General features: G+C 35.1%; 2 protein-coding genes and 1 long non-coding RNA gene across 9 annotated transcripts; 2 read left to right on the forward strand and 1 right to left on the reverse strand.

Annotated features, from left to right (window-relative positions):
• Nucleotides 1-10834: 10834 nt before the first annotated feature.
• On the reverse strand, nucleotides 10835-98002 carry LOC149775730 (leucine-zipper-like transcriptional regulator 1). Of its 2 annotated transcripts, none has more exons than XM_089943732.1 (21): nucleotides 97872-98002; nucleotides 90728-90790; nucleotides 85596-85652; nucleotides 81770-81849; nucleotides 77614-77722; nucleotides 72576-72714; nucleotides 70564-70703; nucleotides 65398-65544; nucleotides 63416-63470; nucleotides 61356-61466; nucleotides 60579-60671; nucleotides 57194-57280; nucleotides 53778-53892; nucleotides 53158-53222; nucleotides 51925-52041; nucleotides 44573-44735; nucleotides 43599-43777; nucleotides 41907-42056; nucleotides 27639-27692; nucleotides 26294-26374; nucleotides 10835-15765 (listed from the first exon to the last, which is right to left on the reverse strand). In XM_089943732.1, the coding sequence occupies exons 3-21, from the start codon at nucleotides 85643-85645 to the stop codon at nucleotides 15625-15627; spliced, it is 2076 nt and encodes a 691-aa protein (XP_089799858.1). In that variant the 5' UTR covers nucleotides 85646-85652; nucleotides 90728-90790; nucleotides 97872-98002; the 3' UTR covers nucleotides 10835-15624. The 2 variants fall into 2 exon arrangements, with proteins under 2 accessions (XP_089799858.1, XP_089799857.1); XM_089943731.1 differs by lacking the exon at nucleotides 97872-98002 and adding an exon at nucleotides 97552-97750.
• LOC149775731 (uncharacterized) lies at nucleotides 33206-34837 on the forward strand. The gene is made up of 2 exons (XR_016416515.1): nucleotides 33206-33659; nucleotides 34453-34837. It is a non-coding gene; the product is annotated as an uncharacterized LOC149775731 (long non-coding RNA).
• LOC149775732 (cytochrome P450 4F2-like) lies at nucleotides 88074-176849 on the forward strand. 6 transcript variants are annotated; one of them, XM_089943737.1, is made up of 13 exons: nucleotides 88074-88109; nucleotides 100080-100265; nucleotides 101751-101898; nucleotides 108625-108797; nucleotides 114725-114855; nucleotides 118044-118106; nucleotides 123036-123159; nucleotides 124023-124164; nucleotides 126912-127041; nucleotides 133664-133859; nucleotides 139341-139423; nucleotides 172950-173015; nucleotides 175337-176849. In XM_089943737.1, exons 2-13 carry the CDS (start codon nucleotides 100095-100097, stop codon nucleotides 175449-175451), a joined length of 1542 nt encoding a protein of 513 aa, XP_089799863.1. In that variant the 5' UTR covers nucleotides 88074-88109; nucleotides 100080-100094; the 3' UTR covers nucleotides 175452-176849. The 6 variants fall into 6 exon arrangements, with proteins under 6 accessions (XP_089799863.1, XP_089799862.1, XP_089799859.1 ...); XM_089943736.1 differs by lacking the exon at nucleotides 88074-88109 and adding an exon at nucleotides 97364-97626; XM_089943733.1 differs by lacking the exon at nucleotides 88074-88109 and adding an exon at nucleotides 97769-97908.
• Nucleotides 176850-227950: the final 51101 nt, after the last annotated feature.

Below are 227950 nucleotides of genomic sequence, written 5' to 3' on the forward strand. Positions count from 1 at the left end.
GACTTTGTATATTCAGCTACCCTTTCATTTTATTATCTTGGAGCCTTTTTCATGTACACATGAAAATTACATGATAACTCTACCATACCAAAACTTGATGAGTGACCTAAATTCTCAAACATCATTTTCTTACATTTTCATGTCAGCTCATTGCACCATCAGTATCCTGAACCCTATTGTATCTATTCTTATGAAAACTCGACCATACTAAAACTAGGTAACTGCGACCTAAATTCATGCTTGAGTGGCTTTTTTATTTTTAGCCATTGGGTACATGCCCTATGATTAACCTCATTACATCTATACTAATTATACTTTTGAACATGCACTGACAAGACCTTGAAGATAGGACTCAATGTGGTACGACCAAGCTGTATAGTTTATTCTCAGACAGCTCTTAAATTACACAGTGGAAAAATAATATATGGTGGAACAAAATACTGAACTGTTTTCCTTGACCTTGAAGCTATGACTGAAATCATGTTTTTGACAACTTCAAATGATGTTCAAGTTTTATTCACCATTCTCAAAACAGCTTTAACATTAAAGAACAGAAGATGAAAAAAGTTTGATGGAAATAAACTAAGTTGATCATGGAAGACTATGATCGTCACTTATCCATAATAATGCCTAAGGTAAAATGATAAATATACTAAGAAAAATGTAGGCATCCTTAAAGAGAAGTGTTAGAACTACTACTGGTTTGACAACTGATTTTAACTGTACTCTTGGGACAAGACAGGGTTGAGTGCTAAGCCCAATTTTATTTAGTTTGCATATAAATGATCTGATTTTGGAGTTGAGAAGCAAATGTTGCAAAGGCATACTTATCACCCCAGACTTTTGAAGAACTAGGTACTTGAATGATTGCAGATGATACAGTAAACTGTTCAGATACAGTTATAGTAACAGTCACATAGTTCATGTAGGCATTCAGCATCGACTATTTCAGTAAAGAGTGTCATTTTTTAGCATTTTATTCTAGATACCTTTAAGTGGCAAGTATTCGCTTCATTTAGATTCTTCTACATCCACATTCCTTTGGAAGGTCATTATTTTGATACCCTTAGTAGTGCATACAGCAAAATCAATGTTAAAGTACATAGACATTTTTGGATGAAATGAACCTAAAGGTGTGATCCAGTACAATCCGGATTGAAGGTCATACACAGTGATGTCCCAATAAAAGTTGTGCATGTTGATAAACAAATTCATACTACTCTATATTGTGACAATTCCACTTGAAGTGCTCTTTTCTTGATCCATGTTTAGTACATAGCCACCATTGTAAAAGTCCATAGCAATAGATAATTTTCATCTGGAAGCTTTTGTGATAGAACTGGCATGAAGGTAAGACAAAAATAGTGGTTTTTATGAATGGTGGATTGTGGATATGTGAGGAGAAAGGAAACATGGTATTTTAATAAAGAACAAATAGAATAGTGCCTTATTATTTTTTACACAGAAGTTGAAATGGTCTATGGCTAAACAAATGTTAGGGGAATAAAACAAAAGTCTGTGAAACAAATATTTTATTTTCAAAAGCATTTCAGGCAGTTTCATCTCAGTTATATTTAAAATATTTGACTCAAAGAAGAAACTAATCTTAAACCAATATTATTATAAATTTGTGAATTTGAATACTTGAATGATACTGATGAAGTGAAATTTCAATTTTGTAAAAGATACTTTCAGTTTCAAATACTGCAAATAATAGGGGTGTCTGTACCTCATATATGGTATGATTTATAAATTATTGGATTAAAATTATGTGATCATTGGATGATAGATATCCACAACAATATTATAGTATGATGATAAAGTTAGACAAAGTATCAATAATGCTTTGGATATGTATGGATAAAAATTGATGGAAATGTATTTATTTGGGAGTTTACACAAAGGATTAGAGATACTGCATTTCAGAGCATATTACTGATTCCTCAAAATAAAATTACCTTTTGTATAAATCCCTTCAACAATGTGAGATAAATGAAATCACCATAGTATAAATCCCTTCCACAATGTGAGATAAATGAAATTACCATAGTCAGTATAAATGCCTACTACAATGTGAGATAAATGAAATCACAATAGTCAGTATAAATCCCTTCTACAATGTGAGATAAATGAAATTACCATAGTCTGTATAAATCCCTTCTATAATGTGAGATAAATGACATTACCATAGTATAAATCCCTTCTACAATGTGAGATAAATGAAGTTACCATAGTCAGTATAAATCGCTTCTACAATGTGAGATAAATGAAATTGCCAAAGTACATGTATAAATCCCTTCTACAATGTGAGATAAATGAAGTTAGTATAAATCCCTTCTACAGTGTGAGATAAATGAAGTTACCATAGTCAGTACAAATCCCTTCTACAATGTGAGATATACTTCTCGTGTGATATGCCTTTTAATTTGAAAAAAATAATTAGTTCAGCTAAGGTGTTCATACCATAAACTATTGACAGAAACAAGGAAGAGAAAAAAATTAGAGCATTGAGATTTTGTGAACTGTGCAGAAGAAATATTTATATATAAGAGAGGATGAATTTCATTTTGTTTGCATTTGCCCAGAATGTTATTATTAGAAGACAATCTCTAAAACATGTATATTATATACAAGCAAGTGTTGAGAAATTTGACTCGCTTATGGCCAGCAGTGATGTATCAATGATGTATAAGTGTCAAAGTAAATCAAGAATTTATACTTCCCCTGTATTAAAGACAATGTGGTGTTCCAATTGTGTATATCATTAAAAAAAAAAAAAAAAAATTTATGGGCTGGAGGCCTATATTATTGAAATAAAGTGATTTGCTTTGAATTACTGAGCTGCAATTTTGATCTTGAAGATGGATAGGATCCCCATTATACCTGAATAAACATGGAGATAGCCCAAATCACTAACAAAAGACACAGTGGGCAAGTTTATTATCTGAAAGTTCTATGACATTATTTTGTTAGCATTTCCAAGGCAATATCATCCAGGAAATGGAGAAGATTAGATGCAGTGTACATGTACTTCCATAGTGAGCATTTCTGTGTGCTTCCAAAAAAATAAAGAATAGAACTTAGAAAAGTATATGAAAAGTGTGAGCTTAGATGAGGAAGATGTGGTCAGTAAACAATTTTTTTTTGATGGTTTTAACAGCACTTTTAACACTATTGGCCATACCATGCTAAGAAATGGGAGCTAAGTGCTTTTCTCCAATGACAAACAATAGCAGCTTACCTTGGTGGGTATCAAACTCATGACCCTTGGATTACAAGTCTGATGCTCTACCAACTGAGCTATGGCAGCTCACTCGTGAAATACAACACTATCCAATCCTTCTTTAAATCCGAGTGGGCGAAAGAAAGGTGTTGTGTGATAAAGTAAAACCACACTGAAGAAACCAAGATAATTCATCTTTGTTGCTATCAAATATTGTTGTTTTTGAAATTTAATGAGGCAATGGCACTGGACAGAATTACTGATATCAGCATTCTTATTATTGGTCAAACTGTTGAGTCACTTTGATGAGGCTGTGTTACTGATATCAGCATTGGTCAAACTGTTGAGTCACTTTGATGAGGCTGTGATACTGATGTCAGCATTCTCATTATTGGTCAAACTGTTGAGTCACTTTGATGAGGCTGTGATACTGATGTCAGCATTCTCATTATTGGTCAAACTGTTGAGTCACTTTGATGAGACTGTGATACTGATGTCAGCATTCTCATTATGGGTCAAACTGTTGAGTCACTTTGATGAGGCTGTGTTACTGATATCAGCATTGGTCAAACTGTTGAGTCACTTTGATGAGGCTGTGATACTGATGTCAGCATTCTCATTATTGGTCAAACTGTTGAGTCACTTTGATGAGACTGTGATACTGATGTCAGCATTCTCATTATGGGTCAAACTGTTGAGTCACTTTGATGAGACTGTGATACTGATGTCAGCATTCTCATTATGGGTCAAACTGTTGAGTCACTTTGATGAGGCTGTGATACTGATGTCAGCATTCTCATTATTGGTCAAACTGTTGAGTCACTTTGATGAGGCTGTGATACTGATGTCAGCATTCTTATTATGGGTCAAACTGTTGAGTCACTTTGATGAGGCTGTGATACTGATGTCAGCATTCTCATTATGGGTCAAACTGTTGTACCTGGATTGGAGTTATTTCAAATTATTTGGATTCAAAAGGATTAGTTCTTTTTTCCTGGAAAATACATGTGCTCATGTGAGATTCTTAATCAAAGACAGTTCTTATAAGAAATTTATTTAGATTTCCAAAACCGGAGTGATAATTCTTGTTTCTACAAGGAACTATTGACATCAAAACTACAGGTTACAGCATACGTCATCGTCTTCCATCTTGGAATCTTCATCAGGATTCAAACTTGAAATCAGTAGAACATTTTGTTATTAGGAATACTAAAATTTTATTCTTGGATTATTCTTGGATTATTTTGGGTTTGATTCTACAAAACCGTAAGTTCATATGTTTTTAAAATTTGTACAGAATTTTTCCAGGAAAATAAATGTATTTTTTTCAAAGATTTTTGTTTTCACTCTTTCTTGTGTTACTGTTTATTCCAGCCTAAACACGTGACATAAGAAACTATTTAGAACCCCATCCTAAATGCATTTATACACCTGCTGGGCATGAAGATATAAATTTATACCAGATCCAACAATACCCTGAGGTACTTAGTTCCTGGGTCATAACTTGAAACTTTTGAGATCCCCATCCAATAACCCTATATACGCTTACTTGGTATAAAAATTATTAAAAGATGCAACTGAATTGGTCCAGTGATCCATCTGTACCCGATGAAACTTGGATACTGGATCACAGCTTGACAACTATTGAGATCCCACCCATTTACATACTGTCTGGACATGAAAAGACAAATGCATGAACCTAGCTGACATTTGCCCTTGGACAGTTTTAATAATGAGGGACCTGCCCGGGAGCATCAGTCATGATGTTTCAAGCCAAAATGGAAAAGCATGGTGATATATGTTCTACAAACACAGAATTCTAGTTTTTGTTTTTCACAATACAAAGTTTATTAAAAGCTTAATATAAATATAAAATATGGAAATAACCTTTCTAGTGAAGTCAGCTTTAATGAAACCAGCATATCTTTGTTGCACGTTTCAGTAACACTGAGTTTTATATGACTTTATTCTAGTACAATTGCTGCATATACTTGCTTGACCTTGAATGCAAGGCTTTGCTTGTGGTACACTTTTGACACAATATTGTACCAAAAGGAATCAGTATTTTATGGCACACTTTTGATGGATAATATTATACCAACCAGTATTTTCTGGCACACTGTTGGCACATAATATCGTGCCAAAAGTAATCAGGATTTTCCGGTACAATTTTGACACATAATATTTTACAAAAGGAATCAGTATTTTCTGGCACACTTTTGACACATAATATTTTACCAAAGGAATCTGTATTTTCTGGTACAATTTTGACACACAATATTGTACGAAAAGGTATCAGTATTTTCTGGCACAATTGTGCCCAACAGTTCTAATTTCTGGCATAATGAGATTACGGGCCAGAAGTGTACCGCTAGTGGTACACTCCTACACACATTTGGTGCATACTGATTTGTGTGCCATGATCTTGCTGTAACTTTCATCAAGTTTTAACAACATTACTTTTTTGTACAAGAATTGTTAGATTTTAATGCCATTTTTCATGAGTTCCAGTTTTCTTGTCACTATTTGAACATACCTACTAACTTTTGGCACACTTCCCACACTGTCATTTGTATGATGGAATCTTGTCACAATAAGTTTACAAGACTTTGTTTTGCTTCATTCTGACTTGATTTAAGCTCAACTTTATGATTACTTGTTGTCAAGGAAGTAATGGGAAATAACCTCATAGTGACATGAATGGCATAGAGACACATTTCTTCATCAAAGATTAATTTCATGTCTGAAATGCAATGCAATTTGTATTTATTTGTTCTAGCTCACATAATGCTTGTTTTTGCTGCTGCATGATGGGAAATCTGAACATGTGAAAATGTAAAGATATCTTTATCATATGGGAATGTATATTAAAGAAAAAATATTTAAATTATTTTGCCAGTAATTCTATGGCATCTTTGTGTACAGAGGCTGCTGCTATTATTCTTAACAGTCTCCAGGTTTAAAATGAACAAGGGATTTGATTGGATCAGTTTAAATAATAAACCCCTCCGGTGGCCTTGTAGTTAGTTTTATTATCAGATATATGCTTGTTACAAATAAATTGAAAATTGTACATTTTAAATGCAATTTTAGGTTCGGAAAGTAACGTGCAAATTCCAATTCTATTTTTCAAGACAGATTTTAGAGCTTTACCATAGACATGTCTTATTTCACTGTATTCATATTATTAATATTGTTATTCTTAACACGTTAAACCCTGGAGGTTTTTGTTGTTTTCGTCTCAAATTCAAATAGGAAACACATTTTGAAAGCTATTTCTAAATACATCCAAAAACACCAACATACAGGTGATCTTCCAATAACATACTGCCTAGTTGTGTTAGAAACATCGTCTTTTTGGCTATTTGGCTCACGCATGAGCAGAAGGGTAAAAGTTGGAGTTCTTTATTTTTGCTTAACGGACCCATTATTTCATATCGAGACCACTCTTTATTCCAAATGCCCATCTTATCCTACTTTTTGCAAAGCTTCATCCGTCATTTTGCAGTTCATACCGGTTTGCCTTAGATCTGAGACCAAAAAGTCTAAAATCTGGACACAAAATCTGATTCTGACCACGGGCAAATTTTGGGTAGAAAAAAAAATCAGGTCCAAAAAATGAGGTTTTTCCTCTGTATTTTGTAGTGCAACTAGAAATTCCAGATTATTTGGTATCATTGTAGAGCTACATCTGTCTACCTTTCTATAATACCACCCACTTTAGTGTATCATACATGACCATGACGCTACATAGCTCGGCAGTAGGCTACTACCTCCTGCCACTTAAACTTGTCACCAGGGTTTAATGGATTAATGAGAGAGAGAGAGAGAGAGCTGAAAAATAATTAAAAAAGCCTTCTTTTTTCTTCAGAATCAACACTTCAATAAATGCTTGTTTTGCAGTTTTAATGGATTATTATTCTTAATTTAAATATTTATATCCTTTGTAACATCTACATAATTGCAAGAGATAAAATGAATTTAAATCACAAAAACCCTGTTTTTTAAAAATAATTGACTTGTAAATGATGAAGTGTGAAGATTTAAGTAGTCCTTCCTCTTCTAAATGAGACACAATAAATGTACATACAATACAAGCATTTAGCAGTCAGCACACTGAGTGGTCTAAAGCGCTCACCATTATGGATCATTGCCATCTCATCTCTGTCTGTGTGGGTTTGAGTCTCGAATTCAGCCAATGTGGGTATGTGAGAAAGCTTGCCAGTAGCTTCTCATGGGTCGGTGGTTCTTTCTGGTGTTTTCCCGGGTTCTTCCTCCACCATTTATACTGGCCGCCATGTATAGCCTCTCTTGTGCTGAAAAATGGTGTTAAACACTACAACAACAACAACAACTTACTGGGTTGACAATGACGGTTAGAGAGATTTGGTTTCCTAGTGTTACATGCTGTTTTTGTCTTGTCACTGACGTAACTATGTTATGAAACTAAGGAATAACCATAATAATCACAAATCCACCATTGTGCATGAAGCAAGTCAGTACTTGGACTAGATGGAATTCATGTTAGGACATGGACTAGAGGAATCAAGTCAGTATATGGGCTAGAGTGAATTAAAGTCAATACATGGATTAATGGGAATTCAAGTCAGAACATGGACTAGAGAGAATTCAAGTCAATACATGGACTAAAGGAAATTCAAGTCAGTACAGGCACTAGAGGGAATTCATGTCAGTACATGGACTAGAGGGAATTAAAGTCAATACATAGACTAAATGGAATTAAAGTCAGTACATAGACTAGAGGCAATTCAGTTCAATACATGGACTAGTGGGAATTCAGATCAATTCATGGACTAGAGGGAATTCAAGTCAGTACATGGACTAGATGGAATTCAAGTCAGTGAATGGCAAGTTGAAACCAAGTCGATAATAGACTAGATGGAATTAAAGTCAATATATGGACTAGGGAGAATTCAAGTCAATACACGGACTAGATGGAATTCAAGTCAATACACAGACTATATGGAATTCAAGTCAATACCTGGACTAGAGGGAATTCAAAACTTACTGATGAAGAAAATGCACACAATATTGCCCATCCATTTCAATCTAATACATGTAATTTCACATTACTGAAATGAGTTGAAACAGCAATTCTCAAAGTCTGTGATACTTCTTTGTGAGAAAAAAAGAATAAAATTCAAGGATATTTACAATACTGTGTGCATTTTCTTCATCAACAAAGTCATAGATTTTCTCCAGTTTACTGACCATTCAGCTTAAAATTTGTGTCACTTTATTTGCTGATTTGTACTAACTTCCTCTAGCTAGTTTTCCTAACACATACATAAACATAGGATACATACATATTGCACTTAAGTCTGATGGCTCAGACCAAATTAATTGCATACAATATCATAGTGAGGCAGTGTAACTGTGACATCTCAGTTCTTCTGGTGAAAACAAATCTATGGAAATGACCTATCTGTTGCTGTTGTAGTTGTTTTGGGTTTAAGGTAATTTTTCAGCACATGATAGGCTATATATGGTGGCCAGTATATCTGGTGGAGGAAGAACCTGGAAACATCCTTGGAAGAATTACCAATGCACAGAAAGTTACTGGCCAACTTTCTCATACAACCATGCTGGCTAAGCCTGAGACTCAAACCACGCAGACAGAGGTGAGATGTCAGATACGTAAAGGTCAGTGCCTTTGACCAACTGGGTCAACTAATGAACTATTTGTAAGAATAACACAAAATGGGTAAAACAATACATCTGAAATTAACTGTACCAGAAAGATGCTGCAATAAGATGAGTGCTTTCAATGACAAAACTCTTTTCCATTGATAACAAAGGACAAAAACATTTCAGATATTAACTTTAAGAACTATAACCTGATAACACTGCCAAAAATAAGGGTGTAAGAATATGTCAACTTAAAGGCTTCAAGCCGATAAATATTCATTGGAGCATCGTTCAATGTGCTTCATAATTTTTAGTGAACAAGCAGACATGGTGTCCTGTTACATCTCCAACCAATTAATGAGTTTTCCTATACTGATGTTATTGTTGAATATAGTAATATTGGTTCTCAGGTGTCTCTATGATCAACCAAACACAATACCAGCTGGATATTTTGAAATTGCTAAAATTGTTGGACAAAGATTCCATTTAACTTCTGATGAACCAAAAGATAGTAAATTTTTACGGAACACTTACGAGTAACTATCTCCATTCATTTTAAAACAAACTATACAATCAGTGTTCAAATGTAATTAACACTGACATCTTATAATAACTATAAAATATTTGGAAAAATTTTGATATGTAACAAAAATTGTATGATACCATATCTTATATTTGGTGGATCAAGCGAGTTGGGGAGATGACAGTTGCATGCCCTATTTAAAAATGAGCATAAAACTGGAATATTTCTTAGAATAACTTTTAGATTGTTAAAATTATGCCCTGGAAATGATTAAATGTTTCCTCAATTTTCTTCATGTCAAATCATGCATTACATGTGATAACTCATCTAATCCTGTTCGTCATCAGTGATCTTTATATTTGTCGAAAGAAAATAATTACCAGAAAGTCTTTGAAATAACTCCACTGCATGGAAGAAATTATTATGTATAACAGCATGTTAAATTTAAACCTTATTTTACTAGCCTCTTCAACAACAGTAATTGATAAATTATAGCATTCGTATACTGCTCCCGGTAGTTTTTTTTACATCCATCTGATTCTGAGAAAAGCATCATAAAAAATGTACAAACTTAGCAATTGAATTCTTCAATTTATAATTTATAACCTGATCATCAACAGGGGTCTCTAACACTGCCATCTTGTACATGCTTCAAACTAAATAAAAGTTTCTTTACTAAGATGGTTATTATAGCTTTATGGGCCCACCAATAGAGTTATTTGAGCCCTAAGAGTGCCATACATTCAAGACATAAAAACATGACACTCTTCATTGTACTGCATAAAAGTTTGTGCTGTTAAGCACAAGTAAATATTTGAGTTATTTGAGTCAAACTACAAAGTTTATTTAGAACATAATATTAGCTCAGTTTCTGTGTCAATTTAGTGTCTAAATTTGAATTATGAGAGTGAGAACAAAAAGCATGGAACAGAGATGTAAAAAGCAGCTTGAAGATTAGGATCTTGCTTTGTGTTTTAATATCAAATTTTTTGAGTCAACATAGTTACTAACAGTGAAAAAACTGAAAGCACTGGAAATCATGTTTGTTAAATGTCATTACATTTTTTGTGATTCTTTGATTCTTGCATATTAGCAATATAAAATTTTGCACCTTATTTACTGATTAGCAAACAAATGGAAGTTCTATGCTTTCTATAAAAGTGCAATGTTATAAATGGAGATTAAATAGTCTTAATATAGATCGATGAATAATCACGCAGTAAATAAACTAATCAGTGCCAATTCTAAGACTGTGCGAGTGATTTGGATTTTTTAACATAGCTTTAACAATTTTTCAGTCAGTTTATAGTGATGTTTAGCTTACTGGAGCATCATGCTGCAGACGTGACATCATTTCCCACCCAGTTACATTATCCTGACACTAGTGCCACAGGATGAAGCCGGGTTGGGACTGGATTAGGGAAGACAACAAAAGCAACTGCGTTTACAAGATGTTTATTTATAAACGCAATTTAAGTATTAACAAATCTGACTCCATTATAAACAAAAAGATATGGAGAATTATAAAGTTCCTAACATGGAACTAACAACAATTAACTCAACGAGAAAAAAACTCAAACATGAATTTAACAAATGGAATTTCCAACAAACGTGAATTAAGTCCTATCACCGATCAAAAAAATAAAAGTATTTGATCTACACCTCAATATAAACAAACTTGAATGTATCGTTCATACAATGATATTGAAATGCAGGTAAATTTGAATGTATCGTTCATAAAACGATATTGAAAAGCATGTAAATTTGAATGTATCGTTCAAATAACGATTTTGAAATGCATGTAATTATGAACCTATCGATCATAAACCAATATTGAAAGAAGAATGAATGAAATTATGAACCTATCGATCGTTCACATAACGATATTGCTATAGGAATGAATGAAATTATGAACCTATCGATCATTCACATAACGATATAGCAATAGGAATGAATGAAATTATGAGATGCAATAGTGGAAATAACATGGAACTCTATATATAACTATTGTGGCGCCCATTTGATGTCCATGATAGAACTCCGGTTCCACGCGCTCTAGTCAATGGCCAGAGAAGCACCCATGCATGGTCCGCTCCTCTCAGTCTGTTGAAGGATCCCTCGTATCACAGACCCAATGGTCGCAAAGCCCTGGTCCCTTGCATCGAGAAAACCAGTCCACTCACCACGTCACCATAACACAGCGTATACTTCACACGAAACCCCACAGAGTTATGTGACTCCACATCAAACGATGTATAAGGCATGGCAGGCATGTATAAAGCAGCTCTACAGCTGGTGACTCCACATCAAACCATTATAAGGCACGGCAGCATGTATAAGGCATGGCAGCATGTATAAGGCAGGTATAAGGCAGCTAAAATTATAACAACTAAACCGTGTAGTACATATGACATGGTTAAGTACTTCTGCATTGATATATGTTGCGCATGCGCGAACATGAATTCGTTACCCATTATATTAATCGTTAGTGCATGCAGCGTATAATTAAATTCAATTTGTCTGTTCAGTTACAACAAATAGCTAACTTGAACCAGACTAAAGTATTTTTAATATGGCATTGTATAACCTAGGTATTGACTCTCTGTAGAATTTAGAATAAATTCTAAAACATCTAAAGTATGAAAACAATTCTGTCATATAAAACGTAATAGTAATAAAGAAAATTTCATTACCTCTACAGCTGGAGATTTGCTTCCGTAAAGGGGTAAGCTTTCTGACAAGACTCGGCATAATGTAATTTGGTTATAGAGAATTTGCTCTATATGTACCCTAGCTGTGACAGATATGCGCAGCTAGGTACTTAGGTTTTCCCGCTGCAGGCAATTTGCACGTGCAGGGGTCTGAGTTTCGCTCAGGATTTCGAAATAACTAGGGCCAAAAAAATATACCACACTCGGATGACGCTGTACACGGCAACAAAACCCAAGTACATTTTTGACGACATATACATATTTACATAACTCGTACACAATTCAGTGACAACCAGGCTGAACAGTCCGAACACTAACCTCTTAATGCTGAGCACCTAGTGAGGCAGCTGTAAGTATCATTTTTTTAAATAAGTCTTTGATATGACTCAGCTGGGGTTTGAACCCATGACCTCCCATATTTGAGGCAGATGCTCTAACCAGTAGGCCACCAGATTGGTCCCAATTGTAAGAGATTCCAAATAAAATTTATAGTTCAAACAATGATCACATGCCAATCTACTGACACTTTAATTAGACATCCACAGAAAAAATGGTGTTTACAAGATGTTAGTTACCGGTATTAATTTCTACTTAAGTCTTAGAAGTCATTGGCATTCGTATCATGTACTCTATGATCTTTTATTACATTGGCTTAGTAAAAGGGAGTGAAAATTAGTTTGCTAAATGTTATCCTCACAAATATTTTGACATTCATTTACAAAGCTAAACTAGAAATGTGTCTTAACAGTGTGCTGCTGTAAGATTGCAGCTGATAAACTACAAGTTTGTACCAACTGTATCAGAGACTTGATTTTTCCATAAGGATGTGCCAAGGTACAATCATTAAAAAAAAACCCACATTGTACAAGCCTACCAAGAGTACCACAGTTTGTATAAACTAATTTACAATGAGATGTGAATAGTCTGGTTATGTTTAAACTGAGACAATGTCTTATATGCCAACATGCATATATCTAGGTAAATAAGATATGAATAGTTTGGTTATGTCTGAACTGAGACAATGTATCATATCAATGTAAATGAGATGTAAATAGTTTGGTTATGTTTAAACTAGGACAATGTATCATATCAAGGTAAATGAGATGTGAATAGTTTGGTTATGTTTAAACAGAGACAATGCATCATATGCAAACATGCATGTATCTAGGTAAATGTATCCCAAAATGATAAACACAAAATCAGAATGTATTTCTGAGAGGATAATGAAAAATTATGTGATACCTTCAATACTAATGTAACTGTAATACAAATGAAGTACCAATGAAATGTTGATCTATTAAAATAACCAGTTTCACAGTCTGCATAAATGAATTATAATTATATATTAGTTGGTTATATTCCTTCATTTTCAAAAAATCTGGGCTTACATAAAAATGTTATCCCTAAATACCTGGATAAAAATTTAATGAACCCAAGCATAAAAAAGACACCTACACTTATCTGATTAATAAGAGATGAGTTTTCCTTGAGGTAATTTGACTATTTTGATGAGTAATTACGGTCGAATATCTATTTTTAGGACCTTACTGAAGCAAAAAACATGGAATCACTTTCACAAACTCATTCAAATTGACTCATTCAAAACAATCATTGTTTTCTTGTGTGTGCATGTTTTTTTAAGTTACTTAACTAAAATGAACCATTTCAGATCCAGTCACAGTGTTAAAGGAATATTTTTATTGTCATTAGATACAATTGCACTTTTATGACAATACTTTTATTGACATTAGATCCAGTCATAATGTCATGACAATAATTTTTATTGACATTAGATCCAGTCACAATGTGAAGACAATATTTTTATTGAAATCAGATACAGTCACAATGTTATGACAATATTTTTATTAACATCAGATAAAGTCACAATGTTATGACAATATTTTTACTGACTTTAGATCCAGTCTTAATGTTATGACAATTTTTTGACAATATCTGTATTGACATTAGATCCAGTCAAAATATCAACAATATTTTTATTGACATTAGATCCAGTCATAAAAATGTCATGACAATATTTATATTGACATTAGATACAGTCACAATGTTAAAACAATATTTATATTGACATCAGATCTAGCAATAATGTTATGACAATATTTTTATTGACATTAGATATAGCCACAATGTTATGGCAATATTTTTATTAACATTAGATTCAGTCACAATGTTATGACAATATTTTTATTGACTTTAGATCCAGTCTTAATGTTATGACAATTTTTTGACAATATCTGTATTGACATTAGATCCAGTCACAATGTCAAGACATTATTTGTATTGACATCAAATACAGTCATAATGTTATGACAATATTTGTAGTGACATCAGATCCAGTCATAATCTTTTGAAATATCTTTATTAATGTTAGATACAGTCACAATGTTATGACAATATTTTTATTGACATTAGATCCAGTCTTAATGTTATGACAATTTTTTGACAATATCTGTATTGACATTAGATCCAGTCACAATGTCAAGACAATATTTGTACTGACATCAGATCCAGTCACAATGTCAAGACAATATTTGTACTGACATCAGATCCAGTCACAATGTCAAGACAATATTTGTATTGACATCAGATCCAGTCATAATCTTTTGAAATATCTTTATGATATTAGATACAGCCATAATGTTATGACAATGTATTGACATGTCTAGTTACAATGCCATGACAATATTTTGATTGACATTAGATAGAGTCAAAATGTCATGACAATATTTTATTGACATCATAACCAGTGACAATGTTATGACAATGTTTTAGTTGACATTACATACAGTCACGATGTCATGATAATATTTTTGTTTCCATAGTTACGAGGTTTATTTGTAGTAACTAAAGCACATGTCTTGAAATACAAGGTTTGCTTTTAAATGCCCAATGTCGTGTCCAGTAATTTGAAATTTTGTATGGCTAGAATTCAGTAAAGTGATGACCCACTGTGAAGCATCTCTCCATGCATGTTGGGCATAACTTCTGAATAACTCTAGTATACAACAGCAAAAAAAATATTAAAGCACACAACATTTCAACATGAGTACACATTCATTATGCAGAAATTAATATGCATCTGTGTAAATTATTTTGTGTCATTGTGTGTTTCATTGCTAATTCAACTGATGCTGTTATTGCATGGGTGTCAGGAATTTTGACTTGTGTTCCTCTAGAATCCTTTCCCAGCCCCAACTGGCTGATCAGTGTCACATTTTCATGTATCTTGTATTGCAAGCTCATCAGACACGAGGGTTCAATCAGTGATAGGAGCTTTTACTAATCACATGCACTGTGGAGGAGATTATGTTCCTTCTCTTGAATTCTGGCTCTACTCTAACCAGCTGATCAGTGTCACATATTATTGTGTTTTACTGTCAACTCATCTGACACTAGTGTTGCATCAGTGTTGAGTTTTCACTACTAAAACACTGCATAGAGGAGATTATGTTCTTCATCTAGAATCATGGTTCTGTCCCCACTAACTGATCATAGTCATGTCAGGTGGCAGAGTTATCCACTATGCTGATGTTTGTGACATCTGGACAAAAACGAGATTCACTCATTTCATCAGCAACGGCATCTAAAATATCCAGCAAGAGTTCTCTGCTCAGGCGACGGATTTCTGGTAGTCTTGAAACCTGAAAAGTGAGCAAATTGGTAATTATTAGTAATCTATATTCATATTTTGTAAATCCTGCTATTTTAATAAATCTTTAATACTTGCATTTTGGCGACATAATACCTGAATGAACTACCAAAGGAACAAATTTTTTTTGGCATTTATTAATATAAAGTCAAATCTGCTCTTATGATAATCTACATCCAAATGTTTCATCTATAGATAAACTAATTCAACAATACCTGTATAAAAAAGTACTGTGAACTATACATCTTATATCTACCATGTGGTATTATTAAATTTATTTAATGAAAATATCTCTTTTACTTGTTGGACACTTGGGTACTAAAAGACAAAGTATCCACTTAACTCATATACTAAAAGACAAAGTATCCACTTTACTTGTACTAAAAGACAAAGTATCCACTTAACTCATATACTAAAAGACAAAGTATCCACTTAACTGATATACTAAGACAAAGTATCCACTTAACACATACACTAAAAGACAAAGTATCCACTTAACTCGTACACTAAAAGACAAAGTATCCAATTAAGTCATGTACTATGTCACTGTCACAAACACAGTGTTACCTGATGATTATGGATGGTTATTTCACTCAACGACATGTTGATGATTATGGATGGTTATTTCACTCAACTATATGGTGATGATTATGGATGGTTATTTCACTCAACTATATCATGATGATTATGGATGGTTATTACACTCAACTATATGTTGATGATTATGGATGGTTATTTCACTCAACTATATGATGATGATTATGGATGGTTATTTCACTCAACTATATGTTGATGATTATGGATGGTTATTTCACTCAACTATATGTTGATGATTATGGATGACTATGTTGATGATTATGGATGGTTATTTCACTCAACTACATGTTGATGATTATGGATGGTTATTTCACTCAACTATATGTTGATGATTATGGATGGTTATTTCACTCAACTATATGTTGATGATTATGGATGGTTATTTCACTCAACTATATGTTGATGATTATGGATGGTTATTTCACTCAACTATATGTTGATGATTATGGTTGGTTATTTCACTCAACTATATGTTGATGATTATAGATGACTGTATGTTGATGATTATGGATGGTTATTTCACTCAACTACATGTTGATGATTATGGATGGTTATTTCACTCAACTATATGCTGATGATTATGGATGACTATGTTGATGATTATGGATGGTTATTTCACTCAACTATATGTTGATGATTATGGATGACTGTATGTTGATGATTATGGATGGTTATTTCACTCAAATACATGTTGATGATTATGGATGGTTATTTCACTCAACTACATGTTGATGATTATGAATGGTTATTTCACTCAACTATATGTTGATGATTATGAATGGTTATTTCACTCAACTACATGCTGATGATTATGGATGGTTATTTCACTCAACTACATGCTGATGATTATGGATGGTTATTTCACTCAACTACATGCTGATGATTATGGATGGTTATTTCACTCAACTACATGTTGATGATTATGGATGGTTATTTCGCTCAACTATTATGGATGGTTCTTTCACTCAACTATATGCTGATGATTATGGATGGTTATTTCACTCAACTATATGTTGATGATCATGGATGACTGTATGTTGATGATTATGGATGGTTATTTCACTCAACTATATGTTGATGATTATGAATGGTTATTTCACTCAACTACATGCTGATGATTATGGATGGTTATTTCACTCAACTACATGCTGATGATTATGGATGGTTATTTCACTCAACTACATGTTGATGATTATGGATGGTTATTTCGCTCAACTATTATGGATGGTTCTTTCACTCAACTATATGCTGATGATTATGGATGGTTATTTCACTCAACTATATGTTGATGATCATGGATGACTGTATGTTGATGATTATGGATGGTTATTTCACTCAACTATATGATGATGATTATGGATGGTTATTTCACTCAACTACATGTTGATGATTATGGATGGTTATTTCACTCAACTACATGTTGATGATTATGGATGGTTATTTCGCTCAACTATTATGGATGGTTCTTTCACTCAACTATATGCTGATGATTATGGATGGTTATTTCACTCAACTATATGTTGATGATTATGGATGACTGTATGTTGATGATTATGGATGGTTATTTCACTCAACTACATGTTGATGATTATGGATGGTTATTTCACTCAACTACATGCTGATGATTATGGATGGTTATTTCACTCAACTACATGCTGATGATTATGGATGGTTATTTCACTCAACTACATGTTGATGATTATGGATGGTTATTTCACTCAACTATATGTTGATGATTATGGATGGTTATTTCACTCAACTATATGATGATGATTATGGATGGTTATTTCACTCAACTATATGATGATGATTATGGATGGTTATTTCACTCAACTACATGTTGATGATTATGGATGGTTATTTCACTCAACTATATGCTGATGACTATGGATGGTTCTTTCACTCAACTACATGTTGATGATTATGGATGGTTATTTCACTCAACTACATGTTGATGATTATGGATGGTTATTTCACTCAACTATATGTTGATGATCATGGATGACTGTATGTTGATGATTATGGATGGTTATTTCACTCAACTATATGTTGATGATTATGAATGGTTATTTCACTCAACTACATGCTGATGATTATGGATGGTTATTTCACTCAACTACATGCTGATGATTATGGATGGTTATTTCACTCAACTACATGTTGATGATTATGGATGGTTATTTCGCTCAACTATTATGGATGGTTCTTTCACTCAACTATATGCTGATGATTATGGATGGTTATTTCACTCAACTGTATGTTGATGATCATGGATGACTGTATGTTGATGATTATGGATGGTTATTTCACTCAACTATATGTTGATGATTATGGATGGTTATTTCACTCAACTATATGATGATGATTATGGATGGTTATTTCACTCAACTATATGATGATGATTATGGATGGTTATTTCACTCAACTACATGTTGATGATTATGGATGGTTATTTCACTCAACTATATGCTGATGACTATGGATGGTTCTTTCACTCAACTACATGTTGATGATTATGGATGGTTATTTCACTCAACTACATGTTGATGATTATGGATGGTTATTTCACTCAACTATATGTTGATGATCATGGATGACTGTATGTTGATGATTATGGATGGTTATTTCACTCAACTATATGTTGATGATTATGAATGGTTATTTCACTCAACTACATGCTGATGATTATGGATGGTTATTTCACTCAACTACATGCTGATGATTATGGATGGTTATTTCACTCAACTACATGTTGATGATTATGGATGGTTATTTCGCTCAACTATTATGGATGGTTCTTTCACTCAACTATATGCTGATGATTATGGATGGTTATTTCACTCAACTGTATGTTGATGATCATGGATGACTGTATGTTGATGATTATGGATGGTTATTTCACTCAACTATATGATGATGATTATGGATGGTTATTTCACTCAACTATATGTTGATGATTATGGATGACTGTATGTTGATGATTATGGATGGTTATTTCACTCAACTACATGTTGATGATTATGGATGGTTATTTCACTCAACTATATGTTGATGATTATGGATGGTTATTTCACTCAACTATATGATGATGATTATGGATGGTTATTTCACTCAACTATATGATGATGATTATGGATGGTTATTTCACTCAACTACATGTTGATGATTATGGATGGTTATTTCACTCAACTATATGCTGATGATTATGGATGGTTCTTTCACTCAACTACATGTTGATGATTATGGATGGTTATTTCACTCAACTACATGTTGATGATTATGGATGGTTATTTCACTCAACTACATGCTGATGATTATGGATGGTTATTTCACTCAACTATATGTTGATGATTATGGATGGTTATTTCACTCAACTATATGTTGATGATTATGGATGGTTATTTCACTCAACTACATGCTGATGATTATGGATGACTATGTTGATGATTATGGATGGTTATTTCACTCAACTACATGTTGATGATTATGGATGGTTATTTCACTCAACTATATGTTGATGATTATGGATGGTTATTTCACTCAACTATATGTTGATGATTATGGATGGTTATTTCACTCAACTATATGATGATGATTATGGATGGTTATTTCACTCAACTATATGCTGATGATTATGGATGACTGTATGTTGATGATTATGGATGGTTATTTCACTCAACTACATGTTGATGATTATGGATGGTTATTTCACTCAACTATATGTTGATGATTATGGATGGTTATTTCACTCAACTATATGATGATGATTATGGATGGTTATTTCACTCAACTATATGATGATGATTATGGATGGTTATTTCACTCAACTACATGTTGATGATTATGGATGGTTATTTCACTCAACTATATGCTGATGATTATGGATGGTTCTTTCACTCAACTACATGTTGATGATTATGGATGGTTATTTCACTCAACTACATGTTGATGATTATGGATGGTTATTTCACTCAACTACATGCTGATGATTATGGATGGTTATTTCACTCAACTATATGTTGATGATTATGGATGGTTATTTCACTCAACTATATGTTGATGATTATGGATGGTTATTTCACTCAACTACATGCTGATGATTATGGATGACTATGTTGATGATTATGGATGGTTATTTCACTCAACTACATGTTGATGATTATGGATGGTTATTTCACTCAACTATATGTTGATGATTATGGATGGTTATTTCACTCAACTATATGTTGATGATTATGGATGGTTATTTCACTCAACTATATGATGATGATTATGGATGGTTATTTCACTCAACTATATGTTGATGATTATAGATGACTGTATGTTGATGATTATGGATGGTTATTTCACTCAACTACATGTTGATGATTATGAATGGTTATTTCACTCAACTATATGTTGATGATTATAGATGACTGTATGTTGATGATTATGGATGGTTATTTCACTCAACTACATGTTGATGATTATGAATGGTTATTTCACTCAACTATATGTTGATGATTATAGATGACTGTATGTTGATGATTATGGATGGTTATTTCACTCAACTATATGTTGATGATTATGGATGACTATGTTGATGATTATGGATGGTTATTTCACTCAAATACATGTTGATGATTATGGATGGTTATTTCACTCAACTACATGTTGATGATTATGAATGGTTATTTCACTCAACTATATGTTGATGATTATGAATGGTTATTTCACTCAACTACATGCTGATGATTATGGATGGTTATTTCACTCAACTACATGCTGATGATTATGGATGGTTATTTCACTCAACTACATGCTGATGATTATGGATGGTTATTTCACTCAACTACATGTTGATGATTATGGATGGTTATTTCGCTCAACTATTATGGATGGTTCTTTCACTCAACTATATGCTGATGATTATGGATGGTGATTTCACTCAACTATATGTTGATGATCATGGATGACTGTATGATGATGATTATGGATGGTTATTTCACTCAACTATATGTTGATGATTATGAATGGTTATTTCACTCAACTACATGCTGATGATTATGGATGGTTATTTCACTCAACTACATGCTGATGATTATGGATGGTTATTTCACTCAACTACATGTTGATGATTATGGATGGTTATTTCGCTCAACTATTATGGATGGTTCTTTCACTCAACTATATGTTGATGATTATGGATGGTTATTTCACTCAACTATATGTTGATGATCATGGATGACTGTATGTTGATGATTATGGATGGTTATTTCACTCAACTATATGATGATGATTATGGATGGTTATTTCACTCAACTACATGTTGATGATTATGGATGGTTATTTCACTCAACTACATGTTGATGATTATGGATGGTTATTTCGCTCAACTATTATGGATGGTTCTTTCACTCAACTATATGCTGATGATTATGGATGGTTATTTCACTCAACTATATGTTGATGATTATGGATGACTGTATGTTGATGATTATGGATGGTTATTTCACTCAACTACATGTTGATGATTATGGATGGTTATTTCACTCAACTACATGCTGATGATTATGGATGGTTATTTCACTCAACTACATGCTGATGATTATGGATGGTTATTTCACTCAATTACATGTTGATGATTATGGATGGTTATTTCACTCAACTATATGTTGATGATTATGGATGGTTATTTCACTCAACTATATGATGATGATTATGGATGGTTATTTCACTCAACTATATGATGATGATTATGGATGGTTATTTCACTCAACTACATGTTGATGATTATGGATGGTTATTTCACTCAACTATATGCTGATGATTATGGATGGTTCTTTCACTCAACTACATGTTGATGATTATGGATGGTTATTTCACTCAACTACATGTTGATGATTATGGATGGTTATTTCACTCAACTACATGCTGATGATTATGGATGGTTATTTCACTCAACTACATGTTGATGATTATGGATGGTTATTTCACTCAACTATATGTTGATGATTATGGATGGTTATTTCACTCAACTACATGCTGATGATTATGGATGGTTATTTCACTCAAATACATGTTGATGATTATGGATGGTTATTTCACTCAACTACATGTTGATGATTATGAATGGTTATTTCACTCAACTACATGTTGATGATTATGGATGGTTATTTCACTCAACTACATGCTGATGATTATGGATGGTTATTTCACTCAACTACATGCTGATGATTATGGATGGTTATTTCACTCAACTACATGTTGATGATTATGGATGGTTATTTCACTCAACTATATGTTGATGATTATGGATGACTGTATGTTGATGATTATGGATGGTTATTTCACTCAACTACATGTTGATGATTATGGATGGTTATTTCACTCAACTACATGCTGATGATTATGGATGGTTATTTCACTCAACTATATGTTGATGATTATGGATGGTTATTTCACTCAACTACATGTTGATGATTATGAATGGTTATTTCACTCAACTACATGCTGATGATTATGGATGGTTATTTCACTCAACTACATGTTGATGATTATGGATGGTTATTTCACTCAACTACATGCTGATGATTATGGATGGTTATTTCACTCAACTACATGCTGATGATTATGGATGGTTATTTCACTCAACTACATGCTGATGATTATGGATGGTTATTTCACTCAACTACATGCTGATGATTATGGATGGTTATTTCACTCAAATACATGCTGATGATTATGGATGGTTATTTCACTCAAATACATGTTGATGATTATGGATGGTTATTTCACTCAAATACATGTTGATTATGGATGGTTATTTTGCTCAACTATTATGGATGGTTCTTTCACTCAACTATATGCTGATGATTATGGATGGTTATTTCACTCAACTATATGCTGATGATTATGGATGGTTATTTCACTCAACCATATGTTGATGATTGTGGATGGTTATTTCACTCCTGGTGATTTGTCAATTAATAAATCATAAGTCTTATCAGAATGAATAATATTGCATTATTCTATATATGTCTAGGCCACCAAATGCATGCTGACATACTTTCAAACCCTTAACTAAAGAGAGAAACAAACAGTCTACCTATATATTACATTATAATACTAATATTTACTCTCTGTATACAGTGAATGAACTTTGATATCTAGCAATATTACACAAGACACTGGCCTACTGTAATATATTAAAGTACAGCAGCCTATCTTAATACACCTCTCTTTCAATAACTCGAACCCCGATAGGTTGCACCTGCTTGTAATACAGGGTCAGGCATGGATCCCAATTTTTGTTTTCTAGAAGATACCAAAAAGAATTGATCCTTATTTGTTGAACATGACCAATATTGCAATAAAATAAAACTTAGATACAACACTTGTTTTATCATCGAAAACAATGGTAAGTGCCCAGAAATGTGAACCGACAATATGCAATTTGCTATGTTTAAGTCATATATTTAAAAACATTGTCCTAAAAAAATATTCTAATTTTGCTGTAAAAATAACTGATGATATTCTGACCTATGATAATAACAGTAATGCCCACAGGTTGAGGTACATTAAGAAATACATAATGCCCACTGGTTGTGGTACATTAAGAAACACAATTTGTTTTTTGTCATGTGAAATTTGTATTTTTGTTCTATGGCTTAATTCGGTTTCTGTGTAATCATCATAAATTCAAACATGAAAAGTGCCAATCTACTGTCACAGCTTTGCCCATGAGAATTTCTGAGAACCTAATTAAAATCTGACTGTATTCTCATTTCCAATTTGTGTTTGCTGTATTGTTATAATGAAATTGCTTTTTATTCTCAAATTAACTATGTCTTTGGCTTCAAATCAAATAAAGGTGGTGGAACTAAAACAAAAGAACTGAAAGGCATGCAAATCCTACCCACACAGCTCTTAGTCATCATGGTAGTGTGTACGGTCAATTCATACCAAATGACTAACTGAATACTATTATAAATATTATTATATAGGCATTGTAACATTAAACAAGTCATTTATTCTACTAATTTGTAAATGCAATCAAATACAGCAAAAGAAGCAAGTGAATGGAGTACTTGGATGTTTGAAATGCTCTGTTTCACAGAAATGGATCATTATGGAAAAGCAAGTTCCAAAGTTTATAGTAAACTTACAGTTCCTGAATTAGCTCTCAGAGATTTACTCAAGAATAAGCAGAAATTTCACGAATACTTGCAATGAAATCGTGACAACAATATTTTACTAACAGAACAATAATATAAAAAAAGAGTTAATCTTGAAAGTTTTGAATCAACAATAACACTTGAATACTGTGAAACACTTTATTTTCATGGGTTTCAAATTTGTGGTTTGTGTAAAAAGTACCTAATTTTGTAGATCTATCCTTTATCAAAACAAAATTAAAAAACGATGTATATATCTCTGTAAATGATTATATCGACAGTCATTTCCACATATTTGCAAGCAAACAGATGTAATCCATACCACAGTTTTTAATTTGATTAATTAAGTTATTCCTTGCTAACAAGTTAACCCATTTATACCACTATGGTAATATTAAGTAATTCGGTTTTCATGTGTTTTTGAAGACTACTATCAAAACATAAAGTACTAAAATATTATGGATCAGGTGCCTGAAAATGCTTAAAATTGTACACCTCTTTTGTTCACAGCAATTCTTCCAAAATTGCCCTGTGGGAACCCCATGTTGCTTGGTGACATTGACCTTGTGGTTCAATACCAGATTCATAAAGTTCTGATGGATGCCGGTGTAATTAATGCGCATATTGTGATGGCTGGTACTGAAGGAATTGTCACAAAATATGCAAAACATAAATTGCAAAGATACTGACAGTGGTGAAGTACACTGAGATCAAGTTTTGGTTGACCCAACAACATCTACACTAAGTTATTCATTCCAAGCAGCTTTTCTGAACACATGACAAAGTAACACCTTAGCGAGACCTGATTGAAATGAGCTTTACAAAAAAAGGACTAATCTGCTGATTGTTTATTTAGCAGCTGGTTGATATGTGCAAAAATGTATATATAAGTGTGCCTTGGTAAATAAAGAAAGACTGACAATTAGTAAATCATACATCATGTAGAATCATTCCTACCTTACGCAAGTTTACATGCTCATGAAATTTTGCATTTGAATAAAATTGTAATCAATTAGTTCATTTCTTGTCATTCCTGTACTTATCCTAAAGTATCTTTCACATTCTCAGCACTATAGATAGCCATGGTATTAAAACAAAGAAAGAAGCAGGTGATGCATTCCACTGTATATGAATCAGGCAGTGTTGGTTAGGCAGTAATTTCTTAGTGACTTTAAATTCACTAAAACAATGAAAATTGGAACTCAATGAATTTAAAGTGTTGCAGAGTATATCCACATTCACATGCAAAAAGCAGTGATATATTTAACAATATGTTCTCATTTGCATGCGATGTGTGTTGAAATTTCTTGGAGCAACATTTTTAATGATCTTCAAAAGGTTAGTTATCTTGAAAATAAAGGCAATTTATACAGAAAAGTGAACGACTTCATTAGAAAAAGCATTTTACTCACAATTATTCCCAACATGATTATAAAATGAATATATGACCATTAAACAGTTCCCCACTCCTTGTCTTCTCATTGTAAATGTTCTGCTGGGATGGCACCACTGTGCACAAGTTATTGAGGGAAAGGTGTATACTAAAGCACCATAGCCTGCTGTAATATACTAAAGCATAGAAGCCTATTCTAATATACTAAAGCACAGAAGTCTATTGTAATACACAAAAGCATAGAAGTCTATTGTAATACACTAAAATACAGAAGCCTATTGTATTACACTAAGGCACAGAAGTCTATTGTAATAAACTAAAGCACAATATTTCTGAATGAATCTGTCATTACTCAGATTAAATCTATGACAAACCTTTGGAAAATGATGGACGATGATATTTAGGGCATGTTTCTTCATATCTGTGGCTTGGATTTTGTCTGCCGCTTCCAAGATCTGATAGAAAATAAAAAGATAAAATAATTAAGAATTTCATAAAAATATGGTTTAAATTTTTTTAAAATTAACTGTAGATTTGGATATCCATGTTCTACCAGTCCTCGTCAAATACAAAGAAAGATAACAATTTTCACAATAGTATAACTGTAATTGTATTAGATTGTGGTTCATGTAACAGATCTCATCAAAATGCTGACACCCTTCTGCACATAGGGTATTTTGAAGTCACCTGAAAATGCAATGAATGATATCCTTTTAATTTTCATTAAAAATAACATTAATAACTGTACATATCATATCTAAAAATAATAAAACTTTTTAAAAAAATGGTTTCCCAGGTATCATTTATAATGAAATGTGCCAACCCCAAATGGAATGAGAAAAAAGTGGCACTTGTTTTGAATATACCACATAAAAAGGTCAGGCATTTTTTATAGCACAACAGTATGTCCTATCTTATATATGTTTTGATAACAAGTACAACTTCATACGTCCTATCTTGGGGCCCCGAGTGGCCGAGTGGTCTAAAGCGCTCTCCGTTACGGATCACTGTCATCTCACCGCTGTCTGCATGGGTTCGAGTCTCGGATTCGGCCAATGTGGATATGTGAGAAAGCTTGCCAGTAGCTTCTCGAGGGTCGGTGGTTCTTTCCGGGGATTTTCCGGTTTCTTCCTCCACCATTAATACTGGCCGCCATGTATAGCCTATCGCGTGCTGAAAAATTGCGTTAAACCCTACAACAACAACAACAACGTCCTATCTTCTATATACTGTTAATAATAGGTACAAATTAAAAGATGTAATGTTTCGGGGGAAAATACATGGTAAAACATTTACAGGAGATGAAGAATGATGACTGATGAAGTTCTTCAGTAATCTCCTTACAAAGGCAGCAGGACAGGCTAAAGCTACCATCAGAAGGTGAGTAGAGGATATCTTGATGGGGCAGGCAAGCGTGTCCCCATTACTCTTATCTGGCTGGAGGCAGGCTAAAGGCATTGGGTAAATTTACAGCAACTAAGCATTTTTTTAAAGCCACAGCCTTTGATAGTTTTATTCGAAAAGACCAGTTACTAACAGAATGAATCCTAACAATATGACACTATTTTGAAAATATGACTCATCCGTATAGTCTTGCATGATGCACGTTATTTGACTTTTAACAAGCTTTAACACTAAATCTCATTAGTACTGACAAGAACAATGATGGTGCTGGTGAACAAGGTGATAGATGCAATAGAAGAAAAGAGAATACACTACCTGTACAACATTCTGACAGGTGACATTCATCTCCAGGTTATGTTTACAAAATGCCTGCAACATTACAAAATAATATTATTAAAGTCAGTAACAAAATATAAAATAATCACAGTAGACATATCATGCATGCACGATTAAAATTTGATGACAATGCAGAAATCTCGTCATGCTTTGCTCACTTATTTCTCAGACCTCTTTCCCTTTTCCCAACACCCAAAGTAAAATCTCTCATACATATATATCAGTGGTTCCCAAACGTTTTCAACACACAGCCCCCTTGGTTATCCTCAGTACCACCCTACCTTTTCCCATAAAAACATTATGCAGTATTAGCACCCCCTTGTTAATCCCACTGTCCACAGGAGGTGGTACTACCCATTTTGGGAACCAGTAATATATATGATGATATTCCAGTCATGACCCAAAGTCTTATGCCATGTCTCTCATTGTGTGCAAGAACATTTATCACTACACAAAAATTTCTTTCCTGTACTGTGGTATCTCATGATGACAAATGTCTTGGTGTCCATTCTAATCATTTGTTTTTATAACTGCTAATTAAATCCATAATTATTGTGTGGAAGCAAAAGTTGGTGGGTTCGACATTATGACAGCACATGTCTGCTAAATGATGATGTAGATCAAATGTTGAAGAAGAACAACTAAGCCAAGGTGTCATCGATAAATATTTGCATACCAAGGGTGTTAATGAAAAATCAGAGCCACATTGTGTTGGGTGGGATAGGAATGCACCTCTCTTAACAGAAGCATAATGAAAAGTGAAGAAAATAAACTAGTGCTCATCTGCCCACTGAGTACACATGCAATGTACAAGACTGTCTCCCAAAGCATGTATGTCAGCAGGGGTCTAAATGACTATACTGAGCTAAAAAAATTCATGCTGCACCTAGTGCCAATGACATCAGGTCAAGCATGGAAAAAAGCTATGATGTTATTAACAAGCAGCTGCATATTCTATTTCCAGTTCATGTATACAGAGATTCATTTCTACAAACAGATGTCTCTTTTGACAGTTGCATATTCCATTTCCAGTTCATGCATACAGAGATTCATTTCTACAAACTGATGTCTCTTTTGACAGTTGCATATTCTATTTCCAGTTCATGTATACAGAGATTCATTTCTACAAACTAATCTCTCTTTTGACAGTTGCATATTCTATTTCCAGTTCATGTATACAAAGATTCATTTCTACAAACTGATGTCTCTTTTGACAGTTGCATATTCTATTTCCAGTTCATGTATACAGAGATTCATTTCTACAAACTGATCTCTCTTTTGACAGCTGCATATTCTATTTCCAGTTCATGTATACAGAGATTCATTTCTACAAACTGATGTCTCTTTTGACAATTGCATATTCTATTTCCAGTTCATGTATACAGATTCATTTCTACAAACTGATCTCTCTTTTGACAGCTGCATATTCTATTTCCAGTTCATGTATACAGAGATTCATTTCTACAAACTGATCTCTCTTTTGACAGTTGCATATTCTATTTCCAGTTCATGTATAGAGATTCATTTCTACAAACTGATCTCTCTTTTGACAGCTGCATATTCTATTTCCAGTTCATGTATACAGAGATTCATTTCTACAAACTGATGTCTCTTTTGACAGTTGCATATTCTAATTCCAGTTCATGTATACAGAGATTCATTTCTACAAACTGATGTCTCTTTTGACAGTTGCATATTCTATTTCCAGTTCATGTATACAGAGATTCATTTCTACAAACTGATGTCTCTTTTGACAGTTGCATATTCTATTTCCAGTTCATGTATACAGAGATTCATTTCTACAAACAGATGTCTCTTTTGACAGTTGCATATTCTATTTCCAGTTCATGTATACAGAGATTCATTTCTACAAACTGATGTCTCTTTTGACAGTTGCATATTCTAATTCCAGTTCATGCATACAGAGATTCATTTCTACAAACTGCTGTCTCTTTTGACAGCTAGGACTTTGAGGTGAAAAAGTAAATTTTATAGCAAATTATGTTCTCTGAGAATATTTACCTGATCACATTAACATTAGTGACACAAGTCTGCTACTTCCTGCTACCCTACAACAAGACAAAGGACAGTAACTCTTGCCCATAACCTCTTCTTGCTAGGTGTCACTAGTTTTTAAGTTGAGCAAACTACCAATGAGTTTGCGCTTGCTTAGCAAGGTGGTTGAGAGGGTCTTCAAATAATTTTGGTATTCTTGGAGAAACATAATTTATTATAAAATTTGCTTTCTCCATTTAATACATTCCCTGATCATATTAACATTAGAAGAATAGGTAATAGGTAGAGCTAATACATACCACCCTACATATCCCTTAGGTATCTTTCTAGGGAAGAAAGATTGGATTCCCTATCTGAATAATAAACATTCTGATGCTTAAGGCAACACAGTCTATGGTCACATGACCTGTGACAGCTCTATCAGATTAACAAGATTACTGAAATCTTCTTACCATCAAAATTCACTGGTGAATCCAGTAAAGCTAACAGTCTATGTTAGTTTAATTAGGTCTGGTGGTCATCTGGGCTGCAGCCACAAGACCTAACAGATTTTGATTCTGTCTCTGGGAAGCTGAATCTCCGAGATAAAAAGTATAGAAAGTTGACTCTGCATGCCAGCCAACAGCATCTATGATTTCTAGGATCAAAATATTGCACCTGAATGCGAAGCATGCAGGGATCACTTTAATTTCATGAGCTTCAATCTTCACAAAGTGACATTGATTTTCTGATATGTCAGAGTCGGCTGAGCAAGTAACGCACTGATGACATGAAGAGAGGGCTTGAGGTGATATCCTTCTCTCCAGCCTTCACAAAGAGAAAGAACTATCTGTGGTTGCCATGATTTGTCTCTGTGCATTTCAAGTAGTGTTTGAGGGCAGGGACAGGATACTACATGGACACTGCTCTCAACTTATCTATAGATGAGAGGGATCATATTACAAATCTTTGATTGCCCACTGACAGTTTCCAATTTTTGGCCATGAAGTCTGGTTGTGTAATGTGGATCAACAAACCATCCAATCTGAACTGAAGATAGCTCAGGTTGAATGAAAAGGTATGTTGAAGCAAAAGCTATTAGAAAACAGGTTAGGATGAGACTAGCTTCAGCAAGGTATTGGCTAATGGCTTGAATTTCTTTGAGTTCAGCCATGTTACGACCCAGGACAGATTCCAGGGTGAGAGAATTAGGTCTATTCAAGTCAAAAGTAATGACTGATGAGTATTGGGGTTTAGTACTAATAACTCTAAGGGGAGACCACTCCAAACTTCATCCTCAGCAAAATAACATTATAGCACTTTCACTGTGAAAACAAATTGGTATGATAATAAGTCACCGGTAGCTCTGGGGTGCTGGATTTGCAGTGTAGTTGAAGTTCTCCTAACATATTATGATCAGATAATGTACTTGAAGAAAAATAATGATGATTTTCTTTGAAGTCCAATCACTAATGCAAATTTAGTTGCGTGATACCTATAGAGGGGTCATCAGAGTTGCAGTTAAGTATTTTCTATCAATTTCATATAAACTGAGTAACTAAAGTCACATGGCATTAACTTTAAAAAAAAAGAAAACTGCCTTTTCTGGGTACCATGTTATGTTTAAATGGAAGAACCATAATCAGTTTTCTAATTTCACACTTCAATTAGGATTGGAATTTGGTAGTCTTTGGAAATGGCCTTTTAAAACATCCAATTTTGGACTAAACGTTTCAAAGCATAACTGGATTTTGGTTTTGATTGCTTATTCATAAGTTCCTTATTTTCACTGCTATACAGATCTGATTTCTCAAAACAGTGTACCAAGTTTGAACAGTTATCACAATTGTGATAGGCATATAATAAAACAGGAAAACTAAACATTTATATTTTCTTTACAAAAATGATTATAGTTCCATAGCATCTGTTGATACTTCCTAAGACATTAAATTAGGCTGCTCCTACATCACTCCTAATCATCATTGCTGATGTGAACACTGACAAGTGCCATTGGATACAGAAATCAGTATGTACACTGACAAGTGCCATTGGATACAGAAGTCAGTATGTATACTGACAAATGCCATTGGATACTGAAGTCAGTATGTATACTGACAAGTGTCATCGGATACAGAAGTCAATATGTACACTGACAAGTGCCAATGGATACAGAAGTCAGTATGTATACTGACAAGTGCCATTGGATACAGAAGTCAGTATGCATACTGACAAGTGTCATTGGATACAGAAGTCAATATGTATACTGACAAGTGCCATTGGATACAGAAGTCAGTATGTGCACTGACAAGTGCCATTGGATATGGAAGTCAGTATGTACACTATCAAGTGCCATTGGATATGGAAGTCAGTATGTACATTGACAAATGCCATTGGCTATGGAAGTCAGTATGTACACTGACAAGTGCCATTGGTTATGGAAGTCAGTATGTATACTGACAAGTGCAATTGATATGGACGTCATGCACATTGACAAGTGCCATTGGCTATGGAAGTCAGTATGTACATTGACAAGTGCCATTGGATACGGAAGTCAGTATGTATATATACAAGTGTCATTAGATATGGAAGTCAGTATGCACATTGACAAGTGCCATTGGCTATGGAAGTCAGTATGCACACTGATAAGTGCCATTGGCTATGGAAGTCAGTATGCACACTGATAAGTGCCATTGGCTATGGAAGTCAGTATGTATATAGACAAGTGCCATTGGATATGGAAGTCAGTATGTATATAGACAAGTGCCATTGGATATGGAAGTCAGTATGCATATAGACAAGTGCCACTGGATATGGAAGTCAGTATGAACATTGACAAGTGCCATTGGCTATGGAAGTCAGTATGTAGACTGACAAGTGCCATTGGATATGGAAGTCAGTATGTATATAGACAAGTGCCACTGGATATGGAAGTCAGTATGAACATTGACAAGTGCCATTGGCTATGGAAGTCAGTATGTATATGGACAAGTGCCATTGGATATGGAAGTCAGTATGCACACTGACAAGTGCCATAGGATATGGAAGTCAGTATGTATATGGACAAGTGCCATTAGATATGGAAGTCAGTATGCACATTGACAAATGCCATTGGATATGGAAGTCAGTATGTATATGGACAAGTGCCATTGGATATGGAAGTCAGAATGCACACTGACAAGTGCCATAGGATATGGAAGTCAGTATGTATATGGACAAGTGCCATTAGATATGGAAGTCAGTATGCACATTGACAAATGCCATTGGATATGGAAGTCAGTATGTACACTGATAAGTGCCATTGGATATGTAAGTCAGTATGCATATTGACAAGTGCCACTGGCTATGGAAGCCAGTATGCACATTGACAAGTGCCATTGGATATGAAGTCAGTATGTATATGGACAAGTGCCATTAGATATGGAAGTCAGTATGCACATTGACAAGTACCATTGGATATGGAAGTCAGTATGCACATTGACAAGTACCATTGGATATGGAAGTCAGTATGTACATTGACAAGTGCCATTATATATGGAAGTCAGTATGTGATGTTTTACCCCAACCCCTTGTATTATACATGTATTTATAAGTCTGTAAGTGGAGCCAGGTAAGCTTTGTTTTTCCAAGTACCTAAGTTGGCTGATCCTCTTACGTAACCCAGTCTTTGTTTGAGCTCTTGAGTGGAAATCTGGCGGGAATCTTTGTACATGGGAACACGTGACGTAGACAACTTCAAAGAGCCGGAAGCCGACAATGGTAGGCTGGACAGTACATGGGGTCACACAGACTGACATTTTATGATTGACAGTTCGATCAAATGACCAGAGTCCGTCGCCATCCAATCGGGATGCGTTGTAGGTGGGACTTGATTCGAGAAACTGGCATAAGACTTGAACAAGCCTGAAATTCGTCAGTTGGTGTTTAAGAGTCGCAGTGACACACACTCCATTAGCCATTCGTAAAAATTGGCGGAATTTAGGAAATTCATGAAATAGCTTCGATCAGGTAAGTTTGATGTTACGTTGATTCTGCTTGATACGACTGCTGTTAATTGAAGAGAATTTGTCGTATGTATACATTTTACTTGTATTGAAGTATGAATAGTTAATTATGACCTTAATATTTTGCATTTTTTTTTTTCATGACTTTAGCTAGTACTTTTGTTTACGATTGATTACGATGTTGATTCGTTGCATCATTATTCATAATGTTACTATGTACACCTTATTGGTGAGGCGAAAATGTTCTCTTCTTTCGCTAGTAATATGTGTGCATATTACTTCGTGGATTATTACGTTTACGCCCTTTTGAAAGGACGATTTGTATTTGTGAAGAATTGTATTGCTCGCTAGCCGCTATAAGAATTAATATTGTAACTCTTTGCGTAGTTATATTTTGGTAGACAAGAAATTTGTTTTTTTTGCCATTGAGTAACGGATTGCCGTTTATCACCCTTTGAATGTGAATATTGTGGATTTGGTACGCTTGTGTAGGAAATATATATAAATATATATAAATATACAGATAGTCATATTACTAATCGTAGTAATATTTTAGTACAATCATATTTGAAATATTTTGTACGTATATACTGATAGGGCTCAGTATGTAGATATTTGAATCCTTTGTGTGATTGTGTTATGGCGCCATTTTTGTAAGCGGCGGAAGTGTATGGGAATTTCGATGTGTGCGCATGCGCGACCCAAATGTCCCGCCTTAAACTGATGGTTCAGTTCAGTGACGTAGTGTGAGGGAAGATTTTTATAACCCTATGCTAATGCATTATACCTTTCAACAGGAAGCTTTCGGGGGACGAAAGAATTTCAGAGAATTTCGGGGGACGAGAGAAGTTCAGAGAATTTCGGGTGACGGTGAGAGATACCGAGTGAATTTCGGGTGACCTCAAGGGATACCGTCAAGGGTTCAGGATACTAGAAGAGGAACCGGAAGTCAAGATAACGGCAAGGAACAAGGATTATAGAAGAGGAAGCGGAAGTGGAGATCACGAAAGGAGAGAAAGACAAGGGAACGAAGAGATTTAGATGAGTAGCACTCAAGAAGGGAAAAATCTCCTCACACTGTGAACTTAAATGATGATCAAAGGGATCATTGGGTGAAAGAGAGACATTGATTACTTTAAATTCTTTTAAATTTCATTTATTAAATTGTTATTGTTTAAATTTCATCTTTGTATTTCTTTTAATTTAACTGTCGGCATTGCTGACTGGGGGCTCGTAGCCATAAATATATTTAGTCAATAAATAATATAGTGTCCAGAATTAACCTTCTGAATAAGGACCAGGGGAACTTCTCATAACTCGTTAAAGTCTATAAGAAGAACCCCACCCCTAGACAACCAGGACACCCCCACAGTGGGCGCTTCGTCCAGGATATGAATTAGACATATATATTATTTTGGGACTTAAAGTTATTGGTAGAAGTATTAGTGAACAGTGTGAGATATTTTCCATTCTTTGTATTTGAAATTTTGTGATTTTCTCATCTTGTATTTTATTGTCATATGTGCAGGCTTTGTAGATCTTCCATTCATAGCAGTACGTGTGAAGCAGATATCGAACAAATATCTTACCTGAACGAAACTAGTTGTTGTCGACAGGTAAGTATTTAAACTGGTATTACAAATATCTGTATATTGTTTGAATTTTGAGACAAGGTATCACTTTACATTAGTATAATGGCTACCAAACGACAAATGATAAAGGAATACCGCGCCATGGGGTCGGAAGATCTGGGATACGAGGGAGATCGCCTGGCAACCTTTATAGAAGAAAGGATCAAGGAATGGAAGGCCGAAAAAGCAGCGGAAAGAGAAGCCCAGAGAGAACTAGCCAAGATAGCAGCGGACCAAGAACTAGCCAAGATAGCAGCGGACCAAGAGTTAGCCAAGATAGCAGCGGACCGAGACGCCCAGAAAGAGCTGGAGCTAGCCAGACTCGCTCACACTCTGGAGATGGAAAGGGTCAGAGTTGAAGCTAGGACCAACGGACGGGACAACGCCAGTACAAGCTCTGGAACAACCGGCCAACCTTTCATCGACCACCGGATAGTCCAGATCAACATGTCACGCTTCAATGATAGGGAGGAGGCTATTGACGATTTTCTCGTCCAGTTTGAGAAACTCGCACGCGCTCATCAGGTCCCTGAACAGCACTGGGCCATTAATGTCTCAGCCTTTTGGCAAGGTGCAGCTCGGGAAGTCTACCACGGCTTAACTGCAGAAGAGGCTGATGACTACACTGCCCTCAAGAAGGCGCTTCTCTGCCATTACCGGCTGACCGCCGAGACTTACCGGAAACTTTTCCGGGACTCGGTGAAAAAGGTAACAGAGACCCACTCTCAATTCCACAACCGTGTTCGAGGTTTATTTGAGAAGTGGATGAAAATGGCCGAAGTCGAACGCACGTACGAAGGGCTACGCGAGGTAATACTCAAGGAACATGTCCTGGGTACTTACCATCGCGAGTTGACAGTTTTCTTAGCAGAAAGAGAACACCGGACGCTCGAAGAGATCGCTAACATGGCGGAGCGATACGAGCAGGCGCACTCGAAGAGTGGAGGTTCCGGGGTTGCTGACCGACCCCGACCCTCTGAGTCGCGTCGTATGGGGGAGGTTGAGCCGGCTGTCCGTAACCGTCAGGGCGACGGGAAGGTCGGAGGGGCACCTACAGGTAGGGCTGCCGCCTATCGACCTGGACAGGCCTCACCCACGAAACCAGGACTTGCAAGTCGGCGAGGGCCGCCGACATGTTTTAATTGCAAGCGCCTGGGGCATTTTGCCAGGGACTGTCCCAAGGGCAGGCAGACCCAGGTGAATGTCGTAGCTAAGAAGGAATGTGTGCCGGAAGCGAGTCGCAACCCAGCCAACCTTGCGGCCGCAACTGTCAATGGTGAAGGCGCCAATATCTTGTATGACACTGGGTGTAGCGTCCCCGCGCTTGTCGACAAGAAATGTCAAGCCGGAGGACTATACTGGGGAGGTGATAGAAGTTCAGTACGCGAACTGCGCGCGTGACTCATTACCAGTAGCTGTCATTGACCTCGATTCACCATACGTGAAGGGGAAAATTGAAGCTGCTTGCTTGGAGGGGCTATCACATGACGTCATATTGGGTTGCCGTTATGTGTTACCCCAGCCGAACCCCGAAACCTGCACACCTATGCCAGTGAGTGCTGTTGAAACCAGGGCCATGAGTCGACAGCCGAAACAAAAGCCAATCCAAGTTACATCGACACCGGTTAGTAATGTTATTCCAGCGGAGTTAAGGAAGCTGCAACAGGAGGACGCAACTCTGGCGCAGTTGCACAAACACGCAGAAGCGGGAACAGAAAGGGAAACTCCGAACGGCGCGGTGAAGTTTGTCTACAAGAAGGGAATCTTGTATCGCCACGCCAGGAAACACAACGAACACTTCAAGCAAGTCGTCGTGCCAAAGGAAAAGCGTTGCGAAGTACTGAAACTTGCACACGAGAGTCTCATGGGTGGACACATGGGAATTGCTAAGACGCGTGACCGTCTTGTAAAAGAGTTTTACTTGCCAGGGGTCCAGGGAGACGTAAAACGGTTCTGTCTCTCCTGTGACAAATGCCAGAGAATGGCACCGAAAACGGATCAGCGACCCATCCCTTTGGGGAGTACGCCCCTTATCGATGAACCATTTAGACGTGTTGCCATGGATTTAATCGGACCGATAAAACCCGCGTCTGCGCACAGAAATCGATATATTTTAACGGTTGTCGATTATGCTACACGCTATCCGGAGGCCGTTGCGTTGCGTAACATTGACACGGAAACCGTCGCAGAAGCTCTGTTTGCGATCTGGTCAAGAGTCGGAGTGCCGACGAGATCTTGACCGATAAGGAACACAATTTATGAGTCGTGTGATGGCGGAGGTGAATCGTCTCATGTCGATTAAACACCTCACGACTACACCGTATCACCCCCAATGTAACGGATTGGTCGAACGGTTTAATGGGACCTTGAAAAACACGCTCAAGAAATTGTGCGAAGGCCGCCCCAAGGATTGGGACCGGTATATTCCGGTCATGCTTTTTGCATACCGGGAAGTACCGCAAGCGAGTTTGGGGTTCTCTCCATTTGAACTCTTGTACGGGAGAACCGTACGCGGCCCAATCGCCGTACTGAGACAGCTGTGGACAGACGACCACGCTGTAGAGGAAGTACGCACTACCTACCAGTACGTCGCGGACTTGCGCAACAAACTGGAAGAGGTTTGTTCTCTCGCGCAAGAAAATCTCAAACGAGCTAAGGCGCAACAGGCGAAAAATTACAATAAGCGCGCAAAACCACGTCAATTTGAGGTAGGGGACAAAGTGTTGTTGTTGTTGCCCCAGGAACACAACAAGTTGCAAGTTTCCTGGAGGGGTCCATACGTCGTCACCAAGAAGGTCGGAGGTCAAACCTACCGGATACAGCTACTGACGAAAGAGAAATTGTACCATGCCAATTTGCTCAAGAGGTACCTGGAAAGGGAGACCGCCAGCGATTTTGTTGTCGCAGCGATAGTCACCGAGGATATCGAAGGCGATACGGAAGGTGCTAACACTGTCCCGAGCTGTCCATTAACGAGGGCCGAGACTCCGTCGGACGTGGAGTGTGACCCCATGTTAACTGAAGGGCAGCGGAATGAGATAGAGACCTTGCTGGCCGGATATTCCGACGTGCTAACAGAAAAACCCGGGAGGACGACGCTTGTCGAGTTCGGGTTAAAGATGGTGGACGACCGACCAGTTCAGTGTAAACCCTACCCCTTGCCCCACGCGAAACGACAAGTTGTAAGGGAAGAAATCGAGCAGATGATTGCTCTGGGAGTAATCGAACCTGCCGACTCTCCGTACAGCTCACCAGTAGTCTTAGTGCAGAAGAAGGACGGCACCCATCGGTTCTGCGTCGACTACCGGAAGCTGAATCAGGTGACAGAATTTCAAGTTGAAATGCTACCTGACCCCGAACATATCTTCGCTTCGGTCTCGAAAGCGAAATATTTTTCCAAACTGGATTTGTCCAAGGGGTATTGGCAAATTCCGGTAAGGAAAGAAGACCAACCGAAGCTTGCTTTTGCTACTTCCGACGGGACATACCAATGGTTGGTGATGCTGTTCGGGGTACAAAACGCGCCCAGCGTCTTTACCAGAATGATGCAGAAGTTGTTGGAGCCCTTGCGCGATAGGGGTGTCCACAACTTCATGGATGACCTCTTGTTAGCTACAGAGACATGGGGTGAACACCTCGCCCTGTTAGCTGACGTTTTGGAGCGGCTACGTCAGGAGGGCTTGACAGCCCGCCCTTCCAAATGTCACCTTGGTTTCAGGACATTAGACTATTTAGGACATACCCTGAGCCAAGGCACGCTGTCTCCAGAGAAGTCGAAGGTGGAGCAGTTGAGAAACGCCGCACGCCCCACCACGAAAACGGAAGTGAGGTCATTCCTGGGACTGGCCGGATATTACCGGAGGTATGTCGCTAATTTCAGCGCGATTGCGGGCCCGTTGTCTGACCTAACCAAGAAACGGACCCCGAGTAAGTTCGTTTGGACAGATGCGTGTGAGCACGCATTCCAAACGCTAAAGGATAGACTTACATCCGACACCGTTGTTCCTCTACCGGACTTGGATAAAGAATTCGTTCTGCGCACCGATGCATGCGACACGGGACTGGGAGCAGTACTGCTCCAGGAGCATGACAAGACGCTTTTTCCTGTCGCATACGGCAGCCGGAAGTTGTCTGCTGCCGAGAAGAATTACTCAGTATCGGAGAGGGAATGTCTCGGAATCGTGTTCGGCATATCACGGTTCGAGCGATACCTATATGGATGTAAGTTCATATTGGAGACCGACCACCAACCACTCGCCTATCTGGCGCAGGCAAAGTTGTCCAATGGTCGATTGATGCGATGGTCGCTGTTTTTACAGCAGTACCAGATGCAGATCAGATACGTGAAAGGATCTGAAAACGTAGGCGCAGATTTCATGAGTAGAAGCGCCGAAATGATATAGATCATTTGTTATATTTTCGTGTTCATACTCAGTTTAGCATTTAGTTCATTTTGCTGATTTTGTTCTTTATATCGTGTAACACTTTTGCTTTTTTAGTTTGAGTGAATAAAATCCTGATTTTATTCTCAAGCGTGGGGGGATGTGATGTTTTACCCCAACCCCTTGTATTATACATGTATTTGTAAGTCTGTAAGTGGAGCCAGGTAAGCTTTGTTTTTCCAAGTACCTAAGTTGGCTGATCCTCTTACGTAACCCAGTCTTTGTTTGAGCTCTTGAGTGGAAATCTGGCGGGAATCTTTGTACATGGGAACACGTGACGTAGACAACTTCAAAGAGCCGGAAGCCGACAATGGTAGGCTGGACAGTACATGGGGTCACACAGACTGACATTTTATGATTGACAGTTCGATCAAATGACCAGAGTCCGTCGCCATCCAATCGGGATGCGTTGTAGGTGGGACTTGATTCGAGAAACTGGCATAAGACTTGAACAAGCCTGAAATTCGTCAGTTGGTGTTTAAGAGTCGCAGTGACACACACTCCGTTAGCCATTCGTAAAAATTGGCGGAATTTAGGAAATTCATGAAATAGCTTCGATCAGGTAAGTTTGATGTTACGTTGATTCTGCTTGATACGACTGCTGTTAATTGAAGAGAATTTGTCGTATGTATACATTTTACTTGTATTGAAGTATGAATAGTTAATTATGACCTTAATATTTTGCATTTTTTTTTTTCATGACTTTAGCAAGTACTTTTGTTTACGATTGATTACGATGTTGATTCGTTGCATCATTATTCATAATGTTACTATGTACACCTTATTGGTGAGGCGAAAATGTTCTCTTCTTTCGCTAGTAATATGTGTGCATATTATTTCGTGGATTATTACGTTTACGCCCTTTTGAAAGGACGTTTTGTATTTGTGAAGAATTGTATTGCTTGCTAGCCGCTATAAGAATTAATATTGTAACTCTTTGCATAGTTATATTTTGGTAGACAAGAAATTTGTTTTTTTTGCCATTGAGTAACGGATTGCCGTTTATCACCCTTTGAATGTGAATATTGTGGATTTGGTACGCTTGTGTAGGAAATATATATAAATATATATAAATATACAGATAGTCATATTACTAATCGTAGTAATATTTTAGTACAATCATATTTGAAATATTTTGTACGTATATACTGATAGGGCTCAGTATGTAGATATTTGAATCCTTTGTGTGATTGTGTTATGGCGCCATTTTTGTAAGCGGCGGAAGTGTATGGGAATTTCGATGTGTGCGCATGCGCGACCCAAATGTCCCGCCTTAAACTGATGGTTCAGTTCAGTGACGTAGTGTGAGGGAAGATTTTTATAACCCTATGCTAATGCATTATACCTTTCAACAGGAAACTTTCGGGGGACGAAAGAATTTCAGAGAATTTCGGGGATGAAAGAATTTCAGAGAATTTCGGGGGACGAGAGAAGTTCAGAGAATTTCGGGTGACGGTGAGAGATACCGAGTGAATTTCGGGTGACCTCAAGGGATACCGTCAAGGGTTCCGGATACTAGAAGAGGAACCGGAAGTCAAGATAACGGCAAGGAACAAGGATTATAGAAGAGGAAGCGGAAGTGGAGATCACGAAAGGAGAGAAAGACAAGGGAACGAAGAGATTTAGATGAGTAGCACTCAAGAAGGGAAAAATCTCCTCACACTGTGAACTTAAATGATGATCAAAGGGATCATTGGGTGAAAGAGAGACATTGATTACTTTAAATTCTTTTAAATTTCATTTATTAAATTGTTATTGTTTAAATTTCATCTTTGTATTTCTTTTAATTTAACTGTCGGCATTGCTGACTGGGGGCTCGTAGCCATAAATATATTTAGTCAATAAATAATATAGTGTCCAGAATTAACCTTCTGAATAAGGACCAGGGGAACTTCTCATAACTCGTTAAAGTCTATAAGAAGAACCCCACCCCTAGACAACCAGGACACCCCCACACAGTATGTACATTGACAAGTACCATTGGATATGGAAGTCAGTATGTACAAGTGGCTTCATTAATCCACATACACTAAGGACTATAGTAAACGAAAAAGTATGCTTAAAGGGTGCACAGTGGTCAACTTGAGTAAGTTTTCTATTTGTGAATGTTTCTAAACAACAATTTACGCTAATAAAGTTTTGCAATTATGTTGGCTGTAGACCAGGTGTAAACTTTACCTGAAGCCTGTTATTGGTGAATCCATAGAAGTAAGGTGCAGGAAAGAGGTAAAGGGAATCCTCTGGGGGCATGGTCACATCACCATAGTAAATGTAACGGAGAAGACTATCAAATGCTTGCTGTGAGGGGACCATCTCACCAATAGCTATCTAGAATGAAAAAGAGCAATAAATGACATTGAAAATAATAATGATAAATGCATAAGATTCTAAGACAATGGTAATTTATCATGAAATATATAAGCAAATACTGACTAATGTGTAATGTATCCCTTATTGGTAAATATAACTACATTCTTCCATTTCACTCTAAATGTATAAAACTGCAGAAATAACAAGAAAACTACCAATAATGTATGACTAGATTTGCAAGTGATGAAATATAGATCACAGTGACCAAGTTTTCAATGATGGCTGGAATAGTATTTGTGACACAATTACATGCCAAGTAAGATGATTCCAAGGACATAGTATCCAAGCAAATGAGCTAAATTAACAGGTTAACACAAATCACTTGACCATGAAATATAGGTCACAATAACCTAATAATGAATGGCATAGTACTCCACATAAAACATCTAAATGCCGAATATGAATGGTCTAAATGTAAACTTCAACATACTGAAACTGAGCTGAATGCAAAGGTACGCACAATTCACTGAACCATGAAATGTAGGTTACATTGACGGTTTTTAGTGAAAGCTTTAATACTCCTTATGAAAACAACCCTACTATTTCATGTTTCTCCAAAGGCAATTATGTTTGAGAACTTAACAAGATTACCACAAATGACAGTATACACCTGTCTTATATTTAATGGTCCTTGAAAAAGATAACTAAGTTTTTGTTCAGAAATGACTTTTCTCCTTCAAATCAGTGACCCTGACCTCTACGCTATTAAACCCAAAATTGATAAATTTCTTTCTTACCTTGATTGTAAGCCATCCACAAAATTTGGTCCATGTCTGTTATGTAGAGTAAATGTTATTATGCATAAACTATAATTTTTCTTTCATCAAAAGTGACTTTAGCCCATGACCTTTTGACTAACAAATCTGTTGGCTTCTTCCATCCCTCTGCAAGTCATCCAGAACATGGTCTCTGCTTGTATGTAAAACTAATGTTATTGTGCATTAACAACTTTTATTCTTTCAGTCAAAATGGCCTTGACCTCTGATCTACTGATCCTGAAATCAATAGGCTTCTTCTGTACCAAAGTGCAAGCCATCAACAAAGTCTGGTAACTATAGATGGTGAAGAACTCAAGTTCATGTGCAGAAAGCATTTTACTTCTTTCATTCAGAGACCTTGATCTTTGACCTTCTGACCCCAAAACTGACAGGGTTTTTTCTTACATGGTACATGTCTTGAGTTACAATGTGAAGCAAAATTGTTATGACAGATAGATGGTTTACATAATGTGCTCTGCATTACTGGCATATAAAAAATGACCCAAACACCAACCCTAACTACATTGCTGACACCAGATGAACTGAATGAAAGATGGATGGAACTCATCAATCCACAAGCCAAGACCACTTTGCAATCTGTCCAAGTAAATGGTTCATGTTGATTAAACATATATTAGCACAATGATAATACATCTTTAGAGATAACATCTTTTGTTTCTTTCACCAGCTAAATACAAATGATTAACAAACCTAATGAAACTTTGCAAGAATTTTCAAGTACCTTGACAGATCCATTTTCTGGCATGAAGGATCGGAACATGGACTCGAAGTAGCTGCACCTGGCAGCCAGGATAGCCTTGTGGGCCGGGATTGGAACCCCATCCAGCAAGAGGGTGATGTCACAAAACTCCCCACCTGTTTGCTTCAGGAACCTCTCCAAATCCTTTTCTAGCGAGTTTGCTGAAAGGGTGATAAACCAGCTTCATGTCCACTGTGTAAATTTTTTTTTTAGGTCTACAGAAAATCCTGATTGAGCAACCTCTGCTATGAATGACCACCCATCATTTAGAACTAAAATCATAATGCATTGATCAATTTTATAATTGGAATGCACATCATAAGCAACCAAATGCTGGAAGCAACCAGCAGCCTTGATTTTTGGCAAAATATGCATTTCAATACTGCTTTGAATAAGTGAATCACAAAAAAACATTGACAAACACTTCTGACCCTTATATGATTTTTTTGTAATCATGATTACAGAGTTGAGCCTACATGCAGTGTGTAGATTGCTCCAAACACATATGCATAAAAATGAGCAAAACAGTTGAGTATGGTTACTGGTTTTGTTAGATTAATATGGTGCATTTGTGTGCTAAAAAAATAAACCAAACTTAAGTAGTTGTCACAAACTGTAGAGCTATAGTCATCAGAATCCATATAAAGATTAATCATGATTGCACTTTGTCAAAGGTTCATATCATTTATTTCTCTGTTGTGAAAACTTGCAAAATACCAATAATGTCATAATGAACAACCTTCTCACCCTGCTTTCAATATAGCACAATGGATATAGCCTTAAATTATTTGCCTGTGGAGTTACAATACATTTTACGGTTTTTTTCAAACATAAAACAACCTGTTTAATCCAGATTACCATTCATGGCACATTATAGGCCTGCCTCTTGTTTAATAGTTCCCTATGTAGATAACCAAAATGTTTTGCTGAAATAAAATGTACACATATATACATACATAGTGAGAGGTCTTGATGAGGCTCTGGCAGGGTGCGGGGCTGTGGCAAGGTTTTCCGGCGGATAACCTCCACCATCAGTGGCTGGTCCAATGTCTCAAAGTCCTTGCTCATAATAATTTGTTGGTAGTTACTCTCCTTCACAATGAACTTCAAGCAGTACTCCTTGTAAAGATAGACAATATGTGAATTACACATTGTACCACAACCAAAAACGTAATGTGCCAAATGATTATAATAAGTGACATAATAAAAAAGTTTGAATAATAAAATAGTTTGAAGAACTTTTCCATTGTGACATCAGCTAATGTTTTATGGCACAGACTATTATATTACAAAGTTGTTGACATGTTCTGGAAAGAAAGTTTTGAAAATGCATTAGGAAAGAAGTAATAGTATTTTATTTCATTATGAGACTAAAACTAGTGATTTATTGTTGAAAATATCCAATTTAATAAAACAACTAAGGCAAGGGTAAAATCACTATTTACATCTTTAAAAAGAGAAAGCTGTTATCCCATCATAAAAACTACGATGCACTGACAGCACACCATAAATGACATTAAAATGACTGGATGCCATCAATGATATAAAACTGACTGGACACCATCAATAATATTAAACTGACAGGACATCATGAATGACATTAAACTGACAGGACACCATTAATGATATTAAACTGACAGGACACTATGAATGACATTAAAAAGACAGGACACAATCAATGATATTAAACTGACTGCACACCATCAATGATATTAAACTGACTGGACACCATCAATAATATTAAACTGACAAGACACCATGAATGACATTAAACTGACAGGACACCACGAATGACATTAAACTGACAGGACACCATGAATGACATTAAACTGACAGGACACCATTAATGATATTAAACTGACAGGACACCATGAATGACATTAAACTGACTGGACACAATCAATGATATTAAACTGACTGGAGACTATGAATGACATTAAAATGACAGGACACAATCAATGATATTAAACTGACTGGACGCCATCAATGATATTAAACTGACTGGACACCATGAATGACATTAAACTGACAGGACACCATTAATGATATTAAACTGACAGGACACCATGAATGACATTAAACTGACAGGACACAATCAATGATATTAAACTGACTGGAGACTATGAATGACATTAAAATGACAGGACACAATCAATGATATTAAACTGACTGGACGCCATCAATGATATTAAAGTGACTGGACACCATGAATGACATTAAACTGACTGGACACCATGAATGACATTAAACTGACAGGACACCATGAATGACATTAAACTGACTGGACACCATGAATGACATTAAACTGACAGGACACCATGAATGACATTAAACTGACAGGACACCATTAATGATATTAAACTGACTGGACACCATCAATGATATTAAAACTGACTGGACAGCATCAATAATATTAAACTGACAGGACACCATGAATGACATTAAACTGACAGGACACCATGAATGACATTAAACTGACAGGACACCATTAATGACATTAAACTGACAGGACACCATGAATGACATTATACTGACAGGACACCATGAATGACATTAAACTGACAGGACACCATGAATGACATTAAACTGACAGGACACCATTAATGATATTAAACTGACAGGACACCATGAATGACATTAAACTGACAGGACACCATTAATGATATTAAACTGACAGGACACCATGAATGACATTAAACTGACAGGACACAATCAATGATATTAAACTGACTGGAGACTATGAATGACATTAAAATGACAGGACACAATCAATGATATTAAACTGACTGGACGCCATCAATGATATTAAAGTGACTGGACACCATGAATGACATTAAACTGACTGGACACCATGAATGACATTAAACTGACAGGACACCATGAATGACATTAAACTGACTGGACACCATGAATGACATTAAACTGACAGGACACCATGAATGACATTAAACTGACAGGACACCATTAATGATATTAAACTGACTGGACACCATCAATGATATTAAAACTGACTGGACAGCATCAATAATATTAAACTGACAGGACACCATGAATGACATTAAACTGACAGGACACCATGAATGACATTAAACTGACAGGACACCATTAATGACATTAAACTGACAGGACACCATGAATGACATTATACTGACAGGACACCATTAATGACATTAAACTGACAGGACACCATGAATGACATTAAACTGACAGGACACCATTAATGATATTAAACTGACAGGACACCATGAATGACATTAAACTGACAGGACACAATCAATGATATTAAACTGACAGGACACCAACAATAATGTTAAACTGACCAGACACAATGAATGACATTCAGGTGACTGGACACCATTAATGATATTAAACTGAGTGGACACCATGAATGACATTAAACTGACAGGACAGCATCAATGATATTAAACTGACAGGACACCATGAATGACATTAAACTGACAGGACACCATGAATGACATTAAACTGACAGGACACCATTAATGACATTAAACTGACAGGACACCATGAATGACATTAAACTGACAGGACACCATTAATGACATTAAACTGACAGGACACCATGAATGACATTAAACTGACAGGACACCATTAATGATATTAAACTGACAGGACACCATGAATGACATTAAACTGACAGGACACAATCAATGATATTAAACTGACAGGACACCAACAATAATGTTAAACTGACCAGACACAATGAATGACATTAAGGTGACTGGACACCATTAATGATATTAAACTGAGTGGACACCATGAATGACATTAAACTGACAGGACAGCATCAATGATATTAAACTGACAGGACATCAACAATAATGTTAAACTGACCAGACACAATGAATGACATTAAACTGACTGGACACCATTAATGATATTAAACTGACAGAATGCCATGACTTACATTAAACTGACAGGACGCCATGACTTATAAAACTGACAGCACACCATCAATGATATTGGACACCATAATAACATTAAATAATGATCAGGAAGTTCATTCCTATTTTTAAATTACAAAGCAGAACATAATCAGTGATTACACTGCACACCTCTATCAAGTTTTAAGTTATTTCCCCAATGCCATTTTAAACACTAATTTTCAGGCAGAAAATAAATTCAGACTAAAGTAACCTTGACCTAAAATAATGCTGCCCCCCTGTGAAAGACAAAAAACAATAAATATACCATTTTTATATTATTTCAAAGCAGAGATATCAAAATGAGCCACTAAGAACTGACAGTATCTGATGTGTACATCTTTCATCTTCTTTATTTGTTGTTTTCTACTCATGGTTATGCCATTCAATAGGTGAGTGGAATTTACAGCAAAGAAGGGATCACAATTTTGTACCAGTAGTGTTATGTTGTATTTTACACCTTTTCCAAACATAAAAACAACCTGTTTAATCAAGCGTACTATGCATGTCACGTCTTTTTCCTTTTGACTCTCACATCAAAAGACATATTCCTTAACCTAAATGCAAGCAACTACAAAGTCTGGGCCAGGTCAGTTATGCAATGTTATTGTGTGGAAACCATGTTTCTTCTTTCAATTAGTAACTTTGACTTGGACCTTTTTATCCCAAAATCAAACACCTTCTTCTTTACCCCAAATGCAAGCAATCTACAAAGTTCAGGTACATCATGCAGAACCCATGTTATTGTGTGGAAACCACTTTTTAAATATTGTTTACCATTAGACTTCAAAATCAACAGGGTTCCTCATTACATCAAGTGCAAGACATTCATAAAGTTTGGAAACCATGTTTCCATAAATAACAGAGTTCCAGTTATTGTGCACAAACCTATCTGCTGGATGAGGCTTAATTTTAGTTACTGTGCAGAAATCAATTTGCTTCTTTCAGGCACAGTGATTTTTGACCTTTTGACTCTGAAATCAACAGGTTCTTTCTTAGTCCAAGTGCAAGCTATCCACAAAGTTTGGTAACTGTGGATGGAAGAGAACGAGTTATTATGAAGAAACAGTTGGGTTTTTTTAAGACTGAAATTGATGGTGTCTATCTTTACCCCAAATGTAAGCCATCCTAAAGGTTTGGAAACTAGATGGTGGATAACTAAAGAAACTGTGTGGAAACCAGCTCAGTAACAGACAGATGGATAGACAGACATCATACCACAGTCATGCTTGCTTGATAAACCTTTCATCTGACTGAAAAAAATTATACTAATGTATATCTTGGCATATGAAATAATCAACTAAACAATTTTCAATGAAAAAAATCATAGTTGATCAAGTTATTATTTTTTCCATAGTTAGTTTCCCATCTCAGTGAACATCACCAAGTTAATGATTTTCACTTATGCTATTATCACTCTAATATGAGAGATTCAGACATTATCATTTTGAGTTGAGTCTTCAGCTGCCAACATAACATAAGTTTAAAAGCATTGAGAGTTGATTTAAAATTGGCATTTGCAATGTGCATCTCTTACTTCATCATGTAAAGTCATTTATCCTCTATAATGTTTCTGCTGAGCTCCATCTGAATAGTCCATTAAATATGGCAAGTTTCTGACGGGGACGGAAATCTGGATGTTGATCAGCAATTATAAACATGCATCTTACAAACATCATCGTGCCATTTATATTTCAATAACAAAATGTCCTGCTCATTAAACAGCAATGTTTTTTTGGACACTATTTAAGATCAACACATCTGAAGAGAGTGCAGTATTTTTTTTCATCAAGTAGAATTTTGCTAATTATGCTGATACCAGGTAAATAACTATCACACTCAATCTGCCCAATAATGTAAAGATCAGCCTTTAAAGAGATCCTATAACTCATGCCAAACTCATGATAAACTTGTCGAAATTCTGAACTTTAACTTCTTATCTTTTCATGAGGGCAAAATCATCAGTTTCATCCACTCACAAAGTTTTGTTTCAAGGTACAACAACAGTTTGTCTACAGGCTGCAAAAAAACATGTCGTCATGAACTGAATGCAAAGAATTTAGCCAACATTAATTTAATGCCCTTGGCACCCTTGATTAGTAGGTATAATTACACCCACTTCAAACTGTTGCACAGAACATAGGAAGAATGAATAGTTGTGATGCTGAGATGGTGTATATACTTTGATATGTGTGGATGTTGATGTTAATGACAACAACAGCACAACAGGTCCCCTCTAGGACCTCTCCTTCTCAACTACATAAGGTGGCACTATACAGTTTCGCATTTTGCATAGGGTTAGGATTTTAAAGAAAAAGAATGTCCCCGGCTTTCCTCACTGGTTATACTGGCTATTTAAAAAAGACCTTGTATATCTTAGGTATAGTGCAAAGAACCTTTAATTCCCTTTATTTTGGTGTATGATTGATGGGTGTACTATGGGTTATAGAGTATACAGCTTGGCCTTACTTCAAATGTGCACCTTTCAAAAAAGTGCTAGCTCTACTTGGTCATTTTCACTTCCTGAACTTCAGAGGTAAATTGTATAAAAAAGAGCTGATAACTTTTTTTTACGTTTTATATATTTGGTAATTCATTCATTGCACTTTCAGAAGCTGGTATTGTCTAGTCCGGCAAAATTCATTTTCCCTATTTTAATAGCTGCTATGTATAGTGTACTTTAGACTAATTCAGACTGATTTTTTAACACAAGGGAGCAGTCATTTTAGTTAGCAGTGTGCTTAAATCATGTAAAATTTCCAAAAGTACAATATCCAAAAGAAATATCATCCACATTACATTAATGTAGCATAGAGGTATGCAAACATTCTCTCCACTGTGCATGTTTTAAATGCGAACTACTTCACCTTACATACGTCACTCTCTCAAAAGTACATATTATCTGGTGAGCGTCACCATAAAGAAGATGTAGGTATTATTTTTGTATGATTTAATTATGTTTATATGGCTGAAACATTTAAGTCGCAAGCATCAAAACAATCCTTATGAATAATTCTCCTGCCTTTTTCCCCACAGAACAGTATTTATGAGTGTCAGAGTCTCTAACAAGTCCAGACTCCCCCCCCCATGATAAAAGTGAGCTATTTTAAGAATGCACATTACATTTTGTAAACATAGCAACCAATGTTATGCTGAATGACAGGAACATGAAACTAGCCAGAATTATTTCTGATATATCAACAATGAATTTTACAACTAGAAAAGGGAGGTAACTCATCAGCTTCATAAAGGTCAAAGGTCAAAGTGTAAAATATTTGCCTATTGTTTAATATGGAAGAAGCGAATTCACTTTCTCTTCATTTATTTTTTTATTTCATTGCAAATAAATGAAAAGAAACATTTTCACCATATATTTCTGTCACTTATTGCAACAGTTTTAAATTTAAGTTGACTCTATTCCTATATTCTAAGACTTCTAATTTCCCCATAATTAAGGTCACTACTCACACAAACATACCTCATGGCAAATTATGTAAGCAAGAGAAAAATGATCATAATTATTTTATTTTCATGCTTAACCTCAATATGAATGTACCATTTTATTCAGAACATCATACATAATTATATGAAAATTAAAAAAAATAATTGCAAACATTTTTTTTATTTTCTTTAAGGTGGCGCTATACAGTTTCGCATTTTGCATAGGGTTAGGATTTTAAAGAAAAAGAATGTCCCCGGCTTTCCTCACTGATTATGCTGGCTATTTAAAAAAGACCTTGTATATCTTAGGTATAGTGCAAAGAACCTTTAATTCCCTTTATTTTGGTGTATAATTGATGGGTGTACTATGGGTTATAGAGTATACAGCTTGGCCTTACTTCAAATGTGCACCTTTCAAAAAAGTGCTAGCTCTACTTGGTCATTTTCACTTCCTGAACTTCAGAGGTAAATTGTATAAAAAAGAGCTGATAACTTTTTTTTTACATTTTATATATTGGGTAATTCATTCATTGCACTTTCAGAAGCTGGTATTGTCTAGTCTGGCAAAATTCATTTTCCCTATTTTAATAGCTGCTATGTATAGTGTACTTTAGACTAATTCAGACTGATTTTTTAACACAAGGGAGCAGTCATTTTAGTTAGCAGTGTGCTTAAATCATGTAAAATTTCCAAAAGTACAATATCCAAAAGAAATATCATCCACATTACATTAATGTAGCATAGAGGTATGCAAACATTCTCTCCACTGTGCATGTTTTAAATGCGAACTACTTCACCTTACATACGTCACTCTCTCAAAAGTACATATTATCTGGTGAGCGCCACCTAAGAAAAATAACAAAATTGTGATTTCAGCACATATGTACATATACTGTCATTCATAACATCTGTATGGTGATAAATACCTTTAAGAAATCCAGCTTGAGACGTGCTGCATTCTGTAATGCCACCAAAACATTTCTGTGACCAATGCTGGCTTCCAAATACTGTACACATAGCTGTTCCAGTCTCTCCATGTGAAACTAAGGGCAATAATTGATAGGAAAAATTCATGACAATGACGTACATTGCTATCAAATCAATACCTAAAGGGGTCATCAATAAGCAAGCACAGGCTACTCAACATACAATACTTTGATTTGCCAATATCAATGTATGTAACAAGAAAATCAACGTTCTGTACCTTTATGATTTATCTAAAATCTGTTGAATAAAAGATGAATACTAAATTCTAGAAGACTTTTCTAGAAATTTGTGGCCGCATTTCTATGCTTTTTCTTGTGAACATCTTTTTGTTTCATTACAAATTTCTCACTAAATGGCAAATACTGCATCCATATCCAATTTATGTTAACTTGTCTGCACATCAGTTTTGGGGGACTGAACTGCCTGTATTCAACCTTTACTGCTGGGGGCTGAAAACTCTAAACTGAAAAAATATACTCAACCATGCAAATATGGATGCCATGTCAGAAAAGAAATTTGTGTTTGGTTTGAAATCCAACCAACATGGCACAGAGTTAGGGATCCATGGGTACCAATTGGGTTAGATATTATAAATTAATGAAACAAAATGACCAAGTTTTGTGCATTGTTTATACCACTGAGGCTAAATTTATGAGTGTCTGCTGTATTGGCCCAATAGTTTGTGCCTCGTACAATAAAAGTGCTTGCTTTTCTGTTTCACATAGTTTACACAGCATTTCTATCACTGACATTAATTTTGTAATGTTATTGTGGGTTTAAACCATTTTTCAGCAAATTATAGGCTATACATGGCAGCCAGTATAACTAGTGGAAAAAGAACCTGGGAATATCCTAGTAAGAACCAGCAACCCATGGGGAGCTAGTGGCATGTTTTTTTTACTTGAACACATTATATGAGCCTGAGACTTGAACCGATATGGACAGAGGTGAGAGGGCAGTTATCAGTAACGGCCAGTGCTTTTGACAACTTGGCCACCTGAGGCTCCATAAACAATACAGTATATAAGTTTAACACATTGTCATAAGATCTAATGAACTTGAAAATTTAATAAAACAATTGTAACATATAAAAATAAATATGCTAACGAAGGAGGAAATAAAGGTATTTTATGGTATGGCTAATTGGCAGAGATCACATAAAGATCACTTACTTGTAGAGATAATCTGTAGACATCCATCATAAGTATGGTCACCTCATTACTATTGGGATCCTGACCTGCATTATATAAGAAAAAAAATTTACTTGTAAACATGGATATCAATTAAAATTGAATACACAAGATGCAATTTTTATATTCTAAGCATTGATCTTCTGTGCTTAAGCATATGCCCATCTCCCACATTAAAAAACAAGTGTCCCATGGAAAGCAATATTCTGCATGTGAAGCCACTTCGATCTGCAAACAAAGAGAAGTCAGAAACTCTAACATACCAGGGAACAAAACTTGAGGTATATAGAAATACTCAACTAAGTTCCCAGTTGAATACAGTAGCTGATGTTGAAATCACATAACTTTAACAAATTATCTCAAAATACATAAGCCATCACCACTAAAAAGTGATGCATGTGTCCTTGTTACTGCCAAGGGTCATCTGAAACTAACTTTATCCCTACTCTAGCCAAACTTGCATATAAATTAAAATTAGTATAAATTATACAGCATTTGAGAAATATTAAGTTGTTCTTTTCTTCATTTTTCTTCTTCTTCAATGACACATTAATTGCACTTAATAAATTTCTAAGCTTCCAAACATTACACAAAATGCCTACCTTTCCTTGATGGGTAAATCCTGTCTGTATAAATGTAAGCCAGTACCATCTCAAAGGCCTTGGGATCTGCATCTGGTAACGTAACTTCCACCCTCTTCTCTTCATCCAACTGATCCTAAAATTTAACATCAGAAACTTATAATATATGTATAAAAAACTGGTAAGAAAGCCAGGGCTAGCAATATTTTTTAATGTTCATTTTCTAGGTAGGCTTACTTTACTTACTTTTATTTTCCAATTAAAATATCAGTAGATGTTTAATGGGAAAGTGACTGCTGGTATAATGCTAATAGGGATCAATACTCAATAAACAAATCTGAATGTGTTTAAGCATATACGTCATGACAAACCTAGATGAGCCCTAATTCAATATGTTCCTTTTGATCTTTATGAAAATCATTATGTTTCTTTGGTGTTTAGGACAGTAGCTATGTCCCGTTTTGCGTTTGGGAAAGTCGTTATGTCCCTTTTGTGCCTTGGAAAGATCATATGGTCAACTGCATCAAAGCAAACATACTAGTTTAAGTGATGTCTGCCAGTAACAGCAAACAGACAATGAATACCATAAGGCTTTTACAACAGCAAATAGTCACTAAATGGCATGGCATGGCAGATATATATGAGTAACATGATGTGAATGACATGGCTGATTGATATGGGTAACATGATGTGAATGACATGGCAGATTGATATGGGTAACATGATGTGAATGACATGGCCAATTGATATGGGTAACATGAGGTGAAGTGACATGGCCGATTGATATGGGTAACATGAGGTGAAGTGACATGGCCGACTGAGATCAGTAACATGATGCTAAGTGACATGGATGATAGATTAACATAAGGTAAGTGACATGGCCGATTGATATGAGAAACATAATGTGAAATGACGTGACCAATAGACATTGGTAACATAAGGTGAAGTGACATGGCCGATTGATATGAGAAACACGAGGTGAAATGACATGGCTGATTGATATATGGGTAGCATTTAATGCCATTTTTAGTGCACATAAGGCAATGTATGGCAGACAGACATGGGCAACATAAATTGATGTAACAAGCAAGACAGACATGGTTAACATGATGTGACACTGTTGCTTTGGTTTTAATGCTGTTTCTAGCACAAGCAAGGCTATATATAGCAGCCAGTGTAACAGGTGGAGGAAGAACCAGGGAAAATCCTGGAAAGAACCACCAACCATTGGGAAGCTACTGGAAAGCTTTTTCACATAACCACAATGGCTAAGCTGGAGACTTGAACCCAAGCGGACACATAACACGGGTAACATGATGTGATACAACATGGCATATAGACATGAGTAAAATAATGTGACATTACGTAACTGATAGACACAGTTAACATGATGTGACATGAATTGATGTAATAAAACAGATATCATTAATATGTAATGTAACATGACTGTCATGATTAACAAGATTGCTGTAACATGGCAAATTGACCTGAGTAACATGATACAATGTAGCATGACAGATAGACATGAGTAACACATATAATGTAACAGGGGCATACAAAAATACATATTAATTTTGAAAAATTTAACAGAAGAGTTCTGAAATCATTCATCAGGAAAAACTATTCAACTGATGGAATATGTCCAATTTTTTTCATAACTGAATGGTGTGTACTTTATGATTCAATTTGACTTTCAGAGTACAAATCATGCCTTTGAAACTATGATGATGTTTTTTTTTTAGTTTGCTAGACAACAACAAAATCTGTTGTTTTATGAAACATTAGGACACATGAAGTGTATAACATGAACTATGCATTGATAGATAATTAATTTCATCTAAACTAATACAAGATTTCATTAACTGATTTTCAAATAAAGAATATCCGTGTCACAAATCTCTCTCCACAAGTTAAAATACCAAAATCTATTGAGTTTCAGAGCTGGAGAAAATTTTAGCAATTCAGTAGTCTTAAAGTGAAATTACTGATATTAAACCTGTCCAAAATTTAGCACATCAAAGATTATAACCTATAAATTTCCATAACCAAAACATCACCTGTTTTGTAACCAAAATGCCAAATATTACAAAATTTATGACCACTCTGGTGGCCTAACAGGTTAGAGCATCCATCTTGGATGTGGAAGGTTGTGGATTCAAACCCCAGCTAAGTCATACCAAAGACTTTTTAAAAAGGTACTAACAGCTGCCTTGCTAGGCACTCAGCTTTAAGAGGCTAGTTTTAGGACTGGTCAGCCTGGTGTCAGGATAATGTGACTGGGTGGAACATCATGCTACATGTCTGCAGTATGATGCCCCAGTGCTAGACATCACTATAACCTGCCACACTGCAGACATCATAATGATCTGACTGAAAAATTCTTAAAGCTACATTAAAAATCCAAATCACACACACACACACATATGAAAATGCATGTTCTACGTTATATATGCATATATGATCTGAATTAATACAATAGGTGGCATAGTGATTTATGCTGACTTACTATGGACAGCAATCTGGTAATGAATGGATAAATTATTTCTAAAATATATTTAATAATGAAACCAGCTTTGTGTTAAATATATACATATACACAACATATTTAATCATTTAAAAGTCAAATCCAACAGCAAACTGCACAGACCCAGATCTGCTGTCACATACTGTGCTGCCAGGTCCAAGTTTATGCAACTTGTTAGGACTAATCTGTAGAACAAAAAACACTGACTCTGACCTGCTGACACATTATGTGACGGCAGATCTGGGTCTATGTTGACTACAGATGGACTCAATTTTATATGCAAGTATGTATGGTAGATATATTCTTAAAATTATGATTTTCTGTTTTATACAGATGAAGAATTTTTTTCCCTAATGCCTCTCAATTTCTGTTTATATTAATTGAAGCAGTACCATTTTCAAGCAGATTTACTTATTTTCCTATGTTGGCATTCAAATCAAAGAACAAGTACTGTCAGTACACTATACTATATGTGCTCACTTGTAAGTCCAGTCCAACTGCCCCCCCCCCCAACCACATCCAGATCTGCCTTAGCATTGTGCACCAAAAGTTCTGGGTGTATGCGGTTTGTTAGGAGTGATCAGCAGAACAAACAACATAAACCACGATCTGCTGGCACATGATCTGACAATAGATTTGTATCCTATATCAACTCGCTATTTTCCCCAACTAGAATCCTGATAGTTTCACTGAAGGGGGTTTTGTACACAATGAGCAGTTTCTGAATGGACAAAACTTATCTGCAGAAGAATGATAGATTGGAAAACTAAATTAAGACCAATGCTTAAAAAGTTGGTATGGCATATGTATAAATATTTCTTCATATTACATGTCCTTGCAGTCAAACTGAGGGAATACGTTTTGCACAAATTACAACTGTTGACGTGTATATCCTCTACATTCTATGTCTCACCTGTGATTTGGCCAATGTAATTCTCTCTCGTAACCATGGTGATCTGGCAGCAACAACGGCCATATGAGCTGGTACTCTCACGCCATTCTGTCCAAAATACATTCATGTACACTTCATTAAAGAACAACATAAAATAAGCCACTCCTCCTTCAGCCATAAGAAATATTTTACTATACATTATTCAACCCTCCCTCCAAATGAATATAGCAAGAATACATCCACTATACAAATATTTACTTATATACCATGTATCTTTAGTGCCTGGAAAAAAGTAAACAAAATGTGGAAAAATATGAAAGTATCAATAAAATCCTCACCTGAATGCATACAACTTAATTTTTTTCTGCAATTTTATGTATTTACTTAAGTATGTCTGGTGTGCCATGTAGTTTACTATTGTTATGTTATACCGACTAACCAATAATAAAAATATAGGAAACAAATTGTTAATGAAAATAAAAACCTTTATCAGCAAGAGGCCAAAGAGGGACTAAGGTCACTCACCTAGCTTACAAGTAACTCTAAAAGCCTAAAACCCTGGTGCAAACTTGAAAGGCTTTATGCCAGGATGATTGTGTGAAATTTTGTCAACTTCTATGGACCAATTTTCAATTTTGTTTCTAACTCTGACAGCACATTAGCATTAGCTGTATAAACTCTGGGTATATATACAAGCTGATGTAAGAATGCCTTCTGTCAAAAAAATTTCAAATTCTGTTTAGAGGTTGTTTGAGACAAAGTCATTTAAAGGTTTTTATATTTAATTCTTTTATGATGTCCATATCTGATGGAAAGGCTTCATTTATAAAATTTAAAAGGTTTTTATACCAGGATGCCTTTTATCAAAATCCTGTTCAGTGATTTTTGAGAAGTCATCATTTAAATGCAATGGTGCCAACATTTTATGGTAGGCTGACCATCATAACTTCAAAGGTCTTTAAACAATGTCCCCTCTAAATGTATAAGCAACAATGTGTTCATTGAGAATTGACAATATAAGCCCATATTCCAATTCTGATCAAAAACAGATCAAACATCTCTTCCAGAGTGATAATAAGTTCAGATGACATTACACAAGATCTCACTCATTACTGAGATAGCCTAAAATCTTAATGATCTACTCCAAATCTGAAAAAAACTGGATTACAAACTGGATATAAGATTACATTATTACAATATGGCTTCCAGAGTGGCAACAAGCTCAGCCAATCAGATACAAGATCAACTCTTTAATATGCATGCATCTTGCTCATCATCACATTTGACAAAATCTCGATGATAAACACACACACACACACATTCCAACTTTGAACAAAACTGGATAAAAATATTGCCTCGAGATTGGTAACATGTTCAGCCAATCAGATGCAAGATCACCTCACAAACTGTGTCGACCTTGCTTGCTACTGAAAAAGTGCAAGATTTTGATAACATAAGCATATACCTAGTATTTAAAGATGGATCAGAAATTTGGCCTCCAGAGTGGTAACAAGGTCAGCCAACATTGCCCCATTAATAGGCATGGATTTAATATCAACTCCATCCAAGACATTGATGACATAAGCCCATATTTTAAGTCTGATAAAAATAGAATCAGAAACATGGATTCAAAAGTGTTAAAAGATTGGTCAATCTGGTGCAAGATCACCTCATTAACCACTAGCGACGACTCAACAGGGCAGGAGGTAGTAGCCTACTGCCGAGCTCTGTAGCGTCATGGTCATGCATGATACACTAAAGTGGGTGGTATTATAGAAAGGTAGACAGATGTAGCTCTACAATGATACCAAATAATCTGGAATATCTAGTTGCACTACAAAATACAGATAAAAAACTCATTTTTTGGACCTGACTCTTTGTAACACAAAATTCGCCTGTGGTCGGAATCTGATTTTGTGTCCGGATTTGGGACTTTTTGGTCTCAGATCTAAGGCAAACTGGTATAAACTGCAAACGGACAGATGAGCCTTTGCAAAAAGTAGGATAAGATGGTCATTTGGAATAAAGAGTGGTCTCCATACAAAAATAATGGCTCCATTTAGCACCAAAAAAAACTATAACAAAAACTCCAACTTTTATCCTTCTGTTCATGTGCGAGTCAAATAGCCAATGAAAAACGATGTTTCTAACACAACTAGGCAGTATGTTATTGAAAGATGACCAGAGATTTGGTGTTTTTGAGTCTATTCAGAAATAGCTTTCAAAATGTGTTTCCTACTTGATTTTCAGGCAAAAATGACAAAAAGCTCCAGGGGTTAATGTGTTAATATGCATGGATCTCAACCATTATCAAACTCATCAGAGATGTTTTCTAATGGTATTAACCCAGATTCCATGTTTGGACAAAACAGAACCAGAAATAAAGACTCCAGAGTCATAACAAGCAATTGCTGATGAATGCAAGAAAGACAATATATAGTGCAAGGAGACTGTAGAGCCACACCATAAGTTCACCTGGTCTGATGTCCAGGCAAACTAAAAGATGAAAGGCCTATATGCCGGGATGCCCTCTACCAAATTTGGTCAAAATTGGTTTTACAGCTTTTGAGGAGTTGGTACCAGATACACAAGATATTTACAACATTACAATGACCATTAACATTCTTGAGATCCATCCTGACCTTAGACACTTAGATCCACTTGTCTTACATCATGTCCACTTACATTAATTTGGTGACACATCTGAGAAGCTGGTAATACAGATACTGTCACATTACAATGACCATTAACATTCTTGAGATCCGTTTTGACCTTAGACACTTAGATCCACTTAGCTTACACTGTGTCCACTTACATTAATTTGGTGACACATCTGAGAAGCTGGTAATACAGATATTGTCACATTAAAATGACCATTAACATTCTTGAGATCCATTTTGACCTTAGACACTTAGATCCACTTAGCTTACACCATGTCCACTTACATTAATTTGGTGACACATCAAAGAAGATGATAATACAGATATTTTCACTTTAAAATGACCATTAACTTCCAAAGATCCACAAACACACGATTGTTATTCCTATTATAATACACTCTGGAAAATATTGTCAAAAACAACCCAAAATTTTCCACTACACTACATTACAGGGGGATTCATGGCATCACAATGACATCAAAGATTTGTCAACAGTTTAACATGGATTTTATTGCAGCACATTGTTACACTGAACCCAACAGAAATCACTTAACATATGCTGAGATTTTCAAATTTAAACTTAATTTTCCTTCCTTGTGATCTAAAGCTGTAAAATTTAAAATGATCTGACTTACATTTCCCAAGCTAAAAACCACATCGCAAAACTGATGACTTTCCAAGAGTATTCCATAATAATTTTCCTTTCTATGATCTAAAGCTGTAAAATTTAAAATCATCTGACTTACATTTCCCAAGCTAAAAACCACATCGCAAAACTGATGACTTTCCAAGAGTCTTCCATAATCATCATGAAGTGTGCATTTTGGATAGCTGGAAAACTGAAATTAAAAACAAGCTTTGACCTTCATTATTACAACTATACTGATATTACATCCATGACAACACTATGTTTAAGTTCAAAACTCAAATACATACCTGCTGTTCCTCACAATCACATCAAATTTTGGGTCCAACTACAGTTATCAAAACTTTTTAAGCATCTGATCAGCACTTTTTATATCTTTCTTGCCAATGATATCTAAACAATTCCATACACTTAACTAAGACTGCACAAAATGTTCAAAGAAAATGTACTAATTTATTATCCATTGTTACTGTTTATATTTGCTTGGATCCAAATGCAAACTACAATGAGCCAGATCTACCATTGCATAACATGTCAACTGGTCTGGATCTATACAGTTTGATAGAACTGAACAGTAGAACAGGCAACACAGACCCTGATCTCATGGCATATTATACAAAGGCAGCTCAGGGTCTATGCTGTTTGTAGTTGGACCCATTTATAAGATAAAAGAGTATATATGGAAAGTTTGCCATGCATAAACCAATTAGCAAGAAGGAAGACAATCTGTACTGTTACATGTACAAGATATTTCCCCCCCTACCAACATACCTTTTAGATTGTCTGACCTACATTTTAATTTACATAATGTGGCAAATATTTGATGACATGATCTTTTTACCCGCAACATACTGATAATTCTAAACATGAGATCTACCTGGAATCTGTAGATTTCCCCACTGCGAACATTATTGTCCACTGTACCACCAAAGATGTACATGGCATCAGCAACCACAGCTGATGCATGGAAAAGTCTCCCAGCAGGAACCTTAAGGAGAAAACATTTTAACTTGGAACAGCAAAATAACAAATTCTAACAACTTATTTTATCTATTTTTGCTAGCTCAGATGGATCTAAGAACTTGGAAGAAACTGCCAATATTAGGTGGTGAACCGCTTAACTGGACTGCAATGAAAGTTCTGGTCCCACTTAACTAGACTGCAGTGAAAGTTCTGGTCCCACTTAACTGGACTGCAATGGAGTTCTGGTCCCACATAACTGGGCTGCAATGGCAGCTCTGGTCCTACTTTTATAAAACAGGCTCAACACTCATCCTCAACTAGTCAAGATTTTGCTCAGCTGAGAAATTTGATCAAGTGGCTTTCATAAAACTTGCCCAACACATTTTGTGAAAAGTTCATGGTTGCGAATTAGGTGAACATTTATCTTCTACAATGTAAGCAGCCATCATTTTGTCTGCTTACCAAGATATATTATTTCACCATTTCACTGAACAAACTTTCCCATAACCACTAATTAGCCTACCATATTTTATTTGCTCCATTCTCTGGGCCAAGGACATATAGTTTACATGGTCTGGCAAGCACATATGGTTCTGAAATGGAAAGACACTGAAAAACTCTGCCATCAACCCATAAGATGGGCCAACAGAAGAAATATTTTAAAAGTGTTTCAAAAAAAGGATAAAAGAAACAAAAGAATATATAAACTTCAAGACTTTTAGCTGTGCATGATATAAAAAAAAGGTGAAGGAGGAAGAAACGAATAGGAAACAGATAAATGAACTAGACAGAAAAGTTGAGTAAAAGTTGTATTAGAAAGGAAGTTTGCACTTCAGGCTTGGTTGCATGGAGTTCTGCATATTTCATTACTGGGAGAGTTTAATTTAGCATCATTTTAATTTTTTTACCATAGTGGATATTCCCAGTCCTTGTTCCTCCAATTTTAACTCCAAAACATAAAAAAACTAGAGCAACTATTATGCATAAAAAACTGGAGGTACATCAAAAGTTCAGTATTGCTAATCTTTATGCCTTTGATTTCATATTACAACAACCCCTTTACCCGAAACTTATAAAAAATATTCACTTATAAGTCCAACTGCAAACTGCACATAGATCTGCCATCACATAATGTGCAAAGCAGATCTGGGTATAAGCAGTTTGTTAGGAGCAATCGGCAGAATAAACAACATACACCCTGATCTGCCAGCACATTATGTTATTCACAGCTGGGTTAGAATTGTATTTGTTCATATTCATTAACCCACCCAAAGACAGTGACCCAGTTGTCATAATCCAATATCTGACAAATATAATGCATCTTCTTGCTAAGCATATAATATTTTGGATTTAAAAATGTGACCAAAGATAAATTATTTTATATATTTGACCTCTGACATCATCCCAGGAACCCACGGAGAAGAAGTTGATACTTTTCCCACATATTGCTACTATATGGGCAAATAATGTATAATTGACAGACCAACAAAATGAATATATACAATTTCTCAAAGTGGATGCATAAAAATATCAATTCTAACACATCTGTGCATATGTTGTACTTATTAGTAAAACATCAAAATTTGCTATAGTAAAGTCAATGAAAATCTTCATGTACACTATATACTTGCTAATCTGCATTATGCAAAATCAGAGTCAACACTGTAGTGGGAGACAACATACAAGTGAATATATATATCGTAACTCTGAAGCCATTTTGGTGTGACAAAAGAAAATTATAAATATATATAACATAACATTTCTCAACAAGAATTTTCATAAATATGATAAAAAGGGAAAAACATCTATGTTTTTGAGAATGTAAGTGGCTTTACTATTGCAAATACAGCTGTATGTATTTCACCAACTCCGCTAAGATGTCACTGGTAAAACACAATTAACAGTAACACAACCAATAATATTATAAAGTTTGAGAATTGTATGTTCTGTTAAAAAAGAAATCATTCTTATTACCTGGCTGTCCAAAGATGGTTCAATGACTGACCATGTCTGAGAATCAAGATCATAACTGAAGAAAAAAGCAATGGGCTGACTTTGTTAAAACTTAAATTAAATTTAAATAAAAATAAAATAAAATAAAATAAAATGAAAAAAATTAAATTAAATTAAATTCCTTTAAGGTCAGTATGAATACAAGTTTGAGAGTTGAAGCATTTTGGTTTTCTTAAAACTTAATTGTTGTTCTCTTTCATTTCTTAAAGGTAATAAAATGACAAGAATATTCAATTATACAACATGTTTTTCTCAACAATAACACAGACCTGTTTACTCCTTTGTGGATACATCACTAGTTCAAAGCAGTCTGTCCATATTTTTCAACAACTATGAGTAGTATAGCTATTAAGTTAATAGTTCAGCAATAAAAAAGAAACTTCACCCAGAAATACATTTACTGTCTTTCATGACGAATAAATAATTATCTGTTTCTTTTACCAAAGAAGAAACTCCTTTTCCTAAAACCAGTATCACTCTACCTTTTCTAACTATATTATTAACCTTCCCTTCTGCAATTTCTTTAAATCCTGAATCAGCAGTTTTAAATCCTGGGTTAATGAATCAGCAGTTTTAATGGTAAGTTTAACTTTTCCAAAAGCTGATATATCGTCACTTCAGCACGAATAATGTGCATTTCGTCACTGTCGGAATCTAAATGAATTTACAGAATGAGGACATAGACGTATTTGTGTCTTTTATTTTGGCCCATTCCTTGTGGGATTTGCACTCAACATTTCTTTGTACGTCACTTCTACCACCATTTGCTACACAAAAATTCAATTCACACACACCACACTGAACATAATGAACTCCTCTGTTTGACTGTTTTATATATGGCCAAATATCTGTATCAATCTTTTGAAACTTCTGGCTAGCACCTGACTTTTTGACTTCTTCCAATTTTCATTTCACATGACATTGGTCCACATTTAAAGAAAACCAATTGCCAATTACTCCCAGCAATGACTGCAGATAGTTTACCAGTTTGTACAGGAACCATTCAATAAGCAATTCTTTGACAATGATCAATTAATATTTTAACGAAAAGAAATTTTAGAAGTGGAATGAAACAATAAAACATCATTTTTTGCCAATTCTGTCATTTTCAGTAGTCTTGGCTAGACGACTCATTTTGAGTTGTTCATATAAAATACAGAGAATCAGTAGGGGTAAACAGGTCTGACATCATAATATGTTTTACCTTATCGTGGGTGAATATAATGGATAAGTTGAGTGTGAAGGGGAAGTGAGTAAAATGTAATGGATAAATGAAATTTTCATAAGCAAACAACATACATTTCTTGATTTAAAATATCAATAAAGCTTGTCCTTACCTTGGTCAACAACAAAAAAAGCTATTTCATGATCCACAATAAAATGCTCAACTCTGGGCATGAAATTATTAAAGACTGCAGTGCTATACATTTTCTTATAATGTCTTGTTTAAAGTGTACCTTATAGGAGCATTCTGAATTGAAATAATTTTACACTGAAGTAGTCCAACAATATCAAGGAAGATAACCACTATGACTATAATTTCCTTTTTAATATATGAGTTCTGTCCCTTTATTTTTCACAGCCAATAGAACTAAATATAAAAAACAACTATTATTAGAAATACAAACTACACATAGTAACTTGGAGTAAAGAGCATGCCATAAACTTGAGAGGGATATATATCTCCAAGACAAACAGTGATTCTCATTTTTTTTTAACCACCCAGTTTGAGCCCTGAATAACCTATATGTTTGCCCAGTGCTTGTGAGCACAAAGATTACATCGGCACAAATGTAAAATTACATTGATCATATGACAATATATTCTGATATTTTGTTTCAACATAACATCTTGACAGTAATAAGATAGGACAGTAGATGTATATCTATAAATTGGGGTTAAACACGATTCCCTGATATTTATTCACATCTTTGACCACTCACCAGTAAAGTTCGCTGGGTAATGTTTGCCCTGTAGCTCCACCAAACACATAAAGATTCCTGTCAAAAGCCACCATTGTGTGGCCATATCTCTTTTCTGGGGGAGGGGGTGATCCTCGCAAAATGTGCTCTGTTGAGATTCTTGTCCACCTGTATGTTTAAAACACATCTCCATTAAAAAGTGAGAAAAATGGACTGAAATATAATCAACATTATACGAGTGACACTTGGTATGAAATTGCTGGTTGGTTTTAACAGCTCTTTTATCACTTGATTTGGCTATATCATCCTGAGGAAATGACATCTTAGTATATTTCACAAGGAAACAGCAAGGCAGCCAACCCTGGCTGTTGGGTGGGCATCAAACATGTGACCCTAGGAATATCAGAAACCTGTGGAATAATACTAAATGTGGTCTATTGCATAAATTAATTTAAAAGTTTCAGAAATTTTACGTTAGCCATCTGATGAATAAAAGTTTGAGATTATGTGTGTCACACATATACAAAAGAACTCCGCAGCAGTCAAAGATGCAGCTTCATGACATTGTACTGTATTATGTTACAGTTTGACATAAGTTATCTTTGGACAGGACATTCAAACATTTGACTATTAAATGTGAACGAATATCTTTATATTATAAATCGTTGTTAAATTTGGTGATCTTAAGTGATTTAAAATCATACAAAACATCATCTAATACATGTTTGTATGGTACATGCCCATAGGCAAATCTCAAAAACTGAGAGATGGTGCAAGGGAGTTGTGCTCAGTTTGTAATGCTTTCTGTTCTGCTTGTTTCACACCCTATAATCTTAACACAGTAAACATATCAGTACCTTTACTTAGCATTTATATGTACCAGATTTTTGTATTATATAAATGCCCCCAGTTTCTTTTATTTATCAATCCCTTATTTCATATGGTACACTCTCAAAATCTATCATTTTCAATTTGTAACAAAAATCATGGAAAGACTCATAATGTGAATACTTACTACTGGCAGCAAGTTTTGAATAAACAATATCTTATCAACTGCATTTTAATTATAATGTTGTACATGGGATTTTCCAATCTGCAAGACCTAACCTAGGGAAAGGTGGTTTGAAAGTAAGCTCTTAAGTGTGCCAAATTAAGGGTCACAGCCATCGAAATAGGCACTGCCCTATTCATGACTTTGGCTATGCAAGCCATCAATTCCCATGCATGTTCATGCCCATGTTTTCTGCCTGGTGAAATATCACCAAAGATGCCAAGTCCAGCATTGATGATGTTTCTACCATATTCCACACATGGTGATCCACCTTCATGGGATCTGTTGGAATCTGTCATTGAAGGGGACACAACAGGGAAGAGGGTTAGAAAAACCAAATTTTTAACCCCACCAAGGATACTTGGATTATCCACTTGTTGTTCAGAAAAAGTTTGACCCAAGTTTGGAGAATTCTGGCACCAACTGTAAGATTCTCTATGGGCGGTAGGGTAAGTCAGTCACTGGCACTTTTGTTTCTTTTAAAATTTTTATTAAATTAGTTCCTAGACTAAAAAGTCCATTGAAATCTAAAATAGATTTGTGGCCAAGTCTGCCACTGCTGAATAGAACGTGACTGCCTATCCATCTACCTCTGATCATCTCTCTCTTGTAACAGAGAATGTTCGGTTCAAAAAGGAAAAGAGGCTATGAAGAGCTGGTGGAGCACCTTTTTCGCTGCCTGCTTCTACATTTCCTCTATACCTCCACTGAAGAACAGCAGTGAACCAAACAAGAATGAGTGTCAGGCCAAAGAGTAATGCAGTTTCAGAGACAACACATGCAGAAAAGTGCCTCATTGTATTAAATTGAGATTAGAAGCTGTTAAGGGTGTTGGCCATGGAAAGATGCACTGCCCTATTCATGATTTTGGCTATGCAAGCCATCAATTCCCATGCATGCTGATGCCCACATTTTCTGCCTGGTGAAAAATTACCAATGATGCCAAGTCCAGCACTGACGACATCTCCACCATAATTCCACACATGGTGATCCACCTTCTACAACAGCAGAGGAGATATTTGTACTGCCAAAATGTTCATTTTGACACTCTGAATGCTGATGTTGTATATGTCCAAATGTGTGCATTACCAGCATGCAGAATATGATATCTGTAGCAGGTTTCCATGATAAAAATTGTAGAATTACCAAGGTCCTGGATTTTGTCCAAGAGACAACTGGAAATGTTGCCAATTTTCCTCATCTGCCAAAGGTTCGCAAAAAGAGCAATTAGACAGTCAGATTCCAATCAATTTTTTCCATGGCTGCCTTTAAACTGAATTCTGTCCTCTTCATGGTAAAATCAGAGTTAGATAGAAAATCAAAGTTTCCCAACACTCACTGTGAGAGTTGTCCTCATCTGTCAATTGTTGGGGTGGGTAGTTTTAAGAACAATGTTTTATACATTACTGATAAAACTGTCTACTGATTTGTGGTAAGAGACTCCCAAAACATCTATATTTGGTCATATAGCCCCTCAAAGGGTCAGTCAGATGGCTGGCTGGACTGGTCTGCAGCTAGGACAGCAAGCAAGAGATGGCTGGTACAGGCCTATTCTATGTCTCTGAGCCCATAGCAGAAAATGAGAAAAACAAATTTGTGTGTCTTTCTGGGAGGGAGTGATTTGGGAGGTAGCAGAGCTTATTTCTTAATGTTAATGTGGTTAAGTAATGTAGTTGACCTCAAGCAACTGTGATGTTAAGAAGTTGCTGACTACAGCAACATATGTGGAGCATTTTGTGGCTCTCTTGCATGCCAATGTGGAGCATTTTGTGTCTCTCTTGCATGCCTATGTGGAGCATTTTGTGGCTCTCTTGCATGCCTATGTGGAGCAGTTTGTGGCTCTCTTGAATGCCTATGTGGAACATTTTGTGGCTCTCTTGCATGCCTATGTGGAGCAGTTTGTGGCTCTCTTGCATGCCCTGACAGCTCTTAAGCTAAATGGTTAATCATCTGTCCTGTGAGTGTAGATTATACACATCTGTCCTATGAGTGTAGATTATACACATCTATCCTATGAGTGTGGATTATACACATCTGTCCTATGAGTGTAGATTATACACATCTGTCCTACGAGTGTAGATTATACACATCTGTCCTATGAGTGTAGATTATACACATTTACCCCAAGTCATGCAGTTATGACGAACATCTTCAGTCTGCTTAAATCTTTAATGTGACCATATTAAATCCACTGTATTGTTACCTATGATGAGCAAATTTGTAAGGATTGCTCAAAACGGAGAAAGACACAAACTGAAATGTATCTGTATGGTCTGTTAAGGAAGAGTACTGACCAGGTACGAGCAAATGCCTTCACTTATGAATTGCAGGGTTAGATATCACTATAATCATGGGGAGACCACTCTCATTCTGACTTCAGCCTCTACAAGTATACAACATTTCGACACTTTTGTTATGTACATGTGATACCTATGTCTTGATATATTCACATGCCAATGAATACACAAAAGTAACACTCACTTAGTGCCCTTCACCAACCAGATAATATTATATACAAACGAAAATCTATGTATTACTAAGTTTGTCTTGATCCTTTTCAATGAGCTAAAACATAGCTGCCAAGCCTAAAGTACAAAACTACTGACTGCTTGCGAAAAACATACTGATTTTCAGGAAAAAATACTGATTTTAAAATTGTAATGCACATGTAACTATTTGCAACATCTATAAACAGCAGTAAAGCTGGACAATAAATTGGTCAATAATTTAAGATCCAAGATGCATGTGTTGCACTCTTGCACCTTCTGAGTAAGCCATCAGATACAGGCTTTTTGTAGAAGCCTTTTCCACACCGTGCCTGTTCAATCATTACTGATTCCAATGAACCATCTTTCATTGAATCTGAATTCTGCTTGATTGTCATTTTTACTGAACTAATAATCTTATCACAATCAGCATTAGAGTGTGGTAAAGAAAGAAGTCCTAACATAAAATAACTCAGACAGCTGTTTTCATTCTAGTACATGAGTAATCCTTTGCAATTTTACTGTCTTGAAAAAGTGTGCAAAATATATTGCCAGCATCACTAGCATCTGAAAGAGGAAGGTTCCTTTATCAAAGAAATTTAGCAAAATGAATTTTCCAATCAAATTATATTAAGGTTCTCTCTGCTATTTATAAACTCCGCAAGTTCAGGCTGTACTACTGATGATGAAGCAGCAAGCTGATGTTTATTAGCTTTTCGTGCCGTTTTATGTTGAAAGTCCTCCATGCCCAATAGCGAAATACAATTACACAATTTGCAAAATGGAAATTTTCACCTTTAAAAGATAGTTTCACAAATGTAAACATGAGGGCATAATTGTTCTTCCAGTTCTGTTTTCTTTTCTTTGCTGGAGAAAATTCTGAATCTTCTGCTGTCCTTTACAACATGCTAAAGACGTGATACAGTGATAGCAGAACATGCTTTACACAATCCAATATGGTGGTTAAAGACTGGCAAGATTGCCTCGATTTCGAATGAAAGAGTCATATTTAAGAACTCAAATATACCTATATACATGCAATACATTTACACAAAGAATGGAACTGAGCACCCATTCTTAACAGAAAATTGCAAGGAAATCTGTAATTATAATTTTTTACAAAAACGGATTTTTCACATGAAAAACATACACCCATATTCAGGTAAAAAATGTGGGACATATAGGGGAAAAACGGAACACTTGGCAGCTATGCTAAAATACAATATCTGTAGCAATGTATGTAAAGTTTTCTTTTCCACTTGTTATCTTAAATGTTGCTATCATCAACTAGAGGCAGATAAAATTATGTATGGCTGGTTGTCAGTAAAATAAAACTATTTGTTAAGACACCTTTTTTCACATGCTTCTGTTGTTTAGGCCCACTGAGCATTTTATTTGTCACAGGCTCCACATATGCGTGTTGAAAAATATGTCTTTGTCATAGATGCTATAAATATTCATCCCCATGTTTTATGAACAGCATAGGTATAAATAACTCAGGGAACTGAAACTTACATGTTCTATATGTCTGAAATTTATTATGCCCTCCCTCTTTGCTAACCAAACTCCTTCTCCCAATTGATCAATTTCACATAATGTTTATATACACATAGAAGATAATCAATATCTATCAAATATCTTCAAACTCACATTCTCTCATTAAAGTTGAACTGGAAGAGATTGTTTGTGATTTTAGCTCCACTTTGACCTGAGAAGACAAACATGGAGTCTCGAGCCACTGCCAGTGCAAAATTACAACATGTGGGTGGTATATCTCCACTCTGTTGTACCTGAAAATACATGAATTTTATCTTTATCTTTAACAAGAGTCCCAACATGGACAGAGCTTGTTCATCTGACATATACCTAACTAACCTTGAAAACTGAGTTGATAGGATGCCTTCTTTCAGGATTTCATCAAATTTTGCCTAGTTATAAAAACAGCTACTTGAAGGGTTCTCCACTTTTTATCTTAAGTTTATTCATATATCATGACAGATCAGAATTATTAATAGACAACTGAAAGTTTTTTATGCAGAATGCATTCTTCCAAATTTAATCATATTCTTAGCTGTTTTTGGGAAACAAATTATTTTAAAAGTTAGTCTATTTTTAGTAACAGTGTCCATAATAGAAAGCAGACTGGCAGCATTCGAAATAGCCTCTGTCACATTTGGAAAAATTGTGTTACAGCATTGATAAGATGTCATTTGAAGGTTTTTAGTAATGGAAGCCAGCAGCATTTGTACAAAATGGAATGACCTTCATGCCTGAACACTTTCTGTCAATTTGGTCAAATTCTGAAAAGTTGCTTAAAAACTGATATACCTTTAGTGATATCAGTAGTTGAAAGCAGATCAGTATACTTTGTACAAAAAGCCTTCAAGCCAGCATGCATTCTGTTCAAAGTAATTGTTGAGAATAAGTCATTGAAACGTGATTCTATTCTTAGTAACAGCAGCCATACTTTAGACAATGGATAAGCATCATGTTAATAAAATTCATAACAGAATACTTCCTGTGAAATTTAGTTAAACTATGTGCAGTGGTTTTTGAACAATGAAAACCTGATCCAGCTCCATACCAAAGCTCAGGCAGCCCCATTGCCAAGTAGGCCAAAAACTAATTGCTTCTCATAAAACCGTATGTGAACTGCACGTATATTAGACATTTTTCAAAAAAATGAATACAAAACTTTAACTTGAAACAAACTCTTAACAATGATGTTGCCATTACCTGTATGTCAATAAGTATGTTAATAATATATGGCAAAAAATCCAAACATAAATTCATACATTCCATCAATACTACTTGTAATATTAATAAGAAATAAGTCTTCTGATATTTATTCAGACACAAGCACATATTAAAATACAAGAATGAAACTGCAAATTCATTATTTTGGAGTAAACCATTGTCTTTTTCCTTTTGTAAACAATGTTGTTTTTGTTTGTACTTTTCTTTATAGACTGTCATGGTCTTACTGTCTTCACAGAAAGATTGATGATCCTTGAATCTATGAATTCATGCTCTGTAGCTACTTTGCCCTCCAAGAAAATTGGCATCCCATTAAGAAAAGTGAATTCAAAGTGATCAATTTATTAATGTTCATAAAATTTTAAAAAATATATATTTTCTTCACAGAAGTACAATAATCTATACAAGTTACTATTTATATTTTTTTCTGTCTACCACATTTAACTATGGTAAAGATTAGATGGGGATTTTAGGCAAATCCATAAACGATGAATACATTTTATGTCTTCTGAAAAAATTATAGAGAACCGTGGAATAATTAAGAAACAGATGATACATGTTTTTCCCACTTCATGAAGTTCCTATTATTGACTGTTCTTAAATTAACTTTTGTACATATTCTTTTTGATAGAGTATTTACATTGTAACTTGCCAGAGACCACATTAATGTAAAATTCATATATTGTACAAAAATACACAGATTAGAAATGATTCCCACCCTGCATCAATGTGACATTAAAAATATGGAGTGGGAAACAAAACCAAGAAGCTAGTGCAACCTCTGAACTACCTGAATATTACAACTAATTTCAACTATTAAGATGAAAACATGACTGTACAATAAATCCTAAATCTTGCAAAATTTTTAGTAAACATTTCTGAAAACAGGATTCAACAACTATTACCTCTTCCCATGCTTTGCAGTCTCCAACTAACGACATGGTCCACATGTCATTAAGACGAGCATTCCCATCATACCCCGCAAAAATCCACAGTTTCTCACCATACACTGCAGCCCCATGGGCAGCTCTTGCAACCGGTTTCCTGTAATTTAAGAGTTCAATAAACTTTAACTTTCTTTCTTACTCGTCAGTATGATTATGGGGCTCCGAATGGCCGAGTGGTCTAAAGCGCTCACCGTTACGGATCATTGCCATCTCACCTCTGTCTGCGTGGGTTCGAGTCTCAGATTCGGCCAATGTGGGTATGTGAGAAAGCTTGCCAGTAGCTTCTCGAGGGTCAGTGGTTCTTTCCGGTGATTTCCCGGTTTCTTCCTCCATAATTAATACTGGCTGCCATGTATAGCCTATCGTGTGCTGAAAAATGGCGTTAAATCCTACAACAACAACTACAACAACAACAGTATGATTATACTCTGTCATGGGACTCCAACCATGCCCAGGTGACATAATTATACTTTGTCATGGGACTCCATCCATGCCCAGGGGACATAACTATACTTTGTCATGGGACTACATCCATGCCCAGGTGATATGATTATACTTTGTCATGGGATATAAGTATACTTTGTCATGAGACTCCATCCATGCCCAGGTGACATAATTATACTTTGCCATGGGACTCCATCCACGCCCAGGTGATATAATTATACTTTGTCATGGGATCCCCATGTGATATGATTATACTTTGTCATAGGACTCCAACCATGCCCAGGTGACATAATTATACTTTGTTGTGGGACTCCAACCATCCCCAGGTGATATGATTATACTTTGTCATGGGACTCCATCCATCCCCAGGTGATATGATTATAGTCTGTCATGGGACTCCATTCATCCCCAGGTGATAAGATTAATATTATCAAAGTTCCATGGTCTGATGGGAAGGTAAAGAAGTCTATTTTAAAAAAACAACTAATTCTGACTCAAAATTAGCACAGAAAATATTGATTTAGAATTTCCAAGTATATTACTTTTTTTCTAATACAAAACCTGCAAAAATAGGGAACTGGTGTAAATAATTTAAAATGTGTAAACAGTTACCTTGCAAACTATCAAATATTATTACAGTTCTAATAAGTATGAATCAAACAGAAGCTTCACAAGGCAACAAAAATGATAATAGTATGGGATCTTTAGGTCAAAATTCCATACATTACACTCTGAGTGTAAGTATGTGGTTGTACCTAAAATAGATATCAATATCAATAGAACATATTAAGACCCTTTTTAGAAGTAAATATTATCTCATATATAATGAAAGAGCCTGAAAAGAAAGAAGGCCAAACTAGAGTATTTACAAAATACATTATGTCTGTGATCCCCAGCTTTATCCCACCCACCCATAAAAACTGTCCCATCAGAATCAAATCCCTGTAGATAAGAATAGACCCATACATGTAAAACCACACACCCACCCCAAGAGGCCTTTTAAAAAATTATAGAGCAGTTTTGCACAACTACCAACCACCCAGAATTGCATATCCCATGGTCTGAAGACTTTACCTTGAAGAATGGTGTAGGATGAATTGCAAAACACACAAATGCACACACAGACAAGCTGCATTGCATTATCTCAACCTTTTCTCAGTACAGCACAGGGTAACTCAAGTCCCTCAATGGGAATGATGCTCAATGGGCCTGAATGTATTTCCAGGAATTCAAGATAAGAACTGTTCTTTTTAACTTTTAAATGATGAATATTTATCAGCAATAACAGGTGTTTCAAAGTAGCCATTGTGACCTTTTTCTTTTGGGATAAACCAGATGTTATTAGATTAGCAAAAATTCCATGTAAATATGACATTCATTCAGTGATAATAAGATTTTAAGACGCTGACATGGTGGCTATACTGGTTTTCAGATCAGCATCATTTTCAATTAGGTCCCAGTAAATACCATAAGAAGTCTTTTGGTGAAAACCTCATGTCCATCTAGAGGGACATTCAAATGATTGAAAGGTGGACACTGTGACACTTTTGACTGGAAATGTTGTTATCTATTAAAATGCAAATTTAGTAGCCCAGTCAAGACCAATTTCTCCACCACAAAAATAATTGTATCCATTTTACCACCGCAATTATATGGAGCAAATATTCTAGAAAAAAAAGTTTGCAGTCAAGACTATGTCCTGATCTCATGATGGCATTCACTGCCCCATACAAACCCTTTTTCTTTTAAAGAAAATTCAGAGAGTTCTTTGCAGTAAAAGATGGTGGTCATCATTTAAATTTGGAATAGGTAAAAAGATTAAGATGTTTTTTTTCTGTAGAGCTTTTGACAATCTACCAGGTAAATTTAGTTACTGGTATCTTACATTTATGAGTTTGATCAAAACACGATCCAGATCAACGAAGGGAAAAATATGGTCCACATACCAGATTCAGTTTATCCATTAAATTACATCATAGGGTGTGGCTTCAAAAGTCTTTATCTGGCCCACATCCTGGAGGAAGCTGTCCAGGTGTGTAGATCTTTCTTTTTCAGGCAGCTTGTGATGGACTAATACTGAATGACATCCCCCTTGTTTAGCCCAAATAACTTTCTCTGTAACAGATGGACTAATACTGAATGACATCCCCCTTGTTTAGCCCAAATAACTTTCTCTGTAACAGATGGACTAATACTGAATGACATCCCCCTTGTTTAGCCCAAATAACTTTCTCTGTAACAGATGGACTAATACTGAATGACATCCCCCTTGTTTAGCCCAAATAACTTTCACTGTAACAGCAGTCATCCATTGGGTTACAAAATTTGATGTCTGATTAGGCTGGCCTTAGGTTGTTAGCATCAAGAATATATCTGCCATTTTAATTTCCGTTATTTTTCTTTACCTTTTCTAAATCAGTTCTATTGAGGCTTGTATATTAATTTAACATTAACCTATATGCACTTTTATAGAAAGATTATTCCAAAATGCCAATGTGGACTATGTCATTTTCCTAATGATTAATTTTACAATGTTGGTGTCATAATGATGCCAATTAGTGGTCATTCTCTGGTGGGCATTTGGAACAGCAGCTATTATGGACATTTTCAAGCATTGTAATTTAATAGTACAAACAGCCAGGTTCTTTGTCTTTCATGTTTACCATCGGTACATAATTTCATCTCACCTATTTATACTATTATTATTGATGCATAAATGTTATGACATATATATGTTGCAAAACAAATCTTGTCAAGTACTTAAGTATAATGATGAAATTTACATTGTTTTTTTTTTAATGGGACAGAAAGGAAACACATTAAATAATTGGCAAAAATCATTATCCACATGAATTATTCTTATGTACTTAAATGATAATTTTAGAGGTCAAACCTGCACCATTTTAATTTAGATAGAGTTAGATATTATAAGACAATATCTGGTTGTCATTTTGGATTTAATGCCATTTTTCAGCCTATGATAGGCTATACATAGCAGCCAGTAAAAATGGTGGTGGGAGAACCCAGGATTACCCAGATAAGAACCACCAACCAAGAGAAAGCTACTAGCAAACTTTCTCACATACCCACATTGGCCAAGTCTAAAACTCAAACCCACATGTACAGGTGAGATGGCAGTGATTGGTAATGGCAAGTGCTTTAGACCACCCGAGACCCCATGTTTTCTGGTTAAAATCCCATGTCGATATGACTTTCCTCTGAGGAAAATCCCATGATGCTATTACCAACTATCTAGGAGAATGAGCAATATCAAGATTTTCAAGATGGCCAAAATGGTGACCATTTTGGTTAGGAAATCAGCACAATCTTCATTTGGATCCACCTGGACATCATAAAAATTCTACTGGTGAAAACGTCATCTTGATATGAATTTCTGTTCAGAAGGAGCAGTGATAATATGATTTTCAAGATGTCAGATTGACAAAATTTTCATTTAGGACCATTTAGACATTACAAGAAGTCTTTGTATGAAACATCATGCTGGTACGACCATACATTCAGGACGGGTAACAATAACAAGATTTTCAAGATGGGCACTAAACTGGCCATTTTGGATGTCCCACTTGTACTATTTTCATTTGGACCAACTAGACATCACAAGAAGCTTACCAGTGAAACCCCATGTCAATATGACTTTCCATTCTGGAAAGTAGCAATAACTATATTTACAGGATAGGTGTGGTTTTGGCCATACTGGATGTCAGATCAACGCCATTTTTGTTTACAACCAATAAGACATCATATGAAGTATTTCAGTGAAAACCTCATACTGATATGACCATCCATCCAGGAAGTAGCAAAAATAAGAGTTTTAAGATGGCTGCTGTGTTGAACATATCTGATGTCTGAGTGGCACCAAATTCATGTATGGCCGGCTAGACATCATAAAAAGTCATTAGAAAAAAAGCCATGACAATATTATCATCCGTTTAGAAGGAGAATCAATAACAAGATTTTCATGATGGCTGCCATTCTCACTGAGGGCCACCTGGACAACATAAAAAGTTTTTAGTCCAATCCCCATGATGAAATGGACATCTATTCATGCAGAATGGTTGCTATGGCAGCTATTTAGAAAATGTGAGCAGTACTATTTTCATTTTAATGTGATGCAAGGTTTCATGGTAATCCTCTTAGTATTAGCAGAAGTAGCAATAACAACTAACTTATGCTAACAGACTGATGATAGATGACAGAAGATGGCCATCCTATACGTCTACAGCTAAATATTAGAGAATATGGTCCTAATTACCATTTTCTATTACTTATTATCTTTATACAACACAATTCCTAATGGAACGTGAAGAATTTGTGAAATAATTAATATATGGGAAACATTGTTTGACCTTTCCTATCAGATTAATTAATAACGGCAAACCAATGGTTGTCAGGCTGGAAGAAAATAACTGCATTCGATGATTAGCTATGAAAGCTTTGTTACAGCATTAGGTCCCTGCCTGTCATTTGGTGTTGAGACACATGTATTCCTCAGATAATGTATGCTTCCTTGTATCTATTTTAATGTATTTACCTTCCTTCGAATTTCCTCTCTACCCACTGCCCTGTAGCAAATGTGTACTCAAACAGATCATTCTTGTTTGTCAGGTTTGAGTTGGAGTGGATGTCCCCTGTATAGCCCCCTGTAACACAGATAATAATTATTTAATATATTTTTGAGTTGGATTAAGGTCTCACTGGATAGTTTCGTATTTTGACACCTCCCTAATTTTTTAAGATAGAAGGCATGAACCTCATTATCACATGCCTAGCATTTATAAATTCATGCTGAAGCTAAATCTGTAATGTGGTTTAGATTTACTTTGAGTTAGGCTTGGAAATGGGTTGGCTTGTTGGTGACTGCCTGTCACAGTTAGATGAGCATTGAAGATCAAATGCGTAACTTGGGCTGCAAATGAGCAGCCACCTTGGCTTACGTATTTACATGTGTCTGCTACAGAGGAAAATATCTAAAAATCTAGATGGTTGAGGGATGATGAAAAGTATGCTAATTTGTTATAGTACTAGTGAACTTTATTCATGCATAAGGCACATACAGATTCTTTTAGCTGCCTTGTCATAGGAAAGTATTCAAAATAGCTCTTTGCTGTCAAAAATGACTGTAAAATTTAGGGGTTGGTGGCAGTGTTGGTTCAGTATAAAGACCACCAGTTACATCAGGAATTAACCTGATTGCCGCAGTCAAAATCTCATATGTATGCTTTCTACAAAAATCATTAGTTTGTTTTTATTTGTACCTTCATTGTAAAATTATTCTCATTTTTCTGCAATAGGTCATTGTCGGATGAAAAGTTGGAGTGGATATCCCCTATTTAGCCCCCCCACCCCCGTAACAAAGATAATAATTATTTACAATATATTAGAGTTAGTTACATTGCTAAACATATTCACCATCATTTTTCATACATATTTGCTTCATGAATGTTTCATTTGGCAGTGTGATCATAAAGTAGGCCAATACAATATTGACCTTGACTTTGAATTAATCCTTAATATTTATATTATAAACAATTTTCTTTTCTCTAAATTCTGAGAATGAAATTTACAGAGCTTTATTAAGTTATCCAACACAACTTCATTTGAGTCAATATTGTGGACTAAATGGATGTACCCATATAGACCTAGCAACTGACAGACCACAGAAATTTAAACAACAGGCTGAAGTGGGTTGGAGTTCAATATCCTAGATGAGATTGACCAAACAGACAAACACAAGATCAGACTGGCAAGAAATCTGGGTAAGTAGGAAGCTTTCTGTAGAAATTTCTTCTAATACTGTCAACTGTAAATGTTAGAAATTGATTGTTTCAATATTCCACAAGCTTTTGAATCTTCATCCATATTTGATGGAACATCAGCATCAATTGTATAGTATTGAAAAGCCTTTAGCCAAATCTGAAAATCCCTTATGACAGAAGTTTTATGGCAAATCAGAGCAGAAGCTTTTAAATGTTTTCATTTTTTTTGTAACTGGGCATATCTGATGGCAGATCATTATTACTTGTACAAAGGGGTAACTGGGCATATCTGATGGCAGATCATTACTATTTGTACAAAAGGGTAACTGAGCATATCTGATGGCAGATCATTATTATTTGTACAAAAGGGTTACTGGACATATCTGATGGCAGATAATTATTATTTGATAAAAGGGGTAGGTACTATAAGAACTCAATTTGGTCCAAAAAAATTCAAAAACATTGTGGATCAGATAATATGACAAAATATGTATCAACATTTGTAAAACTTAAAACTGCAATTGATTTCTGGCAATTATTTGATATGACATCACAGGCATGTCACATATGGCTATAAAAAACCTATTATGTGCTAAAATTGGAAATATTTTTAAAAATTAAGGTTATCTACATGCGGTAACCAAATTTAAATTTGTACAGAATATAAAGGTATCCATGAATAGCCTTTTACCTGAATAAAATAGCCTTTTACCTGAATAAAATAGCCTTTAACCTGAATATCATTTGGTTCTTTTTACATGTGTCGGCATTCATTGGTATACATCAGTTTTACATTGTTTCAAAACTAAAATCAACTTTTAGAAGTCTTATCTTTGACTGATATGCACACTGCATTCCAATGAACAATTTAGGATATATATATATTTTTTGGCAATATGAGATAATAACTTTTTAACCTACATATTCATAATCCATGAAATACAGGTTCAATAACAGAGAAGAAAACCATAGACAATTTAACTGTAAATTGCTCTTATTAAAAATGGTCATGGATAAAAAAATTCATACAAATATTTAAGGAAGAGAGAAGGACATTTTGTCTATACACATTTCAACTGGATCTGAGTATGGGCCAAAAATTACCCTTCTAATTTCTTCTGATACTGAAAGCATTAGCATACTCCTCTGAAAGCACTCTGTGCTATTACACTTTTTGTCATTTTTGGTCTAATTCTGCTAAATGGTATTTTAAAATAAGTAATTTGAAGGTTTCTATAATTTTAGGAGTGGTGGCCATATTTGATGGCAGAGTGGCATCATTTGAATCAATCTATAATGCTTCATGTCAAGATGCTTTCAGCCAAATTTCGGAAATTCTGAGATAACAGAATGGGTTTTAAGAACTTATAAACAATAACAGTGAGCAGACAATGGAAGGCAACTGGTGGACAAAGGACCATACCATAAGAATGACCTTATGGTGGTTTAGCTAAAATCTAAAAGGCATGAATTTGAAAATTATGGATGTAACAATCTTAAGTAGTGTGTGATTCGGATTTTTAATGTAGCTTTAAAAATTATTCAGTCATATCTCTACGATGTCTGCAATGTTGCAGTTGATAGTGATGTCTAGTACTGGGGCATCATGCCCCAGACATGTAGCATGATGTCCCACCCAGTCACAGACATGTCAGAATTTTGGGAAATTTCTACCAGGTACTTTTCAGTCCTAACAATCAGATATTCGGGTAACCGATCAAAGGGAAATTGTATTAAATCTGAACCGCAACTGCTTTGTTGTAGGTTCACACCTGCCAACCCCCAAGAAAAGTAAAAGCATAATTATTACTAACATAAGTGGCAAAAAAGCGTAATCTGAGCATAAAGAGAGCAATCTATATATTACATGCCATAATTACAGATCTTTTTCCCTTATATTTAAACAATTCAGTGAAGAATTTAATTCTGTAGATATGCCCCTTTCATTCATTTTTTCCTAACATGGAATAAGAAGTACATGTTACGGTAACCAAGTTTTGTGTTGCCTTTGCATGACAAAAAATATCTGTCTACTGTTTCCCCACTACCAGTAATAAAAAAGGTCCAGTAAATAAACATGCGAACAGCGGCCCTGACATGAACAGCTAACACTCTCTCCAGGGCAACAAACTTGAGACAAAAATGGCATTAGTTAAACCTGACATTTCTATTGTGCTTTCTTTTATTTTAATTACAGTACATATTTAAATTTTATTTCATCAAATATTTCTTAATCAGTACTTGATATTAACCCAGTTAATGTCATCAGGATCTCAAAACAAGTGCATTTATGTTGCGAGAAAAATGGTGCATGAACCTTGGGCCATAGAAATAAGTTAGGATGGTTGAGCTTGAAATATCAGTGTTGATTCTTAAATAGGTTGTGCAAGAAAGGATTGTATTATTATATAGTACATGTATGGCAAGTAAATTGGAAGCAACCATACGAGCCCCTGTGATGATGAATAAATGTGCACATGACATGAGCCTCAAACTGTAATCATTATTCTTTGTCTCTATCTGAACTTTTTTTTAAAACGGGTACTTAGTTGTTCATTTTATTATCCAGGCTATTATTATTGGGCAGGTACACGGGTACCTACTGGCATCTTTAGCCCTAACACTAACCTCTTAATGCTGAGTGCCTAGCGATTTCTACAATAGCATTTCTACAAGTCTCTGGTATGACTTGGTCGGGGTCTGAATCCACAACATCCCACATCCAGGCGGATGCTCTAACCACCAGGCCACTGGAGTGGTCCAATCTTAAGTAGAATTTCAAGTGATAAAAGTTTAAACACTAATTGTTTTACACTGAATGTAAAAGTTCTATCATACTAAATGCTCTTGATTAGTTGGATGTTGGAAAGAGCTGGCCTTTTAAAACATTTATTATAAAGCATGCACACAAAAGAAGTTCTATATATTTACCAAAAACAAACATGCTCCCATCATGAACAACTGCTGAGTGGTGGTATCTAGGGGCTGGTGGAGTGCCTGTTGTAAACGCTCTGCAATATGGTAATATTAGAAAATCAAAAAAATATCAAAGGGCACAAAATATGTCATTCTGGTATGACTCTCACAAAATAAAATAAAAAGTTTGAAGGTCACTACTAATTTTTAATACTACTTTTCTTTTAACTATCTTGTCTTAGTTCATATGAAAGCTTCCTGTATAAAGTTATTGATTTGGATGTGAAAAAGTGGGCACGGTTGGTACCAATTTTTTGTGTATTGCAAAAAAAATGTAAAGGGTCAAGGTCAATAAAATAGGGTCAATCAGAATTACACATTTAAAATAGGGTCAATCAGGTTACCAGATTTACACATTTTTCCTTTCATCCTCTAAGTTGCACAGCCAAAACAATTTTCAAATCTTGTGACAGATTCCCTACCATATATACTTGCTTATAAGTCAGGTCACACTGCAAGCATCAAGACCCTAATCTGCCATCACACAATGTACAGACCAATTGGGGTCATTATTATTTGTTTCAATGATTACTCCTAACAGACTGAATAGACCCAGATTTTCTGGTGCATTATGTAACAGCTGATCTGGGTCTATGCAGTTTGCAGTTGGATTTGACTTGAAAGCAAGCATATAAAGTATGTTATGAGCACACACTCGTGAATGTAAAATTTGGGTCTGACTCATTTTCAAACAGGTTATTTTCAAATACATGTTGCTGTTGAACAAAAGATATACATGTATATCTCTCTCTCTTAAAGAAATAAGTCATTCTTATGTCTTCAAAGTTCTTGAGCAAATAAATTATTTAATGCACAACACAAACAAGAGATCCATGTGGACCTCATACTGCTCACATCGGTAACTCAGATATTAACTTTGTGATATACAAATGATATTACAGCACACAAATCAACTTCTTCCAGTCAGCAACCTGACCTATCACCATTTAACACTAAAATCAGTAGCCTTCTTCCTTAACCCAATTGCATGCCATTCACAAAATTTGGTTGGGGAATCTTGTGTAAAACAAATGTTATTGTGTGAAAGCCTTTTTTTATCACTACTTCATACAAAGTGACCTTTATTTTTTACCTTTGGACTCTAAAATCAATATGCCTGCACCAAGTGCAAACCATCCACAAAGTGACCGTAGATGATCTAAAAGTAATGTTATTGTGCAGAAATCATTGGTCTTCTTTCAGTCAGTGACCTTGCCCTTTGACCTTTTGATGCCATTGTCAAAAGCCTTCTTACTTACCCCAAATGCAAGGCAGTCAAAGTCTGGTTGTGGTATATCAAGTAGAATTAATATTACCATATGGAAATCATTCCTGTATTCCTTCAAAGTGACCCTGACCTTTCACCATTTGAACCCAAAATCAATACATTTCATCATTAACACATATGGAAGCCATCCACAAAATCTGGTAACTGTAGATGGCATAGAATCTGAGGTTTTGTGCAGAAACCATTTTCTTAATTTCAGTCAGTAACCTTGACATCTGAACCTGAAAACTGATAGGGTTCTTCCCCCCAGTGCAAGTCATCAACAAAGTGTGATAATTGTTCATGGTGAACAACTAAAATTATTGTGAAAAACAAAATGGTAACGGAGGCACAGACAGATGGACATCATCATAACATAATATGCTGATGGTAGGCATATAAAAAGAACAAATCTCTTATGTATTGAATATGGCAAAACAATAAGAAAATGTTAAGTGATATTGGTTAGTGTTAGTTGGCCAATGAGGTTATGGATGTGCATCAGAAATACACAAATAATATCTCGTTTTGTTGGACTGCATATTCATTATTGCCTAAAATTATTGTTATTTAATAAAGATGCATAACAAACTTTTTTTAGTCTGGTTGGACTATTTCTGTTTTAAAGTATTTTAATCAGTTTCCATTGGACAATGATAATAAAGTGCCTTGCCAAAGGACATAACATGAGGTCTAGTCTGGGAATCAAACCTGGTACTCCTGCATAGGAGTCCAGGATGCTAACCAATTTAGAGTAATGGCAGTGATATTTGATGGTGAATCAGCCTTATTTGTACAAATACGAAAGGTCTTTGTGCCAAGACTGGCTGAAGTTGGTCTGGATTTTTTCTTCTTTTTAAATAAGAATGGACAAAGGATGATGCAAAACAGATGAAAGGCCATACTTTCTTGAGAATCTGAACATGATGCCTTGGCTAATGAATAAAAAAAGAAAGGAAGTAAATTATGTTTCTTTGAAAATGTTTACCTAAATGTTTACATTAACATCAGGAATAGAAATGTGATAAGTATTTTCTGAGAAACATAATTTACTACAAAATTTGATTTCTTTGTCAACCTGATCACATTAGCAATAGGAGAATAATTAAGAGGAATTAATTACACTCCTACATGGGGACTTCTAAATTAAAACTTCTAAGTGAATCACAATGTAGGAGTGTAATAAATGCTTTGTTAAAAGGATTAAATCAGCACAAATGAATGACTTAGTTCATGTGAGGGCAGGGGAAGACCGAGTGGTTTCCGGCACATGGCAACTTTTTATGAATAAAATAAAAAAAAATCTCTGACAAATTCAGTGAAAGTTGAATGGCCATACTTAAGGCAAAGAAACTGCTTGGGCAGCATCCAGAGGCCTGACCTGGTTCAGTTTAGTTCACTGCGTGGACATGTCAAGCAAGTAGAATCTGGACAAAGCAGACTGGAAATGCCAGCCCAGTGATTCAAAGATGTCTCAAATTGAGACACTGCATTCAAATGCCTAGTTTAAAATCCACTGGATTCCATGGAGGCCTATTGACAGAGCAAGCAAATATTAAAAGCTGATGACATCAAAATTATGGGATGCCACCTGGTGGGAAAAGGGGAGTCAATCTATAAGAATTGCTTACCCGTGTCTATATCACATAAGGACAAACAGGCATTTTCACGTTAAAAGGAAGGTTGAATTCCAGAGGTAGCAGAAAGTCAGTCCTAAAATTATGCTTCTGAGTAACATATTTGATGGAAAAATTCATTCAAACTGTGTTCATATACCTCTGACAGCTACATGAAGGATAGAAAGTGTCAGTTTTCAACTCTAACAAGCTCCTCAATGCACCAATCAAATATATCTTCTAAAACCTTTTATCACTAAGGCAGACATTTGGACCAACTGCTAAAAAAACTGTTTCACCCAACTAATTCAGAATGTGCTTTGCCAAATAGGAAATCTGTTAAATTGTATGCTATGCACTTGCTTACTGAGTTCAAATGCTGAAATTTAATGTATAATTACTTTAATTCATTACATTAATCTCAAAATGAGGCAGGAAATGTCCCAAGTTTGCAACATAACTCTATGTATTAGACTGTAAAAGTGTCAGAATTCCCTTTATCAGGTCAAGGACAAACAAATGGTAAAGAGGTGATCATGTGATTATTCAAGCTATGGTTCACACTTTGATTCAATCTGAGCAGTCAACTGAAACCACAGGAAAAGTGGTAATTGATTGATAGTTGTCATTCATTCTGTAACCAGAATCAAAGCTGTCAACTTAAGACAGGAATGTGTAATCATGTTAGGTTCATAACAGAGATTCAGTATACTTAGTTTGGAATGAATTTATAGGTGTAGCCCCCATCATTGGTCAAGAAAGTGTTTCCACAAAGTCTGTTCATAAAGCACGTCTTTGAAAGTCACACAAATAGTTTTATGTTTTCAAGCATGTAAGAGATCCAGTTTTCAGTATTAGACACCTAAAATATTTCATTTTTAAGCAAGCACAGTCCTACCGGCCCCAGGATTTGTCTTTGACATCAAATCGTAGCAGGTCATTCAACATGTTCTTCCTAAAAGAAAAAAAAAGAAAGAGGTTAAAAAAATTACTGGCCTTAACACTACTTTTTTAAATACCATATTAGTATTATCTGTCTATATACGGTCAAATTAATTCAAGACACACCTCTATGCAAAGAAGTACAAAACAAAACTTCTATTCCTAATTTAATTTGTAACATTAACTTCTGTATAAAAGATTCCTGCCCTTAACGAGCAAAACACTGGTTCTTTAATGGTCTGTTATAGATAGGTGTCACTGTGGTGTAATGTTAAAATTACTGCAGACCTTGATGGTTCTTTACAAATGGGTTACACTGTATTGTTATTAGAATGCGGTCCCCTATTGGCCCTATATTGACAGGTGTCATTATGCTTTATGTGATGTTCAATATAAATTAGTATGGTCGCAAAATGGTTCTTTACAGACAGGTGTTTATGTACTGAGTTATTAAATCAATGTGGTCCTTTTACAGACAGATGTCACCTAACTGCAATGTCAAATCATGGTGGTCCTGTCAAATCACTGTGGTTCCTTTACAGTCCTTTAAAGACAATATACTGTATATGATGCTAAATTGAAATTAATGTGGTCCCTTGATGGTTCTTTATTCACAGGTGTCAACATGCTGTATGTGATGTTTAATTTAAATTAATGAAAGCCCTTGATCGTTCTTTATTGACAGGTGTTATTATGCTGTATCATGTAATGTTAAATTTAAATTACTGTGGTCCCTTGATGATTCTTTACTGACAGGTGCCATTATGCTGTACGTAATGTTAAATTTAAATTACTGTGGTCCCTTGATGATTCTTTACTGACAGGTGCCATTATGCTGTATGTAATGTTAAATTTAAATTACTGTGGTTCCTGGATGGTTCTTTATTGACAGCTGCCATTGTAATGGAATGTTAAATCACTATTATGGTCTCTTATAGACAGGTGTCATGCACTGTCACTATATAAGCATCATCAATCCACTTCATTCCACACCAACCGTTGCCATATTAACCAAGGTGAAATGGTGTTTTAAGGTGCCACTCTACAATAATATGTTAAATCAGATTGGTCTCTCAATGATCCTTTACAGACAGATGTCACTGTATTGTTAAATCATTGTGTTCATTTAATAGTCTTTTTTGACACTCAGCACTATACTGTAATTGGAAGTTCTTATGGTCCTTTGATGGTCCTTTATGGACAAGTGGCACTATAATGTAGTTTGAAGTAATGTGGTCCCTTGATGGTCCTTTATAGATTTCTGGCACTGTACTGTAATGTAAAAACACTTGCCATTTAATGGTCATTTATGGACAAGTGGCACTATGCTGTAATTAAAGTTATTGTGAATCTTGATGTTCCTTAAGGACAAGTGACAGTATATTGTAGTTTGAAGTTATTTGTGATCCCTTGATGAACCTTTATGGACAAACATTACTACACTGTAATTTGATGTTATTCTGGTCCCTTGATGGTCATTTACAAATCAATTGTTCATCTGACAGTCCTTTATAGACAAGTGGCAATATACTCTAATTTGAAATTTTTATTGTGCCCCTTGATGGACCTTTAAAAACACATAGCACTGTACTATAATGTAACATCACTGCAGTCCTTTGATGATTCTTTATGGACATGCAGCACTATACTGTAATTTGAAATTATTGTGGTCCCTTGATGGTCCTTTATGGACAAGTGGCACTAGGCTGTAATTTAAGTTACTGTGGTCCTTGATGGACCTTTACAGACAAGTGGCACTGTACTGTAATATTAAATCACTGGGATTCTTTGATAGTCCTTTATGGACAATGGCGCTATACTGTAATTTAAGGTTATTGTGGTCCCATGATGGACTGTTACAGACCAGTGGCACAGTACTAGAAGTCGTTGTGGTCCTTTTATAGTTCTTTATGAACAAGCAGCACTATACTGTAATCTAAACTTATTGTGGTCCCTTGATAGACAGGTGGCACTATACTATATTAAGTCACTTTGGTCCTTTGATGGTCCTTATGGACAAGCAAAACTGTATTGTAGTTTGAAGTTATTATGGTCCATTTGTGGTCATATCATATTTATCCCAGACCTGTATGGTATGTGCCCAACTACAAATAGTATAGACCCAGATATGACATCACTCAATGCACTGGAAGATCTGGGTTGATGATGTGTGCTAAAACCCCAAGTAGAACATAAATTTTCTACTGACCTTGACCTACTATTACATTTTGCAATGACTTATCCAGACCAGGTCTGTATTACAGGTAGGCCTAGATACATGAAACAATATGGTACACTAGTTTTAACTGTGAACACACTCATATACCAGTATCATAGTATCTATGGACTTTATATCATACATTAAAACTGCCTAGACTTAGAAATAGAGTGATAACCTTGTTACATTATCACATCTCACCATTTAAGTACTCATTGCATGAGGAAACTTGTATATTGCTGGATAAACTAGGTGGGTATCCAAGGTTACTTTTGCTTGTCATATTATTGCCTGTGACTGTAGACTAATTTTTCTCTAAATATATATTTTACATTGTAATATGTTTTCCCATAATGATACAGAAACTTAATGTTCTACATGTAGAAATTTTTGTGCAGTGTCTATACATGTTCTACATGTAGAATGCTGTGCAGTGTCTATACATGTTCCACATGTAGAAAGCTGTGCAGTGTCTATACATGTTCCACATGTAGAAAGCTGTGCAGTGTCACTACATGTTCTACATGTAGAAAGCTGTGCAGTGTCTATACATGTTCCACATGTAGAAATCTATGCTGATGTTAAGCCAGCGTCTGTAGGGTTATCAAGTTCACTTACATATTTTCACATATTTGTTACAAACATCACCATACAAAGACATGTCATGATGTGGTATCAATGTCTTGCACACAGTTCATTGTGAGAATTTTAAGACATCAAGAATTCTAGTAGAGATGATAATTTTTGTAAGCTATTATAAACTTTAATCACTTATAAGAACTGTGCATTAAAACTAGCTGTTATCTAATGCTTGGTTACACATCTCCCTTGATAACTCATGCACAATGGGGTCCAAAACAACTGAATGGACTATAAGTGTGCAAGTTACTGAGAGACCTATAATAAATGTAAAAAAGTGATGCCATCCCCACTGGACATTGAGAAAAATCTGGGAGTGGAGTGGGGGACCAGGCTGTTTAATGGCTGAATACTTATTTTATAATCTCATTGGGATTAATTGTCAATCAAGTACTTTTTCTAATGATGTTTGCTTTTCTGCATAAAATACCTTTATTTTCAAGATGCCCCACCTCTGAAAAATCCTGAATATTAAACCAACTGGTTTCAACAACTTTCACATGTATGTGAAAATATTGTGTATTACATCACTGCTTTTTGTTGTTGCTGATTCACAACCAAACAAGATTTATATTTTCAAAAACTTAGGACATTTATTTCGAAAAACAACCATCAGCATCCAAACCCAATTTTATTATTAATTTTTTAGTACAATAGTAATGTTGTTATCTCATTGCAAGTAGAAATGAAGTTTCTTCTCATCCTTAGAAGATCTCTGAGTGCCAATTCAGGAATTTTAAGTCAACTACAAAATCTGGAACTCGCTTCTCCACATTGAATCATTGTGATCAATGAAACAAAGCTTTTTATTTACCCAAATATTCATTCCAATCGATTGCCTTGGTATCTTTGATCACATTTGTGAATGAGTAGGCTAATTTGAGGTAGTTTATATTAGTACATGTACAATAACATTCATATCAAGTGCTTGATCGGCCATTTGAAATGACTTTTCCTGATACACAACAGTGACTATTAACTCTTATGCAGGAAGGATTTACATTCCTCTGTACCTTTTCTTTTACTCCATCCCCATTTGATTTGATACAAAAGGCATAATTCTGTGATCGTCCAAAGCTAGTTTACTTATAATTTTGTGGAATATACAACAAACACCTCTGCAAATCAGACATCAAAATAAAAATAACACGTAATTAGGTTTTGACAGAAATGCTCACTGATATAGCTGTGACGTCAATTTACATATTTCACATTTGAGTACAAGAAGGCATATTGCATATATGATGACTACACTTAAACCGAACTTAAAGATAGAACTCAAACATGAATTTCACTTCAAAAAACTTAATTGGTATCTATTTATTGAAGTGCTGCCTCCAGTAGATGTTAGTGGCATTTTCACTGATTGAAATTTTGTTAAATATTGTTGTTTTTTGGAAAGAAAATTTTAAAAAGTATATGGCTTCTTATCAAAAGTTAAGAATTTCATAATGTTGATTCAAATTCTGGGTGCTATCTACTGTTTTCAACAATAAAAGAAGAAATATATCAAGGTTTCAGTTATCAATTTTAATTTTGATTTTCTTCATGTTTAACCAATAGGTGTCAATTTGGAGGTAATTTCAAGTTAAAAAATACTGGATCCATGCTTGACCCCACATTATAAGTTCCTTCACAAGTTATCAGGGCATGCGTTATCATGGAAGTGATGTAGATGTACAACAGCTTTTCAATCTTGATCACAAATATTCCAGTAACTTTTGTCAATGGCTGTCATAGGGTGACCTATTTGCCTTTTTCTGCACAAACTCCATGTACACTGAATGTGCACTCCTTAAAAATCAGAGTTGATTTTAGAACACTCAAAAAACACAGTATAATAACAAAATGTATTCTTCCATCATAGTTCTTGTCCAGTCCTGCTCAGCAGTTCTCAAGCCAAGAACAGGAATGATGATGGACCTCAAACAAGGTTCTTCACAAGAAAAACCATAAAAAATTGTTCTAATGCCTCATCTAAAGACACTCCAAGTATCCACTGCCCATGATAGGATTAGTATGCTCCAAGGTTTCCAGCCTTTTCTATGCATTTTTATGTAGAAAAAAAACTGTCCCTGGAAAATGCACAAAAGGGAAAACTCAGTTAAATAATATCTGTAATATAGACAAACATAATTAGTCTTCTTCTAAAATAATGTAAGCAAATTAATATCTTATTTTCCCCTGATGATAAGACATTCATTACAAGACTATAGTATCAAGACACTTACCCATTATCTCCTCCAAACACATAGATAGCTTCCTTGTAGGCTACAACAGTGTGCTTACTTCTCCTGCAAAGACAGAATGACACATTATCACATGGACATCAAGTTCAGAACAGTCACATAGCCAATTATATCAAATTTCATTAAAAAAATATATAATAAACCTCCCCAAAATAAACCACCTACAAAATAATTTTTCAAAGATTCATTATATGCATTATGTCTTAAAAGTTTATCCCCATGATTCCAACTTTGCTTGCATACTAACAGCTGCCTCGCTAGGCGCTCAACATTAGGAGGTTAGTATTGTGACTGGTCGGACTGGTGTCAGGATAATGTGACTGGGTGAGACATCATGTTACATGTCTGCTGCATGATGCCCCAGTGCTAGACATCACTATAAGTTGCCTCACAGTAGACATCATAGTGATATGTCTGAAAAATTGTTAAAGGTACATTAAAAATCCAAAACACACAGACACACCAACTTTGCTTGCCCTAAAGGATGGATCAAGTTACCTTAATGGGATGGTGTTATGCATATTTGATTTGTTTTGTCTCTGTGACTGAGGGTAGAGTTTTTGCCTACCTGACTATTGTCATGCTTTTTAAGATATTTACTACAACTTGAGTTCAAGGCCTAACCTTGTTTACCGCTTAGAATGTTCTGGAAGGAAGCAAACTTGTTGACAATTTGACAGAATATTCCATCAAAAATGATGCACAATGAGGGAATTCCAGAACATTCTGTTGCATTCATTCTTGTTGTAAGATCAGTCTATGGAATCATTTTCAGTTATGTCCAGCTGTAATTTGAAAGGATTCATTCATTTAAATTATTCATTAAATTACAAACTGCTCATTGGCTTTTTGGACTATAACACTACCTTAGGATTATTGAAACTCATTCAAGGACATAATGGATTGTATCACTGTGGTACATCAATACATTTAAGAATACTGGTACATCTGAACAGTCAAGACTATTGGTACATCAGCAAATGAATGACTTGGAATTGGAACATTCTATACTTTTGGACTTGTGTAAGACATGTATGATTATTTGAGATTTAATTTACAATACTGGAAATGTGTTCTGTATGTCTATGTTATGTGTATTATTTTCATTATAATAGTTTTTGTAAGGGTCATTTAGTTAATGATATTTTTAATAGAAATATCATATGATCATAGTTTGCTATTTAAAGATGCATCATGTATCAAGTGTGTAGCATGTGTATGATTTGGATTTTTAATGTAGCTTTAACAATTTTTCCATCATACCACTACGATGTCTGCAGTTTGACAGTTTATAGTGATGTTTAGCACATAAGCATGATGTCCCACCCAGTCACATTATCCTGACACCAGGCTGACCAGTCCTCACACTAACCTCTTAATGCCAAGTGCCAAGCGAGGCAGCTGTTAGTACCATTTTTGTAAGTCTTTGGTATGACTCGGCTGGAGATCGAACCCATGACCTCCCACATTTGAGACAGATGCTCTAACCACTAGGCCACCGGAGTGGTATCAAGTGTGTAGAGATTTATTCATAAAGTTCCAAGGCTGAGATGTATTATACCTGAAGTAAACATCACATGATCCAATTTCAGAGGATAAGTTCTAGTGAGAGGCCAAGCTCACCTAGTTCCTGATTAGTCCATGTTAAAAGAGCTGATCTATTGACTGAAAGTGATTTTAAAATGCCAAGATGATTCATTCAAGCCTCATACTGCATTCCCTCTAATGCACATTGGTAATATATATTAAAGAATTATTATGTAGAATTATACATTCTTAGTAGTATTACCAGTCTTGGTTATATTGAGAAGAATTAATTTATTTGATTCAATCATTTGTTGCAATTAATATGCCTGATATATTTCAGATTAATTGGAATAATAGCTTTACAAAATTTACTGTGAATTCATTTAAAGACTATTAGGATTTAATAGCTGGCACAGCATTACTGTGAATTCATTAAAGACATTTTGGGATTATATGATAGTGATTCTTCTATACTGCTGATGCATCAGTATATTACTGACCATCATTCAGAATACCTATGGAATTCATGCAGACTAATCAAAACTTTTGGAATTAAGAGAACATTTAAGACTTTAGGATTTCATTCACCATAATGTAAGATATTTTTAATTCTTTCACTTTGTATTTTAGGGAATCAAATTATATTTTCAAATATACCTTTTAGTGGTTTTGCTCTGTCTTGTTACTTATTTTAAGACTAAATAGTTGGAAAAAAATGGGGTTTTTTTTGAATTTTTCACTTTGCATTACAGAGAAATAAATTATGTGTTGAATTTTACTTAAATTTTTGGTTTTCTGTTTCACTTCTTTCTGTTACTTCGTTTAAGACCTAGAACCATAAAAATTTATCAAGTTGCCCTAAAGAGATGGACAGATGAGTGTGTACACCAGAAGGGATGGATCAGATGCGTGTATACACCAGAAATGATGGATCAGATGAGTGCATACACCAGAAGGGATGGATCAGATGAGTGTATACACCAAAAGAGATGGATCAGATGAGTGTGTACATCAGAAGGGATGGATCAGATGAGTGTATACACCAAAAGAGATGGATCAGATGAGTGTGTACACCAGAAGGGATGGATCAGATGAGTGTATACACCAGAAGGGATGGATCAGATGGGTGTATACACCAAAAGAGATGGATCAGATGAGTGTGTACACCAGAAGGAATGGATCAGATGAGTGTGTACACCAGAAGGGATAGATCAGATGAGTGTATACACCAAAAGAGATGGATCAGATGAGTGTATACACCAAAAAAGAGATAGATCAGATGAGTGTGTACACCAGAAGGGATGGATCAGATGAGTGTGTACACCAGAAGGGATGGATCAGATGAGTGTATACACCAAAAGGGATGGATCAGATGAATGTGTATACCACAAAATACTTCCAAACTTCATTTTAAGTCTTCTCACCATGACTGTATCAATCAAATAATTCCTGCATTTTCTCTCTCCAGAAATACATGGGACTTAGCATTTCTGAGATTACATATATTTTGCTAACTAAATCCTAGTTACCTAAAACTTTATTCCTTTATGTAATATCTGCACTTCTATGGGTATATTGTGATTAGTTATGTCAATTAATCCATCAGTCCATTTGTAATGTATTTGTCCAGCTATACAATTCACTTTAATAACCTGAACTCCATCTACATAAAGGACAGGTGACTATATATGGCATAATGCTTCAAAAGTATTAGATGACGTCAAAAGTTTTGGTTCCTAAATACAGGCCCTTTGAGAAGATGGAGTGGTAGGGGTCAATGGTCACAATTTTATTGGTAATATAACCTGAACACTAACAACTGAGGAAGGGTGATTATATCTTGTCTTATGTTGTATGAGGATAATAGATGACAATGGAAGGTTTTGGAGCAGGGATGTCACGGTGTTTATGGGGGTTGAAGAAGGGTGATAGGGTTTTATAAAATGTTCAGGTATTTCAATTGATTTGATCGCTGTTTTTTTTTAAAGCTGCAGTATAAATGGTGTGAACACAGATACTTACTATGCCTATGTGCTCAGCAGGCATTTTCTGTGGGTGTCAGATCTGCAAGACCCCAAGAATTACCAGTAGGCCAAAGAAGAACTTCCTTGAGTTGCTGTCATCTCTGATGAGCTCATGACCTGCCAAAACCAATAATCCACTAGTCTGGTGGAGAGAGATGTTCTGGAAACCATGCAGCGGAACAAATAGTTAAGCTCTCAAGCAAAGGCAGAACATGTTCCTCATCAATGATGGCTTATATCACGTGAATGCATGGGCCAATTGCATCCAACATGGGACAGACAAGTCTCAGCTTGGCGACTGTCTGGTAGGGCACATGTATATATGAGTCACAAAGGCATGCAACATTAACTCAAATGCCAGGTACCCAGTGCAGGAGCTAACAGAATGTACCTCACTATCAGGGATCCTGACAGTACAGATACTCAGCAGCACACAGAAGAATCTCTGCTGGCCTTGGTGTTACACAGGTCATGTTGTTCTGGGTCAGACACTGAGCAACACACTCCACACCTATGATGCCATTAACCCTCTGGTAACCACCTGGTGGCTCTGTATAGTCAACTTAAGCTGCCCAAATGTGGGGCGTGATCCTGGTCATCCATGATGACCCCATGCAACTGTCTCAAAGACTGATAAAAAATCACATCTCAGGCCACAAAACAGCAGACAATGCCTGCCACGGGCAGGCAGTATGATTATGCTTGCACAGACTATGTGTCAGCCCAAAGTGGTTTCCCAGAGATGCACATAAACAAGCTGCCTATGAGCTTTATATTCCTATAAATCTCTAAGCTGCAACACCAACATGTGCTAGAATTAGTAGCAAAGCTCTTCTTTAAATCAAGGACATGTAGACAGTATCTGTGTCTATGCCAACAATAGTGTCTAAACCACCCTCATTACAGCAAGTATGGGTACTGACGTCTGTGGTGTAGGCCCACCCTTTACTATTTATGATTACTGCTGCCCATATTGTAGTGGGACTTTAAGACTGCAGCTCTAGCCTGCAGACTGGCTGGAGCTGTACTTGTAGACAAGTAAGTTTGATGGTGCCTCCAGGTAAAAGCCAAAAACACTTTGAGACATGCATACTAACAGTGAATATCATCTCCCACCACATCTCTAGGGCCTTAAAAGTTGGACACATCTCCAATAATGAGTTCCATTATGTATGAGTCTGTAAAATACCATCAGCAGAAGGCCAAAATTTGCTCAGAAACCCATAATGTGCAGGTTGCTGAGAAAATAAACAAAAACAATTTCATCTACATGGTGACAAGGAGTCCCTCACTGCTTTCATCAAAATAAGAGTCCCATGATGGAAATGACACTCTACTGTATGAAAAGATTCCAAAACTGAAGATAAGACCATTTCTTCCGTTTAAGTGCTCAATGTTAAAACCATCTCTGATATTTTTCTGAACAATAACAAGATTTTCAAATTATGGTACCCATTTTAGATGCAAGATCATTACCATTGTCATTTTAGACCAATCATTCAAATTCCTTTAATTGCATACTTTGCATATCTGACAATTTTATGCAAGCAGATAAAGTCATTTCATGCATGTTCTTGGTTATGTCGATTTGTTTGGAAAGAAGGGTCTAGTTCATTCATATATCAACTTTAATGTTTTAATCTGCTTCTATGAATAGAAATAAAAAGGACAAAATACACTGCATACATCTCTCCATTCAAACATACATTTTCCAAGTATGAATATATTGCATACAAATTCATGTATGATAATTTGTATACACGTACAAAAATGTCTTTATAATAAACATTTGACAATTTTCTACATGAAAATAAAGTATTGCTAAAATCCAATTTTAAATATAAACAGAAAAACAGAAGACATAATACAAATAAGTGAACAAAAGCACACACATAAAAACGTGTGTGTGTGTGTGTGTGTGTATGCATGTATACATGTATACAGGGGGTCACATTACCAATCAAAGAGGAGGGGGACTAAGTTGCCTAAAAAAATCTAAACTTTGCCATCTTCTGTTACAAAAGCAAAAATGACTTCACCCCGTGATTTAGCAATAGCATAAGTTTTTAGCTCTTTCTTCACCTTAGTTGGTTCAACTGTTGTGTTTTAGCTCAAGGCAAAATGTAGGCATCAAGCCATCAAATGGCTGGTGTTGATATAAATTACACTGACAAACAAGATCCCGCATATTTACAGGCATGTGTTTTGATAGCTGATTGACCATTAACACTCTTCAGAGTAAGTCAGCAACTGTCACAGGCCGATTTCCACAAATTATCCTTTGATGATAAAAACTATCAAGGTCGATGTCTTAACTGTAAGAGTACCCTGGAATTTAGTTCTACAATGTAAGATATATCACATGAAATTTCTGTTTTGGTGCTACATCTTACTGCCTCAATAACACCCTTCTGCAGCATGTTCCAAAGTCAACTAAGAGAAGAATGAGAGATTAAATTTTCAGGAATATCTCATGCACTTGGCAGCCCATATGAGCACTCTTCCACAAATGTAAATCTAATTGATTATACTTAATTTGCTGTCTTGGAATCAAAATCTGACAATAGCAGATGGTTCATCCAGCTGGTTGGGATGTGATGGAAGTCGAGAATGGCAAAATCAGATTAGGTCGAAGAATGTTTCTTTAATAAAGCAAATAAAAATATACAAATATTGAAGAAAGTGTTTAGAATACTTTGTTTGTTTCAATATATTTATCATCCTTCTGACCTGCAATTTTGGTATATCCTGCTTCCATCACATTCCAACCAACTGAAATGTAGGTAAAAGGAACATAAAAACACATCCATTTGTCTGTGTGAGAATTTGAGTTTATTCGACGAAAGTCCATCTAAACCAACATGACTTTAATTTGTGGAAAAGATTCAGTATGTGCTGCCAAGTGTGAGATATTCTTGAAAATGTGTTCTGTCATTTCGATGACAGTAAACACCGGAATACACCACACAAGACTGTTATTAAGGCAGTAAGACGCAGCAAGAAAAACAAAAAAAATATCATGTGGTGCGTCTTACCTTGTAGGACTATCCTGGAACTAAACGAAGTGGGATGACGAGTAAACACCAATATAATAGCCAAAATGCTGCAAACTGACAGGTTAATTGATACATCCAAGGTAGTATCGTTTTACTGAAAAGTTGCCACGGCAAACCTATCAATCGGTGACAGAACAGAAGTTAGAATACAACGTTAGATTTCAGCTTATCGAAGTTTGGGAGAAGTTGATTGAGATACCTTGCTCCCACGAACTCATCGCATTCTGGCATCATCTTCCATCTATGAACGGTTTCAAACGGACCAAAATCTAGGGTAAGACATTCTGAACTTTCAGGCCAGTTATGATCAAACTCCATTCCTGGCAGACGGGCACTTGCCATACTAGTTTGCGAAGTTCACAAAACCGGAAATTTACCTAAATCACTGTGACTGGTTCAAGTGGTAACAGGCTGATTCGGACCATGGCTGATTCGGAACAGGCTTATTCGGATTTTTGGCTGATTCGGACCATGTGAAATATCGATAAGTTTCGTCTGAGATTTAAATGTGACACTTACGTTTGTTTAAGTCACGATATTTCTCATTATTTCCCAGGTACGTTGAGCAGTTCACTATTAACTGCCACACTGCAGACATCGTAGCGATATGACTGAAACATTGTTAAAGCTACGTTAAAAATCCAAATCACACACACTGGGTTAGCTTGCTAATGAGCATAGCTCATCTGAACCTTTTTGTATAATGTTATTTGCACCTAAATGCAAAACAAATGAACCAGACTACACTACGTTAGGTTAGAACTAGGTGGCATTGTCAGTAGAATAGCAGTGTTAATAAGCCTGTTATATAGCCTGTTTGTAAATGGCCATTTATGGCACAAGTCAGTGGTCAAAATAGAATGCAGCATTGCAAATAATTTATGCAGTTTTTGTTTCATGCACAGAAGAGCAAAATGGCACCTAAAATGGGTAAACATTGCTTTTTAGAACCATTGACATCCTGTTAAGTCAACTTGAATGCTGTATGAGTGATTGAAACACTCAGTAATACAGGTATAATTTGGCTAAATATGCAGTTCATAAAGGCAACTTGTGTTGTTTTTTTGAAGAGCACGATTTTAAAATTGAAAAATTAATTCAGAGCTTTGTTTATGTAACAATTTATAGTAATCTCACAGGTCATATATGCGTTCAGCACCGATTATTTTAGGAATGGGTGTCATTTCTGATAAATTGATTCTTCATACCTTTAAATGGCAATTATTTACTTTATCTGGATCCTCATACATTCATGTTCCTTTGGAAGGTCATTATTTACATGCCCCAAGAAGTACATATGGCAAAATCAATGTGAAAGTATGTGGACATTTTTTAACAAGATCAACCTAAAGGTGTGAACAAGTACAATCCGGATTGAATGTCAATTGCTGTAATGTCACAATGAAAACTTTGCATGTTGATAAATAACTTCATGTCATGATGATTAGACTCGATGTACTCATTTCTTGACCCAGTTTAGTACATGGCCAGCATTGTAAAAGTCCATAGCGATAGATAATGTTTGTATGGAAGTTTCCTGATGACAGTTAAGGTGCATAGCATTCAATAATCAGGACTGGATAGACTTTGGTTAAACAACATTAGCATTATGTTTTGAAACAACAGTCTATATTTAAGATGTGCATACATGACCTATATATGACCACTCTGGTGGCCTAGTGGTTAGAGCGTCCGCCTCGGAAGCAGAAGGTCGTGTGTCTGAAACCCCTACAGAGTCATACCAAAGACTTACGAAAATGGTACTAACAGCTGCCTCGCTAGGTGCTCAGCATTAAGAGGTTAGTGTTAGGACTGGTCGGCCTGGTGTCAAGATAATGTGGCTGGGTGGGACATCATGCTACATGTCTGCAGCATGATGCCCCAGTGCTAGACATCACTATAAACTGCCACACTGCAGACATCGTAGTGATATGACTGAAAAATTGTTAAAGCTATGTTAAAAATCCAAATCACACACACATGACCTATATGACTTTTACTATAATTGTCCAACACATTGAAAATTCCCACAAGAGGACAAGCCTTTCCCTAGTGAGTCAGCTTGTGCATTTTTAACTGAATGCAGCCCATGTTGGATTTATAACTGCAACAGTCAGACTTTGTATCTCTCCCCATTAAAGTGATAATAATGATAATAATAATAATAATGATAATAATAAATAGTAACAAGAACAATAGAGAGTCTCCATGATGTACCGCACAGAACTGACTTCTGTTGCATGATTGTTACTTGTTCTTGACTGTGGAAGATTTTTGGAACTTGCAGAAAAAATATTAACATTTAAATCAAGGTACATATTTTCACTCAAGCAGTAAAAATACTTCAGAAATTCTAGAAGTCATTCGTATGGTATTTCGTTCATTTGGCAACTGTTTCAGACCTATTATAATAACTGTGATGAACTGCCAACATCTTTACACGCTTATAAGTCAAGTTAAGCTGCAGCCAACAAAGATCCTGACCTGTTATAGCATAATGCACCTGCAGATCAAAGTCTGTGTTTGCTCTACTGATCACTCCTAATAAACTGCACAGACCCAGATCTGCCGGTGCATAATGTGCCAGAAGATATGTGTCTTTGCAATTTGCAGCTGAACTCATCAAGCGAGTATATATGGTGCTTCTTTTCCTTGAACACCAATATAACATATGATAACAATTAAAATAATAACTTGACTTCTACTGTGGTAATTTTCTTTTTTCAGTTCTGAATTTTCCAGATGCAAATGGAGTTTAGCTGGCTCCATTGGGTACTTGCAGTTGTGGCTGTCATTGTGTCATATGCTACTTTTAAACTGGTTCAGGTTTATGCAAACTTCAAAAAGAAAGTCATATTGATCAACCAGTTTCCAGGAGATGAACCTGAGCTTTTCTGGGGAAATCTGCGACAGGTCTCACATCTTTTAAAATATAGTTTTTGTTAAATTTAATACAGTGGTTTTTAATTTTTTTGGGCACCAACCCAGATTAGGTTTATGGTGTTGGCCTTGTGACCCATCAAAAGCTATAAAAAAAACCCCACTTGGGTTGGAAATTGTCAAAGTGGATCTCAATAACCCACTTAAAACAATGGTGAACCAGTTTAGGGTCACCATCCATAGGTTAAGAACCACTGAGTTAATAGATTCTGTGTACTATTTTGCCGCATCTGCAAATCATAGCAGTATATACAAGTACCATTTTTCCTGTGCATATGTTGGCATTTCTGTGATTTAGCATTATAAAACAGATTGTTCCTTGCATCAGAGAGAGATGTATATATGGCCCATGATATTTAAGAACAACAGCCATAACACTTAAAGATTTTTTTCACCATAGGATTATGGGACTTGCACAGAACAAATACACTATTTTATCCAGGATTCTAATTCAAAAATTAATTTATGCGCATTTATTTCTGATTTGTTCACAGGAATTTTGTTTCAAAAATTCTACCAATGTTGCAAAACAAATCTCCTATGGTTTCATAGTTAATACATTTACTCAGAGTAAAAATGCTATGGCCGGACTGACATTGTTATCTTATATTCCACTAGAAACTAATAAACACATCTTTATCGTTTATATATCCTGTTGCCAGATTAGTTTATCCAGGAGCTTGAGAAGACAAAGTACCCATGGTGTTAACTGGCATTAATCATGTATTACATACCATGATACAGTTTTATGATTGCTGGTGTGTTCATTTTTATCGCATAAAATAATATAGTTTATGATTGCTAGTGTAGTAATCCATTATCACATACCATAAATCAGTTTTATGATTGCTGGTGTATTAATCTTTGATTATATAACTTAATATAGTTTTATGATTGCAAGTGTTAATTTCAAACCCATATCATTTGCAGATGATGTTTCAAATCACTGACCTTAAAAAGAGAAATGGACATTATAATCCAGTATTATTTTGTCTCGTAGTGTAAATTAAACACAGGTCGGTATCCAGTTATTTAGCAAAGATGCATTGGCAGATGTAATACATAGCATTATATACTTATCAATAATTCTTTGAGTGTTCAGATTGAAATTATCATGAAGTGTGAAAGTCAAACTTCGGCACATGTTTATAATATAAAAAATGCTGACCAGTAGTCACAGTTCATGTACAGTGCAGTTGTAAGAAAATATTAAAGATAACATGATGTGTGTTAAACTCACTACATGTGCTTTAAAAAGGTTTAAATAGTGACATTAAAGCTTTTAGAGAAACTTTATTTTCATTTTCACAAAAATAATTTTGCTTCACAAATAGTTGCTTTTTCTATCTATTTCACGAACTAACAATGAAATCTGTAAAAATTTGTATCTCAGAACATTATTTTACATGTACTTCTGTCTTAACAAACTTTTGTGTAAATTATCTTTGCATTTTCCAGTATCCTGGGCCAAATGAGGCAGGGTTGGCTTTCCAGAGAAAGCAGACTGAAAAATATCCCAAAATTGTTCGTGGATGGCTAGGGCCATTCATGGCTTTAATTACTGTTCATCATCCAGATACAGTAAAAATCATCCTTAGAAGTTCAGGTATGAATTAAACTGAGATGACATATTACACCTGATTAGGTATGGATTAAACTTGATATATTACACCTGATTGACACAATCACTTACCTTAGTACAGTTTATATATTTTCATTGTGTCATACTTTGGAAAACTTCGCAATCAACAAATTTTGAAGGATTTTGTTGAAATGTTCCTCTAACACTCATGCATTGAAACAGAAAGTGAGCCAACAAGATCTTGTTGACAACTTTCTCAGTTTTGATGAATAATTTGCAGATTACCTGTCAATAAGTGAACTTATGGTATGGCCCTGTATCCATTACACATCATGAGGTGTGCATCATCTGTTGGCCATAGCACTTGTTTGTCGTCAACAATTGCTTGTTACCACTCTGGAGACCATATTTCTGATCTGATTCAATCAAACTTTCGGAAGGTTATAACATCAAAATCTCAGACACGTTCACTAATAAGCAAGATTTATGCATATGATCTTGCATCTGATTGTCTAACCCTTTTATCACCCTAGAGGCCAGATTTCTGATCTGATTTTGATAAAAAATTTGGAATAGATGCTAATATCATTAAGACTAAGACGAGGGAGATACACACGTACTAATGGGGTCATCATGATTCTGATCGGCTGTGCTTGTCACAAGTCTGGAGGTTATATATCTGGTCATATTTTGATCCGACTTGGAATATATGCTTATATCTTTGAAGACTCAGATGAGATCATTAATCAGTGAGATCCGTGCACATTAGTGACATAATCTTGCATCAGATTGACTGAATTTCTTAGCACACTCAAGGACAGTTTTCTCGTTAGATTTTTCTCAAACTCAGAATATGTGCTTATATCATCAAGGTCTCAGACCAGTTCAGTAATTAATGGGATCATGCATGCTAATGAAGTGATTGTTCATCATTTTGGCTAAGGTTGTTAACATTCTGGAGTCAATATTCCTGATCTGATTTTGATCAAACTTAGAATGTGTATGCTTATATCATCAAGGTCTCAGACCAGTTCAGTAATTAATGGGATCCATGCATGCTAATGAAGTGATTGTTCACCTTTTTGGCTAAGGTTGTTACCATTCTGGAGTCAATATTTCTGATCTGATTTTGATCAAACTTGGCATATATATGCTTATATCATCATCATGTTGAACACGTTTGATAATGAATAAGATGCATGTTTTACTAATAAATTGATTTTGCATGCATTGACTGAGCTTGATGCCACTCAGAAAGCCATATTTCTGATCTGATTTTTAGCAAACTTAAAATCTGTACTTTATCCTCAAGCTCTTGGATAATTTTGAATTTTGAGTGAGATTCACGTATATTAATGAGGTGATGATTTGTCTGATTTGCTGAGTTTGTTACAATTTTGGAAGCCATAATTGGAATATAGTTCTGCTAGAGATAAAAAATATGGGTTTGTATCATCACGATCTTAGACAATTTAGAAAGTGAGTGAGCTCCGTAAATATAATTAGGAGATTTTGTATCTTATTGGCTGAGCTCGTTACCATTCTTGAAGCCATATTTAATATAGGCTTTAATGATCAAGATCTTGCACAAGTTTAGTAATGAGCAGGAAACTACACATACTAATGGCGTCATATTGCATGTGATTGGTTGTGCTTGTTATCAGTCTAGAGACTGTATTTCTGGTCTAGTATTGATCAGTCTTGGTTATTAATCTTGGATCATGTAGATCCTGGATGAGTACAATTAGGAGCAAGTTCCATGCATATTAATGGTCTGATTTTCCATCTGATTGGTTGAACATGTCACCACTCTAGCTACTCTATTTCTGATCCAGAGCTGTGCTAAGAACTGGATCTACACATATAATTGAGGTATCTTGTATTTTGTTTGGTATCTTGTATTATTGAGGTATCATGTATTATTGAGGCATCATGTATTACTGAGGTATCTTGTATTATTGAGGTACCATGTATTATTTAGTTATCTTGTATTTTTGAGGTATCTTGTATTATTGAGGTATCATGTGTTATTGAGTTATCTTGTATTATTGAGTTATCTTCTATTATTGAGGTATCATGTATTATTGAGGTATCTTGTATTATTGAGTTATATTATTGAGGTATCTTGCATAGGATTGGCTGAGCTTCTGACAATTTGAAAGACTGTATTTCTGTCTCATTTTAATAAAACTTTGTAAACAAGCTAATCATTGGATGATTTCTGTCATGAGTGGGACCTATATAGGGGGGATCTTGCATCAGATATTGAGATTTGTTCACCACCTTTTGGATTTATTTATAGGCTTTTGATCAGACTTGAAAATAGGCTTATGCTGTCAAGATCTTGTTTGATTTGGAGTGAAATTATTGCATATTAATGCTGTGACCTTGCATCTATATTTTTAATCCAATTTCTGTAAAACTTGGAAAATAATAATAATAATAATAATGAGGACTTTGTATAGCGCCTAATCTTTAGACGCTGTAAGCCCTTTACAATATTAGACAACACCTATAAGATAAAAAAACATATATAATGATATGATTACAAAAACAAACACCATGAAATTAGAAAACATAAAAAATATGCTGAGAATATTTAAGGTAGGAAACATTATTAGGTCTTTAAGTTTGTTCTTGCAGTCGAAATAAGTGAGTTTTGAGAGCACTTTTGAATGGGATCACTGTGTCTTTGTGTCTAAGTTCATTGTACAATTCATTCCATGTTGCTGGGCCCTGGTATGCAAAAGAATGCTGTCCATATGACTTTGTTTTCATAGTGGGAATAATGAGTATACGATTGTCAGAAGAGGAGCATAAGTACCTTGCTGGTGTGTACAAATGGGGACATCGGATAGGTAGGTTGGACTAGAGTCCGTCAGTGAAACTTAGCACAGAGAACAAATTTTGTGTTTGATTCTGGATCGAATGGATAGCCATCTGTTTATATCGTCAAGATCTTGGAAGCCTTTGTTTATGAACAAAAGACTGTCCATATTACTAAGTTATGTCTTCACCTTTAGAAATAATTTTTATCAGCATATAGTCAAATAGGTAAATTTAAGATAATGAACTTGATAACTTGTGAGATAGTTTACATAGAATGTGTTCTTATAGTACTATGTATGCCTGCTTAGGGAATAGTCAACTCTTAAGTTATGCAAGTCTGGTTAGTGATATCAGGCCCACTTTGGCCTCTTGTTCTTATTACTGCATACACAAGACAAGTTTGTTTGAAAATTTCACTGTTATTTCTAATCATTTCACTCAGTGAAATCACTAAGCTAAGCACAAATTAAGATGACATTTTAACCCATGAGTCTGCCATTTCATTTAAATAGCCCCCCGCAAAATAAAGTTCACTACACTTTGCCTTGTTTTTTCATACCATACCCACTTTATATAACTGCTTTTCATTAATAATCAGAATAAAATGTCACCATTTGTGTAAATGGTTTAATTCATAGAGGAAGGTAGAAAGTTAGAAAAAGAAATGTTATGTTTCGTATTCAGTATGGCTAATTTGATGATCATAAATACCAAATAATTCATTGCTATCTACAGAATACTTTAGAAATTTCAAACATAATGCTTTAATAAACATAATGAAAAATTGTATTTGTGTTCCCATTTGGAACTGAATTATGACTCAGCACATATATATTGGTCCATTACTAAGAAAATGAATCACTTTATGAAATATTTTGTCCTGTATAAACATCGGGAACTTGTATCATGGAAAAAGTTACCAACATTCAATTCTGATCTTTTTTTAATGATGGCATGGGGAAGCAAAATAAGAAAAAAATATTTTTTTATAACGATTTAATAGTATTTGATCAGTATTTTAATCATCTGACATGAAATATGCAAATCCAAAATTTTTAAGTGACTGTTTTGAAATAATACATTTTGCGCTTTTGACATTCACTTCTTTGTAGTTACATCAACTTCGCCCTAGTATTCTGGCTGAAGAGAGAAGTAATTTTGCCAAAATATTTGAGTCCAGCATGGACCCTGATTGAATCACTGAGAATAACTCACTAATAGGTCTCATGGTTTATCATAAGTATGCATGTTCAGTTGGGAGCTACATGAAATTCGCCATCTTTAGTGGTAGTCAAAGTTTATTATACACAACATTTCTGTTTTGATTTTGCATCCATTAAGATTTTGTACTTCTTTCAAATTTTCACTTCTTATAGTTGGCACAGTGTGTTCATTCACTCAACATGAATGTAATCCACAAAACTGTTGCATTTTCTTGACTGTGAAACCTTGAAGTGCTAACGAGGCATGTTCTGCAGTCTGTTCATTGGAGCCCAGAAATTAGCACCTAATGTATGGTCAGTTATTTTCATTATGGTGATTTCATGTTTGAGTTCAAGATGTTTCTTCATTCATATGTCTAAGTTACGATTGGATCAAATGTTCTGCATATTTAGAACATTAAACACACTTAAAGAATTAAAACCATTAATTCCTTGATATACCACTCCCTCAATAACTCGCACCCCGATAACTCATAAACCTGCTTATAATACGAGTCAGGCGTGAACCCCATTATTTAAACTAGAAAATGCAAAACAATATTAGCCCTATTTGTTAAACTTGAAGAAAATCACGATCAAAATTGGAAAATGAAACATCGATGTATCACTGGTTTTAATTGTCAAAAACGGTAGATTGGACCTGGGAAATTTTAATCAACATTATGAAATTATCACCTTTTAATAAGAATTGTTACATGTTCTTTCCAAACAACTTTCTTAGTACACTGTAAATAACTATATTCAAAGAAATTTTGATCAATCAAAATGTCACTTACACCTGCTGGAGGCATTACTTTAATAAATAAATATCAATTAATTAATTTTTATCAAGCGAAATTTGGGTTCTGGTTGTATCTTTTAGTTCAGTTTAAGTGTAATCATCATAAATGCAATATTCCCACTTGTATTCAAACATAAAATGCATCAATCAACCATAACAGCTATGTCCACAAGCGTTTCGCTGAGAACCTAATTAAGTGCCATGTTTTGATATCTGACTTACGGAAGTATTTGTTTTATGGCTGCACCGAATTAAAAGCTGGCCTCTTTTGTATTATCACGTTAATTGCGTCTTTTGTTTCGAATAAAAGAAAAGTTAAAAGGCATGCAAATTTTGCATGCATAAGATCTAGCGACCCCGATCATAAATCGGTTGAACTCATTCCATTTGATCAATCGAACACAGTTATAACTATTATTGTATATGTAATATAATTAATTTACCTTAAATTAACCTACTCATTCATAAATGTGATCAAAGATGACAAGGCCACCAAGCAAAATGAATACCTTGTCAAATAAAGAGCACTGTTTCAGATAGGATCGTTGTGGAGAAACGAGTTTCAGAGAATTCCTGAATTGGCACTTTGAGATATCCTTTAGGACAAGGAGAAGTATCAGTAATATTTGCATTGAAATCATGGCATCAATATATTACTAACTGAGCAATTCAGAAATTTAGTTTTGGCGTAGACAATTGTTTTACATAATAGATGTTACTGGCTTTTGGAAAAAGGAATCTTGTTTCATGGTGTATCAACAGTTAGTCTGGTCTTTGTTTTTAAGATTCCCTGCTTCCAACTTTGTAGCTATTATTGATGCAGGAAACCAGACTAATCAACAAGAACAAAAAGCAATGGCGTAATATATAAATGTTCTCATGTATACATTAAAGTTGTTTGAAACTGGTTGGATGTTGAGCATCTTGAAAATAGATGTAATTTATACAGAAAAAGCGCTTTATTGACAAGTATACTTGAAACGATTATAAAACGAGTTACCAGCCATTAAACAGTACATTCCCCCCCCATCCTGTGGTTTGTGCAATGTCCAACAAGGGATGGAATACTTAGTTTTTGGAAGTCCCTCAGTAACTCGTGCCCTCATTTATAGTGCATTCTGTGTTTTTGGACTGTTGTGCGTGAGTTATCGAGGGAGACATATATAAAAATGATTCAGTTCCAAATATGTTATTCATCTTATAAGAGAATCTGATATAACGGAGTGTTCTTATTTGATAAATTACTCTATTGGCTTCCAGATTAGGCGGTTTATTGTCTAATATTTAACATGATTCCAACTGTATATGGTATAGACATATCTTTGATGTCATATATATTTGCGACATATCAGGGTTAACTTTATCCACTTGAAAGCATGGATTGAATTGATAGTGTACACCCTGATATGCTGCTGCAACATGTGACTGTAGATCTGGGTCTATGCTGTCAAATATATGAATTCTATATAGTAAATACAGTGTATGAAAATTGATAATCAGTATTGTCCCTTGAACATCAAATATGGCATGGTGCAGTTTCCCGATGACAAGGACATATGAAACAGAATAAAACCACTTTTGAGGAAAATGCTACTCTGTAGTTGAGCAGCAATTATAACACAATACTGCTAGTATTTCTTGCTTATTTTGCCATAAAATAATAAGAAAATGCAAAGAGTCCATTCATGTTTTAAAGCAGAAATGCATGATGTGTCTAAAGAAGGCAATTGATATCAATGAAATGTTGATTTGTTTAAGAAAAAATATAATCTTAAATGTTTATGGTTGATCTTGTAAAGGGGCAAATTCATCATCAGGGCAACTGTAAGGAGGGGAGGGTGCAGCTCCATGCCATTTCTTTCAAGGAACAACACTGATTATTGCAACTTTGCTATAGAGACACCACTATGCTTGCAGAGCCAAAGGGTGAGCAGGTTTACAATTTTGTACGCCCATGGCTGGGAGATGGTCTGCTTGTCAGTAGTGGAGAAAAATGGGCCCGAAACAGACGCCTTCTAACCCCTGCCTTCCATTTTGACATCCTTAAACCTTACATGGCCATTTATAACAGCTGTGCTGATGTTCTTCTTGTAAGTTTTGTTTGGGCACCTCTGCATATATTTATGCCATTACTTCCTCCCATGATACAGAACTATGCTACTGCCAGTTTTCAGTGAAAGAACATGTTTGCTTTATCACCTTGTATCTTCTATCACTGCTTGATTTACTCAGATGAACATCTAATATACATTTTTTTACATCACTGATATAATTTGAATTGTTTTTAAATAAGCACCCATATCATTTACCCAAATTTAAGACAAAGAATGATTGCATATTTTTTGTAGTATGATTAGAATTGCAGCAAAATATAGCAACCAGTTTAACGTCATTTATCAATTAACCATACTTGTTATATAAGACTTAGTGTAATTTAAAATCACAACTTCCATAGTGTTTCTTAAGACATATTAAATGGGTAAATGTCAGCAAAACTCATGGGAAAGGGTAGATAACTCTGCCAACATCTTGGTCTTTGATCTTGGAAAGATGTCCAATTGATGAATCAAATTTTACCATAAATACAACAAATAATATGATGTTGTTGTGATTTGGATTTTTAACATAGCTTTAACAATTTTGCAGTCATATCGCTATGATGTCTGTAGTCTGGCAGTTTATAGTGATGTCTAGCATTGGAGCATCATGCTGCAGACATGTAGCATGATGTCCCACCCAGTCACATTATCCTGACACCAGGCCGACCAGTCCTAACACTAACCTCTTAATGCTGAACGCCAAACGAGGCAGCTGTTAGTACCATTTTTTAAAGTCTTTGGTATGACTTGGCCGGAAATCGAACCCACGACCTCCCGGATCCGAGGCGGACGCTCTAACCACTAGGCTTCCGGAGTGGTCAACAAATAATAACATTGTTTAAGTTGGCAGATAATGTATATATGCCATGTACATTTACTAATTTAGTTGGGCACAGAATTCACACATAAGCACTACATGACATGCTCAATAGCTCTCTAGTTATCAGTTACTGAATTCGTTTAATTATTGCAAACCCTCCTCCCCAAGTTTTTATATCTAAATATTTTTAATATAGAAAACCAGTTTCAAATTTTTTTAAAACATTGTATTAGAAAATTTTTAATATCAGGAAATCAACTTCTTATGCCATGGAATGAGCTGGTTTATTATTATATAATACTGGAAAATGATTTTATAATACAGTAGGATGTACTTACAAAATGAGTGTAATCTTGTCACCTCTGTCTGTGACCCTTGTCTACACTAGTAATTGTAATTTTGTGCTTTTACCCTTGTCAGCATTCAGTATGTATGGCTAATTTTCTGCTTTTACCCTTATCTTTATTCTAAGACTAATTTTGTGCTTTTACCCTTGTCTTTATTCTAAGACTAATTTTGTGTTTTTACCCTTGTCTGCATTCAGTATGTATGGCTAATTTTGTGCTTTTACCCTTGTCTGCATTCAGTATGTAAGGTTATTTTTATGCTTTTACTCTTGTCTGAACACACTGAGTAACCAGTGCTTTAGTTAGATAAGCAGGAAATATGATTTACCTCATACCTGCCAACCTCCCAGATGGTACACTGTTATTTTGTAGAGACACAGAAATTGTGTTTTTAAATTGTAGATTATGATTGCCAGATATCAACACACACACACACACACACACACCCCTCCCTATGTGTGCACACACATATAGAGCTATATAGACATTAAATAAAAACAATACACCAAAGTTCTATCTTTGAAATCTATGGACAGGTGAATACAGTCCTAACTAGATGCAGTTTGCTGCATTGAACAGTTTAATGGGAGTTTGATGGTGATACAGGTATAATTAGAATTCATCTTTGCAGTCATCAGTGATCTCAGAAGATCTTGGTTTAGAAAATGATCTCTCTGCATATGTATTGCTGAGGGAAGTGTCAAACATGCAGTGGATAGACAAGTTATTATGTTTAAGCATGGTAATTACTTTTGAGCTCTCCGTTCATGCATTGTTCTGAAGTTGGGTGATACTTTGTCAATGGATATCATGCACTCCGAAATAGCTAAATGTTGACATGATGTTTACAGTGTGGGCAAATAATAAAATGCTCCTTCTTGCTGCTGCACTTCACAAAGCCACACTCTGTCAACCAGGACTCCTAAAATTTAATTTTGCTGGGCTTGAATCACTTCACAGAAGGCTGATCCTTCCCTGCATCAGAGATGTGTTTTGACATTTTGCCTTCATATACGAGTCACACTTCCATACTATTCCAATACAAAAATAATAATGTTATTCATAAAGTAATATGAAACTGCAGTCCATCAATGCATTAACCTTTAATCTGTTTGCCACCCATCAATGCATTAAACTTTAATGTTTACCAACCATCAAGGCACAAACCTTTAATCAGTTTATCACCCATCAATGCATTAACCTTTAAACTGTTACCATCCATCAATGCATTAACCTTTAATCTGTTTACCAACCACCAATGCATTAACCTTTATACTGTTTACCATCCATCAATGCATTAACCTTTAATCTGTTTACCAACCATCAATGTATTAACCTTTAAACTGTTTACCATCCATCAAGGCATTAACCTTTAATCTGTTTACCAACCACCAATGCATTAACCTTTATACTGTTTACCATCCGTCAAGGCATTAACCTTTAATCTGTTTACCAACCATCAATGCATTAACCTTTAATCTGTATACCACCCAACAAGGCATTAACCGTTAATCTGTTTACCAACTGTCAATGCATTAACCTTTAATCTGTATACCATCCATCAAGGCATTAACCTTTAAGCTGTTTACCAGCCATCAATGCATTAACCTTTAATATGTATACCATCCATCAAGGCATTAACCTTTAAACTGTTTACCATCCATCAATACATTAACCTTTAAACTGTTTACCATCCATCAATGCATTAACATTTAAAGTGTTTACTATCCATCAATGCATTAGCCTTTAAACTTTTTACCATCCTTCAATGCATTGGCCTTTAAACTGTTTACCAACCATCAATGCATTAACCTTTAATCTGTATACCATCCATCAAGGCATTAACCTTTACACTCTTTACCATCCGTCAAGGCATTAACCTTTAATCTGTATACCATCCATCAAGGCATTAACCTTTAAGCTGTTTACCAACCATCAATGCATTAACCTTTAATCTGTATACCATCCGTCAAGGCATTAACCTTTACACTCTTTACCATCCGTCAAGGCATTAACCTTTAATCTGTATACCATCCATCAAGGCATTAACCTTTAAGCTGTTTACCAACCATCAATGCATTGACCTTTAATCTGTATACCATCCATCAAGGCATTAACCTTTACACTCTTTACCATCCGTCAAGGCATTAACCTTTAATCTGTTTACCATCCGTCAAGGCATTAACCTTTAATCTGTTTACCAACCATCAATGTATTAACCTTTAAACTGTTTACCATCCATCAAGGCATTAACCTTTAATCTGTTTACCAACCACCAATGCATTAACCTTTATACTGTTTACCATCCGTCAAGGCATTAACCTTTAATCTGTTTACCAACCATCAATGCATTAACCTTTAATCTGTATACCACCCAACAAGGCATTAACCGTTAATCTGTTTACCAACTGTCAATGCATTAACCTTTAATCTGTATACCATCCATCAAGGCATTAACCTTTAAGCTGTTTACCAGCCATCAATGCATTAACCTTTAATATGTATACCATCCATCAAGGCATTAACCTTTAAACTGTTTACCATCCATCAATACATTAACCTTTAAACTGTTTACCATCCATCAATGCATTAACATTTAAAGTGTTTACTATCCATCAATGCATTAGCCTTTAAACTTTTTACCATCCTTCAATGCATTGGCCTTTAAACTGTTTACCAACCATCAATGCATTAACCTTTAATCTGTATACCATCCATCAAGGCATTAACCTTTAAACTGTTTACCAACCATCAAGGCATTAACCTTTACACTCTTTACCAGCCATGAATACATGAACCTTTAAACTTTTCACCATCCATCAGTGTATTAACCTTTAATCTGTTTACTAATAAGTGCATTAGCCTTTAAACTGCTGCCATTCATCAGTACATAACTTTAATCTTTTCATACCCATTGATGCATTAACTTTTAATCTGTTAACAATCATTAATGCGTTAACCTTTAAAGTCCATTAACCTTTTGTTGATGTTGTGTAAACTTATTATCATATGATTCACCATCAATGGATTATTGTCTGACCAGCATGGTATGCAAAAGGGCTCACAGGATGGAATAGTTCATCCATCAAGAACTTTAGTAATTTTTACCTTTCATTGTTTTGGAATATTTTATGCTTGATAATAGAAATTATGTAACTAAGAGCTCAAATTTGATCCTAGATTTTAAATTTCATTGTAAAAAAAAGAAGAACAGTTTTTGCTGAAGTAAAAGACCACTTTAAATTTTGAATTTTTAGCCTTGTGATGCGGGGTGTTAAAACTCTCTGGAATTAAATTAAGTAACAGAAGTAAGCCACAATTTTGTAAAATTCAACAAATAATTTATTTTCTTAGAATACAAAGTGAAAATTTAAAAAGAATTTACAGTGTTGTGAATTAAATCCCAAATAGTCCTAAAAGTTATATCATGAGACAAATGGATGAAGTTCCAATTGAAATCAAGTGGTATTCCAAATAAATTCTGGTATTGAATGTGTAGATGTGCCTGTAATCTCAGATGTGCACATTTGCCAATGACTTGGAATGTGGTGATGTGTTAAGTCTTTTGATGTGTTAGAATTAACCATAATTGCAAATTAATGTTTTAGTCCAAGAGTATTGTTGAGCTCTTTGTAATTTCAGTGAATAATAATTTGAATAAATAAATCCACCCAAATTAAAAATGGAACACAACAATAAGACTGATTCTGCTTCGGATGTTAAGGCAAGATAAGTAAATTTTCAACTAAACAAAACATTATATATAAAGCTAAGACACAATAATAGAGCCAGGATGTAGGTCAGTTTCCTTCCTAAACATTCACAGTTGTCAGCAAGTTTAGGAATTAACAATTTAAAAAAAACGAGTATCCTACATTGAGATACAAGTAATCATGATTACTTCCATTGATAATGAGCTGAATACTTAATCTATACTCTTAGAGAAATATTTGCCGTGTGTTATGTTTTTTACAAAATAAATGTCATTGGTCAGGTATACCATTAACGATTTTGGACAATGGTCAAGTACAAAATACATATACACATGACAGACAACCATTGAAAAAAGCCCACAGACAATACAGAATATTAAATATACATAACAAAGGCAACAGCAAAGATTGTTCTGTTATGTTGCCTAGCTGTAAAAGATTAAAATTCATTTATAGTTTACCAACAATATTTCCTTGTGTATTGCATTGCTTTCACTGTTTATCAGATTCAGAATATTTCAACTGTTTTGAATTATTTGAAAGGTTCTGTGCATTATAAGCAGTTTCCAGCAGATTTTGAGGCTTGCAATTGAGTGTTATGTTTTGTGTAAAAAAAAAATGGACAATGATTATCAAATAAAAAAAAATTGTACTTCTTTGTCAGGCTTTTAAGAAAAGGAGGGAGGATTTTCTATTTTGAAAAAGGGTGGACATTTTCAAAGTACAAATGAGATTTTGTGAAGTTAAATAAAAGATGGGATTTGCCAATATGATATGCAATTTTTTTGCATACAGTTAATTTTTTGGGTGCAGATTTTGAGAAATAAGTGCAAATCCTGCAATTTGTACATCTTAGAATAGATGTTGTTTTGTATTATTCACCTTTGTACCTAAAAAAAAACTGGAAAGAAACTAAACCTAAATAAATATGGCTGTCAAATCAATCTTAATGATGTATAATTTAGATATTTTATATTCATGAATGATGTAGTTAAATTTATAAGCATTTTTTAATTAAATATTTTAACTGAATTACAGGATAAAATTTCACAGTTCACAAGAAATGGAGTTTCACAGTACTGGGAGCTTTGTTCAGAAATTAGCCTGTTTACTTTGGACGTCATATTGAAATGTGCTTTTTCTTGTGACATAGACTGCCAAAGAACAGGGTAACCTTTTTGCTTCATTCTTGTTACTTGTATATATAATTCCTTGATACGTTTTAAACTTTTCATATGTTCTTTTCTTTTAAATTGACATTATTCTCTTAGTCATTAAAATGTATCCAAATTTTTAAATCATGTTTCTCAAGATACATAGTAGAACATGATAGGTATGAATGTCGTGGTCAAGTTTGCAGGGTGGGGCATACAACTTATTCAAGAGCCAAAATAAACATTTTGCAAAATACTGATGAAGCTTTCAAAATTATACCTCATAGAACCTTAGATGCTATATATTGACAATAGTACCATTTATTTTCATGGGTCTAATTTTTCGTGATTTGGTATTTAAAAAAAAGTAATTTATGTAGACTCAAATTCCAAGTTTTGCTTGTTAAGTTGTATATTTTTAGGTATATAATTTCATTGACTAACTGTATAAATACCCCAAGCAAAACATACAAAGGCAAAAAACAATGCCAGCAACCAATAGCAGTCACTGCAGTTTTAAATGAAAACCAATGAATCACACCTTTTTTTGTTTTGTGCCTGCCTTATGTACAAGAAATTTCAACTTAAAGCTTCATCAATCAAGTTGATTCATGCTGAATGGATAATTGAAGGTCACACATAAATATGTGAAAGATCAGACCTAATTATATGTGGCTTTGAGAATGCTATACTAGTTTAATTTTAATAATCTCAGCAAAACTTGACTGGCACGCTGTTGATTCAGTGGTTCTGTGAAGTGTGATCTTTAGTGCTCTCCATAATTAGTATATATGCCTAGTGTGATCTTTAGTACTCTACATAATTAGTATATATGCCTAGTGTGATCTTTAGTACTCTACATAATTAGTATATATGCCTAGAGTGATCTTCAGTACTCTCCATAATTAGTATATATGCCTAGAGTAATTGTGCTTCAAGCAGTAGTTATAGTATTTTACAGTCATGTTGTTTATTGGAATTATGCATGCATGAATAAATGGAGATTTGCATTCATAAGAATTTATATTTTTTGACAAGTTTCACTTGAATGAAGAATTGATTTTAATAAGTATTAAAACTGATTTTCTTATACTTGTATCATTTATTATTATTACATGCTCATTTTTTTCTCCGTTAACTTTGCATTGTCAGAATCATTCAATACTTTACGATGCTGAACTCGTGCACAACTTCATATTGTATTCATAAAGGAACTACTTTCTATTGTAAACAATCAATGAATGCAGATGCTAGCACTTCTGATTTGTAAACAAATCATGTACACTCACGTAGTAGGCGCTTTATGTTTTGGTTGATTAAATTTGTTTCTGAATGAAGTAAAACAGATGTTTCATGGACTGCCATATACCAGCTGCTTTGGCACATTCCGCATTAACTTTTTTGCTACAATGTTTCGGATTTAGGCTAGCTATACAGTAAACGCCAGAAAGAGTCCTTACAAATAACATGCAAGTGACAAGGCATAAACTGTCTTCTTTAGCTGGTAATAAGAATGGCAAAAAAATATACTTACAGTTTTACATCCTGAATTTTCTCAAAATGTAAATTTTCTTAGTTCTACAAAAACAAATTACAATAGGCCATGTAATAGGTTCTCAATCTTGATTACACATGTCGAAATTGTACTGTAATTTTGAATATAAGTGCAATTACATTCTCCTTACTGCACTCAAAATGAAATAAGCATTAAATTCCATAACGTCTTTTTAATAATTGCAATTGAAAGACTTCATATTTTTCCCACATTATGATTTCAGACATTCAGTGACAGAAACAGAAACACATTTGCAGATGTGAACACACTTCTCCCTCGCTTCTTCAGTCCGATGTATTTCATGTGGAATTGTCACATATGAATCCAGTCCATAATCACGAAATTTCATAGAATCAACAAAAATACCAAAATCTATTCATTCCAGATCAGATGGAAAAGTTGTTGCAATTCGCATTCATTCACAATGTGACTCCAAATTTAAATTTTAACTAGACACTTTTCAAAGTTATGTAGAGTGCGCGACTAAGTTCAAATTTAATTGGGTGGAGTTATGTGTGCAGTAATAATGTTGTTGTTGTGTAATGATGAATCTGCACTTGTGTATTTAGTTTGGAATATGTCATACATTCAGTTACTTTGTTTCTTGTAGTGTATTTTGTTGATGTAATTAAGTATTAGGTAGAAAAAGAAAATGAGCATATAATAAAAAGGTTACTGCATTTGTATTGGAAAATATGAACTTGCTTTGTTGGATGGATATACTGCACTCCCAAGGTCGTGCAGTATTCCATCCAAAAAACTCGTTTATATTTTCCCATACAAATGCAGTAACCTATAATTATTATTCTTTCATTTTCATATGGCTTTTTCGTGTATATCTCTATTCTTACTTATGTCATAACATGAATTTAAAGCAGAGTGGAAACTGCAGCTTCTTGATACCATATAGATACACATACATTCAAACAATATAAAATGCAGTATAATTCATTTTTTAAAGGGTTAAAATAAACATATGTGAAAGCTTATATTCTGTTACTAGATTACGGAATTGGCATTGATTTTTCGGGTAGCTTTGCTGATATCCAGGAATGAAACACAATGACAAAATGGTATTGTGGGGTTAGGGCCTGCGATCATCATTATCATATGTGGCTAAATTTTCAATGGGTCTTTAAATTTTTAGCTCCAGGCAACAGTGAAATTGATGAAATTCAGTACCCATGAAATATTAGTGATACTGCAGTAATTTTGCTGGTTTCAGCTGTTTTGGAGTAATGAATTTCATACCATGTTATATTCTCACCTATCAGAATTAATATGTACCACTTCAAAACATTTTTTGTACAGTTGTTCATTCAAAACCAATTCATAAAAGCAGCAGAAAATAGAATTTAGTTTTTCAGAATAATCAGTAAAAATTTGAAACCTTCAGGTTCAAAATTTGTAATTATTTTCTCACAAGTATTTTAACTTAATAAGATAGATCATTCAAACCTGTGAAAACCAAATATAATACACTGTTCAGACCTGTGAAAATCAAATGTTCAGACCTTAGAAAATTATTGCCAGCATGCAGTTAAGATGCTATCATTTAAGCCTGTGTATATAACAGCCATTTAAAAGTAGTACCTTTTTCTGGCGGTCTACCTTCAACTTGTTGCTTGATTTTCATTGTTTTTTGCAGAAGTACTCATCCCTATGTCTGTGCAGTTCGAGAGATGAATCAGCTTATTACTGAGAGGTTTTTGTAAGTAATGGCCTGCAAGAAGTTGTTAGCTTAGTTTTTCTTTATTGCAAAGTCAAGTCGTACCAATTTGATTTCCATACATGGTACAGTAGATTCAGTGGTTCAGGTGATAGTATTTCAGACTTGTGACAAGAAGGGTGCAGATTTGAATCCTATCATCGGATCAGCCTGGATTGGCTAATGTGTTTTGTCGTTGGGCAAGGCACTTTACTCCAATTGCCTTGGCACTAAATAACCTAATTGTTTTGCAGTGCCATAAAAGCACCAAATCAACAACAGCAAATCCATAAATTGTACAGAATTTTATGTCATAAAATAAGTATTATGTCAGTAATAAATCTTAAAATTTCCAGCAATAGTAAACAAAACTTAAAGTTGGTGGATATGTCATTTGCAAAACACTGATCTCTAGTTCATTGATCATAAGTAAAATTAAAAACTAAAATAATGAAGCAAACTGTTGAGGATGTTCCCAAGTTGTTCATCAAGAGAGCAGGAAATTTTCAAATTAATTTTCAGCATGTATAGGGTGAAAAATCTGAGTTGTAAGTTACATTCCAAAATCAAATAAATTGCATGCTAATCTTGTAAGTTCTTGACCATGTTTGACCGTACGAGAAAAGTATATTTGTTGACCTAATTCACGATGCAAGTCATAAATGATAGCACCAATAGAATTTCTGACACAGTTATTCAGATTTTTATAAATTTGTTTGGTGTTAGAATGTTATGTCTAGGTATCTTGCTATCTTGCCAGCAAATTGAAATGTAAGAGATATTGTTTATATCAAACAGTGTTTACATCAATATAATGCCCATTTTCAGTACCCTGATTTTATACAAAGCACATTTTTTTGTTGATTGGCAGACAAAACAGGTTTATTTTGACTTTCTTGCACAGCTATATCTGTGCATTTTGCTTCAACAATGCAGAAAAAGTCAAAATGTTGCAGCTGATTTTCAAGAACTTGAGATTTTCTAGCATCTCTTGATGCCAAATAACTAGTTCCTGTTTGTATCCATTGTTACATACTTGTATCAATTGTTACCTACTTGTATCCATTTTTACATACTTGTATGCATTGTTACATACTTGAATCCATTGTTACATACTTGTATCCATTGTTACATACTTGTATCCATTGTTACGTAATTGAATCCATTGTTACATACTTGTAAGATTTCAAATTTACCTAACACTTTTTGATATTACTGTAGCTAAAGAATGATTTCTTAACAGTAATGCTTTTGAAAAAAGAGAAGAGAGTTGTTGTGTACAATCAAACCATCCTGTTAGCCAAGATGTAGTATGTATGCCATATTTTCCAGTTCAGTGACTGATAAAGTGTACATGTGTTTGATATCATATTTCTTAAGAAAAAAATATCTGGAAGATAATGACTAATCTGCAGCAGTAACATAGAATGGAACAAAAATGAGCCAGATTTGTGATATTGTATTAGAGAGATGAGGTAAAGAGATAATGTATGCATTGAGTCACCAAATGGACAAGAAAAGTTCTTGCCATGGATGTAATAAAGAAAATAACTATTTAAATTATCCAAATTCACAATATTAACCCAATACATCTGGAAAACAAGAATAAAAAAACATCCATCAACTTAAGTCTTTCAAATTGAAGATTATTCATCTCAAGGGTCCTCTAATATGTTTCACAAATTTTACTGAGAAAGCTAAAATCCTGTTATTTCACCAATTAATGACTACATTTTTCATATGCAGCTCCTAATATAGTAAGATTGGTTCTTTGGTGTCTCTCTGTTAACACAATCACAACTTCATTTTATATTTGCAGTGATACTTTAGTCTTTTCATGGGTCTCAGTTTTCATGGTTTTGTAAATAATTTTTTAAAAAAAACCATTTTCATGGGTTACCTTAAGTTTGTGGATTTGCAGAGTTGGCACATTTGCTGGTACGTAATTTTATGTATTAACCTCTACAAATATCCCAAATAAAGAAGACAAAAGAACAAAACCATAACAACAACATAAATGGCTGCATCAATAGTTAAAGAGTACTACCGCACTTGTAGATCTCCATTCCAATGCAAATAAATGACCCATAATCTAGTGTTTCAAAATTAAGTAACTTATAACTATGAAATTTTTGCAAAAACTTTTGCGATGTACCATAAATTTTATGATATCAAAATCTGTACCATATACAACAGTCATTTGTAGCTCTACTTGTCATAGACTCAAAGAGTTTATGCGATGGCCTGTTGTCCAACATCCATCATCTGTCCTTCCATTAGCACAAGTTTGTTATCACTACACCCTCTAAACTACTTGAGGAACTGCCGAGAAACTTTATACATACATTCACAACATGGTCTGGTTGGTCCTAAATGAAAATGGTGCCACTGGGACATTCAGTATGGCAACCACTCCAGTCACTTTCCTAAATGAAAACAGTCCAGATATTACATTGAACATGGCCACAATGGCATCCATCATAATCATCTCATTTTCACTACTTTTCCTAAATGTAAAGTTGTATTGACATTAGCTTTTCACCAAAAGAATTCTTATGGTTTCTAGTTGATCTTATTTGAAAATGGTGCTGACCTTACATTCAGTATGGCGACCATGGCAGCCATCTTAAAACTCTCCTCCAGGGTGGCTGGTCATATCTGCACGCATTTAAAGACTTCCTGGGATATCTAATTGCTCCTGAATGAAAAGGATGGCAATCTGACATCCAATAAGACCACCATGGAAGCTGTCTTGAAAATCTGGTAAATGCTATTTCTCTAAAACAAGAAGTCATATTGACATGTGGTTTTCAGCAAAAGTAAACTACATGTCTGGTTGGTTAAAACTGAAAATAATGTTGATCTGACACAGAATGTGGCTGCCAGCTTCTCCTCCTAAATGAAAAGTTATATTGATATGGGGTATTCACCAGAAGACTTCTTTCAGCATCTGGTTGGTCCTGAATGAAAATAATGTTTTTCTGACATCCACTATGGCTGCCATAGTTATCATTTTGAAAATAATGTCATCACTGCTCCACCTGAATGGTCATATTGACATGGAGGTTGTCACCCCCAAAAAAACTGTTATGACATTTAGTTGGGCCTAATCTTACATCCAGTATGGCTGCCACAATGGTCATTGAGAAAATCTAGTTTTCCTGGATTTGGATGGTTAATGATATCAACAAAGGACTTCTCATAATCTCTAGTTGGTCCTAAATGAAAAATGGTGCCAGTGTTACATCCAGTGGCCATTACAGTTGTCATCTTTGAAAATTTTATTATTGCTCAAGAATGTCACAGATAGTATTAACAACACTCAGCAGTTACAAAGAAGAAATGGTCTTCTCTAGGATTCCTGGAAATTCTTTTCATCCAGTAGAGTGTCTATCCCTTCAAGGGACTCATGTTATTGATTACAGTCAATGAGAACATTTTATCTGACAGTCTGATTAAACTAATGTCTCTTGTGTAAATAGTTCTAGTCAGATTAATAAGAGAATATTACTAAAATAGGCATACAAGACATACTTCAAGATACCAGTCTCTGAGGCATAGTATGACAGATATTGCACCTGATATTTCAAGATACCAGTCTTTTTTAAGGCAGGGAATGACAGATATTGTGACATATTTCAAATTACCAGTCTCTGAGGTATAGTATGACAGATATTGCACCTGATATTTCAAGATACCAGTCTTTGAGGCATAGTATGACAGATATTGTACCTGATATTTCAAAATACCAGTCTTTGAGGCATAGTATGACAGATATTGCACCTGATATTTCAAGATACCAGTCTTTTTTAAGGCAGGGAATGACAGATATTGTGCCTGATATTTCAAATACCATTCTTTGAGGTATAGTATGACAGATATTGCACCTGATATTTCAAGATACCAGTCTGTGAGGCATTGTATGACAGATATTGCACCTGATATTTCAAGATACCAGTCTTTTTTAAGGCAGGGAATGACAGCTATTGTGCCTGATATTTCAAAATACCAGTCTCTGAGGCATAGTATGACAGATATTGCACCTGATATTTCAAAATACCAGTCTATGAGGCATAGTATGACAGATATTGCACCTGATATTTCAAGATACCAGTCTGTGAGGCATTGTATGACAGATATTGCACCTGATATTTCAAGATACCAGTCTTTTTTAAGGCAGGGAATGACAGATATTGCACCTGGCATTTCAAAATACCAGTCTGTGAGGCATAGTATGACAGATATTGCACCTGATATTTCAAGATACCAGTCTTTGAGGCATAGTATGACAGATATTGCACCTGATATTTCAAGATACCAGTCTTTGAGACATAGCAAGACAAATATTGTTTTTTCATATACTGTAATAGGAAATGTTTACTTTATATAAAATGCATATATAAATACTGCTCTAGAATTCTTTAGAATTAAAGGTTTGAAAGGAACAAAACTAAATTATGTTCATTGTGTTGTTCCCACTGTGCAATATAATGCAGGTCAGCAAAATAAAGTTAGAGTTTTTTTGTACATTGAAATGACTTTACATACCATTTTATAGGAATATAATTAAACTTGTTTGCATGTGATACATTTTGTGGTTTTGTACGTGATCATCTTTTTTGGCTTAGATGTTTTGGAGAATCTTGAAAGAGAACCATCTTTAGATTTAGAAAATGCATATTTTATAAACTAAAATGTTCCTCAATTCCATTCAGTAATAGTCATATGTAAACCTTGAGAAAATTAATTTCATCTTGGAAAAACCCTGGAAATTTATCTTTAGAAAAGTGTGGGAACCAATGGTAATAGTGACATGAAAAAAAAGTAAATGGCAATGTAAGGGGCAAAATCTGTCACAGTATTCCATACTCACTTTGAATAGTTAGTCACATTGCTTTATCAGGGGATCTGTAGATGATGTTACTCTTCCAGCAAATTTTGGGTGCATCCTGATTTCCTGTACTTTTTAACCCCTGATGGCAGACGCTTTAAAAAGCATTCAGAATTTGTACACAAAGTGGCAGAAGATATCATCAGCAAACGCAGAAGAGAATTGGTAACTAGTTTTTATAATTTTACATGTTAAACAATTTTAGGATTTAATGTATTTTTAATGAACCAATTTTAAGAGCCAATGTTTAATATCAACTATCCTAATAAATAAGGGAAAATCACCATCACCACAGCAACTAATATGCCCTATTCTCCACAACACCACCAATGACATCACCATCACCACGGCAACTAATATGCCTTATTCTCCTCAACAACACCAATGACATCACCATTTTTCAACACACATATACACTCCCCATCACTGTCACCACCTTACACATTGAACATATCGCTGTAAGTCACTCTAAACATAATATGTGTCAGTATCTACAGACCAACATTGACTTTGAGACAGGGAGCATGTGTCATTAACTATGGACTACTGATGTATGATGTTGTTGGCAAAGGTCTGAGAATGACCTGACTGATTAGCACACTGGCAGATTGTTGGATATTCAAAACCAAATGTCCATCACTGCGTCATGTATAAATTCAAATCATCATAGCTTGACTTTTTAGTTAGTTTTTATTCAATTGCCAGTATGCACTAAAGAAACAACACTGATATTCAAGGAGTAATCAAGTAAGTGTCAAGCATAAATACTTTCTTTTTACATGATGTGCTATGGTAATAAGCAGGCACTGGGCATGGCTATCCCAGCAATGGTGATAGACCAATGCTAACACTAACACCAATGTCATTATTTTCATTAACAACAGATGTGGCAACTTTTGAGTTTGGTCTTAAAATAGATGTTTGTTTAAAGAAATAATTTATTGACATGAAAATCAGACTTTTGTGAATGAGAAGATTAACTTGTTAAGGCATAGATGAAGATATGATCAGTTTTCTTTCTTTTATAGGAAAAGAACAAAAAAACAGAGCAGACTGGTTCAAAGAAATGTCTAGATTTTCTGGATATTCTTCTGATTGCTAAAGATGAAAATGGACAGGGTCTCAGTCAACTGGAGATCAGGAATGAAGTGGATACTTTCCTTTTTGAAGGTGATGAAGTTGTTAAAGATCTGAAATTTGCACACACTACTCTTTTACATACACACACACACAAACACACACACACACACACACACACACACACACAACTTATTTAAATAATTTGAGTTTTATGGCTAATATATGTGACAGACATACACATGCAAGTTTGTTATCCTTTCATGATTTGTTCTCTTTTTTTGTTTCATCTCCCCCACCTCCATTTTTTTTTCTTTCTAGTTATTATTATTGCTCTTCAATCAATGTTAAGTTTTAAAACCAAAATATTGTGTTGTTAATTTTTGAGTTTACAGGTGCTTATACACAATCAAAATGGCATGACGTTTGCACAGCTTGAAAATTACAAATCTCATCAGTAGCAGAATTGCACAATTTAATTGCATTTTGTATGCAGGGAGATTCTAAAAGAGTTTAGCACAAAATGCAGTTTGTGTCCTAAAAAAATCAGTGATTCCAATTGTTATCAAACGACGGATTTTTTCTGCAATGGGATTTGACATAAATGGTCATGTGATACTGATCTGAAATTTTGTACACGATATTAAATTCTGGGGACTACATTTATTTACCAATGAGTTTCCAGTGCACTTTAGGTTAAGCTTTGTCACTCTGTACAAACTTCTTACACCATAATGATAAAGGTAGTAGACCTCCTACCCCTATGTCTTCTGATCAGAATTTGTAAACCCAGATTAAACTTGCCAATTAGAACTTCAGACAGTGTAATTGCACAGTCCTTCCTGCGCTCCAACACTTACCCTTTTAGCAAAACAAAGCTTATGGCAGGATTTACAAGCAACTCTACATTTGTAAATTACTATATTTTTGATTGGGCAATATGTTTGCCAGCCGTTTATGAAGGTCATATGACTGTATGAGCAGGGTTCTCAGTTAAAATGGATAAGATTTTGGTTTTGAAAGACTGAAATGCATAGAAAGAAGGAATAATCATTGCTTAAACTACACATTCCAAATGCAAGCTAATCTTGAATAAAATCTAAAGCCTGTTTTTTTAAAAATCATTCAGAATGACAGAAATTCTTCATTGCAATGGCCCACTCTGACACTACCTTATAATGCTATATAAGAGTTGATGACCCATACTAGGGAAGATGGGGCTAGGTATTTGGGCACAGCATGAAGAGGCTAATGAAAGAAAAGAATGACATAACTAAAATCAATTGCTTTGTTGATGAAATCTGCTAATCTGATAACAAAAAGAAGGTTACATGATCATGGTTGAGTATTTATTAAAGTGTACATTTCACCTAATCATTCACAAAGTTCACACGAAGTATTTTGGAATGAGACAATGCAGAACCAGTATCTCAGATGATAAAGTATTAAAAATCTTGCTTGAGTGGAATAATATTACATTCAATAATTTGCTATTCATGAGTAGCGATGTGAGTAGTGATATATGATGATTTTCACTATTGCAGCTCTGGGTTGCATGATCTTTTGACCTTCATTTCCATGTCTCTAATTTGTAACTATTATAGAGTGAAAGAAGAGAGGTTTATTTAAATCTCCATAGTTTATGTATTTGTCTATACTATTTAGTTCATATTCATCTAATATATGTTGTTGTTCATCCTTCGAGTTCAAAGATGACCATGCCATCACTGACTGATTTGGTTTCTGTGAGTACATGAATAGCTGACTAGGCCGATTTGTCTGTGGCACATCTGACAGGTGATGCTGCTTGGATTCACTTGATCAATAGAGTATGTGCTTGTACATTTTTTACATTATGTTTCTGCACTGCCTCTGCAGTTTTCCTTCATTCAGAACATATGTAGGTCCAGTATGGATGAGACTCTGTCAGATAGAGCAGTCCTGTGTGAGATCTTCCCAAGACTCAGGGTCAGTGTTGAAATGTTTCAAGGATGAAATGTGGGAATCTTTAAAGCATTTCTTCTGACCACCCTGAAACCACTTTGACTCCTTTAGTTCACCACAGAATATCTTCTTTGGTAGATGCTCTTATGGCGACATGGCTTGCCAGTCTCAACAGTGATCTCATCAGCAGAGTGTGGATGCTTGAAATGTCTGCCCTTGTTAGCGTCTTAGTATCTGAGATCTTCTTCTGTCATCATATCCTCACCAGTTTCCTCAGGCAATCCATATAAAAATGGTTCAGTTTCTTGGCATGGTGTCTGTACACAGTTCATGTTTCATATGCATTTAGCTGAGACAGCAAAACAATGATTTTGGACTACATGTGATAGTATGCTGCTGAGATAAGTGAACTTGTCCACTATCACAAGGGCTTGGCCATTTACTGTGATGGTAGGCTCTATGTAAGGCTTTCCTGGTGTAAGTTGTCGCATCACCTCTCTATTTGTGATATTGATTGTGAGACTGAAATTGTCATGGATTAGTCCTGGAGGATTAAGTAAAATGGATCAGTACTATAGAATTATATACAATGGATCATTACTAGAGGATTAAATACAAAAAATATACTTATGATGTATGACATACTTTTAGGTTTATACAATATACTAAAAAGTGGTAAGGGGAAATAACTCTTATAATTCAATTGAAACCAAATTGACCGTCTCATCACCAAAGGCCCATGCACATGAGTGGACACATTGAGCCACTGACCATGAATTTGTGTCCAGACTTTTTTCAGTACGCAACAGCAGTGATCAAACCTCAATCCTTTAAGCTGAATAGTAGGTACTTTATGACAAAAGTATCTAATCTCAGGCCTTTCATGATAATTGCAGGTCATGATACAACAGCTAGTGCTCTCTCCTGGACATTGTTTTCTTTGGCAGAACATCCAGATATTCAGCATAAAGTACAAGCAGAGATAGATGAAGTTCTAGCTGGGAGAGACTCAGATGAAATTCTTTGGTAATAATAATGTTAAATTTTGATAATAAAGAATGTTTAATCTATCTCTGTAGTTAAATTCAACAGTTTTTTAGCAATATATGGTTCACAAAAAATGTATCTCATACACTTGTTCCGGAGAGATTGGCAAGTTACACTCATGGCCCTGTACTGAAATTTGACTATTGATTCTGAAGATTATATTAGCATGAATAACTACAAATGTTTTATAAATAAAGAACTTTCAGTGGTAATTCAGACAATGGCTGTTTATGGTTTTCATGAATGTCAACTCGTTCAGTTCTTAATTTGAATCAACATAGATTTTGCAGGAGCCAGTGTTATGAAAATATTTATAATAAATTAATAATTCACTTCTTTTTCTTTCTTTCTTGAGACATAAATTATACTTTTCTCATAAAACCTCACAACTTCCGCTTTTTTCACTCATTTAAGTCGGTTTTGCTGGGGATTTTTTTTTGGTTAGAATTGACCATGTGAAAAATGTCACATCTCCTCCTGAAAAGTTGATCATATAGATATGAGTGTTTATGAGAAAAACAGTTCTTGTATCCTGTGTTTTGATCCTATATATAAATTATGCCCTCATTAACATTTACTGTGGTATCGGGGCCCCAAGTGGCTGAGTAATCTAAAGCACTCTCCGTAATGGATCACTGCCATCTCACCTCTGTCTGCATAGGTTCGAGTCTCAGATTCGGCCATTGTGGGTATGTGAGAAAGCTTGCCAGTAGCTTCTCGAGGGTCGGTGGTTCTTTCCAGGGCTTTCCTATGTTCTTCTTCCACCATTAATACTGGCCACCATTTATAGCCTATTGTGTGCTGAAAAATGGCGTTAAACTCTACAACAACAACAACAAAATTACTGTGGTAGCACTAGTGATTATATTGAAGTCCTGTTCTTCTTACTTTTATATCGCCCAGAGAACTGAATAAAACATTTGCAGGAATTCATGATGAATTTGACTGAGTTGTCTCCAGATGAAAATGATGTCCTTTTTTATACTCAAATGAGTTGTTGTTGCTGTCCTATTGTTGTCATCATAAAAATTATGCTCTTTCTTATATTTCTTTGGAACAAATGTTTATATAGACAGTAGTTTTTACATAATATTTTACATATCAATCTAACATCCAATATGGCATTCTTTGTAGCAGTCTTAAAAATCTTTCATGCCTTCTGTGAGATATGACCCATAGTGCAGTTTTTGCACTGTAACGTTATTTGAAAAACATTCATTTGATTTTTAGGAAACATGAATAGGCAGGTTCTATATTCCATATTTGATATAATATATACATCAGTCAGAGGGGCCCAGAGTGGCCAAGTGGTCTAAAGCACTCACTGTTCCATTATACTGGCCACCATGTATAGCCTATCTTGTGCTGAAAAATGGCATTAAACCCTAGAACAACTAGAACAACAACATCAGTCAGAGAGCACCTGTTCCATTTGATCTTAACTTGCACATAAAACCACCTCTAAATACAATTGTGTCAATCATAACATGTCACATGGAATTGAAAGGTCATTTAAAATCCATCTAGAACATCATTACTTTTTCAGAAACATTCCATCATACATGCCTGGTGTTATCAATCATTACCACTTTTTCTATTAAATCAGTCTCAGAATTGGATCTTACATGTACATGTGTTTTATTTGTGGTGACCATGTTGAGAGAGAGAGAATCCCCACAGAGGAGAGTTTCAAATGTAGACAAAGGGAGCTAACTCATCCAGTATGTATATGCACATGTTGAGGACACTATGATGTCATTGGTTTACATTCAAATTAGAATTTGTTAGCTCTGCTCATCTAAGACCAAAGGAGATTACGAGACAGTGTCTTTCTTCCATCATCCATCTTTTATCACACTTTCTTATCGTCACTTCTCCTGAACTACTGGGAGAATTGCCATGAAACTACAAACACACTCATCCTAAGGTCTAAATGAAAATGGTGCCCCTTGGACATCAAGGGTAACTCTCTCTGTGGCCATATTGAAAATCTTGTTTTTTTACCCCTTCTAAATGTTGGGCATCTTGAAAATCATGGTATCACAACTCCTTTTCAATGGATGGTTGTATTGACATGTGTTTTCACTATATGACTTATTGTGAAGTCTGGTTGGTCATAAAAGAAAATTTTACCAATCTGACATCCAATATGGCCATCATGGTTGCCATCTTGAATAATATCTTATTTTCAACCCCTTCTGAACAGATGTTTGTACTGACATGGCATTTTCACTAAAATATTTCTTATCATGTCAAGTTGGTCCTAAATTAAGAAAGTGCTGATCTGATATAGTTTGTAGTTTGGGGGGGAAATGTTGGTTTTAACAGCACTTTAAACACAATGGCTATGTAAAATGCAAGGACACACAAAGGCAGCTGACCTTGGCAGGCCTCTGTGGCAATGGAATCCATGACCCATTTGACCATGTTTCTGATGTTCTTCCAACTAAGCTAACCCATCTTACCTCTCTGACATAGAATATCTCTGCCCTGATGAACATCTTGAAAATCTTGTTGTTTCTGCTTCAAAAAAGATGTTCATATCAATATGGGGTTTTCACTAAAAGATTTCTTATGATATCTACTTGGTCCTAAATGAAATGGTGCTGTTGTAACATTCAGTATGGATAGCATGGCAGTCATCTTGAGAATCCCAACCAGTAAAGCTTGTGCAATGGATTTTTTGCCTATCACCCTTTTGCCTCTCATACATAAATTATAGAGGTCATAGTCACCAGCTTGATAATCGTATCTCTACTCCTACTAAACAAAGACATATTCTGGTTTTTAGTTAGTCCCTGACAGCTTGATAATTTAGTTAGTCCCTGACAGCTTGATAATCATATCTCTACTCATACTGAACAAAGACATATTATGGTTTTTTGTTAGTCCCTGGAAGAGAAAGATGCCAATAATGGACACCACAGTAGACATTTTGAAAATCTTGTTATTGATAATTGTAACTGACAGTCATTATCACCATGGGGTTTTCAAAAGACTACTTATTATGGTATCTAATTTGTCCTAGATGATAATCATACCCTAAAACATCCATTATCCTTATTGAAAATCTTTGTTACTGGTCATCTTGAACATATGCTTTACTGATATGGGTTTTCACTTGTCACAATAATGGACAGCTGTAGCAACATGGGATTTTCCATTGAATATTTCTTATGTTTGGTTGGTCCTCGATGAAAATAGTGTCCATTGGACATCCAGTATGACTGCTGTAGTGACCATCTTGAAAATCATGTTATTGCTATTTCTCCAGTATTGTTACATCTTGAAGATTGTATCACCACTTATGAACAGATGTTTGAATTAGCCCAAAATGAAACTGGTGTCCTAACAACATCCAGTATCCCCACCATGATTGACATCTTACAAAATGTATTGCTAGTTGTCTTGAACAAATGTCATATTGATATGTGGTGTTTACTTGTCTCCAAAATGGATAGCTGTAATAGCATGAGGTTTTCACTGACAGTCTTCCTATTATGTCTAGCTGGTCCTCAATGAAGATTGTACCTTGTGGACATCCAATATGGCCACTATAGAGTAAATCTTGAAATCTTGTTTTTGCTACTTTTCCTAAACAAACAGGTCATATTGACATCAGGTTTTCACTTCAAGACTTCTTATGTTACATAGTTGATAGTTAAATAAAAATAGTATCAATCAGATCTCCAATGGCTGCCATGATGGCAGTCTTGGAAACTTTTAACACTACATCCTCAGGACAAATTGTCAGATCAGCATAAAGACTTTTTATGATACAAAGTTTGTCCAGAAAAAATTGTGATGATCAAACTTCAAATCTAGTTTTTGCTATTTCTCATGAATAGATAGCTGTGATAACATTGTGTAATAATGAAAAAGGTGTCAGTCAGACCTCCAACATGGCTGCCATCTTCAGATCTAGTTATTGCTATTTCTCATGAATAGATAATTGTGATAACATTGTGTAATAATGAAAAAGGTGTCAGACCTCCAACATGGCTGCTATCTTCAAATCTAGTTATTGCTATTTCTCATGAATAGACAGTTGTGATAACTTTGTGTATTAATGAAAAGTGTCAGTCAGACCTCCATCATGGCTGCCATCTTGAAACTCTAGTTATTGCTACTTTTCCTGAATGGGTAGTCATAGTGACATGGTTGGTCCTAAATGAAAATGTTGCCAATTACCAGTAGAACTACAGTCTGGCCACCATGTTACCCATCTTTAAATGTTATTGATATTTCTCCTCCTCAAATGATAACATAGACATGCGGTTGTCACTGAAAGACCTATTATGATAACTAGTTGGACATAAATAAAATGTTGATGATTAGACATCCAACTTCATGGAAGTGGTGGCCTTCTTGAATGTATTGTGATCACATTAAGGGATGGTCTTATTGAAATAGATTTTTCACTGCAACACTTTTCATTATATGAAGCTGGTTCTAAATAAAAATGATTCCTGTGCAGTTTCACAGATTTCTTAACAACTTCTTTTCATTACTGGAATTCTATTCAGACATTAAAAAACAACAGCCTCTTCTTGCAATATTCCTATATTATAATGGTGCTGATTCAGACTACAAAATGGTTGCCCAGGTGGCCATCTTGAAAATCTGTATATGTCTATGTCTTCTGCATGCATGGTTGTATTGTCAAGCGATTTTTGCTAAAGCACTATATCAACATTTAGCTGGTTCTGAATGAAAATGGTGCTCATCTGACCTCAAACATGGCACCATAGTGGCAAAAATTTAAAAACTTGTTAAAGATCCTCGTATGACATTCACATAACTACATGCAGTATTAATTTAGTTTTTAATGAAAATGGTGCAGTACAGGCCACCATCTTTTCTGCACTTAAGAAGTTTTAAAACCATATCTATTTGGGATAAAGTCAAAGGTGATTGCTTGCATTTTTGTCCTTTATTGAACTTATGAGCACAGTAACTTGTTCATAGACAAGTGAAATTGACCAGACCTTGTATTTAATTGCTAATCCAATGTACAAGAGGATAGTCATCATTCAGTCACCATTTTTAGGTATCAGTGGATTGTTATCAAACCCAGTTTGTGGATATATCTGAAGAATTTCTTGAATGATACCACTTCAGTCAGTACAATTTGTTAATAATTTTTTTTAAGAATAATGATAGATTTAACCAAACTTTGAAAGTGGGTATACCATGACAATGTCTGGGACAGGTTCATTGATCTTTTATCAGTGATATTATTTTCAGGGTCAAAGGCCATTCTATTTTTTTTTACTAAGTTTGATATGTTGGAGTTTCTTAACAATATCAGTGATAATTTAAATACTTATCAGTTGAAAACATTAAACGTTTTTTAAAAAATTATTTTGGATTCCTAGAAATTGTTGAGTGCACAGTACAGGTGTTTTATTTTAAAAAAATGATAATTGCTTCTTATACACTTGCCATAATGATGTTCATCCATCTGTCTGCTACCTATTTTGTTTCAGCACAATGACTTGATCTGTCCACCATCTTCATCTTCCAAACTTGCTGAATTGCTTGTACTTGTGTTAAAGAAGAAACAAATCAATTGTAGGCCAAAAATGTCAAAGGTCAAGTAACTTTGGTTGAAAGGATAACATTTTACATACAATAACATTATTTCTAAATCACCTACAAGGACCTATCATTGTAATGGCTTGTACTTTGTGGTAAGGACAAGCCTATTGATTTTGAGGTCAAAGGTCAAGAATAAGAACATTGATTTGCACACAGTAACATTAGTTCTGTGTTGCAAACCTTGACCAAACATTATGGATGACGTACAGTTTTGGTAAGGAAGAAGCCCATCAATATTTGGATTCATAGGGGCAAAGGTCAAGGTCATTGACTAAAAGAAACATTGTTTCTTTACAAAACTTTCAATTATCTGCATACAGGACTATTACAGACAGATGTATACATTTGATGCCCAATTTACGTCATAGATCCATTCCTGAGGTTATTGCATAAATTGAAAGTAATTTAAATGCATCTATGTGAGTTGCACACAGGTCACACAGCACATAGTGCCAGCAATGGCACATAAATGAGCACAGTGGTGCAAATTGAATGTTATTTCTTCATTATAAATAGTGAAAGTGTAAATTGAATTGGCATAAATTGAACATCCCAGGATGAATCATACCAAAGACTTAGAAAAATGGTACTAACAGCTGTCTCACTTGGCGCACATCATTAAGAAGTTAGTGTTAGAACTGGTCGGCCTGGTATCAGGATAATGTTACTTGGTGGGACATCATGCTACATGCCTGCGGCATGATGCCCCAGTACTAGACATCACTATAAACTGTCACACTGCAGAGATCATAATGAATTTTTTTTAAAGCTACATAAAAAATCCAAATCACACCCACACAGTAAATAACCCTTTATGGTTTTTGTGACCCACTTTCAAGATTTGTTAAAATTGAATGGCACAAGTGTTTTGCATATAGATTACAAAAGAACCTACAAATAATAGTCAGCCAAATAGCTCTGCAGATGTCACATAGAGAGAAGAACATTGTTCTGGAAAGACATCAAAGGTAGTCCATTATATGTTACTTTTCTTGAACAGGGAAGACTTGCAGAACCTGAAGTATACCACTATGTGTGTGAAGGAAGGATTGAGACTACACACTCCAGTTCCATTCATTCAGAGGCAGCTGACACAGAATTTAATTATTGACAATAAAACAGTGCCAAAGGGCTCTCTTGTCTGCATCTTGTTGTACAATGTACACCACAATCCATCTGTGTGGCCAGACTCACTTGTAAGTATGTTTTTTCCTTTTATTTTGGACTACTTAACATATCCATTCAATTATTATTTTATTTTGATCTCATTATCTAGCACTAATAAGCAGAAATATTAAAAAATATTAATCTTTTTATTAGCTAGTATAATAGGAATAATCAATATTTCTGTCATGTGTTATCTAGAACTAATAAACATTATTTATATATATATATATTGTGATACATAATACTAAAAGGCATTAATAATAAAATTTCTTTCTCGTTATCTAGCACAAATAAGTAGGAATAATCTTTATTTCTGTTTTTCATTATCTAGCTCAAGTAAAGAGGAATAATCTATATTTCTGTTTCTTTTTATATAGAAAAAGTAGGAATAATCTGCATATCTATCTCATTTTATCTAGACCAAATATGCAGAAATAATCTATTTTTATATTTGGTTATCTAGTACTAATTTGCAGGAATAATCTGTTTCTTGCTAGCTAGTACTAATAAGCAGGAATAATTGCAATGCCAGTAGCTGGTAAAGGAAAGTAGCATTTCCATTGGTCAGATGTTACCATGTGATCAAAATGACCTGTGTTTATTTCTGTATGAACTGTAAGTAGAACTATTTTTCTAAGAATACCTACGTCTATAAATAGAGTCACATATATAGCATAAGATAAACACTGCCAGTTAAGGCAGACACAAAGTAAGAATTAAAGAAAAAGAACATTCTAACAATTTAAAAATACCAAACCTAATTGAATAGATTTGGCTTGCATTGGTTGAAGCACTGGTATTATGATGACATTATTATGATCAAGCAGGACAATCCCAAGTACACCGCTCCCTCGATAACTCGTGCCCGGATAACTCGCGATCCCGCTTATAATGATGGTGTCCATCTTGGCTCCTGATTTTTTCCAGAGAAAATGTATTTAAAATATCTTCAAAATATGCTGAACATGAAAAAATTATGATAAGAATTGATAAATTAAACCTTGATACATTGCTCATTTTATCATCGAAAATGGTGATTAATGCCCGTAAAAATATAATCCATATTTTGAAATTTGCAAGTTCTAAAGAAGAATTAATTTCAGAGATCTCGAAAATGCTTAATTACGTGTATTTGTACGCCAATTTTTGATCTGGGACACAGAAAATCACTGAGGCGGGAGTCCTCCATACGCATGTAATAGGTGCGCGGGAAAATTCACAGATTTGCCGGTCCTGTTTCAGCCACCTGCTTTGTGGGAAAATGTGTTGATCAGTTAACTGTGCTGATATTTACAATGACAGAATTCAGTGACTGAAAGACTCTTTGATGTACTGTTGCCATTTTATAAGAGTACATTAAAAAAAAAAAAAGAACATGATGCAACAGCTAGGCGGCTAATTCAAAGGCTTTGACTGGCGGCCGAGTGAGAAAATGTACTGATATTTAGTGATTGAATTCAGAGGCAGAAAGACCCAGTGTTAAAATCCTAGCGAGACCTCTGTTTAAAGATATCTTATATTATGTAAGTTTTTATGATAAATAGTTGTCAGTATACTGTAAATAAACAGTTTGGTGAAATAGCGATCAATGAAAACTTCTGGTAAATGCTAACAGGTGGCAACAGAGAATGAAATAAACACCAATTAAACGTCTTCCTGTGTGAAAGTCACGTTCTAATCCTTTAATTCCATTTCAGTGTAAACATTATAATCACAACATATTCTGTTCATTGAAAACATGAAAAGAGTCAATCGACTGTCACATCGAAACCCGTGAGTACTTCCGTGAGAACCTAATTACATGCCAGCTTTGTTTTGATCAACAACTTCAGGAAGTGTTTGTTGCATTAAAAAAAAATCGATTACAAGAGACCTGGGGTGCTGGATTAAGGGTCTTGGAGCTGCCTTTGACGTAAAGCAAAACAGTAACAGAGACAGCGATGATGATAGTGACTTCGAATGTTTCAGTGAAACTGATGTCATTAATGCCGAGGCTGTTTGGGAGAAATTTGTACAGACTCATGGTCCTGAGATGGGCGTTTCTCTTGATGATATGGAGGAGTGGATTTGTGCTGACAATGATTGCCCCACAGCCGAATACATGTCAGATGAAACTATAATTAATTCTATAACGAACAAATTTGCAGCAGAAGACAATTCTAACTGGAGTAACACAAGTGTTGAAAGTGATGCAGACACAGATGTTGCACCCACCCACCCCCCATCTGCACAGGAAGCAATCAAGTATTTTGATATTGCCATAAGGTGGCTGGAGACCCAAAATGTTGACTACGTAAAGCTCATGCAGTTGAGAAATCTGAGGGATTTTGCTCGGCGGCAGAGAAACCAAGGAGTAACACACACACAAAAAATTAACTGATTTTTTCAAAAAGTGAATTGATATTTGTCAAGCGTGGCACAAACGGCAAGTATTAACTTGTTCTAATTTACGTTGTTTTAAATATGTAGACCAATTAAATATGTTAGTACTGATTAATCCTTGTTTTTATGTTTTCCATTTTACTTATATCGCATTCAAATCTATCTATTTATCTATCTATCTATCTATCTATCTATCTATCTATCTATCTACCGTTCAATCGACACTGTTTCTCAAAAAGAGTTGATCTTTTGTATATAAAAAACATCTAATTTTGGATCAAACAATAAAACTAGAATGTATCCAATTCAACATAAAAATTTGTGACGTATTACACAATGTGTGAAGTGGTACACATGTTAAGCGAACGGAAACCACGTGGAATAATGTTTTCGATGATTGCCTCATTATACTGTAATTTATCCTGAAATTAATGTTGCCATATGAGGAAATAATAAAGTACACCGTTATGAAGAGATATTTATTCACAGTTAATCTCAGAACGATTATAAAGTGAGTATTCAACAGTATAATATGCCTACCCCCCCCCCCTTTATTTTTCTGTTATGTCGTCAATCACTTTATTGGATTTGGGCTTATTTTATAGGTCCCTCGATAACTCGCGCCTCACTTATAGTGCGGTCGACGTTTCTGGACCCCAGTGTGCGCGAGTTATCGAGGGAGTGGTGTACTGTAAATAGCTACGTAACAGAAAACCCCAGACATGTATTACTAAGCTCAATTAAGATTTCTGTTTTTTAATGATGCAAAACAGAACATAATGAATAATTGAAATTTCAGTTATAAGAGTTTAAGCTTTTTTTTTTAGTTTATCGTGGTATAAACTGTCAGTTGCCAACTCACACAGCTTATATAACACCCTCTGGGCATTATTTGCTGTGTGAGTCAGCAACTGACAGTTTATACCATGATAAACTCAGAAAAGACAATGCTAGACTCTTAAATAATCTCTCTATTTCTTGTTATCTAGTACTAATAAGCAGGCATAATCTATTTCTTGGCAACTAGTACTAATAAGCAGGCATAATCTATTTCTTGTTAGCTAGTACTAATAAGCAGGCATAATCTATTGTTAACTAGTACTAATAAGCAGGCATAACCTGTTTCTTGTTAGCTAGTACTAATAAGCAGGCATAATCTATTTCTTGTTAGCTAGTTCTAATAAGCAGGCATAATCTATTTCTTGGTAACTAGTACTAATAAGCAGGCATAATCTAATTCTTGTTAGCTAGTACTAATAAGCAGGCATAATCTATTGTTAACTAGTACTAATAAGCAGGCATAACCTGTTTCTTGTTAGCTAGTACTAATAAGCAGACATAATCTATTTCTTTTTAGCTAGTACTAATAAGCAGGCATAATCTATTTCTTGTTAGCTAGTACTAATAAGCAGGCATAATCTGTTTCTTGTTAGCTAGTACTAATAAGCAGGCGTAATCTATTTCTTGTTAGCTAGTAGTAATAAGCAGGTATAATCTGTTTCTTGTTAACTAGTACTGATAAGCAGGCATAATCTATTTCTTGTTAGCTAGTACTGATAAGCAGGCATAATCTCTTGTTAGCTAGTACTAATCAGACATAATCTATTTCTTGTTAGCTAGTACTAATAAGCAGGCATAATCTGTTGTTAACTAGTACTAATAAGCAGACATAATCTATTTCTTGTTAGCTAGTAGTAATAAGCAGGCATAATCTGTTTCTTGTTAACTAGTACTAAAAAGCAGGCATAATCTGTTTCTTGTTAACTAGTACTAATAAGCAGGCATAATCTATTTCTTGTTAGCTAGTACTAATAAGCAGGCATAATCTATTGTTAACTGGTACTAATAAGCAGGCATAATTATTTCTTGTTAGCTAGTACTAATAAGCTGGCATAATCTATTACTTGCTAGCTAGTACTAATAAACAGGCATAATCTCTATTTCTTGTTAGCTAGCACTAATAAGCAGGCATACTCTATTTCTTGTTGGCTAGTACTAATAAGCAGGCATAATCTCTTTTTCTTTTTATCTAATACTAATACTCAGAAATAATGTATGTTTCTATTTCTGGTTATCTAGTATTTATAAGCAGGAATAACCTCTATTTCTGTTTTTGTTATCTAATACTAATAAGGAGGAATAGCCTTTATTTCTGTTTTTGTTATCTAATACTAACAAGGAGGAATAACTTCTGTTTCTGTTATTTAGTACTAATAAGCAGGAATAATCTTTTTTTCTTTTTTTGTTAGCTAGCACAGATTAGCAGGAATAATCAATATGTTTGATTAGTAGAGTGATATCCCATTTTGTATCAAACTTTGCATTTTGAACCTGAAACAGCTTAACAGGAATCACTGAATTTCAGATTAACTGTATGCAGCTCATATTGTTGAACTATTGAACTCCAACATTTGCATCCATAATTTTGAGAAAATTGTGTCCCATTATTTTCTGTTTCTGCCAGGTTCTTCTCTTTGACAGTTTTCTGAGTAAATTATTGCAAATGAGGCTCTTTGTAATGCATGCATTGGTAATGGTTGCAGCATTGTAAAACTTTTACCTGCAGCAGAGCCCCTCCCGACTCAGTCGTGAATTCTTCCAATCTTTAGTTGCTTAAATCATGAGGTGAAGTATCAACAGAAGAGATCAGTGGACGATGTAATAAAGTTGGCAAACATGCCAAGCCAATCTCATGTCAACTGAAACTCATCACAAATCAAAGATACCATATCTTAAATGTCTGGTCCGACTGCAAACAACATAGTCCCAGATTTTCTGTTGCATACTTTGCTGGAAGATCAGGGTTTGTATTGTATGTTCTACTGATTACTACCAACAAACTGCACAGACTCAGATCTGCTGGCTATAAATAAATGCAATCCCAAGTTCCCAAAAGCAGTTTTGTAATGAATGGTATAGCTTAAAGTATTAATTACAAAATATGTTGGAGTGAAAATTCTTATGACATGAGATCTACTTTGTAGGAACCATTGTTCTGGGTACATTTGTTCCTGAATGTTTCAAATTTGAATAAGGTTTTTCTTGATTACATCAAATTCCACCACCTTTCCATGATCTGTCTGAAACAAAGACAAGGTGTTCTTACAGAATCTCAATCTCTTTTGCAGAGGTTCATACCAGAAAGATTTAGTCCTGAAAATGTAGAAAACAGAGATCCATTTGCATTTGTGCCATTTTCTGCTGGACCAAGGTTAGTGACACACTTCTAATAAGAAACTATGCAATGGATAATTGTTCTGTTAGAAAGTGGCAGTTGCTGAATTCTCAGTTTTATTTTAATTACTATTTTCTATAGCTTGAATTACAGTATTTCCTGTGTATTGTCTTTGTTCTTGCTTAATTTTAACTTTTTATAGCCATGAAAGCATTTGAAGATAGATGAATTGCGCCGTTTATCACATGGTATGGTTTTCTTGAATGTTTTCAATGATAGAAACACCCTTTGCCCTCATCCTTTCTTGCATTTGCATCCTAATTTTGACCTATTAACTTTGAGCATGTTTTTACTTGGAATCCTTGGTTAAGTGGTTTGTTTAAGAACTGAAAAATCATGCTCTCCATTTGAAAAATGGGGTTGAAATTTATGAATATAGGATTGATTTAATGAAGAAAAAAGATAAGGCTTAAAAACATAATACACATATTTAAAACCAAATCCTTGATTTTTTTTACCAGTATGCATTTTAGAGATAATCTGTATATTTGCCTACCAGTAAGATCCGCGTGCAAAATGAACAGAGCCATCTCCGCTGTTGCATAATGTACCAGCAGCACTGGGTCTATTCTGTTTGTTAGGACTAATTGGTAAAGCAAACAGGATAGACCCTGATCATTCTGAGCATTTTACAGTGGTGGATCTGGGTCTTTGTTGTTTGCAGTTGCATCAGATTTGTGTGCAAATATATATGGTAGGTATGAAACAACATATAAAAATATATATGAATCATTGCATTGTCTGCTATAGTGTATGGTGTTAAGTTATTATCCCAAATAATACCTACATTACTGGGGGCCAAAGTGTCAGAGTGGTCTAAAGCACTCACCATTATGGATCACTGCCATCTCACCTCTGTCTGCTTGGAATCAAGTCTCAGGTTTGGCCAATGTGGGTATGTGAGAAAGCTTGCCAATAGTTTCTCGTGGGTCAGTGGTTCTTTCCGGAGTTTTCCCCGGGTTCTTCCTCCACCATTTATACTGGCTGCCATGTATAGCCTATCTTGTGCTCGAAATGAAACCCTACAACAACAACAACAACAACAATTTACATTAATGTACATTTGATTCTACAGGTGGTAAGACAAATATATCTTTTTAATGGCTATCTACCATTCATACCATTTTATTGTTGAAATCTACTATTTTTAAAAAATAAAATAGTTTGAAAAAATTTATGACAAAGATCTTATATGCATTCTATCCACACATTAGACAAACAGTGGGAACCAGTCACCTGGTGACCAAAAATGTTATATTGGTGTGTTGCTGAGTAATCAGCTTAAAAGACTAACATGTGTACACAACAAGCTTTTAATTAATTACTTAATTGTTATAGTCTGGAGAGTTAATGCCAAATGCAGAATGTTGTGTGAGGTGTTATAAGTAACAAAACGATCCAAGTTGGTTCATGAATAACAATTAGCTGGCCTTTTGCCCTGGGCACAGGTGAGGTAAGAAGGTGAGTTCAACCAAAATGATGTCAGCAGAAACATTTGAGTTAGCATCTTGAGTTTAGCTTCCTAAGTAGTCAGCAGCCTTTGCAGACTGAGTGTGGGGGTTTTTTTTGTCATTGCTACTTCTAAAGATGATACAAAAGTACATTCTTTGATCTCAGCAAAATACAAAGTGGTTCAAGGGAAATCTGGTCTGTTGAGAGCCAATTTAGTGTGAAATTGAATGATCACATTGAATATTCATAAGTGGTTACCAGGAAGTATCTGGCAAAGGAAAATAAAAATGTGTTTTTTAAAATCTTTGCAGTGAACAATGAGATATATCACAATTCCTTTTTCATTTAATTGACAAAACAATATATTCATTCATTAGCATTGTGAACATTTCTGTTAGAATCTGATTAAAGTTCAGAAGTTTGCTGTTTTATTGTAGAATGAAAGGAATACAAATTACGTTTTAAACAATTGCATTCATTCTTTAGGAAATTCAGTATTGCTTCTTTCATGATAAAAGTAGAGAAGCCACTTTTCTTATTTTGTCAAAACTGAGATCAGAAAATGTCAGCATAAGAAACAATATTGGTTGGAATATTTCAGAGATTGTAATCATATAACAGATCTTTTCCTTTCAATCCGTTACTAAAGAAAATAGTCACATGATCCTCATTCTTTTTTGGTTGCTTAATTTGACATGCCTCAGAATAACTCATGCATAACCAACTTTATGTCATCTTTGTATGCCATATGACCACCTCCATCATGATTAATATGAACACCTCCATCATGATTAATATGAACACCTCCATCATGATTAATATGAACACCTCCATCATGATTAATATGAGCACTCCATCGTGATTAATATGAATACCTCCATCATGATTAATATGAGCACTCCATCGTGATTAATATGAGCACTGCATCGTGATTAATATGAACACCTCCATCATGATTAATATGAGCACTCCATCGTGATTAATATGAACACCTCCATCATGATTAATATGAGCACCTCCATCATGATTAATATGAGCACCTCCATCATGATTAATATGAGCACCTCCATCATGATTAATATGAGCACTCCATCATGATTAATATGAACACCTCCATCATGATTAATATGAGCACTCCATCGTGATTAATATGAGCACTCCATCGTGATTAATATGAACACCTCCATCATGATTAATATGAACACCTCCATCATGATTAATATGAACACCTCCATCATGATTAATATGAGCACTCCATCATGATTAATATGAACACCTCCATCATGATTAATATGAGCACTCCATCGTGATTAATATGAACACCTCCATCATGATTAATATGAGCACTCCATCATGATTAGTATGAATACCTCCATCATGATTAATATGAGCACCTCCATTATGATTAATATGAACACCTCCATCATGATTAATATGAACACCTCCATCATGATTAATATGAGCACTCCATCATGATTAATATGAACACCTCCATCATGATTAATATGAGCACTCCATCGTGATTAATATGAACACCTCCATCATGATTAATATGAGCACTCCATCATGATTAATATGAATACCTCCATCATGATTAATATGAGCACCTCCATTATGAATAATATGAACACCTCCATCATGATTAATATGAGCACTCCATCATGATTAATATGAACACCTCCCTCATGATTAATATGAGCACTCCATCGTGATTAATATGAATACCTCCAACATAATTAATATGAGCACCTCCATCATGATTAATATGAGCACTCCATCATGATTAATATGAGCACTCCATCATGATTAATATGAATACCTCCATCATGATTAATATGAGCACCTCCATCATGATTAATATGAACACCTCCATCATGATTAATATGAACACCTCCATTATGATTAATATGAGCACCTCCATCATGATTAATATGAACACCTCAATCTTGATTAATGTGAACACTTCCATCATGATTAATCTAATTTTACTCAGAATTTGGTATTGTTTGATCTGAATCAATAGTTTCACTTTCTTAATTCAATGAGCATCAGTAAAACCTCTTATGAAGATATTGTGTACAAAAGCATTAGGTGTTTTTAAGACAGTCTTTAATGTACTATTAATGATAATAACACAGATTTCATTTCAAGACTTTATTGTTTGTTTTGGTTTTAAAAAAATCAGTGTTTCTTCAATAACTCTTATGCTATTTTAGCTCACATTCCACTTAGGACTTTTTTAGCTCATCTGGCAGTTGTCCTTCATGTGTCACCCAATCACAATTGCTATTTACAACTTCTTATCAAAAGGCACTCAACAGAATTAGACAAAATTTGGTAGAAAGCATCTTGGCACCAAGTTCTGTCAAATTTGCTCAAATGATACAAATCTCATAATGAGATATGTAGTAGTAGTAGTAGTAGTAGGGTTTAACATCATTTTTCAGCACAAGATAGGCTATACATGGCAGCCGGTATAAATGGTGGAGGAAGAACCCAGGAAACCTCCGGAAAGAACCACCGACCCACGAGAAGCTACTGGCAAGCTTTCTCACATAACCACATTAGCCGAATCTGAGACTCGAACTCACGCAGAAAGAGGTGAGATGGCAGTGATCCGTAACGGTGAGCACTTTAGACCACTCGGCCACTCGGGGCCCCTTCAATGAGATATGACCACCATTACTAAAAAGACAGCTGCAGGTATTAAACTGGACAAATCTTTAACAGACTTCTCAACAGAATATGACCAAATTTGACTAAAAGCATCATGGCATAAATGCCTTTCATATTTTTTTTAACAAATGATGCTGATCTATCTTTAAATTCAGCTGCCATTACTAAAATAGAAATCCTAAAAATGACTTTTTAAAATGTTTCAACAGAATTTGACATCCTGGCATAAGGTATTTCAGGTTCATTCAAATGAAGTTAATCTGCTATAAAATATGGCTGCAGAAAAACATTAAAACAAACTCTTCTCCAAAAGTTCTGAACTGATTTGTTCCAAATTTGAGAGAAAGCATCATATCTTAGATGGCTTTCATATTTATTCAAATGATCTGATGTCAAATATGACCACCATTACAACATAAAAAAGATTATTTTTTTTTTAAATGACTTAATCTAAAAAACCACTCAACAAAATTTGGCCAGATTTTACAGCAGGCATCTTGACATGAAGGGTTTTTTAAGTTTTTAAAGTTATACAAATGGTGCCAGCTTGCCATCAGCTATGATTCCTGATACTAAAGATAGAAAAACTTTAAATTTAAACCAATTAACAGAATTTGACCAAATGTGATGGAAAGCAGCCTAGCTTCAGGATCTTTTATGTGTGAAGAAATTATGCTAATGCACCATAAAATGTGGTGGTATTACTAAAAAAGAAAAAACATTCACATAATTTTATCCACACAACACTTAACAGAATTTAACTAACTCTGACTGAAAGCAGCTGGTTCAGGTATTATTTATTTTATGCCAAATGATGTTGACATGGCATTAGTTATGTATGAATGTGTGTGTGTGTGTGTGCATGATTTGGATTTTTAATGTAACTTTAACAATTTTTTAGTCACATCGCTACAATGTCTGCAGTGTGGCAGTTTATAGTGATGTCTAGCACTGGGGCATCATGCCACAGACATGTAGCATGATGTCCCACCCAGTCACATTATCCTGAAGCCAGGCCAACCAGTCCTAACACTAATCTCTTAATGCTGAGCATCTAACAAGGCAGCTTTTAGTATCATTTTTATAAGTCTTTGGTATGACTTGGTCAGGGTTCAAACCAGTGACCTCCTGCATCTGAGGTGGATGCTCTAACCACTTGGCCACCAAAGTGGTCCTCAAGTGACATACAGTGATATGGAGACAAAATTAAGGAAAACTTGAAACAGTTGTTTTCATTACATTTCTACAGAAACTACCTATGCTTTCTTGATGAACTGCTATTTCTTTTGGATATTAGGTGGCTTTGAGGCAACTGAGCAATCTCAGGACCAGTTAGGTTGCTTGTTTATTGAATATTTATATCTAATACATCACAAAAAATTGTCCCAGGGTTCTAGTTTCAATTTTTTTAATCTAAGTTTGAGCGCTTCTTAAACAGGAATTTTTATTTTGAGATATTTCCAAGTTTTATTGTGTCCTCAGTAAGGTTGTCATGATTAAGTGCTGTCATAATGCCTAATTTCCCAATAAGATATGTCACTGACATTAAGGTGTCAAAGCATAGAAACATGTATTTAAAATCATGCAGTCATCCTGAGAGTAAAAGAAAAAATAAAAAAATCCAGTTTATTTTTCACCATGTCTGGGATAGAACATTCGCACAGGTCCCAGAACCAGATCAATTTTATGCTAATATTATTAGTTACCAAATATGTTTGAATTTTGATACAATGTTGTTGTTGTTGTAGGGTTTAATGCCATTTTTCAGCACACAATAGACTATACATGGCGGCCAGGATAAATGGTGGAGGAAGAACCTGGGAAAACCCCGGAAAGAACCACTGACCCATGAGAAGCTACTGGCAAGCTTTCTCACATATCCACATTGGACGAATCTGAGACTCGAACCCACGCAGACAGAGGTGAGATGGCAGTGGTCCAAAACGGAGAGCACTTTAGACCACTCAGCCACTTGGGGCCCCTGAACTTTGATACAAAGTATATATGTAGTCATAATTTGTAATAAAAGTTGTAAAAAGAGAAGAAGAAAAAGAGAATAATTTTTACTGCAGTTTTTTAATTTTTTAATTGGTTTGATGAAAGAATGATACTTCTCTGTCAAATACATAGTTGTGATCACACTAATATCAGGATTGCTCTCTGCTTCCTCCAGATTCATCCCTCTCTGAATAATGAGAAGAAGAACAAAGATTTCTGTCTATACAACTTTGACAAAGGGAAGTAACTCTAACATGTGTTAACTCCTATTAGTAATCATGATAATGCAAGTTCTGCTTTTTTCAATAATTTACATCTACTTGTTGAGAAAATTATACTGTTATTTTCTCTTGCTCTTCTTTTACTTGTTTGTTTTATTTTCAATACAGAGATGAATTTAACACTTACCCCTTATGGCTAGAGAACACAGTGGAGAACATTCGTTCCTTGACAAGATCCAAAATGACCAGTGTCGGTTAGAAATGGAATCTACCTAAAATCCATAGGAGAGTGAGTAATAGTCAGGGTAAAATACTCGTGTATATTGTGGTTTTAATGTCTCTCGTTGCAAGTAATTTTTGACAAGATACATGCTAGTACAGTCGCTTACCTGGAAAAACAAATTATTCACCCTAGTAACGTTGTACACATGTACAACAAAAAAATGGTCAAATCGTTCTAAGGCAAAACCATGTTATTTCTTGCCTTATTCTGTGACAGTCAACTCATTATCAAGAAGAGGACAACTGCTTCACACAGTGATCTCCCCACTGGTCCACCTTCCACTGGGTCTGTGATCTTTGTGACTGCCCATTGCTAGATCTATTTGCAACAAGGTGCAACAACAAACTGCCCATTTTCATTTTTCCATTTCCGGTCCCAGAAGCATGGGCCATCAGTGCTTTTTCAAACTGCAGGAGCAGATCTAGGCACATGCCTTCTATTCTTCAATCCTGATTCCAAAAATAATTCAGAAAATGAGAGACAGCCTACAAAATTGTTCCCCACTACAATGGGGCAAATCCTGGAGCAGTGATCTGCTTGACTTAGTGACCAACCTACCCAGGTAAGTCATAGTGATCCCCCCTCTGTTAAAGCAGAGGTCATCTCTGTGCCATCCAAATTCCTCCTTCATTCTTAACTGTTGTCATGGATGCCCTGTACCAAATGGGGTTCAGAGCATCAGTAATGGGGAGGATTGCAGAAGCTAAATGCTCTCCACTTTGAAGGCATACTAGGGAAAATGGCATGTTTTTAGTGACCGGTGTCACATCATTATCACATTCTTTGTCTCTGGCACACTTCCTCTTTTTCTTTGAAGACAATAAGTTAGCTCCTATCACGATCAAGAGATACTATTCCATGATCTCAGACATGTCTTCATCATGGCAGAGACAATATTGGCGACAACAAGGACTTTTCCAACTTGCTGTCCAATTTCGACATTATGCAGACCACATTCATTCACTTTATTTCCAAAACAAAATTCTATTCTGGATCTTGACAAAGCTCAACTTATCCAAGTTCAAGCCTATTTCCTCCACCTCAGTGAAGCAGCTATAATGTAAGAATTGTTTCTTGACAGCATGCAGGATGAGCATATTACATACCTGTCCATGGATCTGATCTACATGCAGTTCCATTCAATCTGCTGACACAACCAGGTTGCATTCACTAGGCAACCAACAAATAACTATTTGCTCCCACTCCTCAATCTTTCAGTCAAGAGAATTTCAGATGTACACTCTGATGCTATCTGAGGCACATCAAGAACATACACAGCTGCCATAAAAGACTGTTCTACCACTGAAGGCAGGAAAACAAGGCATATTTACTACATGTCTTGGGACAAGATAAACAAAATGATTTTTTCCTTATCCCATAATTTATGTTAAACTTTTTGTTACATAGATCATGTGTACCAGAATGTACAGACATAAAGCAAATTGTATTGAATTTCCATTACCCACCCCTGCATGATACACTAAAGTTGGTAAATATAATGCTTATTTGATAACACAGTTGCACTGTTCTTATTTAGTTTTAAGTTTTTTTCTTTATAAACAGTTTATGTGGAAAAGAAAGATATCCACAATCCTATGTGTGATGCAACTTATATATTGACGTGTGTATCACTTATTTTGGGTAAAACCATTGATATGAAGATGTTAAAAACAAATCATGTTTGGTTCTCATCAAGAATTTCAACACGTTATCAAACTGAAAATTGAATCCAGCAAAATCACAAATAAGAGAGAGAGAGAAAGAGAAAGAAATAACAGTTGCTTCAAGGCATCAGCAGTTCACACATGGCACGGTGTAAGGTGCAAAATAACCAATAGTGTATTATATACAGGTTAACAAGATAACTATATTTTGCCAAAAAAAATTAATTATTAAATACATTCACTGTGAGTGTAAATGAAAATACTTTTGCTAACATGGATTACAAAAGTATTTGAGTGCTGATTAATGCTGCATACGCTATTGTACCCTGCAGACATCAGTGTCTGTTTGCATCAGTTATGATTAACAAGGTGGCACACAATAAAAGCTTTGTGTGGTGACTAAACACACGGGGTAGAGAGAAATAAACCTGTTGTTTCAACTTGGTCTATGATATACAAAGGTCATATTCTTACAAAGCAAGCCAACTCCTGAATCCAACCTTGGATATTTTATGCACATTGATGTATTTTAATACAAAGTGGGCTGACCTAGGGAAGCCCACCCTAGTTTCCTTTTTAATAGTATTCACAGGAATAAACTGAAAGTTGAGGCTCTGTAAGGGACACTTTGAGCATACTTTCTATGAAATCTATTAAAGCATTTGCCACAATTGAATAGGTATAAGTTGTATTGCATTTTCCCAGGAAGTTCAGATAAGTTGTTAATTTGAATATAGGACTACATGGTACAGAACAATCAGAGGGATGGGAATACAAAGTGAGTGCTGCCATTAAAAGTTAGGGGCTTTATGCTGGCAGATAACTAAGGAATTATTATTTTGCAATTAGACCTTGATTACAACAAAGGCAAATACAAATCAAATGCAGTGTACAGTAAATCACAGAATACAGTACAATACAGATATGAGTTTATCGGACTTGTTTAAAATGGAAGCAATATACTTATGCAGCAAACACCCAAGGGTTAAAAACAATGATGGATGCTCCACTTTGCAGCAGGTAATATTAAGTTTAATATTTAAAATAAATAAAATCCAAATAAATGTAGGTATTAGTATTGATGTAATGAATACCATAATAAAACATTCAGATAGTCTATATGCATTTCTTGATGGGAATAGTGGCATGATAAGAAAGAAATATTTGACTTTAAAGTAATTTTTATGTATTGCAGACTGCTAGAGTTTCCAATAATGCACCTGGATTTATTAAAATTTGTTCTTCAAAAGTTTTCAGTTATGATATTTTTTATTTTTTTGTTTTATTAATTTTAATAAACTTAAGTTTTGAATAATTTATTTTTTAAATCCTACAGTAGATACCCGTGTTAATCATTTTCGCAGTTAAGCATCAATATTATGTTTTAAACACTTTCCCATAAATTATGTCTATAAAAACAAACATCTGTCCCAGAACATACACTGCACAAAAAGTTAATTAAATTTTTTTTTTGTGTGTTCCAAATACATATACAGTAAATATGGTAACCGCAAAAGCACTGGCCGCTTGTCTAAAGAGAGTTATCAAATCTGGGTACTCTACAGTTCTCACAAAATCAGGTATGTCTAATGAAGATTTCAGCTAATATGACAATTTCCAGACATAGTGGAATCATACACAGACCATTTTCTCAAGCTTCTGTTTGTGTGACATGGTCTCACAAAGGGGACAGATGAATCTCATGAGGACACTGCTAGCTGCCCCAACAGTTACCATGACGCATTCACAAAAACAGATAAAAGTGATCATGACCCAGGCATGAATTTACCACATTTGCTGGATTCATCTGGGAACCTTTGATTGTAAGACAATAATTGGGTCTGGAATCCCAAAGGGGCCTCCCTCCCACTTATATAAACACAGTGTTTTCTATTGTACTAAATTAACATTAATTTCATTCTTTAGTTAAACAATCATGCTCCATCTGGATGACAGAAATGCTTGCTCATCATTTCCTCAACCTCTTGACTATTCTCCCAAAGTTAATGTGATTGGGTTTTTTTTAATGGAGATAGATATTTTTAGCAAATTATGTTTCTTCAATAATACTTTCCTAATCACATCACTAAAATTGCCTTCCACGCATCCCCACAATGCAAGCATGCAAAAGTTAAAACTTGTTACATCCAGTATATGGCCAATGTGGTACATTAGAAAGCTTGCCAGTAGCCTTTCATGGGTCAGTGGTTCTTTCTGGGGTTTTCCTGGGTGGACCATTTATACTGGCCACTATGTATAGCCTATCCTGTGCTGAAAAATGGCATTAAACCCTATAACAACAACATAGAGGATACTGATGGACATTAAGCAGATATTAAGGGGAATTAACTTATATGAGTTGCTTCCCTTTGTCTATATGTTCTATGCCGGTAGGCAGAAAGACAGTTTTTTATTTCTCAGGGAGGGCTGATTTCAGAGGTAGCAGAGAAACCATAATGTTCATGTGATCAGGTAAGTATTATCAGAGAAATGTAATTTACTAAACAATTTTCTGAATTGTATGAGGTATTGGCTGAAACTAACAAAAAATATACATTGCATCAATCAGTGTTTTTTTAACAGTGTGTATTAGATACTTATTTATGATAGCTTGAGATTCAAAAATACGTGGTTTTCTTGATTGGAAGACAAAATGGATTTGCCACATTGATATTTATGTAAACTTTTTCTGCATGTAATTTTTGCTCAGTAACGATGGAATTTAGTATAAATGGTATATCATATAGAAACAGTTCTAGTGTCACTTCTATTTTCAAGAATTTGAGATTTTCCAACTGCTGTTTGTGCGGGATAAGCAGCGTCTGTTCATGTCCGTAGTTACATACTCATTAGATTTAAAGTTTAAACAACACTTTTTGATACTGGATCAAGCATGATATCATAAAAGCTAAATTTTTCAACAACAAAAAATACATTTGTAGTATGCAGATAACATGAGTAAAAAGATCCTGTTATGACATATTAACTCATTCGGCCCCAGAGGTTTTTGTCATTTTTGCCTGAAATGCACATAGGAAAGACATTTGGGGGGCTATTTCTAAATATGTCATAATACATCGGCTTTCAACAGATTTTCCATGAGACTAATGCCTAGTTGTATTAGAAACATCAGTTTCCATTGGTTATTTTGCTTGCACGTGAGCAGAAGGGTAAAAGTTGGAGTTCTTTTTTTCTTTTTCTTTGTTTCTCTTTTTTTTGTTTGCTTAATGGACCCATCATTTTCGTATGGAGACTGCGCTTTATTTCAAATGCCCAACTTATCCTAGTCTTTGCAAAGGTTCACCTGTCTGTGTGCAGTTCAGATTGTTCTGCCTTAGATATGAGGCCAAAAGGTCTAAAATCCGGACACAAAATGACAAGCTGACCACGAGCGAATTTTGGGTGAAGAAAAAAAACAGGTCCAAAAAATGAGGTTTTTCCCTTTGTATTTTGTAGTGCAACTAGAACTTCCAGATTATTTGGTATCATTTTAGAGCTATACCTGTTTGCTTTTTTGTAATACCACCCACGTTGATGTATCTTAAATGACCTTGATGCTGCAGAGCTTAGAAATAGGGTAGTGCCTCATCACGCCTACAGGTGGGATTGGGGCTGAATGAGTTAAATAGTCAGATAGATGTAACACATATAAATGTAAAAAGCATTCTTAACCATTGATTTGGTGATTGTTTCACATAAATAGTTATTACACAAAAATTCAAAAATGGCTGTCACATTTAATCAACTTAAGTAGCCGGCCACGTCCTATTTAATTCATGCTATAAATCTGAGGTGTAACGTGTACCCTCAGTCTAGTTTTGTTTGTTACCTGCAGTTGTGGAAAATTTAAAATGTGTTGGGATAAAATGTACTCAAACGTGAAATACAAAGGAAGACTTTATTTTTGTTTTCTGATATATTTTGAAAAATTCACATTAAAATGGAGGCTGTGCAATCTAGGCCCTGGATAATTTTTGTCTTTTGTGATTGTGTCCAGTATAATAGGTTCACTTGTATCCACTTTAACTGTTTCCTTAATATATGCATAAAAATAGGGTACATAAACACTGCACATAAACATCATGGCTTACACAAATATAAATATATACATTATAAGAGAGTGACATAAATGGGTTTTACATCACATTTCTTCTGCCAAAAATATAAATAAAAATATGAATGGTAAGTGATTACCTTAAAATAACAGAAAATGGTGCCACAAGAAAAATCCCACCTTATATTTATTGTATCTGTTGGTGAAAATAGGAAAGAAAACTAAGAAAAATAGGAGTAGTAGCCCAATAAAACTGCAGAATAAGGACATACAGAAGTGAGCCATTTACATTTAGATATTTCAAATTAATGATTGTTTATTTGGCGAGTCATTTAATGTGTTTCAAAATCTTTAATGAAAAAGCATCCTGTTACATCTCCAGCTAATTAATGACAACAGTTTTCAAGTTAGTAACATTGGTTATTTGTGTTTTTGTTTTCACACAGTCACAACACCAGCTGTATATTTTCAATGATATTGCTAAAATTATCGGACAAAGGTCCCATTGTTATCTTACATCTTTTGCTGATACAATAAAGTAAAAAAATTTTATATGGAAAGAATATTGATCTGATTTTTCAGAATAATGCAACTTAATAACTACAAATAACTGTGAAATTTATTGAAAACTTGGTCCAAGATATGACATCAATTTTGTGACATCAACTAAAGTATTTAATTCTTATTTTACAAAAAGTTTTCCTCAGTAATAATAAAACTGGAAACAACAGCAGAACCGGTACATATCAACATAAATCATTATCCCGGTGCAGCGCATGGCAGCCAGGTTAAGTCAGATAACAACTATTTACTGAAGTTAAACAAAGTGTATTTCAGCAAGATATACATGTAAAACAAGCTTTGAAACAAGGGAGACTAATCTGTCTTGTTAAGCTGATTTGCATCCTGAAAGGAAAATTGATTTGCTTCCCTTAGACCATTTCAACAAACTGGGGTCATGGGGGTGGGTGGGGCAGTTGTCAAGATTGATAAGTTTCAAATTCATTGTAATCCATGGCAATCGTTAAGTTAATAAGTATCAGACAGCACTTAAAACTGCAGTATGAAAGAAACTGGATGAAGTCAGAATTTTAGGCCTTTGGAACAATACATAACCTGTACATTAAAATTCAAACATAGCTGAATAAAAATCAGGCTGAAGTAATTCTTGATAATTTTTATTGGCTGGAATAATTTTGATAGGCTTTTGATATTATGTTTCTAGGTTCAGTTATGGAACTAAAAAATTAAACCCTACATTTAATAGACAAGGGTTAAGTTTCTAACATACATGTGGAATATAAGGAAGAAATATACTTGACAATCATGCATTCTATATATAGATCATTTGTTTCTTGAAAGTATTAGTCTAGGATAATTATAACTGCTTGTTTACCATAACTATAAAAAACTGATTGTAATTGAGTATGAAATACTTAATATTATGGTATGTAATTTTCACAACATCTGAAGGAGTCCCCTCCAAAAATACTGAAATAGCTTTTGGCAGAAATTCAAAAAGATGCCAGCTTTTTCCAACAGTTTATTTTAAATCCCACAGTTTGCTAATAAATTGTGATTATATAGTCTTGATGTAACAGTAGAGCAATACATATTTCATTGTCACTTGTGCCAAGAACTTTAACCGCAGGTGCAGACTACATATGGTAATTACCTTTTCCATCCCATGCAACAATCCCACAGTTTGCTAATAAATTGTGATTATATAGTCTTGATGTAACAGTAGAGCAATACATATTTCATTGTCACTTGTGCCAAGGACTTTAATCGCAAGTGCAGACTACATATGGTAATTACCTTTTCCATCCCATGCAACAATCCCACAGTTTGCTAATAAATTGTGGTTATATAGTCTTGATGTAACAGTAGAGCAATACATATTTCATTGTCACTTGTGCCAAGAACTTTAATCGCAGGTGCAGACTACATATGGTAATTACCTTTTCCATCCCATGCAACAATCCCACAGTTTGCTAATAAATTGTGGTTATATAGTCTTGATGTAACAGTAGAGCAATACATATTTCATTGTCACTTGTGCCAAGGACTTTAATCACAGGTGCAGACTACATATGGTAATTACCTTTTCCATCCCATGCAACAATCCCACAGTTTGCTAATAAATTGTGATTATATAGTCTTGATGTAACAGTAGAGCAATACATATTTCATTGTCACTTGTGCCAAGGACTTTAATCGCAAGTGCAGACTACATATGGTAATTACCTTTTCCATCCCATGCAACAATCCCACAGTTTGCTAATAAATTGTGGTTATATAGTCTTGATGTAACAGTAGAGCAATACATATTTCATTGTCACTTGTGCCAAGAACTTTAATCGCAGGTGCAGACTACATATGGTAATTACCTTTTCCATCCCATGCAACAATCCCACAGTTTGCTAATAAATTGTGGTTATATAGTCTTGATGTAACAGTAGAGCAATACATATTTCATTGCCACTTGTGCCAAGGACTTTAATCGCAGGTGCAGACTACATATGGTAATTACCTTTTCCATCCCATGCAACAATCCCACAGTTTGCTAATAAATTGTAGTTATATAGTCTTGATGTAACAGTAGAGCAATACATATTTCATTGTCACTTGTGCCAAGGACTTTAATCGCAGGTGCAGACTACATATGGTAATTACCTTTTCCATCCCATGCAACAATCCCACAGTTTGCTAATAAATTGTAGTTATATAGTCTTGATGTAACAGTAGAGCAATACATATTTCATTGTCACTTGTGCCAAGGACTTTAATCGCAGGTGCAGACTACATATGGTAATTACCTTTTCCATCCCATGCAACAATCCCACAGTTTGCTAATAAATTGTGATTATATAGTCTTGATGTAACAGTAGAGCAATACATATTTCATTGTCACTTGTGCCAAGAACTTTAATCGCAGGTGCAGACTACATATGGTAATTACCTTTTCCATCCCATGCAACAATCCCACAGTTTGCTAATAAATTGTAGTTATATAGTCTTGATGTAACAGTAGAGCAATACATATTTCATTGTCACTTGTGCCAAGGACTTTAATCGCAGGTGCAGACTACATATGGTAATTACCTTTTCCATCCCATGCAACAATCCCACAGTTTGCTAATAAATTGTAGTTATATAGTCTTGATGTAACAGTAGAGCAATACATATTTCATTGTCACTTGTGCCAAGGACTTTAATCGCAGGTGCAGACTACATATGGTAATTACCTTTTCCATCCCATGCAACAATCCCACAGTTTGCTAATAAATTGTGGTTATATAGTCTTGATGTAACAGTAGAGCAATACATATTTCATTGTCACTTGTGCCAAGAACTTTAATCGCAGGTGCAGACTACATATGGTAATTACCTTTTCCATCCCATGCAACAATCCCACAGTTTGCTAATAAATTGTGGTTATATAGTCTTGATGTAACAGTAGAGCAATACATATTTCATTGTCACTTGTGCCAAGGACTTTAATCGCAAGTGCAGACTACATATGGTAATTACCTTTTCCATCCCATGCAACAATCTCCTGATGCAGTTTGGTGTGAACACTACTGAATGTAAATATTATTGTATTATTTCATTTGTGGAGTGGGGTGTCTCTACTAATTTTAATTTTTGACACAACCTTGTGTGGTCAAATGGTCTAAAGCTCTCACCTTTACCAATCATTGCCATCACACCTCTATCTGTGTGCGTCTGAGACTTGGGTTCGGCCATTGTGGTTATGTGAGAAAGCTTTCCTGTTGCTTCCTGTGGGCTGGAGGTTCTACCTGGAGTTTTCCCTATGTATAGCATATTTATTTGAAAAATGACATTAAATCCACCACAGCAACAACATCATTTTTGACAGAGTTATGAACCTTCTTGATTAGTTTCTCATCTTCACTTTGGAAGTTGCTAGTTGAATGCTTAGGTACCATTTGACATATCCTGAAAAATGGCATTATATTCTGATTGTTTCTTGTGGACACTGCAAGATGTAGATGTGCCATGTGTTGTGGTTTTCTTTTTCTGGACTTTTGTTAAACTAAATATTGACTTGGAAACCAAGTTTCCAGACATTCTGCAAAGAATGCTGTTTTGAACACCTGGCAACTAAGCAGTGACTTGGAACCAATGTAGTCATTTCACCTATTGAGCATTGACATTTCAAAAGAGATCTTTTTGGGCCTTGGTTACTGTTTGCAAACTGGCCTCAGATTTATGCATTTCCAAAACTAAACTGTTATTACAGCTTCTTTGCTATTTACTTAGAGCTTATGAAAATATGAACAGGTACATAGAATGCTGCCCTTCATCAGAGATTAAATGTGATTATAGAACTCAGACCAGAGATTAATAATTAAGCAGGGTACCCATCTCTAAGCATGGAGAAATTGTCAGTGTTTTCAACTTATACATAGATAATGTCTGTGGTGTGAATAATAATAATAATAATAATAATAATAATAATAATGCCTTCATTTTAATTAAAAGAACATATTTAATATTCAAAGGTAATCTTACATATGGTCTTCGTTAGAATGGTTATATATCTTTAATTAATTTACATTAAGAAGTTGAATTTCTAATTACAGTTGGAAAAGTATTCCTTTAGTAGCTATACTGCTACGGTGGCCTAAGTGGTTTCGAGCGTCTGCCTCAGATGCAGGAGGTCGCGGGTTCGGATCCTGGCCAAGTCATACCAAAGACTTATAAAAATGGTACGAGGAACTGTCTCGCTTGGCGCTCAGCATTAAGAGGTTAGTGTTAGGACTGGTTGGCCTGGAGTCAGGATAATGTGACTGGGTGGGACATCATGCTACATGTCTGCGGGCATGATGCCCCAGTGCTAGACATCACTATAAACTTTCACATTGCAGACATCATAGCAATATGACTGAAAACTTGTATAAGCTATGTTAAAAATCCAAAACACACACACTTTACTAGCTAACCTTTGACTACCTTGTACAAGTACAGGCTAAATACTGACCATGTTGTACAGGTTAAGTCATGACCACCTTATACAGGGTAAACATTGACCACTTTGTACAGGTGCAAGCAAACCACTGACCAACCTGTACAGGTACATGTTAACCAATGATAACCTTGTACAGATACAGGCTAACCATTGACCACCTTATATGGGTACAGACTAACTATTGACCACTTTGTACAGGTACAGACTAACTATTGACCACTTTGTACAGATACAGGCTTATTCATATGCAGGTTAACATCGTACCATTTACTATATTGTACAGGTTAAGCCATGATCACCTTGTACAGGTACAAGCTCACCTTTAACTACCTTAAACAAGTACAGGCTAATGACTGACCACTGGTTCACTGACAGGCTTACCATTGACCACCTTTGAATGGTACATGCTAACAATTGACCACCTTGTACTGGTACAGGCTAACCATTGACCAACTTGTACAAGTACAGGCTAACCAATGACCACCTTGTACTGGTCCAAGCTAACCATTGACCACCTTGTACTAGTACAGGCTGACCATTGACCACCTTGTATAGGTTAACCACTGACCACTTTGTACAGGTTCAGGCTAACCATTAACCACCTTGTACTGGTACAGGCTAACCATTGATCACCTTGTACTGGTCCAGGCTAACCAGTGACCACCTTGTTATGGTACAGTCTAACCATTGACCAACTTGTACCAGTACAGGCTAACCAATGACCACCTTGTACTGGTCCAAGCTAACCATTGACCACCTTTTACTAGTACAGGCTGACCATTGACCACATTGTATAGGTAACCACTGACCACTTTGTACAGGTTCAGGCTAACCATTAACCACCTTATACTGGTACAGGCTAACCATTGATCACCTTGTACTGGTCCAGGCTAACCAGTGACCACCTTGTTATGGTACAGTATAACCATTGACCAACTTGTACCAGTACAGGCTAACCAATGACCATGTTGTACTGGTCCAAGCTAACCACTGACCACCTTGTTCAGGCTAACCATTGATCACTTTGTGCAGGCTAACCTTGTACCAGTACAGGCTAACCAATGACCACCTTGTACTGGTCCAAGCTAACCATACCAACTTGTACTAGTACAGGCTAACCATTGACCATCTTGTGCAGATACAGGCTAACCATTGACCACCTTGTACAAGTACCAGCTAACCAGTGACCATCATTTTACATCATATAGCCTATTTTTCTATGCAACTTGTCCACAAAAGAGTAGCCCATCTAATCATGGAAACATTTTAGAAGATTGTGCAAAGATTTGACTTTTTAGAATTATTCAAGAAGCTTGTTTTTATAACTTAGTAATCTTACTAAAATGGTGCATCCAGAATCAAAGATAGGTAAATGCAGTTAATGTAGTATTGTTTTTAAAATATTTTCAGAAATATAATTATAAAGAGTTTTATGAACTGCAATCAGTTTGTGTTGAATAATTTTCATTCAGCCTAATTTTATCATTCCGTTAAATACTTGTAAGTGTATAAAAAAAATTTGAAGGAAAATATTCTCATGGAATGCTGTGAAGCACTCAGTTTTGAATGTGACTGTTCAGAAATGTAAGTGCAGTGTACTGGGACAGCCAGTGCAGAAAGGATTTTTTTTTTCTATTACTGTTTTAACTTTGATGGTCACAGACAACAGTTCATTGTTGTGAGTCCTGAAGAAAGATGTTTAATGATTTTCTTGTGTCTGGAGTAGTTTAAAATGTCATTTTCAATTTATGTTGAATACTCTGTAATGCAGCTTACATTTAACACTCTTGCTGCTCTTGGGGGTAGGAAAGAGATTTGTTTCCTTTCTAGATAAATTTGGATTTACAGGAAAAGTCACTTACTGTTGATCTTTAAATCTATATCAGTACAACTGTGAGTTTTGAGGACAACATTTTTTTCTTCATGTTACACTTTTATTAATGGTTTGCACAACATATACCAGGATTTTTACAAAAATATTTTATCAGAAACCACAATTCATTTGGAAATCAATTGTACAGATGTTCAGTTTTAGTAATCTTCAATATAATGGTCACTCTGAAAGATTTTATCCATACTTAGAATAACTACATTCTGCAAAATAACGGGAGAACATGAAGGTTTCCCATGGATTCTGGCACAAAAATGGTGGTCAGTTCAGAGAGTAAATTCCAACAGCAGGGGTTGTTCTATTAGGTGGCAAGACCAAGAACACAACATAACATGTGTTGCAGCCAGATCACTCTGTGCCTATCGGTTCATCCAGTATAGATATGATACATCATAATGGTTCTTCTCACAGACTATCAGGAACATAGTGTAATCCTACCAATCCTAGGTTCTGCACTTTATTACTTTGCAAAGCAATTTTATTCAGATGTCATGCATTGTTGCAACTGTTACCAAATATTGGACTCCAGTGCTTAAAGTGGCAGACTCAAATTGGCTTTGAATGCTTGAAATTGCAGTGACTAATGGCATTATCTCTAGACAGGTCCAACAGCATGCCTACCCATACTTTGGTAAAAGCTTATCTGTGTAGTAATATTTATATTTGACAATGAATTTAACTTTTCAATTACATGTACACACAAAAATTGACAAAGCTAACATGAAGCTTTCGCCTTTACATTAAAGACATCATTAGCAGACTGATGTGATCTCTTCTAACTGTCAACGTTGCTCGATGGAATGGTGAGCGAAGTTAACAGATTGCCCTAGATATGCAGCAGTTTGAAATGGCCCCCATCCCTGTTCAGCGTCGATTTGTGTGCAAGGATGTAAATTGATTCCTTAACCACCACCACCACCTACCCTGCTCGAACTAGGCTTGTTCTCGATCTAGGATTTTTTACTGAGTTCTAAGTTATAGTATGGCCAGGGCAAACGTTCTGGATGTACCGTGATACCTCAGATGAGCTTGAACTGCACAGAACATACCTACACAGATTTGAAAATTTTAATTGAAATATTAGCGCATTTTCCAAAGATAAGATATGACAAGTTTGATGATATATTTAGTATATGTATATACATACATGTACTAAATACTGCATGTTAAAAAAAAGCAATAAACAGATTCTGGTTATCCATCACCTTCAACTGACCAATCATAATGCAGTATTCCATTTAGTGCAATGCACCAGCTTGGCTATCTAATGTGATCATAGTCATGGGTCATATTAATGTAGGATAATGGGTTAACAGTATACATTGGCAGAAATGTAAACATACTGCACAATAGGCATAAAAGTCAAATATCTGAGCTGAACATCTGTGCAGTTTATTTGGCCAGATGTAGTTAGCTAGCAAAATCATTCATTTAAAAGTGGGTCATATTCATGTGACCTCTTTTGTGTTTCTAATATGTACATACACGATATACATGAAAACACAACTGGTGGCTGTAAGGCAGACTAACTTTAAAAGATTAAAATAAAAGAAACACATGATCCATGTTTTGACTAGGAGTTGACTTTTTTGTTGATAGTGTTATGTATATTTAATTTGCATTGTTTGTTAGTTTATTTTTTAAATTTATTTCATTATATGCTATTGGTAATGGATTATCGTATTTGGACTTGACCTTGTCCAGAATCAGGTTCATTTTCTACCTGACCTGAATCATTGATTTTTGTATTGTAGTAAACATGTTTATCTCAATCTGAGACTAGAACTTTGGAAAATCCCTATGAGTTGCCAGGTCTACCTGTTGTTTACTACATTTTATGTTATAATTTTAGAAATAGACATCTAATTGTATCTAAGATTTTAGCTTGTAAACATTTGGACCCCTCCAGAAGGAAACTTTACATTAGGTAATAGTTTTTGAAGAAAATGCTAATTGTGACCTCTTCTTGGAAATAGAGACTTGACTTTATAGTAAAATTTCAAATAAGGATATATTCTTAGATTGTATTATTGTGATCTAAGAAAAGATAGTTGATAGTTGATATATCACCACTACACAGGCCACATCAGAGAGATACATACTTTCAGCATTGGATTTAATTTGGATTTCCACTAAAGTTTATTTAAAACTGTAATCATTAGGACTTGTATCTGTAATTCTAGGATTATTTGGGATTTAATTCGCAATACTGTTCCTTTTTTACATTTTCACTTTGTATTCTAGAGAAATAAACTATTTGTTGAATTTTACAAAGTTTGTTGCTTTTCACTCTTTTCTGTTGTTTTAATACCACAGAGTCATATTAAATATTGAATTTGTACTAGGGTCCAGAAGTACTCATCGCAACATAGAAGTTATGCTGGTTTACAAAAGTTGCTAGAGATCATTATTATCATGGGAAAATGCTAGTATTGGATTATTCACCATCAATTATAACTGTAATAAGTTGGTTGCTGTTTTATTACATATCACATTTTACAATTGTCCAAATTTGAAGTGAAACATAATAATACAACATACCACAGATAGGACATTCCTAAACTGCTCTGTTACTAAGTTAGTCTTCAGCCAGTGTGGGTATGTGAGAAAGCTTGCCAGTAGCTTCTCAAGGGTCGGTGGTTCTTTCCGTGGTTTTCCCAGGTTCTTCCTCCACTATTAATACTGGCTGCCATGTATAGCCTATCATGTGCTGAAAAATGGCGTTAAACCCTACAACAACAACAACAACTAAGTTAGTCTTACAATGCTCCATCACTAGGCTATTCTTACAATACTCCATCAAAAGGCTGTTCTTACAGTGCTCTGTTATAAGCCTATTCATATAGTACTCCATAACATGCCTATTCTTACAATACCCTCCATCACTCGGCTATTCTTACAGTACTCCATCACAAGCCTAATCTTACAGTACTATATCACAAGGCTATTCTTACAATACTCCATTACAAGCATATTCTTACAATACTCCATCACAAGCCTATTCTTACAGTACTCCATCACAAACCTATTCTTACAGTACTCCATCACAAGCCTATTCTTACAGTACTCCATCACAAGCCTAATCGTACAGTACTATATCACAAGGCTATTCTTAGAATACTCCATTACAAGCATATTCTTACAATACTCCATCACATGCCTATTCTTACAGTACTCCATCACAAGCCTATTCTTACAGTACTCCATCACAAGCCTATTCTTACAGCACTCCATCACAAGCCTATTCTTACAGTACTCCATCACAAGCATATTCTTACAATACTCCATCACAAGCCTATTCTTACAGTACTCCATCACAAGTCAAGTCTTACAGAACTCCATCACAAGCCTATTCTTACTGTACTCCATCACAAGCCCATTCTTACAGTACTCTCACTGCCTATTCTTACAGTACTCCATCACAAACCTATTCTTACAGTACTCCATCACAAGCCTATTCTTACAGTACTCCATCACAAGCCTAATCGTACAGTACTATATCACAAGGCTATTCTTAGAATACTCCATTACGAGCATATTCTTACAATACTCCATCAGACGCCTATTCTTACAGCACTCCATCACAAGCCTATTCTTACAGTACTCTATCACAAGCCTATTCTTACAGTACTCCATCACAAGCCTATTCTTACAGTACTCCATCACATGCCTATTCTTACAGCACTCCATCACAAGCCTATTCTTACAGTCCTCCATCACAAGCATATTCTTACAATACTCCATCACAAGCCTATTCTTACAGTACTCCATCACAAGTCAAGTCTTACAGTACTCCATCACAAGCCTATTCTTACAGTACTCCAGCACTAGGCTATTCTTACAGTACTCCACCACAAGCCTTTTCTTACTGTACTCCATCACAAGCCCATTCTTACAGTACTCTCACTGCCAGGCATGTATTGAGTTATAGTTACCATAAAACATGTCTTGGAAGACCACAGTTTTGGGAAGCCACCTGCCAGTTAGGACCAAGATTATAATGGACAGCTTCATTTTGGCATAATTTTATTACTGCCATATAATGTGTCCTGTTTGATAGACATCAGTTTTGAGAGACCATTTGTATTGGCTTGGTTTAAATATATTTTTATTGCAAACAATGCAGTCACAAACATCTAAAAGGTTCTCAAAACATATAATTTACCTATCCTATATAAAGAATACTTTCAAAAAATAAAAAATAAAGACAGCTGTGCAGCTGGAGGAGTATTTCTGAGTTAAAGTTCAGTGGCTTGAAGTCACTAGGTACACTGACCTTCCTATTTCTTTTAAGTAATTATGTCAAGTACAGTCTATGCCATAACTCTAGTTTCTTGCAGTCATTTCCCATCAAACTTGTTAGATGTGTCACCTGCCAATTTGGCAGTTTTACTATTAAGAGTATGGTGATATATTATATGCCAAGAACAGTATCGGTAAAACTGTAATACACTTCTTCTTTTGGGTTTTTTCTCTCCCCCAAACAATTAACTTAAGTTTCTGTCTTGTGTTTCTCATAAGATTTCATCTGTGTGGTACTCGAGGATGAAGTTATAGTGTTTTGAAAGTGAACTAAATTGTCTCTTTTTAAAAACAGATTCAATACATTATTTTGACTGATACATGACAATACAAATTACCTGAAGCTATATTTTAACAAATTTCATAGATAGGATGCATAAGTAAATAGGATGACCAAAGGTCAAGGTCACTCTGGATGTAATTGGTTTGTAGTAATGAGAGTATCATAATTCATGGTGAATTATTACTTTTATCATTGGAGTTTCTAGCAGACAAGCAGGATATTCCTATAACAATATTTTCAAGAGTGTGCTTTCTCTATTTAACATCCTGGTTGTTTTCTTTATTTAACCTTCTGGTAATAGGTTTTGTTTTAAACATCAGAAAATGCAGGTCACAGTACACATCTACTCTCTTCACCAATGCTATTTATTCCCCCCCCCCCATCTCTTTGCTCCATGGTATGTAATGCTGGCATTTCCTATTATAAATACACCCCTCATTCCCACCACCAATTTTGTAGTAAATACTGTTACTTCCAACACTGATCTGTCCATCATCAAAGATAAAATGCCATTTTTAATACTGCTTCCAACCATTTGCAATAAATAGTCTTCAGTGTTTTTCTTCTTGTAATAAAAATGAGATCACCACAGTTATAAACCCAAATATTCATACTTATAGACATTCAGCTTCTTGTTCAAAAGAAATTAAAAAGTGATGGCTCGGAAATCTAATACAATAAACTTTAAGAAATGCTTAAAGGTATAAAAAAAATCCATTTGTTTACAAAATCAAATTTATAATTTGTGGAACTCTATGCCAAAAACTTTAAATTTAATACAATGTAGAAAAGTAATGCATCTAATAAATTAAATTTAAATGGTAGACTATGCTTTCCCAAACCAACCAGTTGAGGTTAAAAGTGACTGGCATTTGGGGGGAAAATTTGGATCAATATGTATATTATACATATCAGAAGAAATAGAGATATGGTGCTTATGCCACCCATGAAGACTGAGTTGAAATTTTGCATGAAACAACTTTTTATATGAAGTGAATTAATGTGAAGTAGTGCATGGACCAGCAGGGAGAGTGAATCTAGGTTCAGCAAAAGATCTTTACTTCTCAGTAGTGGAGAAGTAAATCACTGAGAGCCACCCACCTAGAACACTTAAGTTATTATGTAAATTATATAATCACCAACAGAATCTCTTAAAATGTAGATTTTTGTATTTATACTTAAAAGCACATGAAAGACGTCGAAAAGTTTTTTTTACATCCTTGCATTTGTCAGGGATAAAATTGAGAGATAATATAGGTAAGTACTTAATGAACAACTAGTGTTCTAGATTAGTACAAGTATTTATGCTGAAGTGGAAAATGCATAAAATTTACACTAGTGGAAGGGCACTTAACACACAGCCATTCGATTAATAATAGACATGAATGTAATAGTCTTTAACAGTGCCTTAGCACAATAGTGGCTCTGAAAGTAAATTTTCAAAAATTTCATAAACAGGAAAAGAAATAAATTATAGGAAAACAAATATCCCAAAGGGTTCATACTGTAATATTCTTGAATTAAAGCTAATTTAAAATAAATGCAGCATAGCAAAAAGCAAGTTATCATCCAAGAACCCAAAACCTGGTTATCTTTTGACAAATTGTGAATTAAGCCTTATGCCTTTAACTATGAGGAGCTGAGGGTTGCTGAGTGGTCTCGGGTGATTGCCATTTCAGATCACTCATACATCTCACCTCTGTCCTGAGTTTGAGTCTCAGCTATTCTTACAGTACTCCATCACAAGCCTAATCTTACAGTACTATATCACAAGGCTATTCTTACAATACTCCATTACAAGCATATTCTTACAATACTCCATTACAAGCATATTCTTACAATACTCCATTACAAGCATATTCTTACAGTACTCCATCACAAGCCTAATCTTACAGTACTGTATCATAAGGCTATTCTTTCAATACTCCATTACAAGCATATTCTTACAATACTCCATCACAAGCCTATTCGTATAGTACTCCATCACAAGCCTAATCGTACAGTACTATATCACAAGGCTATTCTTACAATACTCCATTACAAGCATATTCTTACAATACTCCATCACAAGCCTATCCTTACAGTACTCCATCACAAGCCTAATCATACAGTACTATTTCACAAGGCTATTCTTACAATACTCCATTACAAGCATATTCTTCCAATACTCCATCACAAGCCTATTCTTACAGTACTCAATCACAAGCATATTCTTACAGTACTCCATCACATGCCTATTCTTACAGTACTCCATCACAAGCCTATTCTTACAGTACTATATCACAAGCGATAAAGCTTGCTAGTAGTTTCCCATGGGTAGGTTGTTTATCCAAGAGTCTTTCAGAGTTTGTCCTCCACAAAGTATAATATGTATTAGCCTAAAATGTACAGAAAAATCGTATTAAACCCAACAAAATCAAACTCTTATGTTAGGATATGTCATTCTAGCACTTTTTATTTTTTACCCCCTTGCAACATAATAATTCCCTCTGATGGATGCACTGCATTACATGCATACTGATACAGGTGATGGTGATTTATTTCTATGTATGAGGCTAGAGCACCATTTAGGTCCCTTTGAAGCTAAATCAACTCTGAAAATTTGCCCACATTGAGAGACATATATAATAAAGATAGCAATGATAAATTCAGTCCATACTGATAAATGAAATTTATATGAGATTGGAGTTAGTGCTTTCAACTAGAAGTAGATAAAATGCCACTTAAACATGGTTGCTGTTCTACTGTTTGTGACAGTATCAGAGTAGCATCAAACAAACCAAGATTAAGATGGCAGCAAAGCAAGGTCTGGTCATATTGCTAAGCACAGCCCTGAATAGTGAGATGGTGGCAAAGCAAGGTCTGGTCATATTGCTAAGCACAGCCCTTACTGGTAAGATGGTGGCAAAGCAAGGTCTGGTCATATTGCTAAGCACAGCCCTTACTGGTAAGATGGTGGCAAAGCAAGGTCTGGTCACATTTCTAAGCACAGCCCTTACTGGTAAGATGGTGGCAAAGCAAGGTCTGGTCATATTGCTAAGCACAGCCCTGAATAGTGAGATGGTGGCAAAGCAAAATCTGGTCATATTGCTAAGCACAGCCCTAAAAAGCCAGATGGTGGCAAAGCAGGGTCTGGTCACATTGCTAAGCACAGCCCTTACTGGTAAGATGGTGGCAAAGCAAGGTCTGGTCACATTGCTAAGCACATCTCTCAATAATAAGATGGAGGCAAAACATGGTCTAGTCACATTGCTAAAAACAGCCCTGAATAGTAAGATGGAGGCAAAGCAAAGTCTACTCATTGCTGACCACAGTCCTGAATAGTAAGATGGCAGCAGAGCAAGGTCTAGTCACATTGCTTAGCACATCCCTAAATAATAAGATGGAGGCAAAACATGGTCTAGTCACATTGCTAAACACAGCCCTGAATGGTAAGATGGCAGCAAAGCAAGGTCTAGTCATTGATGAGCACAGCTCTGAATAGTAAGATGGAAGCAAAGTATGGTCTGGTCATGTTGATAAGCACAGCCCTGAATAGTAAGATGGAGGCAAAGCAAATTATACTCATTGCTGAGCACAGTCCTGAATAGTAGGATGGCAGCAGAGCAAGGTCTAGTCACATTGCTAAGCACAGCCCTGAATAGTAAGATCGCAGCAAAGCAAGGTCTGGTCACACTGCTAAGCACAGCCCTGACTAGTAAGATTGCAGCAAAGCAAGGTCTGGTCACATTGCTAAGCACAGTCTTGACTAGAAAGTTGAAAGCAAAACAAGATATAGTCAAATTGCAAAGCACAGCCCTGAATAGTAAGTTGAAAGCAAATCAAGGTCTAGTCACATTACTAAACACAACCCTAACTTGTAAAATGGAGGCAAAACATGCTCTAGTCACATTGTTAAGCACATTCCTGACCAGTAAGATGGAGGCAAAGCCAGGTCTGGTCATATCACTAAACACATCCCTGACTAGTAAGATGTAGGCAAACAAAGGTCTAGTCATATTGCTAAGCATAACCCTGAATATTAAGCAGTGTTGTTAATCTTGGTTTAGATGTACTGCTTTTTCTTGGAAGCAAAATAAGATCTAGTCACATCAATATTCACAGCCCTGAATAGTAAGATGGAGGCAAAACAAGGTCTAGTCACATCACTATTCACAGTCCTGAATAGTAAAATGGAGGCAAAACAATGTCTAGTCACATCACTAAATACAGCCCTAAATAGCAAGATGGAGGCATAACAAGGTCTAGTCATGTTGCTAAACACATCCCTGATTAGTAAGATAGAGGCAAAACAAGATCTAGTCTCATTGCTAAACACAGCCCTGACTAGTAAGATGGAGCAAAACAAGGTCTAATCACACCACTAAACACATCATTAAATTGTAAGATGGAGGCATAACAAGGTCTAGTCATATTGTTAAACACAGCCTGAATATTAAGATGGAGGCAAAACAAGGTATAGTCTTATTGCTAAACTCTGACTAGTACGATGGAAGTGAAAAAAGATCTAGTCACATCGCTAAGTACATCACTGAATAGTAAGATGGAGGCAAAACTTAGGTCTAGTCACATTGCTAAGCACAGTCCAGAATGGCAAGATGGAGGCAAAAGCAAAATGAGGTCTAGACTCATTGCTAAACACAGCCCTGACTAGTAAGATGGAGCAAAACAAGGTCTAATCACACTACTAAACACATCATTAAATAGTAAGATGGAAGCATAACAAGGTCTAGTCATATTGCTAAACACACCCCTAAATAGTAAAATGGAGGCCTAACAAGGTATAGTCTTATTGCTAAACACAGCCCTAAATAGTAAAATGGAGGCATAACAAGGTATAGTCTTATTGCTAAACTCGGACTAGTACGATGGAAGTGAAAAAAGATCTAGTCACATCGCTAAGTACATCACTGAATAGTAAGATGGAGGCAAAACAAGGTCAAGTCATATTGCTAAGCACAGTCCAGAATGGCGAGATGGAGTCAAAAGCAGAATGGGGTCTAGACACATGGTAAACACAACCCTGATTTGTAAGATGGAAGCAGAATAAGGCCTGGTCAAATGAAAGCACATACATGAATATTAGACAAGTGTTCTAAATCTTGGTTTAGATATATTCCTTTTTCTTTAACATTGCAAGAAAAATACTTATGTTTTAAAATTAATGAAAATATTGATTGCTTGTGTAAGAATAGTGATCACCCATTATTACTGAAGTTCACATGACTGGCAGAACCCATGAGAAAGAATGTAAATCTTAAGGGTTCTCACTGGTGCCTAGAGCTACAGTAGCTCAATTGGTCGAGTGTTGGACATGTATTCCATGAGTGGCAGATTCAATATCTGCCCATGCTAACCTAGATTCGCTGCCTCAATGTGTCCTTGGGAAAGGCACTAGTTTATATTTCCTGGGCATAATGTATCCCTATAATCTGTTAAAAAGAGATGTTAAAACCATAAAAAGGAAAACAGCTGAAGAATGTGCCTCAGTTTGAGCTTGCATTCTTCCACTTTGTCAGTTAAACCACTTGGCTGTCAAATACATAGTTTAGTTTGGAATAAATGTGAATGAAATTGTATATATTATTGCAGAAACTTCCTATAGAGGTATTCCAAATGTATGTCAAACTCATTGTAGAGAAAGTAAAGCCTACAAAAAGAGTACATAGCAAAGGGTGCCTATATGCTCACTTATATGTCGAGTCCAACTGCAGACTGCACAGACCCAGATCTGCAGTTGCAGAATGTGTCAGCAGGCCTGGGTCTATGTAGTTTGTTGGGAACATTCAATAAAACAAACTGTGTTGACCTTGATCTGCCAGCACATTAAGCAATGGCAGATCAGGGTCTGTGTTTTTGTTGTTGGATTTGATTTGTAACAAGTACATATGGTATAATATGGGATGCTTCCCATCTCATATCTTACACCAATGTCTGTGTGCATCTCTAAATTTAGGGCCCCGAGTGGCCAAGTGGTTTAAAGCGCTCACAGTTACGGATCACTGCCATCTCACCTCTGTCTGCGTGTGTTCGAGTCTTGGGCTTGACTAATGTGAGTATGTGAGAAAGCTTGCTGGTAGCTTCTCGTGGGTCAGTGGTTTTCTCCAGGGTTTTCCTGGGTTCTTCCTCCACTATTAATACTGTCAGCCATGTATAGCCTATCTTGTGCTGAAAAATGGCATTAAACCCCATTACAAAAACATCTCTAAATTTAATGAACCCATCTCATATCTCACACCAATGACTGTGTGCATCTCTAAATTTAATGAGCCCATCTCATGTCTCACACCAATGTCTGCATACATCTCTAAATTTAATAAGCCGAGCTCGTATCTCACTCTCACACCAATGTTTTTATTTTTATTTTGTGAGGAATGTAGAATCAGAATGAAGAGATTGTTTTTTGAGGATTTATTGTATGTCATACAGCACTTCCATTAATATCTGCCACATTGATGGCCACTAAAGTATTTCAGGATCCAGAAAGCTGTTTGTTACCTGTCTAATGCTTTTCCTGACTAACAGGCCCAGAAAATTTGGAAGTCAGGATGAAAAACTGGAATATGCAATGTGACTTTTGGCAAGTCAAGAAATAGTGTGGGATTCTTTCATACTTTCATGTTGGCATTAGCCAAAGAGTGAAGCTTTTTAGTGCCATGATGCATTTCATTGTAGTTCAAAACCAAGTTTAGGAAATGTTTGGGAGAGTAAAAGATATGTTGATATTTCATTAGTTGATTTTGACATGCCTAACAGCAGCATAAAATTCCTTCTGTTCAGAAAGTTGAAGGTCCACACATCTTTATCTTGGCCATATCAACCCTTATAGTGCATATTCTTTTGTTGTGGTTCATTTAACAACTTTAGTAGATATGGTGAAGCACTTTGTACCTCATAGGTTCTAGCTTTGACCTTTAGTGCTATATATCTGTTCAGGAGTCATTGTTTAAACAATTACCCACTTATTAATGTATCCATCATTGACTGGCATGTTTGCATAGACACCAAGGTAGTGTTTTTGCTGGCTCAGTAAGTCATCTGTTTTGACACAAGTTGTACATGGTTCTAATAAAATACATGCATATGTATGAATATTACAAGAAATCTATACAGCCAACAGTCCAAGTCCTGCAGTTTCTTGACTTAGGACATAGAGGATTACTTTCATTGTTGTATTGAGTGAAGAAAGTAAGTACCAAGTAAAGAAAAGTGAGTACTGAGTCTTACCAAGTAAAGAAAAGTGACTACTGAGTCATACCAGGTAAAGAAAAGTGAGTAGTGGGTCGTACCAAGTAAAGAAAAGTGAGTACTGAGTCCAGAGTTGAGTATATAAAGAGCATAGAAAAAAAAGTATAAGGTAGAGAAAAGAAGGTATTGAGTCAAGAAAAGTGAGTATCAAGTTGAAAAAGCAAGCATTGAGTGGAGAGTCCTCAGTACTGAGTAGCATTTTTGTTGCTGAATGTGCCTGAACATTGCCAGTTTATCATTCAAAGGATGCCATAACTAAAGAAACTTAAGAAGCCTTTTTGTTACAAATAAAGCATAGCAAAAGGATATAGTGTTTTATATTTATTTCTGAGACTTGACCCTTACTTGAGGAAATAAATTATATATGGTAGACTCTACTGTACTGTAACACACACACACATTGAAGTAGCTGTTTTTTATAGGCAAGATATGTGTGTGATTAGGACGCTCTAACCACTAGGCCACTGGAGCAGAAAGATCAAAGCCAGCATACATTTAAGAACATTTTATTCAGCTGGTCTGTCTTTAGATTGTAAAAGAACATTTTATTCAGCTGGTCTGTCTTTAGATTGTAACAGTATTAATTTACAATAAAAGTACTTTTAATGGCACATTATATGCTCCACCATCTTTGATAGTCCTCAATGTCATAACTTAAATTTTTGCTCAGAAACCATTTTTCATTCAGAGTGACCTTGAGTTTTGACCTTTTAACCTAAAATTGACAGGCTTGTTCCTTCCTCTAAAGGATTGCCATCCACACAGTTTGGTAATCGTAAGATATTGAATAGCTTAAGTTATAGTGCTGAAACTATTTTTCTTCTGTCAATCACTGACCTTGACCTTTGACCTTTTACCTCTTTGAACCCAAAATCAGTAGGGTTCTTTCTTACCCAAAGTGAAAGTCATTACATTTTTTAAAGTCATTGACCGTCATCTTTGACTTTTTGACCCTGAAATCAATAGGCTTTTTTCCTTTTTGAAACTGCAAGCTAGTCCCAAAGTTTGATAAATGTAGATGGTATATAACATGAGTTATTATACAGAAAATAGTTTAAATTTTTGGGCCACAGAGACCTTGACCAATGACTATTTGAGCACAAAATCAGATGGGTTCTTCCTTATTATAAATGCAAGCCAGCCACGAAGTTTGCTTACTGTGGATTGTGATGGACTAAAGTTATTATGCAAAAACTAAATGGGTAACAGACTGAAGGATTGAAGGACAGACAACACCATAAAATAATATATCTTGCTTTATAATGGGTTTATAAAATTTGTGGGGCCTGTAATGTATCATAATGCCAAGATCATATGCTAATGTACTATACAGTCACCTAATGTACTATACAGTAGCCTAGTGTACTCTACAGTAGCCTAGTGTACTCAACGGTAGCCTAGTGTACTATATAGTAGCCTCATGTACTCTACAGTAGCCATGTGTACTCTACAGTAGCCTATTATACTCTACAATAGTCTAGTGTACTCTGCAGTAGCCTAGTGTACTCAACAGTAGCCTATTATACTCTACAGTAGCCTAGTGTACTCTACAGTAGTCTGTTATACTCTACAGTGGCCTAGTGTACTATACAATAGCCTATTATACTCCACAGTAGCCTAGTGTACTCTACAGTAGCTTATTATACTCTACAGTAGTGTACTCAACAGTAGCCAATTATACTATATGGTAGCCTAGTGTACTCTACAGTAGCCTAGTGTACTCAACGGTAGCCTAGTGTGCTATATAGTAGCCTCATGTACTCTACAGTAGCCATGTGTACTCTACAGTAGCCTATTATACTCTACAATAGTCTAGTGTACTCAACAGTAGCCTATTGTACTCTACAGTAGCCTAGTGTACTCTACAGTAGTCTGTTATACTCTACAGTGGCCTAGTGTACTATACAATAGCCTATTATACTCCACAGTAGCCTAGTGTACTCTACAGTAGCTTATTATACTCTACAGTAGTGTACTCAACAGTAGCCAATTATACTATATGGTAGCCTAGTGTACTATACAGTAGCCTAGTGTACTCAACAGTAGCCTGTTATACTCTTCAGTAGCCTAGTGTACTCTACAGTAGCCTAGTGTACTATACAGTAGCCTAGTATAGAGACAACAGTTAGGACACTACTGCAGTAGCTTTGTAGGTAGGAAATGGTTAGTAATTTGTAAACTTGAAATCATATGATAATTGTGTCTTACATGCATGTTATTTCAGCAAGTTATAGGTGTACAATTATTATGACAATAGTATACTAACAAAATAATCCAATCCAATATGTCATAATGTGCATGTCACTGACTTAATTCCATGTGACTAAATGAATAATGCTGGTCAATAAAAATGAGCTATTTAATAAATATTGTTTTTACATCATAAGTAAAAAATAAAGAATATTGACAAATTACAGTGCCATATTTTTTGCAGGAATTGCATCGGTCAGAATTTTGCTATGCATGAGATGAAGCTGTTAATTGCCAGAATTTTAAGGAGGTAATGGTGTCTTGTTTATTTATATATTTTGCCAGATGTTTAAAAGGGTAATTGTGTCTTGTTTATATATATATTCACCAGAATTTTAAGGGGATAATGGTGTCTTATTTATTTATTTGCCAGAATGTTAAGGAGGTATCGATGTCTTATTTATTTATTTATAAATTTGCAGTGAAAGCCTTTTAAATAAATCATGTTCCAATATAAAACTTTCCTCTGCAAACGTGATGGTTTCACCATGATTTGTTCCTGACAGTTTGTACAGAGGTAGCTTCTTATATATACCATTACTATATTAAAACACTTGACCGAGACAAATTAATTGTGGTAGGTCTGTTTTTGATGTAGATGTAAATAACTTGATTAGATATTCACATTGTTCAAGCAATTTTTGGATTTTTAAATTGGTATTTTGTACATTGCCAATGTTTTGTTTTGGAAAACTTGGTTGCACATACACTGGAAAACTTGGCTATAAAATACCTCGTTATAACACACAAATTTTAATGCAAAAATAAATGAGTTTTATTTGTTATTCTGGTGAGATGTTTTATGTTCCTGAAGAAAATATTGTCATAATACTTCATTAAATGACTAAAGCTGTTACAGGTTTGTTTTTTAATGTTCATTGTCAAAACTTGCTAACTTGCTTTGTTATTTTAACATGTCAGCTTTTAAAATATAAATATTTAAAAAGATATAAAATAATAATAATTTTCAATCTAATTTGTATCAGTCATGCAAAATAAAGCTGGTAACTTTTATTTGTATTTGTCTACAATGCATTGTGTAGAATTGTAGTTTAATACTGGGCAAACAATAGCCCGCCATTCCTAAATTGAGCATTCAAGTCAATTATGTACCAAACTAATTAGGTTGTTGTTGTTCTAGGGTTTAATGCCATTTTTCAGCACAAGATAGGCTATACATGGTGGCCAGTATTAATGGTGGAGGAAGAACCTGGGAAAACCCCAGAAAGAACCACCAACCCATGAGAAGCTAACGGCAAGCTTTCTGACATATATAACTAATTAGCTAATTCCTAAGCTAAGTTAGTACCACAGAAAGTATTGCTGCACCTATTGGGTGCCTATCTATCTTTATGTCTATCTATCTATCCGTCTGTCTATCTACCTACCTGTCTGTCTGTCTGCCTGCCTACCTGTCTCAATCAATTCTTTTGAAAAGTAATAATTACCCACCCCACTCCATGTCTAACCCCAGATAAGTTATATATTTTGTATATGCTTATTAGCAATGAATGATGATTTCAGATTTGAATGAAATCTAGCAGGGATAATTCAAGAAGTTGAAATTGATGTAGTTATCTATTGGTGACCTTGAAACATGTGCACATGTATAATTGTTTTGTTTGTTTCTTCTGTTATTAATTTGTTATTTTTTGCTTTCAGTTTAGACAGGTCATCATATTTGCTGGGAGTTATTCAAAATTATGCTTCTTTGTGCAAATCTTTTATGGAATTTTGTTATGGATTTAGTTTTGTAACATGTATTTTAACTAATTATATTTGTTTGTTGTTTTCTTATATGTAATCACTGTATTTCCACTAATTTTTGTGCAGTATGCATCAGTTTAAGCTGGAAACAGCATTAATGAAGCTCATAATTTTGCACCCCCACCCACCTGCTTTTGTAGAGTGTAGAAGATGATTATGCAAGATTCCTTCAGAATTGTCATAATGTTGCATAATACAATGCATAACACAATGACTATGTGCCATAGATGCCCGCACAAAGGGCAGGGGTTCAATTGTCCCTTTTCCCCAATTTCACTTCTAACCATGTTTTGACCTACATCCATAAAACTTAATAGCTCACCCCATCCCACCCCCAAACTCTGTATCCTGGCCATTGCGATGCAGTGGGCTTTTCCTGCAAAAACCACATCACATAGCCAGTGAAACTTAGCATGCATATATGCAGATTTTGTATACATAGTAATATATTGATGATTGGGGGGGGGCTGCATTGAGGTATACATGATTTGCAAACACTAATTATACTCATACAAACATTTCATACATTTAAACACTGTTTATCAATCCTTCATTTCTTTTAGATGGGCCTCATTTATTGATTAAATGACAGATGGATTGATTGATCTGTTTAATTTTAACAAATATCTTTTATATTGTACTGCTGTGTTCATCCAGTTGTTATTGACTTAACAACCTGAGTTATTTTTGTCCCAGTGCATTTTGTTTAGAATTGATAAGCATCTAGCAAGATACATATTGTATAGGGATCCTTCATAGTTTAATATAAAAACCTTGTTGACTGTAAAATGAAATTTTCTTCAGATTTTGCCTAGAACTGGATCCAAACCACAAAGCAGAGAAGGAAGAACAAGTGGTCATGAAGGCCAAAAATGGGATCCAAGTACGGGCCATTCCACGACATATTGCCTGCAATTAGTGATTTATTATTTTATCTAATACTGTCAAAAGATATGACCCTATTATCCCATTAGGAAGATTCTCTGCACTTGATAACCTTTAAGATTCAGGTTGTTTTCTGCATGCTAAATTTTTAACACAAAAGGGATGATTATTGCAAATTTTAGAATTAATTAGGACATTTGGTGTTTTATGGAGAGGAAAAACAATTACAAGCAGTCTTAAATAATTTTCAGTTTGAAAGTGTTATGTATATTTAATTTGTCTTGTTTTTTGTTTTGGTTTTTATTTCATTATGTGCAGTGGGTAATTGTATTTTGTACTTGACCTTGTCCAAAATCAAGTTCACTATGTTCCTGACCAAAGACACTCATCCTGTTTATATTTTGGTCAACAAATAATACATAGCTAAATAACTAATATTTTTATAAGAGTGTGGGTGAAATATTAGGATCTTTGTGTGTGTATTGTGTGTGTGTGTGTGTTAGTGTGTGATTTGGATTTTTAACATAGCTTTAACAATTTTTCATTCATATTGCCATGTCTGCATTGTGGTGGTTTATAGTGATGTCTAACACTGGGGCATCATGCTGCAGACATGTAGCATTATGTCCCACCCTGTCACATTATCCTGACACCAGACTGACCAGTCCTAACACCAACCACTTAATGCTGAGTGCCAAGTGAGGCAGCTGCTAGTACCATTTTTATAAGTCTTTAGTATGATTCAGCTAGGGTTCGAACCCACAACCTTCCACATCAGAGGCAGATGCTCGAACCACTTTGGCCACCAGATTGGTCAGATCATTATCTTAGTCTGAGCCAAGGATACCATGTTCTTTATTATAATTTTAGCAACAGAATCATCTAGAATGGAAGTTTCCGATAAGTAATAGCTTTTTTATAGAAAATGCTAATTGCTACCTATTACAAGTAGAGGGATTTGTCATTTTATTTATCTAGAAATTATTCATTCTTGCTTTAACATCTTCAGGCAGAATCTGTCATACTGTTGTGTTCAGTATTTTGATTAGGACTGGAATTATTTAGTCAAATTATTATTCTCAGGAATTGCAAAGTGATCACTAATAGTTTTGGACAGAAACATTAATTTGGAGTTATTGTGAATTCAGACAAGGGTATCTTGGATTATATTATTGCAGTTCAGCAAAAGATTGTTGGCACTTCATCACATTTTAGGCTATTATTACATCAGTACATTTGAGACTACAGGCACATCAACACCTTCAGAAGAGAATCTTATTTGGAATACCACTGGAATTTAATTAGAACTTTATTCATTAGGACTGGTGATAAAACCTTTAAACTGTTTGGGATTTAGTTCATATTATTCTTAGTTTTTTTAAATTTTACTTTGCATCCTTGGGAAATAAATTATTTCTTGAATTTTATAAAACTTGTTTGTTTTTACTTTTTTCTGTTACTTACTTTAAGATCATATGGTCATAATAGAAAGAATGTGCAATTATGTGAACCTACTTGATGGCATATTTTTCAGGGTTTTCTTTCTCCTAGATGTGGTGAAACAGTGAATTTGCAGTTATCTTGCATGCATTATAATGTCGTTCTGTCCCATTATATTTTTTTTAATTTTTATTATGCTTAAAAAAAAATGGCATCTGCAACCATAATGATTAGTGCATTCCATTTTCAAAAATTTATTTATGATAAATTATAACCTCAATGCAGATCTTAACGTGGTTAATGTTTAGCTAACCTGACCACAAGGCCAAGTGGTATGGCTCTGTGTCCATTCTGTGTCTTTCATCATCCTTCCATCAACAATTACTTGTTACTAGGTGGGACTGCATATTTCTGATCTGATTTCAATAAAATTGGAAATATAGGCTTATGTTGTGATCTTGAATGAGTTTGATAACGAGTGAACTCCATGAATATTAATGGGGTGAGCTTGCATCGAATTTGATGACTTGGTTACCATTCTTGGGGCTATATTTCTAATCAGATTATGATCAAACATGGAATATAGGCTTATATCAATATAATTTCAGACTAATTCAGTAATGAGTAAGGTTCATGCATATTAATTAGATAATCTTGCATCTGATTGGTTGACTTTTTTATCATTCTGGAAGGCATATTCAAATTTGATTAAACTTCGAATCTTGGCTTGGATGATGAGGTTCTCACACGAGTTCATAATGTCAAGATCCATGCATATTAATGAGGTGATCTTGCATGCGATGAACTAAGCTTGTTACTACTGCAGGGACTTTTTCTGATCAAGTTTTGATCAAACTTGGTAAATAGGCTTTAAACAGCAAGATCTTTGATGAGTACAATTATGAGCATGATCCATGGATTTTTAATTTGCTGAGCATCTGGCCTCTTGAGATACTGTTTATTGCCTGATTTTGATTTGACTTGGTAAATATCATCAAGATGTTGGATTATTTTTGTTATGATTTTATTTAAATATGGGAGTAATGTCACATTATTCCAAGCACTGGCTAAGGAGAATTACTCTTAAGACTATATACATACATATATATATATATTATTATTATACGAGGATGTATATTAAAATCCCTATGGTTGATGAATCTAGGGACCTTGATTACTACAAATATTGACACCCTAGTGCTAAACAAGTAATTTCAATAATTCTGTCCATACTGGGTTTCTGCTTGGTATCGAACCTAGGACCTCTTTATGCAAGATAAGACAACTATCACCTGCCTGCACGTTCTATTGCCCAAACTACCATGACCACTGCCACATCACCAAAAACTTATGTTTTGGTAAACGTTCTTATATGGTACTAGAATGTGCAGACACTCTCGAAACTTTGATATATACAATATTTGTCCCAAGAAACCTTGGCACTGGCTAGGTTAGGTTTTATTTAAATATGGGAGTAATGTGACATTACTCCAAGCACTGGCCTAAGGAGAATTACTCTTAAGACTATATACTTATATATATATATATATATATATATATATATATATATATATATATATATATATATATATATATATATATATATATATGAGGATGTATATTAAAATCCTTATGGTTGACTGTAATTTGATGGTATTTTGATTAAACCTGGTAAAGAGGCCAGCATCATCAAAATCATGGTTGTTTATGATAATGAGTGAAATTAATGCATATTATTATTACCGTGCATCTAATACATCTTTCAACACTATTGCAAGTCATTTCTGATTAGGCTTGGGTCAGACTTGTTAAATAGTTTTCCATTATGACAATGTTGTATGTGTTTGATTATGAGCAAGATGTACACCCATTAATGAAGTAATCTTTTATCTGATTGGCTAGGCTTTTTTACAAATGTAGAGAATGAATTCCTGGCAGATTTTGCTCCACCTTAGGAAATGAGCTTTTCTGTATCATAGAGATCTGCACATACTGAGATACTGTGCATCTCAATGACTGAGCTCCACGTGCTGAGATACCATGCATCTCAATGGCTGAGCTCCACATACTGAGATACCATGCGTCTCAATGGCTGAGCTCCACGTACTGAAATACCATGCATCTCGATGGCTGAGCTCCACATACTGAGATGCCATGCATATCAATGGCTGAGCTCCACGTACTGAGATACCATGCATCTCAATGGCTGATCTTTTTGCATATCTGGATTCAGAGACTACATTTTTCATCAGTTTTCTATAAAACTTGGTAAATGGGTTAATTTCATGAAGTTCTTCAGTGCGAGCAATAGACTATTCATATTAATTATGCATTTATAAAATTATTTTATCAGGATATAGGTAAAATCAGCATGATATTAAGTTTGAGAGATTGTTTACATAGACTGTATTTCACAACATTAATAGTGAAGTAGTCTATTGTTAAGTTATGCATGAGCCAGATGAACAATACCAGGCCCTCTTCAGCACATTGTACCGGTCTAAAAAATCCTACTCAGCCATATTTGACCCACATCGCAATGTCAGGCCCTCTTCAGCACATTGTACCAGTCTAAAAAGGCCTACTCAGCCATATTTGACCCACATCTCAATGTCAGGCCCACTTCAGCAGATGTTACCCATCTCAATATCAAGGAGACTTTGACAGAGTTTACTTCAGCCTCATTACTTCAGCCTCAGTGTCAAACCCACTTCAGCAGATTTTACCCCTGTCTCAGTATCAAGCCAACTTTGGCAGATTTTACCCCTATCTCAGTATCAAGCCAACTTTGGCAGATTTTACTCAGTCTCGATGTCAGACCCACTTTGGCAGATTTTACCCATTTCAGTATCAAAGCAACTTTGGCAGACTTTACCTCAGTCTCATTGTCAGGCCCACTTTGGCAGATGTTACCCCAGTCTCGATGTCAGGTCCACTTTGGCATATTTTACCCATCTCAATATCAAGGCAACTTTGGCAGATTTTACCTCAGTCTCATTGTCAGGCCCACTTTGGCCGATTTTAACCATCTCAATATCGAGGCAACTTTGGCAGATTTTACCTCAGTCTCAATGTCAGGACCACTTTGGCAGATTTTACCCATCTCAGTATCAAGGCAACTTTGGCAGATTTTACCTCAGTCTCAATGTCAGGCCCACTCTGGCAGATGTTACCCCAGTCTGAATGTCAGTCCCACTTTGGCAGATTTTACCCATCTCAATATCAAAGCATCTTTAGCAGATTTGACCTCAATCTCAATGTCAGGCCCACTTTGGCAGATGTTACCCCAGTCTCAATATCAGGCCCACTTCAGCAGATTTTACCCATCTCAATATCAAGGCATCTTTGGCAGATTTTACCCCAGTCTGAATGTCAGGCCCACTTTGGCAGATTTTACCCATCTCAATATCAAGGCAACTTTGACAGATTTTACCTCAGTCTCAATGTCAGGTCCACTTTAGCAGATGTTACCCCAGTCTCAATATCAGGCCCACTTTGGCAGATGTTACCCGTCTCAATGTCAGGCCCACTTTGGCAGATTTTCACCCATCTCAGTATCAAGGCGACTTTGTCAGATTTTACTCCTGTCTCAATGTCAGATCCACTTCTGGAGTATGTACCATAATTTCAATATTAGACCCACTTAGTCAGATTTTATCTGAGTCTCAATATCATGCACACTTGTGCTAGTTTTCCCCATCTCGGCTTAATATATCATGCACAGGTAATTTACTCGTGAAATGTTTTTCTTGAAAGGTTACAAAAATGATTTCATTTGTATGCATTTGCTAAATATGTATAGATAGTTGAATGCACCAGTCAGTATACTTGTAAGTTAAAGTATGCATAAGTGTATTTATGTGTTTCCTTAAGCCAGAATTGAAGATTTTTTTTACCCGCAACCATCTGAGGCCTTTGAGAATGAAAAATTATTGTTGTTGTTAGGAATTGTGGAACTTGGGCTTTGGTGAAACCTTCACCCCTGTGTGGGTTGGAACCCATGACTTTTGGATTCATAGCTGTCTGCTACAGACTAAAGAATGATAGATTTGTTTTGTCAACTGAAATATAAAAAAATAATGATCATCAGAAGTGACAACTTAATAAATATATTGTCATTAAAGACCATGAAAATAAAGGATGACAGTATTTATTGCTTTTTATTCACTGATATGTAGAAATACTTACAACAATGATGGTAGCCACTTTATTACATGACATAAAAAATTACGTTGCAAGCACGTAAAGACCTGAAGCAAACTACTACTGGTTTTAGATTGCAACTTGATGCAATAACATACATTTAAGAAGCTCTAGCGGGGGGGGGGGGTCAACATAATGATATAAAAGATCTGTACTGTAATGTAGAGGCTTTATCACGTGCAACTTCACGTTGCTAGCTGTAGCAAATAATTGCCATGAGTGTGTGTAGTAGACATAATTTGTTGCAGACTTATTTATAAATCTCAACGAATGCAGCAGGAGCATGTAGCGTTATCCTTGACTGTCTAATTTTGAAGTTAGGTCACTATGAATGGACATTGGCGTGAGTGTTCATTATATCCAGTATGCATAATAATGAGGGACCATCATCTGTCTTGCTAATCGTTTCAGTTTCCTCTGACCTGGCCTTTGCTAGCAATTGTTTTGGGAAGTCCGAGGCCCAGTACTCAGTGTAATATGTCGCAAAAAAAATCCCAGATTTAGATCAGCAAAACATTTGAATGTTGTTTGTTTAAATTGGGCGTCTCCGAAAAAGATAAGAAAATCACACAGCTTTGGAACTAAAGCTTGATGCGATTCATTTCTAAATACATAATGTTAACCTTTATAAATTACTAAAATTTATGCTTTCTATTGGGAACACTGTATAACATAAGTACTTTGTAAGATTTGGTCCCACTTTCAAAATGCCTCAGCTGGAGCACATGGCGAACTCAGAGGTACAAATGTCATTGTAATGGAAGCAATGTAATTATTTCAGTACGGAAAATCGTAAGAAAATCTTACAAAATAACTTTATAAAAGTGTATTGGAAGAACCAAATTGTATAGCTTGTGTACTCGAGTTGTATGGTCTTGCAAAGAAAGAGCTTGTTGTTGTTACTAGTGCTCGGCTTCTCTTGTCTTTCGTGAACTTTTAGAAGCACGACGATAATAGGTAAGTAGTAAGAACTTTACTCATGACGTCAGCATTAGTTTTGTTTTCATATAGATACTACACGGACTTCCCGTGGTGTACAAAATTACTGAGTAATCGTGGTATAATGCATTGCCCCCGATTAGCCGTCTATTACAACCCCTATCTTCGTGTGTGGTTCTACAAAGCGAACATGTGCCAGTAATTTTACCAGGTATAATGCTTGATATATATATAAAGATTACATGAGATCGTCTACGAGATAGTGGTAGTTTTATGTACATTTTATATCATACATAAATATACTGCCATACTAAAATGGAGTTGTACAACAAAAAACGCTTTCGGGAATTTCATGTAAACTTTGAAGACGCAAATTTCATACAGGATAAGTTGAAATGTTCCGATTATTATTTCAGTAGCAATAAACAGCTAGATGAATTGCAGTATGATAAAAGTTTATGATAAAAATATAGTCTCCCAAAGTTCGATACGCTTTCATTTTCAGATTATACAAGAACAATTCATCAGTAGAAATTTAATCACTTCCGTACCGGAAGATTTTGTTTCTATTATATTATGTCTTCACTTATCATACAAAAAATCTCAGCATTTCAATTAAATCCTTTTTTATATAAATATTTCTGTAAATTGACAAATCCAGTCTTTTGATTGGTCAAAATATTTTTAGTAAATTTTGTGTCGATGTGACGGACGGGCCTGGCTTGACCCTCACAAAACTACTTAACATCTCGAATATTACACTGTACTCCTGTCTTAGAAGTCTTACTCGAGATGTATAATTAAGTGTAGTCTTTTCATGGGTCAGTGACAAAATTAGACAGAAAGTGTCCTAGCTTGAAATCCTTTCGGATTTATACAAATGATGCCGTCTCGCCATCAGATGTGACTGACTTTTGTTATTAAAAAAGAAGAACAAAGCATCGACACAGGTTTTATCTTATAAACAGTTGAACATAATTGGATAAACTTTGACACAAAGCATCCTGGCATATCCTCATTTAAATTTTTGACAAATGACGCTGATGTTCCTTCCAATATGGATGAAGATTCAAAGCTACGAAATAGAATTGGAAGAAATTTCAACAGAATGCGTCTTCCTAAACCAGATTTCTTGATCAACTGCTTTTTTTCATTTCATTGTCGTCCAGGTGAACACCTCTGACCCGTGTTGGGCCTCTCGTTTTAAAGTTACGCCAGGATGCATGATATAGGCAGATTATATACTTTAAGGACTTGCAATTGTTTATCGTATGCATATAAAGTTATTACATTATCGGTAACATTACATTACATTAGTTATTACATCTGCTCCTTAATATCTTTTGCATCACAAAACTGAGTCTTGCTGTATTCAGATGTATGTATTGCAATAAATAAATAAAAATGTCTTTTTATGTTAATAAATAGAAACTTCCCGTCTTGTTTTGTACACTAAATATTTTATTTTTATTGACTACAAAGTTCTTTACATGATCCAAAAAATGACAATAAAACGAGCTTTATTTATAGCTGTCAAAGACGAATCGGACCGATAGTTTCATAAAATGAGTTTCGAAATCGATATTATTTCGAAATAAATTTTTCTTCATTTGCATATGCGTTTCGAAAGAAATTATATTTTCTCATGCCGCACTCCCGATTTTCTCATCATTCTCTAATTATCTTGATACGGTTAAGGGAATATCGGCGGAATTGTTCTTCACTTATTTTAATATTGCTGATGTTATATTGCTTCGATTTGTGATCTACATATCTGCGGTACGATGCCCAAGTGGAAGACATCACTATAAACTGCCACACTGCAGAAATCGTAAGCGATATGACTAAAATTTAAAGGAATCCACTAAGAAATTCGGTAGAAATAACGCAAAAATTATTGTCTGTCGTTTTGTGGTATTTTTCAGTAATGATCTCTCTTTGCAATAATTTGAAATAAGCAAGACATTCGGAGAAGAAAATTACGCAGTAGCTGCGGGAATTTGACTGAAATGGTAGGATTTGGTTTAGTAAACTAGACTGAAATGGTAGGATTGGTTGGGTAAACTAGACTGAAATGGCAAGATAAATTCGACTGAAATGGTAAAATGAACTGGGTAAATTTCAGATTTTAAAAAAGTCATTATATATGCATTATCTGTCTTTATACCAACAACTACCACAACAAATCCATATAATGTGGGAAAATGGGTACGTGTGGTTAGCATGTAGCTTTATTCTATATATTAAGGGGCAATTCGTACATGTGGTCAGCCTCTAGCCCTATTCCTTATATTGGGAAAAGTAAACATGGAAGAAAGAGGACACGAATATGATGCAAGAAACAAGAGTCCGTTAAAGGGACTGACAGTCATGTTCAATGTCAGATCGGCATCATTTTCATTTACGACTAGCTACGTGTCGTACTGAGCAGAACTGAAGAAGAAGAAAAAAAACGCCTTTTATTCATGAATATACACATACACTGTAACACTATAGAAAAAGTTTTATTTGATGTTTTTATATTTGAAAATAGTAGTTGGCTAGAAACTATTTTATTGATGGAGATGAAAAAGGGAATATGTAATACACAGAACAAGATTTTTAAGCGCTTTCGCTTCTCCGGTTAGGTTGCTCTTCAATACTTGACGTGATGCGAAAGCTTTTAAAAAATAAAGTATGGATTATACATTAAGCGTTTTAAAGAATAAAGTATGAATATATTACTGATTTACTGTCGAATTAACACACACACATGCACATATATACACACACACGCACACACACACATACATACATACACACACATGCATACATACATACATATACACACATACATATAGACACATACATACAGACAGACAGATAAATAGATACTTTCGAAAATGATTGTTCTTTTGATACTTGCAGATATTTTATATTACTTGGGACCATTCTCTACTCTGGTCTGGCGCGATTGCATGTCATATTTAATAGCTCCCTGTGATTGACATAAAGTGAACAACTAGAGACCCATAACAATCGTATATTGCAGTTCTTATGAATATTAAGAGTAATTTATCATTTTTCTGTGGAATTGCCACAAGCGATATAAATAATAGTCAAACAATGCCTCTGTTATTGCAGTTCATATTTAGTTATCTAAAACAAAATAGAACGACCTTTAGCCTCTATTATCTTCTGATGTGATTAACTTCCTATTTCGCTCTTCCCAATGTCATTTTGTGTTATTTTGCGGTAACCTTTCACTCGTCAGCTGAAAATCATTTCGGTTCGTGCAGCAGATAATAATGTGCTCTATGGTTTTGATTGAATTCAGACAAATCACATAAATCGCGTTTACTATGACAATGTTATTTTGCAGCTGTCGCAAAATTTTACGAAGATCGAAGAGAGTTATGAACAGCACGGTAGGTTTTGCTTTAAAAATTTGCAGTTCCTCGTTCGGCGTCGTCATATACGCGGATTAATCGTTGTCAGTACTCTGATAGTCTTGTCTGTCCGTAATGAAACTTTACTGACCATTTTGAGTAATACAGTTCCCTCCATATTTGAAAATCATACACCAAATCGATAAACGAAACTTCTGTGATTGATCAGAATATTTCCAAATAAGATTTGAAGCTGAGTATGGAGGCCTTTTTTTACGAATTGGATTTTGGATATTTAGCAGCAAAGCACACTGTCCACTCGTCGGTCGCAATTGAAGTTTTCGCTTATGGCATGTACGAGACACGTTGCCGCCTATCCAAGTTCGGTATTTGCTTCTGAGACACAAACCCCATTTATTTATTTATTTATTTATTTATTTATTTATTTTGCGGCAATTCTAACACATTATTTGCTGCATCATATCAAGAAAATGGAAATCAAGTACCTTTCTCAAGGACTTACTGAGGCAGCCAACCTGGGCGGTTATGGAACCAGCAGCCCTTGGATTGGGAGTCCAGTGCTATACCAACTAGGCTACCGCAGCTCATTTTGAGAGTACTAAATACGTTTAATTTAGTTGTTAGACATATAACTACAGCGGGGCCCCGAGTGGTCTAAAGCGCTCTCCGTTACGGATCACTACCATCTCACCTCTGTCTGCATATGTTCGAGTCTCGGATTCGGCTAATGTGGGTATGTGAGAAAGCTTGCCAGTAGCTTCTCGAGGGTCGGTGGTTCCTTCCGGGGATTTTCCGGGTTCTTCCTCCACCATTAATACTGGCCGCCATGCATAGCCTATCGTGTGCTGACAAATGGCGTTAAACCCTACAACAACAACAACAACATATAACTACAGCTGTCTTAGAATAAACCTTTTCTCATTCATCATTACACTTGTTGCTTTTCTTTTCTTAACTCCAAGCCCATGAGAGTCACATTTTATCATTAGGCAATTGTAGTATTCTATTACAAACCGTCTTTTTATATGTTTCATTATACCGTTCTATACTTTCGTTTTCTGAATTTGCTGATTGAATACTATAGGTTACTGGATTTGTATGGGAAAATATGAACGAGTTTTTTGGATGGAATACTAAACGACCTTGGGAGTGTAGTATATCCATCCGACAAAATGAGTTCATATTTTCCCATGCAAATCCAGTAACCTTTTTATTACATGCTCATTTTCTTATTCTACCTAATGCTTAATTATATTAACAAAATACACTACAAGAAACAAAGTAACTGTAGGTATGCCGTATTCCAAACTAAATACACAAGCGCAGATTCATCATTACACAACAACAACATTACTACTGCTCACATAACATGCCCAGATAAATTTGAACTTATTCGCGCGCTAGAGATTACTTTCGAAAGAAAATGACGTGTCTAGTTAAAATTGAAATTTGGAGTCATATTGTGAATGAATGGGCATTGCAACAAATTTTCCATTTGATCTGGAATGAATAGATTTTGGTATTTTTGTCGATTCTACGAAATTTCGTGATTATGGACTGGATTTATATGTGACTATTCCACATGAAATACATCGGATTGAAGAAACGAGGGCGAAGTGTGTTCACATCTGCAAATGTGTTTCTGTTTCTGTCACTGAATGTTTGAAAACATGATGTGGGAAAAAATATGAAGTCTTTCAATTGCAATTATCAAAAAGGCGCTATGGAATTTAATGATTATTTCATTTTGAGTGCAGTAAGGAGGATGTAATTGCACTTATATTCGAAATTAAAGTACAGTTTCGACATGTGAAATCAAGATTGAGAACCTATGACATGGCTCATCTAATTCGGATTTGCAGAATTAAGAAAGTACATTTTGAGGAAATTCAGGATTTAAAACTGTAAGTATATTTTTGCCATTCTTATTACCAGCTAAAGAAGACAGTTTATGCTTTTGTCACTTGTATGTTATTTGTAAGGACTCTTTCTGGCATCTACTGTATAGCTAACCTAAATCCGAAACATTGTATCAAAAAAGTTAATGCGGAATGTGCCAAAGCAGCTGATATGTGGCAGTCCACGAAACATCTGCTTTACTTCATTCAGAAACAATTTTAATCAACCAAAACGTAAAGCACCTACTACGCGAGTGCACATGATTTGTTTGCAAATCAAAAGTGCTTGCATCTGCATTCATTGTTTGTTAACAAATAGAAAGTAGTTCCTTTATGAATGCAATATGAAGTTGCGCGTGAGTTCAGTATCGTAAAATATTGAACGATTCTGACAATGAAAAGTTAACGGAGAAGAAAAAATGAGCATATAATAATTTTGAATATTGCAACACGTACCATTTCACCCGTACACGGAACTGGCATTTACTCTTTTTTTTTCATCTAAAATATTTTGACATTTAAGTTTTGTATTACTGTAGAGTCTCATAGGTTCGTTCTGCTCATTAATTGTTAACTTAATTCCATTATTATCTTGTCAATCGTTTGCTTCTCTTTACTTTTATTCCTTACTGTGTTCCTTTTAAAGCGGTATGGATAGTGGGTCTGATACCCACAAATTTGCTCCCATTTCCTGGGCATGATTTAACTAATAATGTGTTACAAGTACCATTTACACAATGAAAAATAAAAAATCATTTCCAGGCTATGCGGTGACACCGGTACATGTATGCAATGTAGGTTTGGCTGGGTAGGATGCGTCTTAATGGTCTTAATGGTCGAAACTCGCTTGTTTCTTCGTCGACTTACGATAATTGTATAAATTTTTCTTGACGCATCCCAGTTGCCATTGTTAGTTTCTACCGTCCTAGGTTCAGATTTTCGCTACAGCTTTATGCTTCGTTATCTTTATGATCCAAAGGTGTGATAATAGTACTAGCTCAGTATTGTTAAATGAGTGCAGGAGTGCGCTCATTGCTGACACACGTGCTACACTAATGGTTAGGAACAGCTGTAAACTGATTTCCTGTTTTTCTTTTTTTTTTCTTTCTCCAAATGATTGACCGAGATGGTTTCAGAGATTTCTGAAACGATTCGCTCTACAGTGTGACACTGTTCGCTTTGAATCCCACTTTTTTATTTCTTTTATTCTTCTTCTTTGTAGTTCCACTGGTCATAAACCAGAAAAGATCATGGGATGATCTCTTATGTCTACTTATTTCCTCAACTTTATGCACATATTAGTTAATAGGTTCTCATTATATCTGCATTCTTTTATTATTTTTCACAACATGTATCAACCCTTCCGTTCTTCATCTGTGTGCTTCCTTTTCCATAGATGAATTTCGGGGCCGATCCATAAATATCGTTGAGGGGGAGAGTACACAAGTAGACAAGGAATGTTTGTATGTGCAGACAACTTTTGTGACTAAATAACACGCTCATTGGTTTACTAAATATATTGGGCACGAAATTTTAACTTGGACTCGAATTTCAAGAATTTTAATTGCAGTTGGCTTTGCTATAATAATAATAATAATAATAATAATAATAATAATAATAATAATAATAATAATAATAATACAATTTCTTTAAGGAGGATAACACAATCTGTCATGACTGACCTATCTGTCATGTGGGCCTCAGTTTTTGTAATTGGCTATGTTTTATTTTTAAAAAGAAGAAAAAAGATCATATACATGATTATGTATTGTCGCACACTCATTCATACATTATTAACATGAATGACTGTGACTATACTGGGAAACGTATACACATATGAACACTATTCTGTGCACAGGTACGTACATTTCAGCATAAGTCGTACGCATTATATCTATATCGAATAAGATCTGGATATATTATTTATGACATAATGATAACATTTTCTATTCAGATCCTTTGAAATGTCATTCCGGCTGGTCAAGAAAGAGTTTCTTTAATGATATTTTAAAAGAAATCAGGGATTTTGAATTATAAATAGAGGTATAAAAAAATGTAAATCACCATTGCCAACAAAAATTAGTTTAGTTTTTGCGTTGTCTCAAGCCGGTTAAGGAGGTACTGTAGTTCGACATAGTGATCACTTTGGCACATGGCGATTTTTAATAAAAATGGTTTACCTCTATTTATAATTCAAATTCCCCTGCTACTTTTGTATATCCGTCCGTCCAAGCCCTAAGCAACCTCAAATATTTAAAAAAAAATTAGGTGATTTCTCAAGTATATTTGTCCATGGAGTCGTGTTCCTTCGTATGTACTACAGCTTGATGTATATAACACCAATTTTCAAGGTTCCGGGGGCGGGCGTGACATGTAGGATGTGGCCAGCTTTAATTTCGTTGGACAGTTTCGTAACTACATCGCCGGAGTAACCAGACAAAAATATATGCTATCATGGATGGGCTAAACATGGCCATCAAATACAATATTGGTTGTGAAATAATGACTACCTTACTTTTGTCTTCGTTTATTTTTCTGTTACTATTGGTTTTAAAATAAAATCCTACTCAGTCTCTGTATTCATTTGACATCACTCTATATTACTCTACAATAATGAGCACATGCACTCACTTCACAAAGGACTGGTAAGCATAGAATGAATCGGGCATGAATTTCTGTCCGATCTCTCTCACAGTTCGCGCTAAGCAAATCGATCAGTGAATACAACTTTTATTTTTGATTGTTATAATTTTTTACTTTTATTTTCAGGGAAAATTTACAATAATGTCCTTCTGAAAGCTAAAATAAACTCTATTTTTGACATGGAAACTAGTTTATCCATATCGGATATGAACTTTCTCATCGGAAACATATATATCCTTGAAAGGAATATCAACAACTCTTGACTTTCTTTCTTTGCTCGTGATATGCGGCGACTATTAATATGTACGGGAATTTTTCTTATTTATAATTGTGGATTAAAATGAACGCCAATTTGTATGCAACAAAATATAAGACTACATTTACATGTGATTTGAAATATAGATATATTATTATATAATCAAGAAATACCCATCATGTACAAAGTCTGATTCTCTTTTCCAGTGATACGCTTCGACTACGAAATGTACATGACTTTTTTTCTTATTTATGATTGTGGGTTCAAATTAATGTAATGAAAGCCAGTTTGTATGCGCCCAGAAATATGCAACTACACGTACACCTGATATGAAATATCAATATATTATTTATTTACTCAAGAGCTACCCATTATGTACTCAGTCTGTAACATCAATTGAAATTAATATAGAGAAATAAACAATTTCGATGCAGTTAACACTATAAAGTATGATCATCGACGAGGCGGCAGGAAATTGCCGTATTAGGAGTGATTTTATCCTACTTTACGAGTTACACAATCTGTATACATATCTATACATCATGTCCCAAAATGGATTTTAATGACGCCCATTAACACCCTTTGAGTGCCACTTCCCCTTTCTTACACCTGTATTAATGCATTATGCAAAAATTATATACTTTGTGCACTCGTATACGGTAGCTATATAAAATGTGCATTTTATATTATGTTAACTTTCCAAAGATGCTTATTTTCTTCTTCCTTTCGGTAAAAATGTAACAAGCTTTATAAAGTACCCGTCATCACGTCATAGGCAGCACAAACACGTAAACACGTAAGGCTTACGTTTATGTCGCACTTGCCATCATTGTACTTACTTTCCTTAGAATACAGAGTGGACGAAAAAAAATGGCGTGTGTGTGTGTGTGTGTGTGTGATATTTGGATTTAAACGTAGCATTAACAATGTTTCAGTCATATCGATACGATATCTGCAGTGTGACGGTTTATAGTGATGTCTAGCACTGGGGCATCATGCCGCAGACATGTAGCATGATGTCCCACACAGTCACATTATCATGACGCCACGCCGACCAGTCCTAACACTAACTCTTAATGCTGAGCGCCAGGCGATGCAGCTGTAAGTACCATTTTTGTAAGTCTTTGGTATGACTCGGCCGGGGATCGAACCCGCGACCTCCCGCATCCGAGGCGGACGCTCTAATCACTAGGCCACCGGAGCGGTCGATAAAAATGATAAATGTACATTTGATTGTATTTATAGCTTCTATAATCATTCAAGTGATGCTCTTTCTCAAATAATCGTCTTAAACAAATAAAACGAAATTTAAAAAAAAAAAAATTAAAAAATTCAAGCATTTATTGCCATGAACATTAGAGTTCACGTTACTGATAAAGGTTAATTGATTCCCATCCAAATTAAAGTATTTGCCAAAACTGTAATCGAAGTGAGGAGTGTTGCTTTATACCGGTATCTACGAGATAAAGAGAAGATAATTTTATATAGGCTTCTTATATTATATATTTTTCATTTTCTTTCTTTTGCTATAAATGGAACATCAAAGATGAGTACCATTTCATAAACTCTCACTGAAGAAATATATGGAACGACATCTTTTCTTGTTCGAATTAAACAATAATATTTACATTGTTAAAGTCTCCATAAGCTGGGTTTTTTTTTTACTGATTTCCTTTCTTAGCCAAACTCTTTCCTTGCATCAATCTTCCACGAGTATTTACTTTTTAAATCTAAAGACGTTGGGTGATAAAAAATATATTGACACTGTTCTTAAAGGATATTGGAATGGAATATATATTTAACCTTTTGCTTTTAAAAGGAAATTTTTTGCATTTATTTTGAATATATGTCATAATTTTCCTGATAAACAATAACGTTTTCTTTCCTCTTCCTTGTTAATTTTTTCCTCTTTTTTGTTTATGTATCTATCTCAAGGATGAACAAATGTATTGGTCATTTAAGTTTAGTTTTTTTCTTTTTCCCCTTTTTAATATCGAGCAGGACCGTCATAGGAAGGTATCATTTAAAATACTGAGGGCTGACTCCATAACACATGGAAATCTTGATAACGACTTTAGCTTGTTAACATATCTTCTGGGACTTTCAATCGCATCTTGCAAACGCTATCTTAGACTTTTACCCGTCATTTAATCTATCTAACAAATAATGCAAAAAATTAAATTATTGCTTTAAAAAGTTCCAAAGAGGACGCGAGTGAAATATTGCATGAGACAGTTTTTGCTGTGCTTCCCGTGTGCGAAATCAACCCAAATTAAATATTTATTATTTTGGTTTTGTTATTTTTTTTATATTTTTTTTTAAGGCTTATAACCAGACACAAATTTGAAGGGCTGTTATAAGAAAGAACCGACAGGAAATTATGTTCAGTGATATGTCTCGCCTGCACGGTACATACTCCCAAATCTTGTCATGGATAGTTCAGCAAGAAAAGTAGATCTTTACAAGCGCAGTTTATTGTTAAGTGTGTTATCATAACCGATTAATGTCGAATTGCATGACCACACAAGTAACAATGTCCTGGAGAGTGAGCTACAAGAGGTAAAAATGTCTGGCGTACTTTGCAAAAGCAACTATGATCGCTGGATATATCTAACTGCAATGAGAGAGAGAGAGAGAGAGAGAGAGAGAGAGAGAGAGAGAGAGAGAGAAGATACAACATGAACTTTCATTTGGTAACATATTGAGATGACCCCCACGATCCCATTACACAAATGATTTGTTTTATCTATTGCTTTAAAAGTGAGGATAAAAGCTGATAAATACCCCTAGGAAAATACGTTAGTGGACATTAAAACTGTTGTATCCTGTCGGCAAATATCAGTGAATAGTTTTTTTTATTACCACAGAAATCAAAGCGAAAGCATCAAAATACACCTTTTCGAGGTCTTCCAGCAACTTGGGCATCAAACTACATTTTGAGGCGTAACGTTACCACAACTACGCGTAGTCAAGTTCTATTTTTATGACAGAGAAACTCGATCGTTGCCACGTGTGACTAATCACTACGCTGCTTTATCACACGTGATGCATGTGGACCCAGGACACAATTAATTTTGCTATATATTCTCTACATTTGTTTCTCGGTACTGAACTTTCCACTGTGTGACAGTCAATACAAATAATATGTTAATCTAAAATACCTTCATAAGATGGTTTCACGGTGAAGTTCTTGTCATAGGTTCACCAGCATTTTTTGAGAGGCTGAACTGTAAACAAGCCAGCGTGCAATGGAACACAGTTTTCACTTCCGGATCATCACCAAGATCTCATTACTCACTGAACACTGTCGCCGAAACACACACAGACAACCACACCATAAGCTCGTATTCTAAATAATAAACAATTGCCTTTAAATCCATACAAAGAATGCCTAAATATAACTCTTGTATCACCACCAAAAGGAGACAGGAAAAAATGCTCTAAAAATAGACTGGGACTACATTCGTGAGTACTGAACCGGAACTATTAATTGTGGTCTGATTCCATGTACTGAGATTTCCTAGTTTTTCGTCAGTATGCGTAAGAAAAATACGTCATCCAGAGCACAATGTAACAGCCTCATACAGATCAATGAAAGTTGCAGTTTATCGCTCAGTAAGTGACTGTATTTGAAATTGAAACTTTTACTGGTTTCTTTCAAGCAGTTTGTGTCACAATGGCGAGTAAATAGACTCGTGTTTGCATAGTCCTATAAGTCAAACCCCAAACCTGTACTGATACTGAACGGTGATATGAGGTCTGATCTCACAAGTTCATAAATTCATGCAATTTACGTAGATTTGTGCGCAGCGCATCAGTGCACATTTTATACATATTACCGGTATTTCTCGCTATTTCGCAGGTACGTTCGGCTGAAGGGGACTTTCGGCGATATATACATATACATTTTCGGATAGAATCCTTTGCTTGAGAAACTGTAAATCAATGTGGAATGACAACCTTGCCTCATGTCCCCATTTTCCAACGTCCTGGCTACATCCAGCTGATCCATCAGATCCAAGAATCAATCAGATGCGACACTTGCTTATTCGCTAATTTGAAAGTTTCGGTTTCTTTTGTAGATAATATGCCTGTTTATCTGTCTGTCTCTGTTGACAGGGCTACTTGGTATTCTAGCCCCTCCCCATCCCCACCCCTACCACCACAAATATTTAGTATTCTAAACATATGCCCTACCCATTTAGATTCGGGTAATGTGCGTCACATACGACAATGAATGACGAGAATTTAGTAGTTACTGAAAACTTTTCATTTTGTTATAAATATACAGCTAGTCGATTATCTGAGGCGTATAGAAGAGTGCACCTACCCATGTACAAGACACGTTGGGATTTTAACAGATTGACACAATTCCTCTGGTACATTGTGCAAACCAAATAGAATCCATTCCTTTCGCAACTTCGAGGTCAGACCTATCATACCGCGAATATATGCCGAAAGCAGCCATCAGCTGCGGCTCGGACCACCTCGTTTATTTACGAAACAAGGATTGACCGAGAAAGCCTCCGACCAAAATTATTTTTCTTCTATTTTATTCATAAGCATTCAGAGATATGACACTTTTACTATAACGGATAGACCCATATCGCATTCGGCTACAATGAACCCAACTTAATTCAATAAATCCTGCAAGATTTCGTCATCGTTTGACCTGACTCTTTTTTTTTGTGTTTTACTAATGTAAGCAAATTGATGTAGAGGAAGTAACCAAACAGTGCCTTCATGACCCAGAAAGCAGGGACATTTTATATCTTACTGTTTTCATTTAATGAAACAAGCAACTTTCTATACAATTTCATAAAATTTCAGGTCTTCTCTTTATTAAGTTTTATAATAAGTAACTTTACCACATAGGTCACTGGCAAACATATCATGCAAACAAGGCATTATTTTTTTCGGAACATTCTTGTGATTTGGTCAACATTAAAAGAGGCAACACGTGAGAATATTTTTTTTCATTCCTATCTTCTCGATCAATTTTATGGTCAAGCAAAGCTCAGAAATGGATGAGGTGGTCCGAATATATTTCGGGTTGGGGTGGGGGTGGGAAAAGAAATTTCCCTCGAATAAGATGTATGATTATTTTGTAAATTACTGTGCTGTAATGTATCAGAGGCATAATTTTGACTAGTAAGAACAATAGAGGTTCTCAGATCTATCTCTCTCTCTCTCTCTCTCTCTCTCTCTCTGGAAAGAAGAAGAAGAAAAAAGCATTCACCTTGGCCCGTGAAATCAATATGTCTATTCAGTTTCTGATAGAGGAAAAGAACAATGAGTTTCACATTCTGTGACAACTATTAAGGAGCCTTTATTTATTTATTTATTTATTTATTTATTTATTATTATTATTATTATTATTATTGTTATTATTATTATTATTATTATTATTATTATTATTATTATTATTATTATTATTAAAATCACTTGAGTATAAACTGACTTCAGGTAAACATCGGAATGTGAGGGGAGATATGCATGCACATGTGCTTTTTAGTTGTCGGAGCAATAGCGCTAGTATTTATTTATTTATTTATTTTTTTATTTATTTATTTATTTATTTAGGAAAGCGATAATAACGTTGATAAACTATGTCAAAACAAGGTCGCTGTTATACATTTGCCGTAACGTTTTATGTTGTGTTTTTTTCACAATGAAGTGCAGTTACATTTTTTTTTTTAAAGAGTACATTGTTTCAGTATTAGGAAGGTAAGTAAAATGTAATGGATAATTTTAGGAAAAGAGGGAAATAAGGGTAACAATATTAATTACATGTATAATTTTAGGAAGAAAACGATGTAATTAAATTTTGTTCACGTCGGTCAAGGCGTGGAACTGCAAAATATAACATGGCCTCCTGACGTTATCGTGGTAACATGTCATCTACACAAATGTACCTTTACTCTTTGGACAATGTTTTTGCTGAAAAGGAAGGATTAAAAAATTGGTTACACCTTGGAATCTTGTAGCGGTATACTGAACAAGAAATAATAATAATAATAATAATAATAATAATAATAATAATAATAATTCATATAAAGAGTTGCGGAATAGTTCATTAGGTACACAGTGTCAGACGAACTGCGGTCAGGTGATAACTTTATGTCTCTGTGGAATTTTGACAAGACTACTGGGAAGGTTAGAGATTTTAAAATGTTTAGACCGAGTTCTTCTCGTGTTTTCAGTTGCAGTATCCATCATTGTTTCTTATATGTGTTCTGTGTTGGATCACGCCGAATTAGGCTCAGTCAGCAGCGTCTTTAGGGACCCGGATGAATGTTTAGTTGAGTTGTAATAGTTGACGAGTTTCGTGTTGGTTTTGTTACGAATGTAGCTCTTGTGCAGGGCTGACCTTAGGCCGATTGAACCGATTTGGCCAAATCGGGTCCCGCTGTCACATAGGCCCCGCGCGTTAGCAATATATATATATATATATATATATATATATATATATATATATATATATATATATATATATATATATATATATATATATATATATATATATATATATATATATATATATATATATATATATATATATATATATATATATATATATATATATATATATATATATATATATATATATATATATATTGTAAGTTCAATATCATATATTACGTGTTTAAAGGTTTATTTCCAAACGTCCTACTCACAGGTGGACCCGCGCATAAATCCAGATGGCCCCACCAAAGTGATCCAAATCGGGCCCCGCGTTTACTAAGTCAGGTATTGCTCTTGTGGTTATTCATTTGTTTTCTGGAATCAGCGATTTTGCCAACATATCGAATGGCAAATATTCTGCAATTTAAGGAGGTGTGTATAATATTTGGCTAGACATCCCAACTTCTGAATGATAGCGAAGCTAAGCCCTGTCGCCTAATTTCGTAACCGTTTTGTCTTAGTCATAGATTTTCAGAAAAAGGCAGCGCTTGCCTTTGCTAATGTTCGTGCCTGAATCTGTGGTCTTGTTCCGCGTTACTTTGATATGTGCAGTACTGCACTTGAGAGATTTGTATTTCTCGGTAATATGACCATAGAAACATTTTGCAATATGCCCTTCATACGTTCAGAAGAGTTGATTTAGTAGCATTGCTTTCAAGTGATCTGTGATAACTTTGAGATATCGGGATGGAAAGTAGCCACGAAGATGATTTTCTTGGTTTTATATTTCAAGACAGCTTTTCAATCGAGGAAAGGAATTTGGTGTTTCTACAGTCTCATTAATGTATTTCCTTTTTGTGTCCTCTCCCTTCAGCTCACCAAGTCTGATTTCAAATATAGCCGGATTGGAGCATATGCATTTGGTCCAAGCGCACACGCCGTAAGGAAGATTCTTTTTATTACGTGCTTGGGGTGACGGTTGATTGGGAGCAGATACTGTTGAGAGTCAAATGGTTTGTAATACAGGCATGAATGTTTAACTCCAGTAGAGTTGCTCGAGTATCCAAAACTATATTGGACACGCTTGATCACTCCGACTTAAATTTAATTGTATGATCGGAGTTGTCGCCCGTTTCGATCCATTTTGATTCTGTCATAAATGAATGATCTTCACACACTGAGGAGCTTTTTGTTCGAGTCTTCCATGAAAATATTGACATCCATTTTGGTGCCCATTGAAGTTCCGTTTATTTCTACAGTGTGGTGGTTGTTAACATTGTTAAACATGAGAACATGGATTTTGATAACATTGATAAAACCGTATGTAGGATGGGAAGGATAAATCTAAACATCCCATGCTTCGTTGCAGGTTTTGATGCTTTCTTCGTGTGGGATGTTGTTCTGTAAGGAAGAGATATAACCAGTGGCGAAGATACTGTTGTCTGGTGTTGTGTCAAGATAGCCACGAGTAAGAGGGACATGCGAAGGCATTTTTTTTCTTCCATGAAAAAGACCAAAGATGATACACATATGCAACATGAAACAATTCCGATATCTAATCATTTCTAATCTTCCATGGCCTTTTAGTGTGTGTGTGTGTGTGTGTGTGTGTGTGTGTGTGTTTGGATTTTTAACGTAGCTTTAACAATGTTTCAGTCATATCGCTATGATGTCTTCAGTGTGGCAGTTTATTGTGATAACTAGCACTTGGGCATCATGCCGCAGACATGTAGCATGATGTTCCACCCAGTTACATTATCCTGACACCAGGCAGACCAGTCCTAACACTAACCTCTTAATGATGAGCGCCTAGCGAGGCAGCTGTAAGTACCATTTTTAAAGTCTTTGGAATGACTCGGCTGGGGTACGAACCCACGACCTCCTGCAGCCGAGGCGGACGCTCTAACCACAAGGCCACTGGAGCGGTAATTTTTTTATTTTCAAGGGAACGAATTAAATAGCACTTAATACGGGTTTTTAAAAATTTGAAAAAGTTATTTCTCACTTTGCAGTAAAAAATAATGTTCCAACCGTGTAAAATCTGCATGTGTTTGTCCATCTAATTTTTTAATCAGTTAATAGGCAGACGGGTCTTCCACCATTTTTGCCGCATAAAATAGAAGAATATTAGAATGATATAAATAAATATTCCTTATCCTGAACATAATTTATAATAAAAAAAAATATATTTTAAAGTTTTCATCCAATATCACCATGAAAACAAAATCTTATTTTTCTTCTTTTATTTTCTAATCCATTACATCATTAAGGATTTAATGAAACAACATCATAATCTGTCCACGTCAACGTATAATGACGCACCCTGACGTCACAAATCCCGTCATGAGGCCGTGTCCCGCAATGTTGTAATGACCAAGGCATTTGAATGTACTTCAAAGTCACCAAACTGCTCTCTAAATCACGTTATAAAATAGACACCGCATGCACAGGCCGTGTAACTCCATGGTCTGTCTAGATTTTGTTTGGCACGTCATTCATTTATGCAATGAATCGTGACGCATGCAAAGTGACAAGTTAACAAAAGCCGTACTAGGCCTCCTATCTGAAAGCCCACGACTTCTCGGGCTCGTTGAAAAAATTGGGTCAAAGTAAGAGCAGGCGTATCTGCAAAAGATGTAAATATCAGGTCACAATGGCAGTAATGTCTCGAGCTTAGTTCAAGCGTCATCTGGGGAGCAGTTTGCCGAGTAATTTCACTACTCTGTTATGTCGTTTCATCAAATTAAACCAGTACTTCTTGTGTGATGAACATAATTCTATCGTTAGCACAAATGATATTTATGAAACTTGTTATATTTTTTAAAAAATCTTGCTTGCCAAGGTTTGCAAAAGATAGAAATTATCGGGGTTGTTTCATTAAATTTGACACGAGCTCCTGTCATGCAAAACTCATACACGTATGTATGAATATGTATATTCATTCCATAACGACCATCTCCAATTAAAGACCCCTTTCAACAGCATCCACGCTAGTTTTGTCCCAAAGCTATGAAAAGAATGTAAACCTACCCTCCGCAATGGGAAAAGCGCTTAGGTCCTATTTCCTCGGCATGATATGGCTATTAAAGTATTCAAAGGTCGTTTTTTTTTAAAAATTCCAAAGCCTCGACAATGAGAAAACCTCTAAACGAAGACCACGTCTTTCCCAGTCCTATTAATGGTCTCAATTGGAAAGTTTCAGTTTCTGTGTGTGTATGTGACTTGACAATGACAATTACAAACAAGAATAATGTAAGAAAATTTTGAATATAAATTTTCTTGTGACATTAGTATTATAAGAGTTTTTTGATAATAAGCAAAAGTATTTGCTTGCAAAACACTCCACACATATAGCGTATACACCCCCCTTTATGTCTGTGTGTATACGTGTGTATATTGTTTAACAGCCGTTGAATGCAAACGTTATGCCAATTGCTTGTATTTGAATGTGATTACTTGTAAATTCAAAGTTCAAACAAAAGTACTTTCTGAGTTCTGAAATCAGTAATGACAAGACTTTATTAAACTGATTTTAGTGAAGCCCTCAAAGCCCAGATAGTTACGGTTTAATTGGTTCCAATAGCCCTTTGTGTCAGTGAAGACTTCTAAAAACGCTGCTGTTAGTTTCTGCATATAACTTCTTCTCTAAAGCACAAAACACATCTGAAGAGAACGTTTCTTGTGGCAAAAAGGGTATAAAAGAAGGAAACAATATTCTGCTGTTCTGCAAATGAGACAGTCACTAAAAGATCGAAACCCGTAGACCTTGCCATCATGAGTGTATGTGAACAAATCAATTTGAATCAAAGCAACAAAGAGTTTGTGTGTGCAGATATTTCTGATTTTGTCAGTTGTTCTATAAAAATCATATCTACCCATGATTCTATCTGGTTTTCAATTAAAAAGCAAAACAACTTTTAAAAATATTTAGACTATGCTTTTACGTCGGGGAACGTAACCTCACTTGCCCTATTTGACGCAGCTAATTTCCACTTTGGTGATGGGGTTGATAGTGGTGTCAATGGTGATGGATAATCGTCCCATTCAAAAGAATCATATGACTGATCGTCTCCCACCCTAGGTACAGCAATCAGCTTCTGTCATATGAACCACTAGAGGTCCGGAAAGAATTTACACAGCTTCACATTCAAGACCAGCGAATGCTAAACCTGCAGTATACAACGAGTTTGATGCAAAACTTATTACGTGTCAAGCTCTTCTTTATCAAGAAAAATATGTGCTGAAACATGGATACCACATTACGTGGAATTGGTATATTATGATTCTGAGAACTCCGAGTCTTGACATATCATATACTTTCATCCCACCCAACCCCACCCCACACATACTTTACCAACAAAGCAACACATATTTCTGATACGATACAAGTCGAAGACAAACGATGCGGGCATGTCTGTAATACAGCTATTGTTCCCACGTGAATACGAAACTAATTCTTCATAAACGAGAAGAGATCTGGTATAATAAATATCGCAGGAAGAATTTAATGTCATAACGCATTTTCTGAGAAATCTGTCGCGCATTGGTCATTCATCAAGATCATATGCGAGTAGCCATTATATATGGGGTGCGACTTAGTTCGAAATCACACACTTGAGTAATAACTCACTCTCTGACGTCTTATTAGAAGATAAGGGTCGAACTATAGGGGAATTTATTGCCTTTTAGGGGCACTTTCCGGTTTTCCAATAACATAACAATAGCATTATCTTCGGTTTAAGTTCCCATTTATTTCTCACTGTAATAGGAGAGAGAAGAAAATTGTCAGCTTATACCGTTTTATTGATCTAAGTAAATTAACTTGCGAGGAAATGGGACTAGCGCTATGGTTTATAAGCCTGGAACGTAAGGCATGAAATTGGATGAACCATCATGGCGGTTTTTATGGCGTCTAGCTGAGACAGATCGGTCTGTCTTATTTGACGGTTTACGGCTTTTGCCAGTTTGTGTCAAATCCATATGACAGCCAATAACTAACTACCGAAACGTGCAAAGAACGAACCGGTGTATTCTCCCGATGGATTTTATTTGTTTTTATGGTGTTACAGAGGAAGGTTTATGTAGGAAGGGTTTTTCATAAACACAAAAAGAGATAGAGACATACACACACAGACAGACAGACAGACAGTGTTCAATCTTGTATTTTCATGAAACATTAATGTTGTTGTGTCTTTTCTAAGTATTGAGTAATCACATAAGTTTTAGTCACGAGCACTACTTTTAATTTAATTAAGACATATATATCAGGAGATTTTTAACAAAATGATAACATAATAGCAAGAAACAATTTCAAACGCCACCAAGAATCTGAGACATATATAGTACCTGCCATGCATGTCTTTAGTTTGCCATTTTTTTTGTCTAATCAACATTATTATTTCCTTTACCATATGAATGCCGTCTCTACAGTTACTCTAACCAGCCCTGAAAAGTTGTCTCCCTTAGCCCGATCATAGGAGACGTGCGAATAGGGTATAACGACAAATAACTGTATTGCTGATTTTAATAATATTTGTGACTTTATCTCACGAAACATTTGGGGTTTTTTATAGATAAAATAATGAATGAAATGTGTGTGATAAGTGTCGTATTTGTTCTTTTTGAAAAATTATTCCTTGTGATCGGTGTCTGTAATAGATTCAAAGACCAAACCTTTTCACAATGTGTGACATTTAACGCGTTAACAATTTGTTCTTGTTGTCTTGCTTTGGAAACATTGTCGTCTATTTTAAATACATCGATTAAATTATTTAAGTCGTAACATTGCATTTTATTTATCTCATTAAAGCTAAATGCTTACTGTCCATTGAATCTCTGAGCTATCATATGAATATACTTCTGTCCACCTTTCTGGTACCTGGGTAGACTTGTTCTGATTTTCCAAATAAGAACAGTAGCTATTTCTAAAGACTTGTTTTAGGAGAATCAAGGTGTTTTGTTGACATCCAAGAAACACGATCTTGTAACAATAAAGACAAAGCTTTGATGATTAATTGACGATTTATGCACCGCGAAGTGAAAATGTTAAAAAATTAATTGTATCTTTCATATTCACCAGAAAGCCTTCATAAAAGATGCTAGTAAAAAATTATGCTTTATTTCAGCGGGGTTTTTTTCCTCAGAAAATGTATACACCTTACCTGCACTGAAGCTTTGTGGCAATATATTTCTTTCTCGGAATAAAATTCATTTATTTTGTTTGCATTACTACCATTCGAAAAAGCAGCTGGAAATTTTCGTCTACATCAACAGCAATCACACGAAGACCACTAAGCGACTACTGCCATAATGTTTAAAACGAAGGCAGCAACAGCAGATGTCGATGCCAAGGTATCAACGACAGCAACAATAGCAACAGCAGTGCTAACAAACTGCACTAGTACACTGTGCAAATTTTCTTTGTTTTCCGAGTTTTCCCAATGCTTATATTCAAACGTCAAGTCTGCTATTCAACCGTTTTCTGTGTATGTGTATATTGCTGAGAATTTTGCATATTGATTGTTAAAGATGAATATATGTGGAAATAGTTGCTAGGAAATCATTCTCCATCTAACTCATATCAAGACACGAAAAAACAAAATCTATAACAAAAATACACTGCACTTTGTCCAGCAGTTATTATCATCTCCATAACAACAGACAATAACAAAAGCTCTGTAAATGAGAAAGTGACCGGAACCAGTATAGAATCAAGCACGGGGATATCGGTGGAAATTGTATCGGTCCCGTTTAATAACAATGTCGGGGTAAACACACGAGGGAGACAGATTTTGGAAAGAATTTCGATCGATCTATGCATCCCAAGTCATCTAATCCCGAAGTAATTTTGTTTTGGAATAGAAAGTCGTCAAAGCAATGATCTATTGGACCAATCCATCACTCAAAACACAAGCTCCGCACATAGGAAGAGCATACCCATCGTGCTTTGCGTCTAAATAACACTGATTTATAATTGAAAAATTCTCCAGTATCCACCGTAGAAAATGAGAAAAGAACAATGTTTAATACTCTGTAGAAATTATTTTTTGGTTGTAATTATTGAAAGGAACGTAAATCGTCCGCATCATGTCAACAGTTACTAGCTGATTCAGAGTTATGTTTGCATTTACTTCTGACAATGACTGTAATTGGTTCTTTCTGATTTCCTCCATAGAGTTTATTCAGGACATACTTATTTTCAAATAGAATGAACCTCACGATTTTCTTTGAGACAATCAAACTTTATTTTGTGCAGTATGTTGAATGTAGTCCACAAGTGTGTTCTTACAGAAGCGCAGGAAACTGTGTTTGTCTTGAAGTTGGTCGGTCCGATTTGTGTTTAATTTTTCTTTGGTTGTGAAATATTATTGCTAACTCAAAAGTCTGTATTTTGTGCCGATGACTTTCATATGACATATTATGTGAGTTTATCTGTCCTTTTAATAGGGCAGATATTATATGAATTAAGTCTGTCCTTTTTATACGACAGACTTTATGTGAGCTAGTTATTCTGCCCTTTTTATACGACGTGTTATGTGACTTATTATGCCCTTTTTATACGACATATATTATGTGAGTTATTCTGTAGTATTTATACTACATATATTATGTGAGTTATTTTGTCCTTTTTATACGACTGACATAATGCGAGTTATTCCGTCATTTTTATACTACATATATTATGTGATTTATTTTGTCCTTTTAAATAGGACAGATATAATGTGTTATTCTGTCCTTTTTATACGACGTGTTATGTGAGTTATTATGTCCTTTTTATACGACAGATATTATGTGAGTTAGTTATTCTGTCCTTTATATACTACATATATTATGGGAGTTATTCTGTCATTTTAATACGACGGATATTATGAGTTAATACTGTCCATTTTATACGACTGACAGTATGTGAGTTATTCTGCCCTTTTTTTACGACATATATTATGTGAGTTGTTCTGTCCTTTTTGTACGATAGACATTATGTGAGTTATTCTGTCCTTTTCATACGACATGTATTATGTGAGTTATTCTGCTCTTTTTATACGACAGACAGTATTGGACAAGTACGAATTGTTGTATTACTTATAAATAACACAACACTTTGTTCTGTAGGGTGATATAAGAGTGAGATTACAGTTAACTTAAGAAGAAGAAAAAAAAATCAGTTTGAAACAGGTATTTTAAATAATGTTTCACCGAAATTGATAATGCTTTACTTTTAAAAAACCTGACTTTGAAAAAGCAGCTAATGAGTGGTGTTTAAAAACGTCATTTCATCAGTTCTGAATATTGTTACATAAGTATCGAGGACACCCCATTTAGTTACTTAGCAACCATTAATTTAACAATTTTATTTATAATTTAAATTTTGAGTCCGTGTGACGTTTAAATATTAAATATATCGATTTTGGACTTGCACTAAACAATCTTTGGATTTAGATATTAAAAACCTGGCAAAAGCCCTACAGAGGAATATAAAATACCTCTACTTTCCCGTATTTTTCATAGCCCTCTAATGAGTAGCATTTAACATGAACGTATTTGGTCTTACAGAAGAAAAAAAAAAGAGAGATATAGATGCTGTATATAATTTTAATCTGATAATGTGACTAAAGACAGAAATGACATGTTGGAACAATATGACTAAAAACTGAATTGTTATGTTGCAACAATATAATTAAATGCAGAAATTTTATACTGTAACAATATAACTTAAGGCATAGATGTTATGTTGTAACAATATAACTAAAGGCATAGATGTTATGTTGTAACAATATAACTAAAGGCATAAATGTTATGCTGGAAAAATATGACCTAAGGCATAAATGTTGTGTTGAAACAATATGACTAAAGACAGAAATGTTATGTTGGAACAGTATGACTAAAGACAGAAATGTTACGATGAAGCTCTATAACTAAAGATATAATTGTTATGTTGAAGCAATAATGAAGATTCTTTGGATTCTGATTTTAAAACCTAACATTTGTTAAAACGTGTAATACATTTCTAGACTCGATATATTCAGTTTTATCAAAGCAGTACAGAGGAATATTAAATTAATAAAATTTCCAATATCGTTTAATAATCCTTACATGAGTAGCATTTAGCATTTGTGAATTTCGTCCTTAGAGATTAGAATGCTGTATATTTTTTTATCTGAAAATGTGACTAAAGACAGAAATATAATTTTGAACAGTAAGACTAAAGACAGAAATGTGATCTTGTAACAGTAAGACTAAAGACAGAAATGCGATCTTGTAATAGTAAGACTAAAGACCGAAATGTGATGTTACAGTAAAACTAAAGACAGAAATGTGATGTTGCAACAGTAAGAATAAAGATAGAAATGTGGTGCAACACTAAGACTAAAGACAGAAATGTGATCTTGTAACAGTAAGACTAAAGACAGAAATATGATCTTGTAACAGCAAAACTAAAGATAGAAATGTGAGCTTGTAACAGCAAAACTAAAGACAGAAATATGATCTTGTAACAGCAAAACTAAAGATAGAAATGTGATCTTGTAACAGCAAAACTAAAGACAAAAATGTGATCTTGTAGCAGTAAGACTAAAGACAGAAATGTGATCTTGTAACAGTAAGACTAAAGACAGAAATAATATGTTGGAATAATATGACTGAAGTCATAAAAGTTATGTTGGGACAATACGACTAAGGATAGGTGTTATGTTGTAACAATATGACTAAAGACAGAATGCTATGTTGGAGCAGTACGACTAAAGGCAGAAATGTTATGTTGGAACAATAAGCCGAAAGACAGAAATTATATTTTGGAACAATATCACAAAAGGCATCAATGTTATGTTGGAACACTATGACTAAAGACAAGTACTATGCTGGAGCTATATTACTTAAGTAGTATAAATTGCCCTTTTCTAAACGTTATCCATACTGGAGTCATATGAATTGGCCTTTACTAAACACTTCCAAAATGTTGTATTTCAGTTTTGATATTACATTAAGTTTTTAAATTTTAGTTGAATTATAAACACAGACCGTTATGTTTCGTTTTAACAAAATAAAATCTTTCAATTGAACTATAACACGCACACCAATGGTTCGCTGATTCATCCATGGGCGGAATTTCGCCATAAATTAACCGTTCTTCGGAAGCTGAGAAGTACATTATATAGTTTTCTACTCGTAAAATGACATACCCTCTCTCTCGGCAGTGGCCAACACTGTACCATCAAGTCACGAGTTAAAGACTAGACTGGTTTTACAGGAATGAGTAGTAAGCGTGGTTCTCCAATCATATATGCCAAACTAAACCTCTATCCGCGTGTGACCTATTATTTTCAAGTCGTAAAATTCCGGGTTCCTCTATCATTCAGGACGGTTTCCCCAACCATCATCTGCAAACACGCGCGTGCAGTGATTCATGTGGGATATGTCGCGTGATCTAACTGTCTTCTGGCTTGTGATTTTTCACTTAACTGCTTGACAGCTGTGCTGAAATCAGCTCGTATATGTGAAGTCTTGAAATAATAAAAAAAAATGTAGGGGAGAGGCAATGCAACTTTGCTCGCGAAAACAGCACCTCACTCGTTGATGTCAGTGTAATATACCCCCCACCCACCCCGCATCGTCGAAAAGCAGACACGGGTTGAAACAAAAGCTCGCGAATTTCTACAGATCCACAAAACATCCAAAAAAACAACACGTAGATGGACGGTAATTAACCTCGACAGACAAATTTCATTTAATCCGCCATATTTGGCTAATATACGCTTAGGAATTCTTGTTAAGGAAACTGTTAAATATTCACGAATTGTTAATTATTACTCCTAAATGGCATGCAGTGATACGTCAACAGCTTTTTTTGTAAATAAGGGTGGCGGCTAGAGTCATTCAACCGTTGCAGGGCTGACAGCGCGTAACATATTCTGTCATTTCTATTTTTATTTAATTATTACCCATTTTCCATGTACAAATTTGTTTTCAGTTGCCTCCAGTGAATCGTGTGGTGAATATTTTTTCTACCATAATAAGATACGCTCTTCTCTGATTTGTGTGCAACAATTTTTATCCAAAAATCCGAAACTTAGATTACATTAAAAATGAGTAAGGAAATATATATAAATTATTTCCTTCTCATTTTTTCTTATTTTCATTACCAGGGTATTGAAAAACTTTAATAGATATAGTTTGAGCTGTTAAATAATGCCCTATATATGGAACTCTTGGCGTTTTATTTCAATTACTTAAAGTTTCGAGATTGTATGGTTTGTGATATGAACATTCATAAAGAAAGAGATAATCGTCCATTTTTGTGCACGTTTCTTTTAGCAGTGATTACGCAAACTAGCATCAAATTTGGTATTATTTATGAATGCATTCTAGTCCATATGATTTTTCATCGTTAGGGTTTACTCCTTAAATGTTCTTGCATAGGTATGATCGAGTGCTATGCTAGAGCTGCATTTTAATATATTCCGACAGGCATTTCACTTAGATGCAACCATGTTTATGATTTAAAATTATGCAACCAGGTGTTTTTCGGAAGACGGGGGAAAGGAAAATTTTATTTGATCAGTAACCGAAGAGCACAGTGAATATTATGATATTGATTAAAGACAATACATGTTTGTATATCCACTTAAATGCTAATAAGATTAATAATAACGTATTGTATTCTTGAAGCGATTTGGTCAATGCAAGCGAAATTATCATGTGATTTACACCAACTGACCATATTACATAAATAGACTTCTCCGCATTATACGGAATACTTTAAACAGTTACGGGTATGCTGATAAGTATGGACTTTTTTGTATGCCATAAAAAATATTACATTACTTAGCATATTATTCAACGTATTGTTTCCATGGGATTTATCAAATTAGAGTTCGATTTATGCTCGACATTGGTCACTGCAAATAAAACAAACTCACAGATGAATTACAGAAAAATACGATGAAATTGATTGATCTCCACTACTTTCGTGCCATTTTCTTTTCGCTATTTTCTCATTTATTTTATGTAATTATCGATTTTCTTACAAATGTGGATAGGGTAAAAACAATGGGCACCCTGTCAAACGAACAACAAAATTATAGCACGAGGACAGGATTGAAATTTTTATATATTTGTTGAATGTATGGAAGGTTTTTACTACTAGTTGACGGCGAAATCGGGGAAATACCAGAAAGACCTTAGCACCATTTTTTGGAGGCTGTTGACTTCTCCTTTTTCATATCCATGCCAACTCGTGTAAAATGCTAAACATTCTTTAGGATTAACAAAGAAAGAAAAGAAGAAAACAACCAACAAACCAGATACAGGGAGAAGAAGCCGTTTAAATGAGAGAGAGAGAGAGAGAGAGAGAGAGAGAGAGAGATGTAAGCTTTCGAACTGGAGTGGGAGTATCGCTTATAAATGTGCACTTTCTAGTCTTGTAACCACTATTGTGAGTCTTTGTCATTATCTTCGTCATCCCAATTTATCGGAATGAAATACTGCCTTGGTGGTGTCCTATGGACATGTTATATTTCTGCCTCTGTGGTTTTGTTTAAAGATAAAACTGAAGGCATTATTCAGGGTTGTGTTAATTACTGTCATCAGATATTCTTTGAGATACTAGACCTAAAAAGATAGGCCACATGGCGGAATAATCTATACACCCTGGTGTGATCAGGCTGGAATACGCGTACTAATTCAAGATTGCTGTAGGCCATCTCTGTGATCTGTATTCTAGCTGCCTTGGCTTGATATAACCTTTAGAGTTTTGCGGTAATCTAAAATATCAACACAATGAAACAAATTTGTTGAGGAAACTTTGTAGAAGAAAATAGTTTGGTTCAAAACATTGTGAGCCTATATAAATAATCCTGTCGTTACCAGTCAAAATAAATGAAAGGTTTGAATCCGACAGCCTGAATAAAAAATACCATGAAAGTAATGCCAACTCTGGGAACACAATAAAAGAAATCTGATCTTTGTCATCCGCAAAACAAACATATTTGAGTTTCTAATATTTGTCATGAAATGTCACCTGCTGAGGAAACTTCATAATGTAATACGAAAATTAGATAATGTAGGTGGAATGGAGAAACACACGCACGTACAAACGGGATTGAACACAATTTACTACGCGCTTGGTTATTAATTAATCGATTCACTAGATCCAAGCCATATAACAAAACACATTTCAAATGCTTTTTTTTTCATGATATGAAAACATATCAAATGGCTTCCATAGTATTTCAATGTACATATTTGTCTTCAGTTCTTTCTTTCTTTTCCACGCCCATGGTGTAATAAAATATGTACTACGGCGTTGCTTTGTGGTTAAAACCGAAACGGTTATGGTGACAATCACATCGCTGCTCAACTGTTTATGACGCTGATGAGCCATTAAGCGGGAGGGCGATATGACGTTTTCTCGGGTGGAAAAGTATCATGTGACATATCCAGCTTCCTGCACCACGAACGCGCGTAAGGCAACTGGGAAGTGACAATCGGTAACAAAGACTGCAACTTCCGGCTGTTGTCACCAAGTCGAAAACACCTGCCCGCTTACACTACAACAGCTCCAATAATGACAAAGAAACCGAAATGCGAACACTACTCACACGTTACTTTTAGCGAGTTGAAATCTCAAGAAGTGTATCAGAACTAAAATAACGGAAGGGAAAAGAAATATATAGCAGAAGAACTGATTTTTTTCTTCAGTGTTTTAAGCTCAGGTTTTGACAATAGGTGAAATTTAAGAAAACTCTTTTGATACTTCGAACAAGATTACTTGTTTCCATTTCAATAATTTTTCCCAGATACAAACCGTGCTGTCTTCAAAGAAACTAAATCTTAACAAAAACATATTTTTCTTGTAAACTCTCCCCCGCCCCAGACTAACTGAATATAGATGGACACATATTCCATTACTATCGTGTTTTGATTCATGTATATAAAGTTCAGGTGACATATGCATCGCTCATAACATCTAAAGAAAAATTATATATGGTCATTTAGTCCTACAAATGTCCACGACAGAAGATCAGCTAGACATTTTATATCACATAGCACGCACTGACATTATCATGTAATTTATAAATTTGAATTTGGAAATTATCTTTTTTAAATTATTTTTACCAAAACGTTACGTTATATATCTTAAGAAAAGACTACCAGAGACCTGTAACAGTAATTTCAACTTGAAAAAAGGACTAAAGAAATCCAAAGGAATGTTTGAGAGCAAAGTTCCGTCCCCCACCCCCGGGTTCAAAATCAAGAAAGCCAGAACCATGTTGTGGATAGGTGCAAAATAGATCACCGCAAACTAATTTTTGTATTTTAACCAGGCTTTGCTCTCGAATTGTGAATCCGTTAGGAAAATTTATCTATTAGGTTGTATATTTAATAAACACAGTTGATTCTTGTTTACATGGAGTGATTGTTTGGAACGGATAAGAACTGTTACTTTGCTCTGCTACTTTTAGCTTTTCATTGCCATTTTCACGTATTTACTCAAACATTGTATTTTCCAAGGCAACATTTATTTTTCATCTTGACGTTATAAATAATATCTGCCATGCATTGAAACCTTTACTCCAAAATATCGATACAGACACACCGTATTAAAATTCTTTGTCTGCTTACGCCACACTTCCGAAGCAGCCAATAAATTCTACATCCCATGACTGAAGCACGTGACCTCGCCTTATTGATTATAGACCCGTGTACCAAATAAACCCTCGAGGGATGTCATGACAACTATACTGCGGCAAACAAACGGGTATCATATTCTACACTCAGAAGCTGCTTCCTGTTTTAGTCTATATAAATTAAGAAAATTATCATAATTGTTTTCTTTCCAGTCCAAACTTGAATGTGAGAAACGGATCCACACATATTTGATCCTAGAAGAAAAAAAAAAACCACACATACACACAAAAACAGCAACATTTGACAAAATGTCTATTGAATATTAAAGGTTCCCAAGGGTCACTAAAAGCGCATGTATTTTATTGGCACGTTCACAATATTTCTCCCTATAAACTGAATTGCCTATACGATTCTTGTATGGCAAGTTATTAACTCTTGTACACAATTTTTTGATGTTTATGACACTGTCCATACCAATATCTTACTGTTCACACAACTGATAAATTACATTTGTATGGTTGCTTGATTATGTTTTCAATGTTGTTAAATCTATTTACATTCAACGTTTTTTTTGAAAATCAATCAAAGGCAACCATTTATACTTCTAGAAAAACCAGCGCCCGAATTTCTCAAAGAGACAGAAATCCAGAGTGAATATAAAGACCGTGAAGAACGAATACTATTTTATTTGTAAGAAACTAACATTTATTTTTTGACACAATATAAAAGCCCGCACGGGGTTTATGATGAATTTATGATTTTTGTTGCACTCATATATGCTGACAATCTATAGAAAAACCTAATAACCGAAAGTGCTGCTTATTGCAGCTCACAAATGAAAGCAACAAGTATGTTCAAATAGCACTGTGTAGTACTACTGAAATATTCCGATTGTTGGTCGTTGGAAGGTAAGACTGAATTAATGAACGACCTTAATATGTTGAACTTCATACTAAAGTAACTATCTTTTCTCGAGTATGGAGGTTCGAGTAGGATTACAGATACGTTCTCGGGGATGGAGGGTTCGAGTAGGATTATAGACACATTCTCGAGTATGGAGGTTCGAGTAGAATTATAGACACATTCTCGAGTGTGGAGGTTCGAGTAGGATTATAGATACGTTCTCGGGGATGGAGGTTCGAGTAGGATAATAGACACATTCTCGTGTATGGAGGTTTGAGTAGGATTATAGACACATTCTCGAGTATGGAGGTTCGAGTAGGATTATAGACATATTCTAGAGTATGGAGGTTCGGGTAGGATTAGAGCTTCGTTCTCGGGGATGGAGGGTTCGAGTAGGGCCATAGACACGTGTTATACAAATCGACAATCAAATACACTGCTAACTGAATGGCAATGATTGTGATGTTTAGCTTAAAATGTAAGGAAGTAGACTAAATTTATCAAGTTCGCCTTACGAGCAAAAGACGCTGTCAAAGTTTTATAACAGACAAGAAATTGAGTAGAGGGTATGGGTTAATGCGGATGCAAAAATAAAGAAAAAAGTTCAACAAACGAATACAGTGATCGTCAGAAGGTTCCCCTATTGAGGAAAATGAAAATGTGAATTGTATTCCTAAAGTAACGTTTATTTGTGGAACATGCAGATAAACTGAGAAACCGCAGATCATGGACAACAGAAAAAAACATAACACTTCACGTGGATTCTGAGAAAACCAGAATTATGGCATGGAAAAGGAACGAAGTAAATTTAAGGAGTGTCCTTTCGCGCAGAGCACAGAACTCAATAATCAGATCCAGTTCGTGTGGGTGCTGCTAATCACTGTCGACAAATGAAAGCAGACGACACCAACTGAAACTGATGACATACTCATCAGCGGTTTAGGAGATAGCGTGATGCAGAAGTTGTTTCAGAAACCCTTGTCAGATCATCTTGAAGCCTGCATCCATATCACAAGAGACAAGAACATGTTTAATTTTTTGCAGAAAAGCCCAAAGTATGAAAGTGACACTTTGTTTCTCGGCTCCATTTGCCATTCATTATACTACTTCACAGTGCACCGAATGTAGAGAAGATCGACAGTCTAATGTCACGATATGAAATTAGCTCCTTCATTTTATTTCAAGAATATTAAACAATGAAAATATAAAGAAATATATTGAAACATCGCGAATTTCAACAGATAGAATGAAAATGAGCGAAGTTAAACTTCCTAAAAGTTGAATATTTTCCCCACGTTGATTCCATAACGTACGACAAGATTAAGCAAACCATGGATAGTTTACAGCTCCGCGTTCCATATCCTACCAATAAATACAAACAAATTATATAAAATGTCGACAAATGTGACAAGTGTAATGATCAGAAGTGAAATGCTGGTAATTATTCTAATGATGATGGCAGCAATGGACGCGGTATCGTTGACGCTGATGGTGATGGTGGTGTGCTGATGATTATGATAATGACGATTATCTCGAAGCTTTTAGACGAAAAGGTGAGACGACAATCCTCACAGTGTGGAGAAACCCTGCACCATTAAGTACGCGTCCAATGTCGAGATACCATACACTGTTAGATACGTGTGCAATGTCAAGTAACCCTTCACCATTAAATACTTGTCAGAATAATCGTCAAACATTTTATAAGAAGTATGCATGCGGATTCGATCACATAATCCTTGGTCGTTTCTTTCTTTGTTCATTGTATTTCTGTCGTTACTGGCGACTGTTATAATATTAGTTTTACTTTCACACATCAGGTTTCACTCCATTCCCAATGACTTCCATTAACACGATGCAATTTTCTTTCTTCTTCATATCTGACCCAGCACTTTGTTTCATATTCATCAAATTCTCGACACTTTAGTCATTCCGTCTGACATCGTTGTTATCTAAATGCTCATAATCATTTTAAGCAATCAATCCCGCGTGACACGTTTACGCGTCATGAGCTTGTAACCTACTTCATAGCTCTGTACCGTCAACATCATTTATGAGACGCCAAAATTGTTGGAATTTCAGAAACGTAGACAGATGTAGCTCTAAAATAATAGTGTAGACTTTCTGCTCGCATTACAAAATCCAGTGGGAAAACATAATCTTTGGGAAACGATATTTTTAAGTGAAAAAAAGTACGGGTTTCCTGAACCGGAGTTTGTGTCCATACCAAATACTCTCAAGCAGACCCGATTGGAACATCGCTCGGTTATTTTCCGTCAGGTCGAGAAATAAACCTCTGGCGTAATTCTTCGTCACTGAAAAGCATATTCTGAACAACTTTCGTTCATATAAAACAATATGTCGGCGCAATGATTCAAAATCATAATTCGAATAATCTCGGCTATTGCTGTCGTAATATATCTAGGGCACTAGTCCAGAGGCAAATCACCAAAAACAAAACTTGATGCCTATTCCATCAACTACTTCTGAGTTTATTTCAATATCCTAGTGATGTTCCAAGCGGATACTCTTTAATCGGAAAATCACTCGGCCATTTCCGATAGCACACAGCAGGTCAACCTTTCCATACAGTAGGATAAATTTGAGATATGGAGTAAAATGTGGCCACGATTTATTATGTTAATATTCTTAGGAACGAATTTAGTTTGATTGATAAAGGGAACATAAAACGGTTAAACCGCGTTCTGGTACTGTCCGGTCATGATTTTTTGAGGTTCATAAATAGTCATAGCATTGTAATGAACATTACCTCCATTACGAATTTACAATGTAATTACTATGCATCATTTCCTAGATGAGGGGTATGCTTTATGTACGGTAATATGTATAATATACTTATCTAGGACACGTCTTTCAGCGTTTAACAAGTGAGTTTTGTTACCTGCATTCTGTATTGGAACACGCCGACTCGCGATGTTTCGACACCATGTGATAAACAGATTCAGTATGTTTTGTAACCTTGTATGATTATCTTGTGCATATTTTACGTGTGAGTCATAGCAGTATAATGAAATTACCTTGTGTCATGTATAATTCCACCAGGATATGGTCAATTTATTTCATAATTCCAATCTTTTGCTGTGCACTCGCTGCCAAAATACGTACTAATCCGCCATTCGCACTCTTTTGGTCAGCCAACGCTATGGAATCTGATTGGCTATTTGTCACATGACCTTTTACTATAAATAGCACCACGTACAAGTAATGCAGAGCTTCACTGTTATCTTGTCCAGGGTTCGGAGCAGAAAGAAGTAAAGCATCGGGTGACCTTGTAACAACCATTTCATCCATTCTATAGTGTCTCAAGCTATGTTAGATAACATAGTCAAGTTGCAATGGTTAGTTAACCGTTAGTACCTAAAGAGATTTGATATGCTTGCTTGACATTACGGGGAATTCCAGAACTTATATATTATTCATAAGGTGACGTCTTTTACCGTATCGGTTAATATGATTTCACCTTCGGTCAATTATCACCGCGATTAACCTATGTAAGTGAAGGCGAGAGATCATTACGATATAGATAGTCCTGGGAAACATACAAATTGTTCCCTCAGGAACTTACTTATATATATATATATATATATATATATATATATATATATATATATATATATATATATATATATATATATATATATATATATATATATATATATATATATATATAAGTATATTAATGTTAAGTCACTACTATACCGTCACTCTTCACCTTCGTTAGAAGGCGAACTCACGTTGCACCTTCACCTTACGATACTCACCACCTTCAACACGTGAAGGTTAATATTTCACCATTACCTTATTCACCGCCCCGATTTAAACAACTCTTTCTTGTACTTCCATAACGTGAATTCTATGTGATATAAATGATTAAAATATATTCTTAAATCGACTCAAAGACGTGTAGAACGTGCAATTATATTTAAGCTCCATTTCACCTCTCCCAAGGGATTCTCTGGTTTACATAGGTCTTGTATTAAATCTTAAACGTTTATGTATATGTAACCGTACTGACATTCAGTAATTATATGTTTACCTGCTCTTGTACATAAGGTAATTTACAAATAAATACTTTCGATGTTGATTCTAAACGGACTTGTATTATTCTTTCTAAACAAAAGCTAGACAGGAGGACCCAAAAATATTGTAGCTTATACGGCGTTACAGTATTATATAGCTAGAAGATGCCACTGTCCTTGTTTAGGGACAACGGGTAGCTCATGATCTGTAATTGTCGTTTCGGAGATGTTTGTGTTCACGCCTGAATGCATTCTGCCTCAGCACATATACATTCAATGAACTCGTCCAGTTTGAATATTTACAATAACCTACCCATGCGAATCTACACCATTTTGGTGCGATTTACACTACTGACATTGAAATAACCCTGAATTAATGAAGTGGTTTCACTACAAGAATTCAAGTTTGATTTGCTTTTGTGCTTCATGGCACATCACCACAAATAGGTTATTTAGTGCCGAAGTAATTGGAGAAGAATTCTGTGGCATAAAACCAATCATGCGAGCAAACAAAATATCCCTAACTCTTTTATGTTACTGTCAAACCTTAGTAGAGACCTAGAGTCTATAGATATTATTAATAATTGTAAGATAAAATTTAAATTTTTTCGTGATATTGGAGTCCTCGCACGCTTTCAGTTTTCTTTTGTTGTCCGCGTGGTACATTACTAGTGCAACATTTTTGCTCAGGAAGAATAGTTTTAGTTCCATTCATTTTTGCTTCCCTTGGAGATATGTATTTGTCATCTTTTAGTTCATTTTTCCTGGGCATTGAAAATAATGGTACCTTTTTGAGTACTAAATAACTGGGCCCTTTATTTTTTATTGTGACCTTTATTGGATATACACAAAAATATTAAAAATACGATTTTTTCAGAACATACGAGGCACTTGTAAACATTTAGCATTTGTTATGAAATATATATTCCTCACGAGTTTTTTTTTTTTTTTATACGATGATGACCCACAAGATGGCTGCTTGATTTCAGGGGAAGCAATTGCGGAGCTTATACGACGTTATATGAAACGTCTCTGTTAAGGAATCCGAGGCAAAGAGAGGTGTTTCCCCTGCGTCATTCACTGGCTTTTATTACACGATGCCAATGGTTTATTTTAATATTTGCTTAATGGAGGCGTTCGTTGTTCTTGTAGTACCTTAAAGTGATGTTCATGAAAGTACTAGTGTTTTCTACATGATGGGAATTCGATCTATATTTCTTTGACAGCCTGAAGAATTGGCCTTCGCTTTTCTTCATACTTAGTTAACTGGTTTCACGTTTAACTGGATTAGATAAAGAATTTTGCCCCAAACTTCACCGCTAATAACCCCAGGGGATCCTTACACGATCCTGTAATGAAATGAACACGCGCTTTAATGAGATGAATGATGATTTCTGCTGTAAACAAGAAATATAACGCCGCATAAGAAACTCTCAAACGCCGATGACGTTAACTATAGCCCCTTTGGAGCTGAACGTGATAGGTCCAATTCAGTAATTGTTGAAAAGAAGTAATTTTCTATCAATCAATTGAGCAATCGATTCTTGGGGAAGCCTATCGCATGTGTAAAGATGTTTTTTGCCTGAGTTTTACGACGGAATCGCACGAGGAACGGGGTAAAATTGTTTCCCAAGTGTGTCTTAAATTATCCGATGTGTATGGATCCAATGCGCCGGTGCATGCATCACGATGAAGAGAATCCCTAAAGGTACCAATCGTACTCACGTGTAAAATATAATATCCATATTCTAATACGTCTAACTTATTTAGAGTTTGTCGAAAATTCCAATTGCCCGCGTAAAGTGCTTCATTTGCCACGTTACACAAATGAATAAATCCATCAGTTCCGCTCAAAGTACAGGAAAGTTTCGATTGGAAAACTCCCAGTAAACGCACGATTTTCAGATTTAAATATCCATAAACATAGTGATTTCATCACGATTTATTTTTTAGTTTCATACATTTTCTTAGGTCACTGAAATTGAGAATTTTACAAGAATCGGGAATCAATCGAGAAAACTTATGTTCAATTTATCCTGAACTTACGCATTGCACGTTAGCCAGTCTGTGCTATGGTACATGGAAATTTCTTACAAAATAACGAGGACATGGAAAATCGTTTGAATAACTGATTTTGATTTGACCAGTTACAGTAAAATCTCACCCATCCGAAGTCGTCTTGGGGGATATGAGAATCATTAGAAAGATTCGGAGTTTGGATAGGCGAATATTCTGTTAATCAGAATCTAATATTGTAGACTGTACTGTGTGTAGTCATCAATATGTATGTATGTATGTATGTATGTATGTATGTATGTATGTATGTATGTATGTATGTATGTATGTATGTACGTACGTACGTACGTACGTACGTACGTACGTACGTACGTATGTATGTATGTATGTATGTATGTCTATCTGTCTGTCTGTCTGTGTCTGTCTGTCTGTCTGTCTGTCTGTCTGTATGTATGTATGTATGTATGTATGTATGTAATGTATGTATGTATGTATGTATGTATGTATGCTTTTTTTGCTCTGCACGGAGGAAGGTATTGACAGAATGGATTCTTTCAGTGCATGATTTCTATTTAGTAAAAGTGGGCAGGCAAGATTCTGCTTTTTTTTTTTCAAGTGTACTCTGAGGCAGTTTAATTTGTGTATGGCATATTCGTGTGATATCGTTCAAATCAAGTTGTGCAGTTGAATTTTGTTTCCACAAACGTTTTCAGCGGCATCGATAAGGAGGAGAAACTCACAAAGCTAACGCTCCCTGCTCAGTGCCGTATGTTGCTACCACAAGAGGTGAAATAAAGAAAGAAAGAAAGAAAGAAAGAAAGAAAGAAAGAAAGAAAGAAAGAAAGAAAGAAAGAGAAGGAAGGAAGGAAGGAAGGAAGGAAGGAAGAAAGAAAGAAAGAAAGAAAGTGTATTTTGTGTCTAAATAACTAAACGACCGCAACTCACGATCTTTGTTATAGAACAAATTTTTAATATTCATTTGAAAGTAGCATACATTTTAGTTATAAATATGGAATGTACCTAATAAACAAGTAAATATCATCAATATTTAATTAATTGTCTTTCCTCTGGCGAAAGTAATGGAATGTACATACATATATGCTTTTATTTGTTATCCTTACAAAGAAACTAAATACTCCGCAATTAAAAACTACAGGCTTCCTGTGGTAGCATGACAGTACATTTCTCATGATAATGTTCAAGTACTCATGGCAGCGTTCCAGTACACTTCTCGTGATAGTGTTTCAGCGGTTTTAACGGTAGCGTTCCATTACAGGTCTCCTTATAGCGTTCTGGTACACTACTCGTTGTACAGTTCCAGTTCAGTTCCCAAAGCAGCGTTCCGATGAAGTTGTTATATATATATATATATATATATATATATATATATATATATATATATATATATATATATATATATATATATATATATATATATATATATATATATATATATATATATATATATATATATATATATATATATATATGTATGTATGTATTTGTTAATGGAAAAATTATTCATTCTTGCATTAAGATTTAGGCAGAATCAATTGTATTATGTTATGTTGAGTATTTCATTTGGGCTGGAATTTTTTTATTTAAATTGTTTAAGTAATTAAGTGATTCTTCTTAGGAAATAAAAAGTGCTCTTCAAAATATATTCTTGGAAACTGAGACTTGAATTTATACTGAAATTTCCAAAAAGAATTTAATTCTTGGACTGTATTGTGATACAACAAAAGACTGTTGGCACATCAGCAGTATATGGGCCACCATAGGTACATAAACACCTTCAGGATTGGATTTTAAGTTTGGAGTTCCACTAAAGGTTATTCAGAACTTCGATTATTAAGACTTGTATCTGTAATTCTAGAATTATTGGGATTTAATTCGCAATGCCATATGTTCCTTTCTTGCATTTTCACTTTTTATTCTAGGGAAATAAATTATTTGTTGAATTTTACAAAGCTTGTTGCTTCTCACTCTTTTCTATTACATATTTTAGGGACATAGAGTCGTGATACATTTTTTATGGGAGTATTCCAGCACAGTTTTAATGGTGTTGTTTAAGTACAGTTCTCATGATAGCGTTTTGGTAAATTTTTCATGGCAACTTTGCAGCGTACCAGTACAGTTTTCTGTAGCATTACCGTGCGGTTTTAATGGTAGCGTTCCCGTGCAGTTCTCGTGGTAGCGTTCAATTAAGATTCTCATGACAGAGTTTTATTATAGTTCTCATGATAGCGTTCCCGTACAGTTTTTACGGTAGTGCTTCAGTATTGTTTTCGTGTAGCATTCCAGTATAATTTTCATAATAGCGTTCAGATACAGTTTTAATGGTAGCGTTCCAGTACAGTTCTCGTTGTAGCATTCAGTTACAGTTATCATGGAAGCGTTGCGTTCCACTACAGTTCAATAATGCACATGATACTGTTATAATATAAGATGAATAAATGATCAGCAAGAGAAGGTATTTTATTTATTTATTTATTTATTTATTTATTTATTTATTTATTTATTTTGATCCATACAACATTCACATTTATACGGACTCAACGATCCAGGAAATGTGCTCCTTGACTGTCATTACAAGCAACCATTGTTTTTCCTTTTTAGATATATGTTTCTGGTAGAAATTTAAATGAAAAGGTCATTGAATTCTCGAGCACCTGTAGAACTTAGGATGCTTTCGAAATTGTTTTCGATTATCGCACTTTACTCAGTAAGATAACTTGATAGTGCGAGAAACTTTGCACTTTATTTTCACTTTACATTCAATAACAACTCAATCCTAGGGCAGGAAATAATCTACAACGCTGTCAGTTCCTCACCAGAAGAGAACTAAAATGTAATAAAAACGCCAGTTGCAGAAAGGACTGGCACACAATACATTTTGACTACAGCAGTATCTAAGAAAAGAAAGGTCTTTTCAACGAATTAATTGGCTATTGCCAGCTTTACCGATTGTCCTGCTACCGTAACTCGTTCGTAGACAACAAAATGTCACTTTTATACTTTCTATCTTTTCCTTTATTGGAGAATGTAATGTCCCTATGCCGTTCAAAGCTGAACAACTTCACAAGTTGGAAATATTACAAAAGTTACCGACGTATTATATATCAATTAAAAATCTATATATCATTATGACCTTTCTCTATTATCTGTTTCTTCTATAGTGAACTAATACTGGTATACATACGGTACGACGTCATCGCTTCGGCTACTTGACAACCTCATCAAGCGATTTTCGAGATTGTCTGGTAATCGATTTTTAAATTAAATTTTGCAAATTCAGGGCGATTTTTACTCGAGTGGGTAGCCAAAGGACAAGTAACACTTGGTAACAATATGAGGTGTTTAGAAGGAGGGGCAGAGGAATTGTGTTTGGCACCAACTGCGGGAATCTTGCCAGAGCAATTTGACTTGCCATTGTTAAATCCATGATGAGCCATTTATAGTGTTACATTAAAGTCGATAACACAGATAGATGATATCTAAATAGATAACGAACAATAATAATGAAAGACGCTCTCTCTCTCTCTCTCTCTCTCTCTCTCTCTCACACACACACACACACACACACACACACACACACACACTCTTATATATCCTGAACAATATAAAGATATCGTGAGACTACCTGTAAGTAATATTATATTTTATGTTTATATGTTTCGCTCACATTTCAATTTATATATTTATTCCAACCATTTTGTCATTTTGTGTGGGCGATTCATTTTGCGAATATCTCCAAATTTCTCTTCGTCTTGCTGTCTGAAATGTAGATTTGGGCGATAAAATATAAATCGCTCAAATGTCTCCGACGAGACCGTACTCTTAACCAGTGTTGTCCGTCTCGTAATGACGTTTGCTACCGCGCATACTATTTACAAATTTTTATTGTTCTCTGGGCGTAGTTCACATTCATTACAGTAAAATCCATTTGTGAATTACGACTTCTCTAACTATCCATTTTTATATTAGATTATGCCCCTAGTGTCCAAACTTCAACACTTCTAAATACTCAAAGCCTGATCGTCTCTCAACAAAGCGAATAGGTTTCGTCACATTAAAAAATAAATTTAAAAAAAAAATAAAAATAAATAAATGTCGACATTTAATTAGCAATTAATTAATAATTAATTCTTATCCCTAACAGTTACTGATACGTGACGTTAAAATTCCGATATCAGCTCGTGCTTCTCGTGCTCCCTATTAGGCAACTACGGGTGCCGGCAGTTTCATATAAAGCGGGTATATTGGCGTAGACTGCACACACACACGCCCGCGCGCAGGTACACTTATTGGGCTGATATCTTTATTTCCTCGGTGCTACAAAGTATGATTAGCCTCATTCTAACAGTGTTATTTCTCTTAATTTAGGACATGTTGATTATATATATATATATATATATATATATATATATATATATATATATATATATATATATATATATATATATATATATATATATATATATATATATATATATATATATATATATATATATATATATATATATATATATATATATATATATATCATATATATATATATACATATATATTCTCCTCTCCATCTCAGGCAATATTTCCCATTGCTTTTATTTCCATCGCTTCTTTCCATGTATGGTTCTTGGCAAGCATGTTCAATCCTCTTTGATGTGTAATACCTACCTGTAATTACCTCAGTGCTAAAATATACCATCAACAAACGTAGATGAAATTAGAACTAGATGTGATAACAATGTTCTAAGTGCTGAAATGCTTTCATTTGTTCTACTTTCCCATAACTTACCTATAATCTACTTATGGATCTGGTATGCCACCTAGGAAGCAACGTATTGGCTTTCCTTTGCAAGATCTTTTTTGTTTCCTAAAGATGGTTAGCGAAAATCGTCATGTCAATATTAAGCAATCGATGTGTTTGGTTAACCTCGGATTTGTTTGTTTTCCAGCTAATAAGCCTTTTATGAGAACTGTTAACATACAAATGTGAAACTGTTTTGTTATTCCCCTTCTAGTACTAAAGCTTCTCTGAGAAAGAATTTAGCGAAAGTACGAAACACGTTTCAACTGTTAAACTCAGAAAGCGGCAACCCTTTCAAGGTACCTTTGAGCCAGTCCTTTATTCTCAGGGATACCTAAACCCTGTGAAATCCTCAGTTAATCCCCGGGAACTTGCTGACTAAATATTAGTTATGTGGCAACTGAGAGAGAGAGAGAGAGAGAGAGAGAGAGAGAGAGAGAGAGAGAAGCTAAAGATTTAATTTAATTAACTTGAGTTTACATTTTGTATTTAACATGGAGAAGTTTTCAAAGGTATTCTTTGAAGATTATTCAGTTAGAATTGACTATATCAGTTTTTCTTTTTATTCCGCTCTATTATTTGTCAGAGGCCGATATCAATCTTAACGTGGTTACTTTTAGCCATCAGAACCGTAGCGCCGCCTCGCAACTTAATTAAACGTTTAAATTAAGTGGTGTAGGAATGAGGTCTTAATTCGACATAAGTTTACTCGTAAGTGTTTCTACGATTGTGATACCTTTTTTGCTTCGACAAGTATCCCGATTGTGATTGTAAGGATGGAGATACCCTCATAACAAAGGTCACGAACAAACAGAACATAACTTTATTGATATGACGTACGCAACGAAGCGCATAGTCAACTCATTATGGATTGCATATTCAGCACATTGCTGCATAGTTGAATGAATAATTGGGATAGGAAACCTGTGTACACATAGATTCTTAGAGAGAGAGAGAGAGAGAGAGAGAGAGAGAGAGAGAAGAGAGAGAAGAGGGAGAGAGAGGAGTAATTTAAGTTCAAAATGCATTATACACATATCTACCTAGGTATTTTACATTTGTTAAATCTTAATTTTTAAGAAATTGTAATATATATATATATATATATGTATATATATATATATATATATATATATATATATATATATATATATATATATATATATATATATATATATATATATATATATATATATATATATATAGTTGGTTTCTACAGAAATATCTTGGATACATGTTCCTAATAAAGGTGTACAGCAATGATGTCTTACTGCAATTGATCCTGGGGCACACAATTTGACGCCAATAAAATTTGTTTTAATTTGCCACGTAACAACGTGTTCCGTTACATCGATTACAGTGGAAGATAGTTTACGACTTGTAGTTATTCACCTCGGGCTAACTAGACTAAAAAACAAAAACAAGAACTGTATTTTGGCTGTTAGAGTGGACAACTTAGAAGCTGTTAACAATTCTTACCGTGTAAAGGGAATTTCTGACATGAAGTTAGCCCTTACAGGAATGTCACAGAGCTGGCCTTAGTAATAATACAAAACATATGTAAATCTGAATTACGATGTTTTTAATTTTAAACAAAGCTTGAATTTTTCTTACAAAACAGAATAATTGTTCTGAACACTTTGACATTTTACGACACTAAAGACTAGGTGATGCGATGAAAATGTAATATTATTGTTAAAAACACAAATCTCTCTTTACAAAGCGATTCGTATCATATCTCTCTTTACAACGCGGACAGATAGTATTGAAAATAAGGAAGTTTAAAAATTAAGGATTGAAAAACTGGCTACAGCACAGCCGAGGAATCGTTTTAGTTTTCCACACTTGTACTCAAGAACAACATTATATTCTTTTCATCTTTTGCTAAGTATTTTGAACGTTTGAGTGTGGTTTGGATGAAGAATCTTGTCTGACAATGGAAATCAGTGTAGGAATTTATTGAAAACAATGCATCCTTATTATTATCTTAAGCACAATTCAAAATCATCAAACTATTTTAATCACAGTTTTAGCATACATGTACATCCTGATTGGAACTAATTAATGTTTCGCTTGTTGTGCATATTGACACAGTAAGTTAACGTTTTCTTCCAAAGTTTTAAAAAAATTCCCTATCAGCTGTCTGTGTATTGAACGTGTATTGAAATTTGTTTATGAGTGAGGTAATTAAAACTAATATGCGTATATGTATTTAATATGACATGTTTTATACAAATTCTGTATCGCACTTTAGTCCAGAACTATTTTCCTAAACCTTGACTCATTTAAACTGGAAAAAATTGATGCATGTTTATCGATTTAAAAAAAATTGGTATAATAAAATAAAGGTTTTGCTTCGAGTATGATGAGCAAAACTGTTTTCATGAGTTACATAAATAATTGTTCCGTCGAAGGCACTCGACATACGTTTCCATTTCATGCCCATTTTTTTTCTCATTTATTTAAAATGTGAATTAAAGAGCTGTATTTTTTGCAACGTCTGTCGTGCTAAGAATCGTCGCATCTACAAAACTTTCGAGATTATGTTTTCTACCAGCTGTGTATTGCTACTTGCATGCTTTCGTACGTGCGTACGTGCGCGTGTGTATATGCGTACGTGCATGCTCATGAGTGTTAAATATATAGAAATTGAAAACCTTAAATAAGACCAATGGGAGGTTCATTTGTTAGAAGTATACACTGGCTAAAACTTTCTCCATCCTCCATCTAGAGATAAGACCTGAAGAAACCGGTTGGACCATGAACAAGTTTGACAAAAAGACGTCTGGATATGGTACTTTTATTGCGAATATTATTGGGGGAAATCCGTCCCTCCGTCCCACCCACCCACCCTCTCTCTCTCTCTCCCCTCCCCCTCTTCCTTACATAATTCTACCAGCCACGGTAGGTCAGCTGGAAGAGCGTCAGACTCGAATCCCAAGGGTCGCGGATTCAATACCTGCTAAGGAATGCCCGACTCGGCTGCCTAAGTGCGTCCTTGCGAAATGCATTTAGGTTTCATTTCCTCGTCATGATATAACCAATAATGTGCTGAAAGTGCCGATAAAACCAACCAACCAATGAACCAACCAAACAACAAGCCAACCACAATTATATCAACAGTACAATATTTCAGGTGTCAGTTTGGTTTTCCAACGATATAGCGATGATGAATTTACGGAATGAAATCAAACTACCAGTCTATCCGTTTCTCCTTGAGGCCAAAAGTAAATGAAGAGTTCATACTGACACGAGATGTAATCATGAGAAACAATTTCACACTCTTGACGACCAGAGGCTATTTGGTCACAGTGTTTACTCAAGTCATGTGAAAAAGTGCATCGCATTCAGTGGAGAAGCGTGCAGATCCGTCAGTCGTCAAACAGACACATATGACATTTTATGTAAAACTTGTAAACATCACTCATTCTTCAATATTTTGCTATCCGATTGTCCTAAAAATTCAATTTGAAGAGGATGACATTATGTATACAGTCTTCTTGGTGACATCTGATAACTTCATGATGTAACTGGATGCACCCTAAAAACCTGTTACTTTCATTTCTACATTTCTCTTCCAGATAAAACCTACATGCGTGTAATCGCATTGATGAAACTTTCTAAGTCATTCAATACTTGGCATTCAGACGTAACTGAACCATACTTTTCTACTTGAACGGACATACATGCATACATACATACATACATACATACAGACAGACAGACAGACAGATAGACATATACATAGATAGATAGAATTGTTATGCGAAGACAATATAAGTAAAAGTCATTGTTATAAGATGTCAGTATAATGATAATTTTAAAACAAACTATTTGTTATTTTGTTGTTTTACCGACAGCACTGACTGGTACTGGTCCAAGTTAATTTTATTCCTTGCTATATCTTGAAAAAAGAAGTGCAGTTTTTGCTTCACGTTTTATTCTCGATGATACTTAAACAAGGACTTTTCCCGCATAAACATATCCCCCAAAAATGGATAGCTGCTGTTAGGGAAAAAATATGTCCGGCATTTTATATTGAACAGAGTCTGTACACGACATGGGCTGTGTGCTTCATACTGCTAAACGCAAAGAAAAATAAAATCAAGACTGAAAACATTAAACCGTTTGGGTTGTGGTACACTTAAATACAGTTTACAGGAATATATCGATGGTACTGCAACACCAGTTAAAAATTACAATTAATATTGATAGGGTTTCCTTTAATGTAATTTTGTTCCAAGCCCAAAGTACATGCAAAATGGAGAGCGTTAATTTTTTCTTCTCATCTTTTTCTTTAAGCGTTTTATAGTCAAAAGATTTAAATCTGAATTTTATAGACTACAGTCTTTTTGTATAATATTCTTTCTCAAAATGTATTGTCCTGTAGTATTTAAAACAACAACAACAACAAACTCCCCCAAACAATAACATCCACCATATCGTTATTATAATGTGAGACCATGATCACTTGCTTAATTCGGGTTTTACAACATACTTTATTTAGCCTGTTTAGAATGTGTCGCGTGTAAGACAGATTTGGAAAACATTTAACTCGGAATTCGGAGAGTCAGATTCAGAAAAGGTCAGATTCAGACAAGGTCAGATTCAGACAATGTCAGATTCAGACAAGGTCAGATTCAGACAATGTCAGATTCAGAAAAGGTCAGATTCAGATAATGTCAGATTCAGACAGAGTCAGATTCAGATAATGTCAGATTCAGACAGAGTCAGATTTAGAAAAGGTCAGATTCAGACAGGGTCAAATTCAAACATCTTCCATGAAAAGTTCAACCTGTGATTATCAAATTATTATTACCAGTTATTGCCCAGATGTGAACATTATTCCATGTGCATATGAATCATTAAAAATACATGCCTTTGTTTCACTAACATGGAAAAACAGTTTCAGAGTCGGGAAATCGGACGTAGATAATGAACTAGCTTAGCCTTTAATATCTCCTCTCCA

Source organism: Sinohyriopsis cumingii, chromosome 19 (assembly GCF_028554795.1).
Source record: "Sinohyriopsis cumingii isolate HCF-2022 chromosome 19, ASM2855479v2, whole genome shotgun sequence".
NCBI lineage: Eukaryota > Metazoa > Mollusca > Bivalvia > Unionida > Unionidae > Sinohyriopsis > Sinohyriopsis cumingii.

Coding starts and splice junctions, on each gene's coding strand:
- LOC149775732 (XM_089943737.1), top strand. CDS start 100,095: ATGCAAATGGAGTTTAGCTGGCTCCATTGGGTACTTGCAGTTGTGGCT. Junction 101,899..108,624: donor AATCATCCTTAGAAGTTCAG/GTATGAATTAAA, acceptor CTATGCTTGCAG/AGCCAAAGGGTGAGCAGGTT. Junction 173,016..175,336: donor ATTGCCAGAATTTTAAGGAG/GTAATGGTGTCT, acceptor AATTTTCTTCAG/ATTTTGCCTAGAACTGGATC.
- LOC149775730 (XM_089943731.1), bottom strand. CDS start 97,694: ATGGCAAGTGCCCGTCTGCCAGGAATGGAGTTTGATCATAACTGGCCT. Junction 57,281..60,578: donor TGGTTTTTAGCTTGGGAAAT/GTAAGTCAGATG, acceptor TATTTTGGACAG/AATGGCGTGAGAGTACCAGC. Junction 42,057..43,598: donor CAGAAAATGGATCTGTCAAG/GTACTTGAAAAT, acceptor TTTTCATTCTAG/ATAGCTATTGGTGAGATGGT.